General features: G+C 40.8%; 1 protein-coding gene across 1 annotated transcript; it reads right to left on the bottom strand.

The window, feature by feature from the left end:
• Nucleotides 1–94,455: 94,455 nt before the first annotated feature.
• On the bottom strand, nucleotides 94,456–211,651 carry LOC134536533 (uncharacterized). The gene is made up of 4 exons (XM_063376265.1): nucleotides 211,117–211,651; nucleotides 210,491–210,631; nucleotides 207,328–209,052; nucleotides 94,456–94,620 (listed from the first exon to the last, which is right to left on the bottom strand). The coding sequence occupies exons 2-4, from the start codon at nucleotides 210,557–210,559 to the stop codon at nucleotides 94,456–94,458; spliced, it is 1,959 nt and encodes a 652-aa protein (XP_063232335.1). The 5' UTR covers nucleotides 210,560–210,631; nucleotides 211,117–211,651.
• Between the last annotated feature and the right edge of the window lie 76,707 nt (nucleotides 211,652–288,358).

The raw sequence follows: 288,358 nt of genomic DNA on the forward strand, positions 1-288,358 counted from the left end.
TGTAAACACGCAAATAAATTCATTTAAAAATATTTTTGTATGTAAACGATCACTTGAAGCTTACTGTGAAAGACTTCTTGCCCACTGTAGATCCGCCTTTTGATAAGGAAAAGGAATGCAAGGAAAGAAGGAAGACAATAACAAAAGAATTTTGTTTTCTGGTAGGGAGATACAAGAACAGAACTTGCGGTGAATACTGTACAAAATCTAATAGGGAGAAAAAATATTTAATGTGGCCCAATATGTATTAATATACATAAAGATTCTCAGTTACCTGTCAGGCAAAATACCATACCATTATTACATACATAATAGTACGCATAATCAACACTGAGGTCAATACAAAAAATTATTATTTTAATTTTTATAAATTAACAAGATTCGTGAGTAAACAAGGGGAGTTTACTACTCAGGAGGGTTTAGTAAACTGAAATAAAAGACAAGTGCAGGAATGTATATAATACAGCTTAACAAAAATGCGAACAATAAATAATTACCCGATTAATATAATTACAATAAGAATGAATAGTTATACAGTATCCAAATTGCAAATGAAAACATTGCTAATACAATCATTATTTACACAAAATTCCATTAGTTTAGGCTCAGCCACAACACAAAATGGTTCATCAAAAAAAAAATTATAAAGGCTTGACGCCGACCGCCAATGCTCCTCTATGTCGCATAGACCGCTATGCCTCATCAACATCTCGCAAAAGCCTGTGCACAAAACGCGCCCGTGCGTGCAGCAAAGTGTAGTGCGTGAAACGAAGCGAACGCCATGCAACGAGTACTGCGCCAGCGGAAGGATCCGGCCGGGTGTAGCATATCCCTCCGCCGCACTACAACAAATTATTTTAATTATATTTTTCCACAGGTTTTTATTAAACATTATTTTACATTAATTAATAATTCAGTCCTGTCAAAATTATGTCTCACTGTGCGTTTTGTCCCGAACCTGGCCGGTTCAGTTTCCCACGAAATTCACACGTTTCCACAGGAGGGCTGACGGGGGAGGGGGGTCGCGCGCGGCGACAGAGTTAGTGTCCTTCGAGAGCTCGAACAGGCCGGCAGCCTGCGCGCAACATGGAACCATCAACCTTTGCTTTCACCGACATGTAGTTTTCAATAGTGTAATATCTTTTCAAACTTTTACGTACAGTTCTGTGGTCGGCCTCAATCTACCATGAGGTATTTAACTTAATTAAATCAGTGCTCCAAGATGAGTGTTCTACGTCATACGTAAGTACTGTGGGAAGTTTTCGAGAATTTACTTCGGCGCTTCACGCCCCAACTTAGCCTACAGGCTACTTAGTTTTGGCCCGCACGGGGCAACCAGCAGGCGACACGTGCCATCGAACGTAATAACGAATCAGTCCCTGGGACACATCTAGATATCACGTAGAGTCGCCGGAGACACGGGCCTACATGCCACTAGCCCAGTTTATTAAGTGTTATGTAGTAGTGAAATAGTTGCTCCTCAAAGTGTTATCTGTCACGTTAGGGTTTATGTATCACCGATGTACGGCATTGTGCCGCCAAATGTATTAACGAATCAGTCCCTGGGACACATCTAGGTATCACGTAGAGTCGCCGGAGACACTGGCCTAAGTGCCACTATCCCAGTTTATTAAGTGTTAGGTAATAGTGAACTGTATTGTTTGTCAAGATATCGTTCGTCATGTCAGAGTGTATTTTTGAAACTATCGCATCATGTGTACAAGTCCGCCCCTCACGCGCATTAAAATCGTGAGCCGCCACTGAGGAAGTGAACTGCGCGTGTGACTAGTCGCGTGGGGCAAACCGTTACGGCCAGAACGGGCAGCACCAATTATTGGGCTGTGATGTATTAAATTCACCAAATATCTTACAGAAACTTTGTGTTATTCTTCAGGCGTCCCGAGTGGCCATAACAGCTCGGGGGGCCCTACTGCGTTAACCCCTACCTCTAGCCACAAGGCTGGACCTTCCCTGAGATCACAAACCCGAGCAAAAATCATGTCTAAATAGTCAGAGGTAGCGGTGACAGCATCAAAATGGCGCCCGACTAGTGTGGCTTTCATTTTCTTAAAAATTAACTTTCAAATTTTTCAAATTTTTTGTGCTTCAAATAAGTGTAACAATAAGGGCTCGCGTAGGAACAAAGGAATCGCGCAGAAACGGACGCGACGTGCAGACAGCCAAAGGAGTGGGCACCTGGCGATAGGCGCGCATCAAGTTACGCGCCAGGCGCGATAACGACTGTGGGAGCGGAAGTCCGCGCGCCTCACACAGGGATCGGGTGGTGCAGCTGCGCAGCTGCTACGCGCATGAACATGAGCCTTGACGGAGCCGTGAGCATAGACATGGAAGGGGTATTGTAATACCCCTAGTGTCTTAAAGAATAATTAAATAATAAGGTTAAAAGATTTGGAAGCTTTGATTACTGAGGCCCTTAATTAATAACTAGAAAAGTCAACAACAGAGGCGACACTAGAAGTAAACAAAGAAAATTTAGGGACTCCCTACAAATACTTGGGAGTAAAAGGATCGTTATTATATATTAAATAAATAAAAACAACTGTTACGTCTATAGACTTCCTTATTTTATTAATCATTGTTCTTTTTTTTTTGATAGATTAAATTTTCCTTAGTAAAGACTGTTTTTCATTGATAAGTGATCTTATTTACATAACTCACAATTACACTTATTATATGATATTCCTTAACGTTATTTACGATAGAGCCGGCCCTTAATGTATAACAAAAATTAAAATATTTAACAACAAGACTGAAATTAACATTGGTAACTTTAAAGTTTGTACATATAGTCCTTCCAAAACATAATATAAATTTCTTCTCCTCGAACTGCCTTTTACTGTCCGCTGTCTTAACTGGGTTACACTAATCTTGGGTTCGTGAATAAAAAGATAGAATTATGCGGGTATCACCCGGGGCTGTAGGTAGAAGGTGATCAAGGTAGTAGGCCTAATGATGTTGGGTTCTGTGCAGGAACCGACTCCAGAGGTTCTGGCAGAGGATTTTGGTTGCCCCAAACTTGGAACCCTGTCTGAAACAAAAGTCCAAATTCCAAAGAATTAGACCTGTTTCCAGACAGTATACTTAAATGGCGCAAAAGGCCAATAGAGGGAAATTAAAGGGGGGGGATGACGTCAAGACTTACCAAAACAGGGTGTTGGTCCTGGCGCTCAGGAGAGGGCGTCTCGTCTCCGCAAACTCGAACCACGATTCGCGGTAGCCACGGAAGTCATCACGAATAATTAAAAAAAAATAATTTATATAAAAATACTAAGTTTCTCTACTTTCAACTAAACTACTGACTGGTTAATAATTTTAGCTAGGGACTCCATCCCTTTAGTCTGAGAAGACTACATAATATACGATGTCGATGATTCGCAGAAGATCGCAGATACAAACGGTACCAGTCAGTCAGGAGGCGCGCACCGAAGTAAGTTCAGAGCGGGATCTCACCAGGATATCATAAGCGCGGGGTCTCTAGAGAATGGGAGGGGGGGGGGGTAGGCTCTGAGCCGAAAATTACCGAGCCCACCCGAAGGTGTCCGGCATAAAAAAAATAGATCTTACTGGAGTGACTGCGCGACTGAGGCGCTATCTTTTGGTGGCGAGAGGAAGTACTAATAAATCGACTTGTGACCGACGAGAGTGTCAAGCTAGGGGGTTAATGGAGTAACCAGTGGTGCCACCTAGCGGCCTGAGACATAAGGAGGGGAAAGGTTGTCGTTACCTCCGCGCGAGCACGGTAGTGTCGGCGCTGCCGACGCCTCACCAGTGGCATTAGTTACCACAGCCGTCGCTAGGTGTCGTTAAGGTGCAGAATCGTAACTGCGGCTGTCAAGCCTGAGATGGCCTTGACTTCGGTTAACGCACTCGAGCGGTCGTCGCTCCTAGCCACTTCTGAGAAGAGAGGGTGGGTGAGCAGGCGGGGGTGGCTTCAAAAAACGCATGGTCTGTGGGACACAAGGCCCACGGGATCCTCCTGTCGTGTCTTGCTGCTAGTGAACCTTATACCGATTCGTGACAGAGTTAGCAGGGCTCAGCACTGCTTCACAAGCTGCTCTTAGCAAAAGGAGACCCGCGAAGAAATAACGTTACCGGCTCCGACGTGCCTGGAGGCGGGAGAAATGTTAGCCAGAATGCTAGCCTAGCATGAGGCTGGGAAAGAAAAACAGCTCGCCTCTGAGAACAGAGGCTGAGGGCCTGGCCGTAAAGAAAATAAGATGAGAGAAAAAAAAAAAATATTTCCAAAAATATTTAAGATTACAAAATTTTTTAAATAAAACGTGCCTAAATACTTAATACACGGCACATACTCCCCCGCGTTAAAGCGGAGCTTAGGGGAAAGCAAAAACAAGAAACCAAAAACTTCAGTAGGACGAGTTACCAGGTTCGCCTGTATCCTACTACTTACATGCTAAAACACAAAAAAAAAATATTAAACACTCTTATGAACTAATGTGCACATTCTTAATGACTAACATGATTAAATTCATTATCTTAAATAAAATTATTAACTTAAGTGGCCACTTAAACTAACACCTTATATTAAGTTTTCTTACAAACTAGTACCATGGATTTTTATTGTTACCTAATGTTACTACCTAGGTTTTGTATTCTTCAGTTAAACTCCTTATTGAGTCTTACATACATATATTTATATCTGGCATGCCAAGGCTTAGAGAAAGTAATCGCTCCTATTTTAAATTCGGATGCGCTTTCTTAAGGTGGGAGATGTGCGCTCGTGTCACATACTCTCCGGAACTGGGGTCGGCTAGACTCACAGTCATTGGGGTTAGAAACCGTTGGATCTGTAATGGTCCAGTCCAGCAATACGATAACTTGGCCGATCGCTTATCGATGGCCTTACTCTGCGGGTGTGCTTTGCACATTACCGTGTCACCTACCCTGTAGGGGTTAGGGGAGCGGTACTTATTGTACCTTCTCTGACTTGTTTGGTGAGCCAAATTTAAATTCCTACGCGCCTTTCTCCAAATCTCCGCAATGTCCTTGGGATCATCCGGCAGTAGGTCTTCGAGAGACCAAAGATTGGAAAGGGGTGTGTTGGGCTTATAAGTAAACATAATCTCAAATGGGGTGGATTTGTGTCCTTCATGTCGGGCATAATTAAATGCCATCTGTAACCACACCAAATTACTGTCCCATTTTTCCTGCGCATTCGCGTGGAACGCTATGAGCGCCGAACGAAGATTTCTATTAAATCTCTCCGCGTGCGAGGGTTTAGGGTAGTATGGCGATGTTGTCACATGCTGTATACCATGCGAGAAACACATGTTCTTGAAAGTTCTGGATGTAAACTGTGTTCCGTTGTCGGATACAATTATGTTCGGTAATCCTGAAGTTTTAAAAATGTGATTTTGTAATGCACGCACAGTGGTGTCAGCTGTAGCCTTACGGAGTGGAATAAGCCAAACAAATTTCGAAAAGGCATCTATGCCCACAAGAAGCATAGAGTGTCCGGATTTGGATCGGGGAAATGGCCCTACAAAATCAATAAAAAGTTTTTGCATAGGTCTTTCGGCTACTTCTGAGGCAAGAAAACCGTACTGTGTATTTTGTGCAGGTTTACTTAGTGCACATAGCTTACATAACTTAACTCGCTGTGTAATGTCCCGGTGTATTCCTTCCCAAATAAAATGGCGTCGAATACCTTGAATGGTTTTATAAATGCCTAAATGGGCACCGAGAGGTGAACTATGGTAATATGTAAAAATCATATCACGCAGATTTTGTGGAAGAACAATTTTAAAGTGCCTTGACTGTTGTGTACGTTTTTGTAGGAGACCTTTAGCTAACTTATAAAATTTTGGAGCTGTACCCGCTTTAACTTGTTCAATTATTTTTGCCAAATATGGGTCGGCTTGTTGATGTGTTTGTATGTCCTGAAAAGCTAAGGGGAAATCGGTTAGGAGTGCCTGACACGAAATCTGAGGTTCCTCCTGAGATATTGTTTCGGAGGGGTTCTCGAACATTCGAGAAAGTGTGTCAGCCACAATGTTTTGAGTACCGCGAATATGTTGAATATTAAATTTGAGAGAAGAAATTTTGGTGATCCACCTTCCAAGTTTTCCTAATTGTTTAGGGTGAGCTAACAGCCAAGCGAGCGCCTGATTATCAGTTTCAAATAGAAATTCCCTATGTTCCAGAAACTGTCGGAATTTATCAATACCAAAAACTACTGCTAAACATTCCAATTCATACACTGAAGATGCTTTCCTTTCCTGAAAAGTTAATGTACGTGAGGCGAAGGCAATGGGTTGCCTGGCGCCATCTATTTCCTGAGACAATACCGCCCCTATAGCAACACTTGAGGCGTCTGTTTGTAAAATAAAGGGTTTACTAAAATCTGCCATGCGCAGAACAGGTGGATTCGCTATAGCTTCTTTCAAGAAATTAAATGCCTTGTCTTGTTCAGGACTCCAAATATATTGTGTATTTTTCTTACGTAATGCATTCAAAGGTGCCGCATGCTCGGCGAAATTTGGTATGTATTTGGCATAAAAATTATCCATGCCAATAAAACGAGCTATGCCCTTTGTGTCTTTAGGTGGTTTGAATTCCCTGATCGCCTGTGTTCGTTCTGGATCAATTGTAACACCTTTGTGTGATACCAAATGTCCAAGAAAAGATATTTCGGAAGCAGCAAATTTTACCTTTTTTGTATTTACAGTGAGGCCTGACTTGCGCAGTCTTTCAAGGACAAGAGTCAGATGCTGGATGTGTTCCTCAAAACTTTCTGAATAAATTACAAGATCATCCAAATAATTGTAAACAAATTTAAATTTAAAATCTCCTACTACTTGTTCAAGAAGTCGTGTGAGTACTTGAGCACCTGTGGCCAAGCCAAAAGGTACCACATTATACTGGTAAAGATTCCAAGGTACGCAAAATGCTGTAATAGGTTTTGAGTCTTGCGTGAGTGGGATCTGATGGTACGTCGAATTGAGATCGAACACACTGAAATACCTGGCCTTACTAAACCAATGAAAGGCCGAGTTCAAATCTGGGAGGGGTGTTTGCGGTATTTTAATCTGTTTGTTCAGTTTTCGATAATCAGTGACGAAACGTTGTTCCGTGCCCTTGGGTACTAGAAATGCAGGTGAACTGAAAGGAGAATTAGAAGGTTCTATTACCTTATTATCTAACATTTTCTGTACGTGTTTTCTCATAATTTCCATTTTAGGACCTAAAAGTTGATAAGGGTGACTTTTGACTGGCGTGGTATCAGTCAATTCAATTTGATATTCAATTAGGTTAGTTCGACCTAATTTCTTAGTTAGCACATCTGAAAATTCATTACACAAATCTCGAATAGCAACTTGTTTACTGGGCTCGAGATGATCCAGGGACAAAGAATTTCTCTCGTCAGTGTTGGTAGAAACATTAGTAACTTGTCCTGACCTTTTATTTTCAGGTTCCACGAATGATATGACAAGATTTTTATTAAATTTAAATACAAAACTTCCTGCTTGTAGATCAATTAAAATACCTGTTTTAGCGATGAAGTCGGAGCCTAGAATAAGCTGCGTGGCTAAGTTTTCTGCCACAAGAAAAGGGAAATTCCAAGTGAATAATTCTATCCTGATTTTCACTATAGCCACTTTGGATATACTAATTGGTTCGTCCGCTGCAGTAAAACAGCGCACATCCGTGACTTCTGTTTTCAGAACCTGCTTGTTCTTCTGTAATTCCCTAAACAAATCGCCTGAAATAAAACTACGAGTAGCTCCTGTATCTATCAGACCAATAATTTGATTTTTGCCAAACATTGCTTTAGTGTATGGTAATACAGTTCGGACGTGACCGAAAATGTTGTGACACTTACGTTTTCCTTGGTTAGTCAGGCTAACACATGTTTTGCAAATTCTTGTGAATTTCTCAGAATTTTCTTTATGATTAATTTGCTGTGTTATAATCTTCTGTTTGTGTTTTCTGTCTTTTTCTGTGTATTTCTTTCGTTTATTTTTCTTGTGTTTTTGTTTTCCTGCGTTATGCCTTTTTTGATTTTTGTTTTGTTGTTGTGATTCGTTAGTATCCCCATTATGCACTGAAAAATTCCTCTCGGATGAAGTTTTAGGTGGACCAGGTAGAAATTTGCCTGGCCACCGCCTTACGCGTTTTTTTTTGCCTTGTTGAAATTTGGTTTGAAATTTTTGTGTTTACATTGCTCAATGTAATGTCCTGTTTGCTTGCAATAATTACAGAAAGGTGTTTGTTGTTGTATGTTCTTGTTTGAATTATACTTATTATTTCGGTAGAATTTTTTTTTCTGTTGTGGGTGGCTATTTTGTTGTTTCGTGTATGGAAAACTATTTGCAGTTTCTGCCTGAGAATCATGCTTATCCACGGACTTCGCTGACCTGTTTCTCTGAGTGTCTGCATATTCGTAACTCATGGCCTGTATACAAAGTTGATCTAGTTCTACAAAACTCCGTGGCCTAGCCTGGAAAACAGCGCGTGAGCGCTCTGCCTGATTTAGTCCGTCTACTATGCAACTAACTATTTCGCTCTCTGATACGCCCAATCTGAGAACCGCCGCGGCTTCTCTGATTGATGCTACATAGTGCGGCAAGGCTTCATTACTTCGCTGTAGCCTGTTGTACCATTCCAAACGGTAATTTGTCAAAAGTCTGGCAGGTATAAAAAAATTCAAAATTTCTTCGTGGTATTTGTCAAAAGAGTAACTATTTTCTATAGCTTGACTCGTTCTTTCACTCAGTGGTGGTTGGGTGTAGGGAAAAACTATCTCCAACAACTGTTTGTCAGGAATGCCCCCTTTCTGTCTGATTTTAAGTAAGTGCCTTATGAATTCGATTAATTTATCTGGGTCAAGACCACTTGTTTCGGGAAAACCAACAAGTAATCTCTCGACTGGATGGGCAATTTTCCCATAACAGCTATACTCAGCCGCCCTTGGCGTAACTGGTAATGTTGTTTCTGGTTGATTCTGCGTTGATGGCGGAGGTGGGGGTGAAGGATGTGCAATTTGCGCGGTGGGGATGGTAGGGATCGGAGTTCCTTGCCCGGATGTCAATAAAGAATGAAACTGGGAATATGGATTAAAATATGGCTGGTTTGTGGCGAATGGGAAAAACAAATTTTGCTGTGTTAAAGGATGTGGATTTGCAGGCAAGTTACCGGAAAATGTGACACTGGTGATGGGAGCTGTAGAAGCATGTATGCCTGAGGGAATTTGAATGGTGGCTGCTGGGATGGGAGGGGTTGGAACTGTGATGAGTGATTGAGATGTTGATGTTGATGAAATGGGCGGAACCTGCCTTGTTTGGCACAAAGATACTTGTGTGTCGGGTTGCCTTATTTCCTGGGGAAATTCCGGATTTCCACTCTCTACATTTCCTAGTGTTTCCATTCCTAGGTTTTCTGCCTGGGCAATGTTGGCCCGGAGGTCTTGTTGAGTTTCTAATTGGGCTGCCCTAGCTTTCAATTTAATTTGGAAGGCGTTTGTCTGTTGCAGACAACGATTTAGCTCTGTTCGATAAACACCATTGAGCACATCTGCGGAAAGTACCACAAGATTTTCCAGTCGTCTGGTGACATGCTCTAATCGCATAATGTGTCGCTTTACATTGGGCAAATTCTCTTCCACATCTGAATAACTTACGAAAGCAGCTATGTCGTAAAATTTGGAGCAAGCTATGTTGAATTCCTCGAGTATTTCTAAATTTAGATTATGTACTGAGGTAGGTAACTTATCACGTACTGCGGCTCGAAGCCTTTTTCGCAGCTCTTGCGCATTTCCAGTAGTTGGTAAATTACGCAACTGCAACTCGTAACTTAGTTCATCTACTAGTAATAGCTCCGGAGTAATCATCCTGTCCGGATTCATAGTATTACACAAAACAAAACAATACCCTCTTAAAATTATCTCTTAAACTCTAAACTTAGGTATACACTTAAATCTAGCTTATGATTACAACAATTGCTTTATTGCGTGGGAAGTATGTGCCTTCATAATTTATTATTATTATTATTACGCGCGTCGGGAAAAGAACAGTGTATTCGGGTGTAACAAGCTGTCAGGTTAGCTTGCACAACAGGGTACCTACAAGGAACGTCACGTCAGCCGGCAGGACTGACCTTGGCGCGCAGCGCCTTTAACAAGGGGAGTGGGGGGGGGAGGTATCTTGTCCAGCGGACACGTCTCTGTTGATAAGCCACGCGCGCGGCCCGAGTCGCGTGGGTGGGGAGCCAGCTGCCTCTCGGCTCGCGCCCAGATGTAAACACACAAAACTTATGATAATTTTAAAATTCAAGGGTCAATTTAGCTACTACGTGTATCAGCGGACAGTTCACAAATTACTTACTACAAAAAGATTCCAAGTGACAAAAAAATATAAAAATTTTTTTTATTCAATTTTTTTTTTTTTTAATTTTAATTTTAGGTATGACCTTTCAAATTAGGTATGCCTATAGACGTAACCACGCTCTGCTACCATTTTGTAATACCCCTAGTGTCTTAAAGAATAATTAAATAATAAGGTTAAAAGATTTGGAAGCTTTGATTACTGAGGCCCTTAATTAATAACTAGAAAAGTCAACAACAGAGGCGACACTAGAAGTAAACAAAGAAAATTTAGGGACTCCCTACAAATACTTGGGAGTAAAAGGATCGTTATTATATATTAAATAAATAAAAACAACTGTTACGTCTATAGACTTCCTTATTTTATTAATCATTGTTCTTTTTTTTTTGATAGATTAAATTTTCCTTAGTAAAGACTGTTTTTCATTGATAAGTGATCTTATTTACATAACTCACAATTACACTTATTATATGATATTCCTTAACGTTATTTACGATAGAGCCGGCCCTTAATGTATAACAAAAATTAAAATATTTAACAACAAGACTGAAATTAACATTGGTAACTTTAAAGTTTGTACATATAGTCCTTCCAAAACATAATATAAATTTCTTCTCCTCGAACTGCCTTTTACTGTCCGCTGTCTTAACTGGGTTACACTAATCTTGGGTTCGTGAATAAAAAGATAGAATTATGCGGGTATCACCCGGGGCTGTAGGTAGAAGGTGATCAAGGTAGTAGGCCTAATGATGTTGGGTTCTGTGCAGGAACCGACTCCAGAGGTTCTGGCAGAGGATTTTGGTTGCCCCAAACTTGGAACCCTGTCTGAAACAAAAGTCCAAATTCCAAAGAATTAGACCTGTTTCCAGACAGTATACTTAAATGGCGCAAAAGGCCAATAGAGGGAAATTAAAGGGGGGGGATGACGTCAAGACTTACCAAAACAGGGTGTTGGTCCTGGCGCTCAGGAGAGGGCGTCTCGTCTCCGCAAACTCGAACCACGATTCGCGGTAGCCACGGAAGTCATCACGAATAATTAAAAAAAAATAATTTATATAAAAATACTAAGTTTCTCTACTTTCAACTAAACTACTGACTGGTTAATAATTTTAGCTAGGGACTCCATCCCTTTAGTCTGAGAAGACTACATAATATACGATGTCGATGATTCGCAGAAGATCGCAGATACAAACGGTACCAGTCAGTCAGGAGGCGCGCACCGAAGTAAGTTCAGAGCGGGATCTCACCAGGATATCATAAGCGCGGGGTCTCTAGAGAATGGGAGGGGGGGGGGGTAGGCTCTGAGCCGAAAATTACCGAGCCCACCCGAAGGTGTCCGGCATAAAAAAAATAGATCTTACTGGAGTGACTGCGCGACTGAGGCGCTATCTTTTGGTGGCGAGAGGAAGTACTAATAAATCGACTTGTGACCGACGAGAGTGTCAAGCTAGGGGGTTAATGGAGTAACCAGTGGTGCCACCTAGCGGCCTGAGACATAAGGAGGGGAAAGGTTGTCGTTACCTCCGCGCGAGCGCGGTAGTGTCGGCGCTGCCGACGCCTCACCAGTGGCATTAGTTACCACAGCCGTCGCTAGGTGTCGTTAAGGTGCAGAATCGTAACTGCGGCTGTCAAGCCTGAGATGGCCTTGACTTCGGTTAACGCACTCGAGCGGTCGTCGCTCCTAGCCACTTCTGAGAAGAGAGGGTGGGTGAGCAGGCGGGGGTGGCTTCAAAAAACGCATGGTCTGTGGGACACAAGGCCCACGGGATCCTCCTGTCGTGTCTTGCTGCTAGTGAACCTTATACCGATTCGTGACAGAGTTAGCAGGGCTCAGCACTGCTTCACAAGCTGCTCTTAGCAAAAGGAGACCCGCGAAGAAATAACGTTACCGGCTCCGACGTGCCTGGAGGCGGGAGAAATGTTAGCCAGAATGCTAGCCTAGCATGAGGCTGGGAAAGAAAAACAGCTCGCCTCTGAGAACAGAGGCTGAGGGCCTGGCCGTAAAGAAAATAAGATGAGAGAAAAAAAAAAAAATATTTCCAAAAATATTTAAGATTACAAAATTTTTTAAATAAAACGTGCCTAAATACTTAATACACGGCACATACTCCCCCGCGTTAAAGCGGAGCTTAGGGGAAAGCAAAAACAAGAAACCAAAAACTTCAGTAGGACGAGTTACCAGGTTCGCCTGTATCCTACTACTTACATGCTAAAACACAAAAAAAAAATATTAAACACTCTTATGAACTAATGTGCACATTCTTAATGACTAACATGATTAAATTCATTATCTTAAATAAAATTATTAACTTAAGTGGCCACTTAAACTAACACCTTATATTAAGTTTTCTTACAAACTAGTACCATGGATTTTTATTGTTACTTAATGTTACTACCTAGGTTTTGTATTCTTCAGTTAAACTCCTTATTGAGTCTTACATACATATATTTATATCTGGCATGCCAAGGCTTAGAGAAAGTAATCGCTCCTATTTTAAATTCGGATGCGCTTTCTTAAGGTGGGAGATGTGCGCTCGTGTCACATACTCTCCGGAACTGGGGTCGGCTAGACTCACAGTCACTGGGGTTAGAAACCGTTGGATCTGTAATGGTCCAGTCCAGCAATACGATAACTTGGCCGATCGCTTATCGATGGCCTTACTCTGCGGGTGTGCTTTGCACATTACCGTGTCACCTACCCTGTAGGGGTTAGGGGAGCGGTACTTATTGTACCTTCTCTGACTTGTTTGGTGAGCCAAATTTAAATTCCTACGCGCCTTTCTCCAAATCTCCGCAATGTCCTTGGGATCATCCGGCAGTAGGTCTTCGAGAGACCAAAGATTGGAAAGGGGTGTGTTGGGCTTATAAGTAAACATAATCTCAAATGGGGTGGATTTGTGTCCTTCATGTCGGGCATAATTAAATGCCATCTGTAACCACACCAAATTACTGTCCCATTTTTCCTGCGCATTCGCGTGGAACGCTATGAGCGCCGAACGAAGATTTCTATTAAATCTCTCCGCGTGCGAGGGTTTAGGGTAGTATGGCGATGTTGTCACATGCTGTATACCATGCGAGAAACACATGTTCTTGAAAGTTCTGGATGTAAACTGTGTTCCGTTGTCGGATACAATTATGTTCGGTAATCCTGAAGTTTTAAAAATGTGATTTTGTAATGCACGCACAGTGGTGTCAGCTGTAGCCTTACGGAGTGGAATAAGCCAAACAAATTTCGAAAAGGCATCTATGCCCACAAGAAGCATAGAGTGTCCGGATTTGGATCGGGGAAATGGCCCTACAAAATCAATAAAAAGTTTTTGCATAGGTCTTTCGGCTACTTCTGAGGCAAGAAAACCGTACTGTGTATTTTGTGCAGGTTTACTTAGTGCACATAGCTTACATAACTTAACTCGCTGTGTAATGTCCCGGTGTATTCCTTCCCAAATAAAATGGCGTCGAATACCTTGAATGGTTTTATAAATGCCTAAATGGGCACCGAGAGGTGAACTATGGTAATATGTAAAAATCATATCACGCAGATTTTGTGGAAGAACAATTTTAAAGTGCCTTGACTGTTGTGTACGTTTTTGTAGGAGACCTTTAGCTAACTTATAAAATTTTGGAGCTGTACCCGCTTTAACTTGTTCAATTATTTTTGCCAAATATGGGTCGGCTTGTTGATGTGTTTGTATGTCCTGAAAAGCTAAGGGGAAATCGGTTAGGAGTGCCTGACACGAAATCTGAGGTTCCTCCTAAAATATTGTTTCGGAGGGGTTCTCGAACATTCGAGAAAGTGTGTCAGCCACAATGTTTTGAGTACCGCGAATATGTTGAATATTAAATTTGAGAGAAGAAATTTTGGTGATCCACCTTCCAAGTTTTCCTAATTGTTTAGGGTGAGCTAACAGCCAAGCGAGCGCCTGATTATCAGTTTCAAATAGAAATTCCCTATGTTCCAGAAACTGTCGGAATTTATCAATACCAAAAACTACTGCTAAACATTCCAATTCATACACTGAAGATGCTTTCCTTTCCTGAAAAGTTAATGTACGTGAGGCGAAGGCAATGGGTTGCCTGGCGCCATCTATTTCCTGAGACAATACCGCCCCTATAGCAACACTTGAGGCGTCTGTTTGTAAAATAAAGGGTTTACTAAAATCTGCCATGCGCAGAACAGGTGGATTCGCTATAGCTTCTTTCAAGAAATTAAATGCCTTGTCTTGTTCAGGACTCCAAATATATTGTGTATTTTTCTTACGTAATGCATTCAAAGGTGCCGCATGCTCGGCGAAATTTGGTATGTATTTGGCATAAAAATTATCCATGCCAATAAAACGAGCTATGCCCTTTGTGTCTTTAGGTGGTTTGAATTCCCTGATCGCCTGTGTTCGTTCTGGATCAATTGTAACACCTTTGTGTGATACCAAATGTCCAAGAAAAGATATTTCGGAAGCAGCAAATTTTACCTTTTTTGTATTTACAGTGAGGCCTGACTTGCGCAGTCTTTCAAGGACAAGAGTCAGATGCTGGATGTGTTCCTCAAAACTTTCTGAATAAATTACAAGATCATCCAAATAATTGTAAACAAATTTAAATTTAAAATCTCCTACTACTTGTTCAAGAAGTCGTGTGAGTACTTGAGCACCTGTGGCCAAGCCAAAAGGTACCACATTATACTGGTAAAGATTCCAAGGTACGCAAAATGCTGTAATAGGTTTTGAGTCTTGCGTGAGTGGGATCTGATGGTACGCCGAATTGAGATCGAACACACTGAAATACCTGGCCTTACTAAACCAATGAAAGGCCGAGTTCAAATCTGGGAGGGGTGTTTGCGGTATTTTAATCTGTTTGTTCAGTTTTCGATAATCAGTGACGAAACGTTGTTCCGTGCCCTTGGGTACTAGAAATGCAGGTGAACTGAAAGGAGAATTAGAAGGTTCTATTACCTTATTATCTAACATTTTCTGTACGTGTTTTCTCATAATTTCCATTTTAGGACCTAAAAGTTGATAAGGGTGACTTTTGACTGGCGTGGTATCAGTCAATTCAATTTGATATTCAATTAGGTTAGTTCGACCTAATTTCTTAGTTAGCACATCTGAAAATTCATTACACAAATCTCGAATAGCAACTTGTTTACTGGGCTCGAGATGATCCAGGGACAAAGAATTTCTCTCGTCAGTGTTGGTAGAAACATTAGTAACTTGTCCTGACCTTTTATTTTCAGGTTCCACGAATGATATGACAAGATTTTTATTAAATTTAAATACAAAACTTCCTGCTTGTAGATCAATTAAAATACCTGTTTTAGCGATGAAGTCGGAGCCTAGAATAAGCTGCGTGGCTAAGTTTTCTGCCACAAGAAAAGGGAAATTCCAAGTGAATAATTCTATCCTGATTTTCACTATAGCCACTTTGGATATACTAATTGGTTCGTCCGCTGCAGTAAAACAGCGCACATCCGTGACTTCTGTTTTCAGAACCTGCTTGTTCTTCTGTAATTCCCTAAACAAATCGCCTGAAATAAAACTACGAGTAGCTCCTGTATCTATCAGACCAATAATTTGATTTTTGCCAAACATTGCTTTAGTGTATGGTAATACAGTTCGGACGTGACCGAAAATGTTGTGACACTTACGTTTTCCTTGGTTAGTCAGGCTAACACATGTTTTGCAAATTCTTGTGAATTTCTCAGAATTTTCTTTATGATTAATTTGCTGTGTTATAATCTTCTGTTTGTGTTTTCTGTCTTTTTCTGTGTATTTCTTTCGTTTATTTTTCTTGTGTTTTTGTTTTCCTGCGTTATGCCTTTTTTGATTTTTGTTTTGTTGTTGTGATTCGTTAGTATCCCCATTATGCACTGAAAAATTCCTCTCGGATGAAGTTTTAGGTGGACCAGGTAGAAATTTGCCTGGCCACCGCCTTACGCGTTTTTTTTTGCCTTGTTGAAATTTGGTTTGAAATTTTTGTGTTTACATTGCTCAATGTAATGTCCTGTTTGCTTGCAATAATTACAGAAAGGTGTTTGTTGTTGTATGTTCTTGTTTGAATTATACTTATTATTTCTGTAGTAGTTTGTTTTCTGTTGTGGGTGGCTATTTTGTTGTTTCGTGTATGGAAAACTATTTGCAGTTTCTGCCTGAGAATCATGCTTATCCACGGACTTCGCTGACCTGTTTCTCTGAGTGTCTGCATATTCGTAACTCATGGCCTGTATACAAAGTTGATCTAGTTCTACAAAACTCCGTGGCCTAGCCTGGAAAACAGCGCGTGAGCGCTCTGCCTGATTTAGTCCGTCTACTATGCAACTAACTATTTCGCTCTCTGATACGCCCAATCTGAGAACCGCCGCGGCTTCTCTGATTGATGCTACATAGTGCGGCAAGGCTTCATTACTTCGCTGTAGCCTGTTGTACCATTCCAAACGGTAATTTGTCAAAAGTCTGGCAGGTATAAAAAAATTCAAAATTTCTTCGTGGTATTTGTCAAAAGAGTAACTATTTTCTATAGCTTGACTCGTTCTTTCACTCAGTGGTGGTTGGGTGTAGGGAAAAACTATCTCCAACAACTGTTTGTCAGGAATGCCCCCTTTCTGTCTGATTTTAAGTAAGTGCCTTATGAATTCGATTAATTTATCTGGGTCAAGACCACTTGTTTCGGGAAAACCAACAAGTAATCTCTCGACTGGATGGGCAATTTTCCCATAACAGCTATACTCAGCCGCCCTTGGCGTAACTGGTAATGTTGTTTCTGGTTGATTCTGCGTTGATGGCGGAGGTGGGGGTGAAGGATGTGCAATTTGCGCGGTGGGGATGGTAGGGATCGGAGTTCCTTGCCCGGATGTCAATAAAGAATGAAACTGGGAATATGGATTAAAATATGGCTGGTTTGTGGCGAATGGGAAAAACAAATTTTGCTGTGTTAAAGGATGTGGATTTGCAGGCAAGTTACCGGAAAATGTGACACTGGTGATGGGAGCTGTAGAAGCATGTATGCCTGAGGGAATTTGAATGGTGGCTGCTGGGATGGGAGGGGTTGGAACTGTGATGAGTGATTGAGATGTTGATGTTGATGAAATGGGCGGAACCTGCCTTGTTTGGCACAAAGATACTTGTGTGTCGGGTTGCCTTATTTCCTGGGGAAATTCCGGATTTCCACTCTCTACATTTCCTAGTGTTTCCATTCCTAGGTTTTCTGCCTGGGCAATGTTGGCCCGGAGGTCTTGTTGAGTTTCTAATTGGGCTGCCCTAGCTTTCAATTTAATTTGGAAGGCGTTTGTCTGTTGCAGACAACGATTTAGCTCTGTTCGATAAACACCATTGAGCACATCTGCGGAAAGTACCACAAGATTTTCCAGTCGTCTGGTGACATGCTCTAATCGCATAATGTGTCGCTTTACATTGGGCAAATTCTCTTCCACATCTGAATAACTTACGAAAGCAGCTATGTCGTAAAATTTGGAGCAAGCTATGTTGAATTCCTCGAGTATTTCTAAATTTAGATTATGTACTGAGGTAGGTAACTTATCACGTACTGCGGCTCGAAGCCTTTTTCGCAGCTCTTGCGCATTTCCAGTAGTTGGTAAATTACGCAACTGCAACTCGTAACTTAGTTCATCTACTAGTAATAGCTCCGGAGTAATCATCCTGTCCGGATTCATAGTATTACACAAAACAAAACAATACCCTCTTAAAATTATCTCTTAAACTCTAAACTTAGGTATACACTTAAATCTAGCTTATGATTACAACAATTGCTTTATTGCGTGGGAAGTATGTGCCTTCATAATTTATTATTATTATTATTACGCGCGTCGGGAAAAGAACAGTGTATTCGGGTGTAACAAGCTGTCAGGTTAGCTTGCACAACAGGGTACCTACAAGGAACGTCACGTCAGCCGGCAGGACTGACCTTGGCGCGCAGCGCCTTTAACAAGGGGAGTGGGGGGGGGAGGTATCTTGTCCAGCGGACACGTCTCTGTTGATAAGCCACGCGCGCGGCCCGAGTCGCGTGGGTGGGGAGCCAGCTGCCTCTCGGCTCGCGCCCAGATGTAAACACACAAAACTTATGATAATTTTAAAATTCAAGGGTCAATTTAGCTACTACGTGTATCAGCGGACAGTTCACAAATTACTTACTACAAAAAGATTCCAAGTGACAAAAAAATATAAAAATTTTTTTTATTCAATTTTTTTTTTTTTTTATTTTAATTTTAGGTATGACCTTTCAAATTAGGTATGCCTATAGACGTAACCACGCTCTGCTACCATTTTGTAATACCCCTAGTGTCTTAAAGAATAATTAAATAATAAGGTTAAAAGATTTGGAAGCTTTGATTACTGAGGCCCTTAATTAATAACTAGAAAAGTCAACAACAGAGGCGACACTAGAAGTAAACAAAGAAAATTTAGGGACTCCCTACAAATACTTGGGAGTAAAAGGATCGTTATTATATATTAAATAAATAAAAACAACTGTTACGTCTATAGACTTCCTTATTTTATTAATCATTGTTCTTTTTTTTTTGATAGATTAAATTTTCCTTAGTAAAGACTGTTTTTCATTGATAAGTGATCTTATTTACATAACTCACAATTACACTTATTATATGATATTCCTTAACGTTATTTACGATAGAGCCGGCCCTTAATGTATAACAAAAATTAAAATATTTAACAACAAGACTGAAATTAACATTGGTAACTTTAAAGTTTGTACATATAGTCCTTCCAAAACATAATATAAATTTCTTCTCCTCGAACTGCCTTTTACTGTCCGCTGTCTTAACTGGGTTACACTAATCTTGGGTTCGTGAATAAAAAGATAGAATTATGCGGGTATCACCCGGGGCTGTAGGTAGAAGGTGATCAAGGTAGTAGGCCTAATGATGTTGGGTTCTGTGCAGGAACCGACTCCAGAGGTTCTGGCAGAGGATTTTGGTTGCCCCAAACTTGGAACCCTGTCTGAAACAAAAGTCCAAATTCCAAAGAATTAGACCTGTTTCCAGACAGTATACTTAAATGGCGCAAAAGGCCAATAGAGGGAAATTAAAGGGGGGGGATGACGTCAAGACTTACCAAAACAGGGTGTTGGTCCTGGCGCTCAGGAGAGGGCGTCTCGTCTCCGCAAACTCGAACCACGATTCGCGGTAGCCACGGAAGTCATCACGAATAATTAAAAAAAAATAATTTATATAAAAATACTAAGTTTCTCTACTTTCAACTAAACTACTGACTGGTTAATAATTTTAGCTAGGGACTCCATCCCTTTAGTCTGAGAAGACTACATAATATACGATGTCGATGATTCGCAGAAGATCGCAGATACAAACGGTACCAGTCAGTCAGGAGGCGCGCACCGAAGTAAGTTCAGAGCGGGATCTCACCAGGATATCATAAGCGCGGGGTCTCTAGAGAATGGGAGGGGGGGGGGGGGGGTAGGCTCTGAGCCGAAAATTACCGAGCCCACCCGAAGGTGTCCGGCATAAAAAAAATAGATCTTACTGGAGTGACTGCGCGACTGAGGCGCTATCTTTTGGTGGCGAGAGGAAGTACTAATAAATCGACTTGTGACCGACGAGAGTGTCAAGCTAGGGGGTTAATGGAGTAACCAGTGGTGCCACCTAGCGGCCTGAGACATAAGGAGGGGAAAGGTTGTCGTTACCTCCGCGCGAGCGCGGTAGTGTCGGCGCTGCCGACGCCTCACCAGTGGCATTAGTTACCACAGCCGTCGCTAGGTGTCGTTAAGGTGCAGAATCGTAACTGCGGCTGTCAAGCCTGAGATGGCCTTGACTTCGGTTAACGCACTCGAGCGGTCGTCGCTCCTAGCCACTTCTGAGAAGAGAGGGTGGGTGAGCAGGCGGGGGTGGCTTCAAAAAACGCATGGTCTGTGGGACACAAGGCCCACGGGATCCTCCTGTCGTGTCTTGCTGCTAGTGAACCTTATACCGATTCGTGACAGAGTTAGCAGGGCTCAGCACTGCTTCACAAGCTGCTCTTAGCAAAAGGAGACCCGCGAAGAAATAACGTTACCGGCTCCGACGTGCCTGGAGGCGGGAGAAATGTTAGCCAGAATGCTAGCCTAGCATGAGGCTGGGAAAGAAAAACAGCTCGCCTCTGAGAACAGAGGCTGAGGGCCTGGCCGTAAAGAAAATAAGATGAGAGAAAAAAAAAAAATATTTCCAAAAATATTTAAGATTACAAAATTTTTAAAATAAAACGTGCCTAAATACTTAATACACGGCACAGTATGCCACGCATGCCTTCTGCCAGGCTTGCCGATAAATCATGCCGCGGCAGGGACTTTCGCCTCCTGTACCTGCGACATGGAGAAGAAGCCCAAAATAGAATTTGACGACGGAAAACCAGGGCCGACGTCTACATTTAAGTGCGGCGCGAAGGGGGTGTCATTGACGGCCCGATGAGGTGGCGTTCTGCCATCAGTGCGGCACTGTAAGGCACCGCTCGTGCACCGAGGCCCGGGAGTTCCTCAACTTCAGGAATGGGCTGTTCATGTGCCACGCGTGCGAGCTCGCGCTGGACAGACCGTCAGCGATGCCGGCGGCTCCTATCGCACCGCGCCCCGGCGGCACTCTCAAACTGCCAGAGTTCAGAGGGCAGGAGCACGAGGACCCCGCAAAGTTCCTACAGACATGCTGGGACAGGCTGGCACGATACTCGGTTCCTACAGATGAGTGGACGGAGAAGGTATGCGATCAGCTGAGGGGGTGTGCCCTTGACTGGTGGGCCACAGCCGGAGAATACGGCATGGAGTGGGGCGACTTCGCCAACGGACTGGAGGAGCATTTCAACGACGCCCGTGCCCGGGCTCGGTGTCAACAATCACTGTTCTGCCGGCCTCAGGAGGCGGGGGAGAGCGCGGAGGTCTTCATCAGGTCTAAGGCGTGGCTCCACCGACGGCTGGCGGAATGAGAGGACGACAGCAGCATGCTAGGGGTAGTCGTCCAGCTGATGCTGCCCGAACTGTGGCCATTCCTTAGGGCCGCCACCGACAGAGGACTGGAGACGTTCGTGCGGTTGGCGAACGAGGTGGAGCGCGACGTGCAAATCGTCCGCCGCGGCCACGATCCGTCTACCCGATGGCCAGGAGCGTCGCCACCGACGTTAGCGGCCCCTGAGGACTCCAGGGCTCTGGTACCGTATGTGGCGCCAGTACCGAGGCAACAGGGGGAGCAGCCGTCCCGATGCGAAGCAACCAGGGAAACTACTGGGGCACCAAACCAGGGGGCCCCACGCTGTAAGTACTGCCGCGAGGAGCGGTACCACTGGCACGACGTCTGTCCCACGCGGGCAGCTGTCTGGCTGTCTGCCCGGCCTCCACTGTCACCCCGGCGCGCCCCGTCAGGAGGGACGGGCGCCGCTCACCCGACTCGTCAGCGGCCCGCACCGGATCTTCGGCGAGCTGCACTGGACACCAGGCGGCCACGGCAACACCGGCAGCACCTGCGGTGTCCGCTGACACACCGGCATGCCCCGTCAGGACGGACAGGCGCGGCTCACTCGACTCATCAGCGGCCCGCACCGGGTCGTCGGCGAGCCGCACCGGACACCAGGTGGCCCCAGCGACACCAGAAGCACCTGCGGTGTCCGCTGACACACCGGCACGCCCCAACAGGATGGACGGGCGCCGCACACCCGACTCGTCAGCGGCCTGTACCGGGTCGTCGGCGAGCCGCACCGGACACCAGGTGGCCCCGGCGACACCGGCAGCACCTGCGGTGTCCGCTGACACACCGGCACGCCCCGTCTGGATGGACGGGCGCGGCTCACCCGACTCGTCAGCAGCCCGCACCAGGTCGTCGGCGAGCCGCACCGGACACCAGGTGGCCTCGGCAACACCGGCAGCACCTGCGGACCGCCTGACGGCAGCGGCAGCACCCCGGGAGCAGTACGGTGAGTCGTTCCAATTAGGGCAGTTGGGACCTGGGGCGGGTCATTTACTCAGGATTCCCATCAGGATGGATGGACAGCCAGTGCATGCCCTTGTCGACACGGCCGCCAGCCACACGTATGTGTCGGCTCAGTGCTCGAGCGTACGGGACATTAACTCAGGTGTGGAGGAGGTACATTTAGCGACGAAGGGGGCGACAGCTCGTATTGTCGGTCGCACGAACATCACCCTCTCCATCAGGGACCATGTCAGCCACACAACAGCACTAGTAGTAGAGGGGCTACGGGAGGCACTAATGCTAGGACTGCCTTGGCTAGCGCAGGAGGACGCCACTGTGGAGGTCAGGAAGGAGATACTACACGTTGGCCATCACGAGCGACGCACTGTTTACAGCCTGGGCTATCGGCCACCCGCCGAGCAGGGGACACCCATCACGCTCGCAGACCTGAGAAATGGTGTGCCCGCTGCCCATGTAAAGCTCATAAACAGTGTCCTGTCCCAATAGCCAAAGGTGTTTGCGGCCACGGACATGCTCCGCCGTACCACAACCACGGAACACACCACCCCCACCCGACCTCACCAACCCCAGTTCGTAAAGCCGTACGGGTTCGGACCCACTGAGAGGCACGTCATCCAGACACAGATCACAGAAATGCTACGCGATGGAGACATCGAGCCCAGTGAGTCGCCGTACAACTGCCAGATTGTCATGGCGAACAAAAAAGATGGCTCCTTGCGTTTCTGTGTTCATTTCAAACCAGTCAATTCAGTAACCATACCCGCCCCACCACCGCTTATCAACATAACGGCTGCATTGGCAGGGCTAGGCGACGCCCGCATCTTTACGTCCCTGGACCTCAAGTCCGGGTCCTGGCAGGTGCCCGTACGCCCAGAGGACCGCCCGAAGACCGCGTTCACTGCCCCTGACGGCCGACGGTTCCAGTTCTGTGCCATGCCGTTCGGGCTGATGGACGCCCCCGCGACTTTCGAGGCTATGATGGTGCGTGTGTTAGACAAGTACGCGGGCGAGTTCGCCGCCGCGTACTTGGATGATGTCATCATAAGGTCACGGTCGTGGGAGGACCACGCCCGGAACCTCGGCCTGGTCCTTGAGCGGCTGGCCAGACACAGCCTCACGTGTGCCCCCCAGAAATTCCATGTGGGCGCAGCTGAACTGGAGTACTTAGGGCACATAGTGGACTCGGAGGGTTGCCGCCCTCTGCCAAAGCACCTGAACCTTATTCAGTACAAACCCGCCCCACGCACCCGCAAGCAGCCTCAGAAGTTGATGGGCCTTCTCAACTGGCTGTGCTCTTTCATTCCGCATTTCGCCAGCATCACAGCCCCGATGACGGACTTGCTGTCATCCAAGCTCCGGTTTCAGTGGACCAGCAAGGCGGACGCCGCCCTAGACGTGGTGAAACGACAGTTCCGCGAGTGTCACCAGCTCGCCTGTCTGCAGCCTGACCTTCCCCTTTTCCTCCAGACAGACGCCAGTCAGGGGGGGATGGGGGCTGTCCTGTACCAGGTGGGGGACGAAGGCGTGCGCCGGGTGGTGGAATACGCCAGCGCCAAGTTCAGCCAGCCCGAATGGCGGTACCATGTGAACGCAGTGGCGTCTCGTCAGGGCAAGCAAGGCAAGCAGTGCTTGCCCAGGCAGTTTCCAGACATTGTATTTTTTAAATAAATATTTTATTCAGAATAGTATTTTACTTTGGCTCGTGCAGTTAGGTGTATGTATTTTTTACACTATCTTCTTGGGACCCAATACTGTGCGCTGTGCGCTATAAAAAAAGAACTCGTTGACACAAAAACATGCTGTTTTAGAAGCGTTGCTAGGTTTAGAAGCGCTGGTAGGATCGCTTTCAGCAGGAAGGCTGCCGCAGTAGTTTCCTTTCGGAAGGGGGGTGGCATGGTACAAAGGTTCAGGGAGGGGATTGGCTGGAAAAATACGCGGTAGAAGTTACGAAGGTAACGCTTTCTTGCCGAACTGGAGCGAACATGGCCGAAGCAGACGATGGAATTTTTCCGCCGACTGCTTCGGCTATGTCCGGTACAGTTCGGCACGGCAGGTGGCGATGTCGCGTTTCAGTCGGCGGTCGTCTCTCGGGGCGCGCGCATCTCTTCCACGGGCTGTTGGCTGGCAGTGCGTGGGGGATTTGTGGGCGTACGATGATACTACACTCCCACTTAGTATATAAGTAATGTAGAGTAGGTATTTTACTATCAGAATAATTTAAGTCAATCATTATTTTTCAAAAATAATGTATTTAAAAAAAATGTCAATTTTTCTACCCGTGGAATAGTCAATGTTCAGTTAAGAAAACTACTTAAATAGCACCATTTTGTACCTTGAAATCCATATTTTCCCGGCGGAGGCCCCCAGACCCCCCCCCCCCCCAACCTCATCATGTTTTGGTGTGAACGGAGTTATTGCTTCCCCTCATGTAAACCTCACGCCTCGCCACTGTGTGAACGAGCAGGAGTGCATGGCCGTCGTTTGGGCTATGCGCCGCTACCGCCACCAACTGAAGGGCCGCCGGTTCACGCTACGGACGGACAGCCAGTGTCTACGCTGGCTGGCCTCCGCCCAGGGCCACAAGTTGAAGTTCACGAGGTGGGCGCTGATGCTCCAGAACTTCGACTTCGCGGTCGTGCACGTCCCTGGACGGGACAACCAGTTCGCCGACAGGTTGTCGCGCCATCCCGACCCACACAACACTTTTCCGGATGACCAGGACTGGGAGGGGCTGTTGCCGCCAGAGGGAGTCGCGCTGCCAGTCACTTCGGGGGAGGTGCCCGCAACCTTATTTCACATCCCAAGGGTCCCCGACCATCCCGCCGTCTTGCTGTGGAGACCCTGAGCGAATTAGTGGAATTCGTGAAACAGGCCCAGCAGTCAGACGACCCCACACAGGCCGAGGTGCGGTCATGTGGGGAGCAGGCTCACCCCTACCACAGGTGTGTAGACGGGGTGTTGAAGACCCGGGTACTAGGGGACATGGACACCTGGCGCCTTCATGTGCCGCTCGGTGCCCATTAGCAGATCATGGGCTTCCACCACACACACCAGCTGGCGGGACACCCAGGTGCGCACCAAACACAGTTAGACGCCCGTAAGACCTTCCATTGTCCGGGGGTGACGCGGGACGTACGGGAGCTGGTGCTGCGCTGCCAGCAGTGCCAGCAGAGGAAGACGAGGCGGTCTGATGGGGTGGAACAGCAGCGTCCCCGGTGGGGCGAGGCTTTCCCGGTGTCCAACGTGCGCGCCGGAACCATAGCTGCCCTGCTGGACCACGAGATATTCCCGCGGTATGGTTTCGCGAGCGTGCTGTTGACGGACAACGGCTGTCAGTTCAGCGGGAGGCGCTGGAGAGCTGACTGTCGCCGATAGGGTCTCGACCACCACACCACCCCCATTTACCATCCCCAGGCCAACCCCAATGAGAGGAGGAACCAGGAGGTCAAGGCGCAGCTGCGGCTGAGGTTGGGGGACGACCACTCATAGTGGGACATATACCTGCCCAAGCTGTTGTATTGCCTCCGGCGCCGCACCAATGTCGTAACCGGTCATTCCCCTGCCGAGCTCCTGTACGGGAAAAACTTGGCGTTGCCCGGGGAAGGCAGGGTGGCCGATGTCGCCATGGGCTTGGTGGTGCGCCCTAATCATGAGGAGGGGAGGGAGCACGCCAGACAACAACAGGCCCAATTCCTGGCAGCCCACATGCCTTTGAGTAGTCACCCCCCACCCCCGATCCAGCCAGGTCAGTTGGTGTATGTCAGGCAGCACCACTTGTCGTCCAGGGTGCGTAACTTTTGTGTGGGGCTAGCGCCTCGATGGTTGGAGCCGCGGGAGGTCCTGTGGAGGACGGGCCCCTCATCCTATGCGGTCCGGACGCCAAGGGGGCGGCCCGCTAAAATGCACCGGGACGACCTGCGCGTAGTCGCGCACAGGGTCAGAGTTGGCCCAACGACCCCCTCTTCACCATCCCCCACACTCCAGGAAGCCACAGACACACCGCGGGAAGGAGCAGAGCCTGAACTCACCACCCGGGGGGACACGCACACGGGCGACCCAGATGGGGGTAGCCCCGATCAGGCACATGAATGCATCCAACCCGACCTCCGGGACACCCCGATCAGGTAACCGGTGCCGCTGGCCACAGTTCCGCAAGTCCCCGAGGAGGTGGGGAGTCCATTGGTCTGGTTTCCTGATGAGGAGGGGGAAGCGGTCTGTGAGGAGGAGGACGACGAGCCACTGTGGCCGCTGGACCTCAGCCTGGCAGACGCCACGTTCCGGGTGTCCGTGGACGAGCCGGAGGACGGTGAGGAGGCACCGGACAGTAGGGATAGGCGCCCCACCCGCAGACGTCTGGCCCCGGTCAGGACGTGCTGCGCGGATGACAGCGAGCCTGTAGAGTTCGCTCCTGTCCCCGCCTTGGAGGCGAGTTGCCCGACCACCCAACCGGACACGAGGGAACCTACCACACACTGCCCAGTGGAGACCCCTACCAGCACAGTCCTCACCACATGACCACAGAGGACTCGCCGAACACCGGCCTACCTGGCAGAGTACGAGTGGTCCAGGTCCCCGTCGAGCTACTCCACCCGGGCGCGGCCCGTAGGGGGCGTTCCAGTGGTGCCAACACTCGGGGCCGGACCCATATCATCCCCCCCGTCCACGTCATCCATTCCACCACCACGCCACACCCCGACCACACTGACCCCCCACCCATTTGTCACCATATTGAGCTAGGAGAGGCGCACGTCGCTGCCTAGTCCCATGGGGGTAAAGGACACGGGTCAGGGCGTACCCCCTTGTCATTCATTGAGTGGGAGAGGTATTCAGGGCAGAATCATTGCATCACAACACACCACCACTCCACAGCGTAGTGTAGGGCTCGCAGTGTGGCGAACGTCAGTGAAGTGCTTAGCGTGTGAAGCAAAGCGTTGATGCACATAGCGGTCTCAGAGAATGGGGGGCATTTGACGCCGACCGCCAATGCTCCTCTATGTCGCATAGACCGCTATGCCTCATCAACGTCTCGCAAAAGCGGATGCACCGAACGCGCCCGTGCGCGCAGCAAAGTGTAGTGCGTGAGACGAGGCGAACGCCATGCAACGAGTGCTGCACCAGCGGAAGGAACCGGCCGGGTGTAGCATATCCCTCCGCCGCACTATAACAAATTATTTTAATTATATTTTTCCACAGGTTTTTATTAAACATCATTTTTCATTAATTAATAATTCAGTCCTGTCAAAATTATGTCTCACTGTGCGTTTTGTCCCGAACCTGGCCGGTTCAGTTTCCCGCGAAATTCACACGTTTCCGCAGGAGGGCTGGCGGGGGAGGGGGGCCGCGCGCGGCGACAGAGTTAGTGTCCTTCGAGAGCTCGAACAGGCCGGCAGCCTGCGCGCAACGCGGAACCATCAACCTTTGCTTTCACCGACATGTAGTTTTCAATAGTGTAATATCTTTTCAAACTTTTAAGTACAGTTCCGCGGTCGGCCTCACTCTACCATGAGGTATTTAACTTAATTAAATCAGTGCTCCAAGATGAGTGTTCTACGTCATACGTAAGTACTGTGGGAAGTTTTCGAGAATTTACTTCGGCGCTTCACGCCCCAACTTAGCCTACAGGCTACTTAGTTTTGGCCCGCACGGGGCAGCCAGCAGGCGACACGTGCCATCGAACATAATAACGAATCAGTCCCTGGGACACATCTAGATATCACGTAGAGTCGCCGGAGACACCGGCCTACGTGCCACTAGCCCAGTTTATTAAGTGTTATGTAGTAATGAAATAGTTGCTCCTCAAAGTGTTATCTGTCAAGTTAGGGTTTATGTATCACCGTTGTACGGCATTGTGCCACCAAATGTATTAACGAATCAGTCCCTGGGACACATCTAGATATTACGTAGAGTCGCCGGAGACACCGGCCTACGTGCCACTAGCCCAGTTTATTAAGTGTTATGTAGTAATGAAATAGTTGCTCCTCAAAGTGTTATCTGTCACGTTAGGGTTTATGTATCACCGTTGTACGGCATTGTGCCACCAAATGTATTAACGAATCAGTCCCTGGGACACATCTAGGTATCACGTAGAGTCGCCGGGGACACGGGCCTACGTGCCACTAGCCCAGTTTATTAAGTGTTAGGTAATAGTGAAGTGTATTGTTCGTCAAGATATCGTTCGTCATGTCAGAGTGTATTTTTGAAACTATCGCATCACGTGTATTAGTCCGCCCCTCACGCGCATTAAAATCGTGAGCCGCCACTGAGGAAGTGAGCTGCGCGTGTGACTAGTCGCGTCGGGCAAACCGTTACGGCCTCAATGGGCAGCACCATGTATTGGGCTGTGATGTATTATTTTCACCAAATATCTTCCAGAAACTTTGTGTTATTCTTCAGGCGTCCCGAGTGGCCATAACAGCTCGGGCGGACCTACTGCGTTAACCCCTACCTCTAGCCACAAGGCCGGACCTTCCCTGAGATCACGAACCCGAGCAAAAAACACGACTAAATAGTCAGAGGTAGCGGGGACGGCGTCAGGCTGACACCTACTGCCATCCTGCACTTGCGATTAGGGTGAAAATGTCGGGTGCCAAATAGCAGATGGTGTGCGTGTACGCTAACAAATACAGCGATTAATAACTAGGAACTCTAGGCGTGATGTCACCATGTAGCATGTAGGCAGTAGTATGTTTGGCCAGACAAAATTACCCTGAGGTGTGACAGCGGCCTCACCCCCTCCCCCTCAAACTAACAACTACCAAAAAAATGCAGCTAACGCTAAAGAATCACACTCGGAACACTGGTACTAATTCATTTATTGTTGCACATTCTTTACACCAACTACACTTGTCTGTGACATGTCGTTTTACATAAAGTCCTTGGCCTTACTGTGTCGTAGCCCCAGATATTACCCCCGTGATGCGGGTTGCGTAGTATTCTCAGGGAGGGTTCAGGCCTTGTGGCGGGGGAAATTAACACTATCCGAGCTACAATGATGTTTAGACAGTTTGACCACAAGTATTTATTGAGCCCTTCGCGTAATCTAGGTACATGGGCAATCCGCGGCACAACACCCGTCCCTCCGCGGAGTGAGTCTCGGCTGCACGTGTTTGGGGTTGGGCAGGTGCCAAGTGCAGACTGCACCCCCTGGTTCTTTATGCGAATGATTAACTGTCTCTGCCCCTTCCCTATGATAGCGATAAACCAATTAAGTTGGAACGCCATTCCCAGCGACGTGAAGTCCGATCCGTTGCGGCACGCACATGTCCGCCGATGCACGCAATGTACCGCCTCAACAAAACCAAAAAAAATATTATTTACAATTAAATTAGTTACAATGGCGACCGATAGCATAACGCCCATGAATGTGAAAGTCCAGATCGCCTGGATCCAATCTCACCAGTTCTGGCTCACGTCTCGCTGCCGCACTCGTCTCGCCGTGCGACCGCCTTGCTCGGCTGCCAGATGACCACTGGCCCCTCCTGCCGCACCTCTCCTCTCCGCAACACGTGCAGCGCTCGGAGTGATTCCGGGTGTTGGCCTCGGCTTCATCGCCCGGTTACAGCAATTAACATTATACTTTAGAAAAACATATAATTATAATGACAAAAGTTCACGAAAATATTATGATATATACAAATAATAAAAATGACACATTATTAAATATAAAGTATGTTTCACACAACACGCATTCACTGCATAGGGCAGGGAAGGATTAGGGGTTGGGGCAGCATAACAGACTTTATTAGCAAGGGAGACACTTGGGTCGACGTCAAATGACCCCCCCCCCTCAACGAGGCCGCTATGTACACCAACGCCCCTCTACCATGAACATATTTACAAGACACAATCGGCAACATGCTGCGTGCCAGCTGGCCTCCCTAGGGATGTCCTGTCCGTGTTACCCCTGTGCGCGAACCAGGGCAGCAGGTTAATCACGCTGACATGTGGCGTCTCGTCACGAGTGGCCGTCTATGTAGGTAGTGGGTGGTAATCGTAGTACGTCAGGTAGGTCGGCGCCCTGCGTGCTCGGGAGGGTCTTCCTGTCTCGTCCCCCTGGACTGCGTATCCCCGCCACCTTCCCTGATGTCGTGGACCCCTGGACAGCTCCGTCCGACACTGCGCACGACGTGTCTACCAGGATTCCCACTGGTACCTCCATGTGGTCGCGAGCCCCCTCATCAGGACTTGCCGGACAACACGTCTGCACCAGCGCCTGCCGTTGGCGTGGCAGGTTCTTCCTCCCCTGGACTGACCCACTCACGCCCGTCTCCTCCCCTGACGTCGTGGACACCTGGACAGCCTCGTCCGACACATCGCACAACGTGTCTACCAGGATACCCACCGGTACCTCCGTGTGGTCGTGAGCCCCCTCATCAGGACTTGCTGGACAACACGTCTGCACAGGCGCCTGCTGTTGGCGTGGCGGGTTCTTCCTCCCCTGAACTGACCCACTCACATCTGACCCCTCCCTTTCCGACTCCGGCTCCGTAACGGAGACCGTGAAACTGGAGGTAGCCAGGCTGACGTCCACTGGCCAGATAGGGCTGTACCAGTCCCCTAATGACTCCGTGTCCTCGCTGTCTGCTTCTGGCTCCGAGAGGGTGCCCTCCTGCTCAGTCCCCACCAGCTCGTGTCTGGAGGGCCACACTACCATGTCCCCCTCCTTCACTTCCATAATCTCAATCTCTTCACCTTCCTCACCTGTCATTTCCTGTGCCTGCCCTATGTCGTGTTCCCCTTCCTGCCCCTTCAGATACGCCACCTGCTCCGCTTTACCGTGACGCGGGGATGCCTGCCTTTGGCCCCGCCCCCTTTCACACACTATCCCTTCCCCGCTATCCAGCGGGCTCCTATCCGGTTCCCTCCCGGAGCTCGTGTCCTCTGTCTGCGCGGCAAAAGCTCGCTTCTGGCTCTCGTGTGTCTCAACATGCACGTCCCTCGGCACCCCGCGTCCCCCCTGGCCAAAACTTCCCCGCACATTCCTACGGGGCATTTCCTCCTCCCGGTCCATAGACCGTGCCCGCCTCCTGTTCCCTGGTGACCCCCCTTCCACCTCTGTAGTCTCAGACTCCGCCTGGTCTCCTCCCGCCCGCCGAAGGTCGTCCCTGTGTATCTTTGTAAGTCGTCTGCTCGGCGTCCGTACCAGGTACGATGTGGGCCCGAACTTACGGATGACCTGCCTTGGCTCTGACCATTTAGGAGCCAGCCCCGCATTGAAGATCTTAGCCTTGGACGACAGATGGTTCTGCCGCACATGGACCATGTCACCGGGTTCCAGCGACGGAGAAGGACATCCCGCCACGGGCGTCGTCTTTTGGACGTACGCCTCTTGGCGCTGACGTGCCTGGTCCCACATGACGGACAACTCTGTCCTGAGGGCCTCCCCCAGCTCCCCCACCGTCGCCGCAGCGGCCACCCGGCACTCGCCCGGCAGGGCCAAGTTCTGGCCCTGGACCAGCTCCGCAGGCGAGTACCCGGTAGCTGTGTTGGTCCGACGTCACAGACAATAAAGCAAGTTAGGGATATGTACGTCCCACTTCGTGTGATCGTTTCCCAACCGGAGATGGAGTTAGGCCTTGACCTTCTGGTTCTGTCTCTCGGTTGGGTTGGCGCGGGGATGGTACCTAGGGGTCGTGTGGTGCTCTTCCCCCCACTTCCTGCATGCCTCCTGCCAGCGGGCACCACTTAACTGTCCCCCATTTTCACTCAACAGCACAGCCGGATAGCCAAACCGGGGGAACACCTCCCCCTCCAACAGCGCCACCAGTGTACCCGACCTCACGTTGGACATTGGGTACGCCTCCACCCAGCGCGTGAACAGATCGGTCAAGACAACCAGGAACCGTTTCCTCTTGGCTGTCCGGGGATACGGCCCCATGATGTCCAGTGCTACCGTCTGGAACGGCTGTTGTGGGCGGCGTGGTCGCTGTTGCTCCTCCCCGACTGACCTCCGTGCTTTGCGTTGTTGACACGTCTGGCACCGGCGGACGTAATAACGGACATCACGCGTCACCCCCGGCCAATGGAATGTCCTACGTACCCCCTCTATAGTCTGGTCAGCCCCAGGGTATCCAGCTAAACTGTGATCGTGAAAAAACGTGAGCACAGCGGCTCGTGCCCCTTTGGTACGTACGTGCACCAGGTCACCATGGCCTCTGGACTCGGAGTCTGCACGACTCCGTCCACGCACCGCTGAAACGGCGAGAACTCCGCCTCACATGAATCCCTCATCGACAGTGTGTCTGCGTCCCCTACCTGGGTCTGTTTTACAGCGTGCACCAGGTCATGCAGAGTGTCCACCGGTCCTGGATTCGCCTTCGGCACGGGCTGTGCTGTAGCGTACAGTACTGCGGGTGTGTTGACGTCCACGGTGTCGTGTCCCCTGCCCTCTGGTGGTACCAGGTCGTCCCAACTGCCCTCGTCCTCGTATTCTACTGTCGTGTCCGGGTGTCGGGAGAGCTCGTTGGCCAGCTTATTCGCTTTTGCCGGGACATGCTCCACCTGGATGTCGTAATTCTGCAGTGTTATGGCCCAACGCGCAAACTTGGACTGCCGTCCTTGCATGGTATGGAGCCACTTCAAGCACTGGTTGTCAGTGCGCAGGGTGAATTTACATACTTTCCGATGGTGCCGGTAGCGGCCAACCTCCCACACCACGGCGAAGCATTCCTGCTCGTTGACATCGTACCTCTGTGCGGCCGGGCCGAACTTCGCGCTCTCGTACTCAATCACGCGCCGCTCGTTGTCGGGCCCGACTTGGTACAGTACGGCCCCCATACCCACTTGACTGGCGTCAGTCTGCAGGTACAGGGGCTCGTCCGGGGTCAGTCTCGCCAAAGTATGACAGTCGCGGAACAAACTCTTGACCGCGGTCAGCGCACAGTCTGCCGCCTCCATCCACTGGTACTTTGTCTTAGGTGATAGTAGGTCAGTCATTGGTGCTATCACGGTGCCGAAGTCTGGGATGAATGACCTGAGCCAATTCAGTAGCCCCATGAGCTTTTGCAGTTGTTTCCGTGTCTTGGGTACTGGTTTTGTCGCAATCAGGTCCAAGTGTTCGGGCAGTGGCCGGCACCCATCCGCACTGACAAGGTGCCCCAGAAACTGCAGCTCTGCCGCCCCGATATGGCACTTACGTGGATTGCAGGTTAATCCATGTCTGGCCAGCCACTCCAAGACCAGAGACAAATGTTGCGCGTGCTCCTCCCACATGTCAGACCAGACAATCACATCGTTCAGGTAGGCTGTGACGAAGTCGCCAACAAATCCGTCCAGGACGCGGACCATCATGGCCTGAAACGTCGCAGGAGCATCCATTAGCCCGAACGGCATGGCGCGGAACTGGAATCTGCGGCCGTCGGGAGCAGTGAACGCCGTCTTGGGGGGGTCTTCCAGGCAGACTGGCACCTGCCAATACCCGGACTTTAGGTCAAGTGATGTGAAAATCTTTGCCCTCCCCAGGCCAGCCAGGGCATCAGCTATGTTAATTAGCGGCAGTGGGGCAGGAACAGTCACCGAATTAATAGGCTTAAAGTTTACACAATATTTTAGTGTGCCATCTTTTTTCTGTGCCATTACATTGGTGCTATTGTACGGGGACTCGCTAGGTACTCCCGTATGTAACATGTCCTTAATTTGTTCCTGTATGACCTGCCGCTCACCTGGAACAAACTCAAACGGTTTCACAAAAATAGGGGCATGGGGCCGAGTCGGGATCTTGTGTTCTGCGTATGTCGTGTGCCGCACGAGGTTCGCCTCTGCAAACACCAGCAGCTGCTGTTCCAACATCCTCGAACAGGCGCACGTACTCGGGAGGCACCTCGTTTCGTATCCCTTCCAGACCTATGGATGGGGGCGTCGGGGTTGGTCGTGGTGGTCCGACAGCGTACAGAGTACGTCGCCCTTGCCGGCCCACGTACAGCTTACCATCGCTGATGTCGATCGCTGCATCCTCCTGGATCAACCAGGGCAGCCCCAGGATCAGGTCCTCGCGCAAGCCTGGGATCGCCAATGTGGTGGTCTGACTGAGCTTGTCTCGTATGGCGATGGTTACCTGCACGCGTCCAGACGTGAGCGCGTTTACTCCCTCTGTGGCCAGCTGGATGACGTCCTCCCCGGGCCGCAGCTGGGCGTCTAGCACCAGGAGGGCGGCGACGAACGTGTGGCTCGCCGCCGTGTCCACCAGGGTGTGGATGGGCTGCCCATCCAGGTAGACAGGTACCCGCAGCAGATGCGCCACGCCGTCCCCCAGCTGTCCCAGCTGGGCAGGTGCGGCTTCCGGCTCCGCGTCGGCGGTCTCGCCTCCCACGGCCTCTGGACATGCGACGTCTGGGTCAGCCGTCTCGACGTGGATGTGGGTTGTCACCGGTGTTCCCCTCGGAGTCGATGTTGCCACGGGACACCTCGAGCCCCAGGTGGGGGGCGTTGCCGGTGTCCGTGTCCGACGTCCGTCATGGCTCTGCATCGGCCGTGGTTCTCGCCGTGCTGGTGTTGATTCGCTCATCCCTGCTTGTGCGGCTGAGCTGGGTGACGTTGCTGTGACGTCCTTCTTCGGCGATGGTGTTCTGATAGCATCGGAAGGTTCGGTCTCTAAGGGGCAGTGTCCGACTGCGTCACTGTCCCCTACTGTCCGTTTCCTGGTTGACGTTCTTCTCTCGCCATCTTCTCCCACAGTCTGGCCTTGGTCGGACACTCAGCGTGCCAATGATACTCTACATTGCGGCAGTATAGGCAACGTGGTGGTATCCCCCCGTCATCCCTCTGTCCTGATGCCTCGACTCCTGCCTCTCCGAGATGGGCGGTGCTGGTCTGCTTTGCCGCCGCATGTCCGTTGTTGTCGACGCAGATACGTATGGCACCACTGTCAGTGCCTCTTCAGTCTCCGACCGCTCCTGTATGTGTACCCCGCTGCCCCGTTCCTGCGACGCGTGCACATTTCTGATTCTACACAGATCTTGTTCCACTCCCCGGGCTATTTCCACAAAGTCTATTAGATCCTGGTCCGCCACTCCTCTCAAAAACGGTCTCAGTTCTGATAACACTAATTCGCCGATGACGGGGATGATTTGTTTCACGGGTACGTTTGGGTTCAGTCGGCGATGAAACCGTGCCTTCTTGTGTATGAACGCCTCGACACTTTTATCCCGGCCTTGCACTTCGCGGTGTAATGTCTGTTGGCACTGTGCCCGCGCGAGATGTCCGTCGAAACGGCGCTCGAATGTCCGTTCGAATTCGTCCCAGTCTGCTAGGAAATCGCCCGTTTTGGTTCACCACAGTAAGGCCCGCCCTCGCAGTTGTCCGCTTACTCTAGTTGCCCAGGTGTTCCGCGGTACGTCTCTCAGTGCTTCCCAGCACATCTGAATAAATGCTCGCGGATTTTCGTGCACTTCTCCCGCGAACTTTGGCAGCGGAGTCGACCTTTCCGCCACCCGCAGCACCGCGAGAAACTCGTTAGGTCCAGCCGTCACTGCTACCCCTCCTTCAATGTCTGCCACTTTCCCCTCCTCGGTCATCACACCCACACTAGTCATCTCGCTGTTGCCCCTGCTTTGCATGTGCGTTAGTTCACCGCTACTGTCCCTGTCACACTCGTCTGTGTCCGGCTTCACCTCCTGGGTCAACAGACACGCACACGATCCCTCTGTGTCGACGCCCGCGGCGTTATCGTCCCGACGCGGTAAGTCACACCACTCGCACTTCGCAGACATTATCAGTCCCGTCGACATCCGCTATCTTCCCGTCACTATCTTCTCGGTGTCGCCGCCCAGCTTCTCTTACGCGCGAGTGCCGTGGGATGCGTCGCAACTCGATCCGCTGCAATCTCGCTGCACCGCCCTGTTGCGCCGCCCTGTCGCGCCGGCTTCCGCACGCAGCTGCGTCTCCCACGCTCAGCACTGCCGCGCCGCGTCTCTGCACGGCCCGCTCATAATTTAATAAAAAGTTCGTAAAAATGTTCAGCGTGAATTTCTTAAGAAATTGGCCAGACAAGTTGGGCGACACTTGTCGGAGCCCCGAATATCACTCCCGTGATGCGGGTTGCGTAGTATTCTCAGGGAGGGTTCAGGCCTCGTGGCGGGGGAAATTAACACTATCCGAGCTACAATGATGTTTAGACAGTTTGACCACAAGTATTTATTGAGCCCTTCGCGTAATCTAGGTACATGGGCAATCTGCGGCACAACACCCGTCCCTCCGCGGAGTGAGTCTCGGCTGCACGTGTTTGGGGTTGGGCAGGTGCCAAGTGCAGACTGCACCCCCTGGTTTTTTATGCGAATGATTAACTGTCTCTGCCCCTTCCCTATGATAGCGATAAACCAATTAAGTTGGAATGCCATCCCCAGCGACGTGAAGTCCGTCCCGTTGCGGCACGCACATGTCCGCCAATGCACGCAATGTCCTGCCTCAACAAAACCAAGAAATACTTATTTACAATTAAATTAGTTACAATGGCGACCGATAGCGTAACGCCTGTGAACGTGAAAATCCCGATCGCCCGGATCCAATCTCACCAGTTCTGGCTCACGTCTCGCTGCCGCACTCGTCTCGCCGTGCGACCGCCTTGCTCGGCCGCGAGATGACTACTGCCCCCTCCTGCCGCGCCTCTCCTCTCCGCCCGTCATCCCCCCCCCCCCCTTCGCGACACGTGCAGCGCTCGGAGTGATTCCGGGTGTTGTTGGCCTCGGATTCGTCGCCCGGTTACAGCAATTAACATTATACTTTAGAAAAACATATAATTATAATGACAAAAGTTCACGAAACAATTATGATATATACAAATAATAAAAATGACACGTTATTAAATATAAAGTATGTTTCACACAACACGCATTCACTGCATGGGGCAGGGTAGATTAGGGGTTGGCACAGCATAATGGACTTTATGAGCAGGGGAGACACTTGGGTCGACGTCAACTGTTACAAATCTCGTTATGACAGGCAGAAGGCAACTGGGGGCCTAAATTATTGCGGGATCTTCTGACATGAACAACAGCTGTTCGGTAACCTGATCACAAAGTCACACATGATGCATGATTAGAGGCACTCAAAACACAAAGAGAGTACAGTGGTAAATGTGAAAGCTATACTAGTAGCACAATTTGGCATGGAAACATAAAGAGCATTTGTCCTATGAATAAAGGATGAAGTGATTTACATAACACGTGGCACAGGGGAGTATGCATACAATTATCCTGACAATGTACATAGTCAATTAATGTTAAATGCCTGCGGGCTGATTGGGGAGCACATGGCCAAGAAGTAGCACACTGCCTAAGTAGCCAAAACCACTACAAAGAATCCAGGGACAAACTTGAGTCCCAGTGTAACTTTACATATTGTTTCGAAGATGCACTTTACACATACTATTAAATGTAGTGTTCCACATAATAAATGGTTCATGTGGGGGAAGCTGCAAAACCCATAACTAACAATCGCTGCTATTATGGGTGTCGGCTGCAGAAAAGTTTGGTTTCCATTGCCGCGATACACGTCCTTACCCGAGAGGAGCTTAGCCGGGACCGCCTCCCAATGGTGGAGAGAGACCCGAGCCCAGGGCTGCGGCCAGTCTAGGTCACATTTGCGAGAACACAACTCATGTCACAGTCACGGAATCGGTTTCTGATGTTTCCATTGCCCTGGGGTGAGAGTCGGGGACTTGCAGGTTTGATGTGTGTGTCATTGGGAGAGGCGCGAAGGAGGAAAATAAACTGTAGTATGCTACATCGTGGACCTGGGCCACCCTGTGGGTGAATGGTGTGCCATTTATAGTCCTGTAGGTGGTTTGGGGCCTTGCATGTTCGGCCCTTCCTGGTGTGTCCCCTTATCCCTGCTGTGCTGTGCTGCTGTGTTGTCATCTGGTAATGACCGAGTTGGCTCTGACACAAAAGCTTCATCAAAGGGGATTTATTCTGGCCGCCCTCGCTCGTCATCATCGACCGGGTCCAGGGGGTGATCATTACCGACCCTCAGTTCCCCAGGAAGACACACCCCTCCAATGGCTCCTCGACCATTACACTGTAGGTGGAGTCGGTTAAAGTGACGTCCAGGATTAAAAATTGTCTCATGTGGTGGTTTGAACATTGTACACATTCCACTAGAACAATTATGATTTTGTTCACATATAGGCATGGAGGATGCTATTTATACTCTTTATTCGCATATCCAAAGGTTTTTCAAAAAGAAAAGTGTATTTTTTGTCAAATTTACAGAGAATACCTATCTGCCTTCGATAATGTCCAATCGCATATCCTCCTTCAGAATCTTCATAAAATAGTTCTTCCCACTCAACCAAATGAACCATTTTATACGTGATTTTCTCCCATCATATTTATAAATCTAGGATGCTACATAATTTCCCATATACCCAGCACATCTATCAGGGACTAATGCAGGGCAGCAACTTAGGCCCCCTTCTTTTCCTTTTCTATACACAGGACTTAATTGTTCATATAGGATTCGAATTAGAGCTTATGCAGATGACATAGTATTACAGTGCCTCAGTCAATCATTTGAAGAGGAAAGTGATATATGACCTAAAGCAATGCAAATTGCGAAAACATGGTTGGAGGATCATAGCCTTAGCATTTTTTAAACTAAAATTATGCTATCACCCGGCCTCCGTAGAAGGCCCGGGAAATACCTAACGGGCGCTATGGGCGTCGCAGTGCTACTGTTGTCCAGGGGTGCCAGGCTAGTAGGACACTAGGCCGTTGGTGGTGGGTCATGGGTACTCTGCACCCGCGTGCCCTACCTGGTAAATGGCTGGAAATCTACCCTGAAATTCCCTACTTGGTTGTGAGCACGCTCGGCCATGTGGAGGATGGAATGATGCCGAATAATCGTAGACTACATAGTTTATATTAAATTGGCTTTTAATCCACGAACTTCTCCGGTGGTACGCATGGGTACGCTGTAATCCCTATACATAAACTACGCGGTGGCAGAACCACTACAAAAGCTATGATAATACGCTATGCGGCATCTGAGCCATTGTACAATTACACTAACACACGCTGATTACAAAACAACTTTGCCGCGGCGGTCTCGCGGGGACATGGTTACTATAGTTCGCTGGAGACGGCCAGCACCGAAAGTTAACTATCTTAGGGGAGCTCAATGAGCGTGATCTTAAATTATATTCTACACTTACGTGAGGTTATAGCCGGCAGGCGTATACTCAGCGCTCTTGACGAAAACAAGTTGGCTGGAGTCGGCCTGTGCCGTAAATTGCATGAACCGCGAAATACACACCAAGTCTATGTGAGCAGCAAAAATGAAAAACATTTAGTTTTTGTTAAATCAAGTGCAGAGTGAACAATCGGTGGAACAAAATTGAAGGCTGCTCACGGACACACGTCTTGACCCAGCACGCAGTGATTGGAGACTGCCGAAAATGGCCACCTCGCAAGGGAGGGAAACTTTCACATCCTTTGTGAATCGGCACCAAAAACTTATATCAACTTAATTTGCTCTTTTATAAGCTAAAGACATATTCCAGGTGCTCAATTAAATGGTAGCGCCTGGTTATTGGGTGCTTAAGGCTTAACAACTGTTTTAGAGTATTTTATTATTTGAATTGTGGCATTAAGTTGGTATTAACATATTGTTCAACTGTGAACTGTTTTAGATGGATTTCTCCTAATCTGACTCCATCATTGTCACATGTACTTTAATTAAGGCCAGTGGCCACATGGTAATGAGGTTTATTGTGTACTCCGTGCGTGCGGTGCACGCACGGAGTATCTACAACACACTTGTTTAATGCCTGTGAATTAATAATTGTGTCCTAATGTCATGTTCCTTAATTGTTTTATGGAGTCCAGCCACCGAGGTTTTGTGCCCTAAAGTATATTTGAGTCTAGTGGGGTCACGCCCGAGGCGCTCGCTTAACTCATTCCCGCCGGGCTAAGGGTGCACTCTGAAAACGGGATCTGGTACTAGCTGTGCGGAATATGGGCTTAGAGACCATGGTCGGGACGATGTCAAGCAACCCCCTCCCCAAGCAGAATCCCATCTCTGCCACGTGTTCCCGATCCCGCGGCTCGATATCCTTCTAGCACAGCTGGCACCCTTCATGGCATGATCCTGTGGCTTGCGGCGACGACGCGGGCGGAGGCTGACTCGGCCGCTGCGGAGGCAGCGGAACCGGAGGCATCACTTTGGCGCGTGAAGTTTTGGCGCTGATGGATGCCGCCTTAAACGCTGCAGGGGCAGCTGGGCTGGGAGGCGGTGCCACAATGCGTGAAGTGCTGGTGCTGGCAGACGTAGTCTCGGCGAGTGAAGTGTTGGTGCTGGCGGGCTCCGCCTCGGACGCTGCAGGGGCAGCTGGGTCGGGAGGCAGCATCACGGCATGTGAAGTGTTGGTGCTGGCGGACAATGCCTCGGACGCTGCGGGGGCAGCTGGGCTGTAAGGTGGCACCGCAGCGTGTGAAGTGTTGGTGCTAGAGGACGCTGCCTAGGACACTGCGGGGGCAACTGGGCCGGGAGACATCACCGCGGTGCGTGAAGTGTTGGTGCTGGCGGACGCCGCATCGGACAATGTGGGGGCAGCTAGTCCGAAATGCGGCACCACGGCTAGTAAAGTGTTGGTGCTAGCGGACGCCGCCACGTATGCTGTGTAGGCAACTGGGCTGGGAGGTGGTGCAGCGGCACATGTAATGGGAGGCAGCACGACAAGACTGCCCAAGACGTACTCAGCCAGGCAGGCTGTAGGCCAACGCTACCGTCGGGGGGGCTCTCGCTGGCTACTCCCCTCGGGGCTCGCCGAACATTGTCGCCCGTAGGACTGGTGTTCCGGCTCGGGTATCAGCGTCGGGCTGGGTGAGTTTCGCCCCTGGGTAGTGTATAGGATGAGCTCCCGCAACCTCGCTGGTCTGCGCTGCATCTGTCGCGGACGGCCGGTCCCTTCCTCGCGCGGTTATGTGGCCTTGACAAGGGAGGCTGCGTGTCCCCAACCACCCCTTATCGGGCTCGGCTGCGTTTTCACCTCAGTTTCATCTGGGTTGGAGATGATGGGCTACAGACTAGAGGGTGCTCTGGCAGGTTCCTCGGAGTCTTCCCCCTCAATCTCCATTACCCAGAACCGGGCATGGCGGGCCGGCCCCTTCTCTGCCGGCACAGCGTGTTGTATGTCCTCGCGGGCCCCTCTTGCCTCGGAGGGGGGATCTCACTCTCAGGGGCCTCCCCTTGTGTAGGGGTTGCTGCGGGACAGGATGCCTTGCAGGAGTAATGTGGGTGTATGATTCCAGTCCTCTGTCGGCGAGGTGTTCCTGCCCTTTCGGAGTGCTGTCCTCGTCTGTTAGTCGCGGTCACTCGAGTCCTCTGGGATGGCGTGTGTCGGGAGGAGTGTCTGGCCCGTCGACCAACTCCCCTTGGTCGGGTTCAGTCAGAGTGGTTCGCCGGGGGTCGCAGCCACTCGCAGGTGGCCTCGGTGAATCTTCTGTATGCTGCGGCCGCCTAGGTCCACCATGTAGGATGTCGTCCCTAGGTGCCGTGTCACGGTGTAGGGGGCCTCCCAGGAGGGAGCGAGTCCGGCGCAGTAGTTGTGTGGTGTTGCCGTTAGGGGGTACACCCAGGCGTACACCTGGATGACAGCCCACAGTTGTGTCGATGGTTGTGCAGTCTGTGGCATTATCTCCTGCCTGTAGTGTGCTTGTCTCGCTCAGTCCACATTGTTTTCGTGGGTGTGTCGTTGGTTGCGCTCCTCCTGGTGTTCTCATGGTTGGGGACGCCGTGGGTTGCCAACTCTCCGGGTAGTGGCAGTTTACTCCCCTGGGTCATTTCCAAGGGAGTCATCCCAGTGGCCGCATTCACACACCATCGGACAACAGTACAACTGCGATGTGGCGTTCCCCCTTGGTGTGGTCCTCCCCCAGGCATTGGCCCTGGGGTGGAAGGAGGGCGTGGTGTGGTTGATGATGTGTGCCTCTTAGCACCACCCTCTCCACCGGGCCCCCAGGAACTGGCTGCCATTGACCGTCAGGACGAACTCCGGGTAGCCGAACCAAGCTAGGAACTTACACGTCAGGACATCGATGATGGTGGCCGCCCATTCTTTGCTGCAGGGGTAGCTTTGTTCCAGCTGGTGAACATGTCGGTCACTACCACCAGGGAGTGCTTACCCTGTGGCAAGCAGGGGTACGGCCCCATCACGTCCAACGCGAGCATCTGGAACGGCACGGATGGCAGGTGAGGCTGCTGCTGTTAGGTGCCGTCGACTCGACGAGCCTTGTGGTGCTGGCAGGGCTCGCACTCCCGGTTGTAGACCCAGACATCCCGGGTCACCCCCAGCCAGTGGTAGTACTGGCAGACGACTCTCCGGGTTTGGTCCGAGCCCCGATGTCCAAGCGAGGTCATGGTCGTGGTAAAATAACAGCGGCACCTCGCATGCTTCGGGCGGGACATACGTCTTCCACCCATCCATCTCCTCCCGGCGACTTATTCAAGACCCGGTCGTCCCTGAGCTGCCAGGAGGGGTGGCCTCCTCCACGTGCTAGCTCGCATCGTAGGTTGGCATCTGGCGATTGGCGCTGGGCCGCGAGAACACGCTGCTCTAATTCGGCCTCGTTGCTGGGCGGAGTTTCAGCCCCCTCCACGTCGATCATGAGGCAGGTACAGGTAGGGAGCCCGTTGGCAGTTGTGTTGGCATGGGTGGGGGCAGGATCTCGTCCCACTCCTCTTCGTCCAGCACCTCCCAACTGCTGTCTAGCTCGCGCGAGAACAGGTCAAGAAGCTGGTTTTCCACGCCTGGAACATGCTTTATGGTGAAGTCGAATGACTGTAGGAGCAGTGCCCAACGTATCAGCTTCCCTTTCCTCCCCTGCATGGTGTGGAGCCATGTGAGGCAGCAGTTGGTCGGTGCGGAGGGTGCAATGCGTGCTCTCCAGGTGTGGGTGGTATTTTTAAATGGCTTACACTACCGCAAAGCATTCTGCTCGTTGCTGTGGTACCGCTTCTCCGCTGAGCCAAACTTTGCGCTGGCATAGTCCACCACCTGCCGCTGCCCGAGGTCGTCCACTTGGTACAGCATGGCTCAGGTGCCCAGGGTGCTTGCGTCTGTCTGGAGGACGAGTGGGCGCTCAGGGTCAATGCGGACCAGAGTGTGGCACCGCGTGAATGCGCCTTTGACTGCCTCAAAAGCCGCCTGAGCGGGCGTGCCCCAATGGTAGCGGACTTGTGATGAAAACAGGTCTGTCAAGGGCGCGATGACTTTGGAAAAGTTTTGAATGTAATTTCTGAGCCAGTTTAGCAGCCCGATGAAGCACTCCAGCTGCTTCCGAGTGTGCGGGACTTCTGCCATCGTGATATGTTGTAGGTGACCTAGTTAGGGTCGGTTCCCCTCCGCATTGACCACGTGGCCCAGGAAGTTGACCTTGGGGGCTCTGAGATGACATTTGGCTGGGTTGGCTGTCAGGATGGTTTGTGGCCAACCACTCTGTAACCAAGGCCAGATGGCTGCAGTGGTCCTCTCAATTCTCCGAATACACGATGACGTCGTCTAGGTACGCTAGGGCGAAATGTCCGATGTAGCCCTCTAGCATTCGGGTCAACATGCACTGGAAGGTGGAAGGGGCGCACTTCAGGCCGAACGGCATGGCTCGGAACTGAAACCGCCGCCCGTCTGGAACTGTGAACGCCGTCTTCTCCCGGTCCCCGCATTGTATCGACACCTGCCAGTAGCCGGACTTCAGGTCTAGGGTGCTGAAGACGTGGGTTCTTCCTAACCGGCTATGGCTGCCTCGACGCTAATCTGGGGGGGGCGGGGCGCTGACGGTCACGGCGTTTAACGGATGGAAGTCCACGCAGAACCTGAAGGTTCCATCTTTCTTGGTGCCCAGCACAATGCATGCATTGTACTGGCTTTGTGACGGCTCGATGACCCTGCTGTGCAGCATCTCGTCCACCTGCTCCCGGATGGTCCGCTGCTTGCAGAACCCATAGCCGCTAGGTGGGTCAAAAACTGGGTCATCGGTCAGAGTGGAAATTCTGGCTTGTACTAGAACTCTATCTTTGCTCAACAATGATAAGTTTACAAGCTAGCAGAATCTGTTTATGTATTTTTTATTTTAAATTTTTTATTAATTTATTTTTATTTTTAAATATTTTTTCCTGTAATTTTATGATATCAAAGAAAGAGAGTGTAATTTTTCTCCGTGTGCTTCTGATTATTCTTGCCAATATTATGGTGGTTTTCTCAGTGTGCTTCTGATTATTCTTGCCAATATTATAATGGTTTTCTCTGTGTGCTCCTGATTATTCTTATCAATATTTTGGTGGTTAATCCGTGTGCTTGCGATCATTCCTGCGGTTTCGGTCAAAGGTCAATGTCACACCCATCCAAGATGGCCACTGTGACGTCGCAATCCAAGATGGCGGACCGTGAGAAATCTGAGAAGCACTAGCAGGAAGGATGAACTTCCTTCTCCTTGGAGACTATCGAAGCCATCCTTCTTATGCGATCGATAGTGAGCATCCCGCATCCCGCATAAAAGAAATAAATATTATTTACCTGCAAGCAACACGTGACGTCATCTGATGTTGAAAAGCGGAACTACTTGCAGCAAGTACCTTTGCATGAGATAAATTAACTCTCACCACTGAATAGTGCTATTTTAGTCAGTTAGAGACATGAAGTTTCGTATCCACGCAGCCAATTAGTAATGCAGTCTCGTAACCATGTGTTCTGGAAGCTTCGTAATCCTATAGCCTCGCGATCACGTAGCCTTGAAGACTTGCAATCGCATAGTCTCGTAACCTCATGGCTCGTAGTCTCGTAGTCATGATGCAATGGAGCCTCGTAGACTTGAAGCTACGTAAGCAAGTAGCCTTGTAATTTTATAACATAATGCTGATGGTGCAGATGTAGCAAAAGAGAAAATTCCGTTGAAGACAGATGTGACAATTGGAGCCTTGTAGACGAGTAGCTTCGTAGTCAAGAACTCATGCAGACTTGTATTCCTGTATCCACGCAGTCACGTAAACTTGTGTTCTAGAAGCTTCGTAGCTCTGTAGCCTCACAGTCTCGTAAACTTGAAGATTCGTAGTCACGTAATCTCGTAACCTCATGGCTCGAAGTCGCGTAGTCATGAAGTCTTGGGACCTCGTAGAATTGTAGCTACGTATCCAAGTAGCCTCGTAGACTTGAAGCTACGTAAGTAAGTAGCCATGTAATCTAATAACATAATGCTGGAGTAGTTGGAGCCGAGTAGACTTGTATTCTTGTAGCTTCAAAGACATGTAGTTTCGTAGCCACACAGTCTTTTAGCCATGTATAACTCGTAACTAGCTAGATCCTTTTAGACTCGTAGCCTTGTGGCCTCATAGTCTCTTAGACTCGTGGGATTCTAGCCAAATATATTTGGAGCTGATGAGACAAAAGACAGTTGGAGCCAATGACTGTAGGAGCCAATGACTGATGGAGTCACTAGACTGATGGAAACAATAGACTGATGGAAACAATAGACTGATGGAAACAATAGACTGATGGAGCCAATGAATATTGGAGCCAATGAATATTGGAGCCAATGAATATTGGAGCCAATGAATATTGGAGCCAATGAATATTGGAGCCAATGAATATTGGAGCCAATGAATATTAGAGTCAATGACAAATGTGCTGCCTTTTCGTTGATGGTTCTGCCTTTTCGTTGTCGGTGCTTCCAAATGTGCTGCCTTTTCGTTGGCGGTGCTGCCTTTTCGTTGTCGGTGCTTCCAAATGAGCTGCCTTTTCGTTGACTGTGCTGCCTTTTCCTTGTCGGTGCTTCCAAATGTGCTGCCTTTTCGTTGGCGGTGCTGCCGTTTCGTTGTCGGTGCTTCCAAATGTGCTGCCTTTTCGTTGGCGATGCTGCCTTTTCGTTGTCGGTGCTTTCAAATGAGCTGCCTTTTCGTTGGCGGTGCTGCCTTTTCGTTGTCGGTGCTTCCAAATGTGCTGCCTTTTCGTTGGCGGTGCTGCCTTTTCGTTGTCGGTGCTTCCAAAATGTGCTGCCTTTTCGTTGGCGGTGCTGCCTTTTCGTTGTCGGTGCTTCCTTTTTGTTGAATGCGCGTAGTACAAAATGTAGTGATTGAATATTTACTAGTTAAAAACCTCTTGGTGTTACTAAAATATTTTTCAAGGTCACTTGGTCCTTTAGTATGTATAAAAAATGTCACGATGTATTAATTGAATATGATTAGCTAACGACGAATGTCATGCGGTCCTGAAATGACTAGCCTATACGTCTGATAATGACATGACTCGGTCTCATGGACTGAAGACAATTGGTCTGAATGTGTGGCTTTGTACATGAACGGCTTATAGGTTATTCAGATTATTGAAAAATTAGACTTTCATAATAGGCTATTCGGCACTGTATTAATGCGTTGGTCAGATATATTGACTTAAGTTGTTTTTCGTAGAGTGAATGATTAATAAACTCCGCGAAAGGTAATGGAAAACAGAATCTAATTAGTTACAACTGTCAGTGGTCAAGAATCGAACCGCGGACAGGAATCCATCGATTCAATTTGTAAATTAATAATTGATTTTTTCGGAGACTTGGATTTTTCCCGCATTTATAGCTAAATAATTACATGATTTCAAGATGGTGCCCAAATTTAAAGATGGCGGGCACCTCAGTAATAAATTATTACTGCACTGCAGCAGGTTAGAATAAAACTAGCATGATGGTAAGACGAGTACACACGAGATGGTGTCCTCCAGCAGACGAAAATGTGATGGTGGCAATGACCACTAGCATGTGGTAGCTCCTGGTAGCATGTACTGAACATAAAATGACGGATCCATGATGGACGTCAAGGTCAAGGTAAAATTTCAAGGTCAAGGTCAATGTTCAAGGTCAAGGTCAATGTTCAAGGTCAAGGTCTAAGTTATAGGTCAAGGTCAAATTTCAAGGTCACAGTCAAAGTTCAAGGTCAAAGTTCAATGCCAACAGTCGTGGTTAAAGGAATGGTGAACAGAAACTTATACTAACATGTCGCCGGCACACTCTAGCGGACGAAAACAAGATGGTGGTCTCCAGCAGACGATGACAAGATGGCGGACATGTCATACCAGCTGACGATATATACCTTGATATTGGTGGTAGGTCAGTCTGTAGTTGGCTTCTGTGGAGGAAGGATCTGATGGGTTTTTTATTTTTTGCTCTTGCCGGTTTCTAACCAAGGATGGGAATCGATATAATCAATCATAATTCTTTTAAGTTAATTTTTTGATGAATTTTGGCCTTTTTTTCATTAAAATCGGATAATAAATAAATATTTTCAAGATGGCGGCCATAACGAAACATGCAACATTAATAGGATCCAATATGACGGTCGTAACATAAAGTGTAATGATGACATATTACTCAACCAAGATGGCGGGTGTAATGAAACATGCAACGTTTATATTCCAAGATGGCGACCGTTACGATAAGTGCAACAGTGGTTTTTAAGATTTTTATTATTTAATTCTATTATTTAATTTTTTTATGATTTTTTTAAAATTTTTCCCGATTTTCTAACATAAAAATTGCGGATTTTAAAGATGGCGTGCGTAACGGAAATTGCAACGGTGACATCACAATCCAAGATGGCGGACATGTTATCCTTATTCCTAGAAATGACTTAACGGAGGCTGATTTTTTTATAATTTATTATTTTTTTCCATTAAAATCGGATAATAAATAAATATTTTCAAGATGGCTGCCGTAACTAAAATTGCAACGGTGACGTCATAATCCAAGATGGCGGTCATGGTATCCTTATTCCTAGAATTGGCTTAACGTAGGCTGAATTTTTTTATAAATTTAAAAAAAAATTTCATTAAAATCGGATAATAAATAAAGATTTTCAAGATCGCTGCCGTAACGAAAATTGCAACTGTGTCGTCATAATCCTAAAAGAGTCTTATCGGAGGCTGTAGACATGGATGCTTAAGCCTATATCAGGAATTTCGTGGTTTTTAAGGCAAAACGACTTTTGTGGTTTTTCAAAAATCCTAATTTTCGAATTTTTGTGGAAGAAAACGAGAAATTTTTCCTCAAAACGGGAATTTTTGAGTCATTTTGAGCCATTTTTGAGGAATTTTGAGGATTTTTTTAGTCAAAAATGGCCGCCGTGACGTCACAAATCCAAGATGGTGGCTCGGCACCGGCACCACGCGCCGGCGCCAGATTCCGGAGCCCCCAATATACACTACTCACGCTTTAATTGTATCAACTAAAAAGTAAAAAAAAAATCTTTAATTATATTACTTTGTTCAACAGCGACATAATTAATTACAGCAGCTCTGTACAACGTCGGCGCTACAGGTCGTCAACCTGTGTGCGTAGTTAGCCCCCCAAGTATGTAAATGACATACTTTATAGCCTAAATCGAATCGTTTTATCATCATTTGATCACATTTGATCACATAAAATTATTATCATTTGATCAAATTAATTTAAACAGATACAGCCTGTCCAAAAAAAAAAAGTGCGAATTTAGCCCCTCCAAATTTCAAAATCACAACTTTTATTATTGAATCTGAAAGAGGATCATTTGATCAACCAAAAGTACCATTTGATCAATCATAGTTTCATAAATATATCGAATTTAAAAAAAAACAACAGAAAACGCGAAGTGCCCCCCCCCCCCCCCCCCCCACATATTTCCAAATCGCAACTTTTATTATTGAATCTGAAAGAGAATCATTTGATCAAGTTTGATCAACCAAAAGTACCATTTTATCAATCATAGTTTCAAAAATATATCGAAAAATAAAACTCGAAGTAAGGCAATCTTCACATTTAAAAATCGCAACTTATATTATTGAATCTGAATGAAGATCATTTGTAAAGTTTGTTTAACCATGATTTTAACCATGATTACCATTTGATCAATCATTATTTAATAAATCTATCTAATTAAAAAAAAACGCGAAGGTGACCCCCCCCCTCCCCCTTCACATTTAAAAATCGCAACTTTTATTATTGAATCTGAAAGAGGATAATTTTTTTAAGTTTTATCAACGAAAAGTACCATTTGATCAATCATAGATTCATAAATATATCACATTTAAAAAAATTCAAAACAGGATGTTAGCCCCATCCGCCCCCCGCCACCCACATGTCAAAAACACTTATTTTTTTAATATTTAACCTGAAAGAGTATAATTTGTTTACGTTTGATCAACCAAAAGTACCATTTAATCAATAATGGTTTCATAAATACATAGTTTTGAAACATTCAAATGATAGTATAGCTCTCCACATTTTTAGAAATTTTACTTTTGTTGATATTGTATATGAAAGAGTATCAATTGGTAAAGTTTTACAAAATACATATTTTTTTTTTTTTTTTTTTTTTTAGATTTTTTTCAATTTAAATGCCTAGTTATCTCTATTACTTACACTGTCAAGCTTACTAGTGTATCCAATAAACGTTATTAATTTGAGTTTAATAACTTTCTACACACTAGTTTTAATCTCACAGTGTTTGTGAATGAACAGTGTTGACAGATTTAATCTTAAGTTAAACTTGTATGTTCATGCTTTATAGTGATAATTATACCCTGAAATGACTTAAATTTCCAAGTAATAGTTCGTGTATTTTCAGGTTTAGTTTTGTGTGTACGTTGATCAAGTACAATTGAACAATATATTCTGTTAAACAAATAATGTTAACTTGCTTTAACTAGTTTCAATCATTACTTAATAACTAAAACAGATGAAATTCGTTTAGTTTTCTGTCACTTAACCATTCAATTATTTTTTACGTTTAGTTTGATCTTTAAGATTGATATCATTTTTCTCAATATTCTATTTAATAAGAAATATTATGTATCAATTAATGACAAATAAGTTACAGTATTTATGGGTTCAAGAAAATACTTAATTGCCAGCTAAGCTTATGGTCGGAAAGTTTGGACCTCTGAGTTTGTGAAACAAGAAATACACAGATAAAATACTAATGAAGGTTATTAAATAATGATCTGATTTTAATATTGTGTTACTAAAACAATTCCACCTGTAGTAACTACTAAAGTTTACAGGCATTAATATTCCAATAACGTAATTTAACAGTTAGAGTTACTGTTGAAAACAAGATAAGAATTTACAGTCCTTATACAAACATTTAAAGTGTGTGATGATTTAAGAAAATTAACTTTTATAATTAAGTTCCAAATGTTGGTTGTTGTTTAAAACAGGGTTAAAATCATTGAAACAGGGATGTCGTTAACCAACCTCGGCAGCTGTATATGAACGTTCATGAAGGTCTAGAATGATGTCTTGGATTGATCCCTGGAAACTGATGTAAGTTCTTCAAACTCTTATAGCCTGCTGGACTACAACTGAAACACTACTCGTATAATTTTAATCGTGTAATGAGTTTTAGATGAGATTAGCCAGTATTTTTTTTTTCAACCACAGATATCTGCTTAAAACTACTTCGTTAATTAAAAAAATACCAATTTAGTTACGTACCTTCAAAATTCAAAACGTTTAATAATCGAATGCTATTTAATCAGATTTAGTAAAATTTTAAGTTTCATTCTATCAGCAACATAAATAGTAATAGTTCTATCAGAACCTAAAATATTTTGTAAAAATCTATTTAAACGCATTTGTGACGTATTGAAAAATTGAAAAGCAAGTATCAGTATTATGATGTTATGTGATTTCTTAGTGTAGATACTACACACAGTACAGATAAATAAAATATAAATTCTTGCAAAGGAAAATACTTCAACTTGATAGTCCAGGAAACCAAGACTTAAAAAGGCACAAACCTGTGAAAAATTTGTCCAAAGCTGAATTTTTGCACAGTGGTAGAGTTGACTATGCTTAATAACATACCGAAAGTTTACCGCTGTAGACCTTGTGCGTATCACCGAAAATTTGCATTTAAGTCCTAGATGACAGCGACTTACATCAGTCCATTAAAATGCAACCCATTTGTACAGTTTTTAATTTAGACTGTCCATAAAATTACCAAAATAATCTTGAGACTCTAATACAGCCATTAATGTTGTAAAAAGCATAAATTGTTAATTTTAAATATATGATATTAAGCGATTAATTCATGACATTTTTTTATCTTTGCCACCCAGATAAAAATACGATATACACCAATTTGAAGAGCCCAATGCGGAAAATGTCTAAATAAATGTGTATGGTTATACCTTTAGCTTTAAGACAGTATATTTATAAAGAGTCTAACGTAATTAGTTAGCTTATTAAAGCGGCCCGAGCGTTGCAGTGTACTGCGGCCGTACTGATCTCACGGCCACCGCCGTTCCAGCGCGGCATTGCGACACACTGCGTACTGCGACACTCATTCAACTGGGCCTTATTTAGGGATTACTTTAACATAGCTAATTCATATAATAGGGTGTATTTATGTTACATGTATTGAGATTATGCATTTTTTTCTTATATGAATGTTTTTTGATACAATAAAATTAACAATAAACGATTTCTGCTTGGAACTTGTAAATGAAAAACTCTAGAGGACCTCTGGTTTTATATATGCATGGATTTATTCTGTTACAACAATTTTATTATTAAAAATTATTTTTGTAGCAACTAAATTTTTTTTATTTCTGATACATCGTTTTATTTTCGATCAGAACAATGCAAAATTTTAATGTAACCTGTATTTTAAATTATTATTAATTATATATTTACTTCTTTAAAATCAGTTTACTACATAAAAATTGAATAAAACGATACATCGTAAATTTACTCTGAGTTTTTTTTTTTCACTTTTATAACATAATTCCTATAATAATAGGTTTTTTTTCCAGAAAATAAATAAAACACGAGTTGTGTTGTAAAATGTATAGGTAGCATTACATATTTAGTTTTTTTTTATAAGTTAACGTATTTGAGTGCTGCGCCTAGCTGACGTCGTTGGATTGCTAGTGGCAAAGAGCGGTGGTGGATGTACTAACTTAAATTTTGTGGCACATTCACGATTCCTTGGACTTGAGATTGATGAATTTTTATCATGGGACAAACATACGTTTGGTTTGCTAAATAAATTAAACAGTATGTGTTATTTGTTTAAAGTACTTTCTCATATAACTACCAAACAATGCCTATGGTCTGCCTACTTTGGCTATGTTTATTCTTTAATCAGCTATGGAATTATGTATTGGGGGAGTAATAGACATCATCTACAATCAGTTTTTATTATACAAAAAAAATTAATCAGAATTATACTCCACGTTTGGACAGTTGTCGTGATATTTATAAATCCTTAGGTGTTCTTACTGTGCCCTGTATTTATATTTACAAAGTATTATTGTTTATTCATAAAAAAAACAAATTAATTTATTTAAAAAATAATAATATTCATGAGCATTTCACACGAATTAAAGCAGATTTTCATCTGCAAAGGGTTAATAAGAAAAAAACTTTAAAGTCAGTTAGAAATGTTGGTATTAGATTATTCAATAAATTACCATCAGTTTTAAAAAATATGGACCAATATAATTAATTTAAAAATGAATTATTTTTTTACTTATCACATAAGGCTTTTTATAATATAGATGATTATGAACAGGAGGTAGCATCGTAATTTTTTAATGTATGACTTTTCTTTTATATATAAATTCTTTTATGTATAATATATAATTTATATATAATATATAATAGGTGCTTATTCATGGAAGAGCAGCTGTTGTATTATATTATTTTAATTTTTTTATGCTTTTAATACTGTTCTTGTACCTGTTTATGTGTTTGTATTTATGTTTATTTGTAATTTTTTTGACATATTCTATACCATTGTATGGTCTATTGAATGAAATAATAAATCAAATCAAATCAAATCATGTTTTTGCAAGAGTTTGACCGTATTTAATGACCCTAGCTGTGAGAGGGTGTTCGTCCCAGAAATCCTAACGGTTAAGGAAACTAGCCATTCTCTGTAGTCACGTACGGGTGTGCTACTCGCGCAATATCGTCCAATATCACAACTTTCCGGGACGCTCGGTCATTTCTCGGTTAGCTCTGGTTTCACCATAGTAAACGGAACAAAATCTTGTCTGTAGTGATTTCATATTTCTATTACCATAGCAGTATGGCGTTTGAAGAAAAACAAAGTTTGCTATATACTGAGAGCCTACTTAAAAAAAAGTATTTATGGAGTTATTAAATTATTTACGAAACACAATTTTGTGGATCGTTTGGGAAATTATCATTTAGGACTTAACTGCTCGTTATTGGTGTGATCACAAGGGTTACATTGGTAAACTTTTGACATGTTACTAAGAAACGTTCATTCTACAACTGTACAAAGTTTCTTCTTTGGGATAATTTTCCATGTATTAAAAACATTTGTTTCTTAACAGCGAAATTCGCCCCGACCCGAACCAACTTCGGCAACCTCGCAGTAGTGCACACTACGCGGCTCGGATCGCTTCGGCGGTCAGACAAATTGTACCAGACTCTCAACAAATAAACTAATGTAGAGCTTAAGAACTTTGCAACTACTTTTATTTAATGTTTTCACATCGGGCTTTTCATGCGTATTTCCATTTGGGCAATTTTTTTCCATAACACCTCTTTCCTAATATTATTGAATACATAGCATATTTAGTCAGACGTAGTGAAAGAGGTTTTTAAATTTAATCATAGAGATTAATGTTTTGAGTTAGTTCTGGTTTGCTATTATGAAGGTCTACTAGATTAATTACGTTTAAGGAGTGCCATATTGTTAAATTGCCAATAAAGTATTATTTAGTACTTACCTACATGTTTTCGGTAAATTAAGCTAGACCTTTAAGAGAGATGTCGCTGTAAAGCTTAAGAGTTATACAACAACTTTTGTTTAAGAAATATTTTTGTAAGTCCCTTTAGTTTTAAGTGAATAATATTTTTATTTCCTTGACTGATGTAAAAAAACTTATTTCATTAATGAAACAACTTTTATATTAACACTTAGAACTTTAGTCATTATAAATGTGTGTAGTAGTGCTTTAAGATTATTTTCATAAAGCTATCGAGAGTTTACGGTTAAGAGTGCGTAAATGGGAAGCATTTTAATGAACTGCTGTCAGTCACTGTCATCTAGGGCTTAACTGCAAATTTTCGGTGGTACGCACAAGGTCTACAGTGGCAAACTTTTGGTATGTTATTAAGCAGAGTCGACTCTACCACTGTGTTAATTATCATATTATTTATCTTGTTTGGTATCCTTCCGCCCAGCGGTCAAATTAACGTTGTCAAGGGCCTAAAACTCGTGCCCAAGCATCTATTACGGGAAATGTGAACATATTAAAACTTTTAAAAATTAACTACACACCAATTCTTACGCAAACTTCACTGTACGCAGTCACATACACCTTTACCTGTAACTATTTTTAAATGGAGTTTAAATAGAATATAATTAATGTCCATATGGTTTATATAATACTAGCTGCAATACCCAACGTTTCCCAGGCTGAACCCAGGGTGATATATTGTCCACGAGTTAAAACGAAATGTATAGCACTATGAGAGTGTGGTGGACATAGAGAAATAACACACAATTGCTTTTTGTATGTCTATGAGCCTTTGTTCTATAAAAAAACTTTTCATTTGAAAAAACAAATATTTAGGTCATTAATTGCAATAAAAACTATCCTACCCCTCAAGTTGGACTAAGTTACGTATATGTGCAAATTTTCATTAAAATAGGTTAAGTAGTTTCGGAGATTAGCGTGGAAGAACATCGTGACACGGGATTTTTATGTATAAAGATATATCAATAAAAATATACAGCATTTCAGCTATATATTTATATTCAAAATAACAACGACTAAAATTATGTTATTTAAAAAATCTGCTGTCTGAATATGCTTACTCATATCAGCCTCAAGGGCAATATAATATTTTATAGTTATTAAAAATCAAAATAACTATATAATTATGTAACTAAAGACCAAAATTTTCAAACAGCTTTCAATCGATCTTGAAAGTTCTATTTTAAATGTAGTGCAATAAAATGTCTCACAGAAAACTCATTTATTAAATTAACAAGTTATTGTCATCTTATTTTTCTGAGACATTTGCCCTAAATTTACTTAAGTTCGCATGTGGAGCCATAACTATAATTTAATTAAGTACTACAACCGTTTTCTTATTGCTTACATGAAATAACCTTTGGCAGACCACGGCCATCGCTGTTTTCAAACCACGTTATTGCGCACTGCTTCACAAGAAAAAGGCAGCGCACTGGAAGTGTGACCCCACCCAATCAATATTTACAAGAACAATATAATATTAAGAAATCAACTCTTAAGAAGGTTTTTTTACGAATGTGAACTGATTTATTTTTATTAATGGAAGGGCCACGGGGTGTTGCGCTTCGTCCCGGAAGCCATAGCCTGGCTTTAGCAGATGTTTAAGGTGAATTTTATAATTCGTAGGCATCGTCTGCAGTTTGAAGTGCATTTCGGTTTGGAATCGCTGTAGACAGATAATTTGAAATAAAAAATTTTATTCTTGGTAAAATATATATGCACCTATTTGAGATACCAGACGTTTGGGATAAGTTACAATTGAACCTTAAATGTGCAACATTGCAGCTCGTAACCTATAATTCGTACTCAAATCAGACACGAAGATATTTAACTTAAATATAAAAGATAAACTAGTATTGAAATAATATCATCTAATTCAGGCCATCATAAAATGGCTTTACAGTTAAAATTATATATAATTATGTTTATGAAAGCATGAAAGACAACCGAACTTAATCAGAAACACATAAGAATAATCAATATCCAAAATTTAAAACAAAATATTTTTCCAAAAAATTGGTTGTCTGTAAAGTCGGTTTACGGACGATAGTTTAACGTGACAACGTCATAACAGAACATTGATGAAATGATTGCATACTTTTGTGAATAAAATTCAATCATTTATATTGAATTATCACTATTTTGTATGGATACAAAGAAGGAGTGAAATGAAATCTACAATTAAATTGATAAACTTACTTTTATTTGCATTCTGTGGAGCTACTTCCTGCTTGAGGCCCCACACACAAAAGAAAACGTTGGGCTGAATTAAAACTGTGTAATAAATTTTATTTCTTAATTGTGTGACTCTCCACTGGTAGTGTTGATATCATGTAGGTCACAGTTAGGTGTTACTTGATTGGTTAGGAACATACATAAATATACACTGGGGTAGGTGAAATTACAAATGACATAACACAACACTTTGAATATAAAATATAGGATTATTTTATTCCCAATGTAAAAACGATTTAAAAGATTTCAATCTTATTAATATATTTAATTTAATTGCTATTCATATTCAAACAACAACCTAACTTAACATTGACATCATAGGAATTCAATAAAAGTTCAATTACCAGGAGTTATGTTGCGCACATTTAAAATATTTTTCAAAAGTCTTTATTTGGGTTCGTTGGCACTACACAGTTTTTAATTAATGTTTTTAGGGAATTTAAAATCAATTTACCTCGGCTAGTTAGGTTCAAAAGTCATCGGCAGAGCTCAGAGCCTCTCATCTATAGGACCACTGAGTCTGTTAATTAATGTGTAAATTCGTAAAATGTATCTCCAAGTATTATTTAAATCATCTACAAAGTCAATTTAATTCATGAAATCAAATTTTATATTAAGTTTCGGCGACGATGTGACATAAAAACGGGAGTTGCGTGATTCGTGCATAAGATTAGGGCACAAAAATCTGGGCACTTTTATTACTCACGTTAATCACTCCTATATTATTTATCTTTTTAGATAAATCCTATTTCAATGTTCTGAACTCCCTAATGGTTCATAATTATCATCCTCTATCCGGGATGCCTGATGCTAAATAGCTAATTTTCAGGATTTAAAATCGCCAACGTCACGAAGTTGCCGCTCATTCAGCTGGCCATTAAGAACTCTCTTTCTTACTAGCTTCTCAAATAAACCAGTAAGACTCAACTTTTAAATGGTGGCCCGTGATTGGCCAAAAGAACCAATTCTGTTACTTAATTTCTTACCGAAAACGTGAACTCCGAACGCAACAATTGCGCGGATAACAAAATTTCACTTATAATTTAAATACATAAATATTAAAAATCATAATTTACATAATAAATAAACGGCGTTAATTTTACCGTTTACCGTTTCCAAGTCCATTAGTCCTTAGAGGGGTATCAACAATACCTCGTTCAAATAGTCCGGTAAAAATCCAAAGAATCACTTTTCCATAGACATACATAACAAAATATTGCCGTTTCTGAAAATAAATAATATTATACATAGAGCAAACAAAATAAAATAAATCGTAAATAATAATAAATAATTAAACTGTCAAAACAAACATGTTGCAGTACAATTCATTAATTCAAATATGTTTATTACTTTAACGAAGAGATTATTTTAACTATAACTTTTATATATGTTTGCTATTTAACTTCTTCCAATCTGTGCGTGCAGCCGGCGTCCATCGATTTATTAGACGTTGTCACGTCAAAAGTGTCCCGTAACGCACATTGTCCCGTTACGCTGTGTCCCGTTACGCTCATTGTACGCTTGCACCGCATCTATCTCTCTTCCACTCGATTGGAACAACCATCGATTTGACTTTTTCGAGGCACATTAAACTTGAAACACTCCCATTCGTTTCCTACTTTTCCTATCATCGTCATATCCTTAACAGAATAACACTAAGTCAGTTTTATAATTTATTATCACATCACCATGTGCGGGACACTACAAATATGTGCAACATATTAATATACAACATAATTCATGCCGTACGTGATCTAGAACTGCTGTCGAGCTGATCAACCGATTATAATTCAAGTTTTTGGTCTAGTATTGTGGAACAGGAGATTGGCAGTTTTTATGTTTCAGAGATATTAAGTAAAAATTTATTCTGTATTACACAGAAAATAAAGAAACATAGTCAGTGTATGAATTGACAACTTATGCACTTGAAAAGTGCAGGCATAAAATAAATCATGCGTGCAAATAGAAACCGAGATACACAATAAATTATAAAATTATAACTGGAAAAGGGTATACTGGCACAACCTGCTCAGTGGTAATTCACAATGAGCTTCAGCAATTAGTATGAGTAACATGACAGATGGTGTTACTAAACCACGCGAACACTCCACTCTAATGTCGTTATGTAGGTACTACTTGAAAAATTCAGATTCGAATAAAATCCGGATCGGACCATGTTTGACCAAACTACAGTAACAACATGAATTCCAACGAAAAAAATTCGACACTTTTCCGCATACAACTAACCCGACTTCCACCATACTCAGAATCTTCACTACACGGAAATGTGTCGAACCGGAATAGTGACTATTCCGGGTCGGCACAAGTCCGTGCCAACTTTTGAGATTTAAATCTTGTATGGAATAGTGACTATTCCGATTCGACACAAATCCGTTTTTTTTGGCATCGTTTAGGCGGAATAGTCACTATTCTTTTCGACACAAATCCGCGTCCCCCGTATTTTATAGTTCATACCATGGAGGTAAGTAGTTAGGGAGTAGTTGTTTGGCGTGGATGCTGAAGTCATTTTGCTTTTTGGGACACGCCCACTAATACGACCAAAACAAACTGCGAATACAAGTTTGAAATGGTGTTTTTAATGAAATAAAACAATGTTGTGTTGTGCTTATGGTTGTACAAATAGGCTAGCGAAAAAGCAGACTAGAATTACATTTCACAAGTAAGTTTATAATTAGATAGTGTTATCTGCATGAAACCACAATATATTTTCCATTGATTTTTGTTGTCCAAATTATATAAATTTACGTTGACGCCGCCGTCGGTGCTCCCTCTGAGAGCACAGGCCGTTATGTGTCCTCAGCACCTGAATCAGTGCCAGTGCTACGAACACGCCCGCGCATGTAGCATAGCGCAGGGGGGAGCAGTGCCTTGAACGGTGTGACGTAAGTCACGGCCGGCTGTGTATATGAAGCGCCCAGCCGGGTGCGGCAATGCGCAAAAGGGAATTCAGTGCATATGCAATTTAAATAACAAACACGAACTAAAACTTTTAATATGTCAAATATGTCTTAATAATGAATTAATGAAGTTGTAAACTCTTTTCGTTCACAATACTGCCGGCACCATCTTCCCGCGCTCCGTAGCTTCCCGGGGATTTTCCTCCCCTCCCTGGCCGGGTTGCCAGGGAGAATCGTCAGTAGCCTTCCAGTACTCACCAGGGCCGGCAGCCCCGCGCACGTGGAGCCTCCAACTTTCGCGCCAGAATAAGCATGTAACTTCCATAGGTAATATTTCTAAATCTACTTTCATCAGCTCCACGGTCGGCCCTAACCCGGCCGTATGACGTGTCGTACTGTCCGTAAATAAAATGTGTGACTCGACTACGAGTCGTTTTCGTGTGCTATGTAAATCTGAGTGTTTTTGGGCAGCCCGCCGAGGTGCCTGCGCTTCACGCCTTTACCACTCCATCCGGAGAACTTGAACATTGCCCACGCGGGGCGCCATTACGCCTAACGCGAAACCAAACTTTATAATGCATCAATTCCTGGGACTTGCCACGGTCGCGGGTGAGTTACCACGCCAGGTACCACCGCGCCCGTACCCAGCTTAACGTGGCCCACGCCACCACGAGGACTAGCCTCGATTATCACGTAATTTCCCTGAACGGGAGGGACTAGTATCATCCCGCGCTCTGGGACATTCTTGTAGTAAACTTTATTACCAGATTTAAGTGTTAGTGCTAGTGTTTGCCATCAACCATGCGTAAGTGTCAATTTCAGTGTTTTGTGTAATTCTGCAATCAGTAACTAGTAAACTCTCTTTGTAACGTACCGTTCGGACTACCACGTCCTAATCACTAAATTTGCTGCGTGCTCTAATCGTCGTCGCCGTAGCTCTCAGGATAGCCTGAGTCCCTCAATGAGGTAGTCTCCCGGAATACCGCCAGACGCTAACCAATACCACCAATCGAGGGCCATGTGAGCGGAGATGAGAAGGTAGACGATGATACGGCCAGTTACGTGAAGATGTACTGTACGAGGTGAAGTACTGTAACGTGTGACGCAGCAATAAAACCAGTTACATTTACGTGTGTTTTTTAATAGTACGGCATCCTGGGTGGCCAAAACAGCCCGGGGGGCCCTTTGTAGACGCGTCCCTGCCTGCAGCCACGAGGCAAAGAACCCCGCCCTCGAGACCAAATTCTTTTAACGTAATTTAATTATAATAATTTCAGGACAGGCAGCGGGGAGGGCGTCAATGTCATGTCTTGTTATTTGTTTATAAATTACAGTATTTTACTTCAGTACGTCTTGTTTTGTAATTGATTCCGCATAATTTCACCCGATTTTAAATTTGCAACACATTTCTTAATACATGTGTTACCAGCTTGCTTGTACCAAAGCCCAATAATATCTACCTCAGCCTTGTCACTTGAGTGAATGTTCGGAAAGAATTATTATTATTGAGTACATTGCTGGCTACGTAGTTATAGAGCTCTCAGCAAACTGTTGGTTTGGAACATTGTGTTGAAGCTCTCATATGCTTGCCAGAGGGGAATGCTGAAAATTCATTAATTGCACAGAAAGATAGAGGTGGACTAACATACCCATCTAAGGCCATGCAAAGTATTTGCAAGAGAAGTGAACAGTTTTTCAGGGCTGCAGTTAATTCTGGTTCAAATAAAACCTTCATTGGTTTTCACACATCAAGTATCAGCTACAGTATTTTAAAGTATTTTGTTGGAAAATACATTTTTTCCTCTTTGAATCAGCATATGAATGCCGTCCCCATTGAATAATCATATTGTTTATTTGACAAAAGCAGTTTCTGATAAGTATGTTAGTATAGGGAAGCTATGATGGACATTCTATATTGCATAGACGCGAAATCTCACATTGGCAAGCCTACTTTTCACAGACGAGAGAGTCAAACCCGAAATTCCCCGAAGGCTTTTTTTCACAGACGAGAGAGCCACACCCGAAGTTCCCCGAAGTTCATACTCACTTTTTTTCCCCCGTTCTATCTCATTGTATAAACCGGTGTGGCATTAAATTTTGCGGTCTAATAGGATAGGTTAGCTACATTATAAATACTTTAAAACATTGTGGAAGGTTGGTTATATTTGGTAAGTATATCTACATTAAAAATACTGTAAAATCATTTTATGGTTGCTTAGCAAATAACTTTTTAATATGTAGCTATCCAGGGCTAGGAAACCGTTTACATGATTTCACAGTATCTTTAATGTAGCTATCCTAAACAAATCAACCGTCCTTAATGTTTTAAAGTATTTATAATGTAGCTAACCTAATCTAATTGACCATTAGTTATCATTAGTTGTATATTTATTTATAATGAACAAAAAACACACCGAAGATGCACGATCGGGCGTTTGGTTCTCTCGTCTGTGAAAAGAAGGCTTGCCAACATGAGTATTCGGGTCTGTGAAATATAGAATGTACATCATAGGCTTCCCTGTTAGTACAAGGTTCGATTATTTTGCTAAGAATATAATTGAAACTAGTGATTCTGTTCGAAACATGTTTATGAAGACAATTTTGTTTAAGTGTCAATGAGAATTTTTGCAGTCAAACTTCTAGAAGCTATGTGTGTATTCTTCCTTTTGAGCTTCAAGAATAACTGTTTTACATATTACAAATCAGAAACAGAAGTATTTTTTTTGTATTTATATGCAGTCTTAGTAAGTATTGATTGGTTATTGCTACATAGTATTTATGTGTGTCATCAAGTAAGGAAAACCAAGAAAAAAATTGTGACAAAAAGAATGAAGTTTTCCGAGAAAAAATTTCTATGAACTATTTTTTTGCAAATCTATAGTTGAATGGATATGAATATTAGGGAAATTGTGGGTAAATATTGGCCCCTATGAGAACAAAAATACAAAAATATATCTTCACTATCCTGTATGGTAGCATTTTCTAATCCTCACTGATCTCAAAGAAGCTTAACACACACATTCAAGGCTAAAATTGTGGGATGAAAAATAATTAAAACGTAGACAGTACAAATATATAATACTTGGAATCGCTATAGTAAAAAACAAAGTTGCAAACAAAGTAATCAGGCAACATTGCTGCAGGTAGGCAGCTGTGCCCTCTGTTATCACTGTTACTTTACAGTACTGGCTCCTAAAATGAAATATTCGTGCAAAGCACTAATTAAGCTCTGAAGAAACTACTGGTATGTTTACTATCACCAGGCCATTTCTATATATATATATATATATATATATATATATATATATATATATATATACACACAGAGTATATAAAAATTCATGTTACAATGCTTGAGGATAGAAAGGGGTGTATACCATTTGTCCAAGTGTCCACTTCTCCAAGCGACCACTTCTCCAAGCTCTGTTTGTTCGAAGGACCATTTGTCCAAGTGACCATTTGTCCAACCGACCATCTCTCCAAGTTTTGAGGGGTGGATGTGTCTCCCACTTGCCTTCCCATGCACCGCCTTTTCCCCTCTCTTGGAGCCAATGAACACACGGAAGTCTAACAGCGAATCAGCGCTAGCAATTTTTTTATTTTTACGGCGAGATAATCGAAAACAATACCACGTCGCCTCCGTACATAAAGTAGCTAAGTGCTGGTATGTAAAAAGGTTACCGCACTTTAAAAAACGAGAGCTGTGTTCAGGGTCTCGACGAGCGCCAGTAATCGCGCTATCACAGACGTATCATTTTTCCGGGCGCAGTTTATGTCTGGTGTAGAGAAAGAGGGACACATATTATGATACGCGGCGTTGCATTGCGTTATCCACATGTGACGCTCGCAGCTAGGATTACAGATCCATTACTCCACGTGGAGCTCCGATCTCGTGGGCCGGGTCGTGTCTGGCGTCCTGGCTACCGAAGGCCGCGAGTTCCGCGGCTGCTTTCAGAGTTATCAGTAGTGCTCTGCAACCGAGCGCATCCTGCTGGGTTTTCCGTGAATATATTAAATAGAAGCTGTGTTGACCATCTGGCCGGCTGGTGTTTCTGGCAATAAATTCAGCAGAATTTCTCAATTTTCCATCTCCGAGGGAAAACTTCCCGTTTTGAGAGAAAATTTCCCGTTTTAGTCCGCGAAAATACCAAAAGCCACAAATGTCCAGGAAAAGGCTTAAGCATCCATGAAGCTAGCCTCCCAATCCTGTTACCAAACATGGACTTGACTTCGTCCGCTATCCTGGAATGTTGCACTTTTTGTTGCGCCTGCCATCTTGGATATTTTTATTTATTATCCGATTTTTATAGGAAAAAATAAAATTAATAACAAAATAAATAATAAATATTTAATTAAAATGTACCCAGACATCTTGAGGTATGACGTCATGGCCATTGATCTTTCCTTTATGCCCTCCGCCAAATTAGGTTTTTAATCAAAAAAATATAAAAATTATTTAAATAAAGAAAATTTAATAAAATATTATTTGATAAAACATACTTAAATAAAAAACGGACTTACGTCAAAAGGTCTTCGGTTCGAACCCGGTGAGGTAAAATAAAGAGGGCGACAGATTCTTCCTCCACAAATCTTCCAGCATATTGACCTCCCACCACTAACGCCAACGTATATATTACATCAGCCGGTATGACGTCATGGTAGCCATCTTTAATTTTTTCTGCTGGAGGCCACCATCTTGGTTTTTTATGTCGTACTGGTGGGAGCCATCTTGGATGACTTCTTGTTAGTTTATTTTCCCCCCTATAATACAATATTAATTAAATTCCTGGGCGTCCGCACATTTTGTAACTTGACCGCCATCTTGTTACTTGGTCAAATTCTTTAAAATCCACAATTTTAGTGCTAGAGAGTCGGGAATATTTTTAAAATAACAAAAAATACAATTATTAAAATACTAACATAAAATCGGTCCACAATCTAGATGTTCTTCCACCCTTTAGGAAAATTTGTAAATATTAAGCTATAAATTCGGGAAAAGGTCCAAAATTAAAAATATCGTACATTTAAACAAAAAAAAATAAAGTTCGAAAAATAAAACACCACAAATAAAAAAGGACACACCGTACACACAGCACACACAGACGACACAGTACTCACAAAGCACACAACACCACACATTACACACAAACAGCACAGTACATACAGTCAACACAAATGACACACACAGTCCAAACAAATGACACGCAGTACACACAGTACACACTGTTAACACAGTACAAACATTCCACACAAATGACACACAGTACCACTAATGGCACACAGTATACACCGTACATGCAAAAGGCAACACAGGCAGAACAAACGACATACAGGTAGCACAAATGGCACCACAGGCAGCAAAAACGTCAGCACAGGCAGCACAAATGGCAGCACAGTCAGCACAAATGACAGCACAGGCAGCACAAAGCACACTCAGATACACTCCAAACATACTCAATGGACACTCAGGATCACTTAAAGATGGTACACTCAAAGTACGCTCAGTTACACTCCAAGTTTATTCAACAGACGATCAGAGTATGCTCAAACGGACGCTCAGGAACACTAAAAGTACGATCAACGGATGCTCCCAAAAAATGCTCAGGTACGCTTAAAGTACACTCAAACAATGCTCAGGAACACTCAAAGTAAGCTCAAAGGATGCAAGGTACACTCCAAGTACACTTAACGGACGCTAAGGTACATTCAAAGTATGCTCAGGACACTCAAAGTACACTCAAAGGATGGTCAGGTACACTCAAGGATGCTCAGGTGCACTCAAAGGATGCTCAGGTACACTCCAAGCACACTCAACGGTCGCTCAGAGAACACTCAAAGTACGCTCAGAAACACTCAAACTACGCTCAGAAACACTCAAAGTACACTCAAGAAATGATAAGGAACACTCAAAGTACACTCAAAGGATGCCCAGGAACAAGCAAATTACACGTACAGGTCACACAAAGGACACGCAGCTTCAATAGCTTCAATAGGTCTCTAACTGCCGAAGTACTCCAACTGCCCAAGTGCTACAACTGCTACCACATAATTTGACTACAAAATTATGCAAATTCGAGACATTGCACCACGTTGATACGCGACTTCAAGCTTAGCTTCACGAAAAGTCGTGACTAAGATACATATGATCACGAAGCTACGCGACTATAAGATGTAGGTTCACGATGCTCCCTGGCTTATGGCCACGAAACTTCGATGCTGCAAGACTACGAGTCTTGTAGCCAGGGCTACAGTGACACAAGGCTACTTGATTAGGTGAATATTTGGCTACATGGATACTTGGTTACCAAGCTCCGTGATAACGATACTAAGGATAATGAATCTACGCGACTATGAGACTTAGGTTCACGAAATTACGATAAGAAGGTTCACAAGGCTATTCGGTTACGAGACTAAGGATTACGAAACTACGAGAATCCAGACTGTGGCCTGTCATATTCAGTAGGTGGTCATGCACATCGACTTGGTTCGGTCAGGTAGTTTTGACAGACCTGCTCATCAAGGTGGTTGTTCATGCTATCTCGTCCAGACAACAGCCAGCCATGTCCAGTAGGTGGTCAAGCACACACGTCCAGCCATCTGGCCAGGCTAACACACACAGTTGGTGGTAAGTAACGCGTAGTCGGTATACCAGGCACACACAGCCTGGTGGTTCTTCAGGCTAACACATTCAGTCGGTAGCCATGCAGAGTACAAGCAAAGGACACGCGTCTCGTTCAAGCAGTAACTAGAATCGTCCAGACTGCAGCCAGTCATGTCCAGTAGGCGGTCAGGCACATCTACTTGGTTATGTCAGAGATTTTGGACAGACTTGCTCATCCAACGGTTGGTCATCCTATCTCGTCCAGGCAACAGCCAGCCATGTCTAGTAGGGGATAAAGCACACACATCCAGTTAGTTCGGCATGTTAACACACATAGTTTAGGTAAGTGACGCATAGTCGTTCAGCCAGGCACACACAGACTATCGGTTCGTTAGGCTAACACGCTCCAACGGGATACAGGGCTGCTTGGTTCAAAAGGCAACTTGGTTATGGGGATACATTTCTACTAAGCTACAAGACTACGAGGCAACGAGAATTCGACGTTATTGGCATAAAGAGGATACTTCTGAAAATCAAAGAAAAAAATTAAATTACATTAATACCAAAAAAATATATTAAGTCCTGCTAGCTTCTAACATATAAAAATGAAGAAAATTTTAAAATCACATAAATTCAACAAAAACTAATAAACAAAAAATAAAAATTACAAAAATTCTTGCTTGTGGTAGAACTCTATCCTTGCCGAACAAAGGAGAAGTTCGCAAGCTGGTAGAAATTGTGTAATTTTTATTTTCTGTTTATTAGTTTTTGTGGAATTTGTGTGATGTTTAAAAAAATTTCTTGATTTTTATATATCTACTTATTAGAAGCTAGCAGAAATTTTTATTTTTGTGTAAAATTTATGAAAATTGTTTTCTTTTTACCTTGATTTTCAGTATCCACTTGATGCCAATAACTTCAAAATCTCGATGCTTTTTAGTCTTGTAGCTTTGTAGCCAAGTATCCATGTAACCAAGTTGCCTTTTAAACCAAGTAGCCCTGTATCCCGTTGTAGCGTGTTAACCTAACAAACCGACAGGCTGTGTGTACCTGGCTGACCGACTATGCGTTACTTACCATCAACTATGTGTGATATCCTGACCAACTAACTGGACGTGTGTGCTTTATCACCTACTGGACATGGCTGGCTGTTGGCTGGACGAGATAGCATGACCAACCGTTGGATAAGCAAGGCTGTCCAACATATCTAACATAACCAAGTAGATATGCCTGACCGCCTACTGGACATGACTGGCTGCATTCTGGACGATCCTAGTCACTGCTTGGACGAGATGTGTGTCCTTTTTTGTTATATGCATGGCTACCGACTGAATGTGTTAGCCTGACGAACCAACAAGCTGTGTGTGCCTGGCGTTAATTACCACCAACTATGTGTGTTAGCCTGGCCAACTGACTGGACGTGTGTGCTTGACCACCTACTGGATATGACAGGCCGCTGTCTGGAGTATCGTAGTTTCGTAATCCTTAGTCTCGTAGTTACGTATTTTCGTTGACCTTAGTCTCGTAGTTGCGTAGCTTGGTAGCCAAGTATCCATGTAGTCAAGTAGCTTCGTAGCAAAGTATGCACGTAATCAAGTAGCATTGTGTCTTTGTTGCCAAGTATCCAGTTGGAGCCTTGTAGAATCGAAGTATTGCAACTTCGAAGTCCTATAGTCTCTTTGGTTCGTGATCATGAAATCTCGTAGTCGTGTAGTTTCCCCATTCAATGTTTCGTAATCACGTAGTTTCGCGATCCTGATGTCTTGTTGTCGTGTAGTTTCGCGACTATACGCCTCAAAATCACATAGTTATATGAACCTATGTCTCTTAGTGTCGCGAAGTTATGTAATCCTATGTTTCGTAGCCGCAAAGCTTCGTGAACCTAAGTCTTGTAGTCACGTAAGATCGTGAACCTAAGTCTCGTAGTCACTTAGCTTCGTTACCCTAAGTCTTATAATCATGTAGCTAGGTAGCCAAGTAATCATGTAGCTAAGAAATTTCGTAGCCATGTATCCACCTAATCATGTAGCCTTGTGTCCCTGTAGACCTGGCTCCAGTCGGAGCCTTGCAGACTCGTAGTCTTGCAGCGTCGAAGTTTCGTGGCCATATAGTTTCTAAATTTCGTAGCCAGGTAGCAGCGAGATCCTATACATCTCATAGTCGCGTAGCTTCGTGATCGTAAATCTCGTTGTCACGGCGTTACGTGGAAATAAGCCTCGAAGCCGCGTATCTTCGTGGCGCTGTCTCGAAGTTGCATAAATTGGTAGTCAAATTATGTCGTAGCAGTTAGAGCACTTGGGCAGTTGGAGTACTTGGGCAGTTAGACCTATTCAAGCTATTGGAGATTTTGAAGCTGCATGTCCTTTGTGTGTCCTTTATGTGTACTTTGTGTGTACCTGTGCGTACTTTGAGTGTACTTTGAGTGTTCCTGAGCATACGTTGAGTGCACTTTGGGTGTTCCTGAGCATACTTTGAGTGTTCTCTGAACGTCCGTAAAGTGTGCTTGCAGTGTACCTGAGCGTCCGTTGAGTGTGCTTGGAGTGTACCTGAGCATATTTAAAGCATACTTTGAGCGTTCCTGAGCACTCATTGAGTGTGCTTGGAGTGAACGTGAACTTCCTTTCAGCTTACTTTGAGTGATCCTGAGCGCCCGTTGAAGGTGCTTGGAGTGTACCTGTGCATACTTTAAGCATACTTTGAGTAGGCCCTACTCCTGAACATCCACTGAGTGTCCTCTGTCCGTACTTTGAGTGTACCTGAGCATCCTTTGAGTGTACCTGAGCGTCCTTTGAGTGTACCTGAGAGTCCTTTGAGTGTGCTCTGAGTGAACTTTGAACATCCATTGAGAGTGCTAGGAGTGTACCTGAACGTCCATTGATCATCCTTGGGGACTTTGGGGTGTTCCTCAGCGTTCGTTGAGTGTGCTCTGAGCATACTTTAAGTGAACTGAGCGTGCTTTAGTGTGCTCGGAGTGAACATTCAGCGTCCGTTGAGTGTGTTAGTAGTGTACATGAGCGTCCTCTGACCGTACTTTGAGTGTACCTGAGCATTATATGTAAGTATTTTAAGTGTTCCTGAGCATACTTTGAGTGTACCTGAGCGTCCTTTGAGTGTACTTTGAGTGTTCCTGAGCATCAGATGAGTTTGCCTGGAGTGTACCTGAGCGTTCTTTGTGCTGCCTCTGCTGCTGTTTGTGCTGACTGTGCTGCCATTTGTGCTGCCTGTGCTGCCGGTTGTGCGGTGTGTGCAGCCGTTTTTGCTGCTTGTGCTGCCTGTGCTGCAGTTTATTCTTCCTATGCTGCCTGTGCTATCTTTTATACTGTCTGTTCTGCCTGTGCTGGCTTTTATACTGCCTGTGCTACCTTTTGCATGTTGTGTGTACTGTGTGCAATTTGAGTGTACTGTGTGTAATTTGTATGATCTGTTTGTTCTATGTTAACAGTTTGTCCTGTGTGTTCTGTGTGTGTTTGTGTGGACTATTTGTAGTGAGCTGTCTGTGTGTAATGTGTGTTGTTGTTGTGTACTGTTTGTCTGTTTTGTAATTGTGGTGTTTTATTTTTTCGAACTTGTCATTTTTTATTAAAATATATGAATTATTTGATTAATTTTGGGCCTTTTCCCGAATTTCCAGCTTAATATTTACAAATTTTCCAATATGATGTTCGAACATCAGATGCTGGATTGATTTTATGCTAGTATTTTATTAATTTAAATATTTTTGTAATTTTAAAATTTTTGTCGGCTCTCTAGCACTAAAATTAAGGATTTTCAAGTATTTGACCAAGTAAAAAGGTGGCGGCCAAGTTACAAAATGGCGGACGTCCAGGCAATTAATTAATACTGTACTCTAGCGGGAAAAAATTAAAATAACCTGAATTCATCCAAGAAGGCGTCCTCTATCCGAAAAATTGCAAGATGGCTACCATGATATCATACCGGCTAACGTAATATATACGTTAGCATTAGTGGTGGGAGGTCAGTCTGCTGGAAGCCTCCGTGGAGGAAGTTCCTGTCGCCATCTTTACTTTACCTCACCGGGTTCGAACCGAGGACTTTTTGTCGTAGGTCCGTTATTTATTTAAGTATATTTTTAATAAAATTTTCTTGATAAATATTCTTAAATTAAATCATTTTTATTGAATTTTCTTACATTAAATAATATGTATTAATTTTTTGATTAAAAACCCTAAGTTGGTGGAGGGCGTTACGAAAATTACAACGGACGTGACGTCATACCTCAAGAGAGCGACTACATTTTAATTAAATATCAGTTTAGATAATTTTAATTTTTTTCATAAAAATCGGATGATAAATAAAAGTATCCACGATGGCGGGCGTAACTAAAAGTGCAACATTTCGAAATGGCGGGCGAAGTCAAATTCATATTTGGTAACAGAGTATTGGGAGGCTAGCTTCATGGATAAGCCTCTTCCTGGACTTTAGTGGCTTCTGATATTTTCGTGGACTAAACGGGAAATTTTCTCTCGAAACGGAATTGTTCCCTCGATAATGGAAAATTTTAGAAATTTTGCGGAATTTTTAAAGTGTTATGAGGTAATTTGACACCAAAAATGGCCGCCTTGACGTCAAAATCCAAGATGGCGGACATTGGCTCCGGCTCCACACTCCGACTCCAGTTCCCGGACCGGCCAAGCTATCCTACTTATATCTCCTAGCAACAAGTTCTTCTTTGTAAAAAAATATATATTTATTCCCGCTGTCGAAATATAAACAAACATAAATAAAAAATATTGAAGCAATTGTTCTAATTCAAAACTGTAAATTTGCGTCTGGTATTCGTTGCAGAAACAAACATGGATTCTGGTTCGAAGCCTGCAGTTGCATCGAAAGGACACCGCTGTAGATCCTGCAGCAAGAAGTTTACCTTGAGAAAAAATGCTGAAAATTATGAGAATAGCGAGTGTATTTTTGATCCTTACAAAAAAAAAACCGTTTAGTTGCAGTCAGTGTCAGAAATCCTACGTCATAGTTATTTCTTGGATAAACCTTCTAAGATTTGTATTACTCAGCCGACTAGCGATATAGTGGATACAACACCGAGGAAGATGAATGATTGCGAGTAATGTGAAAATACCCATGTTAGCACTAAAATCTCTCATCTCTCAAATGATTTAAAATAGAAAACTTAGATGAAAGTAACATTCTCATGGGAAATGAAAAGATGATTACCTACTCCCAATTCAAGTTCGTCTTCACGAAAGAATGAAGAACATAGAACAAGATTAAGTTGGCAAGATAGAAGACTGTAATGAAGCATCTGAGGCTGACGTGATAGAATACTGTGACATCACTGAGGCTGACATGATCAAAAATAAAATAATTATTTAACTTAATCTAAATTTTTTCATTTCCCGAATCTGCTTCCTTGTGTTTACGTGCTTCCATGTGCTTCCTGTGCTTTCTTGTGCTGCCTAGTGTGCTTTCTTGTGCTCTCTAGTGCTGCCAAATGTGCTGCTAGTGTTGCCAAAATGTGCTGCCAAAATGTGCTGCCAGTGCTGCCTGATGGGCTGTTGGTGCTGCCAAAATGTGCTGTCAGTACTGCCTGATGTACTGTCGGTGCTGCATGATGTGCTGCCGGTGCTGCAAAATGTGTTATCAGTGCTGCCTGATGTGCTGTCAGTGCTGCATGATGTGCTGCCGGTGCTGCCAAATGTGCTGTCGGTGCTGTCAAATGTGCTAGTGCTGCCTGATGTGCTGCCAATGTGCTGCCTGATGTGCTGCTAAATGTACTGCCGGTGCTGCCTTGTGCTGCCTAGTGTGCTTCCTGTGCTTCTGGATCTTTCATTATGTGGTCGGTTGACTGTTAGTTATTATTAGTTGGTTCATGGCATGGCGTGTACATTAGTTCTTTACGCCTACATGAATCGAATTTTTATTTTTTTGATAAATAAGAATTGCCTACATCGTGGTCGTATCGGCTTATTGTCGGTTGGTAGACGATGGACTTTGGCTGGTTGGATGGTTTATAAAAAAAAGTATTTTTGCGTGGTCAAGGAATCATCGGAGACGTTCGTGTCGGTCGTTAAATAAAAGAGCAAATTTTTTGACGTATTTTGGAATTTTTCTCAAATTTCTAGCTTAAAAATTACGGATTTACCAGATAGCAACAGTTTAACAAGATGGCGGACGGTTAACGAGATGGTGGATGGTATGTGACTAATTAAATAAACTGCACTCTAGCGGTAAGATATTAAACTAACAAGGTGACAGTCTCCAGCAGGCGAAAACAAATGACTGCTGTAAACAATATGGCCTCCTCCAGTGAAACATTAAGAAAACCAAGATGGCGGCGATGACGTCATGTCGGATGACGTAATATATGCATTGATCCTAGTGCAGGCCTTCCAGACCTCCTACTCTTCCTACTTTTCCTACTTTTTAATAGGAAAGTAGGAATGGTCATACTTTTGCTAAATATGTCCTACTTTTTGCCATCATTTGCCATTTTAATTGTAGTCAAAGTATCTAAGTAGGTAAGTAAATTATTTTCATGTCAGCCCCAATGAAGATTAACTGAGGGGCACTTTTCTTGGTGCTTCAGCCCTATGCTGTTGAAGCACCATTCTAGAAATTTAATGTAGTTGTGGGTGGTGCAGATAATATTGTTTGAAATAATGCTTCTAACTTAAAACTTGTCTTTTCCTTACAAAACCGTTATCAAGGATTTGTTTGTTTTTTTATTTATTTTGTATTGTAACATGCCCACCAACAGTCGTTAGACTTTGTTGGTGGGCACAATGAAACGACAACACAACAAAGCAAGTGGATTTTAATGTGCTGATATAAAAATTATTTATTCTAAATTACCTACTTATGTTTGTTTCAGGTATATAATCTTGTGTAACCAGCCAATATGCCTAGTCACAAAACTTTATTTTCAGAAGACTGGTTGAAGGATAAAGACTCAAATGGTGTTGTTCTGGAAGAATGGTGTGAAAAGACTAGTTCAAAATTTGAAGCTTTTTGCAAGTTCTGCAAGAAATCAGTGAGATGTGATAATAGGGGGTTGAGCCAGTTTATGAGTCATTCTGAAACAAAACTCCATTTATCTCAAACACGAAATGTTTTTAGTGGAACACAAAAACAGATACAGAAGGTTGTTGTGCAAAGTGGTCCATCTGGTCCTACATCATCAATTTCATTATGGTCACAAAAAGACAGTGTCACTAAAGCCGAACTTGTCTGGAGTTTAAAAACAGCGGCTTCAAACTTAGGTTAAACTTCTTCAAATTCTATTGGTGATACATTTATGGAAATGTTTATGGACAGTTCAATAGCTCGAAAATTTCAAATGAGTAAATCGAAAGTGTCTTACATGGATTACGAAGCCACTGGTCCATATTTACATTCTCTCCTAGTAAATGATCTAAACAGTTCCTGCTCACCATTTACTCTTTCTAATGATGAACTTACAAATAAGCAGATCAAGAGGCAACTAGATATCAAGATAAGATATTGGTCTAGGGAAGACAACAAAGTGAATGTTAATCACTTAAGTACTCATATCATGGGGCAAGCAAAAGCTAAATATATTACAGAGTGTATAATGAAGTCAATGAATGAAAACAACTTGATGCTCAAAGATCTTGTAACATTGGGTTGTGATGGCCCAAATGTTAATAAAGCAGTGTTTGCTGCTATTTGTGAATGTAAGAAAGCTCTAGATTTACCTTCTCTTTTAGATATAGGAACATGTCCTTTGAATTTGGTTCATAATGCTTTTGGGAAAGGTGTCGGAGAATTTGGGCAAAAGGTAGTTGATTTAATTATTGATGTACACATCTTCTTTAAGTTATCTCCTCTGAGGAAAGAGGAGATGAATGAGATTCAAGTTGATCTTGAACTAGATGAATTGTCTTTCCTAAAGCATGTTGAAACACGGTGGTGGAATTTGGTTCCAGCCGCACAGAGAGTCATAAGCCAGTGGTCAGCTCTGAAAAAGTTTTTCATCAGAGAGCTTCTAAAGCGAGATAAGACTTTGTCAAGCAATACACGATACACAAGAATTTTAAAGTGTTTGAAAGACAATCCTCTGAAAACTCTTGTTCAGTAGCATTTCATTGTTTATGCTTCAAGACCTTTCGAAAAGTTTCTTGTTTTAATTCAGAGAGAAGAACCTCTAATACATGTGCTTTATGAATAAATGTGCGCACTTGTAAGAAGTTATTTAGGATGTTTTGTAAAAACTAACGAATTGGAAAAGAGATCATTACAGGACATTATATCATTGAAGTTTCCTTGTTCAGAGATTGAATTGGACAGCACCGAATTAGAAGTTGACAATGAGACAAGGAAAGTTTTGGATAAGATGAAAGAAGAAACTCGGAAAGTTCTTCTGTACTCGATGAGGAAATTCTACCATAAGGTTATGAAGCATGCCATCTCAAAACTACCATTGGGGAATCCAATAATACGAAATTCGTCTTGTCTCAAAAGAACAGGCATGATCTTTTGTCTAGTAAAGCTATGAAAAGTTTTGCAGAATCTGTACAGTTGGTTCCACATGTGGATTTAGATGCTATTAGTGATGAATGGAATATACTACAGTGTGAGAATATCCCAGAAGAGTGGCATGTTGAAGAGGAGAGTGGTGGAGAACATTCAAGTGAAAAGGAAGAATATTCTGAAAACATTAGACGCACAAGAATAGATCACTGCTGGGGGAAATTTTTTCTTTACAAAATTCACTTGGAGGAAAAAAATTTCCAGAATTAACAAGGCTGGTAAAATCAATACTTGTTCACACCCATGGTAATGCTGATGTCGAGCGGGGATTTTCTGACACCAGTAATTTCCTCACATCAAACAGATTGTGTCTGTCAGCAGCGGGTGTTAGTGGGCTTCAATCTACCAAAGATGGGCTGAGAAAATTCAAAAATCTTCTCCACAAAGTTTCCATAACCAAGGATTTCATCAGAAAAGGTCAATTAGCATACTGGTCGTATCAAGAGAGAATTGCTCAGGAAACACTAATGAAAGCTGAAAAATTATAGAAGAAAGCCGAAGAAAAAGAAAAACAGAGTAAAGAACTTGAAGAGAAACGAAAAAAGAGAACATGAATGTGAAGAAAAAAAAATAAAAGCCAAAGAGAGCATACAAAAAGAAAAAACCCTACGGAAGAAAGAGGAAGAAGTTGATGAGGACATAAAAAATAACACTAAAATGATGGAAGAAGCTAATACAAGGATAAGAAATGCCTTGATTAATAATGACATGAAAGGAGCGAAGATAGGACAAACCATGCTAGAAGCAGCAATTAAGAAGGTGGAAGAAAGCAAGTCAAGCTTTAAAGGAATACGAGTTGAACAAAGAGAAGTGGAAAAGAACAAGCGAACATTACTGGAATATTTCTCATTATCTTCAAAGGAAAATAAGTTAAAAACAAGTTAAAATAAAATTACCTTGTGGCAAAACATTTTGTGGTTCAAATCTGGAAAGGGTGTTGCATTTTTCAGTATGTAACTTGTTTTCATTGATATGTACGAGGGTTATTTTTTTTTTAACCTCCGATCGGCTGTAATAAAAAAACGGGAATGAATTGGGAAATTATTTTAATGTCAAAAGAAACGTACATCTTTACTCTATTTTTCCACATAATCACCGTGCAGATTGAGGCATTTGTCGTACCGATGCACCAGCTTTCCAATACCCCTCGCATAAAATGATGCATCCTGCCTATTCAGCCACGTTTTAACAGTGCTCTGCAGTTCATCATTGGTGTTGAAGCGTCGTCCTCCAAGCCACTTTTTCAACGTGGGGAAAAGGTGATAGTCACTTGGTGCCAAATCCGGACTGTAATGAGGGTGATCAAACACTTCCCATCGAAATCTTGCAAGGAGTTGTTGTGTTACGGCGGCACTATGCGGTCGGGCGTTGTCATGAAGCAAGACAACACCAGATGTCAGCATTCCTCTCCGCGTGTTGCGTATCGACGGTCTTAGCCGTCGTAATGTAGCGCAGTATGCAGCAGCATTGATTGTTGTCCCTGGCTCCATGAAATCAACCAGTAGCACACCTTGGTGATCCCAGAACACTGTAGCCATCTGTTTCTTGGTGCTGAATGTCCGTTTGAACTTTTTCGGCTTGTTTGGAGAATAGGTGTGCATCCACTGTTGTGATGGAAGTTTTGTTTCTTCATTATCGAAATGAATCCATGTTTCATCACCTCTCACAATTTGAGTCAAAAAGTGTTCACCATCGTCTGCGTAACGCAGCAAAAACAACAAGGCTGATGCCATTCGCCGCTCGTTGTTGATGTCAGTCAACATCTTGGGTACCCATCGGGCACAGATTTTCCTGTATCCGAGATTGCCTGTAACAATGGCGTATAGGGCTGACCTTGAAATGAGCGGAAATTGTTCAGACAGTTCTGAAATCGTGAATCGACGTCTCTCACGAAAAACTGCATCAACTCTCTGAACTGTTTCATCTGTTGCTACCGACTTCCTTCCTTGGCCACCTTCATCATGAACATCAATACGGCCTTCGCGGAATTTCCGACACCACTCTCGCACAACGCCATCGCTCATAAAGTTTTCACCGTACACAACACTCATTCGGCGATGGATTTCTGCTGCAGTGTGTCCTTCTGCCTGTAAGAAATTGATGACTCCACGCAGCTCGCATTTCACCGTACAGTTTATCGTTGCAGCCATGTTGACATTCCCATAACCAAGCTTCAACTGAGGTGTGAGTTGGCCGCTCCACATGGTTGGTGGAAGGGGGTAAACACTACGAGACGTGTCGATTCATGTATGAGCGATTAGGGTATCGATTAATGGGCATGCCATGGAGAAATGAAACTGTAATCACACTGCAGGGCACTGTTAAAACGTGGCTGAATAGGCAGGAGGCATCATTTTATGCAGAGGGTATTGGAAAGCTGGTGCATCGGTACGACAAATGCCTCAATCTGCACGGTGATTATGTGGAAAAATAGAGTAAAGATATACGTTTCTTTTGACATTAAAATAATTTCCCAATTCATTCCCGTTTTTTTATTACAGCCGATCGGAGGTTGATAAAAAATAACCCTCGTATATATATTTTTTGGATACCATGACAGTTTAATGAAGATTGTATTGCAAAATTTACTTTTTGAATCTTCTTTTACAATTTTTTATTGTTTAATTCTGTCCCAGATTCGTATTTATCTATTATTACGTTTTCAGAAATATATGTTAAAAATTGAACTTGCGTTAGGCTCATTATACTATATTCTTTTATCTTTTACATCTAAATAACAGTTACATTAAACTATGGAAATTTTACTATAACAAATAAAGGCCATACCTCATCCAGGGTGAACTCAACTTCTTTGGAATGGTCTACAATAGGATAGGGTCTTAGGAGTATGGTTTTTATTGTTTTTGTGTTCTGGGTTTTGAGTGAAAGCTTTGTATGCCTTTGATTTTATTTCAGATTTAGGAACAGTATTTTTAACTTCTATTTTAAAATTGTGCAAGTCTAGGACTACTAATCAGTTTCCAATGATATTACTAGTTGTAATCTTCTAATCATAATAGGTTCAGAAGTTGAGTTCAGCTTAACCGGCCATTTGTGGTTATTTAAAAAGTAATAAGTAATAATATGCTTTATTTCCTGTAAAATCATAAAGACTTGTATTATGACATTGCTAGAAATAACTATATGTCGTTGAAAAATGATGCGAAAATAGGTCTCCTACTTTTGCCTACTTTTTGATAAAATAGTCCTACTTTTCCTACTTTTTGGGTTGGAAAAGTTGCTATAAGCCCTGCTAGTGGTGGGAGTTCAGTCAGCCGGTGACTTCCGTGGAGGAAGGATCTATCGCCATATTTTATTTTGGTCTCGACGGGTTCGAACCCAGGACTGTAAGACGCAAGTATGATTTTTAATTAAAATTTAATTAAAATATTTATAATTTTTTTTAAATTTTGTTACTTAATTTTTTTATATTTTTTAAAAATTTATTTTATTAAAATCGGATAATAAAAACATACAATATGGTGGTCGTAACGAAAAGTGCAGCGCTATGGAGTGGGGCGTTCAATGTAAAGATGGCGGCCCTATTTGATTAAATTTATTAAATTATTTTTATTTTTAAATATTTTTCCGTGATTTTTCTAAGTTAAAAATTACGTAATTCCAAGATGGCGGCCGAAATTCAATATGGCGGAACGATTTTTTATTTAAATTATATTAATTGATTTTTTTATAATTTTTAAGACTTTTTCCGTTGAAATCAGATAAAAATTACAGATTTTCGAATTTTTGGGCGTAACGAAAAGTGCAAAGGTAAATATCGAGGTCAAGGTCTAATTCCTGAAAGTGGCTTACGAGTGGCTTTTCTTCAGGACTCTTAAGCCGCTTTTAGGAAGAGTCGAATTTTTGAATTTTTTAAAATTAAATCGGGAAATTTTCTCTCGAAAATGGGAAATTGTCCCTCAAAAACGGGAATTTTTCCCTCAAAACGGGATATTTTGAGGCTTTTTGTGGCTTTTTTGCGGAAATTTTACACCAAAACGACGTCAGAGCGGTCGGTCGGTGACCCCATCCTCAATCCTCGCCTCCACTCCTGCGCTCGGAGCCCCAGTTATATACTATTCATTTATTTTATTTAATTGGTTTGTTTTACTATGTTACCTTGTTCTCCGCCCTCCCCCAATCGATATGGTCATATGTTATCAAAATATTGTTTTGTCTGTTATTGTTTACGTGTACACAAACTTTCAAAACATTCTGACGGCAAAAATTAGATAACATTTGAATGGAAAGATTTTATTACGTTGTCCACACGTACATAACTAGTCCTACATAATTCAGATCAAGCTAATAAACTACCATCTAAATAAAAAATATATACACTTTTCTGAAATTTTTGAATTTTAAGGGCATTTACGCCCTAACATGGATTCAGTTTTAGGTATTTTATAATAGCAATTTAATTTATATATTTTGAATTATAATTGGGAAAAAAGATGAACCCCAGCCACATGTTCAACCATAACAGCACGACATCAGAAACACTCTAAATCGGAAAGAATATATTTTTAAAATGTTCACAATATAGAGGCGTTACACTCCCTTCATTACCTGAGCAGATTTTCCACCTAAACCTTACCATTTGGATCAAAACATACAAAATATAAAAGTCACTATGTTTTAAAATTTTCAGAAGTTTGTGTCTTTAACCCCACATCACAGTCGACCCTGGGGAAAATTCCCACCATGCTCCGGTCCTCATGAATAGAAAAAAAACTGGTAGATATGGTTGTCTGTAAAGTTGGTTTACGGACGATAATTTTAATTTATAACGTCGTAAGAAAACATTGATGAAGAACAAATATATGAGATTATATCGCTAATCAAATGCTTAAAATGCAAGAATTAATTAATTTTTTTCCGCAATTGTTGTTGTAATAAACAATGGAAACTACATAAACTTTTCACTTCACTTTATAAACAGTTGACAAAACAGTTCGCATGTAGGTTGTACGCTGCCACTGTCTCTCTTCTACTCGGAAGCATCGGCCGATGGAGTGGAAGAGAGATTGATGTGTCACAAGCCGCGCTCTCACTTGCACTCTCAGCTCAGGTGGAACGTGACACTTTTTCGTGCGTGCAGCCGGCGTTCATAGATTTATAAGATGTTATCACGTCACAAACGGTTTATTACCTGTAACTTCAAAATTGTGTTTATTTTCTTTCCCATAAACCCAACCCCTGCTTCTTATTTCTAAGGTCTTAATTCATGAAAATATTGAATTGTCAACGGTAGCTACTTAAAACTTGTGAAAATTTTAATTTCTGTCAGAGACATACAGATAGCGAAATTCGGGGTGGATTATTCCATTACATTGATACATACAGGTAAAGCCAATAAAAGTGTGTTAAGAAGAATACATTTACAAAAATTGTTATATTTAGAGGATTTTACACCCCCCCCCCCCCCCCTTTTCTAGATGAAGAAAACTAATCACCGTGCACATTTCCCACCATAACCTCAACTCGGAAATAGCCTAGGGGGAGGTAAGAAGGGTGGTCAGCAGTTCAAACCACAATTCACCGATTTTCACCATGATAATCATTGCGGTGTAAGATGGTGCGTTGTCTCGGTGAAAAAATTTTTTTTGCAGCAAATATTGTTGTTTTCTGCAATTTCCGCCTTCAGCTTAACAAGTTATTTTGTGCAGTATGCTCCTGTCACGGTTTATATTTTTCCAATATAAACTATTAAATAGCTTTATGAATATCCTAGAAAGTATTCACAGTCACTTTCCCACACAAAATAACAGCATTTGCCTTTTTGGGAGCTGATTCCCATTTGCAATCAACTATTTGGTGTTAATCTAGTTTGACCCCTCTACCGTAAAAAAATAAATCCGAAACGTTTTTTATTTAGTGCTACAAACATTCCTCTATTTATAGTAAAAGGCGTACATAAGAAATTTCAACCAGTTTAGAAAAATTACCGTTGATATGAAAGTTTACAGTAGCTACCTGTTCGGTAAGGCGCCAGCGGACATTAATTGCTATTGTTTCTAAATCCGTGAGTGTGATTTTGAGTACTTTTCAATTAAGTATCGGACGTTCCATATTTTTTTTACAACAACTTACATGAGTTGCAACATTTTTTCTTCTTAAAACACGTAACGAATCTTAGACACTAACATCTGTGTATTTTCATAGGTATAGCATTTATTTTGGCATTTCTTTTTATTGGAGAATTCAAACGTACTATTTTGTAGTGTGGGAGGTAATCTTTCAAATGGATCCATACACTGCTAATTTTCATTGTTGAAAACTATTGTTTACTTCTTGCATGAATTGTTTCAGTCGTTCAAGTCAATTCGTCGATCAATGCCGCGATAAATTGTGTCTTGAATATGGCTGGTTCTTCGAGGACTTTTGGTTGGAAACTATGCGACGAATTCCGCACGTCGTCGGGTACTTTGTGGAATGTATGTTCCGTCGGAGGTATCCCGACGAACGTGAACGATTTCGCGAAGAAACTGTACCCGCCTCCAACACAGGTGAGGTTAGAACGTTTAACATTACATGTTGAATCCACTCCATTCATCCTAATGACATGATTTTGCGCACCTGATCCTGTGGTACATGACACTTATTTATTTTTAGCAGTGGTGAGGCGCATAGCGCCAACGCTTTTTGCGTGATAGCGCGGAACCTGACGTAAAAATATAAAAATTACGTAATAATAATAAATTACGTAGAAAATAATAAATAACGTAAAATATGAACTATAAAAAATATAAATTAGGTACAAAATAAATTACTTGCTACGTGCCTCCTCAAAGCAAAAAAAAAAAAAATCATGTACCACAGGATCAAGTGCATAGAACCATGTTATGAGCATTAAAATGATAAAAAAAAAACGGATAATGCGATACAAATAAACGTAAACAAATAACATTGCGGCTACAGCAACAATGCTCAGGCTTTATAGTGTAAACAATAAACGGTAATTTATATGAAACGAGTAGGAATTTCGTATGTCCGCCTGTTGCTTTAAATAGAGAAATATTTGTAGCACCAAGTAAAATTGTTTTGGGATTTTTATTTTAGTATTCAATTTTTTTTAAGGAAGATAGACCAAACTAGAAAAATTTCCACTGTTTTCAATGTGCTTTTGTTTCCGTATTGTAATGGTGAATTCAAGTTTCATACAAGGTGATTAATCTGCGCAAAAACTATGCTTTATTGTGCCTCAACTGTGCCAGGTTATTACCCATAGCTCTCAATGAATGGTTTTTAACCCTATGACCCCCTCCACCTTTTAATTTTAAGGTTTTTAGTTATCAAAATCTCATATTGTCGCCAGCCCTTGACAAGTGTGCAAATTTTAAGTTAATAAAATGTATTTAATTTAATGAAAATTACGTCGAAATTTTCTTATCCGTTACATTGATAGATACATACAGGTAAAGCTAATAAAATCATGTGTATAGTAAGCTCAATGATTGTAAGATAGTTGAACGGCTCTTAGTGCGAAGGGTATAGGAGATCGAGACCAGGATAAGGTTCGAGTATAAATTTGTATTTGTCTTATTTAGTCACAACTCTATCGTTAAACCAATCAAGTTTCATGTTATAATTAAATTACAAGTTTCTATATGTGTCATTAAACATTTAAACATTAAATATATATTTTTAAATCTCACTTCAAAATCATGTCTTGAAACAGGACTGAGTTTCTCATCTCTGGGCGTCTAGGGCCGTGCCTGCCCGACATAGTCGCTTTATGCACGTAATTGTAAGAGCGGTTTAAGTTTCAGTAGCTCCCTCGCAGTGTGAGGACTGACGTCGCCGATTGGCGGCTTATCTGCCGTGCTGGGATTAGGTGACGCGAGGAGGCAGGGCGGAGCAAGATTGCGCGGGTGGGAGACGCCACCCGCCCCTCAAAACTTGGAGAGATAGTCGGTTGGACAAGTGGTCACTTGGACAAATGGTCCTTCGAACAAATGGCGCTTGGAGAAGTGGTTAGTTGGACAAGTGGACAGTTGGACAAATGGTGGGCCCCCGATAGAAAGCTCTTATTATTTGCAACCATTATTGCCAATAAACATGTTGCCGGAAACACGTAGTTAAGGCCCTGTAGCCCCAGAAAGAGTCAGCATAGGCAACCTGTTGGGCTTTGTGCGAGACAGACGATGCTGTGGTGAATTACGAGTTTACGACGCCAGGCAGCGCTCGAGAGGACTGTACGATGTCGAATGCTGACCCCTGTCCCTTTTTACTTCCATTGGTGGCGCCCTCACCTCTTTTCTTCCGTTCGTGCCGTGCCATAGCACTGCGCAGCATGACATCGTAGTGTCGCAGTGTGTTTTGATATCACTGGTGGTCTGTCATTGACTGTTCTGTCGTACAAGAAAACTCGTGGTGTCATTTCTTTCGCTGTGGTTCTGAAAAGGACGACGTTTTAGTGAAGCTCAATGGAGTACACATTTAGTGAGTACACGGACATGCTGCTTGTTTACGGGGAAGCTAGACAAAATGGACGAGCCGCCCGTCGTCAGTACAAAGAACGATATCCGGGTCGTAGGATTCCAGCTCACACCATGTTTGCAAGATTTACTCAGCGAATGCGTGATACTGGTACATGTGCTGTCACAAGACCAAATGCTGGTGCTCCGCGCAGGGTTCGTACTCCCAGTTTTGAAGAAGATGTACTTCAGTGATTTGAGGAGAGTCCGGATACAAGCACAAGGGCAGAATGTTCCGATATGGACGCTGACAAAATGGCTGTTTGGCGAGATCTTCATGAGCAACTCTTGTACCCGTACCACCTTCAAAAAGTGCAGCACATGGGTCCGGCGGACTATCCTCTTCGCATGACCCTTTCTCGTTGGTACATTCGAAGAGTATTGAGGAACCCTGAGTTAGCGGTTTTATTCAGCGATGAAGCCAAGTTCACTCAAGACGCTATTCTCAATTCGCACAACAGTCATGTTTGTAATTATGTCAATCCGCATGCAACGTGTGTTACAGCTCGCCAGGAACGTTTTTCAGATAATGTGTGGGCTGGTATTGTTGATGGCGTACTCTTCGAGCCTTTTTTTTCTTCCGCCACGACTTACCAGCGCCGGATACCTCCACTTCCTTTAGAACAAACTACCAGGTCTTCTTGAAGAGGTTCCATTGCATGTCCGACGTGTGGTGTGGTACCAACATGACGGAGCACCACCTCATTTTTCCCTGCAAGTGCGAGAGTATTTAAACCAAACATTTCCAAACCGATGGATTGGACGAGCGGGCCCTGTCGCATGGCCTCCAAGGTCACTGGACCTAATCCTGTTAGATTTCTTTCTGTGGGGTTACGTAAAAGGGCTTATTTATGCTACGCCAGTAGAAACGGTAGAAGAGCTTACACAGTGTATCATTGAAGTGTTCGAAATCATAAGGAAGACTCCACACATGCTCCAGCGTATCCGTGAAAACATGATTCGCCGTTGCCACCTCTGTGTCGCTCAAGGTGGGTGTTTTATCCGTTGCTTTAAGTTGTCACGTTGTTAAAACGTATGCAACAATTTCAATGTTGTGAAACAAAGCCGAAGCTGTGATTTATTTCAGAGTGAAATTAAAATCTGTGCCACAATTAAAAGGTTATTTCTCTACTCGAACACCCACACATCCACAACATAACAGTCTACAACGGGTTGCCTACGCTGACTCTTTCTGGGGCTACGCATTTCCGGCAACATGTTTATTGGTAAAAATGTTTGAAAATAGTAAGAGCTTTCTACCCTCAAGTGTTGTAACATGAATTTTGATACATTCTGTATATATACGAGGGTTATTTTTTTTTCAACCTCCGATCGGCTGTAATAAAAAAAGGGAATGAATTGGGAAATTATTTTAATATCAAAAGAAACATTCATCTTTTCCACATAATCACCGTGCAAATTGAGGTATTTGTCGTACTGATGCACCAGCTTTCCAATACCCTCTGCATAAAATGATGCTTCCTGCCTATTCAGCCACGTTTTGACAGTGCCCTGCAGTGTGATTACAGTTTCATTTCTCCATGGCATGCCCATAAATCGATACCCTAATCGCTCGTACACGAATCGACACGTCTCGTAGTGTTTACCCCCTTCCACCAACCATCAGGAGCGGCCAACTCACACCTCAGTTGAAGCTTGGTTATGGGAATGTCAACATGGCTGCAACGATAAACTGTACGGCGAAATGCGAGCTGCGTGGAGTCATCCGTTTCTTACAGGCAGAAGGGCACACTGCAGCAGAAATCCATCGCCGAATGAGTGTTGTGTACGGTGAAAACTTTATGAGCGATGGCGTTGTGCGAGAGTGGTGTCGGAAATTCCGCGAAGGCCGTATTGATGTTAATGATGAAGGTGGCCATGGAAGGAAGTCGGTAGCAACAGATGAAACAGTTCAGAGAGTTGATGCAGTTGTTCGTGAGAGACGTCGATTCACGATTTCAGAACTGTCTGAACAATTTCCGCTCATTTTAAGGTCAGCCCTATACGCTATTGTTACAGACAATCTCGGATACAGGAAAATCTGTGCCCGATGGGTACCCAAGATGTTGACTGACATCAACAAGGAGCAGCGAATGGCATCAGCCTTGTCGTTTTTGCTGCGTTACGCAGACGATGGTGAACACTTTTGACCCAAACTGTGACAGGTGATGAAACATGGATTCATTTCGATAATGAAGAAACAAAACTTCAATCACAACAGTGGATGCACACCTATTCTCCAAACAAGCCGAAGAAGTTCAAACGGACATTCAGCACCAAGAAACAGATGGCTACAGTGTTCTGGGATCACCAAGGTGTGCTACTGGTTGATTTCATGGAGCCAGGTACAACAATCAATGCTGCTGCATACTGCGCGACACTACGACGGCTAAGACAGTCGATACGCAACACGCGGAGAGGAATGCTGACATCTGGTGTTGTCTTGCTTCTTGACAACGCCCGACCACATAGTGCCGCCGTAACACAACAACTCCTTGCAAGATTTCGATGGGAAGTGTTTGATCACCCTCCTTACAGTCCGGATTTGGCACCGAGTGACTATCACCTTTTCCCCACGTTGAAAAAGAGGCTTGGAGGACGACGCTTCAACACCAATGATGAACTGCAGAGCACTGTTAAAATGTGGCTGAATAGGCAGGAGGCATCATTTTATGCAGAGGGTATTGGAAAGCTGGTGCATCGGTACGACAAATGCCTCAATCTGCACGGTGATTATGTGGAAAAATAGAGTAAAGATGTACGTTTCTTTTGACATTAAAATAATTTCCAAATTCATTCCCGTTTTTTTATTACAGCCGATCGGAGGTTGAAAAAAAACCTTGTATATGTAATGCAAAAGTTGTAGCATTTACATGTTAATATAGGCGATTGTATCATCATGGGAAACCTTACACCAAAAGTTTCCAGTGATGTCGATATGTTACTTGCACCTATCATAGCAGATTAATATAGTTCGGTACTTCACATTAGTAAAAGCTCCTCAGGAAAAGATGGGATTCACTACTCACACATTTTCAATCTCCCGCAAACTGCTCACAACTTTTTGCGCAACCTGTTTAACGGTATATTAAATTATGGATATATACCACTTCAATGGAAAGAGAGTATTGTTTTCATGGTTCTAAAGCCTAACAAAGATCCCAATCTGGCTGCCTCTTATAGGCCCATAACACTGCTTTCCTGTATCTCCAAAACTTTTGAACGCATTGTCAAAAACAGACTTGAATGGTGGTTGGAAGCACGCCATCTTCTCCGCAGAGAGCAGTTTGGATTCCGTCGTGGCAGATCCACTATTGATGCCATAACTATTCTTATACGCTGGATACGGGAGGCTCTGGATAATAAGAAGTATCTCATTACCACTTTTCTAGATCTATCTGCTGCATTTGATGCTGTCCATATTCCCCGCCTGGTGTTCAAGTTTGGGGCCTTGGGTATCCCGAGTGTACTTATTGACGTCTTGCATCAGTTAATCGCCTGCAGAACCACCTATATCAAAGTTGGGAACTGTCACACGTCAGGCAGGTGGGTGTATCAAGGAACTCCCCAAGGAGGGGTGTTGAGTCCCCTACTCTTTATTATATACACGCAGGACCTCATATTTCGCATTGGGCCTTATGTTCGATCAGTGGCATATGCTGATGATATCTATCTCTATTATCTGGCGGAAAATGTCAGAAATGCAGTGGAATGTATGGCTGGTTCATTTCTCCACTTGGGTCGATGGGCATCGGATAATCATCTTACCATCTCGCCTCAGAAGACTCGGAACGTACTTTTTATGGCAAAACGTCTAGATTTGACTTTAATCAATCTTTTCATATTTAACATCAGAATAACTGTGGTGCAACACCACCAATACCTCAGTATGATAGTGGACTCTACATTGAATTGGAAGCAGCAAACACAACGACTCAAACTACGCCTACTACAGTCTATCAACCTACTCAAAATGGTTGGTAACACTCGTTGGGGTGATGATCCTTTTACTCTTCTAATATTCTATAAAGCCTTTATAAGGGCTAAAATGGATTACGGCTGCATGTGTATGACGACTCTCTCCCCAATCAGGCTATCTGAACTACAGGTATTACAAAATCAATGCCTCCGCATGTGTCTAGGAGTGATGAACTCATCACCAATTTCAGGAATACATGTTGAAGCCAATGTTGAACCATATCACTTCCGCCGGTTACTACTATCTAACCGACTTTGGCTCAAGGCAAGTTACTACCTGAAGAGTCCACTTCGCACCGTTATTAATAAGGTGGGCATAGACGTTTTACACAAGTTAAGGGACAGTACTAAACATTTTCCAGTACAAGATACCGCTACCGTTTTGATGTTAACTTATGGGGTACCATTCTTTCAATGTTCTGCTCCACAATTGTTTCCTGTGGCAAAACACCGGCTCCACGCTACTGAAGTATGCAGTCTGCACAAGATACTTGTTGCAGCCACTCCAGGATATCTGCACATATACATGGATGGATCAAAAGTGGGTCATCTAGTTGTGTGTGCCTACTTCATTCCTGATATTAAAGTCTCTGGTCTCTACAAGCTTCCCTCATACAGCAGCATATTCTACGCAGAAATGTATGCTATTCACCAAGCAGTGAACTATCTCACCTCCAGAGTGCATGTACGTGTTTGTCTGTATACTGACTCATATAGTGCAGTCTCAGCGCTTACGTCTATTCAGAAATCCCTAACTGATGATATGGATCTCATACTGAGATTCAAATATATTGACATTCCTCGGCCTATGGTCCCTAATTTCCTGTCTGCGAAATGTCCTGATTTCCCATTTAGCTCTCGTCGGTGAGAAAGTGAGTTCAGGCCAACGTGGCCGGGACCGGGAAAATACGGGACCTGGAGGGAATGTTACGTAGGTAGGCGGAACGATGCGATGATGTCCGTTTTCACGAGCCCCTTTTTTATTCCGTAATGAAATCCTGCCGCAGCCTGGCCGGCACATCGCGGAACGAGCGTCCTCCCCGCCGTGACCTGGACCCCTGGAAATAAGTCTCGGCCTCAAAATGCGACCCGAAAAGACGGAGAAGGTTACTCTGTAGCGAATCGTACTGATTACGAAAGTTCAGTTGTGCTACACAGCACATACGCGACCCGTCATGTGAGCGGAAAAGGTCCAGTAAATACACGTACTGACCGAGAGGGTTCGGCGGTTCGAAGAGGCACATACACGACCTATGACGTATGCAAATTAAGTCCCGAAAAGATACGTAAAGACTGAGAAAAATCCAGCGATAAAACGAATGCTGATGAAGAGCAGCTGGACTACTGAGACAGTCCCGTGACATTCTCACTGACTGCGAACTCAGAGTAAAGAAACGCGTCTCCCGAGCGGAGCGGAGTGCACGTCTGTTCGCCTCCGCGTCTGGTTCGCCACTGCCCTCCTCCGCCCGCTAGCGAGCCGAGGCCCGCGGGCCGCGGAGGAGGGGAGGGGAAATCGGCAGGCGTGGGAGAGGCCCACCTCGTGGTGCGCCAGGCTGCGATTACATGGCTGACATAACACTCGAATGAATTAAAGAATTATTACAACGATATAAAAAGTAATTAGTTAATAAAATCCAAACACAAATAAATCAATTAAGAAATTACAGATTAAAGACGAAGTATTTACACAACATTTACATACACTATTCCAGATGTGAGAGTTATATATAATTGTGGAGGCTCATGGTTATTTAAAATGTGTATACAAAACATAACTATTTACAACACTCCTGACGTCCGCTGACGTGCCAGGGCGCACTTGGGTGTGTTCCTGCTCTTAGTACTTCACAGTCGGTGCACTAGGGGGGGGAACATATCTCCCTTAGGCCCACATCGGCGGACAGGTACGGCCTCTGCATCTAGGAGGGTATGACGAATGTCGTCATATGCCCCCCCCCACTCCCGAGGCCGTCCTGGCCCCCGACGTCGGCCTAGACCGGCAGCCGCGGTCGCGTCCGGCTATGTGTCTGGTCGTCACAGTCAGTTACATCATTTTGCATGGGTCGGGCGAACCAGGGCAGGAGCTGCATCACATTGCAGCGCAGCTCCCTGGCAGCCATATGTCGTACGTCTCGGGGCTTGTACTGACCCCCCCACTCATAGTCCCGGAGGTAGTGAGGGGCAGTCGTCTCACGCGTGGACCGGCGCAACGCCGGCCCGCTCTTCACGTGAGTGGTCGTCATCGGCTCCTTGGAAGGCAAGTCCAGGACCACCTGCTGGGCCCTGTCGATGTCACCCTCCCCACTGAGGAGCTGGACCGTCACCCCGTCTGTCACATCCTCGTTGCCGGCCGTTCCCAGGGGTGGACGCGTCTCCGTCCACGTCCCTGGTCAGGCTCCGGCAACGTCACCACACCGTCGCTCAGGTCAACCAGATCGCCCTGGATAGTGTCGTCATTCGTCACGTCCTCAATGAGTGGTCTGTCGTTGACATTGACGTTGTTTTCGTCGGGCGGAAGTACCCGATCCACAAAGCGATCCAGCTCTACCATGCTCGCGCCACGCGGGCCCCTTCTGCTTATCCTGACGCCCCCTCGCAGGAGGCAGAGTCGGTGCTCTTGTGTTGTCACGTTCGTGCGTCGTGTCCCGTGGACCATCGTTCCCGTCAACGTCCCCGCTTACCACCCGCCGTGCCCAGGGGTGGGTGTGTCCACATCGACGTCCCTGGTCAAGCTCCGGTGGTGTCACCACGGGGTCAATGAGGTCGAGCAGTATTCCCACAGCGGCATCATCATTGGCCCCGTCCTCAACTAGAGGCCCGCTGTCGTCGTGGTCGTCATTGTCGTGCGTCCCCTCTGCCAACCGGATGTCATCCCTGTGTACCTTAGTCGTACATCCGTCGGCACGACGGACGAGGTACGTGGTGGTCCCTAGTCTGTCAATCACCTCCTGCGGGCCTGAACACTTAGGGGCCAGGCTTGCGCAGTGGCCCCTCTCGCCAGATGACAGGTGGTGACACCTGACAACCTGCTAGCCAGGCTCCAGTTGTCCTGGGGGCTGGTGCGTCTGTGGCGTGCGTAGGGCCAGGTAGTCAGCCTGGCATCGTCCATGGTCGTTTCGTGCGAGTCGGTAAGAGCAGGCGAGGTTTCGGCCCTGCACTAGTTTAGAGGGGGAATGGCCCATGACAGCGTTTGTCCGACGGCGCAGGCAAAACAGCAGCGTCGGCAGGTGCAGGTCCAACTTGGTGTGGTCCTCATCCAACCGGATGAGCAGTTGAATTTTAATGTCCTGATTCTGCCTTTCGGTCGGATTCGCGCGCGGATGGTAGGTGGGCGTCGTGTGATGCACCCCCCCCTCCCAACCTGCGCAGGACATTCGCCAGTTTCTCCCCGTGAACTGCACCCCGTTGTCCGTCAGGAGGACCATGGGGTACCCGTATCGTGGGAATAACTCACGCTCAAGCAGAGCAATCACGGTGCCGGCCTTCACGTCTGGCACTGCCAACGCCTCCACCCAGCGGGTGAAGACGTCCGTGACCACAATGATGAAACGCCGGCCACGGGATGTGTGAACATACGGCCCCATGATATACACCGCCACCGTGTGGAAGGGATCTCGGGGCCGTCGCAGGACCTGTCTTCTGGACTTCCGCTCCTGGCAACGCAGGCAGGCCCACACGTAGCGTCTCACTTCTGCTGCGTCGCCAGGCCAGTGGAACGTCCATCTGAGCTCACACAGCATCTGCTCTGCACCCGGGTGTCCCGCCAGGGGGTGGTCATTCAGGTAGCCTATGACCCAGCGCCTAGCCTCGGGCGGAACGTGGGTCTGCAACCTGCTCTTCTTGTGAGCCCCCCTGGTCTGAAGAACCCCGTTCAGACTCCGGCATCCCAGTACCACCCCTTCCCGCACTCCGTCAGTCGAGTTTGGTTGAGGGGGTCCCGGAGCTGCGCAGCATGGACCCACATGAGCAGTTCAGTCATAGTCTCTGGTTGCGCGTCAGGCACAGGGGCAGTGGAGCTGGACAGCGCGTACAACGCACACGGTCGTGGCACCAAGTCCTCGACCCCGCGTTCGCGCTCAGGGAGGAGCACTTCCTCCCAGCCCTGGTCTTCGCGGAACTCATTCTCAGGATCCGGATTCCAGGACAACTCGTCGGCCAGCTGATTTTCACGTCCAGGAACATGTTCAACCGTGAACGAGAATTCCTGGTTCAGCATGGCTCACCGAGTGAACTTAGACTTCCGGCCCTGAGCGGAGTCTAGCCAGCGGAGGCATTGGCTGTCGGTTCTCAGCGTGAATGAGCGCCCCTCGACGTGGTGACCGTAGCGCTGCAGGGCCCAGACCACTGCAAGACACTCCTGCTCATTCATGTGATACCTCCGTTCAGCCTGCCCAAACTTGGCGCTGATGTACTCGATCACCCGCCTCACGCCGTGGTCATTCACCTGGTACAGCACCGCACCCATCCCCTCCTGACTCGCATCCGTCTGGATGAAGATGGAGTGGCTGGGCACCAGGTGCGAGAGCGTGTGACAGTTCCTGAATCGGTGCTTAACATGCTGCAAGGCCTTGTCCGCTGCGGGGGTCCACCGGAACTTAGTCTTTGGCGACAGTAGGTCCATCATCGGGGCCGTGATCGTGGCGAAGTCGGGGACAAAGGACCACAGCCAGTTGAGCAGCCCCAGCAGCTTCTGGAGCTGCTTCCTGGTCCTCGGTGCCCCCTTCCCCTCGATCAGCTCCAACTGCTCGGGTCGGGGACGGCACCCCTCCGCTGTCACTATATGTCCCAGGAACTCGATCTCAGTGGCCCCAATGTGACATTTCTTTGGGGCACATGTCAGTCCGTGTCTGGCTATATGTTCTAGCACCAGTTCCAGATGGTGCACGTGTTCCTCCCACGTCCTGGACCAGATGATAATGTCGTCCAGATAGGCACTGGCGAATTCACCAATATACCCGTCCAGAACACGTACCATCAGGGCCTGGAACGTGGCAGGGGCGTCCATGAGACCAAAAGGCATGGCGCAGAACTGATATCGCCAGCCGTCTGGTGCTGTGAATGCCTTCTTCGGGCAGTCCTCCGGGCATACTGGCACCTGCCAGTAGCCTGATTTCAAGTCAAGAGTTGTGAAGATGGTCGCGTCCCCCAGTCCAGCTAGAGCATCCGTGATGTTGATTTGCGGGGGCAGGGTGGTAATAGACAGTTTGTTTACTGCCTTAAAGTTTACGCAAAAGCGTAAACTTCCTTCCTTTTTGGTGGCCAGCACCACCCGTGAGTTGTACAGGGAGGTGCTAGGCTCAACCACTCCGTCACGTAACATCTCGTCAATTTGTGTCTGTATGGCCTCCCGCTCTCGGGGACCAAAACCCTATACCTTCTCAAAAGGATGGCGGTGCAGTACCATTGGTATCCGGAGCTCCGTCACAGTCGTCCGTCATAGCCGCACTGCGGCCGCAAATACCTGTGCTTGGGAGGCGAGGACACTGTTGATGGCGCCGACTTGCTCCTCGGGGACACCGTGCTGAAGATTCTCCAGGCGGATGACTGTCTGAGGGGGACTGGGAGGGACCTGGTGTACACCGTACACCGTCCAGCGCCCCCGGGTGCCGAAGTGCATCCGCCCAGCTCATACTTCCACGGTTGTGTCGACCTCGTACAGCCATGGGACTCCCAGGATCAGCCCCTCGCGGTGCTCGGGGACCAATCAGGCCTCGATGTGGCTAATGTGACCAACGATGCTCAATGTTACCTGAGTGATGCCCCCTGCTGCGACGACGGCATCCCTGGTGGCCAGCTGCACCAGCTCCCTCCGTGGGGTCACCGCCTCCGCCCTCACCAGGTGGGCCGCGATGTAGGATCGGCTGGCAGCGGTGTCCACCAGGGCCAGCATCTCCCGTCCGTTAGCACGAACGGGAACTCGCATCAACTCCTGCTCCTCGGGGCCGACCTGCCCCAGCTGCGCAGTCGTCTGTTCCCCACCGCCCCCGGCCTCCTGGCCGTCCGGGCATGGGGAACTCGTGGTGAGGTCCTCGGCTCGTCCCGGAGTTGACGCATTGTTGTTCCGGTTGCACACCTCGTCGACGGCAGGTCGACGAGGCGGCTGGTTCGGCCCCGGGAAAACCTCAGTCGGGGCCGCTGTGGTCGTGATGACACTCCGTTGTCCCCGTGGTCGCTCCGGAACGGAGACAGCTGGCGGGATGCCTGTGTCGATTCTCAGGTCGCCCACCTCACCGACGGCAGGCCGACGAGGTGGCTGATCCGGCCCCGGGAAAGCCTCTGTCGGGGCCGCTATGGTCGTGGTGACACTCCGTTTGTCCCTGTGGTCGCTCCGGCAAGGGGACAGCTGGCGGGAGCATTTCCGTTCCCCCTCTTTTCCCGACGATGGGCCTGATGTCGGTGTTGTTGGTGCGGGCGGTGGTTGACGAGTCCTGCTGGGTACTGGGTCTGCCGGTGGTTGGCGGTTTTGGGGAGCGGCACCCAGTTGTCCCTCCGCCCCTGTCCCCGCGTTTCGTGCCTGCGACGTGTTGCCAGCGCGCATCTCCTCGCACGCGGCTCTGGTGGGGCACGGGTGATGCCAATGGTATGCCTCCGGGCAAAACTGGCATCGCGGCGGGCGCTCGTCCTTCTCCAGCGTTCCTGTCCGCTCGTGACGTCCCCCTTCTGCTGCAAATGTCTCTGGACATCCCCTGGCGCCACTTCGGTTAGTCGCCCTCCGAGGTTCTGCGCCATCGGCGCAGCTCACCATGGCTATGTCATTGTCCGTGACTTCTGTGACAGTCACCCCCCGCGGTCTTGAGCAGGCCCGGGAAACTCTCGCGCCCCTAAGTGCCGTTCTCCACTGTGACATGTCATGCTCAATCACACGAGCGAGGGCCACGAACTCCTCTGTCACGTCCGGCGGCTGTCCTCATGAAGGGGCGGAACTCTGGTAGCAACTGTTCGACGATGATCGGTAACGCCGCACTCACGTCCCCACTTGTCCCCAATCGGCAGAACATGAGCAGCTTTTCGTAGATGAACTGTTCCGCGCTCTTGTCTTCGTCCTGGTTCCGGCAATAGAAAGTCCGCAGACACATCGCACGTGCCTGATCGTTATCGAACCTAGTCTCGACTTGACGTACTATATGTCCCCACTCGGTATCAAAACTCCCAGGCCATTGACCACCAGTTTCTCGCCTCGTCGCGGAGCTGTCCCGCCACTCGCGACGCCCACTCTGCCCATCGCACTTCGTACAGCTTCAGGAGGTGCTCGCACTCCCGCAGAAACTCCCGCGGGTCCTGATTGTCCCTACCTGCGAACACTGGCAACTCGAACTGCGCATTCACGTATCGCACTACTGGCCCCTCAACATCCGCGGGTCTGTCGCTCTGTTCCCACTTGCAGCTGTTGTCTGTGCTGTCCATCCCGTCTGCGCTCTCGGTCGCGCCGCCGGACCCGCACACTACGCCCTTCACATCAACTTTCGCAGAGTCCTCTTCCTTGTACATGTCTGTCTCGAAACTGATCAGATCACTTCTGTGCTGTTCTGTCTGTTTCCACGCCATCCTACATGCCGGCACTACTGATCCGGGATGTAATCGTAAACTCCCCCAGTAATACAGTCCGCGTCTTCCCTTCTTGTTGTCTTCAGTCGGTGATCCCGCTGCGTCGCCGTCTTGAATTCCCGTCACTCCCACGTCGCGCTATCTCTCGCCGAAACGTCTCGGGTTCGCGCCATTCCCGCGCTGCGATATCTCTCGCCGATGTCTCGAGTTCGCGCCTTCCCGCGCCACGTTATCTCCCGCCGGCACGCCATCTCGGGTTCGCGTCGCTCTCGCGCCGTGCGGCCGCACCTGCCTCTGTCCTGTCTGCGTGCGCTTACATGCGCTTACGTGCGCTTACGTGCATTCGTGTGTGTTTACGGCCACACTAATTTGGCACCATATGACGTCCCTCGGCCTATGGGCCCTAATTTCCTGTCTGCGAAATGTCCTGATTTGCCCATGTATCTCTCGTCGGTGAGAAAGTGATATCAGGCCACGTGGCCGGGACCGGGAAAATACGGGACCTGGAGGAAACGTTACGTAGGTAGGAGGAACGGTAGGTTGTACCAAGGATAATGTGATGATGTCCGTTTTCAAGAGCCCCTTTTTTATTCCGTAATGAAATCCTGCCGCAGCCTGGCCGGCACGTCGCGGTGAGCGTCCTCCCCGCCGCGACCCAGACCCCCGGAAATAAGTCTCAGCCTCAAGATGCGACCCGAAGGTAACTCCGTAGCGAATCATACCGATTACGAAAGTTCAGTTGTGCTACACAGCACGTACGCGACCTGTCACGTGAGCGTAAAAGGTCCAGTAAATACACGTACTGACCGAGAGGGTTCGGCGGTTCGAAGAGGCACATACACAGCCTATGATGTATGCAACTTAAGTCCCGAAAAGATACGTAAAGACTGAGAAACGTCCAGCGATAAAACAAATGCTGATGAAGAGCAGCTCGACTACTGAGACAGTCCCGTACGTTCTCACTGACTGCGAACTCAGAGTAAAGAAACGCGTCTCCTGAGCGGAGCAGAGCCGAGCGCACGTCTGTTCGCCTCCGCGTCTGGTTCGCCACTGCCCTCCTCCGCCCGCTAGCGAGCCGAGGCCCGCGGGCCGCGGAGGAGGGGAGGGGAAATCGGCAGGCGTGGGAGAGGCCCGCCTCGCAGTGTGCCAGGCTGCGATTACATGGCTGACATAACACTCGAATGAATTAAAGAATTATTACAACGATATAAAAAGTAATTAGTTAATAAAATGCAAACACAAATGAATCAATTAAGAAATTTCAGATTAAAGACGAAGTATTTACACAACATTTACATACACTATTCCAGATGTGAGAGTTATATATAACTGTGGAGGCTCGTGGTTATTTAAAATGTGTATACAAAACATAACTATTTACAACACTCCTGACGTCCGCTGATGTGCCAGGGCGCACTTGGGTGCGTTCCTGCTCGTAACACTTCACAGTCGGTGCACTGGGGGGAAACATATCTCCCTTAGGCCCACGTCGGCGGACAGGGACGGCTTCTGCATCTAGGAGGGTACGATGACTGTTGTCAATATTATATCTACTATATGTAAGAATGGGGGGGATTTTCGCCTTATATGGATACCGAGTCATATGGGGATAACCGACAATGAGCACGTCGACATACTTGCTAAAATGGCTACCCTGTCTGGAGCCCCTTTTGGGAATTTGATGTTGTCCCAACTACAACATCTTCTTGCAATGGAAATTCGACAGCAGTTGGAAAAGGAATAGGATCTTTCAACGACAGGCCGGGCATACAGGCATGTTCAACCTCAATTGCAGAAGGAAGCATGGTTTTGTAAAGTGATTGGGAAAAGAGGTTTTGTCACAACGATGGTACGGTTACGCCTTAATCATGGTCGATACAAACAAAAACTGTTCAAAATTCATCTCCTGGATACTCCAGCATGTGATTGTGGGTACGAACAACAGGATATTAATCACATTCTGTATCAATGTCCTCTTCTGCATGCCCGCGACATCATGTTTCACAAGCTTATCGCAAGCGGAATATACCCTCCGTATAACAGGGAATCTGTCTTGACGCTCCTGAACTTACAGGCATATGAAGCTATATATGAATTTCTTCAAGTGAACAAATTTGATTTATGATACATATTTCTGCATGGGCACCATTCACGTATCTCGCATGTTCTATTTACGTTACGACGAAGCACAACGGGTCCAGTGTTTACTCCATGTGCTCCTGATTGCAAATGTCAATATACACATTACAGCATCTGTAATACACGCAGCAAGCAGCATCTTGTGATGATGTAGCTGCATATTCTCTCACGTGACGATGATATCTTTGCCCAGGGGTATTTTTGATCTTCGGAGCACCAGACTTGCTTATGGCTACAAACAGAAACGTAGGCCAGTAACAGTTGACGTCGTCTGGCCGACGACCACCCCAGAGCCCGACCTGCACCCGCCAGTATACGCTCCCGCTAACGGAACACACCCCTGGCCATGGCCCACCCGAGTCAGGCGACCCGAACAGCAATCAAAGACAAAGCCGCGGAAACCTGAGTAGACAAGAGAAGAACCGTACCCATTCCTCCTAAAACATTAAATTAGGATTTTAGCGACAATAAAATCTCTTCCAGACACACCCGTTTGGAGTCTAGCGTAATGAGGTCACGCCTGGCGCGAGAGAGGCCGAGCCTCCCTCGGACGCCATGCCAGTTCGGCAGTTCAGCGCAGCTCACGGACCGGGGCGGACCTACGTCCCACGGAGAGGCAACATCCTTTGTCTACATCGAAAGTAACGTCCGGTAAATATAGTCACTAATTAACAGAACCCCTTTTATTACTTAACCTCTCCGTGAGTACCCGGTCCCTTTTTTCGGTCCAGGACCTAATCCGGCCGCATCAATTTAAAGACACCCCGCACCACACTTGGTCAGCGGGGCTGCTCTTCAGTATACGGCACGGGCCGCCTCCCGCAACTTACAGAACTTTATTTAAGGTCACGCGCACGGCGCTGACCACAAACCCGCAAGGGAACTTGGACAAACTTAATTGCGGTGCGTGTTTCACCACAGTGGGCACAACACCCGCGCCGAGACATTTGCATACGGGATTGGCCGTCTCCAATCGTCCACCCCCTTAATTCAGTGTATTTTTGTATCCCGTATTTTGTATTGCTAACTTACGTTACCCGAGTAACGAGTGCCACGTAACTTGTGCGCGCCCCCTTAATTCAGTGTATTTTTGTGTCTCGTACTTTGTATTGCTAACTTACGTTACCCGAGTAACGAGTGCCACGTAATTTGTGCGCGCCCCCTTAATTCAGTGTATTTTTGTGTCCCGTACTTTGTATTGCTAACTTACGTTACCCGAGTAACGAGTGCCACGTAACTTGTGCGCACCCCCTTAATTCAGTGTATTTTGTGTCCCGCCTTTGTGTTACGAAATTACGTTACCCGTGTAACCAGTGAGACGTATGAGACGTAGCAGTGTCCGAGGCCACGTAACGCGGAACACAAACCATACGGCGCCACGGAATAACGAGTAAACCCCCCCCGGGGACCTCTGTAGAGTGTTGTATTGTGTACGACTCGTTCCTATGAATAAAAGGTACGACACCACCACCTTAACTCCACGCCTCTTATTTAAAATCATCTCACGCAACACCGCCGCCGGCCCTAGTGGGCCACGCAGGGGCACATACATCCACGACCCCCAAACTCACGACTAGAACCGAGCTAGTCTGGCGCCCACCCGGACAATACGTAGCAAGAACCGCCTTTTCCCACTAGGAGCCACACCGGGACTCGAGCCCGAGACCCCGGACGACGGCATTTGGCGCCCGCTGCGTGGGGCAGAAAATAACGTGAAAAATTTTTTTTTCTCACTTCTGGACATTTTCGAAATAAATTCACCAACAGGCGACAGCGGAGACACGAAACGGCCATTTTGGACACAGGAAGGGTCGAAGGCCAGACAGACCGGCGCGACGAGGCGAGCGGACAAAGGACATTCCAACCACCCCCACCCCCGCACGTCATCACGGCGAGGCGAGCAACGGAGCGACGTCACCACCCCCACTCCGCGCGGACCGTTTTCGCCTCCTCTTTGTGCGGCTGTCCGGGCACCTACCCCCACCTCGTCACTCCGCTCCACGCTCTCCGCTTCGGGCAACCATCCCGATACCCCCACTCCGCGCGGACCGTTTTCGCCTCCTCTTTGTGCGGCTGTCCGGGCACCTGCCCGCCGCCGATCTAAAACCCGCGCGCTACAACACGCGCCCAGACTACGAACAGCCCGTCACAGACGGCGAACTTGAACGTACAACATACAGCTCAACATGCAGGCACCACCTACAGACCTCGTGTGCACGCGTTGCCTATTACCAAGGGAAATAGACCTATTGACGGGATCACTGCCGTGGTACAGGACATGCCAATGCGCGAACACCCGGGACAACGTCACCGAACAGACCTGGGGCAAGCCCTGGAGCGAGACGTTACTCGGCGAGCCGCACACCCAATTACCGTGGTCATGGGCACCGCTTAAGACGGAGGCACAAGCTAACGTCACACTGGGAGGCATACTACCGACTATGGGCCTCACGAGTGCCCGGACCAATCTGGCACCCAAATACATCCCACCACCAAGCGCAATCACCGGACCAAACATGGGGATGCATACACGCAACCCGTGCTACACAGGGAAGTTAGCACTACCCGAGTTCAGCGGAATAGGGCACGAAGTACCCAGAGACTTCCTAACACACTGCGAGGTTAGACTGGCACGGTCCGGAATACCGACCGATGAATGGTCGGGGCGAGCGAGCGAACAGCTGAAGGGGACCGCCCGCCAATGGTGGAACATCTGGGGACGCTTCGGCATGCCCTGGGAGGAGTTTGCCACGTCATTCAACCGCCGATTTGACACGGAACACGCACTGGTCCAATGCACGACACAGTTCTATGGCGAACGCCAACGCGACGGCGAACCCGTCGAGCAGTTTCTGGCCAAGAAAATGCAACTGTTCAATCGAGTAGCACCCGGCGCCGCGCCAGCCACCGCGCTCGCAACCATTACCACCCTCCTACACAATGAACTGCAACCGTTCATGCGGTGTCACCGCGCAGAGGAAGTCGAGGATTACGTCCGACAAGCCATAGACACGGAACGGAACATCCGGGGACTGCGACACTACGACCCCCCGAACACCGGCCGGGACCTGGCCAGACGCCCAATGGGTCAGAGAATAGCCAGCGTCCAGAACAGGGAAGCAGGGGGCTACCCACCCGACCGCCCGCGACGAGCCATCGAGGACGCACCACCACCTGGTAGGCCCGATGGGTCATCGACACAGCAGGAACCCCCACTACCGCGATGCCAGTTGGGCTGCCCCGCAGGTACCCGCCACTGGCATGTCGACTGCCCACGCCGGCAAACACCACCCTTCACCAACACGTCGGGAAACGCCCATCCGGGGGCACGGCGGTAAAACCCGCGCCTCCGAGTAACCCGAGCCAACCCACACCCGCCGCGGAAGCAGCCACACCGCAGATAAACCAGCTAGTCCGCCCTCGCGACGGCCTACTCCGTATCCCAGTGGAAGTCAACGGGCAACCCACGGCGGCCCTGGTAGACACGGGCGCGAGCCACGTGTTCGTGGCCCCCCACCTGGTACCCCCCGGCGCGCTGCAGCCCCACCAAGCCGAGTTACGGTTAGCAACCAGCACGCAACCGGGAAGGACAGTAGGGCAAGCCGAACTCGAGGTACGCATTCGGGACGACGTCACCACGGTAACCGCCCTAGTGGTGGAGGACTTACACGAAGGGATAGTACTAGGCCAACCATGGTTAGCGAGACAAGATGCGGTGATCGAAATGAAACCCAGACGAGTTTACATTGGCACCCGCGAGCGGCTCACGGTGTACGCCATAGGCACTACCCCCGAGAGTCAGGGGGAGAAAGTAACCTTAGACCAGTTCCGCCACAACGTCCCCCACGAGTACCGAGCAGCAGTGGAACGCGTGTTGGCAGAAAGGCAGGACGTCTTCGCGGTAGCCGACCCACTGAAACGCACCACCATCACCGAACACCACATCCCGACCACCCACGACAACCCAGTACACGAGGCCCCGAGAGGCTACGGGTTCCGGGAACAGAGGGCCATCCGGGAGCAAGTGGCGGACATGCTTCGCGACGGGGTAGTCGAGCCGTCCAACAGTCATTACAATGCTTGCGTCGTATTAGCCCCAAAGAAAGACGGTTCGCTACGCTTCTGCGTCGATTTTCGGCCGCTAAACGCGATCACGATTAGCTCACCCCCACCTCAAATCAGCGTCGACGCCGCCGTAGCCGGACTCGGCCGCGCGAAAGTCTTCAGTACGCTCGACCTGAAGGCTGGGTACTGGCAAGTGCCCATACGGGCGGAAGACAGGGGGAAAACCGCGTTCACGATACCAGACGGGCGGAAGTTTCAATTTCGCGCCATGCCTTTTGGGCTAAAGTGCGCACCGGCCACGTTCCAGGGAATGATGACCCGAGTGTTGGAGGGGTACCTGGGCCAGTTTGCGATCGCGTACCTCGACGACGTGATCGTCTTCTCCGAGACGTGGGAGGACCACGCCAGACACCTGGCGCTGGTCCTAGAACGCTTGGCCACACACCATCTCACGGCCGCACACCACAAGTGTCATATCGGGACCCAGGAGGTCGAATTCCTGGGCCACCTAGTAAGCGCGGCTGGCAACCGACCCCAACCCGTTCACTTGCGCAAGATCGCTGAAGCGGCACCACCGCGGACGAGGAAGCAACTCCAACGGTTTATCGGCCTGGTGAACTGGCTCAGGGGGTACATCCCCGACTTCTCCCGTACCATCGCACCACTGACCGACCTCCTGTCACCACGGGCACGGTACCATTGGGGCGAACCCGCGCAACGCGCCTTCGAAGAAATAAAAGCCGCCTTCACTCGCTGTCACACCCTCACACGAGTAGACCCCGGACGCCGCCTCTACCTTCAGACCGACGCCAGCACACTCGGTGTGGGCGCGGTGCTTTTTCACACGGACCCGAACGGGGTCCGCGAGGTCATCGACTACGCTAGCGCGAAGCTCGGACCAGCCGAACGCCGGTATCACAGCAACGAGCAAGAGTGCCTAGCCGTAGTCTGGGCCATGAAAAAGTACCGGCCCCACCTGGAGGGGAAGTGCTTCACACTGAGGACGGACAACAGCTGCCTCACCTGGCTGCGTACGATGCAGGGGCGGAAAGGCAAACTCATACGATGGGCGCTATTCCTCCAGTCGTTCGACTTCGACGTCGAGCACGTTCCCGGCACGGAGAACCAGCTCCCCGACTTACTGTCGCGGGAACCCGACGACCGAACAGAGCTGACGGACGAGGACGACTGGGAGGAGATTCTACCCCCGGACACACCACACGGACACGCATCGCACGACTCAGCATGCACACGAATCACGGCCGACGCGGACGGGGACGAAGACCCACCCAACACCGTGGCCGACGTCCAGGACCGGGTACGTCGAGCACAGGAAACGTCAATAGACGCGGCAAGACGCCGCCAGCAAGCGACCGCCGGACACGAGGCGTGGCGCATGCAAGACGGCCTGATTCAGACTCACACACCCGGACACCAGGAAGACTGGAGGACCTACGTCCCGACGGAAGCCCGAGAAGCGGTCCTTCGGTTCTTCCACGACCACGACCTCGCTGGACACCCGGGGACCGATCAGACACGACGAGAAGTCACCCGGCACTACCACTGGCCCCGCGTCACGTACGACGTACGTACGTACGTGCGCGAATGCGAGGTCTGTCAGGCGAGGAAGGCGAGGCGGCGTGACGGCGAGGAGCAACAGCGACCCAGGGAACCCACCACCGCCTTCCAAACGATAGCCTTAGACGTAATGGGCCCCTACCCCCGCACGCCGCGCGGCAAACGCTTCCTCCTCGTCGTGACGGACCTCTTCACGCGGTGGACGGAGGCGTATCCATGCGGGAACGTGCGCACACCTACCATCATCAGCCTGCTGACCAGGGAATTCCTGTCCCGTTGGGGATACCCCCAGTCGGTGTTGACGGACAACGCCAGTCAGTTCCTGGGGCGACATTGGAAGGGCTGGTGCGACGAACACCAGATCGAGCACCACACGACGCCCGCCTACCACCCGAGAGCGAACCCGACAGAGCGCCGGAACCAGGAACTGAAGGCACAGCTCCGGATCCGGCTGGGGGCAGACCACACGCAGTGGGACCTACACGTGGCTGACGCCCTCTTCTGTGTACGACGCCGCACCAACGCCGCAACCGGCCGCACACCGGCCGAAATGATACAGGGCCACAACCTGCCCTTACCGGGAGAATGGGCCACACACGGCGCTCCACACCCCGACGAGACGACGGAGGAACGCGACGAACGACGGGTGACTCTGCACGACGAGGCAAGACGTAGGCAGGAGAGGTACGCCAACCGGATCACCCCAATCACAGATCACCCTCCACCCGCCGTGCAGGTCGGCGATCAGGTGTTCGCGCGACTACACCCACTTTCAGCCGCACCCCGCAACTATTGCGCGGGCCTGGCCCCGCGCTGGGGCGGGCCATACACGGTACGGCGACGACTAGGCAGGACGACGTACTTAGTCCGCACGGAGGGACGGCGCCTGAAAAAGGTGCACAGGGACGACATCCGGCTCACCGCCCTGCCTGGGGAGAGGAACCCAGACGGGGACGCAGGACCCCCCACTCCGGACGACAACGGACGCCGTACGCCGGAGAGCGACGCCGTCCAGGAAGAGGACAACTCGCCAGAAGCGACCCCCGCTAGGAGCCGACCCGAACCGCGCCCATACCGCACCCTAGTGTTCACGAACACCACGTCCAACAGGCCCCGCGACGAACTCGCATACACGCCCGGGACATCACCCGCAGAGGCCGCGTCAGACGACGAGGCGAGGCCACGACCACGGCGGTGGCGGCGCCCGCCCACGTACCTCGACGATTATGCCCTTAGCATGGCCACGGGGGACACCGGGGGCGACCCCGCCCACGACGTGCCAGACGAACCAGAAGAAGTCCACGAGAACGCACCGGAGACGGCAGTGGTACCCTGGGAGGGAAGCGGGGTGTACGAGAGCCCCCCACCGCAATGCTACCCACGGGGCGATGAAGCAGAGGCCGTGGAGATCGCCGAGCTGTCGCACAGCATAGGTCAATCCGATGCGGGCAACGACGACGGGCCAACGCCGATCGTCACGCAACCCGGAGAGACCGACCCGGAGATCGCCGCCTCAGCATCAGCCGCCATACCCGAACGGGAACGGACTCCGTACCAGTCCACGAACTGTCAACCGCCGCCGAAGGAGGACCTCCGCGGACCGGGACATCGACTGGGGACAAGCGAACCCGCCAGCGAGCCCGCGGAACGACCCCGACGGGCCCACAGACCTTCAGTTCGCCTGGCCGACTACGACCTGGGAACGAGGCGCAGAGCCTGTCAGCCGCAAGGCCACCTCGACGAGTCGACCCCCGGATGTTCGGCGTGGGACGACCCGGGACAGGTGCTCGGGCCCTACCAACTGCGGCCACCGAGAGCGCCACCCGGGTGGAGCTGTTGCCGGAGCTAGGAGGCGCCACGACGCCGCCCCCGGCACGCCTGCCACGACGGCAACCGGGGCGGCGCGCACGTTGGCCCAGTCGGCCACAATCACCAGGTCCAGTGCGCTGACCCTATCAGCCGCTGACCCCACCCAGGCGCCACGACGCCGCCCCCGGCACGCCTGCCACGACGGCAACCGGGGCGGCGCGCACGTTGGCCCAGTCGGCCACAATCACCAGGTCCAGTGCGCTGACCCTATCAGCCGCTGACCCCGCCCAGGCGCCACGACGCCGCCCCCGGCACGCCTGCCACGACGGCAACCGGAGCGGCGCGCACGTTGGCCCAGTCGGCCACAATCACCAGGTCCAGTGCGCTGACCCTATCAGCCGCTGACCCCGCCCAGGCGCCACGACGCCGCCCCCGGCACGCCTGCCACGACGGCAACCGGGGCGGCGCGCACGTTGGCCCAGTCGGCCACAATCACCAGGTCCAGTGCGCTGACCCTATCAGCCGCTGACCCCACCCAGGCGCCACGACGCCGCCCCCGGCACGCCTGCCACGACGGCAACCGGGGCGGCGCGCACGTTGGCCCAGTCGGCCACAATCACCAGGTCCAGTGCGCTGACCCTATCAGCCGCTGACCCCGCCCAGGCGCCACGACGCCGCCCCCGGCACGCCTGCCACGACGGCAACCGGGGCGGCGCGCACGCTGGCCCAGTCGGCCTTGATCACCAGGTCCAGTACGCGGAGCCAACCAGCTGCTGAGCCGCGAACCACGCCGGGATGGAGTGGCCGGAGCTAGGGGTGGCCCCATGTTAGCGGGACCATAAGCGGCGCAAGGTCGGGCTTCACAGGGGGGGGGCGTTTGACGTCGTCTGGCCGACGACCACCCCAGAGCCCGACCTGCACCCGCCAGTATACGCTCCCGCTAACGGAACACACCCCTGGCCATGGCCCACCCGAGTCAGGCGACCCGAACAGCAATCAAAGACAAAGCCGCGGAAACCTGAGTAGACAAGAGAAGAACCGTACCCATTCCTCCTAAAACATTAAATTAGGATTTTAGCGACAATAAAATCTCTTCCAGACACACCCGTTTGGAGTCTAGCGTAATGAGGTCACGCCTGGCGCGAGAGAGGCCGAGCCTCCCTCGGACGCCATGCCAGTTCGGCAGTTCAGCGCAGCTCACGGACCGGGGCGGACCTACGTCCCACGGAGAGGCAACATCCTTTGTCTACATCGAAAGTAACGTCCGGTAAATATAGTCACTAATTAACAGAACCCCTTTTATTACTTAACCTCTCCGTGAGTACCCGGTCCCTTTTTTCGGTCCAGGACCTAATCCGGCCGCATCAATTTAAAGACACCCCGCACCACACTTGGTCAGCGGGGCTGCTCTTCAGTATACGGCACGGGCCGCCTCCCGCAACTTACAGAACTTTATTTAAGGTCACGCGCACGGCGCTGACCACAAACCCGCAAGGGAACTTGGACAAACTTAATTGCGGTGCGTGTTTCACCACAGTGGGCACAACACCCGCGCCGAGACATTTGCATACGGGATTGGCCGTCTCCAATCGTCCACCCCCTTAATTCAGTGTATTTTTGTATCCCGTATTTTGTATTGCTAACTTACGTTACCCGAGTAACGAGTGCCACGTAACTTGTGCGCGCCCCCTTAATTCAGTGTATTTTTGTGTCTCGTACTTTGTATTGCTAACTTACGTTACCCGAGTAACGAGTGCCACGTAATTTGTGCGCGCCCCCTTAATTCAGTGTATTTTTGTGTCCCGTACTTTGTATTGCTAACTTACGTTACCCGAGTAACGAGTGCCACGTAACTTGTGCGCACCCCCTTAATTCAGTGTATTTTGTGTCCCGCCTTTGTGTTACGAAATTACGTTACCCGTGTAACCAGTGAGACGTATGAGACGTAGCAGCGTCCGAGGCCACGTAACGCGGAACACAAACCATACGGCGCCACGGAATAACGAGTAAACCCCCCCCGGGGACCTCTGTAGAGTGTTGTATTGTGTACGACTCGTTCCTATGAATAAAAGGTACGACACCACCACCTTAACTCCACGCCTCTTATTTAAAATCATCTCACGCAACACCGCCGCCGGCCCTAGTGGGCCACGCAGGGGCACATACATCCACGACCCCCAAACTCACGACTAGAACCGAGCTAGTCTGGCGCCCACCCGGACAATACGTAGCAAGAACCGCCTTTTCCCACTAGGAGCCACACCGGGACTCGAGCCCGAGACCCCGGACGACGGCACAGTTGTTGAAGTAGAAGTTAATATATGCGAGTGGGTTCGTGACAGCTAATCCATCCATACACATAGGCCTAATAATTATGACGAGAATTTAAATGTCAGTTAATTTGTTTATTTCGTTTACAGTAACATGTAGGTAATAAGCTAATATCTTTAACATTGTAATAGTCCGATAAATTACATGACGGGAAAAAAATCTTCTTAAAGCACAAATAATGTAAACAAGATGGGTATAATGTTATTGACACAACATATTGCCTAAATAACACCAATGCACCCTACCTGAATGCTGTTATGTAAGCAATAAATTAATTTTATAACCCATTTAGTCATTTTATATATCGGGATTTAAGGCCTTATTTCTACTAAAAAAAATCACATGTTACAGTCTTGTACGACAACATTATATTTCATTTCATACACTTAACAAGATAAACTTGCACATATACGTCATTGGTAGCTAATATCGGATTAACAAAATACAGTATTCTGCATTTAAATTCATTGCAACCAGTGATGTTTTGCTCGCACAAGGGGGCGTGGTCATTTTTGTTTTGACTCTAACTGTTAACACAGCGGAGATTACACACATCTACTACCTAACTTCTTACCTCCATGGTTCATACTGTGCTGTTTACATTTTCATTCTTCGTTTTTTTTTACAATTAGTTCTGTTCTCACTCGTTATAAGCGCCGTCTGTGACACTGTAACGTGATTAAATTTTCATTTACTACTTTATAGCATTTATTTTTCTATGGGTATTTTGGCTTCTATTAAGGCCCTGTCATACTGTCAAATTTTAGCTTCCAACACCTTCCAAAATGTTGGTTCCAATATCTTTGAGGGTTGTGACGTCACGTTAAACGTCACTATCGCAGCCATGTTTATTTGAGAGATTGAGTTTCCTTCAAATATTTTACGTATAGGACTGGTTCTAAAATATGTTGGATGTTGGATGGGATCAGCCAATCAGAGTTATCTAAAATAAAGCGGCCGCTTTTGTTTCCGTTTCCGAAGTGTAATAGTTTAAATATCAGCAATGGCGAATACTACATGGGAAAGAAATGTAGTAATTGAACTAATACTATTTTATTTCCTACTGGAATAATTGTTATTGTATATTTTCCTCCAATTGAATCTGTATGTACGGAAGTGCAGGTTAATATATTTGACTTAAATAAGTTACTGTAGTTTTGGAATATTATGGTCCTTAAAACAGAAAACATCTTGTATTCAAGTTACGATCATTATTTGATTGCTATACCTACCAGTTTTGCTTATGTTCAGGTATTTTTGATACACTAAATTAAAACAGCAAGCATTGCGTACAATATGTGCCATCGGGAATGAGGTATCAACTAGGATATGCATTTCGGAACTTTTACCTACAAATCCAAATTAATAACATCTAAAATAAATTTTAAAATATTTCAATTAAGAGACTTAATGTAACTAAAATAATTTTGGCTTACCAAATCAATCTTTCTTATAAGTCATTGTTCACCTTATTTCACAATAGCTGCTACTATGTAAGTATCGTCTGGAATTTTCTGGAATTTAGACTCATAATTTCATAACAATAGATGGTACTGACCTATGTTAAAGCAGCATCTCTGAGTAAGCAAGTATCTCTAGTGATTTGCAAGAAAGGCCTAGAAATATTAAAATTCTGCCTACATATTCAATTATTATTATTTAAGTTTTGAAAGTAATACCATTTTTCGTGAATGTAAATATTTGTGTAGCAGATCCTTGTCAGTAGGCCTATACTTCCCAGGCTGTACGAAACAAGCATACCTGGTCTAATATCTCATTTAAAAAATTATTTTAAAAAGATAATGTGACTGAGGTGAAGTTAGCTTAAAGGCTCAGGTTGAGGTTTGTAACAGTAAATACACTTAATTCCAAATAAAACAAAATTGCCAATTTCTAAACACAGCAAAAATAAACACGTTCGCTTTAAAGTATAGGAACAGTTTTGATGAAATACAAGTGAAAGTGTCCATACAACAGCAGCTAGTTGGGTGAGAAAATAAGCGAGAATGAGAACGGGATATTCCTACTTGCAGATTTATATTTAATTATATGTTTTATTCTTACTAAACATACTTTTATATATTGTTTTTTAAGAGCACTATAAATTGCACCACAAATTTCAGGTACAAATTTTGAGATGGTGTTGTGTGGAATACTTGTACAGAACATAAGGGACTTAAATGATTCCTCTGTCGCCAAAAATCTTAATGTAACTGCCCACCTCTGCTTTGCTGGTATAGACTGGCGCAAATGAGTATCCTTCTTTGCAATGCGAGACTCCACAATTGAAAGAAGAAGATCAAAACTTTCATAATCCATTCTTAAATAGTTCTGAAATGAATCGGCATCTTCGTATCGAAGTTCATGACAAAAAGGGGTAAAACACCTTTTGTTTTCCGGGAAAGTATCCACTGTCTCGTCCATCTGCGTTTTCTTTTCTTAGATTTCTCTTCTAGTTTACTGACACTTGCTACAATTGCAATTACAGCTACAGCTTTTGAAACACTTTGATGCTTACTTAATGCAGGCATTGCAAACACCTGTATAACGTAAATTTTAAACTGTATATGATTACAATATACCTAAATTTGAATATAACCTACTAAAAAAAGCCCACGTTCCTTGACCCAAATATTTGTTTTTGATTCTAAATACTGTCATTTACTGTTCTCTACAGAATGTTTGGTAAAACGAGCTCACTCAAAGAAAATTGATAGTGTGAAATGACTTCAAATATATTTTACAGTGCTCGTCAATAATATTGAATACAATATATTTGAAGACGTAACTATTTCATCCAAAATCACCCTTCAAATTTTGTTGTCCAATATATTTGAGACAATATATTTGACAGTGTGACAGGGCCTTTATTCCATTACATTGTCAGCTTGGTAACAGCAAAACCGGAAACAAGATGGCGCATGTACATGGAGACACTATAATACTATCAAACACAAAAAAATCATACTTTATTGAAGAAAAAAAAACACAAATTAAAAAATAAAAATACATAAAACAACATGTGTCTTAAAAAAATTAACAAACAATAAGTTAATTTACTTATTACAATTAAAGTTCATAAAAATTAATACATTAATATAAACAATACGAAACCCCAACAAACTGAAAAATAAACAATTCGCAGCTGACAAACTAAGTAATGTGCACATATACCAGCTACATAAGTCGATTGCTACAAGCTTTTTCTACAAAACGTACTGTTCACTTTTTCAAAATGGGTCGACAGATTTTCTGTATATGCTTTTAGCAACAACTGCGTGCAAGAAATACTGGATTTGGGCCGCGCGAAAAATGCTACGAATTCAACATTTTATAAAATTTTATTGGTTTCATTATGACCGGTGATATATTAAACACACGTCACACAATGTCTGTCTTTATCAAAACTTATATTTATTAACTTTTTTAGAGCATAGGTCAATAAAAATACTACATTAATAATCACCCTTGCAACTCAAAAATTATTATATATTAAAAAAAACGCACCTGACAAACTAAGTAATGTGCACATATACCAGCTACATCAATCGATTGCTACAAGCTTTCTTTACAAAATGTACTGTCCACTTTTTCAAAATGGGTCGACAGATTTTCTGTATATGCTTTTCGCAACAACTGCGTGCAAGAAAAACTGGAGTTATGCCGCGAGAAAAATGCTACGAATTCAACATTTTATATAATTTTGTTGGTTTCTTTTAGACCAATGAAAGTATTAACGTTATTCACACAATGTCTATCCTTATCAAAACTTATATTTATTTACTTTTTTTAAGCATAGGTCTATTAAAATATTACATTAATAATCACCCTTGCAACTCAAAAATTATTATATTTGAAAAAATTCGCAGCTGACAAACTAAGTAATGTGCACATATACCAGCTACATCAATCGATTGCTACAAGCTTTCTCTACAAAATGTACTGTCCACTTTTTCAAAATGGGTCGACAGATTTTCTGTATATGCTTTTCGCAACAACTGCGTGCAAGAAAAACTGGAGTTATGCCGCGAGAAAAATGCTACGAATTCAACATTTTATATAATTTAGTTGGTTTCTTTTAGACCAATGAAAGTATTAACGTTATTCACACAATGTCTATCCTTATCAAAACTTATATTTATTTACTTTTTTTAAGCATAGGTCTATTAAAATATTACATTAATAATCACCCTTGCAACTCAAAAATTATTATATTTGAAAAAATTCGCAGCTGACAAACTAAGTAATGTGCACATATACCAGCTACATCAATCGATTGCTACAAGCTTTCTCTACAAAATGTACTGTCCACTTTTTCAAAATGGGTCGACAGATTTTCTGTATATGCTTTTCGCAACAACTGCGTGCAAGAAAAACGAGTTAGGCCGCGAGAAAAATGCTATGAATTCAACATTTTATAAAATTTTATGGGTTTAATTATGTACGATTATAGAATAAACACACATCACACATTGTCTGTCTTTATTAAAACTTATATTTATTAACCTTTTTTAGAGAATAGGTCAATAAAATACTACATTAATAATCACCCTTAAGCCTCAAAAATTATTATATATTAAAAACTTCGCAGCTGACAAACTAAGTAATGTGCACATATACCAGCTACATCAGTCGATTGCTACCAGCTTTCTCTACAAATTGTACTGTCCACTTTTTCTAAATGGGTCGACAGATTTTCTGTATATGCTTTTCGTAACAACTGCGTGCGAGAAAAACTGGAGTTAGGCCGCGCGAAAAATGCTATGAATTCAACATTTTATAAAATTTTATGGGTTTAATTATGTACGATTATAGAATAAACACACATCACACATTGTCTGTCTTTAATTAAACTTATATTTATTAACTTTTTTTAGAGCATAGGTCTATAAAAATACTACATTAATAATCACCCATGCACCTATTAAATTATTATTTATTAAAAAATCCGCAGCTGACAAACTAAGTAATGTGCACATATACCAGCTACATCAGTCGATTGCTACAAGCTTTTTCTACAAAATTTACTGTTCACTTTTTCAAAATGGGTCGACAGATTTTCTGTATATGCTTTTAGCAACAACTGCGTGCAAGAAAAACTGGAGGTGGGCCGCTCGAAAAATGCTACGAATTCAACATTTTATAAAATTTTATTGGTTTCATTATGACCGGTGATATAATATACACACGTCACAGAATGTCTGTCTTTATCAAAACTTAATTTAATTTACTTTTTTAGAGCTTAGGTCTATAAAAAGACTACATTAATAATTGCCCTTGCAACTCAAAAATTATCATATATTAAATAATTCGCAGCTGACAAACTAAGTAATGTGCACATATACCAGCTACATCAGTCGATGTCTACAAGCTTTCTCTACAAAATGTACTGTCCACTTTTTCAAAATGGGTCGACAGATTTTCTGTATATGCTTTTCGCAACAACTCCGTGCAAGAAAACTGGAGTTAGGCCGCGCGAAAAATGCTATGAATTTAACATTGCTTTATTATTTATTGGCGTTATTTATTTCAATTAATGTTAATAATTTTTTCTCTATAGTGTCTCTTCATTGTAGAAATAATATTTTTTTTTACTGGAAAAGCGTAAAGTTCTCTACAAAAACTATATTTATAATTACTCCATAACCCCTAAGTAATGCAAACATTAAAAATTTTTTCTGTATATACACTAAATATTGTGCTCATCGACTGACTTTATTCCGGACAAAGCAGTACATTTTGGTTTGAATTTTGACCTATATATTTATTTATAGGTTGGTATACTGCAATTTTTTTAAAATAATTGTTGCAATTAAAAAATAAATTTATTGGATAGACTGTATAACTACACTTATCTTTTAATGATTATTTGATTTAATAATTTTGTTTGTAATTGTTTTTTTCTCAAGTGTGTGTTGTTTGGTAATCTTATTCGTCTGATAAGAAAATAGTTGCTACTTGTTTTTATTAATGTGTTTTATCCTTTTTTTATATTTAACCACCGTAATTTGGTTAATTGTTTGGTTTTTTTTAGCCATTATTGTACTTCATATATTCATTTAGTAGGTATTTTTAATTGTTCCTTTTCTTCTTTATTGTTCGTTTGTGTTGTAAATATTCTGTTCTTCGACAGTGATTGTTTTTAATTGTTATAATTTTTTGTAATTTATTTATAGATTAATTTTTTGCTGCATTAATATTTTTATGTATAGAAAAACCTTTTGGCTGGTTTCTTTGTGGGTATTGTAATAGTGTCCAATGAAATTAAAATTAACTCAGTGCTTTTGTTGTTGTATTTTATTTTTTTCCAATCAATTTTTTTTTAACTTTTTTCTTTCTTCAATAAATCTATTTTGCATAACTTTTTACATGCCACGTAATACAATTTGTTATTTCTATCATTAATACAATCATAGCAATTACATATTTAGTCGTCTTTAGTTTTAGTCAATATAGTAACAATGTAATGTCATATATTTATATGACACGAATAACTTATTCATTGGTTTAGTAATGCAAGTTAATCTCATATATCCTATATTCGTTTTATTCAATTGTTCTTTTTTAATGTTAATTTAGACAAAATTACAGACTAAATAACTTTTTTCTAGGAGGTATTACAACTCTTTATGCTTCGATATCTATTAACTACATATATAGGCTACTTATAATCTCACTTAAAATAAATCCACTATATCGAAACAATAATAATATATCTACGAACAAAGTTCCATTCATGTTAACTTTTAATAAATTTGTTTGTTACATAATTTCATTTCGGAAAACTATTCATTCCAGGTATAAGTGTTTTCGCTGAATAGTGACATTACAATGAAATTAAACAATCAAAGTGTTTTAAAAAAATATTTTTACTTTGACACAGAACGTTCGGCTAGAAAAATGCAGCATAACAACTTGTAATAAATAAAATGCAATACTTCCATTAGTGAAATTGCTAAAATACATAAGTAAATAATTTACGACCAATCGGATTGTATTAAATCTGTATACATTGTAAAATCCCTGCTTCAGCCTGAGACATGCAGGTTTTTCGGATATTTTTGACACAGTGTCACCAATTAATGACCAGAAAAGAAGTAAATAGTTCATTGCCGGTCATTAACCAACATTACAAAACAAATTACAAAAATTCTTATATTCACTAAATATATTGATTTTTTAAAATGCAATTTACAATATGAATGATGAAATACACAGTAAGGGATTATAAAAAATATGATCCATCAAGACCATTATAAACGATTCAGACACCTAAAAAATTTTTTAAATGTACTGAACAATCTATGCTTTTGTATGTATATATATATCAAACAAATATTATTTCATTCGTCTAACCTATTTATCGGGGTTCGTAGGCCGTCGCCCTGAAAATTCTAAAAACAGTATTTAAACAACGTTTTCAAGCCAAGCTTAAAATTAAAGTTATAAAATGGTTAAAGTGTAATATGCTGCAAATAAAATGTCACAACTGTGACAAGCACAGTGACAAAAATCTGCAAAGATTTGACACTTCTTTGACTCTCTACTGTCTTCGTTGGGCACAATGTAAACATGGAATGGTAAAGGCTTGAAAATTGCTTCAAGAACTAAATCGAATTTTGGAACAAAAAACTATTAGAAGTACACTACTGCCCCTTTTTAATTTATTTATTCCACACATTCATTAACTGCAGGCTTTACGTCTTCGTGCTTCACGAACGACAGACAGAAAAACTCAACCTTTCATTAATGTAGACTACAGCTGACTTAACCTGATTCGTAAGTCTACATGCAAAACAATTTCGCACAGCTCATTATGTACAGAAAGTCCCATAATTCAATGTAAAGCCCAAAAAGTTGATAGGCCAATTACAAACAGTTCTGAATCAAAAAACCAAAATGCTAAGATTACCATAGTTTATACTTTGTAAACATTTGTTTTAAAAGTTTTTAAATCCGCACGCTATACATCATTATTAGGTACTGTGTTTCTTGAAACTCTTGAACCAAATCTAAACTAGAACCAAACATCATATACTAATACGGAAAATCATTTTTTGCATGACTTTCAATCGGTTAACTCTGACTATTCACAATGCAATTTTTTTTAATTAGCATGTCATTCGCTTTAATAAGCCATATATTGAAATAAATTCATAGGTAGGTCAGCAAAGTATTTTTTATAGTAAGACTCGTCAAATATACCTGGTGAAAAGTTTTAGAAGCATACGTCTTCCAGGTTATCCCCCCACCCCCCGAAAGTATATATGGGTTTGATATTATTTATAATTGTTATGAATTGTGGGGTTATTTGACATTGCCTAAGAAAATGTTTTGCTTACAGTATGTAATATATTAGTGCAGGTATAAAAAATGCTTATAACGCGAAAAACTGCGACACTATTTAAATTTAATATTTTTATTACGAAATGTGATTTCCTGATCTGTCAATATTGTTCTCGGCTTGACGTTGAGTTACGGATAATTCGTGCTTCCTTCTTCTCTATAACTTATGTACTTATGCAAGCTAATTATTTTAGGATTAGAATTTCCTAGCTGAGGTTATTCCATCGTTAGTAATATTTCCTTAGTGTAAATATATCCAAACCATACTTCAATGTGTAATTGATAAGGTACGTTTTGGCAATGTAATTCTATAGCAGAGTATTTTTTCGTTAAAATTTTTTAAATGAATTTACTTGCTTCCTAACGTGTTTTAGAATCATTCTTTATGAGGGAGCTGTGATAGTTTCAATAACTTGCAGTAGTTTATCATTTCGACAGATTGCTATGTTAGGTACATTACATGTATGGATGTTATGAAAGAATATGTGAAAGTTTGGTCAGACCTAAGTCATGCATTCACGTAGTCAAATTACCTTTACTTACTGCTACTACAGCATGTCGGTGATGCGAACTCAAAAGCTATTACCCATCCAAAAACAGTCCAACACGCACATGATACAGTCGAGTATATACAATGTATTAGTATATATATGCGTATAATTAACACAGGCCGCTGCGCGCCGCCAGTCTGGCGCAACACGTCACTAGCATTTCGATGACGCGAACCCATAAGTTTTGCCCCTACTAAAAATCGCTCAACAAAATAAACTCAGAAAAAGAGACGTATCTATAACTGTATTATTTTACAGCCATACAGCTGAGAAGTTAGAATTTGATAATTATAGCCGACTAACTAATGTCCTTTATGGAATCTTTGTGACACAAAGAGAAAGGCTGTGGTATGTATGAGCAGTAGTCATGATTATATGCAGCAGCGTGTGTTGCAGACATGTTTTGAAATCATAGCCATTAAAAGCATAAAAAAAAACCTCAGTTGATCTTTTGTCAGTAGCCTAGTCTTTCGAATGGGCTGATGAGAATGTAATCACATTGTCGCGAATGAAATGAATACAATTTTATCTTTGGTTTCACTATGTAACTTAACTAGTGCATTTGTCAAGGAATGAAAATAATCATGACTTCATTTAAAGTAGGCTTATCCAAATTGCATTTGCAATTACATAAATAGCGATTCATTGTATTGGCATGTAATTTCATACGGCAGTTCATAATCATGCCAATAACACACCATTAACTTACATTTCATAATTATTGCTTTCATGTTGCCGTATCAGCCAGACTTCATTGATAAAGATAGTAAAAAAACTAAGTATGATTATGTATACCTCAAAAAAGGTATTACGAAATGAGTTAAGTATAATTTCCCCAAATATTATATTTCTGAACTTTTTAATTCCTATGTGATGTTTGTATGATTAATTTAACGAACATGGTATTCACTGTAGTCTCAAAATAGGGTAGTGTGGCTTGTGCTTTAATTTGAAGTTTTATTCACGCGTATAGCTATCGTTACACATTAAAGCTAAGCATGCCTTCAAATACGAAGAAAAATGAATGAGATAAGGGCTCTCAAAATTTGTCATTTTCAGAAAAAATGATGACATACTCACTGGGAGCGAAAATACACGAAACCATGCCTCAAAATTGAACATATGAGATGAAGACAGGTAAAAACAGTGGTTTTTTTTTAATAAAATTATTATTGTACAAGTTTGAGTAGTTGGAAATAGGGGGTTCAAGCACAGGCGCAGGAGCCAGGAGCCGGCCGCCATCTTGGATGACGTCATTTTTGACCCAAAATTCCTCAAAATTCCTCAAAAATGACTCAAAATGACTCAAAATTTCCCGTTTTCGAGGGAAAAATTCCCGTTTTATTCCGTAAAAATCCCAGTGGATAGAAAAGTCCTAAAAGTGGCTTAATCATCCCTAACGCAAGCCACTGTTAAGCCGCTATCAGGACTTGACCTTTGACCTTGCTAATCTATGCTAATCTATGCTAATCTATGCCAATCTATGCCAATCTACGCTAATCTATGCCAATCTACGCCAATCTATGCTAATCTATGCCAATCTATGCTAATCCGTATGCTAATCTATGCTAATCTGTATGCTAATCCATACTAATCTGTATGCCAATCCATGCTAATCCATCCACCATTTTGTATTTCTAGAAATTTCCACCAACTTTGAATCGTGACGTCACCGTTGCACTTTGTGTCACGGACGCCATCTTGGATTTGAATTTTTTTTTTCGAACTTTGAAATTCGATGTAAACATCAACCACCATCTTGTTTTCGTCTGCTGGTGGCCGCCATCTTGTTTTCGTCTGCTGGTGGCAGCCATCTTGTTTTCGTCTGCTGGTGGCCGCCATCTTGTTTTCGTCTGCTGGAGGCAGCCATCTTGTGAGAGTGCGCTCACGCCATGTTAGTTTAATTCTTACCCGCTAGAGTGCAGTAATCATTTATTATTACTGTGACACCCACCATCTTGTCATTTGGCCACCATCTTGAAAATCCATAATTATTTAGCTAGGAATTCGGGAAAGATTCCAAAATTTATTAAATAAATCACCCATTAATTTATTTATTGAATCGCTGGATTCCCGTCCTTTGTTCGATACCTAATCGATGCAATAATGTTTAATTTTATGTAAAATAATAATAATTTCAATAAACCATCTTCAACATTCTTAAAGAGACTTTAAAACCTCTACTACCATCATCCTATAAGCCATCAACACCACCATCTTGGAAAATTCGTAATTATATTGCTAGAGATTCGGGAAAAAGTTACAAATTCATTAAATAAATTTGCAAACAATAAAATGATTAATTAGGTCGACTCAGGCCCTTGACACGATTCGGAATGAAGATGGAAAAAAATAAACATAATATAATAGTGGCAGGTTCGAGAAAGAAAACAACACAAGTTCTTTCACAAAATAAACTTTATTACATAATTTATACTTTACTACACGAACACTTGCGAAAGCCAGCAATCTTATAATCATTTAGGTCCGCAGCGGCGTGAAATGACTAATTCTTAGCTCCAATCGGCTTATACTAGAAAGAGTCCAGCCAGAACCTTTACAGACATAGTCCTCCTCTTCTTGACAGAGTTTCTGGATACCGTTTTTAACAGTATGCTTCACATCGTTAGAACTGTAAATTACTGCAGCCGATGTCTTGAATGCACACTTCTTCACTTCGTCTTCGAATGGATACGGCTTTCCATATATACAGTCCAACCACAAGTTGTATTTTAATGAACCGTTTGTTGCTACATCATCAGTAAGCTGATTGATTATGTTCTCTTTGATATCATCAAGAAAATTACAAATGTCTTTCGACTCACCTAACGTATTTGGATAATAGTAGTCTTTCAATGTCCCACGAAATGCAGACTGCGCCAAGTAGAACCCATTATCATTCACTTGTAATGCGCCGAACACAGTCTTAGGTTTATTTTCATGTTCAGACATCATACCAATCGGTTGCTGCACATCGGTTTTCTTGCTTGTTCTCTTACGAGTCTCCAATCTAAAGCGAGGAGTCGAAGTTTCTACAGGTAGTTCTTCAGTAGACACACGGACTTTACCGTTGCATTTTTTCACATGTCGTCGCAAACTGTCAATACGTGTAAACCATTCATGACACCCATCACAGCGAAATTTATACGAGATGGATTCTTCTTGCATTTACTCCGCTCATGTCTTCGTGCATCATGAGAAAATGCGAACGACATATCACAGTAGCTGCAAGGATACCGTGGTGATGAAGACGATCCTTTCAGACCCGAACCAGATGATGTTGTTGCAGCAGTTACACCATCTCCAGGCATACTCTTATGAACATCAATACATCGTTGCTGCACCGAAACCTTTACTTTCTGCCGCACAGCAGGTCCTTTGCATGTCTTCATATGCGTTTTAATATTATCTTGTCTTGCAAATTGCTTGTGACATTTCTCACAAACAAACATTTTACGATAAGGGTTCTTAGCGCATTCTCTCCTCTCATGTCGTCGAGTATTGCTGCTGTTTGTGAAAATCTTGTCACAGTAACAGCACCGATGTTCGTTAGTCGGTGTTGAATCACCAGTCATTGAAGTTTCCATCGAGGGCGAAACGAAGTTCGACGAGTTTCCTGCGTAGTCAGCACCACCGGCATTAAAGTCTCTCCTGCTGACGGTATCGCGACTGTTGAAATCTCCTCTTTTGATGACGTCGTCTTTGCCGACGGGATCTGCACCTTCTCCACCGTAGCTGACGTCAGGGTTCCCGTAGACGATGGTGCGTCGTCCATCAAGTTCGGCGTTTTAGATGGTAAAGATGCCATCGAAGTCTCAAGAACAGGCAATTACACGACGTATGCACCAGTAGAATCAAACTAGGTGATCCTTACACCGACGACGTCAGTAACAAACTGAGCGACCTGCTGTCCAGGACTCGCTTTTATACACGCACCGGTTGGAATAATACTCTAGTCAAATCAAGAACCAATTACTATAATACTCGAGTCAAAACACCATTGAAAGAAGAAGCGCACCAAAATAAGGTAACGCATTTGGAAACAAATTCATCAAATGAAATGAACACGCAATGCACGCACTTGCAGCTTTCATCTCAAGGTATCATTTAAATTTCATTCAAGCGAAGTATCAAGCCAATGTCACATCATATTATCATCCTATTGGTCATACTATCCTCAAAATATAACAGTCTTATAAATCACACCAGTTATAGAAGGACTTATAGTTTATAACACACATCATTTCAGCCATTGTTCTTTAACAAATTCGAATTTAAAAATGTAAAATGTAAGTACTTGTTAAGTTGAAGAACCAGGTACGTAAATATATTATATACTTTATGGACACTGTAGGCACAAAAACCATGAAAGTACATATGTAAGAATGATATTTAATAAAACTAATATTAGCTCTATACCCACACGACTATGTGTTGACTGCTGTGTCTAGGGTGTTGACCTCAATTTATACCGCTAGGACCTCCCTCCAGTCCAGTCACGTGTACCGTTGCTTCCGTTGTTGTCCCCCGCCTTGCTGGCGGCCTCCAATATTCGAACGAGGTGATCAACCATCCAAACCCTAAACATGTTCGCATTGTGTCTTGAGATCGGACCTGGACATCCAAGTTACATAGAGTATAATATACTCTGAAATACATAATAAAGAGAAAATTGATATAAATAACATTATACTTTGCTTAATAGTTCCAGAAGTAATGAACGCACTGCTTGACCAGTGACAGGTGTAACTAAATATTAAATATATTTTATTTTCCATTACCTTTCGTGGAATTTATTAATCATTCACTCTACGAAAAACAACTCAAGACAATATACCTGACCATCGAATTAAAATACAGTACCGCTATGCCTTACATGAAAGTCTAATTATTCGATAATCTGAATAACCTATAAATCGTTCATGTACAAAACCACACATACAGGCCAATTGTCTATGGACCATCAGACCGAGTCATGACAATATCAGACGTATAGGTTAGAATTTTCAGAACCGCAGGACCTTCTTCGTCTTTAGATAATTACAGTCATTTAGACCACCATGAAATCTTAATACATACTAAAGGACCAAGCGACCTTGAAAAATATTTTAGTAACACCAAGAGGTTTTGAACTAGTAAATATTCAGTCACTACATATTTTACTATGCGCAATCAACAAAAAGGAAGCACCATCAACGAAAAGACAGCACATTTGTAAACACCATCAACAAAAAGGAAGCACAATCGGAAGCACATTCATAGAAAAGGAAGCACAATCGGAAGCACAATCACAAAAAGGAAGCACATTTGGAAACACAATCACAAAAAGGAAGCACATTTGGAAGCACAATCCACAAAAAGGAAGCACATTTGGAAGCACATTCAACGAAAAAGGAAGCACAATCATAGAAACAACGCACAATCGGAAGCACAATCAACAAAAAGGAAGCACATTCGGAAGCACATTCACAGAAAAGGAAGCACAATCGGAAGCACAATCACAAAAAGGAAGCACATTTGGAAGCACAACCACAAAAAGGAAGCACATTTGGAAGCACAACCACAAAAAGGAAGCACATTTGGAAGCACAATCCACAAAAAGGAAGCACATTTGGAAGCACATTCAACGAAAAAGGAAGCACAATCATAGAAACCACGCACAATCGGAAGCACAATCAACAAAAAGGAAGCACATTTTGGAAGCACCATCAACAAAAAGGAAGCACATTTTGGAAGCACCATCAAAAAGGCAGCACATTTTGGAAGCACAATCAAAAAAGGCAGCACATTTGGAAGCACCATCAACAAAAGAAGGAAACACATTTTGGAAGCACAATCAAAAAAGGCAGCACATTTGGAAGCACCATCAACAAAAAGAAGAAAGCACATTTTGGAAGCACCATCAAAAGGCAGCACATTTGGTAACACAAGTTACGAGAACTAAGTCTTAGTTAGAAATCAGAATGAAAGAAATAAAAACATTAAATTTTTACTTTTAATATTTAATTTATTTCTTAAGATTATACAAATAGAAGTAAAATAAGCCATTATTGTATGTAGCCAGCTTTCCTCAGTTCTTCGAGTATGAAGGATATTTCTTTTATGCACGAATAGTTTCCTGCACAAAGCGAGCCATGTAGAAGTCTTAGCCGGTCAACCAATAAGTTTGAATCTTTCCACGATGTGTAATCAATCTCTTCTACCACCATCTCACTTGCTTGTTTATTATAAATACTTTTAATATCACAATCGTCCCAGTGATCATAATAAGCGTTATCAGATTTATTTATTATAACACGTCGTTTCCATCGTTTCGGTCTCAGGACACCGTTACATTCTTCGATCTTGTCAGCTTTAGGTGCTTCATCACAGTCTATGCTTTTGTCAACAGCCTCAGAGTCACTGTTACAATCACTGTAGAAGACATCCTCTTCACCCAGATTACCATATGAATTCGATATCGATGATGTCGAAGTGTCATTATCGTCTTCATGCTTCCTTTTTAGGAGTCCATCATCATTTTTACAAAGTAAGAAAGATCTACTTGAATTCGGCTGGAATGTATTCTCACTTTTCACGTTAAGGATTCTTCCATTGTCTTCATTCTTCCATAAATCATCATCGTCCTTCAATTTAAGTTCTTTGTCGAGATCGGAAGAGCCACGAACAAAATCTCTCTCAAGACAAGGAAAATTATTGTCGTAATGCAGATCACTATTCCTTAGTCTAGTAGATCCACCGTTGTACTCTGGCTTGTACGCAGGCTTAACGTTACAAGTTCTGTCATGTCTTTTTAAGCTCTCTCTTCGCGTAAACGACTTGTTACATCGAACGCAACTTATCATATTGCGTAGCGGATTTTTAACACAGTCATTCTTCTGGTGTTGTCTTCCATTCTTTCTCAAGATAAATTCTTTGCTGCAAAACTTACACCTGTGTCCTTTCGATACAGCGACAGACACCGAATCAGGATTCATATTAGTTACTGTGACTAATGTTAGATACAAACAGACAGTTTTCCAATTGGAACCATTACTTAAATATAATTTTTTAAATATTTCTTAAGCGATAGTTATCTCATGCAAAGGTACTTGTTGTAAGTAGTTCTGCTTTTCAACAACAGATGACACCACGTATTGCTTGCAGGTAAATATTATTTCTTTCTTTCATGCGGGATGCAGGATTCTCACTAACGATCGCAATAGAGGGATGGCATCGCTAGACTCCAAGGAGAAGGTAGTTTGTTCTTCCAGTTAGTGTTTCTCAGATTTCTCAGGGTATATATTATTATTTGACTGAATAATGATTTTTTTTTTAAATTCCACCTAATAAAAATAAAATAGAAGCACTCAGAGAAAACCATCAGGGATGATGTCGTTTATAAACATCATAAATTACCATTTTTTTAAAAAAAAGTCCAAATTTAATCCTGCTTAAGCAAAGAGTTCACAAGCCCGCTTGTGCTAGAACTCTCATGTTGCTTAAGCAAAGAGTTCACAAGCGGGCTTGTGCTAGAACTCTCATGTTGCTTAAGCAAAGAGTTCACCAGCGGGCTTGTGCTAGAACTCTCATGTTGCTTAAGCAAAAAGTTCACAAGCGGGGCTTGTGCTAGAACTCTCATGTTGCTTAAGCAAAGAGTTCACAAGCCCGTTTGTGCTAGAACTCTTTGCTTAAGCAGGATTAAATTTGGACTTTTTTTAAAAAAAATGGTAATTTATGATGTTTATAAACGACATCATCCCTGATGGTTTTCTCTGAGTGCTTCTATTTTATTTTTATTAGGTGGAATTTAAAAAAAAAATCATTATTCAGTCAAATAATAATATATACCCTGAGAAATCTGAGAAACACTAACTGGAAGAACAAACTACCTTCTCCTTGGAGTCTAGCGATGCCATCCCTCTATTGCGATCGTTAGTGAGAATCCTGCATCCCGCATGAAAGAAAGAAATAATATTTACCTGCAAGCAATACGTGGTGTCATCTGTTGTTGAAAAGCAGAACTACTTACAACAAGTACCTTTGCATGAGATAACTATCGCTTAAGAAATATTTAAAAAATTATATTTAAGTAATGGTTCCAATTGGAAAACTGTCTGTTTGTATCTAACATTAGTCACAGTAACTAATATGAATCCTGATTCGGTGTCTATCGCTGTATCGAAAGGACACAGGTGTAAGTTTTGCAGCAAAGAATTTATCTTGAGAAAGAATGGAAGACAACACCAGAAGAATGACTGTGTTAAAAATCCGCTACGCAATATGATAAGTTGCGTTCGATGTAACAAGTCGTTTACGCGAAGAGAGAGCTTAAAAAGACATGACAGAACTTGTAACGTTAAGCCTGCGTACAAGCCAGAGTACAACGGTGGATCTACTAGACTAAGGAATAGTGATCTGCATTACGACAATAATTTTCCTTGTCTTGAGAGAGATTTTGTTCGTGGCTCTTCCGATCTCGACAAAGAACTTAAATTGAAGGACGATGATGATTTATGGAAGAATGAAGACAATGGAAGAATCCTTAACGTGAAAAGTGAGAATACATTCCAGCCGAATTCAAGTAGATCTTTCTTACTTTGTAAAAATGATGATGGACTCCTAAAAAGGAAGCATGAAGACGATAATGACACTTCGACATCATCGATATCGAATTCATATGGTAATCTGGGTGAAGAGGATGTCTTCTACAGTGATTGTAACAGTGACTCTGAGGCTGTTGACAAAAGCATAGACTGTGATGAAGCACCTAAAGCTGACAAGATCGAAGAATGTAACGGTGTCCTGAGACCGAAACGATGGAAACGACGTGTTATAATAAATAAATCTGATAACGCTTATTATGATCACTGGGACGATTGTGATATTAAAAGTATTTATAATAAACAAGCAAGTGAGATGGTGGTAGAAGAGATTGATTACACATCGTGGAAAGATTCAAACTTATTGGTTGACCGGCTAAGACTTCTACATGGCTCGCTTTGTGCAGGAAACTATTCGTGCATAAAAGAAATATCCTTCATACTCGAAGAACTGAGGAAAGCTGGCTACATACAATAATGGCTTATTTTACTTCTATTTGTATAATCTTAAGAAATAAATTAAATATTAAAAGTAAAAATTTAATGTTTTTATTTCTTTCATTCTGATTTCTAACTAAGACTTAGTTCTCGTAACTTGTGTTACCAAATGTGCTGCCTTTTGATGGTGCTTCCAAAATGTGCTTTCTTCTTTTTGTTGATGGTGCTTCCAAATGTGCTGCCTTTTTTGATTGTGCTTCCAAAATGTGTTTCCTTCTTTTGTTGATGGTGCTTCCAAATGTGCTGCCTTTTTTGATTGTGCTTCCAAAATGTGCTGCCTTTTTGATGGTGCTTCCAAAATGTGCTTCCTTTTTGTTGATGGTGCTTCCAAAATGTGCTTCCTTTTTGTTGATTGTGCTTCCGATTGTGCGTGGTTTCTATGATTGTGCTTCCTTTTTCGTTGAATGTGCTTCCAAATGTGCTTCCTTTTTGTGGATTGTGCTTCCAAATGTGCTTCCTTTTTGTGGTTGTGCTTCCAAATGTGCTTCCTTTTTGTGGTTGTGCTTCCAAATGTGCTTCCTTTTTGTGATTGTGCTTCCGATTGTGCTTCCTTTTCTGTGAATGTGCTTCCGAATGTGCTTCCTTTTTGTTGATTGAGCTTCCGATTGTGCGTTGTTTCTATGATTGTGCTTCCTTTTTCGTTGAATGTGCTTCCAAATGTGCTTCCTTTTTGTGGATTGTGCTTCCAAATGTGCTTCCTTTTTGTGATTGTGTTTCCAAATGTGCTTCCTTTTTGTGATTGTGCTTCCGATTGTGCTTCCTTTTCTATGAATGTGCTTCCGATTGTGCTTCCTTTTTGTTGATGGTGTTTACAAATGTGCTGTCTTTTCGTTGATGGTGCTTCCTTTTTGTTGATTGCGCATAGTAAAATATGTAGTGACTGAATATTTACTAGTTCAAAACCTCTTGGTGTTACTAAAATATTTTTCAAGGTCGCTTGGTCCTTTAGTATGTATTAAGATTTCATGATGGTCTAAATGACTGTAATTATCTAAAGACGAAGAAGGTCCTGCGGTTCTGAAAATTCTAACCTATACGTCTGATATTGTCATGACTCGGTCTGATGGTCCATAGACAATTGGCCTGTATGTGTGGTTTTGTACATGAACGATTTATAGGTTATTCAGATTATCGAATAATTAGACTTTCATGTAAGGCATAGCGGTACTGTATTTTAATTCGATGGTCAGGTATATTGTCTTGAGTTGTTTTTCGTAGAGTGAATGATTAATAAATTCCACGAAAGGTAATGGAAAATAAAATATATTTAATATTTAGTTACACCTGTCACTGGTCAAGCAGTGCGTTCATTACTTCTGGAACTATTAAGCAAAGTATAATGTTATTTATATCAATTTTCTCTTTATTATGTATTTCAGAGTATATTATACTCTATGTAACTTGGATGTCCAGGTCCGATCTCAAGACACAATGCGAACATGTTTAGAATTTGGATGGTTGATCACCTCGTTCGAATATTGGAGGCCGCCAGCAAGGCGGGGGACAACAACGGAAGCAACGGTACACGTGACTGGACTGGAGGGAGGTCCTAGCGGTATAAATTGAGGTCAACACCCTAGACACAGCAGTCAACACATAGTCGTGTGGGTATAGAGCTAATATTAGTTTTATTAAATATCATTCTTACATATGTACTTTCATGGTTTTTGTGCCTACAGTGTCCATAAAGTATATAATATATTTACGTACCTGGTTCTTCAACTTAACAAGTACTTACATTTTACATTTTTAAATTCGAATTTGTTAAAGAACAATGGCTGAAATGATGTGTGTTATAAACTATAAGTCCTTCTATAACTGGTGTGATTTATAAGACTGTTATATTTTGAGGATAGTATGACCAATAGGATGATAATATGATGTGACATTGGCTTGATACTTCGCTTGAATGAAATTTAAATGATACCTTGAGATGAAAGCTGCAAGTGCGTGCATTGCGTGTTCATTTCATTTGATGAATTTGTTTCCAAATGCGTTACCTTATTTTGGTGCGCTTCTTCTTTCAATGGTGTTTTGACTCGAGTATTATAGTAATTGGTTCTTGATTTGACTAGAGTATTATTCCAACCGGTGCGTGTATATAAGCGAGTCATGGACAGCAGGTCGCTCAGTTTGTTACTGACGTCGTCGGTGTAAGGATCACCTAGTTTGATTCTACTGGTGCATACGTCGTGTAATTGCCTGTTCTTGAGACTTCGATGGCATCTTTACCATCTAAAACGCCGAACTTGATGGACGACGCACCATCGTCTATGGGAACCCTGACGTCAGCTACGGTGGAGAAGGTGCAGATCCCGTCGGCAAAGACGACGTCATCAAAAGAGGAGATTTCAACAGTCGCGATACCGTCAGCAGGAGAGACTTTAATGCCGGTGGTGCTGACTACGCAGGAAACTCGTCGAACTTCGTTTCGCCCTCGATGGAAACTTCAATGACTGGTGATTCAACACCGACTAACGAACATCGGTGCTGTTACTGTGACAAGATTTTCACAAACAGCAGCAATACTCGACGACATGAGAGGAGAGAATGCGCTAAGAACCCTTATCGTAAAATGTTTGTTTGTGAGAAATGTCACAAGCAATTTGCAAGACAAGATAATATTAAAACGCACATGAAGACATGCAAAGGACCTGCTGTGCGGCAGAAAGTAAAGGTTTCGGTGCAGCAACGATGTATTGATGTTCATAAGAGTATGCCTGGAGATGGTGTAACTGCTGCAACAACATCATCTGGTTCGGGTCTGAAAGGATCGTCTTCATCACCACGGTATCCTTGCAGCTACTGTGATATGTCGTTCGCATTTTCTCATGATGCACGAAGACATGAGCGGAGTAAATGCAAGAAGAATCCATCTCGTATAAATTTCGCTGTGATGGGTGTCATGAATGGTTTACACGTATTGACAGTTTGCGACGACATGTGAAAAAATGCAACGGTAAAGTCCGTGTGTCTACTGAAGAACTACCTGTAGAAACTTCGACTCCTCGCTTTAGATTGGAGACTCGTAAGAGAACAAGCAAGAAAACCGATGTGCAGCAACCGATTGGTATGATGTCTGAACATGAAAATAAACCTAAGACTGTGTTCGGCGCATTACAAGTGAATGATAATGGGTTCTACTTGGCGCAGTCTGCATTTCGTGGGACATTGAAAGACTACTATTATCCAAATACGTTAGGTGAGTCGAAAGACATTTGTAATTTTCTTGATGATATCAAAGAGAACATAATCAATCAGCTTACTGATGATGTAGCAACAAACGGTTCATTAAAATACAACTTGTGGTTGGACTGTATATATGGAAAGCCGTATCCATTCGAAGACGAAGTGAAGAAGTGTGCATTCAAGACATCGGCTGCAGTAATTTACAGTTCTAACGATGTGAAGCATACTGTTAAAAACGGTATCCAGAAACTCTGTCAAGAAGAGGAGGACTATGTCTGTAAAGGTTCTGGCTGGACTCTTTCTAGTATAAGCCGATTGGAGCTAAGAATTAGTCATTTCACGCCGCTGCGGACCTAAATGATTATAAGATTGCTGGCTTTCGCAAGTGTTCGTGTAGTAAAGTATAAATTATGTAATAAAGTTTATTTTGTGAAAGAACTTGTGTTGTTTTCTTTCTCGAACCTGCCACTATTATATTATGTTTATTTTTTTCCATCTTCATTCCGAATCGTGTCAAGGGCCTGAGTCGACCTAATTAATCATTTTATTGTTTGCAAATTTATTTAATGAATTTGTAACTTTTTCCCGAATCTCTAGCAATATAATTACGAATTTTCCAAGATGGTGGTGTTGATGGCTTATAGGATGATGGTAGTAGAGGTTTTAAAGTCTCTTTAAGAATGTTGAAGATGGTTTATTGAAATTATTATTATTTTACATAAAATTAAACATTATTGCATCGATCAGGTATCGAACAAAGGACGGGAATCCAGCGATTCAATAAATAAATTAATGGGTGATTTATTTAATAAATTTTGGAATCTTTCCAGAATTCCTAGCTAAATAATTATGGATTTTCAAGATGGTGGCCAAATGACAAGATGGTGGGTGTCACAGTAATAATAAATGATTACTGCACTCTAGCGGGTAAGAATTAAACTAACATGGCGTGAGCGCACTCTCACAAGATGGCTGCCTCCAGCAGACGAAAACAAGATGGCGGCCACCAGCAGACGAAAACAAGATGGCTGCCACCAGCAGACGAAAACAAGATGGCGGCCACCAGCAGACGAAAACAAGATGGTGGTTGATGTTTACATCGAATTTCAAAGTTCGAAAAAAAAAATTCAAATCCAAGATGGCGTCCGTGACACAAAGTGCAACGGTGACGTCACGATTCAAAGTTGGTGGAAATTTCTAGAAATACAAAATGGTGGATGGATTAGCATGGATTGGCATACAGATTAGTATGGATTAGCATACAGATTAGCATAGATTAGCATACGGATTAGCATAGATTGGCATAGATTAGCATAGATTGGCGTAGATTGGCATAGATTAGCGTAGATTGGCATAGATTGGCATAGATTAGCATAGATTAGCATAGATTAGCAAGGTCAAAGGTCAAGTCCTGATAGCGGCTTAACAGTGGCTTGCGTTAGGGATGATTAAGCCACTTTTAGGACTTTTCTATCCACTGGGATTTTTACGGAATAAAACGGGAATTTTTCCCTCGAAAACGGGAAATTTTGAGTCATTTTGAGTCATTTTTGAGGAATTTTGAGGAATTTTGGGTCAAAAATGACGTCATCCAAGATGGCGGCCGGCTCCTGGCTCCTGCGCCTGTGCTTGAACCCCCTATTTCCAACTACTCAAACTTGTACAATAATAATTTTATTAAAAAAAAACCACTGTTTTTACCTGTCTTCATCTCATATGTTCAATTTTGAGGCATGGTTTCGTGTATTTTCGCTCCCAGTGAGTATGTCATCATTTTTTCTGAAAATGACAAATTTTGAGAGCCCTTATCTCATTCATTTTTCTTCGTATTTGAAGGCATGCTTAGCTTTAATGTGTAACGATAGCTATACGCGTGAATAAAACTTCAAATTAAAGCACAAGCCACACTACCCTATTTTGAGACTACAGTGAATACCATGTTCGTTAAATTAATCATACAAACATCACATAGGAATTAAAAAGTTCAGAAATATAATATTTGGGGAAATTATACTTAACTCATTTCGTAATACCTTTTTTGAGGTATACATAATCATACTTAGTTTTTTTACTATCTTTATCAATGAAGTCTGGCTGATACGGCAACATGAAAGCAATAATTATGAAATGTAAGTTAATGGTGTGTTATTGGCATGATTATGAACTGCCGTATGAAATTACATGCCAATACAATGAATCGCTATTTATGTAATTGCAAATGCAATTTGGATAAGCCTACTTTAAATGAAGTCATGATTATTTTCATTCCTTGACAAATGCACTAGTTAAGTTACATAGTGAAACCAAAGATAAAATTGTATTCATTTCATTCGCGACAATGTGATTACATTCTCATCAGCCCATTCGAAAGACTAGGCTACTGACAAAAGATCAACTGAGGTTTTTTTTTATGCTTTTAATGGCTATGATTTCAAAACATGTCTGCAACACACGCTGCTGCATATAATCATGACTACTGCTCATACATACCACAGCCTTTCTCTTTGTGTCACAAAGATTCCATAAAGGACATTAGTTAGTCGGCTATAATTATCAAATTCTAACTTCTCAGCTGTATGGCTGTAAAATAATACAGTTATAGATACGTCTCTTTTTCTGAGTTTATTTTGTTGAGCGATTTTTAGTAGGGGCAAAACTTATGGGTTCGCGTCATCGAAATGCTAGTGACGTGTTGCGCCAGACTGGCGGCGCGCAGCGGCCTGTGTTAATTATACGCATATATATACTAATACATTGTATATACTCGACTGTATCATGTGCGTGTTGGACTGTTTTTGGATGGGTAATAGCTTTTGAGTTCGCATCACCGACATGCTGTAGTAGCAGTAAGTAAAGGTAATTTGACTACGTGAATGCATGACTTAGGTCTGACCAAACTTTCACATATTCTTTCATAACATCCATACATGTAATGTACCTAACATAGCAATCTGTCGAAATGATAAACTACTGCAAGTTATTGAAACTATCACAGCTCCCTCATAAAGAATGATTCTAAAACACGTTAGGAAGCAAGTAAATTCATTTAAAAAATTTTAACGAAAAAATACTCTGCTATAGAATTACATTGCCAAAACGTACCTTATCAATTACACATTGAAGTATGGTTTGGATATATTTACACTAAGGAAATATTACTAACGATGGAATAACCTCAGCTAGGAAATTCTAATCCTAAAATAATTAGCTTGCATAAGTACATAAGTTATAGAGAAGAAGGAAGCACGAATTATCCGTAACTTCACAACCAATCAAAAAATTTGACGATTATGACCTTAGACGGCTCTCATAAAACTTTCAGTCAAGTCTGAAATGATATCGCACATGAATCCGTAAATGCTTTTGTTTTTAATGGATGCTCAGGAAACTAGCCAGTATAGCGACGAAACATTATTTTACATTAACTAATCAAAAACTACATAATCATGAAGGGTCTGACGTGCTACCAATAGAAGCAAACATACGTTATTATTAACATGATTTTAATTATTTTTACAAGTCTAGCATTAACAACTTGATCACTAGATCTGCGCTTATGTGCGCATTCTCTCTGGATGGCGAGACTTTCATTCCCAGATAAATTGCACGAAGCTGTATTTTGGCGCATTTTCGTTAACAAATTTCTATAATATGTTAAAAATGTTACCGCCCCGGCCTCGAATTTCGTAAATAACACTTGCAAAATATTACTCAAATACATCCTTTCGCATGGAAAAAATTTTGTTATTAGAAGAAAGGAATATTTGCTGTATGCTAAACAGAAATTGGAAATACCCTTTTCTGTCAAATCTACATTTATCAAATGTATTCAGACATATTTGTTTTATTTCATAGGTAATAACGTAAACAAATAAACAATGAAAATAATGAAATCGTTGATGGATGAATAATGTAGATAAATAATAATCTGTGGAATAAGAATACATATAACATAACAATAACATATTGTTCAAGCATATCTAAAACAAAGGTCTACAAAAAAAATACGAATGAAAAGGCTTGTACGAAAAGATCTTTATTTGCAACGTATTGAAACAAAGGGGAGCGCGTCGTTTGGCCTAAAATATTTGGCCTAAAACTGTTTGAGAACATTCACTTGACCTAAACTTTTTTGACCTAAAGTCATTAGGCCTAAAATTATTTGGCCTAAAGATGTTTGGCCTAAACATATTTGGCCTAAAACCATTTGACATAAATTTGTTTGGCCTAAAGTCATTTGACCTAAAATTATTTCGCCTAAAGGTGTTTGGCATAAAGTTATTTGGCCTAAAGTCATTTGACCTAAAATTGTTTGACATAAAGTCACTTGGCCTAAAATAATTTTGTGACACTTATTTGACCTAAAATTATTTGGCCTAAAGACGTTTGGCCTAAACTTATTTGGCCTAAAGTCATTTGACCTAAATGTATTTAGTCTAAAGTCATTTGACCTAAACATATTTGGCCTAAAGTCATTTGACCTAAACGTATTTGGCCTAAAGTCATTTGACCTTAAATTATTTCCTCTTTAAGTCGTTTGGCATAAATAATTTAGCTTGAAGGTATTTGGCCTAAAACTGTTTTCAGAATAATTAACTCTGATCTTTTAACAGGTACTTCTAGCAAATAGTAGAATGTTTTAGTTACTTCCAGCTATGCTATATGTTGAGCTGTTCCGTTTATAGAGCAATAATTTACAACCCTTTATTTAGACATACAAAAATTTCTAAAATGCACACAGAATTGCAGTTTACAAGATAATTATAGCTGTAAATTGCAAATTTGCTCACTAATATAAAACTTGTTTCGCATTTGTAAAAATAATAAAAAAAACAATTTAAGTGATGGCATATTGGTAGAGATGATGGAAAAAAGCATTTATAAATCAGACTCATAGCAATATGTTTTCAATTAAAGAATATATGTTAAATTCTATAATTAAAATAAACAATAAATTAAACAAAAAGCAATTTATTTAGCAAACAGTTGAGTCAGATTTTGGAAGGCCATTTTTTGCACAAATTCTTAGTTATTTTTAAGTACTATCCTACACTGTGTTTATATAGAATATTATTGTTTTGGTTACAAGAAAACACAAATTAATGTGAAATTGCTAGTGCGTGCATAACATAAATTTCCAATAAATCTAAAAGAAATTATTTTCGAGATGCTTTGGGTTAAATTATAGCTGGTGATGTTTGCAGTTAATAATTGTACTGTCATTTAGATGAGACTTTTATTACGCTTATCTGTTGTCTTTTATTCTTCCAATTATCGATGTTACAGTGTGTGCACAACAGAACATTTGGATTACCGACATAAAGTAACAAGATATATTTTCTGTGCCCTACAGTTGATAATGGCAACATGCATTTTAACAACCGCTACTGATGAAACCTACGTGTCGCTTAGAAAGTAGCGCCAGTTTGTTCTCCATGTCACAATTGGTTCCCATTTACGTGTTAAATAATTTGTCGAGTTAAGCAAATAGTGCATGCACTCAGTATGACGAAAAATTGAATTACACAAAAAAATACTGGATGATGAAAGTTTTTTTTTTACAAGTTGGTGCATCTCACTTGGAAAAACGTTGGCTACAATTACTGACTTCGTATTGGAAAATGTTTTTGATATCTACAAAAAAATTTTGCAGCAAGTCATTTTTGTATGGCAATCAAATTTTTCTGCTTTAAAGCCTGATTGGAGCATTTTATAGCTAATTAGCAGAACCCGGTAGATATGGTTCTGCCATTGTAAGATAGAAGTTGATGCGCTGCAGCGCCCTCTAGTTGATACGCTACTAAACTTGACAGGATCACCCGCTGGGCTAATCTGAAGATTGCCTGAAAATTTCTTCAAAATCGGTCCAGCCGTTTTGTGTTCCATAGGGAACATATGGGTGCGTATAGATTTTTATTTATTAGAAGATAAACCACATTGTAGTATTTAATAGCTTATAAATCACTTTGTAGCATTTTATAGCACCTATATAATTAAAACTATTATCCATCATCTCTCTAGGTATTTGACATTCATAATTGAGAATGTTGCCTTGTACTACTAGTCAATACATCGTACGTAGTGCATTCAATGAAGTATATTGCAATTACTAAGAAGCGATGTTTGAAAATTTATAGTAATGTGGCTTGGGGCACTAAGCATCCTATATATTTATAATTAATAATTGTGCTAGCTGGCAACGACTGATTTTTGTCGATGTCTTGGAACATTGAATTTCGATGGCTTACCATTTTTTTGGCGTTTAAATTATTTTGTTCCATTACTCAAAATTCTGATGCAGAATTACAAGAATGTTTTATTGTACCAATTTAAAGGGTTTTCACCATATTTATGAAAAATTTGCGGTAAGTAGGTATTTTAAGCTAAATTTTTTCCGTGTATAAAATTTAGTGCATATGTGTAATAGTAGTATATAATAGCCGGAGCTGGGACTGGCTTCTGGCTGTGGAGCCTGTGGAGCCGACCGCCATCTTGGATTGTGACGTCACGGCGGCCATCTTTGACTCAAAATTCCTCAAAATTCCTCAAAATTCCTCAAAAATGACTCAAAATGACTCAAAAATTCCCGTTTTAAGAAAAAAATTCCTGTTTTCGAGGGAAAAATTCCCGTTTCGAGGGAAAATTTCCCGTATTATTCCGTAAAAATCCCAGCAGCTAGAAATGTCCATATGTAGGCTTAAGCATCCATGTCTACAGCCTCAGATAAGCCTCATCATGTATGATGACGTCACCGTTGCAGTTTCCGTTACGCCCACCATCTTGAAAATCCGCAATTTTTATGTTAGAAAATCGGGAAAAATTTTAAAAATCATTAAAAAAATTATTTAATCGAATAAATAATAAAAATCTTAAAACCACTGTTGCAGTTATCGTTACGCCCGCCATCTTGAGAATCCGCAATTTTTATGTTAGAAAATCGGGAAAAATTTAAAAAATCATTAAAAAAATTATTTAATCGAATAAATAATAAAAATCTTAAAAACCACTGTTGCAGTTATAGTTACGCCCGCCATCTTGAAAATCCGCAATTATTATGTTAGAAAATCGGGAAAAAATTTTAAAAATCATTAAAAAAATTATTTAATCGAATAAATAATAAAAATCTTAAAAACCACTGTTGCAGTTATCGTTACGGTCGCCATCTTGGATTATATAAATGTTGCATTTTTCGTTACACCCGCCATCTTGGTTGAGTACCATGTCATTCTTACACTTTACGTTACAACCACCATATTGGAACCTATTAATGTTGCAATTATCGTTATGGTCGCCATCTTGAAATTTAGTCACCATCTTGAAATTTAGATGCCATCTTGGAAATCCGTAATTTTTAAGTTAGAAAATCGGGAAAAATGCCAAACTTCATCAAAAAATTAACTTAATAGAATTCTGATTGATTATATCGATTCCCGTCCTTGGTTCGAAACCGGTGAGGGCAAAAAATCAAAAAAAATCAGATCCTTCCTCCACAGAAGCCACCTACAGACTGACCTACCACCACCAATAACAGGGTATTTACCATCAGCTGGTATGACGTCATGTCCGCCATCTTGTCTTTGTCCGCTGGAGGCCGCCATATTGTTTTCGTCTGCTAGAGTGTGCTGACGTCATGTTAGTATAATGTTCTGTTCACCATAACTTTGATTTCTTATACTGACATTGAACTTTGACCTTAACCTTGAAATTTGACCTTGACCTTGAAATTTGACCTTGACCTTGAAATTTGACCTTGACCTTGAACTTGACATTGACCTTGAAATTTGACCTTGACCTTGAACTTTGACCTTGACCTTGAAATTTGACCTTGACCTTGAAATTTGACCTTGACCTTGAAATTCGACTTTGACCTTGAAATTTGACCTTGTTATTGTTGACCATCATTGATCCGTCATTTTATGTTTAGTACATGCTAGCGGTCATTGCCATCATCATGTTTTCATCTGCTGGTGGACACCATCTTGTGTGTACTTGTATTATAGAGTACATTTCCATCATGATAGTTTTATTCTAACCTATTACAGTGCAGTAATCATTTATTACCGAGGTGCCCGCCATCTTGAAATTTGGCAACCATCTTGAAATCATGTAATTATTTAGCTAGAAATGCGGGAAAAATACCAAAAGTCTCCGAAGAAATCAATTATTAATTTACATATTGAATCGATGGATCCCTGTCCGCGGTTCGATTCTTGACCAGTGACAGTTGTAACTAATTATGAAATAAATTTTAGGTTCTGTTTTCCATTACCTTTCGCGGAGTTTATTGCCCATTCACTCTACGAAAAACAACTCAAGTAAATATACCTGACCAACGAATTAATACAGTGCCGATTATCCTATTATGAAAGTATAATTTTTCAATAATCTGAATAACCTAGAAGCCGTTCATGTACAAAGCCATACATATAGATCAATTGTCTTCAGTCCATGAGACCGAGTCACGTCATTATCAGACGTATAGGCTAGTCATTTCAGGTCCACATGAACTTCGTCGTTAGCTAATTATATTCAATTAATCCATCGTGACATTTTTTATACTGACTAAAGGACCAAGTCACCTTGAAAAATATTTTAGTAAAACCAAGAGGTTTTAAACCTGTAAATATTCAATCACTACATTTTGTACTACACACAATCAACAAAAAGGAAGCACCGTCATCGAAAAGTCAGCACCATCAATGAAAATCCAGCACATTTGGAAGCACCGACAACGAAAAGGCAGCACCACCAACGAAAAGGTAGCACAATTGGAAGCACCGACAACGAAAAGGAAGCACCATAAACGAAAAGGCAGCGCCGCCAACGAAAAGGAAACACATTTGGAAACACCGACAACAAAAAGGAAACACATTTGGAAGCACCGACAACGAAAAGGCAGCACCGGCATCGAAAAGGAAGCACATTTGGAAGCATCGACAACGAAAAGGCAGCACCGGCATCGAAAAGGAAGCACATTTGGAAGCACCGACAACGAAAAGGCATCACCGGCATCGAAAAGGAAGCACATTTGGAAGCACCGACAACGAAAAGGAAGCACCGCCAACGAAAAGTCAGCACATTTGGAAGCACCGACAACGAAAAGGCAGCACCGGCATCGAAAAGGAAGCACATTTGGAAGCACCGACAACGAAAAGGCAGCACCGGCATCGAAAAGGAAGCACATTTGGAAGCACCGACAACGAAAAGGCAGCACCGGCATCGAAAAGGAAGCACATTTGGAAGCACCAACAACGAAAAGGAAGCACCGTCAACGAAAAGTCAACACATTTGGAAGCACCGACAACGAAAAGACAGCACATTTGCAAGCACCGACATTCAAAAGACAGCACCGACAACGAAAAGACAGCACCGACAACGAAAAGAAAGCACATTTGGAAGCACCGACTACGAAAAGGCAGCACATTTGGAAGCACCGACAACGAAAAGGCAGCACGTTTGGAAGCACCGATTACGAAAAGGCAGCACATTTGGAAGCACCGACAACGCAAAGGCAGCACATATGGAAGCACCGACAACGAAAAGGCAGCACATTTGGCAGCACCGACAACGAAAAGGCAGCTCATTTGGAAGCACCGACAACGAAAAGGCAGCACATTTGGAAGCACCGACAACGAAAAGGCAGCACATTTGGAAGCACCGAAAACGAAAAGACAGCACATTTGGCAGCACCAACAACGAAAAGGCAGCACATTTGGAAGCACCGACTACGAAAAGGCAGCACATTTGGAAGCACCGACAACGAAAAGGAAGCACATTTGGAAGCACCGTCAACGAAAAGGCAGCACATTTGGAAGCACCAACAACGAAAAGGCAGCACATTTGGAAGCACCGAATACGAAAATGCGGCACATTTGGAAGCTCCATCAACTAAAAAAAAAATTTAAAAAAAGGCAAAAAGGAAGCACAAGTTAGAAATCAGAATACAAGAAATAAAAACATTAAATTCTTATAATTTAAATTATTTATTTTATTGCTTTGCATTATACAAATGCAAGTAAAACAAGCCACTATTGTATGTAGCCAGCATTCCTCAGTTCCTTGAGTATGAAGGATATTTCTTTGATGCTCGAATATTTTCCTGCACAAAGCGAACCATGTAGAAGTCTTAGCCGGTCAACCAATATGTTTGGATCTTTCCATGATGTGTAATCATTCTCTTCTACCACCATCTTCCCTGCACCTTTATAATAAATATTATGATCTCTGGTGTCTTCCGTTTTACCACCAACCTCAGGGTAACTTTCATGTTTGAGACGGTGATCATCACAAGCTTGATCAGATTTATTTAATATATCACGTCGTCTCCACCGTTTCGGTCTCAGGACACCGCCACATTCTTCGATCTTGGCAGCTTTAGGTGCTTCATCATAGTCTATGTCTTTGTCAACAGCCTCAGAGTCACTGTAACAATCACCGTAGAAGGAATCGTCTTCACCCAATTTACCGTAATAATTCGATGTTGATGATGTTGAAGTGTCTTCATCGTCTTCATGCTTCCTTTTTAGGAGTCCGTCATTTTTACAAAGTAGAAAAGAACTACTTGAATTCGGCTGGAATATATTCTCACTTTACACGTTAAGGATTCTTCCATTGTCTTCATTCTTCCGTAAATCATCAACCTCCTTCAATTTAAGTTCTTTGTCGAGATCGGAAGAGCCAAGTAAATTATTGTCGTAATGCAGATCACTCTTTCTTAGGCTAGTAGATTCTTCGTTGTCCTCTAGCTTGTACGCAGGCTTGGCGCTACAAGTTCTGCCATGTCTTTTTAGGCTCTCTCCCCTCGTAAACGACTTGCTACATCGAACACAACTTATCATATTGCGCAGTGGATTTTTAACACAGTCATTCTTCTCGTGTTGTCTTTTATTCTTTCTCAAGATAAACTCTTTACTGCAAAACTTACACATATGTTCTTTCGATACAGCGTCAGATCCCAAATCGGAATTCATATTAGTTACTGAGACTAATGCCAGATACCAATTGAGTGTTTTAAATTAAATCCAATACTTAAATAGAAATTTTTTCATATTTCATCAGCGAGAATTAATATATCTCATACAAAAGTACTTTATGTATGTAGTTCTGCTTTTCAACAACAGATGTCACCACATGTTGCTTGCAGGTAAATAATATTTAGTTCTTTTATGCGGGATGCGGGATGCTCACTAACGATCGCAAAAGAAGGATGGCTTCGCTAGACTCCAAGGAAAAGGAAGTTCGTCTTGCAAGTTGGTGCTCCACAGATGTCTCATGGCGTAATATTAATTTGACTGAGTAACGATATTTGTTAATTCCACCTGATAAAAATATTGCAAGTTTTGATTTAGCAGCAGAAATTATCGAATTAAATGTAACTCCAAATAAAACGACATGTCTCATAGACCAAAAAAAAAAAAAAAAATTCCATGCAGAGAGCGGTTTCTCAGAATAGTCAGAAACACTTGAAGAAACCACAGGAATGATTGCAAGAACAAGGGAAAAACCATCAAAATATTGACAAGAATAATCAGGAGCACACGGAGAAAACCATCATAATATTGGCAAGAATAATAAGGAGCACACGGAGAAAACCATCATAATATTGACCAGATTAATCAGAAGTACTCGGAGAAAACCACCACATGTTTTCTTTGATATCATAAAATTACAGGAAAAAATATTTAAATTAAAAATAAATTTAAAAAAAATAAAAAAAAATAAAAAATGCATAAACAGTTTCTGCTAGCTTGAAAACTTATCATTGTTGAGCAAAGCTAGAGTTGTTGTACAAGCCAGAAATTTATGCATTTTTTTTTTAATTTTTTTTAAATTTATTTTTATTTTTAAATATTTTTTCCTGTAATTTTATGATATCAAAGAAAACATGTGGTGGTTTTCTCCGAGTACTTCTGATTAATCTGGTCAATATTATGATGGTTTTCTCCGTGTGCTCCTTATTATTCTTGCCAATATTATGATGGTTTTCTCCGTGTGCTCCTGATTATTCTTGTCAATATTTTGATGGTTTTTCCCGTGTTCTTGCAATCATTCCTGTGGTTTCTTCAAGTGTTTCTGACTATTCTGAGAAACCGCTCTCTGCATGGATTTTTTTTTTTTTTTTTTGGTCTAATGAGACATGTCATTTTATTTGGAGTTACATTTAATTCGATAATTTCTGCTGCTAAATCAAAACTTGCAATATTTTTATCAGGTGGAATTAACAAATATCGTTACTCAGTCAAATTAATATTACGCCATGAGACATCTGTGGAGCACCAACATGCAAGACGAACTTCCTTTTCCTTGGAGTCTAGCGAAGCCATCCTTCTTTTGCGATCGTTAGTGAGCATCCCGCATCCCGCATAAAAGAACTAAATATTATTTACCTGCAAGCAACATGTGGTGACATCTGTTGTTGAAAAGACGAACTACATGCATAAAGTACTTTTGTATCAGATATATTAATTCTCGCTGTTGAAATATGAAAAAATTTCTATTTAAGTATTGGATTTAATTTAAAACACTCAATTGGTATCTGGCATTAGTCTCAGTAACTAATATGAATTCCGATTTGGGATCTGACGCTGTATCGAAAGAACATATGTGTAAGTTTTGCAGTAAAGAGTTTATCTTGAGAAAGAATAAAAGACAACACGAGAAGAATGACTGTGTTAAAAATCCACTGCGCAATATGATAAGTTGTGTTCGATGTAGCAAGTCGTTTACGCGGGGAGAGAGCCTAAAAAGACATGGCAGAACTTCTAGCGCCAAGCCTGCGTACAAGCTAGAGGAAAACGAAGAATCTACTAGCCTAAGGAAGAGTGATCTGCATTACGACAATAATTTACTTGGCTCTTCCGATCTCGACAAAGAACTTAAATTGAAGGAGGTTGATGATTTACGGAAGAATGAAGACAATGGAAGAATCCTTAACGTGTAAAGTGAGAATATATTCCAGCCGAATTCAAGTAGTTCTTTTCTACTTTGTAAAAATGACGGACTCCTAAAAAGGAAGCATGAAGACGATGAAGACACTTCAACATCATCAACATCGAATTATTACGGTAAATTGGGTGAAGACGATTCCTTCTACGGTGATTGTTACAGTGACTCTGAGGCTGTTGACAAAGACATAGACTATGATGAAGCACCTAAAGCTGCCAAGATCGAAGAATGTGGCGGTGTCCTGAGACCGAAACGGTGGAGACGACGTGATATATTAAATAAATCTGATCAAGCTTGTGATGATCACCGTCTCAAACATGAAAGTTACCCTGAGGTTGGTGGTAAAACGGAAGACACCAGAGATCATAATATTTATTATAAAGGTGCAGGGAAGATGGTGGTAGAAGAGAATGATTACACATCATTGAAAGATCCAAACATATTGGTTGACCGGCTAAGACTTCTACATGGTTCGCTTTGTGCAGGAAAATATTCGAGCATCAAAGAAATATCCTTCAAACTCAAGGAACTGAGGAATGCTGGCTACATACAATAGTGGCTTGTTTTACTTGCATTTGTATAATGTAAAGCAATAAAATAAATAATTTAAATTATAAGAATTTAATGTTTTTTTTTCTTGTATTCTGATTTCTAACTTGTGCTTCCTTTTTGCCTTTTTTTTAATTTTTTTTTTGTTGATGGAGCTTCCAAATGTGCCGCATTTTCGTATTCGGTGCTTCCAAATGAGCTGCCTTTTCGTTGTCGGTGCTGCCAAATGTGCTGCCTTTTCGTAGTCGGTGCTTCCAAATGTGCTGCCTTTTCGTTGTCGGTGCTGCCAAATGTGCTGCCTTTTCGTAGTCGGTGCTTCCAAATGTGCTGCCTTTTCGTTGTCGGTGCTTCCATATGTGCTGCCTTTGCGTTGTCGGTGCTTCCAAATGTGCTGCCTTTTCGTAGTCGTTTTCTTCCAAACGTGCTGCCTTTTCGTTGTCGGTGCTTCCAAATGTGCTGCCTTTTCGTAGTCGGTGCTTCCAAATGTGCTGTCTTTTCGTTGTCGGTGCTGTCTTTTCGTTGTCGGTGCTGTCTTTTCGATGTCGGTGCTTCCAAATGTGCTGACTTTTCGTTGTCGGTGCTTTCAAATGTGTTGACTTTTCGTTGACGGTGCTTCCTTTTCGTTGTTGGTGCTTCCAAATGTGCTTCCTTTTCGATGCCGGTGCTGCCTTTTCGTTGTCGGTGCTTCCAAATGTGCTTCCTTTTCGATGCCGGTGCTGCCTTTTCGTTGTCGGTGCTTCCAAATGTGCTTCCTTTTCGATGCTGGTGCTGCCTTTTCGTTGTCGGTGCTTCCAAATGTGCTGACTTTTCGTTGGCGGTGCTTCCTTTTCGTTGTCGGTGCTTACAAATGTGCTTTCTTTTCGATGCCGGTGCTGCCTTTTCGTTGTCGGTGCTTCCAAATGTGCTTCCTTTTCGATGCCGGTGCTGCCTTTTCGTTGTCGGTGCTTCCAAATGTGCTTCCTTTTCGATGCCGGTGCTGCCTTTTCGTTGTCGGTGCTTCCAAATGTGTTTCCTTTTCGTTGTCGGTGCTTCCAAATGTGTTTCCTTTTCGTTGTCGGTGCTTCCAAATGTGTTTCCTTTTCGTTGGCGGTGCTGCCTTTTCGTTGATGGTGCTTCCTTTTCGTTGTCGGTGCTTCCAAATGTACTGCCTTTTCGTTGGTGGTGCTGCCTTTTCGTTGTCGGTGCTTCCAAATGTGCTGGATTTTCATTGATGGTGCTGCCTTTTCGATGACGGTGCTTCCTTTTTGTTGATTGTGTGTAGTACAAAATGTAGTGATTGAATATTTACAGATTTAAAACCTCTTGGTTTTACTAAAATATTTTTCAAGGTGACTTGGTCCTTTAGTAAGTATAAAAAATGTCACGATGGATTAATTGAATATAATTAGCTAACGACGAAGTTCATGTGGACCTGAAATGACTAGCCTATACGTCTGATAATGACGTGACTCGGTCTCATGGACTGAAGACAATTGATCTATATGTATGGCTTTGTACATGAACGGCTTCTAGGTTATTCAGATTATTGAAAAATTATACTTTCATAATAGGATAATCGGCACTGTATTAATTCGTTGGTCAGGTATATTTACTTGAGTTGTTTTTCGTAGAGTGAATGGGCAATAAACTCCGCGAAAGGTAATGGAAAACAGAACCTAAAATTTATTTCATAATTAGTTACAACTGTCACTGGTCAAGAATCGAACCGCGGACAGGGATCCATCGATTCAATATGTAAATTAATAATTGATTTCTTCGGAGACTTTTGGTATTTTTCCCGCATTTCTAGCTAAATAATTACATGATTTCAAGATGGTTGCCAAATTTCAAGATGGCGGGAACCTCGGTAATAAATGATTACTGCACTGTAATAGGTTAGAATAAAACTATCATGATGGAAATGTACTCTATAATACAAGTACACACAAGATGGTGTCCACCAGCAGATGAAAACATGATGATGGCAATGACCGCTAGCATGTACTAAACATAAAATGACGGATCAATGATGGTCGACAATAACAAGGTCAAATTTCAAGGTCAAAGTCGAATTTCAAGGTCAAGGTCAAATTTCAAGGTCAAGGTAAAATTTCAAGGTCAAGGTCAAAGTTCAAGGTCAAGGTCAAATTTCAAGGTCAATGTCAAGTTCAAGGTCAAGGTCAAATTTCAAGGTCAAGGTCAAATTTCAAGGTCAAGGTCAAATTTCAAGGTTAAGGTCAAAGTTCAATGTCAGTATAAGAAATCAAAGTTATGGTGAACAGAACATTATACTAACATGACGTCAGCACACTCTAGCAGACGAAAACAAGATGGTGGCCTCCAGCGGACAAAGACAAGATGGCGGACATGACGTCATACCAGCTGATGGTAAATACCCTGTTATTGGTGGTGGTAGGTCAGTCTGTAGGTGGCTTCTGTGGAGGAAGGATCTGATTTTTTTTTATTTTTTGCCCTCACCGGTTTCGAACCAAGGACGGGAATCGATATAATCAATCAGAATTCTATTAAGTAAATTTTTTGATGAAGTTTGGCATTTTTCCCGAATTTCTAACATAAAAATTACGGATTTCCAAGATGGCGTCTAAATTTCAAGATGGTGAGAAAATTTCAAGATGGCGACCATAACGATAATTGCAACATTAATAGGATCCAATATGGTGGTCGTAACGTAAAGTGTAAGAATGACATGGTACTCAACCAAGATGGCGGGTGTAACGAAATATGCAACATTTATATAATCCAAGATGGCGACCGTAACGATAACTGCAACAGTGGTTTTTAAGATTTTTATTATTTATTCGATTAAATAATTTTATTAATGATTTTTAAAATTTTTTCCCGATTTTCTAACATAATAATTGCGGAGTTTCAAGATGGCGGGCGTAACTATAACTGCAACAGTGGTTTTTAAGATTTTTATTATTTATTCGATTAAATAATTTTTTTAATGATTTTTTAAATTTTTCCCGATTTTCTAACATAAAAATTGCGGATTCTCAAGATGACGGGCGTAACATTAACTGCAACAGTGGTTTTAAGATTTTTATTATTTATTCGATTAAATAATTTTTTTAATGATTTTTAAAATTTTTCCCGATTTTCTAACATAAAAATTGCGGATTTTCAAGATGGTGGGCGTAACGGAAACTGCAACGGTGACGTCATCATCCATGATGAGGCTTATCTGAGGCTGTAGACATGGATGCTTAAGCCTACATATGGACATTTCTAGTTGCTGGGATTTTTACGGAATAAAACGGGAATTTTTCCCTCGAAACGGGAATTTTTCCCTCGAAAACGGGAATTTTTTTCTTAAAACGGGAATTTTTGAGTCATTTTGAGTCATTTTTGAGGAATTTTGAGGAATTTTGAGGAATTTTGAGTCAAAGATGGCCGCCGTGACGTCACAATCCAAGATGGAGGTCGGCTCCACAGGCTCCACAGCCAGAAGCCAGTCCCAGCTCCGGCTATTATATACTACTTGTAATATTGACAAACGTAAAAATTTAATTTAAAATATATTTAATGGTCTGAATCTGCGTTGGTGAAATAATTATTATATAATTTTTGTACGATCTTTAAATGATTTATGTGGTGGGATTTGGTAATTTAAGATAGTTTTTTGTACATACGTCATTGCAGTTTTGAAATGTTTGTCATGGAAAACTCAGATATGTAAAACCAGAAATGCAAAATGGAAACATAAACCATACAAGTTAAAATAGCTGATGTCAAAAATATTGATCAAAAATGAAACCAAGCATGTAATTAAAAAAACACAATAATCACAGCACAGACGAACACAGCCAAACTTAAAATAGGACAGCACAGTAATTCCGTGGAAGTAATTTGGTCATGAATAATAACAGCACACACGGACACAGTGGCCTAACAACGACGAAACCGTATCAACAACAACGAGAAATGCAGACAACTAACAAACTGGACCACACAGAAAACACAACAATGGAGACAAACATATATTATGGACAACACAATGACGAAAACACCGATGAACACAGCAGGTTACCAATGACAAAAACAGTCTGGTAGGTTCATAGGCGTGCCTACAGGGGGGGCCAGGTGGGCCATGGCCCCCCCTAATGTAATCACTCAGATCGGCATTTTCTCTAATGCGTTCGTTAATATTCGTATATTCCTGGCAGTGTGACACTCAAACTGTTTTTCAGTATCGCAGCGTGCTAATTAACATTATTTTTAAACATTTTATCGTGCTGGAAATACAGCAGCCTTAGTTTATTTAAAACACGAGGTCATGGCCAAGCAAAAAAAAAAAAAAAAAGAGGTTTGTTAAAGTTCTGTTGTCTGAATTGCTGTGTTTGCATTCACTAAAAAGAAGTTCATTTCAAGGTATATCTGGACCAAGCTATTGAAAAATTCGAGGGGGAAAAATGTGTAAGTACCCTTTAAACATTATCTATGGAAAAAAAAAACATATTTTCAAGATTGTTAAAATTATACGGATATAAATATTAACTAGTAAACATATCTCGTTGATACTGCACAAAAATATAAACACGGCAATGAGTGAATGTATTTAGGCTATTTAACATTCTAAATCCAGCTTCTGATTTAAAAATTTAGCAGGGCCCCCCCCCCTAATGGAAATGTCTGGGCACGCCTATGGGTAGGTTCACTATTAAAACAATACCTTCTCATATTTAACCTTGTGCTTTCTTAAGATAGCAATCTGTAGAGACCGTAAAAATTTGCAGATTCATTCGGCGATATGATAAAATTCAAACACATATACATTTTATATGATTTTGCTATTGGCTTACTGTTCATCTTGACACTTGACAAATCTCAACCAGTTATAAAACCTCAACCAAAGAAGGATCGAATCACGCACAAACCAGCTGAGACGACTTACAAGTCGGCAGCCAATGAACTTGCGTTACTTGCCCAAGTGTACAGAGGAATGTGCAGTCTATCCTGAAGGCTATCGAAACCGCGAATTTTTCCGGTCCCTAGCAATCAGTCAAAACCAATTACATTTTAATTTACTGTATTATTCTTGATTTATTGCAGTTTTTTTGGACATACGCCATTGCTGCAATGGCGTATATCCAAAAAAACTGCAATAAATCAAAATTCCCCATTGCATGAATCATTGAAAGAATATATTATTCTTTTATTTAAGTTAAAAAATCATGTTTAAATTTAACTTATCTAGTTTAGTAAGTTGTTCAAGGCTTCATCACATAATTTCATAAACATTTGATATGTAAATTTTAGCTCGAAGTTTGCTTATATTTAGACTTTCATGAAAATTGTTTCTAGTATTCATATTCACAAGCATCTAAGCACAAATTAAATTTTTATTGGTTGTTTTGATGATTAAACAGAAGAAAATAAAAGAGTGTTGATTACAACGCATAAGCTGCAAAGTGCTGATTGGTATGCTGAGGAGAATGCAAAGGAATGGAGCTATACCCAACATGATCTCAATTCATAATAAGGGGCAAAATAAATAATGTAAATCAATATTATTTCCTGAATTATGAAATATCTTGATGTATGCAATGTGTGGCATTAAAGTAAGTTTTTACTTGTCTCATCCTCGATAAACATAATAATATAACAACCTTTCTGACAATAATAAAAACTAGTTTTTCAAACTTTTTTCCATTGTCCAGGTGAAGCAATGTCTATGCTGTATACAAATGTTGGTTTTCCTGTGCCCTTCAATCTGACTCTTCATACTTTGGAGTGTGCCCATGGCCACAATTGTAGCCGTGGCACCAGACAACCCTGCTACAGCCGCGATGCATGCGACTTTTTTACAACAAAAAACCCTGACTGGAGCGTATATGGCTTTAGCCTGAAACGCATCCATACTCCAACCGCTCTTAGCTACTAACATGCATGCTGGAGGGCCCACAGGGGTTCATGCTGGTGGCATAGCGGGATATGGGAGCTCGTCAGAAAAAAAAAACACGGAGCGCTCATTCGAGAGCCAGCTGTCGAAAGAGGAGGATGTATCGTTGCTGCGCGATAAGCCTTGCAGATACCCGCGTGCTTGAGACCTTCCCCCACCTGCAGCGTCATACAGCCGCAGCAGTGTTGCCAGATGTACTGACAGTCGCCCCCATACCTCGTGGCTGTGACTTGGTCGGTCGGTCCAGCGCAGTGGCGGCAAGTTCGCTGGCTTGCTGTTACTCTTCCCACGCGTATCCATACCCACTGTCATTCAACCACCCAGCCAACATATGCACTGATCTATCTTTATTACTTCTACAATTAGTCATGCAAGTTAGCAATAATTGTAAACTGATCTACGGAGACCCTATTTATTTGTTGGAAGTGTAAACACATGTTATATAATAGCTCTGAAAAGTCTTAAAGAGATTGTGTCTTTGCATGATAGTTTCTCCCTTCATAATCACAACTAAAATGAATTCAAACTGTATGTTATTGTTACAGTTACCAAACTTAAATTTAAGATGCAATGATACTTGAAGTGTTCTTTAATCTCCTGCGTATAAATTGGATGGTACTTGTCAGAGTCACGGCAGACTGAACTACCATAATGTCCTGTTGTCCTCTAGGCAGCCGATGCTAGTCGATACATAATAAACGTGGCCCAATTTAAAATGTAAAAAGATGTGCGGCCGCCACAAAATGTTTTTTTTTTAACAATGCTACAATGCTGTCTTTACGAGTGCCTAGAAGTTATTCTATTCAGCACTATTCTAAATTCGTAACTGCAGAGGTTCCAAAGATCCGAAAAATGGCGTTTTAACTTTTTATTGATGTGTAACATCTAAGCTCTCGGCATAAGGCGATTAGGTGGAAGTAATTTCGTAAATGGAACGGAAATGTGTTACCAAGGTGCTGCCATCTGTGGTAGATGGTGCAATCTAATGTTCACAAATCCAAAGGAAAACTTTTTATTATTTTACTATAAACACGTTTTTCCTAAATAATCCATATTCTAAGTCTGTGAATAGGCAAAAATAACTTGGCAGTGTTAAATATCATCATCTTATAATAACAATTAAAGCATCTTGTAAAACTTTGACTTAATTGCAGTCTAAGGAACTCAAAAATTAAGATTTTGGGACAGTGGAGTCTCAGTTTGAGTTCACAGAGTATGAATATAATTACAAAGTTCTACAATGATTATCAGTTACATCTTAAAGTTATTATTCAATGCTCTAAGTTAAGGAGTAAAAACAGGTAGTCAGTTAACACTAAGAAATTTTGTGTTACATATACCGGCTGTAGAGTGAATGAATGCACTCAACTGACGAGGAATAATAATCATTTTATCTACAAAACAAAAATACTCAAACACTTTTCTTAAATCAGTACCCTAACTTACTTAGATTTTTGAAAAATCACTGACAAATAAAATCAGTTACTTCTAAAATCAACCACCGATTCACCTTTAAGTAATATTACAAGAAATATTCTGATATTGTGATCTCAAAATGCAATGAGTCTACAAGGTAACCTTAACCTAACTGTCATGTAAGTTATGTATGTTTTGTGTAGGTACTGAATTATTATTTACATACATTTACTTTTCACCTCATTGACACGGAATTTATTCTTCTGTTCTACTTGCGCTTTTAATATATATTCAGGTTCACGAATAGGTTTACCTTGGCTCACATTTGGTTCAACAATCTCCGGCAACAAGCAGTGGATATGGACTCGACAAAGTTTCGGAACCATTTATCTCTCCAAATAGATATACATCCTCTGTAAACCTTTTCAATATGCAAATTTTCTTTTAGGTCACTCATAACTTTCAAGTAGCAAGCTTCTCGTTCTGAAATTTTCAGTGTACCTTGAATTTGATAATAATAATTGTGTGTTATCCTCAGCGTTTGCTTGCCTTCCTTATCTTCTAAATAGAAACTTTTCTACTGTTTGGCCAGTTCTTTGAGACCTATTCCAGTAGCTGAAGAAACACACATCACTTCGATGAATGAATTATCAGTCCTCAATAAGCCATCAGGACTTGCCCCTCGAAACCCGTATGTCAAGTCAACAAATAAACCACATTTTTTCAACAAATAAACCAGAGTAGTGTGTAAATGGCGGTACTGGGACAGGCACCGCAGGGAGAAGCTGAGGAGATGACCGCCATCTTGAATTTGTGACGTCACGGTGGCCATCTTGGATTACCTTGACCTATGACACTGACCTTCAAAATTAGCCAAAACATTTCTCAAAATTCCTCAAAATTTACAAATATTTTAGAAAAAATTCCGCCAGAAATCTCAAAAAATCTGAAAAATAAAAAATCCCATTTTGAGAAAAAATTTCCCGTTTTTATTTCCGAAAAATTCAAAATATCGAAATGTTTCCATTGCGGCTGAAAGTTCCCATGGTCAGGCCGCTCTAAGCCACCGAGGAAATGACCTTGACCTTGGCCAACACCGTTGTACTTTTCTTTACGGCCAACATCTTGGAATTTTTGATGTATTATCTGATTTTATTGAAAAAAATAAAATTATAAAATAAATTACTTAATAAAATTTTAATTAAAGTTTAATGTTGCAAATTTCGTTATGCCTACTATCTTAAACTTTTTTTAATATCTAATATTAGCGTAAACAATTTTAAATTTTATAAAAATTTACTTTATTATTATTTTAAAACAACTTGAACATTGAAATTTTCGTTACAGTCTCCATCTTCAAAAGTCATAAATATTATCAGACTTCAATGGGAAAAAAATTTGAATTTATCAAAATAAATAAAAATTATTAATTTTAAAAACTTGCGCCATCTTTAATTTCGTACGCCATATTGAAATTCCGTAATTTGAATGCTAGCAATTTGGGGAAAATTTTAAAATATATAAAAATAATTAATTAAATTTTAATTAAATTTAAATTTAAAAAAACGCACTTATGTAATAGATTTCTCGCCCGGTGAGGTCAATAATAAAATAAATGGCGACAGATCCTACCTCCACAGAAGCCACGGGCCGACTGACCTTCCACCACTAATACCAAGGCTTATAGTACATAATTTGGTATGGTGTCATGGCAGCGATCTTGTTTTCGTTTGCAGGATGCCACCATATTGTTTACATCTGATGAAGGTCGCCATATTGTTATTCGCTAGAGGGCAGTATTAATTTATTAAGTGACAGTGAACTGTCATGCCACCCGCCATCTTATAATTTGGATGCCATCTACAAAATATGTATTATTTAAACTATAAATTCGGGAAAAATTCCAAAATTCATCAAAAAATCACTCATTAAAATAAATATTGACCCGATCGTCTCGGTTCAATACCTGACTGATACAAAAAAATTAATTTTTATGTAAAAATTTACTTTTTCAATAAATACGTTAAAAAGTCCTACAAGAGGCTTAGGTTTCTCGTCTACCAGCCTCAAGTAAGCCATCATGGTCACCAGTTTAAAATTATGTAATTATTTAAGTGTAAATTCAGGAAAAAATACAAAATTCATCAAAAAATTACTTATTAAAATAATGATTGATTCGATAGATTCCTGCCCTTGGTTAGATTCCCAGTCAGTGATAATGGTAACTAAAATTAAAACAAATTTTAAATTCCGTTTCCCATTACATCTAGTGGAGTTTATTAAAAATTATCTATAATAAATACTACTCTAAACAAGAAACCTACCTGACGAAATAAATACGATGTCGCTGTATCTACAATGAAATCTAATTTTTCAAAAATTGGAATACCTTCCAACCAGGTCTAATACAATGTTAGATGTATAGACCAAATGTCTTCGTACCATGTGACCAGACTATTTTTAATCTCAAGCATATATATATTAATAATCTCTAAACCACAATAACAATGATGTCATGAGTACAGACATATCGATGCTCATTTAAAAAAAGGAAGCACAATAAAAAAAGGAAGAAACGAAGCACCGGAAACACTGGCAGCACCGGGAGCAAAGGAAGCGCCGGAAGCACCGGAAGCAAAGGAAACACCAGAACCACCGGAAGAACCGGAAGCAAAGGAAGCAATAGAGCACCGGAAGCACCGAAGCAAAGGAAGTAACGGAAGCACAGGAAGCATCCGAAGCAAATAAAGCACCAGAAGCAAAGGAAGCGCCAGAAGCACTCAAGAAAAGGAAGAACAGGAAGCACATTTAACACCGGAATCAAAAGAAGCACATTAAGCACTGGAATCAAAAGAAGCACATTAATCACCGGAAGTGCCATAATCAAAGGAAGCACAGAAAGCACCGGAACCACATAAGCACCGGAATCAAAGGAATAACCGAAAACACCGGAAGCACAGGCAGCACATAAGCTCCGCCAGCAAGGGTCAGTCTTATCTCCGTCTCTGTTCTGCGTGGGACCTCTCTTTCTTTGAGGCTTGGTCATTCCCCTGTAAGATAATCTCCGGAGTCCCGTAACAGGAAGGGGGGTGGGATGGCATATCGCAAAACATAAACCTAGCAGGTAAGGACATTCTTGGAAGCGCGGTCACTCATTCCTGCCTTATTTTTGAAGTCTTCAGCTGCCTGCGTTTCCTCTTTTACAGCTAGCCAAGCCAGACAGTGGCTTTCAGTGTGAAGCGCAACAGCTCGTGGAAGAGTGGTGAACATGTACCTAAGCAATAAGAAAATGGTTTTACTCTTTATTATAATTAAATGTAATAATTTACGAAAGGCGCAACTTTAAAAGAATGCAAATAAAGAGCAAATCGCCAAGATTCTTTAATTTAATCAATAGCCATCGGTGAAATATTTTATTGGCCAACGATTTAAATGGAATTTTTAATGATAATTAATGAATGTTATCTAACAGAATACTTTAGCCACGCAATTAGTTAGTATGTCAGTAAAACAAGTTTTTAAAATGTTTCTTTGGTGACATGGCTCTTGAAAAGGGTTTACGTTAGAATAAAGAAATACAGCAGTATTTTTTAAATAAAATATTTTTCTAGAGGTTGGCGTACATAATTATACAGCTGAAAGTGGTTATTTGATTTTATTAATATCAGGCCTACCGATAAATCATATGCATATGCTAAATATTGGTTTGAAATAAATTTTAAGAAAAATAGTTATAGGCAAGTAATGTTTTTGTGATGGCAGACCATCAATTTACATTTTAGAAATTCGCCCTTTAAGAAACACCTGCTTATAAATGCATATCATTTAAAGTTGTTAAGTAAATATCCGGTTAAGATGGCAATGAGAGCAGAGAAGTACAGTTTAGTGAATTAACGTCTTATAAAAAGTATAAATTTTAAATTGCTTGCTCCTGTAATTGGTTTATGTTTGCTTTATGTGAACAAGAGTAATAACAATTAGTATGTCAACCATTTTGATGTTTGTAATATTTTCACATTTGTTCGCGATAGTGCATGGACACGAGCCAGTACGTGAAATACGTAAGTTTTTTTTTGAGGGGGTGTGGGGTGTATGTTTGCTTAGTTAAACTGTTGCTGGTTTTGAAGGATAAAAGTATTAATTCTAAGTCATTGAAGGCAACAAGGGCGTTCCAGAGGCAATCCGTCAGCTCAATTCTAGGAAAGACTCGAGTGTCGAGTCCACCGGTGTTGCAGTATGGATTCTGGTACCATCCAATCTTCGCAAAGTTTAAATATTATGTGTATTAATCTGTTGCCTTTCTAATAATTTCTAGATGCAGTAATAGCATTCTAGGATTTATGAAATTTCTGCCGTAAGGTTTAAGGAAAGTATTTTTTTTTTTTTTGCTCTTACAGAATTTTAGTATGATGGGCGAAGCAGTATAATTGTAGGAGGGGGGAGAGGGGGAGATTTTTTAGTTGACCAATGAAAAGTGAGCTTAAGGAAAGTCTCCTTAAATGGTTGTGAAAAAAAAGGGTTGGTTCCAGGAACATCGGCAAAATGTGTCAGAATTGATATGTATCATCCTCCGAATCTTCCTACACTTCTAGTTTGGTTGAAATGATGAAGTGTGTTTTGCATGATAAACAGTAAGTCTCGAGTTTTACAGTATTTTGTCTGTAATGACGTAAACAACTCATTGATATGTTATTTTTTTAAAACTAAGTGTTGGGAATGAGTAACTTTTTTGATCATTATTTGTGATTTTATTTAAAATACCAGTGTGTGATAGTTTTATAATGTTACAAAAAAAATATATTCCCATCCAAATGAGCATAAATGGTCATGTAGCTGATTCTCGTCTCTCATTGGCTAAAGGTTTTTTTAAAATTGAGGGTTCGAGAGTATAATATTTCACAATGTTTTGATGTACTACAAGAACTATATTGTAAATTTGTTCAATGCATGCTATGTTTATTTTAGCATCTCTTATATATTAATTTCGTGTTCGACTTTCATAAGTGAATGCATTAGAATATATATTAAATACATAAACTTGACAGAGTTTTAGTGTTTGCACAAGTTGAAACACTTTTGTTTCATTCATGGGGAGTTTGGTCCTGTATGGACTTGTAATCTCACCCCCAGCGATGTGAGATCTCTTCCCCAGAGCGGTGAGGACTCTCTCGCCGCCATGCACTGACGGGGGTGCGAGCAGGACGCTCCGTCTCTACTATGTTTATTAGCCATTCAGATCGTGCATGTGGTTACTGTGTGATGGAGGGGTGAAAAAGTTGTGCCTAGGAAACAGGTTTGTTAAGCTTATTTCTTTCTAGTCAGACTGCGCGGCAAAGTGCGTTGCGGACCGATCGCCTCTGTTGACTTGCATTATCGCGTTGAAATAACACGTATTACTGTTTTTTTAAATATGTTGCATGTAGATTTTAAATAAACTTATTCGATAAATAATCCAATATATTTTTTGTGCATGTTAAACCTCTTACATTCTCTTGTGTACCCAAATTTGGTCTTGGGGAGGTGGCTGTGCTTGTTTGCGTAAATGTTCACTTTCAATTCAATTTTTTTAGGTTGCTTAAATACTGAGAGGAGGAAATTATTTTTTTTGTTGCTTGTTTGCTCATCTGACATTGACGTGTGTGTACGTCTGCTTGCTGAAATGATAGTCTGTGTCACCGTTTCCAGTCTGCTTGTGGTAAAATATTTGTTTCGAAAATGATCTAGAGCTGCATAAGACAATTTTTTATTTTATGCTCGGATGTGTCAGCAGAAATCATTTTCAGAATGTTCGGGGTATGTTGCAACAGAATTTTTTTTAATGTATGCATGGGCGTTGGTGTATATTTTGACATTGTGGAATTGTTGACTTTTTTATCTAAGCCTTTTATCGATATATATAAAACCTAAAAAAAAACTGTTTATTAGCAAGCATTTATAGGGACATATGGTTAATATACTGCCGTCGTTTGACTCATATAACTGTTTCCTTACATTTTTTTTTAATTAGTAGTCTGTAAAGATGGATTTTCTTGTAGCTTTCTTTTAATGTTATGTTAATGGTTTTCATACAACAGCCGTGAGACCTCCAGACATTATGAAAAGCATGCAGCTATGCACCACGTATTACATCTGATGGTATGCATCGATAAGTTCAATCATGTTTACATTATGATGGAGTATAAATCTGGGGGGCTGAGCTTTCAGAGCACACAAGTTGACTTGCAGATCATAACGCACACATATAACCATTGTATACCAACGAGATTCTAGTTAATTAATACCGCTCCCCACAGAGGGATTATTCGAGCTGTAGATTCGTATAAAATCATATATTTTCTCGGAGTCTGCAGTGAAACGGTACAATGATAATAATGCTAAACATTTTTTTCCTTCACTGATTGAGGTTGAGCGAAGCCTTCCTTCTCTTGTGGCTGTGAGAAGACATCCTACATTCACATATAAATTAAATAGAAATTTACTACGACACATAATGTGAAGATAACTGTATTATTTAATGCTAACTGTTGAAATAAATTTATAACATTCAAAACAACTCTATTTTTTTTTACACACTTATACTGTGTTGTGAAGGAGTGCTTGGATTTCGTGACTTGTTTTACACCTTTTCTGTCTGTTTGTTGAATGTGCTGGCATTTTTTGAGATATTTTGTTCAAGAAAGTAGAATATTCATGAGGAAATTTAAAAAAAAAATACATTAAATTATAGTTGTCTCCGTGAACTTTTGAACACTGAATGAATATGATAAAGCTCTGAAACTGAATTGTTGGAAACATTGAATTGAGTTAAAATAAATAATTATGAAACCACTTGTAATGGATGGGTAATGATGACAAAGATGAATATAGTCGGGATGTTTTTCAATTGGTGAGACTGGTGCTAGCGATGAAGACACTTGAGATTATGCAAATATTGACAGTGAAAATAAGATGGGAACAGCAGCAGAAGAGTTTGATTTCATGAGACTGGGGGGATATCAACATACTGGATGATATGTTAAGACTTGGTTCACAAAAAAATGATGAAAATTCATACTTCACTAAAAAAAATTACATGTAGGGCCTACTATACTTTGTGAACTAACTAGTAGAAAGATACATGTGGTAATGATTTTTTTTAATCTGTGAACTTCTCATTGTTGAGCAAAGATAGATATCTAGTACAAGCCAGAAGTTTATGTATTTTTTGTAAATTTTTTCATTTTTAATTTTTTTGAATTTATTTTTATTTATTAAATTTTTTCTGCACTTATATGATATCAAAGAAAAGTGTAATGGTTTTCTCCGTGTGCTCCCGATTATTCTTGTCAATACATTTGCTCCTGATTATTCTTGCCACTATGTTGATGGTTTTCTACGTGTGCTCCCGATTATTCTTGTCAATACGTTTGCTCCTGAATATTCTTTTCAATATGTTTATGGTTTTCTCCGTGTGCTCCTAATTATTCCTGTGGTTTCTTCAAGTGTTTCTGTCTATTCTGAGAAACAGCTCTCTGCATGAAGGAATTTTCACCTAATATGTCATGAAATTTTATTTAGAGTTACATTCAATTCGTTAATTTCTGCTACTAAATCCGCACTTGCAATTTTTTATACCAGGTGGAATTAAAAAAAAAAACAACCATTACTCAGTCAAATAATATACCATGAGACATATGTGATGCACTAATGTACAAGACGAACTTCCTTCTCCTTGGTGTCTAGCGAAGCTATCCCGCATCCCACATAAAAGAACTAAATAAATTATGACTTAATACAACACGAGGCGACAACTCGCGCTAATAATCGGAACTACTTGTAACCAGTTCTTTTGTATGAGGTAACTTAATTCTCGCTGATGAAATATGAAAAAAATCTATTTAAGTAATGGATCGAATTTAAAACACTCAGTTTTGCATCTGGCATCGGTCTCAGTAACTAAAATGAATCTTTATTCGGTGTCTGACGTTGTATCGAAAGGGCACAGGTGTAAGTTTTGCAGCAAAGAATTTATCTTGAGAAAGAATGGAAGACAACACGAGAAGAATGACTGTGTTAAAAATCCACTACGCAATAAGATAAGTTGTTTTTGATGTAGCAAGTCGTTTACGCGGAGAGAGAGCTTAAAAATGCATGACAGAACTTGTAACGTCTAGCCTGCGTACAAGCTAGAGGACAACGATGGATCTACTAGACAAAGGAAGCGTTATCTGCATTACGAAAATAATTTTCCTTGTCTTGGGAGAGATTATGTTCGTGGCTCTTCCGATCTCGACGAAGAACTTAAATTGAAGGATGATTATGATTTATGGAAGAATGAAGACACTGGAAGAATCCTTAACGTGAAAAGTGAGAATACATTCCAGCCGAATTCAAGTAGATCTTTCCTACTTTGTAAAAATGATGGACTCCTAAAGAGCAAGCATGAAGACGATGAAGAAACTTCGACATCATCGATATCGAATTCTTACGGTAATCTGGGTGAAGACGATGCCTTCTACGGTGATTCCTACAGTGACTCTGAGGCTGATGACAAAGGCATAGACTGTGATGAAGCACCTAACGCTGACAAGATCGAAGAATGTGGTGGTGTCCTGAGACCGAAACGATGGAAACGACGTGTTATAATAAATGAATCAGATAAAGCTTATTCTGATCACTGGGACGAATGTGATATTAAAAGTATTTATAATAAACAAGCAAGTAAGATGGTGGTAGAAGAGATTGATTACACCTCATGGAAAGATCCAAACATATTTGTTGACCGGCTAAGACGTCTACATGGTTCGCTTTGTGCAGGAAACTATTCGTGCATCAATGAAATATCCTTCATACTCAAAGAACTTAGGAAAGCTGGCTACATACATTAATGGCTTGTTTTACTTGCATTTGTATAATGTTAAGAAATAAATTAAATTTTGAAAGTAAAAATTTAATGTTTATATTTCTTGTATTCTGATTTCTAACTAAGACTTAGTTCTCGTAAATTGTGCTTCCAAATGTGCTGCCTTTTTTGATTGTGCTTTAAAATGTGGTATTTTTTTGTTGATTACACGTAGTAAAATCTGTAGGGACTGAATATTTACTAGTTCAAAACCTCTTGGTGTTACTAAAATATTTTTCAAGGTCACTTGGTCCTTTAGTATGTATAAAAATTTCACGATGGTCTAATTGACTGTAATTATCTAAAGACGAAGAAGGTCATGCGGTGACTGAAATGACTGGCCTATACGTCTGATATTGTCATGACTCGGTCTCATGGTCCGGAGCCACTTGGGCCTGTATGTGTGACTTTGTACATAAACGATTTATAGGGTATTCAGATTATCGAAAAATTCGACTTTCATGTAAGACATAGCGGTACTGTATTTAATTCGTTGGTCAGGTATATTGTCTTGAGTTGTTTTTCGTAGAGTGAATGATTAATAAATTCAACGAAAGGTAATGGAAAAAATATATAAATATATTTAATATTTAGTTTTACCTGTCACTGGTCAAGAATCTAACCGAGGATATGAATCTGTCGATTCAATATGTAAATTAATGAGTGATTAATTTAATGAATTTTGGATTTTTTTTCCGAATTTCTAGCTAAATAATTACACGAATCCAAGATGGTGACCAAATTTCAATATGGTGGGCACCTCAGTAGTAATAAATGATTACTGCACTCTAGCGAGTTACAATAAAACTAGCCTGATGGTAATGATAGTAATACGAGTACACACACAAGATGGTGTCCTCCAGCAGACGAAAACAGGAAGGTGGCCTCCAGCGGTCGAAGACAATGTGGCGGACATGGTGTCATATCGGTTGACGATATATAAATATATATATATATATATATATACCTTGGTATTTGGTGGTGTGAGGTCAGTCTGTAGGTGACTTCTGTGGAAGAAGGATCTGTTTATCTATTTATTTTTTTGCTCTTACTGGTTTCGAACCAAGGACGGGAATCAGTATAATCAATCAGTATATAGATTACAAATTTATTTAATGAATTTTGGAATTTTTTTCATTAAAATCGTATAATAAATAAAGATTTTCAAGATGGTGCCTTTCACGAAAATTGAAACAAGTAGTGACATAATTCAAAACGACGGGAGTGGTGTAAGTCATTTTTATTACTTTTTATTGAGAATTTTTTAAATATCATAATAAATTACTGGTTTACTCTCGCCGGAAATCAAATCGAGGACCGAAATCGTTTAAATAACTAAACATTTGAAGTAGGAAATTTTTAAATTATTTATTGGAATTTTTTCGGAATTTCCAGCATAAAAATTACAGATTTTCAAGATTACGACCGTAACGATCATTGTAACAGTTACGTCTTAATACAAGATGGTGGTTTTGTCTCGAACAGGTGGTGCTCATTATTACTTAAAATTAAAAAAAAATTACAAGTCCGAATATGCATGTTATTTTTATATAAACCTTATTTAATTCTCAGTCTGGTAAATGTATCGATGGCCGTGCGGTTAAAGGCGTATGTTTTCCAACCTAGAGATCAGAGCTGCGAGGGTTCGAATCACAGCGCTTCCAATGTATTTTGTATGAAAAAATTAATTTAATACGTCGATAAGGACCATAAAAGCTATGTTAGGTAATGGAACATCGACCTTACGTGATGAGACAGAGCAACGCTGGCGCTCTCTATATTCAAACAGCAGAAACAAAGTCGACCGTATCCTAGATGGCGGCCTCCAGGGGAACAGAGCGACACTGGTGCTATCTAGGAACAAACAGCAGAAACAAGGTCGATGGCATCCAAGATGGCGGCCTCCAGCGGAACAGCAAAAAAATCAATATGGCGGTCATGACGAAAATTTTATTAAGAGTGAGTGGGGCGCTCGATTTAAAGATGGCGAATCCAAGATGGCGGATCTATAATTGCCGCCGGGTCAAGGTCAAAGGTCAAGGTCACACTCATCCAAGATGGCCGCCGTGATGTCACATTCAGATATGTGGCTCGGCACCTCGTACCTCGCCCTGGACCCGTGTCCTCGGAGCCCCTATTATATACTACTCTTATTCCTTGTCATAAACCCATGAAACCAATATTTCTCTGCTCTGTCGTTTTGTCCAAATTTATGGCCTATGATATTGCGCACAGCTAGCTGAAATGCTAATACACAAACATCTTTGCGGGTATGGCCATAAAACATAGCTTCCATTTCAACTAATTAAGTCCTCCAACTCAGGAGTCAATAATGGTTTACGACAAAGTTTTGTAGATGCAGCTTTCTTGGTGTCAAGCTCCTTAATGTTGGCAAGTCTAAAGAGTGTATCCCTTGGTACCTGAAACACTTTAGATGCATTGAGGTATTCCATCTTCTTCTCCCTAACAGCGCGAATTGTTTTTGCCATTTTATCCTCCTAACATAGCTTCCTTTTCTTAGTTTTGTCTTCTTTCTTTTTATCCATCTCTGGAAGAGAAAAAAAAACAGACTGTAGCTTATATAACCCCTTGTGTTGTAATGGTCGTCATAAGAAGTTAAAAACCTGGATTTAGGCTCCACAACAATTTATTTAGCATGTACACAGATAATGTATTAGCACAAGGTGACATGTACAATGCCTAAAAGTTGCATTCAAATTTGGTACATGCACAGAAAAACATTGCATAAGCCTAATAGGCTACTTTAGGTGACTTATTTTCTGTCAAATGTGCGAACGTGCATTGGCAATATTGAAAAATTAAAACTCCCTAAACAATACGCTGTAACGAGTGCCATTAGAATATTTAATTTGCATTCTTTGTGCATGAGTTATTTTTAGAGCTATAGCAATAATTGTTTTTTTTTTAAGTGGCCTTATAAACAACTATATTAAGTTTGAAAACAATTTACACTTACCTAATTCCTAGCTATTTATTATTTGTAATTACACTAATTTCTTACAATAACTGGAATATAAATATTTATATTTGTTTTCTTACAGGTTAAATAAACATTCATAGCATACATTTACTTTTTTATCAAATGTCGGTCAATATGGAATTCCTACACTTTCGTCAGGTAAAATTTTATAGAAGGTATTCCATATTACCCGACTCGCCATGTTTAAAATTTGCCTTCTCCTATACTAGATGAAAATGAAAGAAAACATTCTTGGAAATAACACTGCGGTCTCTTACTCTTAATCATACATCATGATTAACAGTGTTAAGAAACTTCTAAATACTGTTAACATGTTTGAAACATTCACCTCCACAAACTTTCCAATTGCAAAAACCAAACAATTGATTATAAAACTGCCCATACATGACCGACGTTCATGCGACTGAATACATGGCCTCTAGCGAACACAGGGATGTAGTTCGACCGCTCTCTCACAGGTTTCAGCACCTTAGAGCTGAGATATACACCTATTCCATATTACCAGCCTACTCCATAATACGCTCACTCGGAACCAGATGGCACTATTGTCGTTTTTATTTTCTCCAAAATCTCTCTCAGCCAAGGATAAGGACCGGACCCGAGATCGCCAGATGGTAGACCAAAGATAGTTTCCGTGTTGTTAATTTATGTTATGTTTACAGTTGGGTTTATGTATTAGTAGGGAGAGCGTGCCGACTCTGGAACATAGGCGAGGGGGGAGCGGGGTAATCCGGGGATTATCCCATTTTTTATGGTTTTTTACGCATTTTTTATGGTTTTTTATGTGCAAATCCAGTTTTTTATGCGCTAATCCAGTGGCTAATCCGCAAATCCGCAAATCCGCAAATCCGCAAATCCGCTAATCCGCAAATCCGCAAATCCGCAAATCTCAAATTCGCAAATTCGCAAATCCGCCATTTTATATTTCTAGAAATTTCCACCAACTTCGAATCGTGACGTCATGATTTTGTGTCGTCTGCTGGAGGCCGCCATCTTGATTTCTTCTGGCCGCCATCTTGTTTCGTCTGCTGGAGGCCGCCATCTTGTTTCATCTGCTGGAGGCCGCCATCTTGATTTTTCCTGGTCGCCATCTTGTTTCGGCTGCTGGAGGCCGCCATCTTGTGTGACGTCATATAGTTCTGTTGGTCGCCACCAGGTAGCAGCAGGTATTATTTTATTTTAACTAAAATATTTTCAGTGCCGAGGCTGGGATTCGATCCATGGGACGTGAAAACGTCCAGGATGTCGTGGTTACGAGGCGGACGCCTTGACCACTAGACCACGAGACCAATTGGAATATGGTGGAATAAATAATCTATATATGCTACGTACTGACGGCAAGTTTATGATAAATGGGGGAGGGTGTTTTTGCCTTCCTTAATGCATACCTAAGGCGCCACATTTGAAATTAAAATTATTATACAGCCGCCATCTTTAATTCCAGCACAGACTACCAGATGGTGCCAAATTCAAAAATTAGTTGCCAGAGGCGCCGCCATCTTGGTTCTCAAGTTGGCTGGTAGATGTCGCTAGTATCGCGCGCCAAATTCAAAAATTAGTTGCCAGAGGCACCGCCATCTTGGTTCTCAAGTTGGCTGGTAGATGTCGCTAGTATCGCGCGCCAAATTCAAAAATTAGTTGTCAGAGGCGCCGCCATCTTGGTTCTCAAGTTGGCTGGTAGATGTCGCTAGTATCGCGCGGCAAATTCAAAAATGAGTTGCCAGAGGCGCCGCCATCTTGATTCTCAAGTTGGCTACCAGAGTGTGCCACCGTCGCCATCTTAATTCATATTTCAGATGCCAGGGCACAGCACCATTCGATAGATCGAATGCTAATCGATATATTTACTTTTATTTCATATTTCAGCTGCCAGGACGCAGCACCATTCGATAGGTCGAATGCTAATAGATATATTTACTTTTATTTCATATTTCAGCTGCCAGGGCACAGCACCATTCGATAGATCGAATGCTAATCGATATATTTACTTATATTTCATATTTCAGCTGCCAGGGCGCAGCACCATTCGATAGGTCGAATGCTAATCGATATATTTAGTAACAAGTGTTGCTACCAGAGGGTGCTTTATTTAAATTTAAAAAAATATTACAACCTTTAAACAATTCTCCGCCATATTGGATTCAACAGCCCCACCATCTTGGAAGCACATGATACACCCAAGGACTCGTTCCAATACATGCACAGAGTGCACCGAAAAGATTGTTCCCTTACATGCACAGAGTGCACCATATTGAATGATCATGATATGTGTTCCTTTATATGCATCAGAAGCAGGCATAAGAAATATTTTCTTATAGGCATACTTTAGTGTTAGCTTTCCTGTAATGCATTTAATAATAGTGTAAGCTCATTATTATTATTTAGTGATAGTGAATTTATAACTATGATGTGTAGTCTCATTCTCTTCATCTCGACGTGGCGGAAGATTCTCTGGAGTGTAAGCTGAAAAAAAAAATAAATAAATAAAAACTTGTGTTTGAATTTATAGTGGTATGCTGCTTTCCACATCACCTTAGAGACTATGTCTCAGGAGGTACAGCATTAGATGCGTTAACTCCTTTTTTTTATACATGGCGAGTTTCCCCGAGAGGCCTATTTTCCATGTTTAACAAGGGCGCAAGCATTATGCTTCACCGTCACTCTCTCCGAAGCCGCTGTCCACTCCATCATCTGGCTCCACTTGCTCTTGAGCCTCCATTACAGCTTCAAAGCATGCTATAATACCGTTGTAAAGGTATGTTAGAAACTCGTATTCCTCTGGAAATGCAGCGAACAAATTGATCGCGGAGACCTCTAGATGGTGTACTATCGCATCTATATTCATGCCGATGCAAGCATGAAGCGCATATTCAATGCAATCGCGCATTTCCTCAAAAGCAGCCATGTTCATTATGGAATTGTCAGAGACAGAATGAAGACTATAGTTGACCTGGTCTTGACGGAAAGATGACATGCAACCCCGATGTCGCGCTACACATTCCAATGAGGCGCCCAGCGCGGGCTGACGTCACAGCTTGTTGATCCCAAGCTGCAGAGTGCTGGGTCGTGTTCAGGAAGTAGTCCACACATTATAAATACATTGCAGGAATAGAATCTCAACAACAGCCCACACAAACGATTCCATAGAATATGCTTCGATTGAGAACAAGCAATAAGGTAAAATAAAATGTGTATATGTAATCTTAAACTCCCATATCCTTTCTCTTTACCCATGTCCTCACGGTATCGGGAAACCCCTTCCAAGACACCTGGAATCTTTCACCACACTTTCGATGAATTTTATTTACCAAGTATGTATCGGGGTATTTTGTAATTTGAATTTCTGAAGCATAAAAAACACCTTGTATTTCATTTCCATCCATATCACTCAAGTAATACACACGCGGAAAGCTGGACCTCATAGCTGTTACTTTAAACACTTCGTGAGACCAATTCGGTGTAAACCCCTTTTCAAAAACTTTCTTGTTTCGTGACACGCGTACATGATCCCCCACACGAGCCTTAGGTTTTCTAGGGTCAATTGTCTTTACATATTTGTAAACACTTTGTAGCAAAGAGTCATCCTTCACTTGATTCGGAGCCATGCCAATGGTGCGGTGGAATCTGTTATTGTAGACACGTAGAACTTGTGGTAAAATTTTAAGCCACTTATAATTTCCTTGAGCTGAAAACTCGCGAAAAAGCAGCGATTTTAGAGATCTATTAAACCGCTCTACCACACTTGCTTTAATCTCACTGTGAGTGGAATAATGATTAATATTTTTTCTTTTCATAAGAGCTCTGAAAGTTGAGTTATAAAATTCTGTTCCCGCATCACTTTGAATACTTTTAAAACTTCCTGCTTCTTTCAAAATACTTCTCATGGCAGCAGTAACCATCACACCTGTCTTTTGTTTAACTGGAACTGCATAAGCACGTTTGCTGTACACATCTATGGCAGTCAGGATGTACTTGTAACCACTGTTCACTTTACTGTATGGTATCATTTCTACCAAATCAATCTGTAGTAAATCATGGAGTCCATATGTTAAAACCCTTCTGCGAGGAAATATAATACGTTTGCCTCGGTGAAGCTCGTATGCAATCCCATGCTGTGCGTCGCTCATTTTGCAATGTATCCTGATTCTTGTAACTCTTCAAGTATCGAAAGGATTTCGTTATTGTGTCCGGTGTGGCCAGAAGCCTGCGAGGCCATTAACAACCTGAGTCGATCTACTATCTCATTCGGATCATTCCAATAAATGAACTCTCGTTTACGACCTAAATCCAATGTTTTATGTAACAATCCACTTCCTCGTTGCTGCGAACCAATATGTGGAAACAGTTGCTTAATGATATCAAATTTCGCATGTGACGTGCTTTTATAGAGATTTGTTGCAGGATCATTCTTTTTAAAATAAGCATTTGTAAGCTCTAGTAGATTACCATATTGTTTAAGGGCCGATTCCGAGTACATATGCGGCTCTCTGCGAAATAAAAGTTCAAAAAAACCAGGAGCAGGTTGTATTAGTTCATCTTTAACGCGAATCATATTGTTATCGTGAAAAAATACTTCCGTGTCCCCTAAAAACCAGCGGTTATGTCGTTTAGATACACCATAGGTTCCATCACCAGAGCGAAGGTTGTAGCTCTGCAAATAAGACTGCACTCCACCTAAAGAATCATCATATGGAACACCGTGATGTTTTAAAGGAAGAGCGTTCGAGTCATCACTGTCGCTTGATTCTAAATATTGTTTCACAGTAGCTTCTTCCGCAGAATCCTGCTTCACAGTATCGATAGACTGTGCGAGCGATGTAGTAGGTCCAAGTTTATCCAAACGCGAATTAACAGACTTGAATATTTCTTCATTAATTGCATCCCTCTCCAAACGAGCTCGTTTGGCAAGTAGATACTTTGCACGAACATTTTCTATGACGCGCTCCAACTTACTAGCCTCAAGAGACATGACTGCAGAGTTAGCGATAGCATATCACCCTTTTATATACAACTAGCATCAATACGTGAGTGATCTAGGCATGTCTAGAGCTTGATGGTTTTGGAGGTGCTGGTTTTGGAGGTGCTGGTTTTGGAGGTGTTGGTTTTGGAGGTGCTGGTTTTGAAGATGCTGTTTTTGCAGGTGCTGGTTTTGGAGGTGAAGGTTTCTTAGACAACACACCGCGAGAATATTCATCAGGAGTAATCGTCAAAACACCAACAGTGCGATTCATTTGTGAAAGCTGTTGTACAATTCCAGCATTAATTTTCAATACCATCTCAACCATGTTAGCATTTAGTGCATCATTTAGTTCCTCTATAAATGTTTGTGCGAATAAATCTAACCTGCTATCCAACGAGGTGCACATATCACCCAACTTTGTCGACACAGCTGAAAGACTTTCATTTAATTGAGCAATTAAATGCTGTTCTTTAGCCTCCATATTGCGCAAGAACTCCATAATCCCCACTTGCACATCTCTTGTTACAGTAAGTGATCTGTTGATATCTGTAACTTGTCGTGTCATACCATCAGTCATCGAATGCAAAGCATGTGTAAAAGCCCCGCTTACTGCGTCAACATACTTCTTATTAGCAGCATCACCATCTTGTTTAGGATCACCAACTCTCTTCAAATGTTTCCAGCTTAAGTCGCAGTCCCCTTCACGAGTAAACGTCATGCATGAGTCGTGCGATCGTTTAAGTCCACCACCAAAGAACTTTGACATCATGATTCATGAACCTATCACAATAAACTGATCAAAAACCACATCTGTAACGCCCTTTATGTAGAGGAAAATATTTAGCTATCACAATGAAACCATACTCATTAGGACTGTTCCAACAGTGACCGCAAAGAGTTTTAAATCTCTCAAAGCTCATATCTGTACCGACATGGTCGGAAAACACATGTTTTAGATTAAGATCGTCCATTTTAAACAAAATTATTAGATTACAATTATCTCGCACTAATTGCTTTCGGGTTTGGGTATAAGTTTGTACCAAGTAGAAACAGTCGATCTTGTGGTGTCGCCCCATAGAATAATACTTTTGAACAATGCTTTGTTTATCACAAGCAACATCATCGAAGATTAGCACAGAGTTGGGGAGGGCTTGACTGGGGTCTAAAACATCAGCATTTTCTCGAAATTTAAAAAATTTCACTCCCCCGACATTTTCCAGCACATGGGCTAAACGTTGATATTTTGGTTGTTCTAGGGACTTGCTATATAAATACACATTCTCAAAACGTATCCCATTGGGGTGTTCTAGAAGTGAAAGAATAAGACAAGTTTTGCCAGAATTCGAAGGACCTGACACTATACACCGTATGGTATTTGGTAACAGAGATCCATGACGTTCTTCAGTTTTACTAAACACATCATCATCAATTAATGAAATTGGTAAAGCGAGCTGTTGTTGAACAACCTCCATTCTTAATACTAAACCTAAACACTATAAAACAGTCATCCTTATAGTGAAACCACTCAGTGTCTTGATATGTCTTGTATGAGACGGAAGAGAGGTTCAGGCTTAGTTAATTCTGTTATAAATAAGCTACCATTCGAGGCACATCTTCCGGGCTACAATTTCTGTGGACCTGGCACGAGACTAGCCGAGAGACTAGCAAGAGGTGATCGTGGTGTGAATGCACTAGACGAGGCGTGTCGTCTTCACGATATTGCGTATGCGAATAGTAATAACTTGGCTGAAAGACATAAAGCGGATAAAATATTAGCTGACACGGCCGAGAAGATTAGAAAGTCTCCCGAAACTAAATTTGGACAGAGAGTATCCGCGTGGACCGTTAACAAGATTATGAGAGTGAAACGTAAGCTTGGTGCAGGTTTAAGATTTTCATCATCAAAGAAGAGAAACCGTAAATCTGTCAGGAAAGCCCTGGGGAAGAAGGGTGGTCTATTACCATTTATATTTCCAGCACTCGCTGCATTAGGCAGCTTAATTGGTGGAGCTGCGGGTGTTGCTAAAACTGTTTCCGATGTCCGGAGTCAGGCACGTATGCAAGCGATAGCACGTGCAGCAAAAAAGGTTCAGGACTTTATCTACGCCCCTACCCACAGTCGGGTGGTGGGGGAAAGCGAAGAGGAAGAAGAAGAAAGAAAAATCGCGGGAGCAGGAAGCGATAATCAAAAACTTACCAAAGCGAGCTCTTACAAACCTCGAGTTAATGAAGGCGATAAAAGAATTGAAAATACCATACTTTAGACAAATATACATGCGCGATTCGCTACCTAAGAAACCATTGCGTAATGAAAGTGCTATTTTGAATCTAGACTCATCCAAAGGACCGGGAACGCATTGGACTGCTTATGTCAAGACCGGTCCTAACGTTGAATATTACGATAGCTTCGGAGACTTGCCTCCACCAGTGGAACTGATACGATATTTAAACAAGTGCAACATAACCTATAATTATGACAGGCAACAAAAGTTGCATTCATGGAATTGAGGTCACTTATGCTTAAGATTTTTAGTATCAATATATAAGAAGCATTAGTGTTATCATAAGCCACATATGCGACAGAGTGTTTATAGAGAGACCACACACAACGCGAGACGCAGTGTAAACTAGACAAAATGTCAATAACATTAATTTTAACTGGGAAGAGCTCGATTATGAGAACCTACTACTTCCCTCCCTTGCAATTGGATGGAGAGTGGACAATGGCATTGATCGATCTGACAACATATAACTCGATACCGAACATTGATGAAAATAATCAAGTTTTTCGATACATCGCAAACAATGAACATCATGAAATGAAATTACCAACAGGTGCATATGAAATAAGTGACATGGAAGCTTACATAAAACAGAACCTACCTGCAGATTCAACATTTCTATTACGAGGCAACCCCAACACCTTACAGTGCATAATGTTCAGCAACAATATACATGTGGATTTTAGTGGAAAAAATACATTAGGTGAAATGCTTGGATTTTCTTCTCAAGTATACAAAGCAGGTGAGCTGCATGAATCGACAAATCCTGTAAATATATTCCCCGTGAATGTTATACGAATTACAAGCAATGCTGTGGGACACACATACTTGAATGGTAAATTAAACAATACTATTCATGAATTTTCCCCCATAGTACCTCCGGGATATAAGATAAATGAACGACCTACCACGCTCATTTATGTCCCAGTTACCGTTCAATCGATATCGGAGCTCGACATTCAAATAGTCGATCAGGAAGGACGCTTAGTTAACCTAAGAAAGGAAGAAATAACTCTAACACTGCATTTGAAAAAACAATGGGAGTGAAATATTTTTCTAAGCATAAATGGAGCGGTTCAGGTGTGTCCTTATCCAGTAGACGACGAGACATCAAGCGGCTAACATCTGTTAACGTGAGATTCCTTAAAAAACTTGGATTTAGAGTTTATCCTCATGGAGAACACCGTTCTTGAAGTCGAGCAAGCACCACAATTTGAGGATTCTATTTCAAAAACTGAACTGCATATTTACAAACCATACTTAAATGGACCCTATGCCCCCAACTCTGAAATCCGTATAGTGATTCAAAATCATGATGCATACACAAACATCTCAAAATCCTTTTTGCGTATACGTGGAAAACTCGTAAAGGCAGACGGACGGAAACCGGACCATGCAAAGATTATAAACAATGGTGTATTACATATGATCAATCGGATAGGATTTGAACTGAACGGCGTTCTTATAGACCAGACCAGATCACTAGGAGTGGTATCTACAGTGAAGAATTATCTTTCACGAACTCGTGATGAATACGCCATCAGCAAAATGGAGGGATGGTGTCTCGAGGAAAACTATAGCTTGCCTCTAACAGCCGATGGTGTTTTCGAAATCTGTGTTCCGCTAAGCCATCTCCTCGGCTTTGCTGAGGATTATCACCGTATACTTCTAAACTCCAAACAAGAGTTAATTATAGTTTTAGAAAATACGTACATTAACTCGATCGTAGATGCGAGTGCGCAGCCTCAAGCAGTTAATTTAACCATAAACTCTATCGATTGGGCCGTACCACACATCCAAGTGTCTCCAGCGGAACGCACGCGACTGCTTAAGCTTGTGGAGAAAAGCAGAAATATAGATATAGCATTTAGATCTTGGTCTGTTGAAACATATCCCAGCATGCCACAAGCACAAAATGTCAGCTGGTCAGTAAAGACAAGCTTCTCGATGGAAAAACCACGATACATAATAGTCGGCTTTCAATCGGCTAAACATAATGTAATGGCTGCCGATAAATCGAGGTTTGACCACTGCAACATAAAGAATATAAAACTATTCTTGAATTCAGAAAGTTATCCATACACGGATTTGGACATAAACTTCGACAATGGATTTTACTTAATCGCATATGATATGTATTCAAATTTTCAAGAGTCTTACTATGGAAAGCAGAATGCACCTTTGCTTGACCCTCATCAGTTTAAGGAACTGGCTACGTTATTCATGTTTGATGTAAGCCGTCAAGCTGAGAAAATACCTTCGAATATCATAGATTGCAAGTTGGAGATCACAAGCTCAGACAACCTACCGATCTTAACACAAGCATTTGCAATAATATTGCACGACAGACTTGTCTCCTATAATCCACGAGACAAAGCTGTTAAAATACTGAGTTAAGCATAGTAGAGGCTCAGTCGTGTCTCAGCCACCATGAAGTATGTTAATCTGCAAGGATTTTTCTCTCAGTATGGCTTTATTACCAAGGAACTTAGCATCGCTGACTCTGAGGGGAACATAATTACGCGAACATTCAAACCGCCGTTTGAGTGGAGAGACATTAGTCGTAAATACAGGAGAAGTAATGCGTGGCTCACTAAAAATTTTCATAGTTTAAAATGGGAACACGGATTGTTTCCCTACAACAGTCTTTCCACCATCTTGACAACTCACTTGAGTGGAACTGTAATAGTTGCTGGAAGCGAACAGAAAAGATGGTTGGGTAAACACTGTCTCAAACACATGCACATAGTGGATGCACAAGAGGAATATGGCTGCCCGGCTTTCAAAAAATTAGACATAATGTATGCTCAAAATCGTGACAGCATAAGACCTGTATCGTCTCGCCGTAACGTCGCATTGCTTAGGGCTTGGATGCTAGAACACAGCGATCCTGGAATGTTGGATGACGCGCTCGAAATGGAATCAACAACAAGCGAAGCAACGGTAAACATGTCTGGACTGGAGGCGCTATAAATTGAGGTCATCGTCCCGGGGTACGACAGTCAGCGTACAGTTCGCGGTCGTGCGGGCGTAGACTCACTATATATTCAAGAAAAATGACGTTCGATCCATCGGCACGCTACGCAGACGTGTCACCCGGCTTTCGTCGTGTGGCATACCTTACCGGAGATGGAGAGTTCCACCTCATAGTCTGCAACTTCAATCATCACTGGAGCACCGATTGCGATCTGGAGGCTCCGGACTTTATTGAGACGCCCTGCAATCAGGTAGATTGTGTTGTGCACTACTTGAGACCCGACAGTAAATTTCCTACTACCTTAGAAGAACTTAAGGCAGCAGCCGCTACTGAAACTATAACCTCAGAACCAGATTATTCTGCAGTAAGGTGTGATTTGAGACGCAGCACGAACCCAGAGACAGTTGTGCATTGGGAGGAGCAGTGTGATGGTTATGTTCACAACACAACTTATGAAAACAGTGTTTGCTACGAGACATGTAGTTTCCTTCAGTGTAAACTTTATCGATTCACCCCATTCGCTTAAGTTTGAGAGCTAAGACAATACCTATGTCAGTCATGTTATCACCGCGATTCCATGATATAACTCAAAGCCAAGAAGATGCCGTAATAGATGAATTGTGGGCACCGAGCATCTTAACATGGGATGAAGCGACAACATATTTTAATTATCCTCCTGATCCACGATCTAAAGAAATGAAGCCTTCGACTTTGTTTGACAATACCGAAAATAGATATCTTTACAAACGTGCAAGTCTGAACTGTGTTGAATTTCATGTAGAGTTCTATGAATTTGATATTGGATTGAGTAGTCTTCGATACGTTTATTTCGAACTTTGTCGCGAAAATACTCATTTCCGACTGAGGTGGCACGCTGATAGACCATACAAGTCCGTGACTCTCTTGACTGTTTTCGACTGTCAGCATAAAGACTGTGTAATAAATCTTAGTCATCCAATGGCAAAGTTTCCCTGTACTATTGATGAGCTCAAGACATCCCGTGACAGAGACTATGAAAGTACTTTCTCCGAATGGTGTACCGGAATTAAACACTATCGCCATAATCCCGCTACATGCATGTGGAACCCACCTCACGACACGCCTTGCAGTAATCATTTGTGTTCCTTGTCGAGAGGTCGTTTATTACGAGAAAACAAATTCTCGGTGTCGACGCATCTAAGCAAGCAACTATGGGGATATAGATAATGGACTGTTCTACGAGATGCTCTACTCTATGGAATTTCGTAATCAATTTATTCATTCGGATGGGCAATATATTTTTAAATAGGATCGCCGCTTCCTGGGTCGACAGTCGAGCTGAAACTGTGTCGGTGTGAGGATCTGTGCCAAGCAAGATGTCTAACTTTCATTCAAGCAAGAAATACGTGAGTGTAAATCCTGGTCTAGGCAGTGTTGATTACAGCGAGTGGAGTCAAGACAATTTAAAACACATATCGGAAAGCTGTGACGGCATGTTTCACTCGAAACAAATACTCGACCCAGGACCTCAAGACATACCATTTGAATTAATTAACTGCTCGGGTTATGGACAATGTATTGTTAACATGCTTCGACACGATACAGTGCTGCCTGCCACGAGTGAAGACGTCTACGCACACGCATTCAACCAGACAGCTACCCAATCGGTTCAGGTTATCCCTGAATGCATTCAAATCAGCCCTGATTCGCCAACATCCATCATACCTGTAGCTGAGCCAATCACCGAGGCGACACCGAAGTCCACCAGACGACAGCGAAAGCCTGCTGCCTCTCGCAAGAGTCGAACCAGAGATCTCAGTCATTTAGGACCGGTGAGTCAAGATGTCGGAGTTCAAACAGAGTCTAGTGCTTCCATACAAAGAACTGACGAGATGGCCCGGGTAGCAGTGCGCTCATTACTTCTAGAATTATTAAGCAAAGTATAATTGAATTTTTGTCACTTTGTGTATGTAAATGTTTCAGCTGAATACGTAAATATAATATTCTTTGTGTGTAAGGAAATGTTCAAGTTAGCATTCAAATCTTTTTTTTATCGTCACTTTAATACTCTTTGTATGTAAATGTTCAGGTTTGTATGCAAACATTATGTGTGATTTTCTTGTAATATTTCAGTTTTGCATAAAGTTTTAAAATAAATTGTTAAAAGCATAATGCATATTTTATTACCGAAACTGTTTGCAACTTAAGTAAAGAACGTGTAGGTTACTGTATTTTTTATTAATACTCTTTTCAATTATATAATTTTCTGGTTTAGTATAATTTTAAAAAAAATGTATTCAAATTATCCATCAGTCTCTGCGCCCGCACGTTCACGAAATGTATGTTGACTACAATAAAACTAATGTGTAACCTCTGATTTATTGTTATGATTTAAGTATTCCTCTGATATAAAATAAAAGCTAGCATTGAAACGTCCTGCCTTCCTGGGCCGACCAGCGGGTTGACGTGCGAGAGCCCGTGGATGAAGCTCTCTATTTTCAGAGAAAGGAATTTGTTTTTCCAGACAACTGTCGTCGCACCTAAGAGGTGTCTATATGCTGTCACAGACTTGGTTGACAGTTTCTGCAATCGTTGTAATGCATTACAACGATTGCAGAAAAATGTTTTCAGTAAGCTATAATAAAAAAACATTAATTAAATTTTAATTCTGAAAAAAGTGAATGGTAGAAAATCTACTTTCTAAAACAAAAAACATATAGTTTAACTAGTTTTCCATGATCACCATATTATTAAATGATTTTACCAAATATAATCTACTCAACTTTCTTAAATTAATAATTTTCAGTTTATAACTGTCATCTAAAGCCGACACACAGAGTAGGCGATTCCGCGAGAATTCAGGTCATCGCCCGACGCAGATTTATATATATATACACCTGCCACAGAGGTCGGAAACCTCATTTGATCGCAGCCAGCCCTCGTCAGCCCTCGATACCTCCTCCGCAGAGAGACGTTCTTCTCCAGATAAGGTATGTGTTCTGTCAGTTCTGACTGACAACACGAGATGGAGTACATTCGTTTCGTTAAAACACGTTCGCGCACTGTGTTTACAGTTCTTATTTAACAATATGTCCACTATTTTAAATAAATAAACACGTTAAAACGGTCGAATTAAGCAATAACTAAATCCATGTATTTATATTACTTAAATTGTGTATTATCACGGAAAAATTACTAAACTCTATTTTTTTTTGTTGCGATTATATTACTTTGAATATTATTCCTGTTTTCGCTTATTTATTAATGATTGAGAATCAACTTGTTTTCATAATTATTTTTACAACGGGATGCGTGTATTTAATATTTCTTTAATACATCTTTCATTCTGTTACTGAACGCTATGCGCGATTTATAAAAACAACAACCATTCAGAGCTCGTTCTTTGCTTGCAAACAGTTAAATAAATTTTGTCAAACTTTAAACAATATTAAGCGTGATATGAAGTTGATATACATTTGTTTTCAATACAGTATGTTCCATGTAAATAATAATTCTCTACATTCTCAGAATATACCGACATATAATTAATTTCTTGCACATTGTTTACATGTCTTAAACATTTTATATTTCTACATTATTTACAACTTGAAATACTTCACAAATAAATATTACAAGAAGTTTTCTCATGACATACAATTATTTCATATTTACACTTATTTTTTCAATACAAATTTTTACACATATTATGGAAAATAATAAGTGCTGATACAGCTGTTGGTTTCAGTATATTAGAGCAAGCATCTTTTATTTATTTTTCAGGTTCTAACTTGTTGAGCGTATCCTTCTTTATTTTTTTAAATTCCTTTTATAATAATGTCTTCTCCATACTCTAATAAGCGTGCTAGATTTGAGGAAAGCGAGCCTTCGATGTCTGAGCTCGATGAATCATCTATTGATTCATTGATTTCATCTTCATCATCATTTGAGTCAGTGATTTTATCGTCGGCTGATGATTCATCCAACCTAGAGATCGAAGACACGCCACCTCCCTCTTTGCCTAGCCTGAAGCCCGTCGCTTTAGATTCCGCATTCCAGGGTCGACTTGTTGATTCCAGAATCGCGAATGATATTCCCCAGCCCGACCCCAACATTAATAGATTTCTCTCCAGGTGCAGGGAACCCTTTCTGGACGTAGTGGGTGGCGTTCTCCGCCCATTCAAAATTTATCTTACATTGGCCGCGGTATTTATTAAGGAGGATCCTGTGCAGGGGCCCATCAGTGAAAGCTTCCACTTCGCCTCCAAAAGTATCCCTGTTTTGTTAAGTGAGGACCTAGCAGAAATTTTCAGTTTCACATTAGTTTCTGTGCTTATGGAGCATGTAAGTGAGTTTGCTTTGCGTGGGTCTGGATGGATGTTGAGTCATGTAAAACATCTCGACATGCATGTCTCTGCAAACCGACCATTCACGGTGGGGGCCGCGCATACAAAGTTGCCTGCATTTTTGTCTAACCGCAAAGCTTGTGTAAACATCGAGACTGACCGTGAGATGTGCTTTCTGTATGCCGTTATGGCAGGTGTGACGCCGGCGGCTGGGATGGTTACTCGTACTGGATCGTATCCTAATCCTCTCGAGGTTTTTGATACGACCGGTATGACGTTCCCCATGACACTGAATCAGGTTAAGATCTTTGAGAGTCTCAATAATATTTCCGTGAACATTTATTCTTGCGTGAGTGATCAGGGAACGATTATTGACGAGGATTTTAACAAACCCACTGATGCAAGTATCCAGCCGATTTGCATTACCTCTATGCGATGTGATCGCCATGTGAATATTTTGGCTATTCGTGCGTCTGGTGCTCCCGCTCATCTCCATTTCGTGACTATTAAGAATTTGTCCCGCTTGCTTTCTTCTCAACTCTCGCGTGATCAACATACAAAGTGGGTTTGCGACCGCTGTCTTCAGTATTTCCATACTGCGGACAAGTTGAACTCCCACACTGATTTGTGCAGCCAACACACGGCCGTTCGGTCAGTATTCCCGACTGAGGAGACCAAATGGCTCGAGTTCACAAATGTATCCAAGAAGGAACGTATGGGCTTTGTCGCTTATTGCGATACAGAGACCTACTTGAAACCGATGTCCACCTGTTTACCGGAGACCGATGCCTCCAGCACCACGACGGTGAACGAGCACGTGCCTTATGCATGTAGCATTTTATTAGTTTGTTCGTACGATGCTTCGCTTACCAGATATGCGCACTTTGAAGGGGAGAATTGTGTTGCCGACATGGTCTCTACCTTGATTGATATGACTAAGTGGGTGTGCGCGATTTATGCTAAGACCGTTCCCATGAAAGCCCAGACTCCTGCTGTTGCTGCGCGGTTGGCGAGTCAGACACATTGCCATATATGTAATAAGACACTAGGTGACAAGTCAGTGTTGGACCATGACCACCTGACCGGTGAGATTCGTGGCTATGCGCATTCTAAGTGTAATATTGCATTTAGACTGCAGAAGAACCAACTGGTGGCTATTTTCCACAATCTTCAGAATTATGATGCCCACTTTTTGATGAGACCATTAGTCTCACGTCATATTGCACAACCTGACGGTTCCTCCATTTTGGAGAACCCCGGGGAGGTCAGGGTTATAGGCACGTCTCTTGAAAGTTACAAGAGCATAACAAAGTACATACCGATTACCGGTAATGATGCGAGAGGAGGTACTCGAACAGTGCGTTTAAGATTCATTGACTCCCTTAACTTCCTAACTTCATCTCTGGATACTCTGGCAGGTAATCTCTCGCCTGCTCAGCTGAGCCTCACTCGTGTCCAGTTTCCAGAAGATGCACAGTTTGATCTAGCTCGTAGGAAAGGGGTGTTCCCATACGATTTCGTCACTAGTATGGCAGAACTGCAGACGACCTCACTACCCCCTAGGGAAGCATTTCATAATGCTCTTAGTGGGACTGACGTGAGTGACGGGGACTATGCTCACGCTAGATCTGCGTGGAATGTTTTCCGCTGTAAGACTTTGAACGATTACGCGTTGCAGTATTTGAAGGTGGATACGTGTTTGTTGGCTGACGTGTTCGAGAATTTCCGTTCAGTTTGTTGCCAGTCCTATGGCTTGGATCCGGCGCACTACATTACGGCCCCATCACTTGCGTGGGACGGTTTGTTGAGCAAGTCTGAGGTGTGTCTGGAATTAGTCACCGATCCAGATATCTATCTTTTCTTGGAGAATGCTGTTCGGGGTGGGATCACCAACGTTAGTCGGCGCTATGCGAAGGCTAACAATGTTTACATGAGCGATTATGACTCCAGCCTGCCATCTTCCTACATCTGTTATTTCGATGTAAATTCTCTCTATGGTCATACGATGCTTGGTAAGCTTCCGGTGGGCAACTTCCAGTGGGTGCAGGAACTCGAATATGCAAACTGGAACTTTAGCACCATGGACACCGATGGTGACTGCTCATGTTTTATAGAGGTGGATCTATCCTTTCCGCGTGAATGTCATGACCGGCTATCAGACCTGCCGCTTGCACCCGTGAATGGCGTACCGGTGAACGGCAATATGTCAAAGCTCTTATTGACACTTGAACCGCGAAAGAACTATGTTTTACATGCAAAAACACTGCAGCACTACCTTACGTACGGGGCCGTTCTTGACAATGTTCATCGTGTTTTGCGCTTTGAACAAAAATCCTGGATGGCGTCGTACGTACGGTATAATCTGAATTGCCGTGCTCAGGCAGCGAACCCCTTTGAGAAATCCTTCTATAAATTAATGAATAATTCCGTTTTTGGCAAATCTTTGCAGTCGCCGCGTAGGGAGCGTGACATACGTGTGGTTTCGCGGTACGATACCATATATGGTGCGGCAGAGTTGATAGGTCGTCCGTCATTTAAGGCAAGGCGGATCGTCGATGAGAATCTGGTCCTCATTGAGTTAGCCAAAGGTTCGGTAACCTTCAACAAACCCCTTTACACTGGTGTGGCCATCTTAGATTTATCCAAATTGCATCTCTATGATTTCCACTATAACTATATGCAGGTTAAGTTTCCCTTTCCATCTCTGCACCTGCTTTACTCAGATACCGATTCTCTTATGTACCACATCGAGTGTCGCGATGTGTATTCTTCGATTCTCCCCGATTTGGCTTCTCGATTCGACACTTCGAATTATGCTCCAGATAATGCTCAAAGGTTTCCATCAGTCAACCACGGCATGACTGGTGTCATGAAGGATGAAGCCGCTGGACGCATCATTACTGAGTATGTTGGTCTTCGCCCCAAACTTTATGCATACAAGATGGACGATGGTGCTTTTACGCTTAAAGCCAAGGGTGTGAAGGCCAGTGTACTCAGCTCGCTACTTTTTGAGCAATATCTGGATTGCTTGCAAACAAATTCACGGGTTTGGGGGACTCAATATCATTTTCGTTCACGAAATCACATTGTTTGTACTGAACGCGTGACTAAGGTGGCGTTGTCATCAGGTGACGACAAGCGGAGCATTTCCGATGATGGAATTAGCACGCTTCCATGGGGACATTACCGTCTAGATCCCTGAACCTGAGTTCCCCACATAATAAGAGATTCTAACTTTTTTTTTTATTTTATAATTTTCCAGTTTATTTTTTTTTGTACTATCCTCATACCTTGGTACGCTCAATAAGCATTGCTGCTCCGAGTCGAGTTGTAGGAAAACAACAGCACTCCAAACTCCTCCTCCGCTCGGAGTGGTCAACTGGGTAGATGGCAACCAACTTCGATTCATTGCCTCCCCCTTCAGCCATAAAACATTAAGAATGTTGGACAGAACTCATGCACTACTGTACTGCGCATGTGGAGATAAAACCATCGGTATGTTTAACATGTAGAGATTGCACTCATCTTATTTACACGGTTCAGATAGTGAATCTGATAGTTTTCTTTAAATGCTAGTCTGTTTAATAATTTAAAGTAAATTTGAGTCTATCCTGATTTTAAATGCTAATGTGGTTAAACTTTGTTGCATGTCATCTTTCCGTCAAGACCAGGTCAACTATAGTCTTCATTCTGTCTCTGACAATTCCATAATGAACATGGCTGCTTTTGAGGAAATGCGCGATTGCATTGAATATGCGCTTCATGCTTGCATCGGCATGAATATAGATGCGATAGTACACCATCTAGAGGTCTCCGCGATCAATTTGTTCGCTGCATTTCCAGAGGAATACGAGTTTCTAACATACCTTTACAACGGTATTATAGCATGCTTTGAAGCTGTAATGGAGGCTCAAGAGCAAGTGGAGCCAGATGATGGAGTGGACAGCGGCTTGGGAGAGAGTGACGGTGAAGCATAATGCTTGCGCCCTTGTTAAACATGGAAAATAGGCCTCTCGGGGAAACTCGCCATGTATAAAAAAAAGGAGTTAACGCATCTAATGCTGTACCTCCTGAGACATAGTCTCTAAGGTGATGTGGAAAGCAGCATACCACTATAAATTCAAACACAAGTTTTTATTTATTTATTTTTTTTTCAGCTTACACTCCAGAGAATCTTCCGCCACGTCGAGATGAAGAGAATGAGACTACACATCATAGTTATAAATTCACTATCACTAAATAATAATAATGAGCTTACACTATTATTAAATGCATTACAGGAAAGCTAACACTAAAGTATGCCTATAAGAAAAAATTTCTTATGCCTGCTTCTGATGCATATAAAGGAACACATATCATGATCATTCAATATGGTGCACTCTGTGCATGTAAGGGAACAATCTTTTCGGTGCACTCTGTGCATGTATTGGAACGAGTCCTTGGGTGTATCATGTGCTTCCAAGATGGTGGGGCTGTTGAATCCAAGATGGCGGAGAATTGTTTAAAGGTTGTAATATTTTTTAAATTTAAATATCGCGCCCTCTGGTAGCAACACTTGTTACTAAATATATCGATTAGCATTCGACCTATCGAATGGTGCTGCGCCCTGGCAGCTGAAATATGAAATAAAAGTAAATATATCGATTAGCATTCGACCTATCGAATGGTGCTGCGCCCTGGCAGCTGAAATATGAAATAAAAGTAAATATATCGATTAGCATTCGATCTATCGAATGGTGCTGTGCCCTGGCAGCTGAAATATGAAATAAAGATGGCGACGGTGGCACACTCTGGTAGCCAACTTGAGAATCAAGATGGCGGCGCCTCTGGCAACTAATTTTTGAATTTGCCGCGCGATACTAGCGACATCTACCAGCCAACTTGAGAACCAAGATGGCGGCGCCTCTGACAACTAATTTTTGAATTTGGCGCGCGATACTAGCGACATCTACCAGCCAACTTGAGAACCAAGATGGCGGCGCCTCTGGCAACTAATTTTTGAATTTGGCGCCATCTGGTAGTCTGTGCTGGAATTAAAGATGGCGGCTGTATAACGATTTTTAATTTCAAATGTGGCGCCTTAGGTATGCATTAAGGAAGGCAAAAATACCCTCCCCCTTTTATCATAAACTTGACATCAGTACATAGCATATATAGATTATTTATTCCACCATATTCCAATTGGTCTCGTGGTCTAGTGGTCAAGGCGTCCGCCTCGTAACCACGACATCCTGGACGTTTTCACGTCCCATGGATCGAATCCCAGCCTCGGCACTGAAAATATTTTAGCTAAAATAAAATAATACCTGCTGCTACCTGGTGGCGACCAACAGAACTATATGACGTCACACAAGATGGCGGCCTCCAGCAGCCGAAACAAGATGGCGACCAGGAAAAATCAAGATGGCGGCCTCCAGCAGACGAAACAAGATGGCGACCAGGAAAAATCAAGATGGCAGCCTCCAGCAGACGAAACAAGATGGCGACCAGAAGAAATCAAGATGGCGGCCTCCAGCAGACGACACAGAATCATGACGTCACGATTCGAAGTTGGTGGAAATTTCTAGAAATACAAAATGGCGGATTTGCGGATTTGCGGATTTGTGAATTTGCGGATTTGCGGATCTCCGGATTAGCAGATTTGCGAATTTACGAATTTGCGGATTTGCGGATTTGCGGATTTGCGGATTTGCGGATTTGTGGATTTGCGGATTAGCCACTGGATTAGCGGATTAGCCACTGGATTAGCGCATAAAAAACTGGATTTGCACATAAAAAACCATAAAAAATGCGTAAAAAACCATAAAAAATGGGATAATCCCCGGATTACCCCGCTCCCCCCTCGCCTATGTTCCAGAGTCGGCACGCTCTCCCTACTTGTATTCAGTTAGGTAGCCTACTGGATACTGATACTGATACTGTTAGTTATTTATTAGGGAAATTTACCTATCACCTAAGTAAAATATAGTTAAACAAGTCTTACTCATGTTATTTATTAATTTATTCTGGTTCACTCAACTCAAACCACACAATTGTGATAAGGACAGTATGAGAAGACACTCACATAAAACATGTGGTGCACATTATTAGACTTTTCTAGGGACGGGGTATTTATTAAACGAATTAACCAGAAAATAAAATATTCATTCACCAATTTCGCTTATTCAAATAACCACCAGAGAAGCAATATGTATAAATAACAAGCAAACAAAGAACTTGCGAACAAAAAAGTTCATCAGTGTTTAATCCGCTAAACTTATTTTAAGTTTTCTATCCATGTTGAATGTTCGAAGCGTGTGGCAGTTAGATAGAGATCGAGAGAGCTAAAAGTGCAAGCACTTATTATTGCCAGAAATAAAATTACTTTCTACCAAATGACCAAAAATAATTTGGCCTAAAATCATTTGACCAAAAATAATATTCGGAAACTTATTTGACCTAAAATTATTTGGCCTAAAGATGTTTGGCCTAAACAGATTTGGCCTAAAGCCATTTGACATAAAGTTGTTTGGCCTAAAGTCATTTGACCTAAAATTATTTCGCCTAAAGGCATTTGGCATAAAGTGACATAAGATAATATATTTGACGTAAAATTATTTGGCCTAAAGATGTTTGGCCTAAACGTATTTGGCCTAAAGCCATTTGACATAAATTTGTTTGGCCTAAAGTCATTTGACCTAAAATTATTTCGCCTAAAGTCGTTTGGCATAAAGATATTTGACCTAAAGTCATTTGACCTAAAATTGTTTGGCATAAAGTCACATGACCTAAAAATATTTAGCCTAATTTTAGGCCAAATTATTTTAGGCCTACTGGCGGGTACCCAAACAAAGTCGACACAATTATATAGTGTGTGTAAATGTGTGTGTGTGTGTGTGTATATATATATATATATATGTGTGTGTGTGTGTGTGTGTGTGTATGTATATAAAATAATAATTTTTGTACAAGCACTGCTAGTACTATAAACAATCACTTGCCAACACTACAGCCTCCACTTGATCATATCAATGTTGCGAAAAAAAACGGCGGAAGTTTATTTGATAACCACACCCAAACACGAATGCAAATGAATAAAAGCTTTCATGCATAATATTAATAGTATATCTCTTATTATTAATTAATAAATTAAAAACAATAAAATTTAAATAGTTATGACATTTCAATAACAATTACGTTTTACCAATATTGCGATATAATTTTATTCTACAAAGAGTGTGATCAAAGCTGTTTATTTACTCCTGCACAACGAAATCGCACTCTCACATTATAAACATAAACCTCTGATAAATAATACACAATGCGATCTAAAATTCACGAACATGTCTATACAAAGAGCCAGAAATATGTTGAAATTATCTTTAGAAGTACCTATTCAAAATATTCACAATTGGGACGGACTAAACGTAACTGTAACGTTCTCAGGAAATTAGGAATATAAATATGCACGAAAAAAAATTATCTCAGGTTTACTCTTAAGTTTCAAACATTTAAAGCCTCGGCATGTCTATTCACGATAGAGCATTGATGTCTGTTACACTCAAGATCTGTGGTTGGCAGATACAAACAAAAAATATTTGGTATCATGTAATTCCAAATAATGAACTATTTGGTTCTCAGACGTATTTGAAGTAACGCATATACAAATTTATTTTGGTTTGTCAAGGCGATTTTTGATGGACATACACAGATAGTTTGGGCACGTGGTGACTTGTTAAGGTTGGTTCACGATGGCTTATAATGGTACCGAATTTTGCTCAATGAATTTAAAACAAATTTTCATGGTATAAATCTTAAAATCTTCAGGTGATATTTCAACATGTGGCTATTTTACAAATGTAACACCCTATCTCAACTAAAATGGTAAAGACCAATTTTACAGGCTGACACCAAATCACTTCAACATGAATAGGAATCTATTTGAGATGCCTGTTTAAATTAAAACAATAAAAATAATGTAAAATTCTACTTGTTTTCAGTTTCAGTGTTCGCGCGGTTGCAATAACAATAACTGTCGATAGCATTATTGTTATAACCAAAACAATTATACAATCTTGTTAACAATCTTAATAATAAATAGATTAATTATTGTATTGATTTAATTATATTAGTACAGATAAGTCTACCAAACTCACGTGTGTCTTTTATATTGTTAATCAATATAAAAATTAAATAAATGTTTAAGTCATAAGCGTGAAACTGCATGTCAATTTAAATTTTTAAGTTGCAGTGTCAAGATTGATCAATGTTAACAGTTCATAAAAATAATTAAGCCTTTTTGAGTACACTACAGAATGAAAACGAATGAGTGCGCTATGGTGGTTTGGTTTTGTAATTTATGTGGTCACCGTAAATTGATAACATAGCACAAAATATATTAAAATATTGCAAAACATGAAGCTGAGTTGAATTTTGCATTATTCCGACAAAAAATAATTTCATGTAAGCCTGTATGAAATGTAAGCATTTAGTACCATTTATTTTAATGACAATAAAAAATAAATGTATAACCATTATAACATAATCGAAACATACAAATAAAAAACCAAAAGGTCTCCAACAGTTTTACATTTCTAATCTCGAAACAGATCGTTTAGTAAAACTTAGCATGATGTAATTTTCATGGTGTTGGACAAAAATTTGAGGCGTTTAAAATGAAATTATGAACATATATTACAAATGGGTGGTTGTAACTTAAATGTATCCAAACACACCAGTTAAATATGTTTATGGTAAAATGTAAGCAAGGCCAAATTTAATTAGTCTCACACCAGGGCAGTGTACTGCAACATTCCGGATAAATTATTAAAACTATACGTTGCTAGAGTGATGGTATAAAATTATAGCTTTATATTATACCTATTTATAGATTAGTATTGATATTAATTTTAGTAGTAAGTTTTTCCAATAAGTTTTTTTTTTCCTTTTCATTTCAGTTATTGTTTCTTGATAATTTACTTACTGAAAACATATGGTAAAAGCATTCCATGCCTCAGACGCGATGTGACGTCATATGTCCGAGCCCGAGAGTATAAGACTTTAAACCTCAATAATCATTCCGGTATAATATTCCAAACATACACCAGTATAATTAAAGATAAATGCTTAATCTTTCTGAATAAAAATGAAAGGGCGTACAAGAGCTCATTCTAACCTGAGCTTGTGTTCGCTTAGCGACTATATGTTTCCGCCAAAGCAATATTTTTTCCACGTGGATGCCAAGGTATTTTACTACGTTTTTTTTTGGGAATGTGTTCGTCAAACAAACTTCTGGAAGCTGCTTGAGAACAACAGTCTGTATGCTGTCGTGCCCAGTGGCTTTTCGTGGCTTCATTCGTTTGAATTAATAATGATTAAGCGATATATGATCATATTTGTCATTAATGACACGTCTGATAGCTCGCTTTACTTTCTGCGCCAGGGTTAGCTGAGGCTCAGAGGCTGAGAGCAGTCGCATTTTAACAAGGAGTTAGCGGTAAATATGCGCTGTGAATTACTTATCAGAAGACTGCATATTTGTTTGGAACGTTGTTTCTAGGACGTTAGAGAGAGATTGTGCCTTGTCGTGGGACTGGAAATATAGACCAATATTTGTATTGAGAGGCAGGAACTCATCCGATTTATTCAAAAGTTACTTCGTCATTGTTCAGGCGCTACCGTCCTGGATTCCGTCGTAAGACTTCCGCTTCAGTAGTTGGAAAAGGGGGGTTCAAGCACAGGCGGAGGAGCCAGGAGCCGGCCATCTTGGATGACGTCATCGGCGGCCATCTTGGATGACGTCATCGGCGGCCATCTTGGATGACGTCATCATGACCTTTGACCTTGACCTTTGACCTTGACAATCTATGCTAATCTATGCCAATCTATGCTAATCCGTATGCTAATCTGTATGCTAATCCATGCTAATCTGTATGCCAATCCATCCGCCATTTTGTATTTCTAGAAATTTCCACCAACTTCGAATCGTGACGTCACCGTTGCACTTTGTGTCACGGACGCCATCTTGGATTTGAAAATTTTTTTTTTCGAACTTTGAAATTCGATGTAAACATCAACCGCCATCTTGTTTTCGTCTGCTGGTGGCCGCCATCTTGTTTTCGTCTGCTGGTGGCCGCCATCTTGTTTCGTCTGCTGCAGGCCGCCATCTTGTTTCCGTCTGCTGGAGGCAGCCATCTTGCGACGTCATATAGTTCTGTTGGTCGCCACCAGATAGCAGCAGGGATTATTTTATTTTTTTTTCTTTAACTAAAATAATTATAGTGCCGAGGCTAGGATTCGATCCATGGGACGTGAAAACGTCCAGGATGTCGTGGTTACGAGGCGGACACCTTGACCACTAGACCACGAGACCAATTGGGATATGGTGGAATAAATAATCTATATATGCCACGTACTGACGTCAAGTTTTATGATAAAAGGGGGGAGGGTGTCTTTGCCTTCCCAAATGCATGAAATTCAAATTATTATTCTACCATCGCCATCTTTAATTCCAGCACAGACTACCAGATGGCGCCAAATTCAAAATATTAGTAAGGGAGTCGGCAGGCAGGTGTCGCATGCCGCCATCTTGGTTCTCAAGTTGGCTGGTAGATGTCGCTAGTATCGCGCGCCAAATTCAAAAATTAGTTGCCAGAGGCGCCGCCATCTTGGTTCTCAAGTTGGCTGGTAGATGTCGCTAGTATCGCGCGCCAAATTCAAAATTAGTTGCCAGAGGCGCCGCCATCTTGGTTCTCAAGTTGGCTGGTAGATGTCGCTAGTATCGCGCGCCAAATTCGAAATTAGTTGCCAGAGGCGCCGCCATCTTGGTTCTCAAGTTGGCTGGTAGATGTCGCTAGTATCGCGCGCCAAATTCAAAATTAGTTGCCAGAGGCGCCGCCATCTTGGTTCTCAAGTTGGTTGGTAGATGGCACCACCGTCGCCATATTTTAGTAAATATAATCGATACCAGATGACGCCACCATCGCCATTTTTAGTTCCTAGTGATGCTACCAGAGTGCCACCGCCGCCATCTTTAATTCTTAAAGTTACCGCCGGAGTGCACCACCGACACCATCTTTAATTCTTAAAGTTACTGCCGGATGACGCCAAGTGTTATGTAGTCAGTCTAGACAAGTCGGGATAAGTTTGGAACCTGTAGCCATATTATTATTAATTAATAATGTATGTTTATTAAATATGATAGAGTATTTATAAAATATTGGTGTTGTGTAGAGTCTCTCTCTCTTCTTCTCGTAGTGGCGGAAGACATCTCGAAGGTAGTGTTACAATTTATGTATTAAAGCAATCACTCTAGCTGAGGAGGTTAATAACTTATAGTTACAATTCAATAATAGCGGCAATTAAATGTTTTGAAATTAAAGCAAACAACGTAAATGTTAAACACATATTTATTTAAATCTTATTACAAACAGCAAGGGGTAAGAACAATCGATGATTTAAAAGAAGTAAATAACGAGTAATAAAAGTACATAATATTCACACACTACACATCATAGTGACAAAGGCAACATTAACTCGAGACCCAATTATACATAGTAGTATGGATGATCGAATAGCCAGAATTTTAAGTAGCTGAACATTACAATGGGCGCAATGGAATTTTCCATACATTTTTATACATTTATCCAGGCGGTTTCCATAAGTCTTTTAAAAGTTTGTTCAAGCTAGGACAGTTTCTTTCATTATGTAAATCAACAATGTTGGCACTGCACAGTTCACTCAAGATAAATTTTTGTTTGTCTCCTAGAACGTACACTAAATATCCTTCTTCAGGGTTGATGATGTCACATAACACTGATGAGATTTGGTCAAAGCTCACTTCACCTTCGTTCCACGAGAGTCCATGCACTTCATAAGTCAGTTTACGATTCTCGCTTTGCGACAGCCTGTCTAGTTCGGACCAGTCACATGGCGGTTTGAATATGTATTCGTAGGTCCTTAATACATCACCGTCCACGATGAACATTGGTGCAAGTTGCTTAACCACATACCCCTTTTGTGATGTGAGGCACTGAATGTTGCAGAGAAATAATGTCATTTTTGCCAGTACTCACGATAACTGATGTGTGAAGCTGTGCTAGCTCTGCAAGGCTGATGCTAGTTCTACAGGTATGACTGCAAGGCTGCAGTGCTGATGTTGTCTCTAGGATGCTGAATGTCAGACTGGTTGTAACAACCTTTGGTGTCGTAGTACACACAAATTTATAATTCGTCTTCATCACTATCCCCCAAGCCACTATCCGTTCCTTCATCCACATCTTCGTTCGCCTCTTGCGCTTCCTTTGCGGCCTCGATGCAGGTCATAACAGCCTGATATAAATAGGTAATAAATTCCTCTTCCTCAGGGAACTCAGCGAGAATGTTGAGGGTGGAGGATGTAAGGTGGTAATGTATATCATTAAAGTCCATACCTATGTAGCGACGTACTACCTCCATTACAAATTCCCGAACATCGTCCATCGTAACAATGTTTAAATTACAATCGCAAACACTCTCCGCGTAAACACTGGTGGAAGCCATGTTGACTGGAGCTTGGTCAAAAGCAGAATGAATTCTATACCTACCACGTTAGCATGGAGATGTTGTCAGAGCCCCCCCACACCACTGGGCGGCAGTTACGGTGACCCCGGAACTCGCTCGAAATATCCTGCACAACACATTCCAAAAACATGACGTAGCCTATGGTTGACGGCACAAACACCCTGAGTGGCTCTGTGTGTTTCCTCCTGCCCGAACACGCGCTGCTGTGAAAGCCTCTTCCCGAGCACAGACGTCACTCCCGCAGCAGACAAAACAGGGGTATGCTACGGGTGCTAGAACAATTGAATAACCAAATATATTTAGACTACCCAACTACATAAATGACATGAGATAATTCCTGTGCGATAATCGTACTTTAAATAATGCAATGTATGTATAAACAATAATCATGACTAAGTACTTGAAAAAAAAAATATGTAAATGAGGTGTTATTCACCTTTAGCGCTTCTCGATTTCTGTATCTGCTACCCACGAATTAAATTGAGACGGGAAACCCCACCATTTCACAAAAGGCCGGCCATTTCTTCGTTTGAGAACTTTTTCCACCAAATATAAGTCCGGATACATCGTAGGCTGGATCTCTTCAGCATAGAAGCCACCACGAATAGGCTTGTGGTCCAAGTCTTCGAGGTAGTAGGTCCTGGGTTCCGATTCACGAACATGTGTCACACGGAAAAGTTCAGAACTCCAATTCATCGTGAAACCTTTCTCAAAGACACCTTTCTGCTTGGAGATTCTCACAATGTCACCAACATTAGCTTTATGCTTGCGTGTATCTTTCTTCTTCGTGTTGGTGAATACAGTCCCAAGCAGACGATCATCCTTTACATCTGTCGATGGTACATCCTCCATCGAGTACGACGTTAAAGTCGGTAAAGATGCCATCGAAGTCTCAAGAACAGGCAGTTACGCGACTTATGCACCAGAAGAAACAAACTAGGTGATCCGTACACCGTCGACGGCAGTAACAAATTGAGCGTCCTGCTGTCTAGGACTCGTTTTTATACATTAACCGGTTTGAATAATACGCTAGTCAAATCAAGAACAATTTACTAAAATACTAGAGTCAAAACAACATTAAAAAAATAGAAGTACCATCAACAAAAAAGGCAGCAAATTTTGAAGCACCGACTACGAAAAGGCAGCACATTTGGAAGCACAGACTACGAAAAGGCAGCACAATAGGAAGCACCGACTACGAAAAAACAGCACATTTGGAAGCACCGACAACGAAAAGGCAGCACATTTGGAAGCACCGAATACGAAAAGGCAGCACATTTGACAGCACCGACAACGAAAAGGCAGCACATTTGGAAGCACCAACTACGAAAAGGCAGCACATTTGTTAACACCATCAACAAAAAGGAAGCACAATCGGAAGCACAATCACAAAAAGGAAGCACATTTGGAAGCACAATCACAAAAAGGAAGCACATTTGGAAGCACAATCCACAAAAAGGAAGCACATTTGGAAGCACATTCAACGAAAAAGGAAGCACAATCATAGAAACAACGCACAATCGGAAGCACAATCAACAAAAAAGAAGCACAATCGGAAGCACATTCATAGAAAAGGAAGCACAATCGGAAGCACAATCACAAAAAGGAAGCACATTTGGAAGCACAATCACAAAAAGGAAGCACATTTGGAAGCACAATCCACAAAAAGGAAGCACATTTGGAAGCACATTCAACGAAAAAGGAAGCACAATCATAGAAACAACGCACAATCGGAAGCACAATCAACAAAAAGGAAGCACATTTTGGAAGCACCATCAACAAAAAGGAAGCACATTTTGGAAGCACCATCAAAAAGGCAGCACATTTTGGAAGCACAATCAAAAAAGGCAGCACATTTGGAAGCCCCATCAACAAAAAGAAGGAAGCACATTTTGGAAGCACCATCAAAAGGCAGCACATTTGGTAACACAAGTTACGAGAACTAAGTCTTAGTTAGAAATCAGAATGCAAGAAATAAAAACATTAAATTTTTACATTTTAATATTTAATTTATTTCTTAAGATTATACAAATAGAAGTAAAATAAGCCATTATTGTATGTAGCCAGCTTTCCTCAGTTCTTCGAGTATGAAGGATATTTCTTTTATGCACGAATAGTTTCCTGCACAAAGCGAGCCATGTAGAAGTCTTAGCTAGTCAACCAATATGTTTGGATCTTTCCACGATGTGTAATCAATCTCTTCTACCACCATCTCACTTGCTTGTTTATTATAAATACTTTTAATATCACAATTGTCCCAGTGATCATAATAAGCGTTATCAGATTTACTTATTATAACACATCGTTTCCATCGTTTCGGTCTCAGGACACCGTTACATTCTTCGATCTTGTCAGCTTTAGGTGCTTCATCACAGTCTATGCTTTTGTCAACAGCCTCAGAGTCACTGTTACAATCACTGTAGAAGACATCCTCTTCGCCCAGATTACCATATGAATTCGATATCGATGATGTCGAAGTGCCATTATCGTCTTCATGCTTCCTTTTTAGGAGTCCATCATTTTTACAAAGTAAGAAAGATCTACTTGAATTCGGCTGGAATGTATTCTCAATTTTCACGTTAAGGATTCTTCCATTGTCTTCATTCTTCCATAAATCATCATCGTCCTTCAATTTAAGTTCTTCCTCGAGATCGGAAGAGCCACGAACATAATCTCTCTCAAGACAAGGAAAATTATTGTCGTAATGCAGATCACTATTCCTTAGTCTAGTAGATCCATCGTTGTACTCTGGCTTGTACGCAGGCTTAACGTTACAAGTTCTGTCATGTCTTTTTAAGCTCTCTCTCCGCGTAAACGACTTGTTACATCGAACGCAACTTATCATATTGCGTAGTGGATTTTTAACACAGTCATTCTTCTGGTGTTGTCTTCCATTCCTTCTCAAGATAAATTCTTTGCTGCAAAACTTACACCTGTGTCCTTTCGATACAGCGACAGACACCGAATCAGGATTCATATTAGTTACTGTGACTAATGTTAGATACAAACAGACAGTTTTCCAATTGGAACCATTACTTAAATATAATTTTTTAAATATTTCTTAGGCGAGAGTTATCTCATGCAAAGGTACTTGTTGTAAGTAGTTCTGCTTTTCAACAACAGATGACACCACTTATTGCTTGCAGGTAAATATTATTTCTTTCTTTCATGCGGGATGCAGGATTCTCACTAACGATCGCAATACAGGGATGGCATCGCTAGACTCCAAGGAGAAGGTAGTTTGTTCATCCAGTTAGTGCTTCCTTTTTGTTGATGGTGCTTCCAAAATGTGCTTCCTTTTTGTTGATTGTGCTTCCGATTGTGCGTTGTTTCTATGATTGTGCTTCCTTTTTCGTTGAATGTGCTTCCAAATGTGCTTCCTTTTTGTGGATTGTGCTTCCAAATGTGCTTCCTTTTTGTGATTGTGCTTCCAAATGTGCTTCCTTTTTGTGATTGTGCTTCCGATTGTGCTTCCTTTTCTATGAATGTGCTTCCGATTGTGCTTCCTTTTTGTTGATTGTGCTTCCGATTTTGCGTTGTTTCTATGATTGTGCTTCCTTTTTCGTTGAATGTGCTTCCAAATGTGCTTCCTTTTTGTGGATTGTGCTTCCAAATGTGCTTCCTTTTTGTGATTGTGCTTCCAAATGTGCTTCCTTTTTGTGATTGTGCTTCCGATTGTGCTTCCTTTTCTATGAAAGTGCTTCCGATTGTGCTTCCTTTTTGTTGATGGTGTTAGTAGAATAGGATAGCCGGTCCGAGGACAGGCCTTAAGGCTGTGGTGCCGGTGCCGGTGTCCGCCATCTTGGATTTGTAACGTCACGGCGGCAAAAATTCCTCAAAATTCCTCAAAAATGACTCAAAATGACTCAAAATTTCCCGTTTTAAGAAAAAATTTCCCGTTTTCGAGGGAAAAATTCCCGTTTCGAGGGAAAATTTCCCGTTTTAGTCCTTAAAAATCCCAACGGCTAGAAATGTCCTGATAGAGGCTTAAGCATCCTTAACTCAAGCCTCAGTTAAGCCTCTATCAGGATGTGACCTTGACCTTTGACCTTGACCCCGACGGCCATCTTGGATCCACCATCTTGGATGACATCATTTCGTTTTCTCGAACATTCCGGCATTGTGTTATCGGCCATTTTGAATTATGACGTCACCGTTGCAATTTCCGTTACGGCCGCCATCTTTAAATTTATTATCCGATTTTAATGAAAAAATATTTTAAAATTATAAAAAAAATAAATAAAAATTTTTTTAATAACATATTTAAAAAACAAACATTTACAACACGGAGCTCGGAGTCCTCGGTTCGAACCCGACGAGTGCAAAAAAAATAAAAATGGCGACCGATCCTTCCCTCGTGGTGGGTGCTGGCAGACTGACTCCCACCACTTTTTTTCAAAGCATATATATCGTCAGGTAGTATGACGTCATGTCCGCCATCTTGTCCTCGTCTGCTGGAAGCCATCATCAGTGTATCGTCGGCGAGAGTGCGCTGACGCCATGTTAGTTTAATTCTTATCCGCTAGAGTACAGTAATAATTTATTATTGCTGTGACACCCGACATCTTGTCATTTGGCCGCCATCTTGAAAATCCGTAATTATTTAGCTAGAAATTCGGGAAAAATTCCAAAATTCATTAAATAAATTTGTAATCTGTATACTGATTGATTAGGTCGACTAAGGTCCTTGGTACGATCTAGGACGATGCAAAAAAATTAAATATAACATCAATTTAACATAATAGTAACAGGTTCGAGGAATAAAACACAGCAAGTTCTTTTACAAACATAATATTTATTACATAATTTCTATTCTACTACAGGATCATTTGCGAAAGCCAGCAATCTTATAATCATTTAGTTCCGCAGCGGTGTGAAATGACTAATTCTTAGCTCCAATCGGTTTATACTAGACAGAGTCCAGCCAGAACCTTTACAGACATAGTCCACCTCTTCTTGACAGAGTTTCTGGATACCGTTTTTAACAGTTTGCTTCACATCGTTAGAAATGTAAATTACTGCAGCCGATGTCTTGAATGCACACTTCTTCACTTTGTCATCGAACGGATATGGCTTTCCATATATACAGTCAAACCACAAGTTATATTTCAAAGGTCCGTTTGTTGCTACATCATCAGTAAGCTGATTGATTATGTCCTCTCTGATATCATCAAGAAAATTACAAATGTCTTTCGACTCACCTAACGTATTTAAATAATAGTAGTCCTTCAATGTTCCACGAAATGCAGACTGCGCTAAGTAGAAGCCATTATCGTTCACTTGTAATGCGCCGAACACAGTCTTAGGTTTATTTTCCTGTTCAGACGTCATACCAATCGGTTGCTGCACATCGGTTTTCTTGCTTGTACGCTCACGAGCCTTCAACCTAAACCGAGGAGTCGAAATTTCTGCAGGTAGTTCAGCAGTAGCCACACGGACTTCACCTTTACAGTTTTTCGCATGCCGTCGCAAATTATCAATTCGAGTAAACCATTCATGACACTCATCACATCGAAACTTCATGCGAGATGGATTCTTCGTGCATTTGCTCCGCTCATGTCTTCATGCATCATGAGCAAATGCGAACGACGTATCACAGTAGCTGCAAGGATACCGTGGTGATGAAGACGAACCTTTCAGACCCGATCCAGATACTGACGTTGCCGCAGTTGCACCATCTCCAGGCATACTCTTATGAACATCAATGCATCGTTGTTGCGCTGAAACCTTTACTTTCTACCGAACAGAAGGACCTTTGCATGCCTTCATGTGCGTTTTCATATTATCTTTTCTGGCAAACTGCTTATGACATTTCTCACAATCAAACATTTTACGATATAGGTTCTTGACACATTCTCTATTCTCATGTCGTCGAGCATTGCTGTTGTTTGAGAAAATCTTGTCGCAGTAACAGCACCGATGTTCGTTAGTTGTTGTCGATTCGGCATCCATTGAAGTCTCCATTGATGACGAACCAACGTTCGTCGAGTTTCCCTGTGCAGCCAGCACTAGCAGCATTAAAGTCTCTTCTGCTGGCGGTACCACGTCTGTTAAAGTCTCCTCCAGTATTGACATCGACGTTGCCAACGGAATCTGCTCCACCATCGTCGACGCTGACGTCATGGTTCCCGCAGTCGATGGTACAACCTCCATCGAGTTCATCGTTAAAGTCGGTAAAGATGCCATCGAGTTCGCAAGAACAGGTAATTACGTGATTAATGCACCAGATGAAACAAACTAGGTGATCCTTACACCGACTGCGTCAGTAACAAACTTAGCGTCCTGTTGTCTAGGACTCGCTTATATACATGCACCGTATGGAATAATACGCTAGTCAAATCAAGAACCATTTACAATAATACTAGAGTCAAAACAACATTAAAAATAGAAGAACCATCAACGAAAATACAGCACATTTGGAAGCACCGGCAACGAAAATACAGCACATTTGGAAGCACCGGCAACGAAAAGGCAGCACATTTGGAAGCACCGACAACGAAACGGCAGCACATTTGGAAGCACCGACAACGAAAAGGCAGCACATTTGGAAGCACCGACAACGAAAAGGCAGCACATTTGGAAGCACCGACAACGATAAGGCAGCACATTTGGAAGCACCGACAACGAAAACGCAGCACATTTTGGACGCACCGACAACGAAAAGGCAGCACATTTGGAAGCACCGACAACGAAAAGGCAGCACATTTGGAAGCACCGACTACGAAAAGGCAGCACATTTGGAAGCACCAACAACGAAAAGGCAGCTCATTTGGAAGCACCGACAACGAAAAGGCAGCACATTTGGCAGCACCGACTACGAAAAGGCAGCACATTTGGAAGCACCGACAACGAAAAGGCAGCACATTTGGAAGCACCGACAACGAAAAGACAGCACATTTGGAAGCACCGACAACGAAACGGCAGCACATTTGGAAGCACCGACAACGAAAAGGCAGCACATTTGGAAGCACCGACAACGAAAAGGCAGCACATTTTGGACGCACCGACAACGAAAAGGCAGCACATTTGGAAGAACCGACAACGAAGAGGCAGCACATTTTGGACGCACCGACAACGAAAAGCCAGCACATTTGGAAGCACCGACAACGAAAAGGCAGCACATTTGGAAGCACCGACAACGAAACGGCAGCACATTTGGAAGCACCGACAACGAAAAGGCAGCACATTTGGAAGCACCGACAACGATAAGGCAGCACATTTGGCACACCGACAACGAAAAGGCAGCACATTTTGGACGCACCGACTACGAAAAGGCAGCACATTTGGAAGCACCGACAACGAAAAGGCAGCACATTTGGAAGCACCGACAACAAAAAGGCAGCACATTTGGAAGCACCATCATCGAAAAGGCAGCACATTTGGAAGCTCCATCAAAAAAAAAAGGCTAAAAGGAAGCACAAGTTACGAGATCTAAGTCTTAGTTAGAAATCAGAATACAAAAATTAAAACATTAAATTCTTATAATTTAAATTATTTATTTTATTGCTTTACATTATACAAATGCAAGTAAAAAAAAGCCATTATTGTATGTAGCCAGCATTCCTCAGTTCCTTGAGTATGAAGGATATTTCTTTGATGCACGAATAGTTTCCTGCACAAAGCGAACCATGTAGAAGTCTTAGCCGGTCAACCAATATGTTTGGATCTTTCCATGAAGTGTAATCATTCTCTTCTACCACCATCTTCCTTGCACCTTTATAATAAATATTATGATCTCTGGTGTCTTCCGTTTTACCACCAACCTCAGGGTAACTTTCATGTTTGAGACGGTGATCATCACAAGCTTGATCAGATTTATTTAATATATCACGTCGTTTCCATCGTTTCGGTCTCAGGACACCGCCACATTCTTCGATCTTGGCAGCTTTAGGTGCTTCATCATAGTCTATGTCTTTGTCAGCAGCTTCAGAGTCACTGTAAAAATCACCGTAGAAGGAATCGTCTTCACCCAATTTACCGTAATAATTCGATGTTGATGATGTTGAAGTGTCTTCATCGTCTTCATGCTTCCTTTTTAGGAGTCCATCATTTTTACAAAGTAGGAAAGGTCTACTTGAATTCGGCCATCCTTCTTTTGCGATCGTTAGTGAGCATCCCGCATCCCGCATAAAATAACTAAATATTATTTACCTGCAAGCAACATGTGGCGACATCTGTTGTTGAAAAGCAGAACTACATGCATAAAGTACTTTTGCATGAGATATATTAATTCTCGCTGATGAAATATGAAAAAATTTCTATTTAAGTATTGAATCTAATTTAAAACACTCAATTGGTATCTGGCATTAGTCTCAGTAACTAATATGAATTCCGATTTGGGATCTGACGCTGTATCGAAAGAACATAGGTGTAAGTTTTGCAGTAAAGAGTTTATCTTGAGAAAGAATAAAAGACAACACGAGAAGAATGACTGTGTTAAAAATCTTACTGCGCAATATGATAAGTTGTGTTCGATGTAGCAAGTCGTTTACGCGGAGAGAGAGCCTAAAAAGACATGGCAGAACTTGTAGCGCCAAGCCTGCGTACAAGCTAGAGGACAACGATGAATCTACTAGCCTAAGGAAGAGTGATCTGCATTACGACAATAATTTTCTTGGCTCTTCCGATCTCGACAAAGAACTTAAATTGAAGAAGGTTGATGATTTACGGAAGAATGAAGACAATGGAAGAATCCTTAACGTGAAAAGTGAGAATATATTCCAGCCAAATTCAAGTAGACCTTTCCTACTTTGTAAAAATGATGGACTCCTAAAAAGGAAGCATGAAGACGATGAAGACACTTCAACATCATCAACATCGAATTATTACGGTAAATTGGGTGAAGACGATTCCTTCTACGGTGATTGTTACAGTGACTCTGAGGCTGTTGACAAAGACATAGACTATGATGAAGCACCTAAAGCTGCCAAGATCGAAGAATGTGGCGGTGTCCTGAGACCGAAACGATGGAAACGACGTGATATATTAAATAAATCTAATCAAGCTTGTGATGATCACCATCTCAAACATGAAAGTTACCCTGAGGTTGGAGGTAAAACGGAAGACACCAGAGATCATAATATTTATTATAAAGGTGCAAGGAAGATGGTGGTAGAAGAGAATGATTACACTTCATGGAAAGATCCAAACATATTGGTTGACCGGCTAAGACTTCTACATGGTTCGCTTTGTGCAGGAAACTATTCGTGCATCAAAGAAATATCCTTCATACTCAAGGAACTGAGGAATGCTGGCTACATACAATAATGGCTTTTTTTTTACTTGCATTTGTATAATGTAAAGCAATAAAATAAATAATTTAAATTATAAGAATTTAATGTTTTAATTTTTGTATTCTGATTTCTAACTAAGACTTAGATCTCGTAACTTGTGCTTCCTTTTAGCCTTTTTTTGTTGATGGAGCTTCCAAATGTGCTGCCTTTTCGATGATGGTGCTTCCAAATGTGCTGCCTTATCGTTGTCGGTGCTTCCAAATGTGCTGCCTTTTCGTTGTCGGTGCTTCCAAATGTGCTGCCGTTTCGTTGTCGGTGCATCCAAATGTGCTGCCTTTTCGTTGTCGGTGCTTCCAAATGAGCTGCCTTTTCGTTGTCGGTGCGTCCAAAATGTGCTGCCTTTTCGTTGTCGGTGCTTCCAAATGTGCTGCCTTTTCGTTGTCGGTGCGTCCAAAATGTGCTGCCTTTTCGTTGTCGGTGCTTCCAAATGTGCTGCCTTTTTGTTGTCGGTGCTTCCAAATGTGCTGCCGTTTCGTTGTCGGTGCTTCCAAATGTGCTGTCTTTTCGTTGTCGGTGCTTCCAAATGTGCTGCCTTTTCGTTGTCGGTGCTTCCAAATGTGCTGCCTTTTCGTAGTCGGTGCTGCCAAATGTGCTGCCTTTTCGTTGTCGGTGCTTCCAAATGTGCTGCCTTTTCGTTGTCGGTGCTTCCAAATGTGCTGCCTTTTCGTAGTCGGTGCTTCCAAATGTGCTGCCTTTTCGTTGTCGGTGCTTCCAAATGTGCTGCCTTTTCGTTGTCGGTGCTTCCAAATGTGCTGCCTTTTCGTTGTCGGTGCTTCCAAATGTGCTGCCGTTTCGTTGTCGGTGCTTCCAAATGTGCTGCCTTTTCGTTGCCGGTGCTTCCAAATGTGCTGTATTTTCGTTGCCGGTGCTTCCAAATGTGCTGTATTTTCGTTGATGGTTCTTCTATTTTTAATTTTGTTTTGACTCTAGTATTATTGTAAATGGTTCTTGATTTGACTAGCGTATTATTCCATACGGTGCATGTATATAAGCGAGTCCTAGACAACAGGACGCTAAGTTTGTTACTGACGTCGTCGGTGTAAGGATCACCTAGTTTGTTTCATCTGGTGCATTAATCACGTAATTACCTGTTCTTGCGAACTCGATGGCATCTTTACCGACTTTAACGATGAACTCGATGGAGGTTGTACCATCGACTGCGGGAACCATGACGTCAGCGTCGACGATGGTGGAGCAGATTCCGTTGGCAACGTCGATGTCAACACTGGAGGAGACTTTAACAGACGTGGTACCGCTAGCAGAAGAGACTTTAATGCTGCTAGTGCTGGCTGCACAGGGAAACTCGACGAACGCTGGTTCGTCATCAATGGAGACTTCAATGGATGCCGAATCGACAACAACTAACGAACATCGGTGCTGTTACTGCGACAAGATTTTCTCAAACAACAGCAATGCTCGACGACATGAGAATAGAGAATGTGTCAAGAACCTATATCGTAAAATGTTTGATTGTGAGAAATGTCATAAGCAGTTTGCCAGAAAAGATAATATGAAAACGCACATGAAGTCATGCAAAGGTCTTTCTGTTCGGTAGAAAGTAAAGGTTTCAGCGCAACAACGATGCATTGATGTTCATAAGAGTATGCCTGGAGATGGTGCAACTGCGGCAACGTCAGTATCTGGATCGGGTCTGAAAGGTTCGTCTTCATCACCACGGTATCCTTGCAGCTACTGTGATACGTCGTTCGCATTTGCTCATGATGCATGAAGACATGAGCGGAGCAAATGCACGAAGAATTCATCTCGCATGAAGTTTCGATGTGATGAGTGTCATGAATGGTTTACTCGAATTGATATTTTGCGACGGCATGCGAAAAACTGTAAAGGTGAAGTCCGTGTAGCTACTGCTGAACTACCTGCAGAAATTTCGACTCCTCTGTTTAGGTTGAAGGCTCGTAAGCGTACAAGCAAGAAAACCGATGTGCAGCAACCGATTGGTATGACGTCTGAACAGGAAAATAAACCTAAGACTGTGTTCGGCGCATTACAAGTGAACGATAATGGCTTCTACTTAGCGCAGTCTGCATTTCGTGGAACATTGAAGGACTACTATTATTTAAATACGTTAGGTGAGTCGAAAGACATTTGTAATTTTCTTGATGATATCAGAGAGGACATAATCAATCAGCTTACTGATGATGTAGCAACAAACGGACCTTTGAAATATAACTTGTGGTTGGACTGTATATATGGAAAGCCATATCCGTTCGATGACAAAGTGAAGAAGTGTGCATTCAAGACATCGGCTGCAGTAATTTACATTTCTAACGATGTGAAGCAAACTGTTAAAAACGGTATCCAGAAACTCTGTCAAGAAGAGGTGGACTATGTCTGTAAAGGTTCTGGCTGGACTCTGTCTAGTATAAACCGATTGGAGCTAAGAATTAGTCATTTCACACCGCTGCGGAACTAAATGATTATAAGATTGCTGGCTTTCGCAAATGATCCTGTAGTAGAATAGAAATTATGTAATAAATATTATGTTTGTAAAAGAACTTGTTGTGTTTTATTCCTCGAACCTGTTACTATTATGTTAAATTGATGTTATATTTAATTTTTTTGCATCGTCCTAGATCGTACCAAGGACCTTAGTCGACCTAATCAATCAGTATATAGATTACAAATTTATTTAATGAATTTTGGAATTTTTCCCGAATTTCTAGCTAAATAATTACGGATTTTCAAGATGGCGGCCAAATGACAAGATGTCGGGTGTCACAGCAATAATAAATTATTACTGTACTCTAGCGGATAATAATTAAACTAACATGGCGTCAGCGCACTCTCGCCGACGATACACTGATGATGGCTTCCAGCAGACGAGGACAAGATGGCGGACATGACGTCATACTACCTGACGATATATATGCTTTGAAAAAAAGTGGTGGGAGTCAGTCTGCCAGCACCCACCACGAAGGAAGGATCGGTCGCCATTTTTATTTTTTTTGCACTCGTCGGGTTCGAACCGAGGACTCCGAGCTCCGTGTTGTAAATGTTTGTTTTTTAAATATGTTATTAAAAAAAATTTTATTTATTTTTTTTATAATTTTAAAATATTTTTTCATTAAAATCGGATAATAAATTTAAAGATGGCGGCCGTAACGGAAATTGCAACGGTGACGTCATAATTCAAAATGGCCGATAACACAATGCCGGAATGTTCGAGAAAACGAAATGTAGTCATCCAAGATGGTGGATCCAAGATGGCCGTCGGGGTCAAGGTCAAAGGTCAAGGTCACATCCTGATAGAGGCTTAACTGAGGCTTGAGTTAAGGATGCTTAAGCCTCTATCAGGACATTTCTAGCCGTTGGGATTTTTAAGGACTAAAACGGGAAATTTTCCCTCGAAACGGGAATTTTTCCCTCGAAAACGGGAAATTTTTTCTTAAAACGGGAAATTTTGAGTCATTTTGAGTCATTTTTGAGGAATTTTGAGGAATTTTTGCCGCCGTGACGTCACAAATCCAAGATGGCGGACACCGGCACCGGCATCCTCGGACCGGCTATCCTATTCTACTGGTGTTTACAAATGTGCTGCCTTTTCGTAGTCGGTGCTTCCAAATGTGCTGCCTTTTCGTTGTCGGTGCTGTCAAATGTGCTGCCTTTTCGTATTCGGTGCTTCCAAATGTGCTGCCTTTTCGTTGTCGGTGCTTCCAAATGTGCTGTTTTTTCGTAGTCGGTGCTTCCTATTGTGCTGCCTTTTCGTAGTCTGTGCTTCCAAATGTGCTGCCTTTTCGTAGTCGGTGCTTCCTAATTTGCTGCCTTTTTTGTTGATGGTACTTCTATTTTTTTAATGTTGTTTTGACTCTAGTATTTTAGTAAATTGTTCTTGATTTGACTAGCGTATTATTCAAACCGGTTAATGTATAAAAACGAGTCCTAGACAGCAGGACGCTCAATTTGTTAGGGAAGCCTACATTTCACAAAGGGTTGAGGACCAACCCGAACATGCCCGAAGACTTCACCTTCGGCCAACTTCGGGACTTTGCTTTTATTTTCATAACAGCACGGCCATGTTGGTGGATATCAAAAACACTTATTAATAATAATTGTGAGGTTAAGTGTTTAATTCATAGAAAGAAAGTGCATATTTAGTAATAATCTTAAGATTATTATTCACTGTTATATTACAAGTATTCGTTATGTTCAGGATCTTTCAACGCACTAAATTAAAACAGCAAGCATGATGTACCTCGGGATCAAGTGAAAAACTTGGATATGCGATACTGAACTTTAACTAACTTTCAGATTTGCGTGTAAATTAAGAGATATGTATCATCATTTAGTTCATATTTTCTCTCTACAGGTTTTAAAGTTTAGCCTAGGTTGACGTAATTTTTTTCGTATCACGTGTCCAAATTGATCCCTTGGTTTTGTGGTACAAGATGCTTGCTGTTTTAATTTGTTACGTCGAAAGAGTATGGACATAACAAATACTAGAACATCACAAGACAAACAAATTATCTCAGGTGTTGTGAAATAATTTTATTTGTAACTGTTTTACATTCATATATAAATTGTAATAACACAAGTTAGTATGCCCATGTTCTTTCAATGTACCAAATCAAAACATCAAGCAAAATGTACCACAGGAACTATGTATACAAGATCATGCCTTCTGGATCAAGGGATTAATTTGAATATGTTATACGGAACTTTTACCAATTTCACTTTCGGGACAAGTATGTATCACAATATCATTATCACATTAATGACGACATTAACATGGCACATTTATGTCATTACCATATCTGCATTATTATGTGACTAGCATGATTATATGGGGGTTTTAGTTGGGGAGTATTCTAATGCTTGTTTTGCACAAAATATGTTTGTGTATTAAACTAGCTTTCTGGTAACGTATTTTATGCTATGGCCATGCTTATTCTAGATTTAGAACATACCTACTACAGTATATATTTTACCTGTGGTATCATATTCTATACTTAAGAACAAGCCCTTCCTGTACTAGTATAATAGAACACCATACTGAAGATATATTACATTTCATTATTATTTCTTAAGATATATATCTGATGTAACAGAAGCATATGAATGTCCTCCGTCCAAAAGTTTTTTTTCCAGTGTTTGTACTTTAAGAACGTACAGGTATGTGTGAATGCACAGGTATTATAATGTAAGCTTTAAACTTTGATTACTTGCTAACCTGTAGGAATTTAAAGTCTGTTTTCAGGATAAATTCAGGGCTATGACTAGTGTCAAAAAAAGTTTTTGTCTAATTTTTTTTTAGTTTGTGGAAAAGCCACAACGTAAGATTATTACCCACCTCTCTCCTAACAGCAAATAAAATGCACAGAGTAATTGTATTGTTTTGCGGCTTTTAAATGAATAAAGAAAAAAATTCTGAAAAACGTTTTTTCACATCCTGACATGTATCGAAATATTTCCCAAGAGAATGTTGAGGTACTTTAAGTTGTTTATCATTTTTAAAACTGCACAAGATTTTATTAAGTTTGTTTTAATCAACAAAAGTAAGAAGAGTAAAAATTATAACTTTTTTTTTTTTTACTTCCTGATATGTTTTTCAGTCATTACCCAAGAGAGCAATACTTGCAGCAAGAAACACATAAATCCATATGTGACAAAATCTGATTATGAGGCCCTTGTTTTTATTGAAGCAAGCTTTTTGCAAGCACAGCAGGGACTCGCACATGGCGGCGCTTGCGATATCGCAATCATGAATGTTAAAACTATAAAACTATTGGTAGACTGCTTGATGTAACACAGCGCTGTCTTACAAAATGATTCCAAAGCATTTCAGGAAGCAAAAGGTATTTTGTAATTTTTATTTTCTTGTTTGCAAAAAATCTGATAAACTGTAAAATTACAATGAACACAAAACACTACTACTTAATTACTATAACATTTTATAAAATCAGAAAAATAAACCACCTACTTTTCTGGCTGCTTGTCTTAAGTTTACACAAAAAATATTTACTGTTCTGCCATTAATCTCACTTAGTGTTGCAGCATACAGTATCGCAAAATGCAGTCACTACTACAATCACCACACGTTTATATTCTATACATCTACCTGAGAAACATTAAGAGCTAAGTGCTGTTAACTATTGTTACCACTTGTATTTATAAGCAGTAGTAGTTTTTTTTTTTTTAATTAATTTGTGTAGGTGCTAATTTTGCCATTGCATTAAATCACCAAACACTCTTTGTGATGTAGGTATACGATATTTCCAATTTTTTATGTAACTGAATGTTTGACAAATATTAAAAACAAAAAAAAATAGTGAAAGCTGTGAATACATGAACAGTATACATTTAAATAAGATAGGCCTACCAAAACTATTGAGCTTATCAAATTATACATATACTTACCAAATGAAATGTGTTGACCATATGGTGTGTATTATGTTGCCATGAATATTATTTTTCTGCCAGATAGTTTCTGTTAAATACTATGTATTACTTTATTGCTTGACAGCTTCTGTAATGGACTTTGTCTCCAGATTGCCATTTGTATGACTTATTCTCTACATTCTCAGTACTTTAAAATTGTTTCTGTTTGTTGCAGGCATGTAAAGAAATTAGAAAATGAGCTGAAAAAGTACACTCCTTGGACACCCCATGTAAAGGAAGAATTATTTTCTGTTTGATGCTGGCATGTGAAGACATTAGGACATTTGCTTGTAGATTAAATTCTTTTGACACTCAATGAAAATGAATTATTTTATAAATTTTTGTTATAACTGTGCTTTATTTAATTTCACTTAGAAGTTTTTTTCATTGCCATTGAATTGATAGTAACCAAGAAAGTTAAAATAAAAATTTACTTACGGAGAAATAAAAAGAGTATGTTATTACAACCTTATATTTCACGACTGTCTATTATCTTCAAAAATTATCAAACCTGGGTGATTCATATGGAAAAATAATGCTGTCATTTGAATGGAAAGAAAAGTGTAACTATTTTATGCTGAACGTTCATAATCAATATTTTACCTTTTAACATGACAGGTATCTTTAAAACACATAGTCAGTTATTGGTACAAGAAAGAAAGTGCAAGATTTTATGCCTTTAAAATATTAGTGTTTAAATATTTAATGTGTCATCATTTTCTTCATGCCACAGCACATAAATGAATTTTTTATAAAGTGTACACATGAATTTAAATGTAACATGTAATTTTTTATGTGGTATCGCTTTCATAATACATTCACCCAGAGTGTAGGAACATATCAAGTAAACAGACAAACAATTAGGAAAGGTACATGGATAGGGTTTTTTTTGTACAGGACTGTTACGGAACAAATAATACAATGGAAAGAGATTACTGTATTGACCCAAAAAATAGTTAAATATTTATGTTTATTTTCATAAAAAAAAAACATATTCTTTAGTGACAATGTCTCATACATTTCTGTATTTCTACTGAGCATTACCGACACAGGGATTACACAGTAATATTTCCGCTTTACATTATACCATCCAGTGGCACTCCGAAGTCTAAAAAACATGCTATTGTTTTAAACAACCGCAGTATCTACCTTTATGGACAATCACTTTTATGGTGAGAAACAGAATGTAGTAATTTGTGTATAAAAGTAATTGTTTAATATTTTGGCCAACAGAATTTGTGTAATGCCTGGTTAAATAAATTCAGTATGCCAGTATATTACATTCAGTTGTTAGTTGAAGTTTAGTTCATACTGATAAATACTAATGAAAGTGTTAGATGTAATATTCCTTGTATCCAGTAAGAGTTTTGTTCATGACAGGGTATGAGACATACACTTCAAAATAATACATACAATTCACTTAATAGTCATGCACCATATCTGCACAATATGTATGAACCTCGCAAATATAATGAAATCAATTTTTTGTGAATGACCACAATATTAAAACCTAGCATTTTCACACACATCTTGATATATTGTGATAAATGTTTTATAAACTTTGTCACCTCTAAATCTTTTTTCACTCGTTACCCATGCGTCCCTGGGTCATCTTTGCGGAGTCAGGCTCCTGACCGCCTTAAATTTAACCCTGCCACATGACCACGTTGCAGAGTCGACACTTATGGAACTGGCCAACTCCAGAGAAAAGTATTTTAATTTCATGCAGCTGTGCATATGTCTGCCGGTCACAACAAACATAGTAAGTATTTGTAGATTCACGGCTCGCAGAGCCCACTCGAGTCAAAATTCAAAAACTTACGGGCATGGCCGACTCCATGCAAATACAACAACACTGTTGTTAGATGTAATGCAAGCACGTAACGCACAATCAGAAACCATTGTCAGGGTAAAGTATAATCTATAACGCATAGTGTAACTCGCAACTCGTAGCATGCCAATAAATGCTACAACAAATTGACGGTGATTTCCAGTGCCCTCTTACCTACCCATACTGCCTGAGGAGTGTAATCCGACTTATCTAGTTATTAATTCAACCACCACCACGATCCTAGTGAACCACGCTGAGGCCGATGACCCCTCAATAGCAACAGTTAGCTGTGTAAGCTAGCCTGGCACCCTCTCGGAAATAAAAGCAAAATTTAAAGTTGTAAATATATAGAGCTGATTTTGAATTTCCCTTGAAAAACAGATGAAACATGCTATAGATACAAAGAGAAATATAATTATATTAAAACACAGATACACTAAAGAAAATTTCTGTACAGAAATAAAATAACTACAATTCTTATAGAAGACATACTTTCTTTCTCTCAACTTTGTGTAATATACCTTATATAAATTATACTCTAGTCTTAAAACTAACTATTGGTTGTATCACTTTTTTGTATCAAATTACTTGATTAGTTCCACAGTTAATAATTATACAACTTTACAGTTTGACAATCATTCTAGTTACAAACAGTGTGTATGTATAAATTTAATTACAAATAACAATGGCTTTGAATAGATCACAAAAAATACCTAATGGTAAAATAATATCATACACATTTAGAACTGAATTCAATAAGTCATAATAGTGTGAACCATACTTGTGATGGGTAACTATTTTGATTGATACAAGTTTGCCCATATAGGTGCTCATAGAGTCCAGCTTATTGGTTGGAATGTACCTACATGTTGTACATGTACAAATGTAAACTCTCAGAAATAGTGGCCACCAAAACCTTTTCTGCTAGTTGCAAATATTCCTGTTTTCCTCACCAAACCAAAATTTTTTTTGAAATACATAAACAATTGTATGTACAAAACCTTAAAACACAAGTATGAGTTGTAACGGTTCTTACATACAAAAATAAACAGATTTTCAACGCCGATTGTAATTTTGTTGTTTTATTTTTCAAATAGAATGCACAGACGAATCCAAACACTTTCAATAAAGGCTGCTCACTCATTCCACAAACATTCGCCCGTCGAGAAATGCTCGCAGTTCGCGTGATGAGAAATTAATAATAAAAAATAATAACGTTGATTTAGTTCTTCAGTAAAATCTTACTGTAAGCTGTAATCATACAAACATCAGTAGGGCCTCAAATGCAGCCGCAACTGGTGAAAAACCGCGAGCCGCCGAAACGCGGCCTCGCCTAGCAGCGATCGCCCGACGACTACTGATGAACTCATGACACGTCTCCTCCACGCAGGGAGTAGACGTCACATGACCTCACCGACCAATCACACGAACTCTTCATTCACTCTACAAATCACAAGCCAATCACAGAACAAATTACAATACATGAAAAACCCTGTACACACATAACTCGGGGCTTCCCTTGATCGGTCTCTTTTCAATTTCACACCAAAATCGGGGACTCCCATTCTCGTTCTCTCTCCCACACCGTGAGACAGCAGTTATCACACATTTCCCACGACCAGTGGGGAATCCCAGCTTTTATCTCAGTGGGGAAGCACTGTTTCTTTCTCACTCCCACTTACAGGCCTCTCATGCCTCTCTTTCTAGCCATCACACCAGACATAGTCCTGTGTTCTAGAATCATTCCACACGTTAATGAACATTACCAACAGCAATTATAATACAAATTACTTTACCAAATTAAACTCATTATTTATAAAAACCTGAAAAAGTAGGCCTAAACAGGCAAAAATCTAGTACAGTGACTTCTTTGTGAATAATGACATAAAAAATACTGATGATTTAAAATGTCTGTTAAAATACAAAACACCTTCTTTAAAAACACATAACAATTCTAAATATCAACTCTAACATACATAAACGGTAAAATATCATTAGAAAGACTTTTTAAGAAATGTTTACATTCATGAAAATAGTTTAAAAGAAAAATGTTTAGCTAGGAGGGCAGGGTCCTGCAATGTTACATTGTCCAAGAAAATATTTTTATAGTCACATAATTTTTTTCTTCGCTGACTTACTGAAGCCAGTCCCATTGGTATAGAGGTCAGGATTCTTGACTTAAAATCATGTGGTCTCTCGTCCAAATCTTGAACACATGTGTTTTTAATATAAGTTTTTAAGCAGTCTTCCTATAAGCCTTCTGACATGGTGAAAAATAATGTTGTGTAAAATAAACTGAATCATTATAAAACTTCTGCTTGATCAAAATTTATAGGTATTAGTTCCTCAGTTTGTTGCAAGTCACATTACATTCACCAAACTATGTCATGACTTTTTTTTTAAAGGTTTGTTGGAATTCCTACTGCAGTTCCTACCCTGGTCCTACGCTTTTTACGCAAAGGCAACATCTTGTATTTATTTTTTATTTTTTTTGAAACAATGCTTTTCAAATTACTTGACTCTAGGAGGGGCAACCCAGATACACGTTTTATTTTTCCTTCCATTTCTACATGCATTTTTCATAGAATCTCAGTGTTTCCCGAAAAAAAACTTTTGTCTTTACAAACATAAGACAATTCAATTAACATTTTGTTGAACATTCGGAATTCCCTTTGCAATGCTGATATGCTAGAACTTTCATCACTGGAATCTTTGGTCAACGTGGAAGTACAATTTTTTTCAGTTTCTTCCGTCCAATTGTTTTCAGTGTGTGCTGTTGCTGTGGAGGAAGGATTTATGTTGTATGTTGTAGTGCAAAAATTATTATCTGAATCCAGTGTAATGTAAGGACTGTTAATATATGCAGAGTTCAGCTGGAGAAAACTCCAGGCAGGGAAGAATTCAAAAATTGCACACATATGTTTGCAAGGAAATCTAAAATTCATGAAGTCAATGCAACTGCACGTAGCACTATCAAAATTAACACAGTAAAATTTTTTTTTATCTGATGAACTCTGAACTTTAAAACTCCCCTTAGAAATTTCTGTAATGGATTCCTTGCAAATATCGGATCGAGCAGCACTTATCCTGGTGAGCACATGTCTTATAAAGTTCTGTGGTCGGTTTATCAAATATGAGGGTATCTCTGGATTAAACATCTTTACAGTAGAATTCTTATAGCAGTATTTTCGGTACATATCAGGTAAATAGTTGTTTATAACTGTCTTGAGCATTCCTGTGAGGGATTTATCAGAATTGTGACAAAGATATGAATGCTTTAACACTTTATTTTGACTTTCAATTCCATTATTGGTGTGAATAATTGTAACAAAGTCTTTTTCACTGAAGGCCTGTACCCACCTGTGTTTGTGAGCTAGCCAGTGGGTAGCAAAATAGTCAGATGCTTTAGGGTTTTGTTGCATGATGTCACTACTATTCATTACTTCTAGATTAAGGTCAAACTCGTGTTTGTCTCTTGAAGCTGCAATAGCACGCCACATACTTAAAATCTCTTCTGAATTACCAGATGTTACATTACCACTCTTCCTGACCCACCTCAACCAGGCTTGCTCTCTGTGGAACGCACATAAGTACACTGTGTTTCGAGGGAAGGTCTTTTCAATTGCTACTATTTCCATCTCACTGAAGTCCGTCATCCAGAACTGTGGTTGCCATTCAGGAAGCCATTCCTTGAATACATTCAAAGCTTCAGCAATTAATGCAGTGCTTTCTGACTGAACTACAAAAGTACCAACAACACTGTAGCCAACATTGGTCTTCACTGCTAAAAAAAAGAGTGGCAAAGCATACTTTGTCGTCTTATAAGTGGCATCTAATAAACATACACTACCATACCGCAACAGTAACTTCTGTTGCCACTTTGTTTGGTGACAAAACAATAATGGTGACACATCACTGTCAGAAACATCTTCATACGGTCTGTAAAAAAAACAGTCCTCCCTATTTTGAATTTTCCATTCATTGATGGTTTGCTGTAGTACCTCTTGGTCCATTTGGTCTCTTTTCTGCGAAAATATTGCCCTGTAAACATGAGCATAAATTACTGAATCTTCTGGGTAAAAGGTTTTACTAAGCCTGTTGGACATTTCATCACCAGAATATCTATTTCTCACATATTCCTCAAGTAGCAATTTAATATCCCTGGTGGCTGTAATGCCTTGACCCACAAGTCTTTTGATTTCTGTTACAAGATCTGGATGAATTTTTTGGCAGAGATAAGTAGAAGTAGTTGTGTGGTTGTGGTTCTCTGCTTTGCTGATTTTTACATAGAACCTAAGGTAACTTGAAATTGGAACTTTTTCCCTCAGGGCTTCCTGCAAATTCTTCAAGACCTGAAACCAGTATAACCATATCAGTTAAATACATTGAAAAGTGTTTATGTGAGTATTCAGTGAGGAAGTAAAAATCAGAGGAAAGAGTTATAAACCCATAAATTGCACAAGATAACAAGTGGGTTTAGCAGCTGAGTTTTGATGTATAGTACTTTTGCAGAAGTGTTAAATACAGCTGAAAAGATAACAATTTGGCTGTTGTAATTTGGCAGATGTAATTAGTATATGTAGATTAAAGGTTTGTTCCTGTTTACACAGGAGACAAGGTTTTTTAAGTCATCTCTTCAGCACACTTGATGACTTACTCTAGGGAATCAAGTAATCAATCATTTCTGAAACATCGTGGAATTTCCATTGTTCAACACAACATGTAAAACCATTAATTGTGATAACTAGCAAGAATTATTTAAAGCAAAAGACTGATTAAAAGTTAATGAATGGTATAATTACTAGTTACTATTTTAAAGAGTTATTGTGATGACATATGAGCACAAATAAGTTAATACATTCTCCGTGAACTGACTTTTACTTCCTCAGTTAGTTGTGGCAATGAATACAGAACCAGGAAACGTGATATTAGTTTGTATATAATGAACAAGTAGTAAACAACCTTTGCTAAAACAGGAAAAACCTGAATTATTTATCCCAAAATATGTACAAGTGCTCAATATTTATATTTTTTATCAACACTAAAATGTCATTATTAAATATTTGAGGCATTCTAAAGCATTCAAAAATGGTTTTGTGAAGTTTTACCACGGCAATAATGACAGACAGATGATTTGCACAGTCTCAGCTTATAGTTTTATCATGTTCTGCACTACACAAAACATTTAACAAATTAATTAGGTTATATATACACATTTGCTATTATACTTATCAATACCTATTCACACTCATTTCAAAATATCTTACACCTGAAGTATCCATGACAGACATAAATTTTGTATAAAATTATATTCATTATGATTGTGCTCAGAAAAGCTTAAAGCTTTTATGTGATCTCCGTGTTGCAGAGAACTTCAAATTATTTGGATATGGACTACTTACATAAAAATTATGATTTGTGGAGATGATTCGGCTTTTTAATAAGAAAAGGATGGAGGTGTTAGAAACAACGTAATATATGATTTAATTTTACGGATTAGCTGAGTTTTCTGCAAAAATTGTTGTGATATAGGTATTTCTGATGTCTTACATTGTCTGCCAATTGCAAATGTAAAATTCCTTCATTCAATATTCTTTGCACGAAAGAATGTAATTTAAATGAAGTTCTACATGTAAACCTGTTAACATAGTATCTGCTGCCTGTGACAGTAAAACTACAAACCACTTAAACAATGCAGGATTTTTTAAATAATCTCTTCACTGTCATATCATTATGAAACCACGAAAAAGATATTAGGAAATAAGTATCTGTCTCAGGTATTGAACTTACAGCACACTTTTTCCTCTTCGAATTTGGCGAGGTAAAATCTGGATAAACCCTTATACATCTTACATTCATTCTCGCTTGACATCCAATTTTTTTTTAATTTTGAATCAAAAATTTTTTTTTCTTCAAGAGTGGATGATCAGGCTAAAAAAAAAAAAAAAAAAAAAAGCAAATTACAAGAAGCAAATTTATCAATTTAAACTTAACAAAATACTATTTCTGATGTAAAGAGGTGATGGGTGAATGATGTTACAGTCATAGTGACAATGAGTTGTACAACTTTGTTAGATATCCTCCCCTTGAAAAATGATAACAATGTATCAGTCCCATAAAGAAAAGTACAGAATTTAAAAGTAACATATAAAATGCATTCTAACTAATCATAACATTTTGGATTTAACTTCCATGACATTTTCAAGTATTTAACAGCTAACGATAGAACCGGAAGATAGTGTTTTTATACATCTCTCAGTTTTATATTTTAGAAGCTTATTCACTGAAGAGAAAGAGAGAGGGGAAAAAAAAAAAGCATGACATCAAGTACTCAGACTAACTGGAATGCACTTAAATTAATAGAATATTTGCTGCATAAAACAGCAGCTTCATACGCACATAGTTATACAACTTACCAGTGGATCAACAGTCTCTTTAGACTGCTGATAATTGTGGCCTTGACCACACTCCAAGTAGACAATTTTTTCTATGCTGAATGGTAAACCAAAAAAATCAATATTTGGGCTATTAATCAACTTTCCCTGCTGATACTGAAAGTAAAGCTTCTTGTGATCTGCAAAATAAAAAAGAAGGTATAGAATAAATTCACCATGCACTTTTGAAAGATACAGTATAAATTTGTTCACAATCATTTAACATTCATTTAAAATTCAAGTCAAAGAATTTACGGAAAGAATTGGCCACAAACGTACCAACTTTTCTTGCAGTAATTTTGAGTATCTAACCAAACTCATAATTATCAAACAGGGATCATCTCACCTCAGATCCTCCCAAGTACTAGATCAACATGTTAGGTAGGTACTGTTGAACCACCATGACTTATTATAATAAAAGTTAAATCTATTATTTTTAAACTCAAATTACTGTTGATTTTCCAAGTCAAAACCTAAAGAATTTAAATATAAACTCAAGGAATTATTAAAACCTCATTCTTTTTATTCATTACAAGAATTTTATGCCAGTTAATTTATATAGATTATGAGATGATTATTTTATAATTTTTAGCAAGATGTGTTTTAAATATTAGTATTTTTGTGTTATTTTATAAATTTGTTAATTATAATGTCAATTTGTAATTTGTTTTCATAATGTAAAAATTAATTATTTGTTGTAAAGAAATTGTAAAATAATTGTATAGACATGTCCAATACGGTGATGTGCAAAACATATACTGTATTTACTGGACAAAATAAAATGAAACTAGTGTGTTAATTTCATGCAGTAATCATTATCTCATTTGTATTATGTTCTTCTTCTCCCCAAAAATTTTATTTTGCATAGTATTCACGGTGCATGTAAAATATTATTATATAAATTTTAATATGTTATAATGCCAACAATAGGCAATGAAATGTGAACAATAATATTTGAACGTAGTTCACGGTAAACACACTTCATATATGCCATAACCCCTTTCCAATACACTATATTTAAAACTAGCTTCGCTACAACAGTTTACAACCAAACACACACACTGCTCATTATACATGCCCCTCTTCGTGTGTACCCCACTGCTGCACCTCAAACAAAAAAGGACAGTAATTACATAATTACAAATTAATTTATAAAAAAAATTTGAGCTATGATAAATGTAAAGAAATCCAATCCTAACCAAATAGATGTTGCTTTGGAGACTGTTAGGAAAAAATGATCGAAAATCACTACAAAACAAACAAAGTAAAAAATCTAATAAGAAAAAAAATTAGAGGTGCAACAGGGCCCTTCCGAGAGAATCTATACAAACGAAATACATACAAACTTCCTTTTTTTACTAATATAGTGTTAGTGAAAATTATCATTACCTGCTGTGGCATTGTTGACACTACTACGCACACTGAACGAGTGACCTAATTGTAGCAATCGGTCCTTAAAAGTTTCAAATTCACGTTCTGTGTCTACAAAACCAACTAAATAATCCCTTTGATTTTCCAAACATTCAGTGAACAAATCTTCAATTCCACCGCTTTTCTGTGCCATGTTTCCTTTTAACTCCAACTCCATCACCACCATAATTCCCGCGCGTTTTGTTAAAAGAAAAACAAAGTCCCGAAGTTGGCCGAAGGTGAAGTCTTCGGGCATGTTCGGGTTGGTCCTCAACCCTTTGTGAAATGTAGGCTTCCCAATTTGTTACTGCCGTCGACGGTGTACGGATCACCTAGTTTGTTTCTTCTGGTGCATAAGTCGCGTAACTGCCTGTTCTTGAGACTTCGATGGCATCTTTACCGACTTTAACGTCGTACTCGATGGAGGATGTACCATCGACAGATGTAAAGGATGATCGTCTGCTTGGGACTGTATTCACCAACACGAAGAAGAAAGATACACGCAAGCATAAAGCTAATGTTGGTGACATTGTGAGAATCTCCAAGCAGAAAGGTGTCTTTGAGAAAGGTTTCACGATGAATTGGAGTTCTGAACTTTTCCGTGTGACACATGTTCGTGAATCGGAACCCAGGACCTACTACCTCGAAGACTTGGACCACAAGCCTATTCGTGGTGGCTTCTATGCTGAAGAGATCCAGCCTACGATGTATCCGGACTTATATTTGGTGGAAAAAGTTCTCAAACGAAGAAATGGCCGGCCTTTTGTGAAATGGTGGGGTTTCCCGTCTCAATTTAATTCGTGGGTAGCAGATACAGAAATCGAGAAGCGCTAAAGGTGAATAACACCTCATTTACATATTTTTTTTTTCAAGTACTTAGTCATGATTATTGTTTATACATACATTGCATTATTTAAAGTACGATTATCGCACAGGAATTATCTCATGTCATTTATGTAGTTGGGTAGTCTAAATATATTTGGTTATTCAATTGTTCTAGCTCCTGTAGCATACGCCTGTTTTGTCTGCTGCGGGAGTGACGTCTGTGCTCGGGAAGAGGCTTTCACAGCAGCGCGTGTTCGGGCAGGAGGAAACACACAGAGCCACTCAGGGTGTTTGTGCCGTCAACCATAGGCTACGTCATGTTTTTGGAATGTGTTGTGCAGGATATTTCGAGCGAGTTCCGGGGTCACCGTAACTGCCGCCCAGTGGTGTGGGGGGGCTCTGACAACATCTCCATGCTAACGTGGTAGGTATAGAATTCATTCTGCTTTTGACCAAGCTCCAGTCAACATGGCTTCCACCAGTGTTTACGCGGAGAGTGTTTGCGATTGTAATTTAAACATTGTTACGATGGACGATGTTCGGGAATTTGTAATGGAGGTAGTACGTCGCTACATAGGTATGGACTTTAATGATATACATTACCACCTTACATCCTCCACCCTCAACATTCTCGCTGAGTTCCCTGAGGAAGAGGAATTTATTACCTATTTATATCAGGCTGTTATGACCTGCATCGAGGCCGCAAAGGAAGCGCAAGAGGCGAACGAAGATGTGGATGAAGGAACGGATAGTGGCTTGGGGGATAGTGATGAAGACGAATTATAAATTTGTGTGTACTACGACACCAAAGGTTGTTACAACCAGTCTGACATTCAGCATCCTAGAGACAACATCAGCACTGCAGCCTTGCAGTCATACCTGTAGAACTAGCATCAGCCTTGCAGTCATACCTGTAGAACTAGCATCAGCCTTGCAGAGCTAGCACAGCTTCACACATCAGTTATCGTGAGTACTGGCAAAAATGACATTATTTCTCTGCAACATTCAGTGCCTCACATCACAAAAGGGGTATGTGGTTAAGCAACTTGCACCAATGTTCATCGTGGACGGTGATGTATTAAGGACCTACGAATACATATTCAAACCGCCATGTGACTGGTCCGAACTAGACAGGCTGTCGCAAAGCGAGAATCGTAAACTGACTTATGAAGTGCATGGACTCTCGTGGAACGAAGGTGAAGTGAGCTTTGACCAAATCTCATCAGTGTTATGTGACATCATCAACCCTGAAGAAGGATATTTAGTGTACGTTCTAGGAGACAAACAAAAATTTATCTTGAGTGAACTGTGCAGTGCCAACATTGTTGATTTACATAATGAAAGAAACTGTCCTAGCTTGAACAAATTTTTAAAAGACTTATGGAAACCGCCTGGATAAATGTATAAAAATGTATGGAAAATTCCATTGCGCCCATTGTAATGTTCAGCTACTTAAAATTCTGGCTATTCGACCATCCATACTACTATGTATAATTGGGTCTCGAGTTAATGTGGCCTTTGTCACTATGATGTGTAGTGTGTGAATATTATGTACTTTTATTACTCGTTATTTACTTCTTTTAAATCATCGATTGTTCTTACCCCTTGCTGTTTGTAATAAGATTTAAATAAATATGTGTTTAACATTTACGTTGTTTGCTTTAATTTCAAAACATTTAATTGCCGCTATTATTGAATTGTAACTATAAGTTATTAACCTCCTCAGCTAGAGTGATTGCTTTAATACATAAATTGTAACACTACCTTCGAGATGTCTTCCGCCACTACGAGAAGAAGAGAGAGAGACTCTACACAACACCAATATTTTATAAATACTCTATCATATTTAATAAACATACATTATTAATTAATAATAATATGGCTACAGGTTCCAAACTTATCCCGACTTGTCTAGACTGACTACATAACACTTGGCGTCATCCGGCAGTAACTTTAAGAATTAAAGATGGTGTCGGTGGTGCACTCCGGCGGTAACTTTAAGAATTAAAGATGGCGGCGGTGGCACTCTGGTAGCAACACTAGGAACTAAAAATGGCGACGGTGGCGTCATCTGGTATCGATTATATTAACTAAAATATGGCGACGGTGGCGGCATTTACCAACCAACTTGAGAACCAAGATGGCGGCGCCTCTGGCAACTAATTTTGAATTTGGCGCGCGATACTAGCGACATCTACCAGCCAACTTGAGAACCAAGATGGCGGCGCCTCTGGCAACTAATTTCGAATTTGGCGCGCGATACTAGCGACATCTACCAGCCAACTTGAGAACCAAGATGGCGGCGCCTCTGGCAACTAATTTTGAATTTGGCGCGCGATACTAGCGACATCTACCAGCCAACTTGAGAACCAAGATGGCGGCGCCTCTGGCAACTAATTTTTGAATTTGGCGCGCGATACTAGCGACATCTACCAGCCAAGTTGAGAACCAAGATGGCGGCATGCGACACCTGCCTGCCGACTCCCTATCTAATATTTTGAATTTGGCGCCATCTGGTAGTCTGTGCTGGAATTAAAGATGGCGATGGTATAATAATAATTTGAATTTCATGCATTTGGGAAGGCAAAGACACCCTCCCCCCTTTTATCATAAAACTTGACGTCAGTACGTGGCATATATAGATTATTTATTCCACCATATCCCAATTGGTCTCGTGGTCTAGTGGTCAAGGTGTCTGCCTCGTAACCACGACATCCTGGACGTTTTCACGTCCCATGGATCGAATCCTAGCCTCGGCACTGAAATTATTTTAGTTAAAGAAAAAAAAATAAAATAATCCCTGCTGCTATCTGGTGGCGACCAACAGAACTATATGACGTCGCAAGATGGCTGCCTCCAGCAGACGGAAACAAGATGGCGGCCTGCAGCAGACGAAACAAGATGGCGGCCACCAGCAGACGAAAACAAGATGGCGGCCACCAGCAGACGAAAACAAGATGGCGGTTGATGTTTACATCGAATTTCAAAGTTCGAAAAAAAAAAATTCAAATCCAAGATGGCGTCCGTGACACAAAGTGCAACGGTGACGTCACGATTCGAAGTTGGTGAAAATTTCTAGAAATACAAAATGGCGGATGGATTGGCATACAGATTAGCATGGATTAGCATACAGATTAGCATACGGATTTGCATAGATTGGCATAGATTAGCGTAGATTGGCATAGATTGGCATAGATTAGCATAGATTGGCACAGATTGGCATAGATTAGCATAGATTGGCATAGATTAGCATATATTGTCAAGGTCAAAGGTCAAGGTCAAAGGTCATGATGACGTCATCCAAGATGGCCGCCGATGACGTCATCCAAGATGGCCGCCGATGACGTCATCCAAGATGGCCGCCGATGACGTCATCCAAGATGGCCGGCTCCTGGCTCCTCCGCCTGTGCTTGAACCCCCCTTTTCCAACTACTCGCTTCCCACTGGCTGTTTCTCCAAATCCTCGTCTGTCGTTAAAAGCCACCATTAAAAGTACTGTTAGCCCTCTACCTGCTAGAACTCACTGGGTGAACACAAAACGAACATACATGAGATCTTAATACCTTCCTAGAACTCTTCCCAAACCAGAGCTCTGGTTATCTACAGGACTACAGAAGGTTTGACATTTTAAAAACCATCAAGATAATGCTTAAAATTGAAAATCCATGGGATTTTTTAATAAACTCGCGTAAACATAATGAAAATAATATATATATATATATATATATATATATATTCGAATAAAAAAAATTATATTTTAAAGGCCAAAGAAATTGTCATAATTATTATCACATAGACGTCATAGCAGATTTCGGCAGAACATTACTACAAAAAAAAGAACAAGAACATTTGTCAAAAGAATTCTTTAAAAAAATTGTTTGAAAATAATATTCACAAGCAGAAGGAGTTACGTGAAACATAAAAGTTATGCCTTGTAATAAAAAACTAAGTAGTTCAGATTATTTGCCGGACCAATTAAATAAGGTAGTGGTTTAAAAGCACGATATATTTAACAAATTAAAAACCATAAATATAACGGGGCCTACCGAACGTTTTTCATGCACTGAGTTGTTGCTAAAAGCATATACAGAAAATATGTCGACACATTTTGAAAAAGTAAACAGTACAATTTGTAGAGAAAGCTTTTGTAGCAATCTACTGATGTAGCTGGTATATGTGCATATTACTTGGTTTGTCAGCTGCGAAGTTTTTAATATATAAAAATTTTTGAGGCTTAAGGGTGATTATTAATGTAGTATTTTTATTGACCTATGCTCTAAAAAAAGTTAATAAATATAAGTTTTAATAAAGACAGACAATGTGTGATGTGTGTTTATTCTATAATCGGTCATAATATAACTAATAAAATTTTATAAAATGTGGAATTCGTAGCATTTTTCTCGCGGCCTAACTCCAGTTTTTCTTGCACGCAGTTGTTGCGAAAAGAATATACAGAAAATCTGTCGACCCATTTTAAAAAAGTGGACCGTACGTTTTGTAGAGAAAGCTTGTAGCAATCGACTGATGTAGATGGTATATGTGCACATTACTTAGTTTGTCAGCTGCGTTTTTTTATATATATAATAATTTTTGAGGACCTAGGGTGATTATTAATGTAGTATTTTTATATACCTATGCTCTCAAAAATTAAATAAATTTAAGTTTTGATAAGGACAGACTTTGTGTGATGTGTGTTAATTCTTTCATTGGTCATAATAAAACAAATATTTTTTTTATTAAATGTTAAATTCATATCATTTTTCGCGCGGCAAAACCCCAGTTATTTTTCACGTAGTTGTTGCGAAAAGAATAAACAGAAAATCTGTCGACATATTTTGAAAAAGTGGACCGTACGTTTTGTAGAGAAAGCTTGTAGCAATCGACTGATGTAGATGGTATATGTGCACATTACTTAGTTTGTCAGCTGCGAATTATTTCAAATATAATAATTTTTGAGTTGCAAGGATGATTATAAATGTAATATTTTTATAGACCTATGCTTAAAAAAAGTAAATAAATATAAGTTTTGATAAGGATAGACATTGTATGAATAACTTTAATACTTTCATTGGTCTAAAAGAAACCAACAAAATTATATAAAATGTTGAATTCGTAGCATTTTTCTCGCGGCATAACTCCAGTTTTTCTTGCACGCAGTTGTTGCGAAAAGCATATACAGAAAATCTGTCAACCCATTTTGAAAAAGTGGACAGTACATTTTGTAGAGAAAGCTTGTAGCAATCGATTGATGTAGCTGGTATATGTGCACATTACTTAGTTTGTCAGCTGCGAATTTTTTAATATATAATAAATTTTGAGTTGCAAGGGTGATTATTAATGTAGTATTTGAATAGACCTATGCTCTAAAAAAGTAAATAAATATAAGTTTTGATAAAGACTGACATTGTGTGACGTGTGTTTATTATATCACCGGTCATAATGAAACCGATAAAATTTTATAAAATGTTGAATTCGTAGCATTTTTCTCGCGGCCTAACTCCAGTTTTTCTTGCACGCAGTTTTTAACGAAAAGCATATACAGAAAATCTGTCGACCCATTTTGAAAAATTGGACACTAGATTTTGTAGAAAAAGCTTGTAGCAATCGAAAGAAGTAGCTGGTATATGTGCACGTTACTTATTTGTCAGCTGCGAATTTTTAATTAATAATAATTTAATAGGTGCAAGGGTGATTATTAATGTAGTGTTTTTATAGACCTATGCTCTCAAAAATTAAATAAATATATGTTTTAATAAAGACAGACATTGTGTGATGTGTGTGTATTCTTTCATTGGTCATAATAAAACCAATACAATTTTATAAAATGTTGAATTCATAGCATTTTTCGCGCGGCCTTTCTCAGTTTTTCATGCATGGAGTTGTTGCGAAAAGCATATACAGAAATTCTGTCGACCCATTTTGAATAAGTGGACAGTACATTTTGTAGAGAAAGCTTGAAGCAATGACTTATGTAGCTGGTATATATGCACATTACTTAGTTTGTCATCTGCGAATTATTAAAATATAATAATTTTTGAGTTGCAAGGGTGTTATTAATGTAGTATTTTTATAGACCTATGCTTTAAAAAAGGAAATAAATATAGGTTTTGATAAGGATTGACATTGTGTGAACTACTTTTATTCTTTCATTGGTCATAATGAAACAAATAAAAGTTTATAAAATGTTGAATTCATAGCATTTTTCGCGCGGCCTAACTACAGTTTTTCATGCACGGAGTTGCGAAAAGCATATGCAGATAATCTTTCAAACCATTTTGAAAAAGTAGACACCACAATTTTCAGAAAAAACTTGTAGCAATCGAAAGAAGTATATGGTATATGTACACGTTACTTAGTTTGTCAGCTGCGAATTTTTTAATAAATAAGAATTTAATAGGTGCAAGGGTGATTATTAATGTAGTGTTTTTATAGACCTTTGCTCTTAAAAAATTAAATAAATATAAGTTTTAATAAAGACAGACATTGTGTTTTGTGTGTTTATTCTTTCATTGGTCATAATAAATACAATACAATTTTATAAAATGTTGAATTCATAGCATTTTTCGCGCGGCCTAACTCCATTTTTTCATGCATGGAGTTGTTGCGAAAAGCATATACAGAAAATCAGTCGACCCATTTTGAAAACGTGGACAGTACATTTTGTAGAGAAAGCTTGTAGCAATCGACTGATGTAGCTGTTATATGTGCACATTACTTAGTTTGTCAGCTGCGAATTATATCAATTATAATAATTTTTGAGTTGCAAGGGTGATTATTAATGTAATATTTTTTTAGACCTTTGCTTAAAAAAAGTAAATAAATATAAGTTTTGATAAGGATAGACTATGTGTGAATAACGTTTATGTTTTCATTGGTCTAAAATAAACCAACAAAATTATATAAAATGTTGAATTCGTAGCATTTTTCTCGCGGCCTAACTTCAGTTTTTCTTGCACGCAGTTGTTGCGAAAAGAATATACAGAAATTCTGTCGTCCGATTTTGAAATAGTGGACAGTATATTTTGTAGAGAAAGCTTGTACCAATCGATTGATGTAGATGGTATATGTGCACATTACTTAGTTTGTCAGCTGCGAATTATTTCAATTATAATAATTTTTGAGTTGCAAGGGTGATTATTAATGTAGTATTTGAATAGACCTTTGCTTAAAAAAAGTAAATAAATATAAGTTTTGATAAAGACTGACATTGTGTGACGTGTGTTTATTATATCACCGGTCATAATGAAACCAATAAATTTTATAAAATGTTGAATTCGTAGCATTTTTCTCGCGGCCTAACTCCAGTTTTTCTTGCACGCAGTTGTTGCGAAAAGAATATACAGAAAATCTGTCGACCCATTTTGAAAAGGTGGACAGTACATTTTGTAGAGAAAGCTTGTAGCTATCGACTGATGTAGCTGGTATATGTGCACATTACTTAGTTTGTCAACTGCGAATTTTTTAAAATATAATAATTATTGAGTTGCAAGGGTGTTATTAATGTAGTAATTTTATAGACCTATGCTTTAAAAAAGGAAATAAATATAAGTTTTGATAAGGATAGACATTGTGTGAACTACGTTTATTCTTTAATTGGTCATAATGGAACAAATAAAATTTTATAAAATGTTGAATTCATAGCATTTTTCGCGCGGCCTAACTCCAGTTTTTCATGCATGGAGTTGTTGCGAAAAGCATATACAGAAATTCTGTGGACCCATTTTGAATAAGTGGACAGTACATTTTGTAGAGAAAGCTTGTAGCAATGACTAATGTAGCTGGTATATGTGCACATTACTTAGTTTGTCAGCTGCGATTTTTTTAAAATATAATAATTTTTGAGTTGCAAGGGTGTTATTAATGTAGTATTTTTATAGTCCTATGCTTTAAAAAAGGAAATAAATATAAGTTTTGATAAGGATAGACATTGTGTGAACTACGTTTATTCTTTCATTGGTCATAATGAAACCAATAAAATTTTATAAAATTTGAATTCATAGCAATTTTCGCGCGGCCTAACTTCAATTTTTCATGCACAGAGTTGTTGCTAAAAGCATATACAGAAAATCTGTCGACCCATTTTGAAAAAGGGGTCACTACATTTTGTAGAAAAAGCTTGTAGCAATCGCATGATGTAGCTGGTATATGTGCACGTTACTTAGTTTGTCAACTGTGAATTTTTTAATAATTAATAATTTAATAGTTAGAAGGGTGATTATTAATGTAGTGCTTTTATAGACCTATGCTCTCAAAAATTAAATAAATATAAATTTTAATAAGGACAGACATTGTGTGATGTGTGTTTATTCTTTCATTGGTCATAATAAAACTAATAAAAGTTTATAAAATGTTGAATTTATAGCATTTTTCGCGCGGCCTAACTACAGTTTTTCATGCACGGAGTTGTTGCGAAAAGCATATGCAGATAATCTTTCGAACCATTTTGAAAAAGTAGACACTACATTTTTCAGAAAAAGGTTGTAGAAATCGAATGAAGTAGCTGGTATATGTGCACGTTACTTAGTTTGTCAGCTGCGAATTTTTTAATAATTAATAATTAAATAGTTATAAGGGTGATTATTAATGTAGTGTTTTTATAGACCTATGCTTTCAAAAATTAAATAATTATAAGTTTTAATAAAGACAGACATTGTGTTTTGTGTGTTTATTCTTTCATTGGTCATAATAAATCCAATATAATTTTATAAAATGATGAATTCATAGCATTTTTCGCGCGGCCTAACTCCATTTTTTCATGCATGGAGTTGTTGCGAAAAGCATATACAGAAAATCAGTCGACCCATTTTGAAAACGTGGACAGTATATTTTGTAGAGAAAGCTTGTAGCAATCGACTGATGTAGCTGTTATATGTGCACATTACTTAGTTTGTCAGCTGCGAATTATATCAATTATAATAATTTTTGAGTTGCAAGGGTGATTATTAATGTAATATTTTTATAGACCTTTGCTTAAAAAAAGTAAATAAATATAAGTTTTGATAAGGATAGACTATGTGTGAATAACGTTAATGCTTTCATTGGTCTAAAATAAACCAACAAAATTAAATAAAATGTTAAATTCGTAGCATTTTTCTCGCGGCCTAACTCCAGTTTTTCTTGCACGCAGTTGTTGCGAAAAGCATATACAGAAAATCTGTCGACCCATTTTGAAATAGTGGACAGTACATTTTGTAGAGAAAGCTTGTAGCAATCGATTGATGTAGATGGTATATGTGCAAATTACTTAGTTTGTCAGCTTCGAATTATTTCAATTATAATAATTTTTGAGTTGCAAGGGTGATTATTAATGTAGTATTTAAATAGACAGTAGTATAGGAATGACGGAACTGGCACAGGGTCCAGGGTGAGGATTGAGGAGTAGGATTGCCGGTGTCCGCCATCTTGGATTGTGACGTCACGGCGGCCATCTTGGATGGATGTGACCTTGACCTTTGACCTTGACCTTTACATTTGACCTTCAAAATGTGTCAAAATCCGCCAAAATTGGGCAAAAATTGCCCAAAATTCGCCAAAATTTCCATTTTTGTGAAAAAAATTCCGCCAAAAATTCTCAAAAAATTCCACAAATTAAAAATTTCTCTTTTCGAGGGAAAAATTCCCGTTTCGAGGGAAAATTTTCCGTTTTTAGTCCTTAAAAATCCCAGCGGCTAGAAATGTCTATATAGAGGCTTAAGCATCCATGTCTACAGCCTCTGATAAGCCTCTGACGTCATCATGGAATATGTCATTTTGAATTATGACGTCACCGTTGCATTTTCCGTTACGCCCGCCATCTTTAACTTTTTTATTTATTATCAGTTTTTAATGAATTTTTTTTTAAATTATAAAAAAAATAAATAATAAAATTTTAATAAAAGATTTATAAAAAACAAACATTTACGACACGGAGTTCGGAGTCCTCGGTTCGAACCCGGTGATGGCAAAAAAAAAAGCGACCGTTCCTTCCCCCGTGGTGGGTGCTAGCAGACTGACTCCCACCACTTTTTTTCAAAGCATATATATCGTCATCTAGTATGACGTCATGTCCGCCATCTTGTCTTTGATGCTGGAAGCCATCATCAATGTATCGTCGGCGAGAGTGCGCTGACGCCATGTTAGTTTAGTTATTATCCGCTAGAGTGCAGTAATCATTTATTACTGTGACACCCGCCATCTTGAAATTTGGCCGCCATCTTGAAAATCCGTAATTATTTAGCTAGAAATTCGGGAAAAGTTCCAAAATTCATTAAATAAATCACTTATTAACTTACATATCGATTAGATCCGCTCCTTTCCTTGGTTCGATCTCTGAACGAAGCTAAAAATAAATTTAATTTAAATATCAGAAAAGTGTCAGGTTCAAGGAATTAAACACCACAAGTTCTTTTACAAACATAATATTTATTACATAATATCTATTCTACTACAGGATCAGTTGCAAAAGCCAGCAATCTTATAATCATTAGTTCCGCATCGGTGTGAAATGACTAATTCTTAGCTCCAATCGGCTTATACTAGACAGAGACCAACCAGAACCTTTACTGACATAGTCCTCCTCTTCTTGACAAAGTTTCTGGATACCGTGTTTAACAGTTTGCTTCACATCGTCCGAACTGTAAATTACTGCTGCCGATGTCTTGAATGCACACGTCTTCTCTTTGTCATCAAACGGATATGGCTTTCCATATATACAGTCCAACCACAAGTTATATTTCAAAGGTCCGTTTGTTGCTACGTCATCAGTAAGCTGATTGATTATGTTCTGTCTGATATCATCAAGAAAATTACAAATGTCTTTCGACTCACCTTACGTATTTAGATAATAGTAGTCTTTCAATGTTCCACGAAATGCAGACCTTCAAGTAGAAGCCATTATCATTCACCTGCAGAGCACCGATCACAGTTTTAGGTTTAGTTCCATGCCCAGATGCCATAGCAATCAGTTGCTGCGCATCTGTTTTCTTGCTTGTACGCTTACGAGTCTCCAATCTAAAGCGAGGAGTCGAAATTTCTGAAGGTAGTTCAGCAGTAGGCGCACGAACTTCACCTTTACAGTTTTTCGAATGTCGTCGCAAATTATCAATTCGAGTAAACCATTCATAACACTCATCACAGCGAAACTTCATGCGAGAAGGATTCTTCATGCATTTGCTCCGCTCATGTCTTCGTGCATCATGGGAAAATGCGAACGACGTATCACAGTAGCTGCAAGGATACCGCGGTGATGAAGACGAACCTTTCAGACTCGATCCAGATACTGACGTTGTCGCCGACGTACCATTTCCAGGCATGCTCTTATACACATCGATGCATCGTTGTTGCACCGATACCTTTACTTTCTGCCGCGCAACAGGTCCTTTGCATGTCTCCAAGTGTTGCTGCAAATTAGCATTTCTTGTAAATTGCTTGCGACACTTAATACAGCCAAACATTTTTCGATAAGGGTTCTTAGCACATTCTCTATTCTCATGTCTGCGAGCATTTGAGGAGATAGTAAATGATGCACCACAGTATTTGCACTGACGCAATGTACGCTCTTCATTAGTTGAAGAATCCATTGCTGATGATGAAACTTCGGATGATGGTGGTATCACATCTGTTGAAATCTCCTCCAATGTTGACGTCGTCGTTGCCAACGGGATCTGCACATTCTCCATCGTAGCTGTCGTCAAGGTTCCCGTAGTCGACGGTACATCCTCCGAGTTTAACGTTAAAGACGGTAAAGATGCCATCGAGGTCTCAAGAACAGCTAATTGACACGACTTATGCACCAGAAGAAACAAACTAGGTGATCCTTACACCGCCGTCGTCAGAAACAAACTGAGCGTCCTGCTGTCTAGGACTCGCTTATATACATGCACCGTATTGGAATAATACGCTAGTCAAATCAAGAACCATGTACAATAATACTAGAGTCAAATCTACAAATTAAAAAAGAGGATCATTTGATCGGAAAAAAAAATCGATCTCTCCAATATACGCCAGGCTCCAAGAGCTACAATTCACGTCATCAAATCCATCTACATTTTGCTCCTATGCTTCAATTGACCATTAGCTGCAAGTGCTCCAACAGCTCCATCAGCTCCAACACGTAATGTACGCAATCTACGCGCAATACATGCAATTTACACGCAATAAATGTAATGATTACACAGTACACACAGGAAACGGAACGTACACACAGTACACACACACAGGAAACGGAACGTACACACAGTACATACACACAGGAAACGGAACGTACACACAGTACACACAGGAAACTAAACGGACACACAGTACACACAGGAAACTAAACGTACACACAGTACACACAGGAAACTAAACGTACACACAGTACACACAGGAAACGGAACGTACACACAGTACAAACAGGAAACGGAACGTACACACAGTACACAAAGGAAACGGAACGTACACACAGTACACACAGGAAACGGAACGTACACACAGTACACACAGGAAACTGAACGTACACACAGTACACACAGGAAACTGAACGTACACACAGTACACACAGGAAACGGAACGTACACACAGTACACACAGGAAACGGAACGTACACACAGTACACACAGGAAACGGAACGTACACACAGTACACACAGGAAACAGAACGTACACACAGTACACACAGGAAACGGAACGTTCACACAGTACACACAGGAAACGTAATGATCACACATACAGTAGCGGAAACACACACAGGCTTAGTTGGAAATCAGAATACAAGAAATAAAAACATTAAATTTTTACTTTCAATATTTTATTACTTCTCAACATTACACAAATACAAGTAAAAGAAGCCATTATTGTATGTAGCCAGCTTTCCTCAGTTCTTTGAGTATGAAGGATATTTCTTTGATGCACGGATAGTTTCCTGCACAAAGCGAGACATGTAGAAGTCTTAGCCGGTCAACCAATATGTTTGGATCTTTCCATGATGTGTAATCAATCTCTTCTACCACCATCTTACTTGCTTGTTTATTATAAATACTTTTAATATCACAATCGTCCCAGTGATCATAATAAGCATTATCAGATTTATTTATTATAACACGACGTTTCCATCGTTTCGTTCTCAGGACATCGCCACATTCTTCGATCTTGTCAGCTCTAGGTGCTTCATCACAGTCTATGCCTTTGTCAACAGCCTCAGAGTCACTGTAACAATCACTGTAGAAGACATCCTCTTCACCCAGATTACCGTATGAATTCGCTATTTATGATGTCGAAGTGTCTTTATCGTCTTCATGCTTCCTTTTTAGGAGTCCATCATTTTTACAAAGAATGGAGGATCTACTGAATATAGGCTTGAATGTATTCTCACTATTCACGGTGTTGATACTTCCATTAGTTTCAGTCTTCCCGAAGCCATTAGCATCCTTCAATTTATGTTCTTCCTCACGATCGGGTGAGCTAATACCATCACGCTCAGGACAAGGAAAATTATTGTCATAATGCAGATCACTCTTCTTTAGTCTAGTGGATCCATCGGTGTCCTCTGTGCCGTAAGTAGTCTTGACTTTACATGTTCTACCATGTCTTTTTAAGCTGTCAATTCGTGTTAACAACCTGCTACAACGATTACAGCTTAACATGTTGCGTAGTGGGTTTCTAGCACAATCATTCTTCTCATGACGTCTAGCATTCCTTCTCATGACAAAATCCTTGCCACAGTATCTACAGCGGCTTCCTTCCGATTCAGCTATAGATAACAAACCACGAGCCATGGTAGCTTCTGTGACTAATGTTAGATACAAACTGTCAGTTTTCTCCAATTGAAACCATTTCTTAAATAGAGTTTTTGAAATATTACATCAGCGAGAGTTAAGTTATCTAATGCAAAGCAAATTGATGCAAGTAGTTCCGGCTGTCGTCAACAGATGGCGCCACGTGTTGCTTGCAGGTAAATAATATATATTTCATAATGTGGGATGCGGAACGCTCACTATCGATCGCAAAGGGAGGTTGGCTTCGATAGTATCCAAGGAGAAAAAAGTTCGTCCTTCCTGCTAGTGCTTCTCAGATTTCTCACGGTCCGCCATCTTGGATTACGACGTCACGGCGTCCATCTTGGATGGGTGTGACCTTGACCTTTGACCGAAACCGCAGGAATGATCGCAAGCACACGAATTAACCATCAAAATATTGATAAGAATAATCAGGAGCACACGGAGAAAACCATCATAATATTGGCAAGAATAATCAGGAGCACACGGAGAAAACCGCCACAAGTTTTCTTTGATATCATTAAAATACAAAAAAAAATTAATAAAAAATTAAAAATAAAAACGAAAAAAAAATTCAAACATTCTGGCTTGTACTAGAACTCTATCTTTGCTCAACAATGAGAAGTTCACAAGCTAGCAGAATGTTTGAATTTTTTTTTTCGTTTTTATTTTTAATTTTTTATTAATTTTTTTTTTTGTATTTTAATGATATCAAAGAAAACTTGTGGCGGTTTTCTCCGTGTGCTCCTGATTATTCTTGCCAATATTATGATGGTTTTCTCCGTGTGCTCCTGATTATTCTTATCAATATTTTGATGGTTAATTCGTGTGCTTGCGATCATTCCTGCGGTTTCGGTCAAAGGTCAAGGTCACACCCATCCAAGATGGAGCCGTGACGTCGTAATCCAAGATGGCGGACCGTGAGAAATCTGAGAAGCACTAGCAGGAAGGACGAACTTTTTTCTCCTTGGATACTATCGAAGCCAACCTCCCTTTGCGATCGATAGTGAGCGTTCCGCATCCCACATTATGAAATATATATTATTTACCTGCAAGCAACACGTGGCGCCATCTGTTGACGACAGCCGGAACTACTTGCATCAATTTGCTTTGCATTAGATAACTTAACTCTCGCTGATGTAATATTTCAAAAACTCTATTTAAGAAATGGTTCCAATTGGAGAAAACTGACAGTTTGTATCTAACATTAGTCACAGAAGCTACCATGGCTCGTGGTTTGTTATCTATAGCTGAATCGGAAGGAAGCCGCTGTAGATACTGTGGCAAGGATTTTGTCATGAGAAGGAATGCTAGACGTCATGAGAAGAATGATTGTGCTAGAAACCCACTACGCAACATGTTAAGCTGTAATCGTTGTAGCAGGTTGTTAACACGAATTGACAGCTTAAAAAGACATGGTAGAACATGTAAAGTCAAGACTACTTACGGCACAGAGGACACCGATGGATCCACTAGACTAAAAAAGAGTGATCTGCATTATGACAATAATTTTCCTTGTCCTGAGCGTGATGGTATTAGCTCACCCGATCGTGAGGAAGAACATAAATTGAAGGATGCTAATGGCTTCGGGAAGACTGAAACTAATGGAAGTATCAACACCGTGAATAGTGAGAATACATTCAAGCCTATATTCAGTAGATCCTCCATTCTTTGTAAAAATGATGGACTCCTAAAAAGGAAGCATGAAGACGATAAAGACACTTCGACATCATCGATAGCGAATTCATACGGTAATCTGGGTGAAGAGGATGTCTTCTACAGTGATTGTTACAGTGACTCTGAGGCTGTTGACAAAGGCATAGACTGTGATGAAGCACCTAGAGCTGACAAGATCGAAGAATGTGGCGATATCCTGAGACCGAAACGATGGAAACGTCGTGTTATAATAAATAAATCTGATAATGCTTATTATGATCACTGGGACGATTGTGATATTAAAAGTATTTATAATAAACAAGCAAGTAAGATGGTGGTAGAAGAGATTGATTACACATCATGGAAAGATCCAAACATATTGGTTGACCGGCTAAGACTTCTACATGTCTCGCTTTGTGCAGGAAACTATCCGTGCATCAAAGAAATATCCTTCATACTCAAAGAACTGAGGAAAGCTGGCTACATACAATAATGGCTTCTTTTACTTGTATTTGTGTAATGTTGAGAAGTAATAAAATATTGAAAGTAAAAATTTAATGTTTTTATTTCTTGTATTCTGATTTCCAACTAAGCCTGTGTGTGTTTCCGCTACTGTATGTGTGATCATTACGTTTCCTGTGTGTACTGTGTGTACGTTCCGTTTCCTGTGTGTACTGTGTGTACGTTCCGTTTCCTGTGTGTACTGTGTGTACGTTCCGTTTTCTGTGTGTACTGTGTGTACGTTCCGTTTCCTGTGTGTACTGTGTGTGCGTTCCGTTTCCTGTGTGTACTGTGTGTACGTTCAGTTTCCTGTGTGTACTGTGTGTACGTTCAGTTTCCTGTGTGTACTGTGTGTACGTTCCGTTTCCTGTGTGTACTGTGTGTACGTTCCGTTTCCTTTGTGTACTGTGTGTACGTTCCGTTTCCTGTTTGTACTGTGTGTACGTTCCGTTTCCTGTGTGTACTGTGTGTACGTTCAGTTTCCTGTGTGTACTGTGTGTACGTTCAGTTTCCTGTGTGTACTGTGTGTACGTTCCATTTCCTGTGTGTACTGTGTGTACGTTTAGTTTCCTGTGTGTACTGTGTGTACGTTCCGTTTCCTGTTTGTAATGTGTGTACGTTCCGTTTTCTGTGTGTACTGTGTGTACGTTTAGTTTCCTGTGTGTACTGTGTGTACGTTTAGTTTCCTGTGTGTACTGTGTGTCCGTTTAGTTTCCTGTGTGTACTGTTTGTACGTTCCGTTTCCTGTGTGTGTGTACTGTGTGTACGTTCCGTTTCCTGTGTGTGTGTACTGTGTGTACGTTCCGTTTCCTGTGTGTACTGTGTAATCATTACATTTATTGCGTGTAAATTGCATGTATTGCGCGTAGATTGCGTACATTACGTGTTGGAGCTGATGGAGCTGTTGGAGCACTTGCAGCTAATGGTCAATTGAAGCATAGGAGCAAAATGTAGATGGATCTGATGACGTGAATTGTAGCTCTTGGAGCCTGGCGTATATTGGAGAGATCGATTTTTTTTTCCGATCAAATGATCCTCTTTTTTAATTTGTAGATTTGACTCTAGTATTATTGTACATGGTTCTTGATTTGACTAGCGTATTATTCCAATACGGTGCATGTATATAAGCGAGTCCTAGACAGCAGGACGCTCAGTTTGTTTCTGACGACGGCGGTGTAAGGATCACCTAGTTTGTTTCTTCTGGTGCATAAGTCGTGTCAATTAGCTGTTCTTGAGACCTCGATGGCATCTTTACCGTCTTTAACGTTAAACTCGGAGGATGTACCGTCGACTACGGGAACCTTGACGACAGCTACGATGGAGAATGTGCAGATCCCGTTGGCAACGACGACGTCAACATTGGAGGAGATTTCAACAGATGTGATACCACCATCATCCGAAGTTTCATCATCAGCAATGGATTCTTCAACTAATGAAGAGCGTACATTGCGTCAGTGCAAATACTGTGGTGCATCATTTACTATCTCCTCAAATTCTCGCAGACATGAGAATAGAGAATGTGCTAAGAACCCTTATCGAAAAATGTTTGGCTGTATTAAGTGTCGCAAGCAATTTACAAGAAATGCTAATTTGCAGCAACACTTGGAGACATGCAAAGGACCTGTTGCGCGGCAGAAAGTAAAGGTATCGGTGCAACAACGATGCATCGATGTGTATAAGAGCATGCCTGGAAATGGTACGTCGGCGACAACGTCAGTATCTGGATCGAGTCTGAAAGGTTCGTCTTCATCACCGCGGTATCCTTGCAGCTACTGTGATACGTCGTTCGCATTTTCCCATGATGCACGAAGACATGAGCGGAGCAAATGCATGAAGAATCCTTCTCGCATGAAGTTTCGCTGTGATGAGTGTTATGAATGGTTTACTCGAATTGATAATTTGCGACGACATTCGAAAAACTGTAAAGGTGAAGTTCGTGCGCCTACTGCTGAACTACCTTCAGAAATTTCGACTCCTCGCTTTAGATTGGAGACTCGTAAGCGTACAAGCAAGAAAACAGATGCGCAGCAACTGATTGCTATGGCATCTGGGCATGGAACTAAACCTAAGACTGTGATCGGTGCTCTGCAGGTGAATGATAATGGCTTCTACTTGGCGCAGTCTGCATTTCGTGGAACATTGAAAGACTACTATTATCTAAATACGTACGGTGAGTCGAAAGACATTTGTAATTTTCTTGATGATATCAGACAGAACATAATCAATCAGCTTACTGATGACGTAGCAACAAACGGACCTTTGAAATATAACTTGTGGTTGGACTGTATATATGGAAAGCCATATCCGTTTGATGACAAAGAGAAGACGTGTGCATTCAAGACATCGGCAGCAGTAATTTACAGTTCGGACGATGTGAAGCAAACTGTTAAACACGGTATCCAGAAACTTTGTCAAGAAGAGGAGGACTATGTCAGTAAAGGTTCTGGTTGGTCTTTGTCTAGTATAAGCCGATTGGAGCTAAGAATTAGTCATTTCACACCGATGCGGAACTAATGATTATAAGATTGCTGGCTTTTGCAACTGATCCTGTAGTAAAATAGAAATTATGTAATAAATATTATGTTTGTAAAAGAACTTGTGGTGTTTAATTCCTTGAACCTGACACTTTTCTGATATTTAAATTAAATTTATTTTTAGCTTCGTTCAGAGATCGAACCAAGGAAAGGAGCGGATCTAATCGATATGTAAGTTAATAAGTGATTTATTTAATGAATTTTGGAACTTTTCCCGAATTTCTAGCTAAATAATTACGGATTTTCAAGATGGCGGCCAAATTTCAAGATGGCGGGTGTCACAGTAATAAATGATTACTGCACTCTAGCGGATAATAACTAAACTAACATGGCGTCAGCGCACTCTCGCCGACGATACATTGATGATGGCTTCCAGCATCAAAGACAAGATGGCGGACATGACGTCATACTAGATGACGATATATATGCTTTGAAAAAAAGTGGTGGGAGTCAGTCTGCTAGCACCCACCACGGGGGAAGGATCGGTCGCTTTTTTTTTTTGCCTTCACCGGGTTCGAACCGAGGACTCCGAACTCCGTGTCGTAAATGTTTGTTTTTTTAATATATCTTTTATTAAAATTGTATTATTTATTTTTTTTTATAATTTTAAAAAAAATTCATTAAAATCTGATAATAAATAAAAAAGTTAAAGATGGCGGGCGTAACGGAAAATGCAACGGTGACGTCATAATTGAAAATAACATATTCCATGATGACGTCAGAGGCTTATCAGAGGCTGTAGACATGGATGCTTAAGCCTCTATATGGACATTTCTAGCCGCTGGGATTTTTAAGGACTAAAAACGGAAAATTTTCCCTCGAAACGGGAATTTTTCCCTCGAAAAGAGAAATTTTTAATTTTGGAATTTTTTGAGAATTTTTGGCGGAATTTTTTTCACAAAAATGGAAATTTTGGCGAATTTTGGGCAATTTTTGCCCAATTTTGGCGGATTTTGACACATTTTGAAGATCAAATGTCAAGGTCAAGGTCAAAGGTCAAGGTCACATCCATCCAAGATGGCCGCCGTGACGTCACAATCCAAGACGGCGGACACCGGCAATCCCACTCCTCAATCCTCACCCTGGACCCTGTGCCAGTTCCGTCATTCCTATACTACTATAGACCTTTGCTTAAAAAAAGTAAATAAATATAAGTTTTGATAAAGACTGACATTGTGTGACGTGTGTTTATTATATCAGCGGTCATAATGAAACCAATAAATTTTATAAAATGTTGAATTCGTAGCATTTTTCTCGCGGCCTAACTCCAGTTTTTCTTGCACGCAGTTGCTGCGAAAAGCATATACAGAAAATCTGTCGACCCATTTTGAAAACGTGGACAGTAAATTTTGTAGAGAAAGCTTGTAGCAATCGATTTATGTAGCCGGTATATGTTCACATTACTTAGTTTGTCAGCTGCGAATTTTTTAATATATAAAGATTTTTGAGGTTTAAGGTTGATTATTAATGTAGTATTTGAATAGACCTATGCTCTAAAAAAGTGAATAAATATAAGTTTTGATAAAGACTGACATTGTGTGACGTGTGTTTATTATATCACCGATCATAATGAAACCAATAAATTTTATAAAATGTTGAATTCGTAGCATTTTTCTCACGGCCTAACTCCAGTTTTTCTTGCTCGCAGTTGTTACGAAAAGCATATACAGAAAATCTGTCGAACCATTTTGAAAAAGTGGACAGTACATTTTGTAGAGAAAGCTTGTAGCTATCGACTGATGTAGCTGGTATATGTGCACATTACTTAGTTTGTCAGCTGCGAATTTTTTTAAATATAATAATTTTTGAGTTGCAAGGGTGTTATTAATGTAGTATTTTTATAGACCTGTGCTTTAAAAAAGGAAATAAATATAAGTTTTGATAAGGATAGACATTGTGTGAACTACGTTTATTCTTTCATTGGTCATAATGGAACCAATAAAATTTTATAAAATGTTGAATTCATAGCATTTTTCGCGCGGCCTAACTCCAGTTTTTCATGCATGGAGTTGTTGCGAAAAGCATATACAGAAATTCTGTGGACCCATTTTGAATAAGTGGACAGTACATTTTGTAGAGAAAGCTTGTAGCAATGACTAATGTAGCTGGTATATGTGCACATTACTTAGTTTGTCAGCTGCGATTTTTTTAAAATATAATAATTTTTGAGTTGCAAGGGTGTTATTATTGTAGTATTTTTATAGACCTATGCTTCAAAAAAGGAAATAAATATAATTTTTTATAAGGATAGACATTGTGTGAACTATGTTTATTCTTTCATTGGTCATAATGAAACCAATAAAATTTTATAAAATGTTGAATTCATAGCAATTTTCGCGCGGCCTAACTCCAATTTTTCATGCACAGAGTTGTTGCTAAAAGCATATACAGAAAATCAGTCGACCCATTTTGAAAAAGGGGTCACTACATTTTGTGAAAAAGCTTGTAGCGATCTACTGATGTAGCTGGTATATGTGCACGTTACTTAGTTTGTCAACTGCGAATTTTTTAATAATTAATAATTTAATAGTTAGAAGGGTGATTATTAATGTAGTGCTTTTATAGACCTATACTTTCAAAATTAAATAAATATAAGTTTAAATAAGGACAGACATTGTGTTTTGTGTGTTTATACTTTCATTGGTCATAATAAAACCAATACAATTTTATAAAATGTTGAATTCATAGCATTTTTCGCGCGGCCTAACTTCAGTTTTTCATGCATGGAGTTGTTACGATTAGCATATACAGAAAATCAGTCAACCCATTTTGAAAAAGAGTTCACTAAATTTTGTAGAAAAAGCTTGTAGCAATCGAATGATATAGATGGTAAATGTGCACGTTACTTAGTTTGTCAGCTGCGAATTTTTTAAAATATAATAATTTTTGAGTAGCAAGGGTGTTATTAATGTAGTATTTTTATAGACCTATGCTTTAAAAAAATATATAAGTTTTGATAAGGATAGACATTGTGTAAACTACGTTTATTCTTTCGTTGGTCATAATTAAACCAATAAAATTTTTTAAAATGTTGAATTCATAGCAATTTTCGCGCGGCCTAACTCCAGTTATTCTTGCACGCAGTTGTTGCTAAAAGCATACACAGAAAATCTGTCGACCCATTTTGAAAAAGGGGTCACTAAATTTTGTAGAAAAAGCTTGCAGCAATCGAATGATATAGCTGGTAAATGTGCACGTTACTTAGTTTGTCAGCTGCGAATTTTTAATTAATATTAATTTAATTGGTGCAAGGGTGATTATTAATGTAGTGTTTTTATAGACCTATGCTCTCAAAAATTAAATAAATATAAGTTTTAATAAAGACAGACATTGTGTGATGTGTGTGTATTCTTTCATTGGTCATAAAAAACCAATACAATTTTATAAAATGTTGAGTTCATAGCATTTTTCGCGCGGCAAAAACCCAGTTATTTTTCACGCAGTTGTTGCGAAAAGAATATACAGAAAATCTGTCAACCCATTTTGAAAAAGTGGACCGTACGTTTTGTAAAGAAAGCTTGTAGCAATCGACTGATGTAGATGGTATATGTGCACATTACTTAGTTTGTCAGCTGCGTTTTTTTATATATATAATAATTTTTGAGGACCAAGGGTGATTATTAATGTAGTATTTTTATATACCTATGCTCTCAAAAATTAAAAAAATATAAGTTTTGATAAGGACAGACTTTGTGTGATTTGTGTTAATTCTTTCATTGGTCATAATAAAACAAATATTTTTTTATGAAATGTTGAATTCATATCATTTTCGCGCGGCAAAACCCCAGTTATTTTTCACGTAGTTGTTGCGAAAAGCATATATAGAAAATCTGTCGACCCATTTTGAATAAGTGGACAGTACATTTTGTAGAGAAAGCTTGTAGCAATCGATCGATGTAGCTGGTATTGTGCACCTTACTTAGTTTTTCGGCTGTAATTTTTTAATATATAAAAATTTTTAAAGTTTAAGGTTGATTATTAATGTAGTATTTGAATAGACCTATGCTCTAAAAAAGTAAATAAATATAAGTTTTGATAAAGACTGACATTGTGTGACGTGTGTTTATTATATCACCGGTCATAATGAAACCAATAAAATTTTATAAAATGTTGAATTCGTAGCATTTTTCTCGCGGCCTAACTCCAGTATTTCTTGCACGCAGTTTTTAACGAAAAGCATATACAGAAAATCTGTCGACCCATTTTGAAAAAGTGGACACTAGATTTTGTAGAAAAAGCTTGTAGCAATCGAAAGAAGTAGCTGGTATATGTGCACGTTACTTATTTGTCAGCTGCGAATTTTTAATTAATAATAATTTAATAGGTGCAAGGGTGATTATTAATGTAGTGTTTTTATAGACCTATGCTCTCAAAAATTAAATAAATATATGTTTTAATAAAGACAGACATTGTTTGATGTGTGTGTATTCTTTCATTGGTCATAATAAAACCAATACAATTTTATAAAATGTTGAATTAATAGCATTTTTCGCGCGGCCTAACTCAGTTTTTCATGCATGGAGTTGTTGCGAAAAGCATATACAGAAATTATGTCGACCCATTTTGAATAAGTGGACAGTACATTTTGTAGAGAAAGCTTGTAGCAATGACTTATGTAGCTGGTATATGTGCACATTACTTAGTTTGTCATCTGCGAATTATTAAAATATAATAATTTTTGAGTTGCTAGGGTGTTATTAATGTAGTATTTTTATAGACCTATGCTTTAAAAAAGGAAATAAATATAGGTTTTGATAAGGATAGACATTGTGTGAACTACTTTTATTCTTTCATTGGTCATAATGAAACAAATAAAAGTTTATAAAATGTTGAATTCATAGCATTTTTCGCGCGGCCTAACTTCAGTTTTTCATGCACGGAGTTGCGAAAAGCATATGCAGATAATCTTTCAAACCCTTTTGAAAAAGTAGACACTACAATTTTCAGAAAAAACTTGTAGCAATCGAATGAAGTATATGGTATATGTACACGTTACTTAGTTTGTCAGCTGCGAATTTTTTAATAAATAAGAATTTAATAGGTGCAAGGGTGATTATTAATGTAGTGTTTTTATAGACCTTTGCTCTTAAAAAATTAAATAAATATAAGTTTTAATAAAGACAGACATTGTGTTTTGTGTGTTTATTCTTTCATTGGTCATAATAAAACCAATACAATTTTATAAAATGTTGAATTCATAGCATTTTTCGCGCGGCCTAACTTCAGTTTTTCATGCATGGAGTTGTTGCGAAAAGCATATACAGAAAATCAGTCGACCCATTTTGAAAAAGGGTTCACTAAATTTTGTAGAAAAAGCTTGTAGCAATCGAATGATATAGCTGGTAAATGTGCACGTTACTTAGTTTGTCAGCTGCGAATTATATCAATTATAATAATTTTTGAGTTGCAAGGGTGATTATTAATGTAATATTTTTTTAGACCTTTGCTTAAAAAAAGTAAATAAATATAAGTTTTGATAAGGATAGACTATGTGTGAATAACGTTTATGCTTTCATTGGTCTAAAATAAACCAACAAAATTATATAAAATGTTGAATTCGTAGCATTTTTCTCGCGGCCTAACTCCAGTTTTTCTTGCACGCAGTTGTTGCGAAAAGCATATACAGAAATTCTGTCGTCCGATTTTGAAATAGTGGACAGTATATTTTGTAGAGAAAGCTTGTACCAATCGATTGATGTAGTTGGTATATGTGCACATTACTTAGTTTGTCAGCTGCGAATTATTTCAATTATAATAATTTTTGAGTTGCAAGGGTGTTATTAATGTAGTATTTTTATAGACCTGTGCTTTAAAAAAGGAAATAAATATAAGTTTTGATAAGGATAGACATTGTGTGAACTACGTTTATTCTTTCATTGGTCATAATGGAACCAATAAAATTTTATAAAATGTTGAATTCATAGCATTTTTCGCGCGGCCTAACTCCAGTTTTTCATGCATGGAGTTGTTGCGAAAAGCATATACAGAAATTCTGTGGACCCATTTTGAATAAGTGGACAGTACATTTTGTAGAGAAAGCTTGTAGCAATGACTAATGTAGCTGGTATATGTGCACATTACTTAGTTTGTCAGCTGCGATTTTTTTAAAATATAATAATTTTTGAGTTGCAAGGGTGTTATTATTGTAGTATTTTTATAGACCTATGCTTCAAAAAAGGAAATAAATATAATTTTTTATAAGGATAGACATTGTGTGAACTATGTTTATTCTTTCATTGGTCATAATGAAACCAATAAAATTTTATAAAATGTTGAATTCATAGCAATTTTCGCGCGGCCTAACTCCAATTTTTCATGCACAGAGTTGTTGCTAAAAGCATATACAGAAAATCAGTCGACCCATTTTGAAAAAGGGGTCACTACATTTTGTGAAAAAGCTTGTAGCGATCTACTGATGTAGCTGGTATATGTGCACGTTACTTAGTTTGTCAACTGCGAATTTTTTAATAATTAATAATTTAATAGTTAGAAGGGTGATTATTAATGTAGTGCTTTTATAGACCTATACTTTCAAAATTAAATAAATATAAGTTTAAATAAGGACAGACATTGTGTTTTGTGTGTTTATACTTTCATTGGTCATAATAAAACCAATACAATTTTATAAAATGTTGAATTCATAGCATTTTTCGCGCGGCCTAACTTCAGTTTTTCATGCATGGAGTTGTTACGATTAGCATATACAGAAAATCAGTCAACCCATTTTGAAAAAGAGTTCACTAAATTTTGTAGAAAAAGCTTGTAGCAATCGAATGATATAGATGGTAAATGTGCACGTTACTTAGTTTGTCAGCTGCGAATTTTTTAAAATATAATAATTTTTGAGTAGCAAGGGTGTTATTAATGTAGTATTTTTATAGACCTATGCTTTAAAAAAATATATAAGTTTTGATAAGGATAGACATTGTGTAAACTACGTTTATTCTTTCGTTGGTCATAATTAAACCAATAAAATTTTTTAAAATGTTGAATTCATAGCAATTTTCGCGCGGCCTAACTCCAGTTATTCTTGCACGCAGTTGTTGCTAAAAGCATACACAGAAAATCTGTCGACCCATTTTGAAAAAGGGGTCACTAAATTTTGTAGAAAAAGCTTGCAGCAATCGAATGATATAGCTGGTAAATGTGCACGTTACTTAGTTTGTCAGCTGCGAATTTTTAATTAATATTAATTTAATTGGTGCAAGGGTGATTATTAATGTAGTGTTTTTATAGACCTATGCTCTCAAAAATTAAATAAATATAAGTTTTAATAAAGACAGACATTGTGTGATGTGTGTGTATTCTTTCATTGGTCATAAAAAACCAATACAATTTTATAAAATGTTGAGTTCATAGCATTTTTCGCGCGGCAAAAACCCAGTTATTTTTCACGCAGTTGTTGCGAAAAGAATATACAGAAAATCTGTCAACCCATTTTGAAAAAGTGGACCGTACGTTTTGTAAAGAAAGCTTGTAGCAATCGACTGATGTAGATGGTATATGTGCACATTACTTAGTTTGTCAGCTGCGTTTTTTTATATATATAATAATTTTTGAGGACCAAGGGTGATTATTAATGTAGTATTTTTATATACCTATGCTCTCAAAAATTAAAAAAATATAAGTTTTGATAAGGACAGACTTTGTGTGATTTGTGTTAATTCTTTCATTGGTCATAATAAAACAAATATTTTTTTATGAAATGTTGAATTCATATCATTTTCGCGCGGCAAAACCCCAGTTATTTTTCACGTAGTTGTTGCGAAAAGCATATATAGAAAATCTGTCGACCCATTTTGAATAAGTGGACAGTACATTTTGTAGAGAAAGCTTGTAGCAATCGATCGATGTAGCTGGTATTGTGCACCTTACTTAGTTTTTCGGCTGTAATTTTTTAATATATAAAAATTTTTAAAGTTTAAGGTTGATTATTAATGTAGTATTTGAATAGACCTATGCTCTAAAAAAGTAAATAAATATAAGTTTTGATAAAGACTGACATTGTGTGACGTGTGTTTATTATATCACCGGTCATAATGAAACCAATAAAATTTTATAAAATGTTGAATTCGTAGCATTTTTCTCGCGGCCTAACTCCAGTATTTCTTGCACGCAGTTTTTAACGAAAAGCATATACAGAAAATCTGTCGACCCATTTTGAAAAAGTGGACACTAGATTTTGTAGAAAAAGCTTGTAGCAATCGAAAGAAGTAGCTGGTATATGTGCACGTTACTTATTTGTCAGCTGCGAATTTTTAATTAATAATAATTTAATAGGTGCAAGGGTGATTATTAATGTAGTGTTTTTATAGACCTATGCTCTCAAAAATTAAATAAATATATGTTTTAATAAAGACAGACATTGTTTGATGTGTGTGTATTCTTTCATTGGTCATAATAAAACCAATACAATTTTATAAAATGTTGAATTAATAGCATTTTTCGCGCGGCCTAACTCAGTTTTTCATGCATGGAGTTGTTGCGAAAAGCATATACAGAAATTATGTCGACCCATTTTGAATAAGTGGACAGTACATTTTGTAGAGAAAGCTTGTAGCAATGACTTATGTAGCTGGTATATGTGCACATTACTTAGTTTGTCATCTGCGAATTATTAAAATATAATAATTTTTGAGTTGCTAGGGTGTTATTAATGTAGTATTTTTATAGACCTATGCTTTAAAAAAGGAAATAAATATAGGTTTTGATAAGGATAGACATTGTGTGAACTACTTTTATTCTTTCATTGGTCATAATGAAACAAATAAAAGTTTATAAAATGTTGAATTCATAGCATTTTTCGCGCGGCCTAACTTCAGTTTTTCATGCACGGAGTTGCGAAAAGCATATGCAGATAATCTTTCAAACCCTTTTGAAAAAGTAGACACTACAATTTTCAGAAAAAACTTGTAGCAATCGAATGAAGTATATGGTATATGTACACGTTACTTAGTTTGTCAGCTGCGAATTTTTTAATAAATAAGAATTTAATAGGTGCAAGGGTGATTATTAATGTAGTGTTTTTATAGACCTTTGCTCTTAAAAAATTAAATAAATATAAGTTTTAATAAAGACAGACATTGTGTTTTGTGTGTTTATTCTTTCATTGGTCATAATAAAACCAATACAATTTTATAAAATGTTGAATTCATAGCATTTTTCGCGCGGCCTAACTTCAGTTTTTCATGCATGGAGTTGTTGCGAAAAGCATATACAGAAAATCAGTCGACCCATTTTGAAAAAGGGTTCACTAAATTTTGTAGAAAAAGCTTGTAGCAATCGAATGATATAGCTGGTAAATGTGCACGTTACTTAGTTTGTCAGCTGCGAATTATATCAATTATAATAATTTTTGAGTTGCAAGGGTGATTATTAATGTAATATTTTTTTAGACCTTTGCTTAAAAAAAGTAAATAAATATAAGTTTTGATAAGGATAGACTATGTGTGAATAACGTTTATGCTTTCATTGGTCTAAAATAAACCAACAAAATTATATAAAATGTTGAATTCGTAGCATTTTTCTCGCGGCCTAACTCCAGTTTTTCTTGCACGCAGTTGTTGCGAAAAGCATATACAGAAATTCTGTCGTCCGATTTTGAAATAGTGGACAGTATATTTTGTAGAGAAAGCTTGTACCAATCGATTGATGTAGTTGGTATATGTGCACATTACTTAGTTTGTCAGCTGCGAATTATTTCAATTATAATAATTTTTGAGTTGCAAGGGTGATAATTAATGTAGTATTTAAATAGACCTTTGCTTAAAAAAAGTAAATAAATATAAGTTTTGATAAAGACAGAATTTGTGTGACGTGTGTTTATTATATCACCGGTCATAATGAAACCAATAAATTTTATAAAATGTTGAATTCGTAGCATTTTTCTCGCGGCCTAACTCCAGTTTTTCTTGCACGCAGTTGCTGCGAAAAGCATATACAGAAAATCTGTCGACCCATTTTGAAAACGTGGACAGTAAATTTTGTAGAGAAAGCTTGTAGCAATCGATTTATGTAGCCGGTATATGTTCACATTACTTAGTTTATCAGCTGCGAATTTTTTAATATATAAAGATTTTTGAGATTTAAGGTTGATTATTAATGTAGTATTTGAATAGACCTATGCTCTAAAAAAGTAAATAAATATAAGTTTTGATAAAGACTGACATTGTGTGACGTGTTTTTATTATATCACCGGTCATAATGAAACCAATAAATTTTATAAAATGTTGAATTCGTAGCATTTTTCTCACGGCCTGACTCCAGTTTTTCTTGCACGCAGTTGTTACGAAAAGCATATACAGAAAATCTGTCGAACCATTTCGAAAAAGTGGACAGTACATTTAGTAGAGAAAGCTTTTAGCTATCGACTGATGTAGCTGGTATATGTGCACATTACTTAGTTTGTCAGCTGCGAATTTTTTAAAATATAATAATTTTTGAGTTGCAAGGGTGTTATTAATGTAGTATTTTTATAGACCTATGCTTTAAAAAAGGAAATAAATATAAGTTTTGATAAGGATAGACATTGTGTGAACTACGTTTATTCTTTCATTGGTCATAATCGAACCAATAAAATTTTATAAAATGTTGAATTCATAGCATTTTTCGCGCGGCCTAACTCCAGTTTTTCATGCATGGAGTTGTTGCGAAAAGCATATACAGAAATTCTGTGGACCCATTTTGAATAAGTGGACAGTACATTTTGTAGAGAATGCTTGTAGCAATGACTAATGTAGCTGGTATATGTGCACATTACTTAGTTTGTCAGCTGCGATTTTTTTAAAATATAATAATGTTTGAGTTGCAAGGGTGTTATTAATGTAGTATTTTTATATACCTATGCTTCAAAAAAGGAAATAAATATAATTTCTTATAAGGATAGACATTGTGTGAACTACGTTTATTCTTTCATTGGTCATAATGAAACCAATAAAATTTTATAAAATGTTGAATTCATAGCAATTTTCGCGCGGCCTAACTCCAATTTTTCATGCACAGAGTTGTTGCTAAAAGCATATACAGAAAATCAGTCGACCCATTTTGAAAAAGGGGTCACTACATTTTGTAGAAAAAGCTTGTAGCAATCGCATGATGTTGCTGGTATATGTGCACGTTACTTAGTTTGTCAACTGCGAATTTTTTAATAATTAATAATTTAATAGTTAGAAGGGTGATTATTAATGTAGTGCTTTTATAGACCTATGCTTTCAAAATTAAATAAATATAAGTTTTAATAAGGACAGACATTGTGTTTTGTGTGTTTATACTTTCATTGGTCATAATAAAACCAATACAATTTTATAAAATGTTGAATTCATAGCATTTTTCGCGCGGCCTAACTTCAGTTTTTCATGCATGGAGTTGTTGCGAAAAGCATATACAGAAAATCAGTCGACCCATTTTGAAAAAGGGTTCACTAAATTTTGTAGAAAAAGCTTGTAGCAATCGAATGATATAGCTGGTAAATGTGCACGTTACTTAGTTTGTCAGCTGCGAATTTTTTAAAATATAATAATTTTTGAGTAGCAAGGGTGTTATTAATGTAGTATTTTATAGACCTATGCTTTAAAAAAATATATAAGTTTTGATAAGGATAGACATTGTGTGAACTACGTTTATTCTTTCGTTGGTCATAATTAAACCAATAAAAATTTTTAAAATGTTGAATTCATAGCAATTTTCGCGCGGCCTAACTCCAGTTATTCTTGCACGCAGTTGTTGCTAAAAGCATACACAGAAAATCTGTCGACCCATTTTGAAAAAGGGGTCACTAAATTTTGTAGAAAAAGCTTGTAGCAATCGAATGATATAGCTGGTAAATGTGCACGTTACTTAGTTTGTCAGCTGCGAATTTTTTAATAAATAATAATTTAATTGTTGTAAGGATGATTATTAATGTAGTGGTTTTATAGTCCTATACTCTCAAAAATTAAATAAATATAAATTTTAATAAGGACAGACATTGTGTGATTTATGTTTATATTTTCATTGGTCATAATAAAGCCAATAAAAGTTTATAAAATGTTGAATTCATAGCATTTTTCGCGCGGCCTAACTACAGTTTTTCATGCACGGAGTTGCGAAAAGCATATGCAGATAGTAGTATACAAATGGGCATACTGGGACTGGGTTCTGGGTGTGGATTGTGATTGTCGGTCCGCCATATTGGATTGTGACGTCACGGCGGCCATCTTGGATGGATGTGACCTTGACCTTTGACCTTGACCTTGACCCCGGCATCCATTTTGGATCCGCCATCTTGGATCCGCCATCTTGGATGACGTCATTGTGTTCTCGAAAATTCCGGCATTGTGTTTTCCGGCATATTGGACGATGACGTCACCGTTGCATTTTCCGTTACGATCGCCATCTTTAACTTTTTTATTTATTATCCATTTTAATGAAAAAAATTTTAAAAATTATAAAATATTTATTTAATAAAATTTTAATAAAATACTTTTAAAAAATATACTTTTACGACACGGAGTTTGGAGTCCTCGGTTCGAACCCGGTGAGGGCAAACAAATAAAAATGGCGACCGATCCTTCCCCCTAGGTGACTGCAGGCAGACTGACCCCCACCACTTTTTACCATGTACATATACGAACTTACACCCCCCCCCCTTCCCCCCCTTCATAAAAAATTATTTTTTTCGCACACGACGATCCACCCCTCCCCTTTTTAATTTTATTTTTATTTTTTCATCGTAATAACCACCCTCCCCCACCACTACTCTAGTTTTTTCCCACCCTCCCTCACTTTACCGTCATTCCCACCCCTACCCTCCTCCTCACCCCTATTCTACCTTTAAAAGTATAAATACCGGCTGCAGGACCCGGGAGCCTTCAGTTTTTGCCTCAGTTCCTCCTCCGTCGACGCCGAGTACTTACTTCGTGTCGCGGAGACGGATTTTTGTTTTTTTTTTTCACGTAATAAAATAATCATGGTTTCGCTTGCTGAAATGCATGATTTCATCGGTGAAATAATCACAGGATATGAAGGGATGTCGTTCGATAAAATTCGCCAATCGCTAACTGCAACCATCATAAGTACCCTCGATGCATTTCCCGGATGCGAGGAATTCATCCTGTATCTACACCACCGCATCCTGTGTACGGTGGAGGCGGCCATAGAGCTACAGCAGCAGCAGCAGCAGCAAGACGCACAAGACTCCGGCATCGAAGATTGAGGCGCCATCGTCGCGGCATCCTCGTAACAATTCCAGCAATATCAACATGTCGACGACGGGTGACCGCGTCGACGAGGGCCATCGTCGAAGCCCATCGATGTCGCCATCGTCCGACAATTTTTGGACATCTTTCGCAGAGGGGCCCTGGCAGCCGCACGTCCCAAACGAGGACGTCTCAGCCGTCGTGACGCGACAGCTGCCCCGGAGATCGTCAACGTGGTTCGCCCAGAGGACATCTTCTATTAGGTACCCAGACTTTGTCGACCACGCCGACGACGTCGACGACGATGACGAAGATGTCATCACGTGGTGCTGGGACCTCTGTCCGGACCCACGCCCTCACGAGACTGAAAAGTGTGCCCTGTTCGACAGCAGTCAAGAAAACTATTCTTTCGTACGATCAGGACAGCAGTGCGTTCAATATCAAGTGTTTTATTACGGTTCCACTACCGACGTGTTCACCACTGACATTACGTATTTTGAATCTTGTCGTGACGACACGCACTTTAGGCTTAAATGGGATTCCAAGGATCCCTTCGGTACCGTGAAACCTATAATCGCATATGACTGTACGAACCCAAATTGTGTAATCAAACTATGCCATCCGCAAGCGTATTTTCCGTGTTCGATTGATGAACTAAATACATCGAAAATCGGTAATCGTAAATACCACTACAGTGAACAGTGCGGTGGACTAAAACATTGTAGGTACATGTACCACGATGATTTAGGTTATTGTTCAAAGTTTGAGACACCTTGCTGTCGTGAACTGTGTCCCGTGGCCAGATCAAAACTATTGTGTGACGCTAACTTTAACGCGGCAATGCATATTCATAGGCAACGCAAAATTCAACCGTCATATACTTTATAAATGTTATTATTTTTGATGTTGTATCTTTTTAATCAAAACCTAAACGAAAAAAAATAGCCATGTTCTTACAATTATTTTGTGTTTTGCATCTCTGTAAAAAAAACTTTGTAATCAAGAATTATTTTTAAAAATGTATATCTACAAAACTAAATTAAAATTCCTATAATGTTTTTGATGTTAAAGTATGTATTAAAAAAAAAACTTGTTAAACAAATGAATATATATAAAAAAAAAATCTACGTCTACTCGGCACGAAGAAGGTACTCGGTAGGGGGAGGGGGAATTGGGGCAAAAACTAATGTGTGAGTGATGTATATATATGTATGTATGAAACGCAGAGAAAATAAAATGGAAAAAAAAAATTTAATGTTTGTGTTTTATCATAATAATAAATCCCCCAAGTTACTATACACACACATTGTTTTTAAAAACAAAAAAATTATCTCTTCATGATTATACTTGAAAAAAAAAATACTTAAAAAATTATACATCGTTACACTTGGAAAAAAAAATTAATTCTTTTCAGCTTTATACTTGGAAAAAAAAATTATTCATCTTTATACTTGTAAAAAAAAATTATACATCTTTATACTTGTAAAAAAAATTATACATCTTTATACTTGTAAAGAAAATAAATTCTTTATAACTTTATACTTGGAATAAATATTAAATGTTATTCTTTATAAAATAATTTTGTAATATATTTGTTAGCACGTGGCGACCAGCACACGTGTCCTTGAAGGGACATTAGGTCTCTGCCCTCAGCGCCGTGTCCCACGGTCCGACGAGCGACATGGAGGGGGAAGATGCACCAGCATGGTCCAGGGGAGAGGAGGGAAATTTTTGCAAACTAAGATCTTCACCACCTCCACCCCGCCGCCACCGCCGCGGCCAGGGGGGCGCCGGACCCCCACCACCGCCGTGGGCGCTGTGGAGGGGGTAAAAGCCGCCTCACTACCCCGCCGACCGCGTAACGGAGCGGTCGCGCTTCTCGCACGCTCCCCGCATGATGCATATATACACGTACAGAAATTAAAAAAAAAATACAATTTATTACATACAAAGATTTATTTACACACAAAATATGTTTTACACACACAACATTGTTTTAAAATATCCTTTTCATCAATCCACGAGTCAAACTCTGGTCCATGATGCAACCATCGTATTAAGGCCTTACCCTTCTTACGCCGTAACACTTTTTCAACGAGAAAAGTATCTGGAAATTTAGTTTTCATAATCTCTTCTCCATAAAACGCCCCTGTTATACGTTTTCCTTTCAGATCCTCGAGAAAATAAGTACGCGGATACGTATTTTTTATTCTACATACACGAAATAGTTCACCAGTCCAATTCCCCTTGTAAGGTCTGTGAAAAATTCCGCGATTTTTCGAAATCCGCACAATGTCGCCGATATTCGCTTTTTTCTTTCGCGAATCTAGTATATTCGTCTTGGAGTACACAGTTCGAAGCAGTCGATTGTCCTTTACGTCCTTCGGCCTGAGTTTAGTTGTAGAATGCACAGTAGAATTGTATTCTCGTACCAGTTTAGGAAGTAAATTCATCCACTTGTAATTACCGTTCGCTGTAAAATTCCTATACAGTTTATTCTTCATCGTACGAATCACACGTTCTGCCATTGACGCTTTGACACCGCTAAACGTAGAATAATGCGTAATGTCAAACTTTTTCATCAATGCCTTGAATGATGCATTGTAGAATTCTTTCCCGTCGTCAGTCTGCAGTAACGAAGGTCTTCGTTTATGTTTCAAAATATCCGCCATGGCACTCGTAACTTCCACAGCGGTTTTTCGTTTTAAGGGTCTAGCCCACAGGAACTTTGAATAGGTGTCTATGACTATGAGAATGTACCTGTAGCCCTTGTTCACACGCGAATACTCAATCATCTCGATCAGGTCAGACTGCCAATTGTCGTCCAATCCTTTGATTTTTATTTTTCGACGTGGATAATTACGTCTTGCAGGTTTATGCAACTCGCCCGCAATGGCAAACTTTGACATGATCACTATTCAATATAACCCGCTTCCCGTAATTCCTCAAGTATGGAAGTGATTTCGTTGGTGTGCGAATTATTTCCCACGCTCTGAGATGCCTGTAGCAGTCTAAGACGATCAACTAATTCGTTCGGTTCGTCATAATATACATAGTCCAATTTTCTACAAGTGTCGAGTTTATAAAGTCCGGCCCCCTCGATGTCCAAGAAAAGACTAGCTATCAAATGATATTTCTCATGTTCGTAATCTTTGAATCGACCTGTTTTCGGATCATTTTTCGCGTAAACGGCGTTGGAAGCATCTAGCAATCTTCTATATTTTCGCAAATCCACCTCTGAATATCGTCGCGGTTTTTTACGAAACAAAAGTTCGCATAATCCGCGAGTAAGTTTTATCACCTCTTTGCCACATTCAATATTATCGCCGGACACGAAATGAACCTCCTTCGAACCAAGGACCCATTTACTACCTAGTTTATGCACGCCATACGTCGCATCGCTGTTTCGAGGCACAGAGGAGGCCAGGTACTCGCTAGCGAGAGGACCGACTTCGAATCCTTTTTTATTTCGCGGTTTCTTCCTAAGAGTTCGACCGACACGAACTTCGTCTTCGCTAGTAGATACGTTGGAATCGTCTGTTAATTGTGGACTTCGCTTTCGTTTGCCCGCGGACGTAGTTGACGGCTCCTCTTTTACCTCGATTTTAGTCGGTTTCTCGTTTTCGACGCTCCCTCGCCTGGCTATGAAACTATCCAGACGGGCACTCAAGGGCTTCAATTTTTCCTCTCTTCAAACCTCGTCGCTTAATCTGTGTTGCTTGGCGAGCAAGTACTTTGTCCGTATGGCCTCGATGACATCGTGCAGTTGCTTAGCCAAATCGGTGTTAACATCCATAATTTTTTTTTCTTATTTCGAAGCACCTTTAGACACCAGACGTGAATTAAGTTTTGACAGAAGCGACTTTAGGTCGTCGCGTCTTTGTGCATTCGAAACTTCGATCATGTCGCGAATTCGAGAATCCGAAGCTTCCACGCGCTGGTCTATGGCTACGAGGTACACGATTATTTCGTCCTTTGCGCGTTTTATTTCTTGGCCAAGTAGCGAAATGTATTTACGTATTTCAGCATCGTGTTTCACGGTGCATAGTTCGGTACGCGGAGCTCGACTGCTGCGTCCAAATTTCGAAATGCTATGATTCATGTTTGACGATAAACTGATCGAAACCCTGTCTGTACCTGCCCTTATATAGAGGCCAGTCCCTTACGATGACTAGGAATCCGTGTTCGTCTTTCCAACACAAGGAACACATGTCTTTAAATTCCTGAAACGACATGTCGGTGTTTACGTGATCGTCGTAAGCGTGACGTAAATTAAGTTCGTCCATGCGAAACAAAACTATAACATTCGCATTATCTCGCAGCAAATGTTTGGGTATTCTACCGTACGTCTGACACAGGTATACGCAGTCTACCTTGGCGTGCCTGCCCATGGAAAAGTACTCTTGTATTATGCCTTGTTTCTCACAAGCCACATCATCGAACACAAACACGGAATTAGGCTTTGCTTCGTCGGTAGACACCACATCGGTATTATCGCTAAACGGAAAATACTCCAGACCATCCACCGAGCGTAGAACGGCGGCCAAGCGCCGGTACTTTGGCTGTTGCAACGACTTGGAATACAAGTAAACGTTCTCGAACCGAAGACCGTTTGGCTCCTCCAGTAAACTCAGTAAAACACACGTCTTGCCACAGTTTGACGGCCCCGCTATGATGCAACGTACGGTGGACGGTAATAATATACCATGTCGTGATTCGCGACCGATAGTTTCATCGTCCTGCGTAATGCACACGGGCAAACAAACATCTTGCTTGACTACCTCCATCGCTACTGACGTGAATTCTATAAGAGCAATCGTATTTATTGATTTTAGGTCAGTTGCATGTAATGTCTCGAAGAGGCAGGAACAAACAACACATCGGCGCGGGACTCGTAAACTCGCTGATAAACAACCTACCATTCGAGCTACACATTCCCGGCTACAGATTTTGCGGCCCCGGCACGAAATAGCGAAAAGGTTAGCTCGCGGTGACGTGGGCATTAATTCTCTCGACGAAAAGTGCAAGCAGCACGATATCGCATATTCATTAAGCAAGGATCTGGAATCTAGGCACAGAGCAGATCAGATACTGGCACAGGAAGCCGAAGATATAAGCAAATCGCCTGACGCGGGACTAGGAGAGAAAATCGCAGCGTGGGGCGTATCTAAAATCATGAAGGCAAAGACGAAATTAGGAATGGGTGCTCGTCGCCGGACCAGGTCTCGCAAGACCAAGAAGCGCAAGACACAAAGATCCAATAAGAAAAAGGGCGGGTTTTTACCGCTGCTGGTGCCTGCTATAGGTGCACTAGGCGGGATCGCAGCAGCCGCGGCAAATATCGCTAGAGCAGTCAACACTTCGAAGAATGAGCGCAAGCAGTTAAAAGAAGCACAACGACACAACGCCAACATGGAAGCCATTGCCATCGGTAAAAAAAAAAAACGGCGCAGGACTGTACTTACGACCTCACAAGGCAGGCCGAGGCATGAGAAAAAAACGTGTAAAGAGAAAATCCTAAGTTCCCTGCCGAAACGACCGCTCACCAACGTAGATTTAATAAAGTACGCACGCAAACTTAAAATACCAAACTTCCGTGGCGTGTTTATGCGAGACACTTTGCTCAGCAAGCCAAACACACGTGAGTGCGCCATAATTAATTCAGACACGTCATCGGGTCGCGGCACGCACTGGGTGGCCTATGTAAAGACGGGGAAAAAAGCAACTTACTACGACAGTTTCGGTAATTTACACCCTCCGCCCGAACTGCGACAGTACCTGGGCCGGACCACTACGATGTTTTACAATTACGAAACGGAACAGAGGCCTAATCAAACAAATTGCGGACACCTGTGCTTGAGATTTCTGACCAAATATGAATTATGAAAAAAAAAACAAGTATATTTTTTCTTATATAAAATAAACGTACAGTAGCGAAAATCAATGTCATGTCCGTAACACTCATATTGACAGGTCGTAGCTCGCAGCTACGAGCCACATTCTACCCGCCGCTGGACTTGAACGGAGAATGGAGCATCGGACTCGTAGATTTTCAAACGTATAATGCCATACCTAATATCGACGAGGAAAACTGCAAAATGTGCTTCTTGAAAGGTGATGGAACAACAGCTCGGGAAGTTGCCATACCTACCGGCGCATACGAGTTGAGCGATATTACAAATTACATCAAGCAAGCCCTGTCTCCAAACACAATTTTCTAATTGCGAGATAATCCAAACACGCTACAGTGCGAACTTTACTGCAGTGAAAATGTCGACTTTACGAAACCTGGCACCATAGGTACAATGCTCGGATTCGAACCGAAAATATACGCAGCCAAGACCTTGCACGTCTCCACGCGACCTGTAAATATCATGTCGACAAATGTAATACGCATAAACTGTAATTTGGCAAGTGGAACGTACCTCGACGGAAAACTAAACAACATGGTACACGAGTTTTCGCCAACGGTTTCGCCCGGATATAAACTGGTCGAAGTACCGCAAAGTATCATTTACGCCCCTGTGCTCGCCAAAACAGTACACGAAGTGGTAGTGGACATTGTCGATCAAAACGATAAACTAGTAAATTTTAGAAACGAAGAAATTACACTACGTTTACACTTGAAGCGATGGGACTGATTTTCAAGACCTATAAATCAAAGAAGCGACACGAACCCAGGACCAGTCTGTTGCGAGGCCGCGACGCGTTAACACCTCTTAACGTTAAGTATCTCCGCAGTTCAGGCTACAAAGTTCACAAGCATGGAAGATTATTTAAACGTGTCAGAAAAAGCTCAGTTTAGCGACGATGTAAATAAATTTGAATACCACTGCTACGCACCCTACCTCCAAGGGCCGTATATGCCCGGTAGGGAAATACGCATCCCGGTACAGAAACAAGACGTATATACTCTACCCTGCCAATCGTTTATTCGTATAAGAGGCACGTTGACAAAGGCGGACGGAACACATCCCACAACTGCATATTTCGGTCGAAACGGAATATTACATTTATTCGAACGAGTTATTTTCGAATTGAATAATATTGCGATCGATGAATCGTGGGACTTGGGCATTACCGCCACGATGAAAAATTACCTGTCTCTAACACCGAACGACCTGAGCGCGACCAAAATCGCGGGTTTTGGAATGGAACCCGATTTCAAAATTCCCATCTACGAATCTGGAAAATTCGAAGTTAGCATACCGCTTTCGGTGCTTCTCGGCTTCGCGGAGGATTACAAGAAAATATTGATTCAAGCCCGCCAAGAACTCGTGTTAATTCTAGCGACATCGCACCTGAATGCCGTCGTGGGAGCACCCGGGAACGACCCCCAGCCGGTCGCAGTCACCGTCACGAGCACCGAGTGGTTTGTTCCGCACATAACCGTCAGCACGAAGGAAAGAGTCAGACTTTTAAGTTACGTTAAAAAGGACAAGACGGTCGAAATTGCGTTCAGGAGCTGGAATCTCGTAACGTGTCCCTTACTGACCCAGAATAGACGCAATCACTGGGTCGTCAAGACGTCGAGCAGTACGGAAAAACCTAGGTATATAATATTAGCTTTGCAGACAGACAGACAAATGAACTTGAAAGCCGACAGGTCGGTGTTTGACCACTGTTTTATGGAAAATGTAAAATTATTTTTAAACAGCGAAAGTTACCCGTACGTGGACATGAACATTGATTTTGAAAATGGCGGTATTTCCTTGCCGTATCACATGTACACGCAGTTTCAATCTTCGTACCACGGACGAGAATCGCACCCGATCCTGAGTCCAGACACCTATAAAACATTAGCTCCGCTAATCGTATTTGACGTGAGCAAACAAGACGAATCGATTCGCAGTTCTATGATTGATTGCCGATTGGAAATTTCCACGAAAGATGACGTACCGCCACTCGCAACGGCGTACTGTCTAATCCTACACGACAGAGTAATTAATTACGACGCGTTTTCAGGTCTCGTGAAAATATTGAACTAGATATAAATACGACTGCATGCATCATCCCATCATCAGTTGGCGACAAGATGTACTGCAACCTGCAAGGTTTCCAGAGCCAAAATGGGTTCGTGCTCAAGGAAATTGCCGTCACTCACGACGGCCGGACTCGAACCCGCAGCTTCCGACCCCCGTATCCGTGGAAACTACTAGACGAAAAAAGTAAACGGTCGAACGAATGGCTATGTAAATATTATCACGGACTAGAGTGGGACGAAGGAAAAATTCCGTACCACCAAGTGAAAAACACACTTCAAGATTTACTACTGCAAAACGAAATAATCTACGTTGCCGGACCTGAACAGAAGAAATGGCTACGAGAACTGTGTGACGTCGGAGCAGCTGAAATCGTAGATATACAGACCGACTACGGCTGTCCTTCCCTGCGCAAACTCTGTGCAATGTACGAAGCCAAGCATCCAAACGACAAGTTTGAACGTGTCTGTGCCTGCACAAACTCGCAGCTAATGCAGAAATGGCACGCGCAGCAGTGCGAATAACTTTTTTTTTTAAATATTGGCAAACCCGATTTTTTTTATTTGTCAAATATTGGCACACCTGAATTTAATTTTTTTGGTATAAATAGCTCGACAATCGAGCTCTATCAATCAGTTGACGTTCGGACACGATGACGCCATTCCAGCCGGAAACCGAGTACCTGAGTGCGAAACCAGACTACAGCTGTATTGAATACAGTTTCCTGGACGAAGAAGAAAATTTACGCACATATACGGAAATATGTTACGGCGGAGTATTACATTTCCTAATGGCTCATTCACCACACAGTTATGAGCCATCACAACAACAAATAAACTGTTGCGGGGCGGAAAAGTGCGTCGTGTTTAACCTCAGACCAACATCCGTTCTTCCATGCACCAAGGAAGAAATTCTCGGTACAACTCTACACGCATCCGACTGCACGACAGAAGACTGTAGCGGTATCGACCCCGGCACCCCGGGCTGCAGTGAGCAGTCCAAACCCGAGGTTTCGAAGCGCAGCGACCTGTCCAAACTCGTCGCTTCGAAGCGCAGCGACCTGTCCAGACCTGAACTCAAGACTAGGACTCAACGTCGACCCTCTCCCAGACTCGAACCGGCAACTCGGCGCCGCAGCACCAAGAAACGTGGATTCAGCGTCGATACGTCGCAGATCTACAGTGATAATGCTACGGACTTTTACGAATTTGATACTGTAAAAACCATTCGTAGCGCCCTGTGTTCTGTACTCTCTGCCTTGCTAGATGTTTTGAAGTAATAAAAAAAAATTAAAAAACTATTGTAATGTGTTATACTTATTTATTTATCTTCCGTTTAAAAAATAATAATGTGGGATTGAAAAGGTAATCGTAAAATTAAAAAAAAAATGATATTTTACAGCCGGTTATGTAAATATGAAAGTGATGAAAATAACCTAATCTATAAAGTGTCATAATATATAAATTTTCAATAAGTCGGTAATTATTTCGTCTGGAGCATGGCGATTCACGTGGTGAATCTTCCAGCCGCCAGGAGCTGAGTGAATCTGATTGGCCAGTGGATATCCCCACCATGCCGACGGCCCTAGGCGGGGATTGTCAGCCGCCCTCCCGATTCCCGCAACATTCGCTCCTCCCACTTTTCCCTCATCCCTTCCCCTGATTGCAAAAAATCGTCCTGACCATGCTGCAGTTTTCGCAGGGCCTGATTGGCTTGGGCCTGTGACCAAGGGGGGAATTTACCTATAAATTGGCGTGTGAGACGTCGGGGGCTTCACTTTTGGTCTTGCCGCCGTCACCGCATGTTCCCGTTTGAGCTTCGTTGCATCTCTTTCCGTCTCTACAACTCCAGCAGCTTGGTAAGTACAACTTCTCCGTAAATATTAACTTTGAAATTTTTTCCGAACGTTTTCAACTTTGAAATTTTTTCCGAACGTTTTCAACTTTGAAAATTTTTCGGAATGTTTTCAACTTTGAAATTTTTCCGAACGTTTTCAACTTTGAAAATTTTTCCGAACGTTTTCAACTTTGAAATTTTTTTGAACTGTAATTTTTTTTAATCATTTACATTGCGGTTTCGCGTGTGTGTACGCCTTCGCTACGTCCTTCACTCAGTCAGCAAGCCTAACAGCTGACCACTGGGTGAAGGCCGGAGCTGAGCTAGCTAGTACGTGACGTGGTGATAACACCCGAGCGAGCGCGCACGGCTGACGAACCGCCCGCCGGCTCCCCGGCCAGCCGGCCGGCAGAGAGAGCGTAGAAATAATAATAAAAAAATAAGCAAGGCGTACGCACGAGGCATAGTAACCGTCTGTTTTCCAAAAAAATAAGTTTCAGAAATTAATACAATTTCCGTCTCTTATTTTTCGAGTATATTTTTTCACGTCCAAGATTGGTACTGCCTAGATTACGTGTGCGAGTGGAATTGTTTTAGATGTTACGTCTGCGTTAGGTTCAGTATTAATATTTTACAGTCGTGATTATTACAATTTTTTTGTCTAGTCGAAATTATTAGAGCCATCAGTTGCAGTATATTACATCTTGAAATAATATTTTTGTTTCGCCTGGCATACATGTTAGTTATTATTCATGCATGAACGTCTTAGCTTGCGACAAGATGGAAGCCGTGTACACCCGTGTCCTACCGACGGGGGGCAGCGCGCGCAGAGCGTGCCCTCCCCCCTCCCTGCTTCACCCCTTCACCACTGGTGCACGGAACGATGTTTCCGCCGCGCCGTGCAGCTTACGTCTGGCTAGTTACCGCGCACCGCCGCATGGGTCGCTCAAGTCTTCCTGCCTGCCCCCTCGCCTGGCCCAAAAAAAAAAAACAGATGCACGCGCACTTGCTATCATAATCAAATAGAAAAATAAATTTGTTTCATAATCAAATAGAAAAAAATATTTTGTTTCATAAAAAAAATAGAAATTTTTTTATACTTAATAAAATACAGAATATCTAATCACAACTAAATACAGAAATATATTTTCACATAAATAAAAAAAACGAGTAAATTACTATTGTAGTACATTTCGTAAAAAAAATACTGTATGTGTTGCAGGTATTCAGTGCTTCTCCTTGCGTCGAGCTACTTCCCAGTGTGATCCGCTTGGAGAACGCCTGTCTGCCCTCTGGAGTCCTGCACCGTTCCTCTTCGATTCCGGTCAGTACATAAAACATAAAATTTTGACGTCAGTGTCTTTGCGCTGTCTTGAAAAAAAAAATTTCGAGTGCTAAGCCAGGTGGTCTCTTTTCTGTGTTACAGGTTACAGTGTGCTGTACGACGTTCCAGCCCTCCTCGTTGTGCGTGCGTACAGTACACACAGAGTCGTTCCTGTGTTCTTCTGGTGAGTTGAATTTAATTTTTTGCCATGCGTGTGTAGTTGTCTTTATGCAAGTGTATTTTGTTTGTGTGTAGGTGTTTTTGTGCGCGCATGTGTTTGCGTGTGTGTGTGTGTGTGCGTGCGCTCGTGGTTGACTTTATGCACGTTTCTGTGTGTGTGTGTTTGTGTGTATGTGTGATAATTATGTTGTTATTGTATTACTATATTGTTTCCACTCGTGTTACAGACTTCATCATGAAGAGGACCGCGTCCGGTGTTCCCGTGGCAGCCGGCCAGCCCTCGACCTCGGGAGCCTGCCAGCCCTCGACATCGGGAGCCTGCCAGCTTGTGTCATCTCAGGTATGTGCACCATCATCAGGGAATGGGTGTGCTTTCTGTGGCAAAGGTTTTACCAATACCCAAAATGCCAGACGGCACGAGAAAGTGTGTGCAGCTAATCCTGGCCGCACTGTTAACAACCAATGCCATACTTGCGGCAAGATAGTTAGCCGCAAGGACAGTTTGGCCCGCCATATGCGAACTTGTGAGGGCACCGTCGAGCACAGCTCAGGCTCGAGGTGCATTCACTGCGGGCAGCAATTTGAACATAGCCACCATGCCAGACGCCACGAGCAGAGCCAGTGCCAGTTCAATCCCGACCGCATTAAATTTACATGTACGAAATGCCAGGGAGAATTTATGCGTAAAGATACGCTGTTTGTGCACATCAAGACGTGCAAGGGCCTGGCTCCTCAGGCCGCTAAGAGACGGCGCACGGACGAGCCCTCTGGCCTGCAACAGCCCGGCCCCAGCACTCGCCCGCAATACGTGGCGAGTGTGCCCGACCAGGCTCGAGTAGACTTGGAGGCGCAAGCGCCTGACCAGGCTCAGGTAGACTTGGAGGCAGGCGGTACCGGGTTCGTTGAGGCGGAGACTGCGTTCCGCAGAAATTTAAAGACGTATGTTGCAGAAAATAATGGTGCGACAAAAGATATTTGTACTTACATGGCCCAAATGAAGAATAACCTAATAAATAAGATAACCAATGAAGTCAATGAAAATGGTCCAGTAAAATTTAATATCTGGCTCGAGTGCGACTATGCAAAGCCTGCTCCCTTCGATGAAGGTGTCGACAAGAGAGCATTCAAGACAAAAAATATTCCCATATATGAGGTAAGAGAAATCGAGGAAGCAATTGATGACAGTATCCTGAAAATATGCAAGGAGGAGGAGGACTACGTCAGCAAGGGATCCGGGTGGACTCTGTCTGTCGTGAAGCGAATCCAGCTCCGCTTCAACAAGCTTGTCCCTCTTCGAGTCTCCTCATACATTGATCTGCCTGCCGCCATCAAGAACAGGAAAGCAGTAACCAACCCCAAGAACTTGGACATGTGCTTCAAGTGGGCCATACTGGCGCGATATGTGGAGGGGGTACATGCTGAACGTGTGGACAAGAGGTACCACGACCTGGAGGGAAAATTCGATTTTTCAGGACTCGAGTTCCCTACCCCCCTCCACCAAATCAAAGTATTCGAACGGAACAATCTCGATGATTCCGTCAACGTCTACAGCATTGACGATGACAACAAGATCGCGCCGGTGCGTGTGGGGAAGGAGGAAAAGCAACACCATTTCGACCTCCTGTTGCTAACGTCCGAAGAAAACAACTCTCATTTCTGCTTTATAAAAAATTTCTCAAGACTCGTCAGGCCTCAGATCACAGCCCATCATGCGAATATACATGTCTGCAAGAGATGCTTCACTTATTATCATGATTTGCCACGTGAATCAGGACTGTCAGGACAGCAGTGTCTCGACGCGCACAAGAAATTCTGCAAAACCCATGCTCCCGTGCGCGTCGAGATGCCTAAGCCAGACAAGAACGGCCAGCCCCCAGTCCTGGAGTTTAAAAACTATCACCACATATCCAAGATGCCCATTGTTGCATACGCAGACTTTGAGGCCATGCTCGTGCCCGTACAGACATGCCAGCAGGACCCCCAGCAGTCAAGCACTCATGCGTACCAAAAACACGAGGCATACAGCTATTGTATCTATGTAAAAGTCGACAATAGCGTGATCCCAGCCACGCTCACTTCCTCGCTGCCGCAAGAGCCGATTCTGTACAGGGGTCCCGATGCTGAGGCAAAATTCGTGGAGACCATTGTTGACATTGGTAAAAAGGTTAAGGACATATACGAGACAAGCCTGCCAATGACGACGCTGACGGCACAGGAGTATGCCAGCTTCGCCGCAGCCCATCAGTGCTGCTACTGCAATGCGGTATTTACCATGGGTAATTACAAGGTCCGAGACCACGACCACTTCAGTGGGAAGTACCTTGGCGCCGCCTGCAACAGCTGCAATCTTCTGCGCAGGCGGCCCAAGAAACTCGTGGTTTACTTCCACAATCTGGCCTATGATGAATGAGAAGTTCATCATCAAGAAACTGGGCTACGACAATAAAGAAATATTCATCATCCCCCACACGCAAGAAAAAATGATTACCTTCTCGAAAAGTCTGGGCAACAAATTCTCCGTACAGTTTGTCGATAGTTTCAGGTTCATGGCTCACAGTTTGGCGTCCCTTGCCTCGTACCTGCCAGCCGACCAATTCACGGACACCATGAAATTTTTTACTCGTGACGAAATGGCCCTCGTCACGAGAAAAGGTGTTTTCCCGTATGACTATGTTTCCAGCTGGGAGAAACTGGACGAGCCGCAACTGCCACCACAAGATAACTTTTATAATATATTGAATGACTCGCACATAACTAATGATGATTACGAACATGCAAAGGCAGTGTGGGAAACATTCGGCTGCGTGACCCTGGGCGACTACAGCGACGTCTACCTCAAGACAGACGTGCTGCTGTTGACTGACGTGTTTGAAAACTTTCGTCGGCTGTGCCTGCAGACGTACGGCCTTGACTGCAGCCATTACGTCAGCGCACCAGGGTTCGCGTTCGACGCAATGTTGAGGCAGACGGGGGTACGACTTGAGTTGATGATAGATTACGATATGTACATGTTTGTCGAAGCTGGGATCAGGGGTGGGGTCGCGCAAGTGATAAAGAGACACTGCAAGGCGAACATCTGCCTGCCCCATACCTACGATCCCAGCCAACCATCAACTCATGTTGCGTACCTGGACGCCAACAATCTGTATGGGTGGGCCATGTCGTTGCCTCTTCCAGTCAGCGGCTTCAAGTGGGTGGGCGCTGATATCGACGTGATGTCGATACCTGACGAGGGGCAGACGGGCTACATCCTTGAAGTTGATGTGGAGTATCCGTCTGCCCTCCACGAGGACCACAAAGATCTACCGTTCCTGCCCGTCAGCCAGTGCCCACCCGGATCGCGTCAAACTAAATTAATCACAACACTGGAATCCAAAGAAAACTATATAATTCATTTTAGAAACCTGAAACAGGTCATCCAGCACGGACTGAGACTGAAGAAGGTGCACAGAGTCCTTGAATTCAAGCAGCGTGCCTGGATGGAGCCATTTATTACGAAAAATACGTTGAAACGACAGGCAGCTACAAATGATTTCGAGAAAGAATTCTTCAAGCTTGCCAACAACTCTTCTTTTGGAAAACTCTGTGAGAACAAATTTCGTCGACAGCGTATGGAACTTGTATGTAGTGAAGGCAGGCTACGTAAAGTTGTGGCAAAGCCAGCGTTCCAGGACCGCACCATCCTTGATGAGTCTCTGACGCTGGTGAGACTACAGCAAGAAACCATCTTTCTTGACCGCCCAATATATGCGGGGTTCGCGGTCCTGGACTTGTCCAAGACGTTAATGTATGGGTTCCATTATGACATAATGAAAGAAAAATATAAGGATGACATCACGCTGGCGTACATGGACACGGACAGCTTCATATACGAGATCAAGACGCGCGACTTCTACCAGGACCTTGCCGACGACGCTGCGCTCCTGGACGAGTTTGACACCAGCAGCTATCCCATTCACCACCCCTGCTACTCACCTACGAACAAGAAGGTAGTAGGCAAGTTCAAAGACGAGTGCAGTGGAGTGGCAATGGAGGAGTTCGTCGGCCTAAGGGCAAAGCTGTACACCTACAAATACAATAGTAATATCACAAAAAGGGCCAAAGGTATACAGAAATGCGTGGTGAGAAATAAAATATCGTTTGAAGATTTTCTCGAGGTCCTGGAGAAGCACACGGAGAAGCGCGCAAACGTCCGGTCCATACGTTCACATAATATGGTCTTGTATACAGAATGCTCAAATAAATTAGCACTAACATGGCACGACGATAAACGCATAATATGCGACGATGGAATTCATACATTACCGTACGGATATATGGCCTGAATAGAAATATATACATACGCGAAAGAAAGAGAATGCTATAAAGACTGAATGGTTTTTAATGAATTATTTTTTTCACATAAAAAACCTTATAACATGAAATGTTGAAACTTGCGTCTGTGCTCGTACGTTTCGCACAGGATTCTCTGTCGGGGTCCCAGGCTGCTGTGGGAGCCGAGAAAATGACCTTGACGGGAATCTGAACCGGAATGTGCGAGCACAGAGCCGGTGTTTGCCACTTGCTAGCCACTCATGTACCTGTTGATGATGTTGTACATAGCCTTCACCGTTGGATTTTTCATCGTTGGTTTCCTGAGTCCGCTCGTTGTAATTGTGTTGCACCCACACTGTTTCGTGGTGCTCTTTTTTTTTTAAATTTTTTTGCACCTAGACTTTTTGGTTTTCTGGTGCTATTTTTCCTTGTTTTGTTCATGCACCCACACACACTGTTTCGTGGTGCTATCTTTTTCATTGATTTTTTTTTGCTCCTACATTTTTATGGTTTTCTGGTGCTTTTTTACCTTAATTTTTTGCACCCACGCTGTTTCGTGGTGCGTTTTGTTTTGTTCATGCACCCACAATATTCGTGGTGCTTATTTGGTTGGATGGTTGGGATGGAAGTGGTGGTGTTTTGCATCCTCGTCTGCTCACTAGGCGACTGACGTCACTAGAATGTGTCAGCTTCGCTGCGATATAGCATTTGTGGTTGGCGACGAAGATTGCATTTTTTTTTGGTTGGTTGGTTGGGATGGCAGTGGTGGTGTTTTGCATCCTCGTTGTTTTGTGGTGCTACGTTTTTTCTTGGTTGGTTGGTTGGGATGGAAGTGGTGGTGTTTTGCATCCTCGTTGTTTGCGATGCTACGTTTTTTGGTTGGTTGGTTGGGATGGAAGTGGTGGTGTTTTGCATCCTCGTTGTTTTGTGGTGCTACGTTTTTTTGGTTGGTTGGTTGGGATGGAAGTGGTGGTTTTCTGCATCCTCGTTGTTTGCGATGCTACGTTTTTTTGGTTGGTTGGTTGGGATGGAAGTGGTGGTTTTCTGCACCTACGTTGTTTTTGTGGTGCTGTGCTCTCTTGGTTGGTTGGTTGGGATGGAAGTGGTGGTTTCATGCACCTATGTTGATTTTGTGATGCTGCGCTTTTTGGTTGGTTGGTTGGGATGGAAGTGGTGGTGTTTTGCATCCTCGTTGTTTTGTGGTGCTACGTTTTTTGGTTGGTTGGTTGGGATGGAAGTGGTGGTTTTATGCACCTACGTTGATTTGTGGTGCTGCGCTCTCTTGGTTGGTTGGTTGGGATGGCTGTGGTGGTTTTATGCACCTACGATGTTTTTGTGGTGCAAGCATTTTCTTGGTTGGTTGGTTGGGATGGCAGTGGTGATGTTTTGCATCCTCGTTGTTTTGTGGTGCTACGTTTTTTGGTTGGTTGGTTGGGTTTTAAGTGGTGGTTTTATGCACCTGCGTTGATTTGTGGTGCAAGCATTTTCTTGGTTGGTTGGTTGGGATGGAAGTGGTGGTTTCATGCACCTATGTTGATTTTGGTGCAATACATTTTTTTTTTACACTGATGCGTTTTTTTACACCAATGCGTTTTTTTACACCGATGCGTTTTTTTACACCAATGCGTTTTACACTGATGCGTTTTTTTACACCAATGCATTTTACACTGATGCGTTTTTTACACCAATGCATTTTTTTTACACCGATGCGTTTTTTTTATGCATCGATGGGCTCCTAACATCGATGGTGTCCTAATGATGGGGTCACTACGGTGGGCTCCTATCATCGATGGGGTCATGACGTTGGGCTCCTTACATCGATGGTGTCATATCGATGGTGTCAACGCTGGACTGTTACGCCGCTGGGTTCCGCAGTCGTTGGCATGCAAGATTTCGGCGTTGTGTGTCAACGCTGGACTGTTACGCCGCTGGGTTCTGCAGTCGTTGGCATGCAAGATTTCGGCGTTGTGTGTCAACGCTGGACTGTTACGTCGCTGGTTTCCACAGTCGTTGGCATGCAAGATTTCGGCGTTGATACATCGTTGTTACTGGTCAATTTCAGCGTTTGTGTGTGACATATGATAGTTTAAGCACGTGCTTTGTGTCAATGTATCATATGCTAGTTCTTTCTGGTAGGCTTGCATCGTTGTAATGGGCCACGGCTAAATAGAGACGTTCATAAGTACTTGACTACATATGTGACGTATATTACATATGGAGGCAAGGGGCTTGTGCGTGACCAGCCTGTTTAGCGGTGTCGGTCTCCAGCCCGTTCCGAACACAGAGAGCTGCGATGCAAGTTTTTTGTTTAAAATGACTAATATTCTGTTTAAGTATTTAGCAGGTGAGCAGTAGCTGGGATGGAGAGAGAGATTCAGCGTGAGGAGGAGAGAGAGCTGGTGAGATGGAGAGAGAGAGACGGCGGGACGAGAATGGTCTGCTGGGAAGAGAGAGAGAGAGAGAGACCTGCGAATCTACACTCTCACACATGTCAAATAAAATATGGATATATATTTAATTGTATATGTTAACGAAAATATATCTGTAAAATTTTTGAACTTTGGTTTTATTTATATACTACTAATACCCTTGTTTTTTTTAAATTGCTGATTTTTTTATATAATTTCTGCTTTAAATTACATTGCTGAAAATAATGTAAAATGATTATTATATTTTAATTTTTTTTCGAAAGAGTATAATAAATAGACTTTACAAAAAGAACAAAAATGAAAGTAGTATAGGATAGCCGGTCCGAGCGCAGGCCTCAGGCGGTGGATTGTGATTGTCGGTCCGCCATCTTGGATTTGTGACATCACGGCGGCAAAAATTCCTCAAAATTCATCAAAAATGCCTCAAAATGACTCAAAATTTCCCGTTTTAAGAAAAATTTCCCGTTTTCGAGGGAAAAATTCCCGTTTCGAGGGAAAATTTCCCGTTTTAGTCCTTAAAAATCCCAGCGGCTAGAAATGTCCTGATAGAGGCTTAAGCATCCTTAACTCAAGCCTCAGTTAAGCCTCTATCAGGATGTGACCTTGACCTTTGACCTTGACCCCGACGGCCATCTTGGATCCACCATCTTGGATGACGTCATTTCGTTTTCTCGAACATTCCGGCATTGTGTTATCCGCCATTTTGAATTATGACGTCACCGTTTCAATTTCCGTTACGGCCGCCATCTTTAAATTTATTATCCGATTTTAATGAAAAAAATTTAAAAATTATAAAAAAAATTAAATAATAAAATTTTTAATAAAATACTTAAAAAACAAACATTTACGACACGGAGCTCGGACTCCTCGGTTCAAACCCGACGAGTGCAAAAAAAAAATGGCGACCGATCCTTCCCCCACGGTGGCTGCAGGCATACTGACTCCCTCCACTTTTTTTTTCAAAGCATATATATATCGTCAGGTAGTATGACGTCATGTCCGCCATCTTGTCCTCGTCTGCTGGAAGCCATCATCAGTGTATCGTCGGCGAGAGTGCGCTGACGCCATGTTAGTTTAATTCTTATCCGCTAGAGTGCAGTAATCATTTAATTTTGCTGTGACACCCGACATATTGTCATTTGGCCGCCATCTTGAAAATCCATAATTATTTAGCTAGAAATTCGGGAAAAATTCCAAAATTCATTAAATAAATTTGTAATCTATATACTGATCGATTAGGTCGACTAAGGTCCTTGGTACGATCTAGGACGATGCAAAAAAATTAAATATAACATCAATTTAACATAATAGTAACAGGTTCGAGGAATTAAACACCACAAGTTCTTTTACAAACATAATATTTATTACATAATTTCTATTCTACTACAGGATCATTTGCGAAAGCCAACAATCTTATAATCATTTAGTTCCACAGCGGTGTGAAATGACTAATTCTTAGCTCCAATCGGTTTATACTAGACAGAGTCCAGCCAGAACCTTTACAGACATAGTCCACCTCTTCTTGACAGAGTTTCTGGATACCGTTTTTAACAGTTTGCTTCACATCGTTAGAACTGTAAATTACTGCAGCCGATGTCTTGAATGCACACTTCTTCACTTTGTCATCGAACGGATATGGCTTTCCATATATACAGTCCAACCACAAGTTATATTTCAAAGGTCCGTTTGTTGCTACATCATCAGTGAGCTGATTGATTATGTACTCTCTGATATCATCAAGAAAATTACAAATGTCTTTCGACTCACCTAACGTATTTAAATAATAGTAGTCCTTCAATGTTCCACGAAATGCAGACTGCGCCAAGTAGAAGCCATTATCGTTCACTTGTAATGCGCCGAACACAGTCTTAGGTTTATTTTCCTGTTCAGACGTCATACCAATCGGTTGCTGCACATCGGTTTTCTTGCTTGTACGCTCACGAGCCTTCAACCTAAACCGAGGAGTCGAAATTTCTGCAGGTAGTTCAGCAGTAGGCACACAGACTTCACCTTTACAGTTTTTCGCATGTCGTCGCAAATTATCAATTCGAGTAAACCATTCATGACACTCATCACATCGAAACTTCATGCGAGATGGATTCTTCGTGCATTTGCTCCGCTCATGTCTTCGTGCATCATGAGCAAATGCGAACGACGTATCACAGTAGCTGCAAGGATACCGTGGTAATGAAGACGAACCTTTCAGACCCGATCCAGATACTGACGTTGCCGCAGTTGCACCATCTCCAGGCATACTCTTATGAACATCAATGCATCGTTGTTGCGCCGAAACCTTTACTTTCTGCCGAACAGCAGGACCTTTGCATGCCTTCATGTGCGTTTTCATATTATCTTTTCTGGCAAACTGCTTATGACATTTCTCACAAACAAACATTTTACGATATAAGTTCTTGGCACATTCTCTATTCTCATGTCGTCGAGCATTGCTGTTGTTTGAGAAAATCTTGTCGCAGTAACAGCACCGATGTTCGTTAGTTGTTGTCGATTCGGCATCCATTGAAGTCTCCATTGATGGCGAACCAGTGTTCGCCGAGTTTCCCTGTGCAGCCAGCACTAGCGGCATTAAAGTCTCTTCTGCTGGCGGTACCACGTCTGTTAAAGTCTCCTCCAGTGTTGACATCGACGTTGCCAACGGGATCTGCTCCACCATCGTCGACGCTGACGTCATGGTTCCCGCAGTCGATGGTACAACCACCATCGAGTTCGTCGTTAAAGTCGGTAAAGATGCCATCGAGTTCGCAAGAACAGGTAATTACGTGATTAATGCACCAGAAGAAACAAACTAGGTGATCCTTACACAGACGACGTCAGTAACAAACTAAGCATCCTGTTGTCTAGAGCTCGCTTATATATACATGCACCGTATGGAACAATACGCTAGTCAAATCAAGAACCATTTACAATAATACTAGAGTCAAAACAACATTAAAAATAGAAGGACCATCAACGAAAAGGCAGCACATTTGGAAGCACCGACAACGAAAAGGCAGCACATTTGGAAGCACCGACAACGAAAAGGCAGCACATTTGGAAGCACCGACAACGAAATGGCAGCACATTTGGAAGCACCGTCATCGAAAAGGCAGCACATTTGGAAGCCCCGACAACGTAAAGGCAGCACATTTGGAAGCACCGACAACGTAAAGGCAGCACATTTGGAAGCACCGACAACGAAAAGGCAGCACATTTGGAAGCACCGACAACGAAAAGGCAGCACATTTGGAAGCACCGACAAAGAAAAGGCAGCACATTTGGAAGCACCGACAACGAAAAGGCAGCACATTTGGAAGCACCGACAACGAAAAGGCAGCACATTTGGAAGCACTGACAACGAAAAGGCAGCACATTTGGAAGCACCGACAACGAAATGGCAGCACATTTGGAAGCACCGACTACGAAAAGGCAGCACATTTGGAAGCACCGTCATCGAAAAGGCAGCACATTTGGAAGCACCGACAACGTAATGGCAGCACATTTGGAAGCACCGACAACGTAAAGGCAGCACATTTGGAAGCACCGACAAAGAAAAGGCAGAACATTTGGAAGCACCGACAACGAAAAGGCAGCACATTTGGAAGCACCGACAACGAAAAGGTAGCACATTTGGAAGCACCGACAACGAAAAGGCAGCACATTTGGAAGCACCGACAACGAAAAGGCAGCACATTTGGAAGCACCGACAAAGAAAAGGCAACACATTTGGAAGCACCGACTACGAAAAGGCAGCACATTTGGAAGCACCGACTACGAAAAGGCAGAACATTTGGAAGCACCGACAACGAAAAGGCAGCACATTTGGAAGCACCGACAACGTAAAGGCAGCACATTTGGAAGCACCGACAACGAAAAGGCAGCACATTTGGAAGCACCGACTACGAAAAGGCAGCACATTTGGAAGCACCGACAACGAAAAGGCAGCACATTTGGAAGCACCGCCAACGAAAAGGCAGCACATTTTGGATGCATCATCGAATAAGGAAGCACATTTGGAAGCTCCATCAACTAAAAAAGGCAAAAAGGAAGCACAAGTTACGAGATCTAAGTCTTAGTAAGAAATCATAATACAAGAAATAAAAACATTACATTCTTATAATTTAAATTATTTATTTTATTGCTTTACATTATACAAATGCAAGTAAAACAAGTCAATATTGTATGTAGCCAGCATTCCTCAGTTCCTTGAGTATGAAGGATATTTCTTTGATGCACGAATAGTTTCCTGCACAAAGCGAACGATGTAGAAGTCTTAGCCGGTCAACCAATATGTTTGGATCTTTCCATGATGTGTAATCATTCTCTTCTACCACCATCTTCCTTGCACCTTTATAATAAATATTATGATCTCTGGTGTCTTCCGTTTTACCACCAACCTCAGGGTAACTTTCATGTTTGAGACGGTGATCATCACAAGCTTGATCAGATTTATTTAATATATCACGTCGTTTCCATCGTTTCGGTCTCAGGACACCGCCACATTCTTCGATCTTGGCAGCTTTAGGTGCTTCATCATAGTCTATGTCTTTGTCAACAGCCTTAGAGTCACTGTAACAATCACCGTAGAAGGAATCGTCTTCACCCAATTTACCGTAATAATTCGATGTTGATGATGTTGAAGTGTCTTCATCGTCTTCATGCTTCCTTTTTAGGAGTCCATCATTTTTACAAAGTAGGAAAGATCTACTTGAATTCGGCTGGAATATATTCTCACTTTTCACGTTAAGGATTCTTCCATTGTCTTCATTCTTCCGTAAATCATCAACCTTCTTCAATTTAAGTTCTTTGTCGAGATCGGAAGAGCCAAGAAAATTATTGTCGTAATGCAGATCACTCTTCCTTAGGCTAGTAGATTCATCGTAGTCCTCTAGCTTGTACGCAGGCTTGGCGCTACAAGTTCTGCCATGTCTTTTTAGGCTCTCTCTCCGCGTAAACGACTTGCTACATCGAACACAACTTATCATATTGCGCAGTGGATTTTTAACACAGTCATTCTTCTCGTGTTGTCTTTTATTCTTTCTCAAGATAAACTCTTTACTGCAAAACTTACACCTATGTTCTTTCGATACAGCGTCAGATCCCAAATCGGAATTCATATTAGTTACTGAGACTAATGCCAGATACCAATTGAATGTTTTAAATTAGATTCAATACTTAAATAGAAATTTTTTCATATTTCATCAGCGAGAATTAATATATCTCATGCAAAAGTACTTTATGCATGTAGTTCTGCTTTTCAACAACAGATGTCGCCACATGTTGCTTGCAGGTAAATAATATTTAGTTATTTTATGCGGGATGCGGGATGCTCACTAACGATCGCAAAAGAAGGATGGCTTCGTTAGACTCCAAGGAAAAGGAAGTTCGTCTTGCATGTTGGTGCTCCACAGATGTCTCATGGCGTAATATTAATTTGACTGAGTAATGATATTTGTTAATTCCACCTGATAAAAATATTGCAAGTTTTGATTTAGTAGCAGAAATTATCGAATTAAATGTAACTCCAAATAAAATGACATGTCTCATTAGAACAAAAAAAAAATCCATGCAGAGAGCGGTTTCTCAGAATAGTCAGAAACACTTGAAGGAACCACAGGAATGATTGCAAGAACACGGGAAAAACCATCAAAATATTGTCAAGAATAATCAGGAGCACACTGAGAAAACCGCTATAATATTAACAATAATAATCGGAAGCACACGGAGAAAACCATCATAATATTGACCAGATTAATCGGAAGCACACAGAGAAAACCACCACATGTTTTATTTGATATCATAAAATTACAAGAAAAAATATTTAAAAATAAAAATAAATTAATAAAAAATTTAAAAAAAATGCATAAATTTCTGGCTTGTACAAGAACTCTATCTTTGCTCAACAATGATAAGTTTACAAGCTAGCAGAAACTGTTTATGCATTTTTTTTAAATTTTTTATTAATTTATTTTTATTTTTAAATATTTTTTCTTGTAATTTTATGATATCAAAGAAAACATGTGGTGGTTTTCTCTGTGTGCTTCCGATTAATCTGGTCAATATTATGATGGTTTTCTCCGTGTGCTTCCGATTATTATTGTTAATATTATAGTGGTTTTCTCAGTGTGCTCCTGATTATTCTTGACAATATTTTGATGGTTTTTCCCGTGTTCTTGCAATCATTCCTGTGGTTTCTTCAAGTGTTTCTGACTATTCTCAGAAACCTCTCTCTGCATGGATTTTTTTTTGTTCTAATGAGACATGTCATTTTATTTGGAGTTACATTTAATTCGATAATTTCTGCTACTAAATCAAAACTTGCAATATTTTTATCAGGTGGAATTAACAAATATCATTACTCAGTCAAATTAATATTACGCCATGAGACATCTGTGGAGCACCAACATGCAAGACGAACTTCCTTTTCCTTGGAGTCTAACGAAGCCATCCTTCTTTTGCGATCGTTAGTGAGCATCCCGCATCCCGCATAAAATAACTAAATATTATTTACCTGCAAGCAACATGTGGCGACATCTGTTGTTGAAAAGCAGAACTACATGCATAAAGTACTTTTGTATGAGATATATTAATTCTCGCTGATGAAATATGAAAAAATTTCTATTTAAGTATTGAATCTAATTTAAAACATTCAATTGGTATCTGGCATTAGTCTCATTAACTAATATGAATTCCGATTTGGGATCTGACGCTGTATCGAAAGAACATAGGTGTAAGTTTTGCAGTAAAGAGTTTATCTTGAGAAAGAATAAAAGACAACACGAGAAGAATGACTGTGTTAAAAATCCACTGCGCAATATGATAAGTTGTGTTCGATGTAGCAAGTCGTTTACGCGGAGAGAGAGCCTAAAAAGACATGGCAGAACTTGTAGCGCCAAGCCTGCGTACAAGCTAGAGGACAACGATGAATCTACTAGCCTAAGGAAGAGTGATCTGCATTACGACAATAATTTTCTTGGCTCTTCCGATCTCGACAAAGAACTTAAATTGAAGAAGGTTGATGATTTACGGAAGAATGAAGACAATGGAAGAATCCTTAACGTGAAAAGTGAGAATATATTCCAGCCGAATTCAAGTAGATCTTTCCTACTTTGTAAAAATGATGGACTCCTAAAAAGGAAGCATGAAGACGATGAAGACACTTCAACATCATCAACATCGAATTATTACGGTAAATTGGGTGAAGACGATTCCTTCTACGGTGATTGTTACAGTGACTCTGAGGCTGTTGACAAAGTCATAGACTATGATGAAGCACCTAAAGCTGCCAAGATCGAAGAATGTGGCGGTGTCCTGAGACCGAAACGATGGAAACGACGTGATATATTAAATAAATCTGATCAAGCTTGTGATGATCACCGTCTCAAACATGAAAGTTACCCTGAGGTTGGTGGTAAAACGGAAGACACCAGAGATCATAATATTTATTATAAAGGTGCAAGGAAGATGGTGGTAGAAGAGAATGATTACACATCATGGAAAGATCCAAACATATTGGTTGACCGGCTAAGACTTCTACATCGTTCGCTTTGTGCAGGAAACTATTCGTGCATCAAAGAAATATCCTTCATACTCAAGGAACTGAGGAATGCTGGCTACATACAATATTGACTTGTTTTACTTGCATTTGTATAATGTAAAGCAATAAAATAAATAATTTAAATTATAAGAATGTAATGTTTTTATTTCTTGTATTATGATTTCTTACTAAGACTTAGATCTCGTAACTTGTGCTTCCTTTTTGCCTTTTTTAGTTGATGGAGCTTCCAAATGTGCTTCCTTATTCGATGATGCATCCAAAATGTGCTGCCTTTTCGTTGGCGGTGCTTCCAAATGTGCTGCCTTTTCGTTGTCGGTGCTTCCAAATGTGCTGCCTTTTCGTAGTCGGTGCTTCCAAATGTGCTGCCTTTTCGTAGTCGGTGCTTCCAAATGTGCTGCCTTTTCGTAGTCGGTGCTTACAAATGTGCTGCCTTTTCGTTGTCGGTGCTTCCAAATGTGCTGCCTTTTCGTTGTCGGTGCTTCCAAATGTGCTGCCTTTTCGTTGTCGGTGCTTCCAAATGTGTTGCCTTTTCTTTGTCGGTGCTTCCAAATGTGCTGCCTTTACGTTGTCGGTGCTTCCAAATGTGCTGCCATTTCGGTGTCGGTGCTTCCAAATGTGCTGCCTTTTCGTTGTCGGTGCTTCCAAATGTGCTGCCTTTTCGTTGTCGGTGCTTCCAAATGTGCTGCCTTTTCGTTGTCGGTGCTTCCAAATGTGCTGCCTTTTCTTTGTCGGTGCTTCCAAATGTGCTGCCTTTTCGTTGTCGGTGCTTCCAAATGTGCTGCCTTTTCGTTGTCGGTGCTTCCAAATGTGCTGCCTTTACGTTGTCGGTGCTTCCAAATGTGCTGCCTTTACGTTGTCGGTGCTTCCAAATGTGCTGCCTTTTCGATGACGGTGCTTCCAAATGTGCTGTCTTTTCGTAGTCGGTGCTTCCAAATGTGCTGCCTTTACGTTGTCGGTGCTTCCAAATGTGCTGCCTTTACGTTGTCGGTGCTTCCAAATGTGCTGCCTTTTCGATGACGGTGCTTCCAAATGTGCTGCCTTTTCGTAGTCGGTGCTTCCAAATGTGCTGCCATTTCGTTGTCGGTGCTGCCATTTCGTTGTCGGTGCTTCCAAATGTGCTGCCTTTTCGTTGTCGGTGCTTCCAAATGTGCTGCCTTTTCGTTGTCGGTGCTTCCAAATGTGCTGCCTTTTCGTTGATGGTCCTTCTATTTTTAATGTTGTTTTGACTCTAGTATTATTGTAAATGGTTCTTGATTTGACTAGCGTATTGTTCCATACGGTGCATGTATATATAAGCGAGCTCTAGACAACAGGATGCTTAGTTTGTTACTGACGTCGTCGGTGTAAGGATCACCTAGTTTGTTTCTTCTGGTGCATTAATCACGTAATTACCTGTTCTTGCGAACTCGATGGCATCTTTACCGACTTTAACGACGAACTCGATGGAGGTTGTACCATCGACTGCGGGAACCATGACGTCAGCGTCGACGATGGTGGAGCAGATCCCGTTGGCAACGTCGATGTCAACACTGGAGGAGACTTCAACAGACGTGGTACCGCCAGCAGAAGAGACTTTAATGCCGCTAGTGCTGGCTGCACAGGGAAACTCGGTGAACGCTGGTTCGCCATCAATGGAGACTTCAATGGATGCCGAATCGACAACAACTAACGAACATCGGTGCTGTTACTGCGACAAGATTTTCTCAAACAACAGCAATGCTCGACGACATGAGAATAGAGAATGTGCCAAGAACTTATATCGTATAATGTTTGTTTGTGAGAAATGTCATAAGCAGTTTGCCAGAAAAGATAATATGAAAACGCACATGAAGGCATGCAAAGGTCCTGCTGTTCGGCAGAAAGTAAAGGTTTCGGCGCAACAACGATGCATTGATGTTCATAAGAGTATGCCTGGAGATGGTGCAACTGCGGCAACGTCAGTATCTGGATCGGGTCTGAAAGGTTCGTCTTCATTACCACGGTATCCTTGCAGCTACTGTGATACGTCGTTCGCATTTGCTCATGATGCACGAAGACATGAGCGGAGAAAATGCACGAAGAATCCATCTCGCATGAAGTTTCGATGTGATGAGTGTCATGAATGGTTTACTCGAATTGATAATTTGCGACGACATGCGAAAAACTGTAAAGGTGAAGTCTGTGTGCCTACTGCTGAACTACCTGCAGAAATTTCGACTCCTCGGTTTAGGTTGAAGGCTCGTGAGCGTACAAGCAAGAAAACCGATGTGCAGCAACCGATTGGTATGACGTCTGAACAGGAAAATAAACCTAAGACTGTGTTCGGCGCATTACAAGTGAACGATAATGGCTTCTACTTGGCGCAGTCTGCATTTCGTGGAACATTGAAGGACTACTATTATTTAAATACGTTAGGTGAGTCGAAAGACATTTGTAATTTTCTTGATGATATCAGAGAGTACATAATCAATCAGCTCACTGATGATGTAGCAACAAACGGACCTTTGAAATATAACTTGTGGTTGGACTGTATATATGGAAAGCCATATCCGTTCGATGACAAAGTGAAGAAGTGTGCATTCAAGACATCGGCTGCAGTAATTTACAGTTCTAACGATGTGAAGCAAACTGTTAAAAACGGTATCCAGAAACTCTGTCAAGAAGAGGTGGACTATGTCTGTAAAGGTTCTGGCTGGACTCTGTCTAGTATAAACCGATTGGAGCTAAGAATTAGTCATTTCACACCGCTGCGGAACTAAATGATTATAAGATTGCTGGCTTTCGCAAATGATCCTGTAGTAGAATAGAAATTATGTAATAAATATTATGTTTGTAAAAGAACTTGTGGTGTTTAATTCCTCGAACCTGTTACTATTATGTTAAATTGATGTTATATTTAATTTTTTTTGCATCGTCCTAGATCGTACCAAGGACCTTAGTCGACCTAATCGATCAGTATATAGATTACAAATTTATTTAATGAATTTTGGTATTTTTCCCGAATTTCTAGCTAAATAATTATGGATTTTCAAGATGGCGGCCAAATGACAATATGTCGGGTGTCACAGCAATAATAAATGATTACTGCACTCTAGCGGATAAGAATTAAACTAACATGGCGTCAGCGCACTCTCGCCGACGATACACTGATGATGGCTTCCAGCAGACGAGGACAAGATGGCGGACATGACGTCATACTACCTGACGATATATATATGCTTTGAAAAAAAAGTGGAGGGAGTCAGTATGCCTGCAGCCACCGCGGGGGAAGGATCGGTCGCCATTTTTATTTTTTTTTTTGCACTCGTCGGGTTTGAACCGAGGACTCCAAGCTCCGTGTCGTAAATGTTTGTTTTTTAAGTATTTTATTAAAAATTTTATTATTTAATTTTTTTTATAATTTTTAAATTTTTTCATTAAAATCTGATAATAAATTTAAATATGGCGGCCGTAACGGAAATTGCAACGGTGACGGCATAATTCAAAATGGCGGATAACACAATGCCGGAATGTTCGAGAAAACGAAATGACGTCATCCAAGATGGTGGATCTAAGATGGCCGTCGGGGTCAAGGTCAAAGGTCAAGGTCACATCCTGATAGAGGCTTAACTGAGGCTTGAGTTAAGGATGCTTAAGCCTCTATCAGGACATTTCTAGCCGCTGGGATTTTTAAGGACTAAAACGGGAAATTTTCCCTCGAAACGGAAATTTTTCCCTCGAAAACGGGAAATTTTTCTTAAAACGGGAAATTTTGAGGCATTTTGAGGCATTTTTGAGGAATTTTGAGGAATTTTTGCCGCCGTGACGTCACAAATCCAAGATGGCGGACCGACAATCACAATCCACCGCCTGAGGCCTGCGCTCGGACCGGCTATCCTATACTACTAATGAAATAAAGGTGAAAAGAATAAAACAAATACATTGGTAATTATTTTTTTTATTTACATAATTTCATCAGTCGATGACATTGGAAACATTTACAATTACAAAAAGGAGTAAAAAAAATTAAACATCACTGTAGTAATAAGGATGCTCATAGAGCCACAGTTTCAGTAACTGACTATTACAATGTGCACAGTGGAAACCATTATAAAATTTATCACACTTTTCAATTTGGTTTCCGTACATTTTTAACAGTGTTTTGAAGCCAGGACAGTTGCCTTGTTTACGTAGGTCAATTACATTGGCACTACACAGATCACTCACAATACGTTTCTGTTCATTACCACGGACGTAAACAGCGTCGTCTTCCGGCTCGACGAGATCACGTAGCACGGATGTAAGTTGTTCATAGTCCACATCACCTTCATTCCACTAGAGTCCGTTCACTTCATAGGTTAGACGTCGGTTCTCGCGTTGAGAGAATCTGTCTAGCTTAGTCCAGTCACACGGCGGTTTAAAGATGTATTCGTTAGTCTTGACTTCGTCACCGCCAATGACGGACGTCACGGACAGTTGCTTCACTACATGCCCCTTTTGGGACGTAAGACACTGGACGTTGACAAGAAAGAGTGTCATATTGTCATTACTCACAGTTACGCATACGACGAGGCTGGAGTGACGTGGCTAAGATGCTGGCTCTGCAGAAATGCTGGAGTGGTACCTAGATGCCGACTGTGGCACGGCGCTCAGGATCTAGGCTCCTGCCGCCACGCATCTCGTCGCTTCTTGCACCATGACTTCATGTGCGGTGTGTCAGGGACGCTGGAGCCTCCTCTGTCGCACTCGGTGCATGGTAGACAGTCTTGGATGTCTGGGTCTAGCTGCAGGTACACCGGCAGGAACTCGTACACGTATCTTATCTCATACGGGGCGTATACCAGGAGAAACTCCTTTGGTAGATAAGGTAACTCCGTCTCCTTATCCAGTGCCGCAAGCGTGCGCACTTTACCATATGCTAAGATGGCCGACAAGATCTTTGCTCCGCTCGCACAACAAGCATACATCGTCTTTCCTTCAGGATGGGAGCGACTGCAAAACTGACGGCTCCCGGGTCCTGCGGCCGGTATTTATACTTTAAAAGATAGAATAGGTGTGAGGAGGAGGGTAGGGGTGGGAATGACGGTAAAGTGAGGGAGGGTGGGAAAAAACTAGAGTAGTGGTGGAGGAGGGTGGCTATTACGATGAAAAAATAATAATAAAATAAAAAAGGGGAGGGGTGGATCGTCGTGTGCGAAAAAAATATTTTTTTTTATGAAGGAGGAAGGGGGGGGGGTGTAAGTTCGTATATGCATTGGTAAGAAGTGGTGGGGGTCAGTCTGCCTGCGTCCACTGTGAGGGAAGGATCGGTCGCCATTTTTATTTGTTTGACCTCGCCGGGTTCGAACCGAGGACTCCGAACTTCGTGTCGTTAATGTATATTTTATATAAATTATTTATTAAAATTTTATTAAATAATTTTTTTTATAATTTTTAAAAAAAAAATTCGTTTAAATCGGATAATAAAAAAAAATTAAAGATGGCGACCGTAACGGAAATTGTAACGATGACGTCATCGTCCAATATGGCGGATAACACATCACCGGAATTTTCGAGAACACAATGACGTCATTCAAAATGGCGGATACAAGATGGCGGATTCAAAATGGCCGCCGGGGTCAAGGTCAAAAGTCAAGGTCACATCCACACAAGATGGCCGCCATGACGTCACAATCCAATATGGCGGACCGACAATCACAATCCACACCCAGAACCCAGTCCCAGTATGCCCATTTGTATACTACTGCAGATAATCTTTCGAACCATTTTGAAAAAGGAGACACTAAATTTTTCAGAAAAAGCTTGTAGCAATCGAATGAAGTAGTTGGTATATGTGCACGTTACTTAATTTGTCAGCTGCGAGTTTTTTAATAATTAAGAATTTAATAGGTGCAAGGGTGATTATTAATGTAGTGTTTTTATAGACCTATGCTCTCAAAAATTAAATAAATATAAGTTTTAATAAAGACAGACATTGTGTTTTGTGAGTTTATTATTTCATTGGTCACAATAAATCCAATACAATTTTATAAAATGTTGAATTCATAGCATTTTTCGCGCTGCCTAACTCCAGTTTTTCATGCATGGAGTTGTTGCGAAAAGCATATACAGAAAATCAGTCGACCCATTTTGAAAACGTGGACAGTACATTTTGTAGAGAAAGCTTGTAGCAATCGACTGATGTAGCTGTTATATTTGCACATTTCTTAGTTTACAGCTGCGAATTCTTTAAAATATAATAATTTTATATCTGCAAGAGTGATTATTAATGTAGTATTTTTATAGACATATGCTTTAAAAAAGTAAATACATATGAGTTTTGATAAGGATAGACATTGTATGAACTACGTTTATACTTTCATTGGTCTATAGAAACTAACAAAATTTTATAAAATGTTGAAATCGTAGAATTTTTCGCGCAGCCCACCTCGAGTTTTTCTTGCACGCAGTTGTTGCAAAAAGCATATTCTGAAAATCTGTCGACCCATTTTGAAAATGTGGACTGTACATTTTGTAGCGAACGATAGTAGCAATCGACTGATGTAGCTGGTATATGTGCACTTTACTTAGTTTGTCAGCTGCGAATTTTTTTATATATAATAATTTTTGAGGACCTAGGGTGATTATTAATGTAGTATTTTTATATTCCTAGGCTCTCAAAAATTAAATAATTTAAGTTTTGATAAGAACAGACATTGTGTGATGTGTGTTTATTCTTTCATTGGTCATAATGAAGCAAATATTTTTTTATCAAATGTTGAATTCATAGCATTTTTGGCGCGGCAAAACTCCAGTTATTTTTGCACGCAGTTCTTGCGAAAAGCATATATAGAAAATCTGTCGACCCATTTTGAAAAATTGGACAGTACATTTTGTAGAGAAAGCTTGTAGAAATCGACTGATGTAGCTTTTATATGTGCACGTTACTTAGTTTGTCAGCTGCGAATACTTTAATATATAATAATTTTTGAGTTGCAAGAGAGATTATTAATGTAGTATTTTTATAGACATATGCTTTAAAAAAGTAAATACATATTAGTTTTGATAAGGATAGACATTGTGTGAACTACGTTTATACTTTCATTGGTCTAAATGAAACCAACAAAATTTTATAAAATGTTGAATTCGTAGAATTTTTCGCGCAGCCTACCTCCAGTTTTTCCTGCACGCAGTTGTTGCAAAAAGCATATTTAGAAAATCTGTCGACCCATTTTGAAAATGTGGACAGTACATTTTGTAGAGAAAGCTTGTAGCAATCGACTGATGTAGCTGGTAAATGTGCACTTTACTTAGTTTTTCAGCTGCGATATTTTTATAAATAATAATTTTTGAGGACCTAGGGTGATTATTAATGTAGTATTTTTATATTCCTTAGCTCTCAAAAATTAAATAATTTAAGTTTTGATAGGAACAGACATTGTGTGATGTGCGTTTGTTCTTTCATTGGTCATAATGAAAAAAAACATTTTTTTTATTAAATGTTGAATTTATAGCATTTTTGGCGCGTTAAAACTCCAGTTATTTTTGCACGCAGTTGTGGCGAAAAGCATATTCAGAAAATCTGCCGACCCATTTTAAAATGTGGACAGTACATTTTGTAGCGAACGATAGTAGCAATCGATTGATGTAGCTGGTATATGTGCACTTTACTTAGTTTGTCAGCTGCGTTTTTTATATATATATATAATAATTTATGAGGACCTAGGGTGATTAATAATGTAGTATTTTTTATACCTATGCTTTAAAAAATTAAATTAATATAAGTTCTGATAAGAACAGACATTGTGTGATGTTTGTTAATTCTTTCATTGGTCATAATGAAACAAATATTTTTTTATTAAATGTTGAATTCATATCATTTTTCTCGCGGCCTAACTCCAGTTTTTCTTGCACGCAGTTGTTGTGAAAAGCATATACAGAAAATCTGTCGACCCATTTTGTAAAAGTGGACAGTACATTTTGTAGAAAAAGCTTGTAGCAATCGAAAGAAGTAGCTGGTATATGTGCACGTTACTTATTTGTCAGCTGCGAATTTTTAATTAATAATAATTTAATTGGTGCAAGGGTGATTATTAATGTAGTGTTTTTATAGACCTATGCTCTCAAAAATTAAATAAATATAAGTTTTAATAAGGACAGACATTGTGTGATGTATGTTTATTATTTCATTGGTCATAATAAAGCCAATAAAAGTTTATAAAATGTTAAATTCATAGCATTTTTCGCGCGGCCTAACTACAGTTTTTCATGCATGGAGTTGTTGCGAAAAGCATATACAGAAATTCAGTCGACCCATTTTGAATAAGCGGACAGTCCATTTTGTAGAGAAAGCTTGTAGCAATGACTAATGTAGCTGGTATATGTTCACATTACTTAGTTTGTCAGCTGCAAATTTTTTAAAATATAATAATTTTTGAGTTGCACGGGTGTTATTAATGTAGTATTTTTATATACCTATGCTTTAAAAAAGGAAATAAATATAAGTTTTGATAAGGATAGACATTGTGTGAACTAAGTTTATTCTTTCATTGGTCATAATGAAACCAATAAAATTTTATTAAATGTTGAATTCATATCATTTTTCTCGCGGCCTAACTCCAGTTTTTCTTGCACGCAGTTGTTGTGAAAAGCATATACAGAAAATCTGTCGACCCATTTTGTAAAAGTGGACAGTACATTTTGTAGAAAAAGCTTGTAGCAATCGAAAGAAGTAGCTGGTATATGTGCACGTTACTTATTTGTCAGCTGCGAATTTTTAATTAATAATAATTTAATTGGTGCAAGGATGATTATTAATGTAGTGTTTTTATAGTCCTATTATCTCAAAAATTAAATAAATATAAATTTTAATAAGGACAGACATTGTGTGATGTGTGTTTATTCTTTCATTGGTCATTATAAAACCAATAAAAGTTTATAAAATGTTGAATTCATAGCATTTTTCGCGCGGCCTAACTACAGTTTTTCATGCACGGAGTTGCGAAAAGCATATGCAGATAATCTTTCGAACCATTTTGAAAAAGTGGACACTACATTTTTCAGAAAAAGCTTGTAGCAATCGAATGAAGTAGCTGGTATATGTGCACGTTACTTAGTTTGTCAGCTGCGAATTTTTTAATTAATAAGAATTTAATAGGTGCAAGGGTGATTATTAATGTAGTGTTTTTATAGACCTATGCTCTCAAAAATTAAATAAATATAAGTTTTAATAAAGACAGACATTGGGTTTTGTGTGTTTATTCTTTCATTGGTCATATTAAATCCAATACAATTTTATAAAATGTTGAATTCATAGCATTTTTCGCGCGGCCTAACTCCAGTTTTTCATGCATGGAGATGTTGCGAAAAGCATATACAGAAAATCTGTCGACCCATTTTGAAAATGTGGACAGCACATTTTGTAGAGAAAGATTGTAGCAATCGACTGATGTAGCTGGTATATGTGCACTTTACTTAGTTTGTCAGCTGCGTTTTTTTATATATATAATAATTTTTGAGGACCTAGGGTGATTATTAATGTAGTATTTTTATATACCTAGGCTCTAAAAAATTAAATAATATAAGTTTTGATAAGAACAGACATTGTGTGATGTGTGTTTATTCTTTCATTGGTCATAATGAAGCAAATATTTTTTTATCAAATGTTGAATTCATAGCATTTTTGGCGCGGAAAAACTCCAGTTATTTTTGCACGCAGTTCTTGCGAAAAGCATATACAGAAAATCTGTCGACCCATTTTGAAAAATTGGACAGTACATTTTGTAGAGAAAGCTTGTATAAATTGACTGATGTAGCTTTTATATGTGCACATTACTTAGTTTGTTAGCTGCCAATTCTTTAATATATAATAATTTTTGAGGACCTAGGGTGATTTATAATTTAGTATTTTTATATACCTAGGCTCTCAAAAATTATATAATTTAAGTTATGATAAGAACGGACATTGTATGATGTGTGTTTATTCTTTCATTGGTCATAATGAAACAATAATTTTTTATTAAATGTTGAATTCATAGCATTTTTGGCGCGGCAAAACTACAGTTCTTTTTGCACGCAGTTGTTGCGAAAAGCATATACAGAAAATATGTCGACCCATTTTGAAAATGTGGACAGCACATTTTGTAGAGAAAGCTTGTAGCAATCGACTGATTTAGCTGGTATATGTGCACTTTACTTAGTTTGTCAGCTGCGTTTTTTTTATATATATAATAATTTTTGAGGACCTAGGGTGATTATTAATGTAGTATTTTTATATACCTATGGTCTTAAAAATTAAAAAAATATAAGTTTTAATAAAGACAGACATTGTGTTTTGTGTGTTTATTCATTCATTGGTCATAATAAATCCAATACAATTTTATGAAATGTTGAATTCATAGCATTTTTCGCGCGGCCTAACTCCAGTTTTTCATGCATGGAGTTGTTGCGAAAAGAATATACAGAAAATTTGTCGACCCATTTTGAAAATGTGGACACTACATATTTCAGAAAAAGCTTGTAGCAAACGAATGAAGTAGCTGGTATATGTGCACGTTACTTAGTTTGTCAGCTGCGAATTTTTTAATTAATAAGAATTTAATAGGTGCAAGGGTGATTATTAATGTAGTGTTTTTATAGACCTATGCTCTCAAAAATTAAATAAATATAAGTTTTAATAAAGACAGACATTGGGTTTTGTGTGTTTATTCTTTCATTGGTCATATTAAATCCAATACAATTTTATAAAATGTTGAATTCATAGCATTTTTCGCGCGGCCTAACTCCAGTTTTTCATGCATGGAGATGTTGCGAAAAGCATATACAGAAAATCTGTCGACCCATTTTGAAAATGTGGACAGCACATTTTGTAGAGAAAGATTGTAGCAATCGACTGATGTAGCTGGTATATGTGCACTTTACTTAGTTTGTCAGCTGCGTTTTTTTATATATATAATAATTTTTGAGGACCTAGGGTGATTATTAATGTAGTATTTTTATATACCTAGGCTCTAAAAAATTAAATAATATAAGTTTTGATAAGAACAGACATTGTGTGATGTGTGTTTATTCTTTCATTGGTCATAATGAAGCAAATATTTTTTTATCAAATGTTGAATTCATAGCATTTTTGGCGCGGAAAAACTCCAGTTATTTTTGCACGCAGTTCTTGCGAAAAGCATATACAGAAAATCTGTCGACCCATTTTGAAAAATTGGACAGTACATTTTGTAGAGAAAGCTTGTATAAATTGACTGATGTAGCTTTTATATGTGCACATTACTTAGTTTGTTAGCTGCCAATTCTTTAATATATAATAATTTTTGAGGACCTAGGGTGATTTATAATTTAGTATTTTTATATACCTAGGCTCTCAAAAATTATATAATTTAAGTTATGATAAGAACGGACATTGTATGATGTGTGTTTATTCTTTCATTGGTCATAATGAAACAATAATTTTTTATTAAATGTTGAATTCATAGCATTTTTGGCGCGGCAAAACTACAGTTCTTTTTGCACGCAGTTGTTGCGAAAAGCATATACAGAAAATATGTCGACCCATTTTGAAAATGTGGACAGCACATTTTGTAGAGAAAGCTTGTAGCAATCGACTGATTTAGCTGGTATATGTGCACTTTACTTAGTTTGTCAGCTGCGTTTTTTTTATATATATAATAATTTTTGAGGACCTAGGGTGATTATTAATGTAGTATTTTTATATACCTATGGTCTTAAAAATTAAAAAAATATAAGTTTTAATAAAGACAGACATTGTGTTTTGTGTGTTTATTCATTCATTGGTCATAATAAATCCAATACAATTTTATGAAATGTTGAATTCATAGCATTTTTCGCGCGGCCTAACTCCAGTTTTTCATGCATGGAGTTGTTGCGAAAAGAATATACAGAAAATTTGTCGACCCATTTTGAAAATGTGGACACTACATTTTTCAGAAAAAGCTTGTAGCAAACGAATGAAGTAGCTGGTATATGTGCACGTTACTTAGTTTGTCAGCTGCGAATTTTTTAATTAATAATAATTTAATAGGTGCAAGGGTGATTATTAATGTAGTGTTTTTATAGACCTATGTTCTCAAAAATTAAATAAATATAAGTTTTAATAAAGACAGACATTGTGTTTTATGTGTTTATTCTTTCATTGGTTATAATAAATCCAATACAATTTTATTTAAATGTTGAATTCATAGCATTTTTCGCGCGGCCTATCTCCAGTTTTTCATGCATGGAATTGTTGCGAAAAGCATATACAGATAATCTTTCGAACCATTTTGAAAAAGTGGACACTACGTTATTCAGAAAAAGCTTGTAGCAATCGAATGAAGTAGCTGGTATATGTGCACGTTACTTAGTTTGTCAGCTGCGAATTTTTTAATTAGTAAGAATTTAATAGGTGCAAGGGTGATTATTAATGTAGTGTTTTTATAGACCTATGCTCTCAAAAATTAAATAAATATAAGTTTTAATAAGGACAGACATTGTGTGATGTATGTTTATTATTTCATTGGTCATAATAAATCCAATAAAATTTTATAAAATGTTGAATTCATAGCATTTTTCGCGCGGCCTAACTCCAGTTTTTCTTGCACGCAGTTGTTGTGAAAAGCATATACAGAAAATCTGTCGACCCATTTTGTAAAAGTGGACAGTACATTTTGTAGAAAAAGCTTGTAGCAATCGAAAGAAGTAGCTGGTATATGTGCACGTTACTTATTTGTCAGCTGCGAATTTTTAATTAATAATAATTTAATTGGTGCAAGGGTGATTATTAATGTAGTGTTTTTATAGACCTATGCTCTCAAAAATTAAATAAATATAAGTTTTAATAAGGACAGACATTGTGTGATGTATGTTTATTATTTCATTGGTCATAATAAAGCCAATAAAAGTTTATAAAATGTTAAATTCATAGCATTTTTCGCGCGGCCTAACTACAGTTTTTCATGCATGGAGTTGTTGCGAAAAGCATATACAGAAATTCAGTCGACCCATTTTGAATAAGCGGACAGTCCATTTTGTAGAGAAAGCTTGTAGCAATGACTAATGTAGCTGGTATATGTTCACATTACTTAGTTTGTCAGCTGCAAATTTTTTAAAATATAATAATTTTTGAGTTGCACGGGTGTTATTAATGTAGTATTTTTATATACCTATGCTTTAAAAAAGGAAATAAATATAAGTTTTGATAAGGATAGACATTGTGTGAACTAAGTTTATTCTTTCATTGGTCATAATGAAACCAATAAAATTTTATTAAATGTTGAATTCATATCATTTTTCTCGCGGCCTAACTCCAGTTTTTCTTGCACGCAGTTGTTGTGAAAAGCATATACAGAAAATCTGTCGACCCATTTTGTAAAAGTGGACAGTACATTTTGTAGAAAAAGCTTGTAGCAATCGAAAGAAGTAGCTGGTATATGTGCACGTTACTTATTTGTCAGCTGCGAATTTTTAATTAATAATAATTTAATTGGTGCAAGGATGATTATTAATGTAGTGTTTTTATAGTCCTATTATCTCAAAAATTAAATAAATATAAATTTTAATAAGGACAGACATTGTGTGATGTGTGTTTATTCTTTCATTGGTCATTATAAAACCAATAAAAGTTTATAAAATGTTGAATTCATAGCATTTTTCGCGCGGCCTAACTACAGTTTTTCATGCACGGAGTTGCGAAAAGCATATGCAGATAATCTTTCGAACCATTTTGAAAAAGTGGACACTACATTTTTCAGAAAAAGCTTGTAGCAATCGAATGAAGTAGCTGGTATATGTGCACGTTACTTAGTTTGTCAGCTGCGAATTTTTTAATTAATAAGAATTTAATAGGTGCAAGGGTGATTATTAATGTAGTGTTTTTATAGACCTATGCTCTCAAAAATTAAATAAATATAAGTTTTAATAAAGACAGACATTGGGTTTTGTGTGTTTATTCTTTCATTGGTCATATTAAATCCAATACAATTTTATAAAATGTTGAATTCATAGCATTTTTCGCGCGGCCTAACTCCAGTTTTTCATGCATGGAGATGTTGCGAAAAGCATATACAGAAAATCTGTCGACCCATTTTGAAAATGTGGACAGCACATTTTGTAGAGAAAGATTGTAGCAATCGACTGATGTAGCTGGTATATGTGCACTTTACTTAGTTTGTCAGCTGCGTTTTTTTATATATATAATAATTTTTGAGGACCTAGGGTGATTATTAATGTAGTATTTTTATATACCTAGGCTCTAAAAAATTAAATAATATAAGTTTTGATAAGAACAGACATTGTGTGATGTGTGTTTATTCTTTCATTGGTCATAATGAAGCAAATATTTTTTTATCAAATGTTGAATTCATAGCATTTTTGGCGCGGAAAAACTCCAGTTATTTTTGCACGCAGTTCTTGCGAAAAGCATATACAGAAAATCTGTCGACCCATTTTGAAAAATTGGACAGTACATTTTGTAGAGAAAGCTTGTATAAATTGACTGATGTAGCTTTTATATGTGCACATTACTTAGTTTGTTAGCTGCCAATTCTTTAATATATAATAATTTTTGAGGACCTAGGGTGATTTATAATTTAGTATTTTTATATACCTAGGCTCTCAAAAATTATATAATTTAAGTTATGATAAGAACGGACATTGTATGATGTGTGTTTATTCTTTCATTGGTCATAATGAAACAATAATTTTTTATTAAATGTTGAATTCATAGCATTTTTGGCGCGGCAAAACTACAGTTCTTTTTGCACGCAGTTGTTGCGAAAAGCATATACAGAAAATATGTCGACCCATTTTGAAAATGTGGACAGCACATTTTGTAGAGAAAGCTTGTAGCAATCGACTGATTTAGCTGGTATATGTGCACTTTACTTAGTTTGTCAGCTGCGTTTTTTTTATATATATAATAATTTTTGAGGACCTAGGGTGATTATTAATGTAGTATTTTTATATACCTATGGTCTTAAAAATTAAAAAAATATAAGTTTTAATAAAGACAGACATTGTGTTTTGTGTGTTTATTCATTCATTGGTCATAATAAATCCAATACAATTTTATGAAATGTTGAATTCATAGCATTTTTCGCGCGGCCTAACTCCAGTTTTTCATGCATGGAGTTGTTGCGAAAAGAATATACAGAAAATTTGTCGACCCATTTTGAAAATGTGGACACTACATATTTCAGAAAAAGCTTGTAGCAAACGAATGAAGTAGCTGGTATATGTGCACGTTACTTAGTTTGTCAGCTGCGAATTTTTTAATTAATAAGAATTTAATAGGTGCAAGGGTGATTATTAATGTAGTGTTTTTATAGACCTATGCTCTCAAAAATTAAATAAATATAAGTTTTAATAAAGACAGACATTGGGTTTTGTGTGTTTATTCTTTCATTGGTCATATTAAATCCAATACAATTTTATAAAATGTTGAATTCATAGCATTTTTCGCGCGGCCTAACTCCAGTTTTTCATGCATGGAGATGTTGCGAAAAGCATATACAGAAAATCTGTCGACCCATTTTGAAAATGTGGACAGCACATTTTGTAGAGAAAGATTGTAGCAATCGACTGATGTAGCTGGTATATGTGCACTTTACTTAGTTTGTCAGCTGCGTTTTTTTATATATATAATAATTTTTGAGGACCTAGGGTGATTATTAATGTAGTATTTTTATATACCTAGGCTCTAAAAAATTAAATAATATAAGTTTTGATAAGAACAGACATTGTGTGATGTGTGTTTATTCTTTCATTGGTCATAATGAAGCAAATATTTTTTTATCAAATGTTGAATTCATAGCATTTTTGGCGCGGAAAAACTCCAGTTATTTTTGCACGCAGTTCTTGCGAAAAGCATATACAGAAAATCTGTCGACCCATTTTGAAAAATTGGACAGTACATTTTGTAGAGAAAGCTTGTATAAATTGACTGATGTAGCTTTTATATGTGCACATTACTTAGTTTGTTAGCTGCCAATTCTTTAATATATAATAATTTTTGAGGACCTAGGGTGATTTATAATTTAGTATTTTTATATACCTAGGCTCTCAAAAATTATATAATTTAAGTTATGATAAGAACGGACATTGTATGATGTGTGTTTATTCTTTCATTGGTCATAATGAAACAATAATTTTTTATTAAATGTTGAATTCATAGCATTTTTGGCGCGGCAAAACTACAGTTCTTTTTGCACGCAGTTGTTGCGAAAAGCATATACAGAAAATATGTCGACCCATTTTGAAAATGTGGACAGCACATTTTGTAGAGAAAGCTTGTAGCAATCGACTGATTTAGCTGGTATATGTGCACTTTACTTAGTTTGTCAGCTGCGTTTTTTTTATATATATAATAATTTTTGAGGACCTAGGGTGATTATTAATGTAGTATTTTTATATACCTATGGTCTTAAAAATTAAAAAAATATAAGTTTTAATAAAGACAGACATTGTGTTTTGTGTGTTTATTCATTCATTGGTCATAATAAATCCAATACAATTTTATGAAATGTTGAATTCATAGCATTTTTCGCGCGGCCTAACTCCAGTTTTTCATGCATGGAGTTGTTGCGAAAAGAATATACAGAAAATTTGTCGACCCATTTTGAAAATGTGGACACTACATATTTCAGAAAAAGCTTGTAGCAAACGAATGAAGTAGCTGGTATATGTGCACGTTACTTAGTTTGTCAGCTGCGAATTTTTTAATTAATAAGAATTTAATAGGTGCAAGGGTGATTATTAATGTAGTGTTTTTATAGACCTATGCTCTCAAAAATTAAATAAATATAAGTTTTAATAAAGACAGACATTGGGTTTTGTGTGTTTATTCTTTCATTGGTCATATTAAATCCAATACAATTTTATAAAATGTTGAATTCATAGCATTTTTCGCGCGGCCTAACTCCAGTTTTTCATGCATGGAGATGTTGCGAAAAGCATATACAGAAAATCTGTCGACCCATTTTGAAAATGTGGACAGCACATTTTGTAGAGAAAGATTGTAGCAATCGACTGATGTAGCTGGTATATGTGCACTTTACTTAGTTTGTCAGCTGCGTTTTTTTATATATATAATAATTTTTGAGGACCTAGGGTGATTATTAATGTAGTATTTTTATATACCTAGGCTCTAAAAAATTAAATAATATAAGTTTTGATAAGAACAGACATTGTGTGATGTGTGTTTATTCTTTCATTGGTCATAATGAAGCAAATATTTTTTTATCAAATGTTGAATTCATAGCATTTTTGGCGCGGAAAAACTCCAGTTATTTTTGCACGCAGTTCTTGCGAAAAGCATATACAGAAAATCTGTCGACCCATTTTGAAAAATTGGACAGTACATTTTGTAGAGAAAGCTTGTATAAATTGACTGATGTAGCTTTTATATGTGCACATTACTTAGTTTGTTAGCTGCCAATTCTTTAATATATAATAATTTTTGAGGACCTAGGGTGATTTATAATTTAGTATTTTTATATACCTAGGCTCTCAAAAATTATATAATTTAAGTTATGATAAGAACGGACATTGTATGATGTGTGTTTATTCTTTCATTGGTCATAATGAAACAATAATTTTTTATTAAATGTTGAATTCATAGCATTTTTGGCGCGGCAAAACTACAGTTCTTTTTGCACGCAGTTGTTGCGAAAAGCATATACAGAAAATATGTCGACCCATTTTGAAAATGTGGACAGCACATTTTGTAGAGAAAGCTTGTAGCAATCGACTGATTTAGCTGGTATATGTGCACTTTACTTAGTTTGTCAGCTGCGTTTTTTTTATATATATAATAATTTTTGAGGACCTAGGGT

Source organism: Bacillus rossius, chromosome 11 (assembly GCF_032445375.1).
Source record: "Bacillus rossius redtenbacheri isolate Brsri chromosome 11, Brsri_v3, whole genome shotgun sequence".
NCBI lineage: Eukaryota > Metazoa > Arthropoda > Insecta > Phasmatodea > Bacillidae > Bacillus > Bacillus rossius.

Excerpts from the sequence above, each read along its gene's own strand:
- LOC134536533 (XM_063376265.1), bottom strand. The coding sequence starts at position 210,559 with ATGAATGTAAGATGTATAAGGGTTTATCCAGATTTTACCTCGCCAAAT. Across the intron at positions 209,053-210,490 it reads CGAAGAGGAAAAAGTGTGCT|GTCTTGAAGAATTTGCAGGA; the intron begins GTAAGTTCAATA and ends TACTGGTTTCAG. Across the intron at positions 94,621-207,327 it reads TGTTAATTGAATTGTCTTAT|ACAGGACAGAGGCAGGTGCG; the intron begins GTTTGTAAAGAC and ends AAGCGCACGCAG.